This window comes from Xyrauchen texanus, chromosome 1 (assembly GCF_025860055.1).
Source record: "Xyrauchen texanus isolate HMW12.3.18 chromosome 1, RBS_HiC_50CHRs, whole genome shotgun sequence".
Classification (NCBI taxonomy): domain Eukaryota; kingdom Metazoa; phylum Chordata; class Actinopteri; order Cypriniformes; family Catostomidae; genus Xyrauchen; species Xyrauchen texanus.
The window spans coordinates 22,742,957-22,963,068 of record NC_068276.1 but is presented as its reverse complement, the minus strand read 5'-3'; the positions used below and the strand labels follow the sequence as shown (position 1 = coordinate 22,963,068).

Genomic DNA, 220,112 nt, shown 5'->3' with positions numbered 1-220,112 from the left:
TCCCTCATGTCTCGCATGCGGAGCCAGCACGCATAATCAGTTCCCGGGGAAGCGCTGATCATGCCGCTGATTAATGTGCTAGCTACACCTATTCCACTCTGATTCCACTCCCTACTTAATCCTTGTGTGCCCTCACTGTGTTCACTAGATTTTTGTTTGTGTTGTCAAGTGGCTAACCTTGCTCTCTTTATCTAGTTGGTGCTGTCTCGTTTATCTGTTGGTTGCCTGTCTCTGCCCGAGTGTCGGGAAGTGTGGTTATCTTCCAGTTTGCTGTACACCTGTCCTCGCCGCCCACGAATCGCCAGTTGAGGATTACTAATTTCTGGGGAATATGACTGCCCACTTCATCTGGGCTTTGTTCTCTACACCACACCACGCTTCAGTGGACCAACGGATCTGCTCCTGACTTCCACAATGCATACACCTGTGTACGAACACACTCCTCCTTGGCCCACTGTGTGTCCACTGCATGCACAAAGACTTGTTCTTCATCTCCTGCTACTGCAGCCGCTGCTGGGATTCTAATACTTTGTCAGCACAGTTTATGTTGATATTTTTTGTTTATAAATCTTTTGATCTGTACTTCTGCTATTGGGCCTCTATCTCACTCTTACTCTAACACATTTAGACAAGTGCAGCACTCTTTAACATTTTTAAGTGTTTCCTTCATTTGCTATATACAGTGCATTCATAAAGTCTTCAGACCCTTTCATTTTTTCCAAGTTTTGTTATTTTGAAGCCTTATGCTATAATGCTACACTCCATCCCCCATAATAGCAAAACAAAAACAAGATTTTTGCTAACTGCAAAAAAAAAAAAAACTTAAATAACACATTGCATAAGCATTCAGACCCTTAACTCAGTACATAGTTGAAGCACCTTTGGCAGCAATTGCAGCCTCAAGTCTTTGGGGGTTTGATGCGACAAGATTTGCACGCCTGTATTTTGGGATTTTCTGCCATTCTTCTCTGCAGATCCTCTCAAGCTCTGTCAGATTGGATGGGGACCATTAGTGGACAGCCATTTTTAGGTCTCTCCAGAGATGTTCGATTGGGATTCGGGCTCTGGCTGGGCCACTCAAGGACATTCGCAGAGTTGTTCGTAAGACACTCTTGCGTTGTCTTGGCTGTGTGCTTAGGGTCATTGTCCTGTTGGAAGGTGTACATTGGGCCCAGTCTGAGCACTCTGGACCAGGTTTTCATTAAGGATATCTCTGTATTTTGCTGCATTCAGCTTTCCTTCAACCCTGACCAGCCTCCCCGTCCCTGCCACTAAAAACACACAACATGATGCAACCACCACCATGCTTCACCGTTGGTATGGTATTACGCAAGTGATGAGCGGTGCCTAGTTTTTTCCAGACATGACATGTGGAATTGAGGCCAAACAGTTCAATCTTCATTTCATCAGACCAGACAATCTTGTTTCTCACAGTCTGAGAGTCTTTTAGGTGCTTTTTAGCAAATTACAAACAGGCTTTCATGCGTCTTGCACCGAGGAGAGGCTTCCGTCTGGTCACTCTGCCACAAAGCTCAGATCGGTGGAGTGTTGCAGTGATGGTTGTCCTTCTGCAAGTTTCTGCCAACTCCACACATGACCTTTGGAGCTCAACCAGAGTGGCCATCAGGTTCTTGGTCACCTCTCTTACCAAGGCCCTTCTCCTCTGATTGCTGCTCAGTTTGGTCGGGTGGCCAGCTCTAGGAAGCGTGCGTCCTGGTTGTTCCAATCTTCTTCCATTTAAAAATTATGGAGGCCACAGCACTCTTGGGAACCTTCAATGTAGCCGGAATTTTTTTGTAGCCTTCCCCATATCTGTGCCTCGACACAATCCTGTCTCTGAGCTCTGCAAGAATTTCCTTTGACCTCATCTTGGTTTTTGCTCTGATATGCATTTTCAGCTGTGAGACCTTATATAGACAGGGTTGTGCCTTTTAAAATCATGTCCAGTCAATTGAATTTGCCACACGTGGACTCCAATCAAAGTGTAGAAACAAATTGGCAAAGTTATCAAACAAACAATTTAAAACATTTTAGCATAAGGATGCAACATAACAAAATGTGAAAAAATGAAGGGTTCTGAATACTTTATGAATGCACTGTATCTTTGGAGCAGTTGGTGATTGAGCATGTTTACATTCACTCTAATATGCTAATAACTCCCAAAAATCAGCTTATTTGAAAAATCCGACAAAGAAAGAAACTTGATGAAAGAAAACTGTCACTGTCACTTTTCAACATTTTTAAATATTTCCCTCATTTGCTCTATATCTTTGGCACAGATGGTGATTGAGCTTGTTAAAATGCACACCCATACGCTGATAACTCCAAAAAATCTGTTTATTTAAAGAAATTTTACAAAAAAGAAAAATGTATTTACATGAGATTTGAAATAATCAATTTATTCTCTGCTTTTGGCATCAAACTGTGAAGAAGTGTTACGTGTAATGGGAGCCATTACATACGCACATTTATTGCATTTAAAAAATAATAACAAAAATTATATATATATATATATATATATATATATATATATACACACTTTAAAATGTCATGTGATGTAACCATCAAGAAAAAGGTATTAAATTAATTTAATTAAACATTGAATACATGAGAGGGTACACAACTTAATATTTACATAAATATTTTGTATGTAGTTTTTTTGAGTCAAGAATATTTAAGTTTTATATGAATATGAGGAATATGAATAAGTTTTCTCAGGGTTACACCACATGACCTGAACAAAATGTGCCTTACATTTTTTTTTAAATATTGGATTTATATTTTCTTGAACTTCACACTTAATCTTATGGACCTAAAGTGTCCTCTCTGTTGTATGGCAACCTACATGTTGGTTACACCATGTGAGTTTGATTTGGTAGAAAAAGTTTTTCAAATATGAACCATATTTTAGAACACAACTGATTGACTGTTTATTTATTTTAAGAAATATGAATAAAAGATTATTCTGCTCTATTAATGCCAACATTTCTTTTTCAAGAATTTAAGCTTTTACTGAGACTTTTATTTGTTATTTTATACTGCCTCCAGACAGTGACACCACATGACATTTTTAACTTTAAGCCCCAGAAAAAAAATTATAATTGTGAACTCAGAAATCATAGTAAAGGTCTATTCAAGTAATTATTGTATGTGAACTGCATTTTTTACTTATGTTTGAATCATTTAATAGATTTGGACATTGACCCTAGTACCAAAGCCCGCAAAACATTAACCCTGAGTTAATGTGAATTCCCAAAACTAAATGAGAAAGGGCAGTGGAGATGTTGCATCAAGGAAGAGTTATAGTTTAGAAGAGATTGTAGTTATGGATATAGGATACTCAAGCAGGGCTGACTGGGCAGGTTAACTGGTAAACGTTTTGCATTTCGTCAGAGTTAGCATTTAGCCTCAAGATAAAGATGAAATGCAAAACAAGTTGCCAGCCATGCACAGGCATTCAACCCAGACAAAATTATTTATTGCACACAGCCACAAATGGAAACCAGATATAGAGAAGGAATGAGCAGAACACATCTGATTGTGTGAGGCTGCAATGGTATAGTGTAGAGGGGATGAAGAATACCCTGCACTTATTTATTTAATTACATTTTTTTTTTATTTATTTTATTTTTTTTTGTGAGATTTTATTTTCATGATGCATTCAAAGTACAAGGTGGCTTTGTCAACATAAAGCATCAACAACGACCCAGGATGGTGCATTGGTTTTCAGCTCACAGAAAATGAATGAAAGGTAGGGCACAACATGCGAAGAATAAAAATAAATAAATAACAGTGTGTAAGTAAGGTTGTACAGAAAACACAGCAAAATAGTAAAAAATAGTCATCTCCATCATAAAGTAATAAGGAATTATTTTTCACAGACTAGAATGTACAGTTATACTCAGCAACTAGTTTACTTGCTATTAAGTGCCTCAAAAAAATGTGGGTCTCTTTTAAAGAGTTGCCAGTAACCTTGCAAACTTTGGCAAATCCAGAGACCAGATCTAATAAAAGACCTTTATTATATTTTACATGTATTTATTTTTAGTAATTTACAGAATATATTCATAGTAATTACATATTGTCATGTACTCACATCCTTACAGAACATATTATAAAAATAATTAGAATGTGGTGTTTGCAAGGTGTTCTGAAGCCGCCATTACATGATATTCTCTCCATTACATTCTTTTTCTGCTTATTTGGATATCTACCTCATCAATATTATGAACCACATAACTGAAAATAGTTTTTCTCTTTTTCTCAGTTTCTTTAGGTATATTAGCCTGTCAGTGCCCTGCAAAGTGGACCTCACGGTATATTCAGTAGTGGTCGACAAAAGAGGCACCCCCTCCCGAGCTCTTTCACACACAATGCGCACACATAGAGGAACCCTCTACCTTGCTCATTCAAATACAAGAGTACAACACAAAGTTACAATGCAAAGTTAATCAATTTTTATGCTTTGTCAAGTATTGGGAAGATACTGTATGTCCCCTAAAGCTGCAAAGGTCTAAAATCAGTAGAAAACATTTTGAACTGCATACGTTCTTTTTCAGTCTGTGTATTTATACTTCAGATATACTAAAACAAGTGTTTGGGCAGCAGCACCTCTCCCACAACAGTGCATATGGTTAGACACACACAAACATACACAAAAAGTGCCATCCTAAACTGATAGCCATCTCAAGCATTCAGACACTCCCTGTGACTCCTCTATACGCATCAGGTTACAAATGTGCTAAACCTCTTCTTCACGCCTCCCACCCACCCACCTCTTTTCTCTTCCTCTGTCCAACTGCATTGTTTAGTGTTCCAGCTCATGCAAGGCTATCACAATGACTTACACAGCCAGAGGGAGAGAGAGAGAGAGTGTGGTTCTCTACAAGAGTATAGTCTAAACAAGAACGCTTGCTCCATTGACTTTTTATTTTTTTCAGTGAAGTCACTCATTCCAGTTAGACTCACATGAAGGTTGAGGCCTTTGCTGGTTTACATGTAAGGGAGTTCTCCATCTCTTTTTCTCAGTTTCTTTGGGTATATTAGCCTCTCAGTGCCCTGCAAAGTGGACCTCACAGCATATTCAGTAGTGGTTGACTGAAATGTGTTTTTATCTAAAGCTCTGCGTGCGGTCCAAATAGGTACGCAAAGCACGTACCGGACACAGCAACGAGGGGGCTGGGTCTGCCTCCTCCCGGGGCAGCGCTTGCAGGTTCACTACCTGGTCTCTAAAGGGCATGGTAGGAACCTTGGGCACATAGTCCGGTCGCAATCTTAGGATCACATACTGTATGTGTCTGCCAGACCGAACTCCAGGCTAGTGTCACTAACAGAGAACGCTTGCAGGTCCCCGACCCTCTTGATGGAGGCGAGCGTGATCAGCAGGGCAATCTTCAGAGAGAGCGCTCTGAGTCCAACTGAATCTAGCGGCTCGAAAGGAGGTCTCTGGAGGCCCACGACGACCACCGAGAGATCCCAGGAGGGGAACAGGCTTGGCCGGGTGGGATTTAACCTCCGGGCGCCTCTTAGGATACTGATGATTAAGTCGTGCTTACCCAAAGACTTGCCGTCTACTGCGTCGTGGTTGGCCATGATAGCAGCAACATACACCTTTAGGGTGGAAGGGGACAGCCTCCCCTCCAGCCTCTCTTGCAGAAATAAGAGCACTGACCTAACTGCGCACCTCTGCGGGTCTTCGGCACGGGAAGAACACCAATTTGCGAACAAGCGCCACTTCAGTGCATAAAGATGCCTGGTAGAAGGGGCTCTGGCTTGGTTGATCGTGTCTACGACGGTAGGTGGTAGACCAGCTAGATCTTCAGCATCCCATCCAGGGGCCAGAGGTGGAGGTTCCAAAGGTCTGGGTGCGGATCCCAGAGCGCGCCCTGTCCCTGAGAAAGAAGGTGTTTTCTCAGGGGAATTCGCCAGGGAGGGGCTGCCACGAGGAGTACGAGGTCCGAGAACCAGGCCCGGGTGGGCCAATAGGGAGCCACTAGGGTGACTTGTTCCTCGTCCTCCCTGACCTTGCACAGCACCTGTGCAAGAAGTCTCACTGGGGGAAATGCGTGTGCCAGTGCGTCTGCCCCGAGGGGAGCCTCTGTTCGGGCATACCAGAGCGGGCAGTGGGAGGTTTCTCGGGAGGCAAACAGGTCTACCTGGGCCTTGCCGAACCATTCCCAAATCAGCTGGATTGACTGGGGGTGACGCCTCCACTCTCCGCTGGGCAAGCGTTGTCGTGACAGCGCATCCGCTACCACATTAAGGTTGCCGGGGATGTGAGTGGCACACAGCAACCTGAGTCTGGCTCCAAAGGAGGAGAAGACGGGCGAGTCGCGACATGTGGCTGGAGCGTACGTCGCCTTGGCGATTTATGTACGCTACCACGGTGGTGCTGTCTGACCTGACTAGGACATGTTTGTCCCGAACTGACAGGAGGAACTTCCGGAGGGCAAAGAAAACAATCAGCAACTTTCGGCAATTGATATGCCAGGGCAGCTGCGTGCCCGTTGCACACGGCGCCCCAACCCAATCTGGAGGTGCGGTCGTGACCAAGACGCGTCGGGACACCTGCTGCAAGGGTACTCCTGCCCGTAGAAAGCAAAGGTCTGTCCAGGGTTTGAATGTCTGGTAGCAGGTGGGGGTGATCGTCACACGGTGCGTGCCGCGGCACCATGCTCGTCTCGGGACTCGAGTCTGAAGCCAGTGCTGAAGCGGTCTCATATGCATCAACCCCAGCAGCGTGACCGCCACGGAGGATGCATATGCCCCAGGAGCCTCTGGAAGAGTTTTAAAGGGACCGTTGTGCCTGGCCTGAAACTGGCGAGGCATCTCAGCACCGACTGCGCATGCTCGTTGGTGAGGCGTGCTGACATTGCGACTGAGTCTAACTCCATCCCGAGAAAAGAGATGCTGTGAACCAGGGCAAGTTTGCTCTTTTCCCAGTTGACCTGAAGCCCCAGGCGGCTGAGGTGCCTTAGCACCTGGTCTCTGTGAGCGCATAGTAACTATAGACAGAATAAGCCAGTCGTCGGGGTAATTGAGTATGCGAATGCCGGCTTCCCGGAGTGGGGCAAGAGCTGCCTCTGCGACTTTCGTGAAGACGCGAGGGGACAGAGACATGCCGAAGGGGAGGACCGTTTAAATGAGACACTGTTAAATGTTGCACACCGACCTATTATTGTAGTAACAGAGATGGTCCGTAACAGCAAAAAAAATCTGTTTACATGTCTCAGATGGCTCCTTCATGTGCAAGCAGATTTTTTTAAGAAAGAAATCAGCCAAATGTGGAAATGTATCGACCAATGCTGATAATAAAAAAAATCTGAATATAGGTCGATTTAACAGCCTTGGTGTTATTTTCAGCCAAGTGAGATTATAATTCCTAGGGAATGTATGTGCTAAGTCTAAAGGACACTGTAAATGGCATTTGGAACAATTGCCCTGTCCCTCTTTTCTTTCTTTCTTTCTCTCATCCATAACATGGACAGTAGATCTAGGCAAAATGCTGGATTCATTTTCTCTGTTCTATGCCTTGTGAATTCAATTAAGCTGATGATTGCTGAGTAGAACCTTTGAGGCCCTAAGCCTAACACAGTTACACACAACCTTTTTTGTGTTCTTAAGAGTACCATAAAATATGGCATAAGAGTATCACTATTGTTCTGCACCATATATAAACACTATATATACAGTGGGTACGGAAAGTCTTTGTTATATTGCAGCCATTTGCTAAAATCATTTAGGTTAAATTTTTTCCTCATTATTGTACACACAGCACCCCATATTGACAGAAAAACACAGAATTGTTGACATTTTTGCACATTTATTAAAAAAGAAAAACTGAAATATCACATGGTCCTAAGTATTCAGACCCTTTGTTCAGTATTTAGTAGAAGCACCCTTTTGATCTAATACAGCCATGAGTCTTTTTGGGAAAGATGCAACAAGTTTTTCACATCTGGCTTTGGGTATCCTCTGCCATTCCTCCTTGCAGATCCTCTCCAGTTCTGTCAGGTTGGATGGTAAGCGTTGGTGGACAGCCATTTTCAGGTCTCTCCAGAGATGCTCAACTGGGTTTAAGTCAGGGCTCTGGCTGGGCCATTCAAGAACAGTCACGGAGTTGTTGTGAAGCCACTCCTTCGTTATTTTAGCGGTGTGCTTAGGGTCATTGTCTTGTTGGAAGGTGAACCTTCGGCCCAGTCTGAGGTCCAGAGCACTCTGGAGAAGGTTTTCGTCCAGGATATCCCTGTACTTGGCCGCATTCATCTTTCCCTCGATTGCAACCAGTCGTCCTGTCCCTGCAGCTGAAAAACACCCCCACAGCATGATGCTGCCACCACCATGCTTCACTGTTGAGACTGTATTGGACAGGTGATGAGCAGTGCCTGGTTTTCTCCACACATACTGCTTAGAATTAAGCCAAAAAGTTCTATCTTGGTCTCATCAGACCAGAGAATCTTATTTATCATCATCTTGGAGTCCTTCAGGTGTTTTCTAGCAAACTCCATGCAGGCTTTCATGTGTCTTGCACTGAGGAGAGGCTTCCGTCGGGACACTCTGCCATAAAGCCCCGACTGGTGGATGGCTGCAGTGATGGTTGACTTACTACAACTTTCTCCCATCTCCCGACTGCATCTCTGGAGCTCAGCCACAGTGATCTTTGGGTTCTTCTTTACCTCTCTCACCAAGGCTCTTCTCCCCCGATAGCTCAGTTTGGCTGGACAGCCAGCTCTAGGAAGGGTTCTGGTTGTCCCAAACGTCTTCCATTTAAGGATTATGGAGGCCACTGTGCTCTTATGAACCTTAAGGGCAGCAGAAATTTTTTTGTAACCTTGGCCAGATCTGTGCCTTGCCACAATTCTGTCTCTGAGCTCTTCAGGCAGTTCCTTTGACCTCATGATTCTCATTTGCTCTGACATGCACTGTGAGCTGTAAGGTCTTATATAGACAGGTGTGTGGCTTTCCTAATCAAGTCCAATCAGTATAATCAAACACAGCTGGACTCAATTGAAGGTGTAGAACCATCTCAAGGATGATCAGAAGAAATGGACAGCACCTGAGTTAAATATATGAGTGTCACAGCAAAGGGGCTGAATACTTAGGACCATGTGATATTTCAGGTTTTCTTTTTTAATAAATGTGCAAAAATGTCAATATTCTGTCAATATGGTGTGCTGTGTGTACAATAATGAGGAAAAAAAATGAACTTAAATGATTTTAGCAAATGGCTGCAATATAACAAAGAGTGAAAAATTTAAGGGGGTCTGAATACTTTCCGTACCCACTGTATATATATATATATATATATATATATATATATATATATATATATATATATATATATATATATATATATATATTATTTATTTTCAGTGCAGAACAATAATATGTAGGCCTAGAGTTAGCATGTGGACAGAAAATATATATATATATATATATATTTCCATGGCCTGTTCAAATATAATGATTAATTGGAATGTGTGTGATAAAACCGTTTTAGCACAGGTAGTTCCAGTCAGTTTTACTCACCATTCTATATTAATGCACCTATATGTTGTTCTCCGTAATAACACACTGTGAGAGTTTTATGCCTCTGTTCAAATGACCTCCGGATGCGAATATAGTCTCAGAGCTGGAATTTACCATCACATCACAAAACAACATCATCAAGTTGTTGTCTTTATATCAATTGTGAAATGCTACAGGAAACATGGAAAAGACAACAGAGTTCCTCGGCCCTGTATTACTGTTTGTACGGAGGGGGAGAGAATGTAACCAGGACCTGTTAAATGTGTCTTTCACTGTCTGACAAGATGAGACAAGACAATTTACAGTAATATGAAAAACTATTTAAAATTGCTGCCCTGCTCAATGTGTGTGCTAGAGGGCGCCCCGCAATCACACATTGCTTCCTGAAGCTGTGAATAGAGAGACTTGCTGTGTCCGAATACTATATAGCATGCCAAAAACAGAATTTCAATGGAGTATTATGTCCAAATCCACAGAATGTATGAAGCAGTATGCGAGAAGTACCCAGTTGACCTACTATTTCCTGTGAGATTTTGAAGTGCGGATCGACTGGACACTTTACAATCCAATAATCCCTCAGTAGCTGAGGTGACGTCAAACGTTCAAAATGCTGGATTAAAAAGAACGGCGGTGAATCGCTATTTGGACGGCTCTTCTCAACTGTAAATGCTATACCAAAATAATTGACAAGTGAACATGGTATGCAAGGGATAAAGTACAATCAGCCGGTTGTTATCACACACAATTTATTTCACGATAACAACCACCTAACTATACATTATCCCACTTAATACATGGCTACTAAACAAATAAATAAATATATGCACATAAAATATTGATTTGCATTTAAATTATGTAATTTGAGAAGAAAGAAATCGCTGAAAAGCTGAAATCAAAGGTTCTGTTGTTCTGTTGGTGTTTATTTTGCGAAAATGATGGTCTGACTATTCAGCCTATTAAAAGACTACTTGCCAAATAAGTAAATAAATTTACACGAAACATTGATTTGAGTTGAAATTATTTTATTAGCTTGTAGAGATCGCATATAGGGCTGGGCGATAGGATGATGTTATCGGATATTGTCGATATCTTACAAAGATCCTGATGCCAATTACAACACTCAATGGACAGACAGTGATATGATTTTATTACGCCAATTTTGGGAAATGGCAAAGCCATGGATCTGGGAAGTCAGCAAATACAGTGAGGAAATAAGTATTTGAACACCCTGCTATTTTGCAAGTTCTCCCACTTAGAAATCATGGAGGGATCTGAAATTGTCATCGTAGGTCCACTGTGAGAAACATAATCTAAAAAAAAAATCCAGAAATCACAATGTATGATTTTTTAACTATTTATTTGTATGATACAGCTGCAAATAAGTATTTGAACACCTGAGAAAATCAATGTTAATATTTGGTACAGTAGCCTTTGTTTGCAATTAAACGTTTCCTGTAGTTTTTCACCAGGTTTGCACACACTGCAGGAGGGATTTTGGCCCACTCCTCCACACAGATCTTCTCTAGATCAGTCAGGTTTCTGGGCTGTCGCTGAGAAACACGGAGTTTGAGCTCCCTCCAAAGATTCTCTATTGGGTTTAGGTCTGGAGACTGGCTAGGCCACGCCCAGAACCTTGATATGCTTCTTACAGAGCCACTCCTTGGTTATCCTGGCTGTGTGCTTCGGTCATTGTCATGTTGGAAGACCCAGCCTCGACCCATCTTCAATGCTCTAACTGAGGGAAGGAGGTTGTTCCCCAAAATCTCGCAATACATGGCCCCGGTCATCCTCTCCTTAATACAGTGCAGTCAGCCCTGTCCCATGTGCAGAAAAACACCCCCAAAGCATGATGCTACCACCCCATGCTTCACAGTAGGGATGGTGTTCTTGGGATGGTACTCATCATTCTTCTTCCTCCAAAAACAGTTAGTGGAATTATGACCAAAAAGTTCTATTTTGGTCTCATCTGACCACATGACTTTCTCCCATGACTCCTCTGGATCATCCAAATGGTCATTGGCAAACTTAAGACGGGCCTTGACATGTGCTGGTTTAAGCAGGGGAAACTTCCGTGCCATGCATGATTTCAAACCATGACGTCTTAGTGTATTACCAACAGTAACCTTGGAAATGGTGGTCCCAGCTCTTTTCAGGTCATTGACCAGCTCCTCCCCTGTAGTTCTGGGCTGATTTATCACCTTTCTTAGGATCATTGAGACCACACGAGGTGAGATCTTGCATGGAGCCCCGGTCCGAGGGAGATTGACAGTCATGTTTAGCTTCTTCCATTTTCTAATGATTGCTCCAACAGTGGACCTTTTTTCACCCAGCTTCTTGGCAATTTCCCCGTAGCCCTTTCCAGCCTTGTGGAGGTGTACAATTTTGTCTTTAGTGTCTTTGGACAGCTCTTTGGTCTTGGCCATGTTAGTAGTTGGATTCTTACTGATTGTATGGGGTGGACAGGTGTCTTTATGCACCTAATGACCTCAAACAGGTGCATCTAATTTAGGATAATAAATGGAGTGGAGGTGGACATTTTAAAGGCAGACTAACAGGTCTTTGAGGGTCAGAATTCTAGCTGATAGACAGGTGTTCAAATACTTATTTGCAGCTGTATCATACAAATAAATAGTTAAAAAATCATACATTGTGATTTCTGGATTTTTTTTTTTAGATTATGTCTCTCACAATGGACATGCACCTACGATGACAATTTTAGACCCCTCCATGTTTTCTAAGTGGGAGAACTTGCAAAATAGCAGGGTGTTCAAATACTTATTTTCCTCACTGTATATTAAACAGTAGCCCAGGGTGTGAAACTAGCACCTGCTACCTGCAAAATGCGACAAGGCTGAATTCAGTTCACAAGCTGCTTGTCCAAATTCATGCGCGGATAATTTTGCTCATTTACACGCAAAAGGCGGGTGACATAGAAGATTTCTCAGAGTGACACATGACAAGAAATGCTGTTTATCACAAAGACACGCGCTTGAAGAAACACACTTTATTATATTTTTAAGAAACAGACAAAAGAAAAGCCGTCACTGCTCGAGTCTGATTCACTGTTTGTTAAGAGGCGTGCAAATGATCTCCGATCATCTCAGGAGGTGCTGTAATTTAGTTAGATTTATTTACTCTCACCAGTTTGCGGATAACATGCATTAACTCTGCAGGTTCGGTAGGCTAATAAATATATTCCTATTAAAGAAAAAAAGACAAAAGTGATTAAATCATAAAATAATACAAGACACATTCACCTTGAATCTAAGTTCTATTTTCTTTTCTTTAGGTAGCATTAAATGTATTTCCAAAACGCAATACAAACACTAATTCGTTTGAGCGGTCTGATTCGTTGTAATCTCCAGATGCGCAGTTGTTACAGAGCAATATCTGACCCCTGGATGTCACCACTGAGCAATCAGAAGAGAGTATTCCAGAGAGCTAAGTAATGAAAGATGGATAATCCACAGCTACGTGTGCTTTCAATGATTTTAATGCACTTTGCGGAGGTTCTTCGCCTCCACGTCATGCATTAAAATAGTTTAACGCACACGTAGCTGTGGATTATCCCTTGCTGTACATAAATATATATACACCGATCAGCCACAATATTAAAACCACCAGCCTAATATTGTGTAGGTCCCCCTCGTACCACCAAAACTTTGCAAACCCACATCATAGAACTATATTCTGAGATGATATTTTTCTAGATAGATAGATACATACATAGATAGATAGATAGATAGATAGATAGATAGATAGATAGATAGATAGATAGATAGATAGATAGATAGATAGATAGATAGGCCGACGAGTTTCTAGAGAAAGCGGTTTCTTTTTTGCCATTTTTGCCTAATATTGACCTTAAGACATCCAGTCTATTGCATACTGTGGCAACTCAAAAACAAACACAAAGACAATGTTACGCTTCATTTAACAAACCAAATAGCTTTCAACTGTGTTTGATATGATGGCAAGTGATTTTCTAGTACCAAATTAGCAATTTAGCATGATTACTCAAGGATAAGGTGCTGAAGTGATGGCTGCTGGAAATGGGGCATTTTTTCAAATAGTGTTGGTGCTGTTTTTTACTTCAATAATGTTTTCCAAACTTATATATATATATATATATATATCCAGTGCAGAACAATAATGATACTAATATTTTATAGCATTCTAAAGAAGTGTGTGAGTATGTGATAAAAAGGCGATATGGCTCTATCCTGGGATACAGGATGTTTGCATGTGTATGCATTTCTGTTTTAATATGAATCACGGGATGAATAATTTTTGTTTGGACAAAGTCTGAGCTTTCATTTTTCTCTGAATATTTTAGGAAAAGAACAGCAATTAAATACCCCCTGAATTTTCATCACATAGCAACAAGCATAAGAAAGTAAGAAAGAGAGAGTGAGAATAAAAGAGAAAAGTATGTAAGAGAGAGAATATCAGAAAAAAATAATCATACATTTCTTCCATTAGTCCATTAGTTTGGCTGGAACTTTCAGGAACATTGTGTTTATGATTATATGAAGTCCATGCCTGGCAGAGCCCCCCCCCCCCTCTCTCTCTATACTTCCGTCTTCTTTCCTTTTCACATAGGGCCAGAGATGGCCAAAATATCCAGTTGTCAAGGTAACCTCAATATGATCTATTTACCCACCTCTTCTCTCACTCACCAAAGTCAGCTCTCTCAGCCTCTATCTCTCTCCTCCTCCTCTCTTAGTTTTGTTCTTTGAACAGCAAGGTAGAACAGCCCCTAAAACCATCATTAGCACAAAACCAAAAGAACTGACAAAAGAACAAGAACTGAACTTTTTTAGGCCACCAGTCTACCACTGCATTAAGCTCCGCTCCTATACCTCCCATTATTAAACTGTAACCCCCCCCATACACACAAACAGAGAGCAGAGAGAGAGAGAGAGAGAGAGAGAGAGAGAGAGAGAGAGAGAGAGAGAGTGTAGAGGTCCTTCTCTTAAGCCAAAGAGAGATTTGTACTTATAAAGACCCCCTGCCACGAGGCAGCTCTTAAACTGAAATTAATGAACAGGGTTACGCTGAGCCCCTGGTAATAGAACTGCACCACTAGTGCTATGGTTCACTACAAAGCTGTTTCTTTCAGATCAAGTTTACAGTGTTTTTTGTGTGTGCATATATATCTATAGGCATACATTATGTTACTTATCAACTACAGCACTCATGGCCTTTCATTATTGTTTCCAAGAAATCCTTACTTCTGTTTATATTATACGTTATGATCACCCTAGAGCTCCAAATGAACAAGGCAAGGGTGAAAGATGTCTTGGACTGTCTACATCTTTAGATGGATGAAGCCTAACTTACATCATTCACTCCTGTAACCACCAGAGTAACCACCCTGACTGACCCAGCTCCTTCTCATGGAAAGAGAAGATCTGCTCAGGAGATTTTCAAAATCAGTAGATTTTGTATCAGATCTACAATAGGTTTCTGAGGTTAACCACCAGAGGGCCTAGTCTCTATAATATTATTTTATGTTGTCATGGCTCTTCTTTGTTTGCACCTGTTCCTTGTTATGTTTCATAAGTTACATGTAATATAGCCTGCTTCATCCACTGGCTGCTTGACAAGTCTTTCATTTTTTCCCTGACTTAATGAATGATGACTTTTCCTGAGTTAAAGACTACTGTTGATTGTACATATATTCAACTTATTTTCCAGTCTGTGACATCTGTGGAGATTCAAAGTACAAATATGTTAAGGGTATAAAATATAACATTTAACATCAACATATTCCATGGCAGATAACACAAGTAGCTAAGCCCTAATACACCCCTTGTAGAAATATCAACACTATCAAGCACACCAAATACATTTGTTTTCAAGAAAACAAATTGGTTTCAAATATATGTTTTATTTGTTTGGGTTCAGATGACTGTTTCATCAATAAAGGATTGCATTCTTTATTAGAGACTGTGACCAGTGGCCAGAGTGGGAAATGTTTTTATATGTGTAGGCTTGGCCCTGTCCCAAACGGCACGCTAAGCTAAGTCCTCCTCTGAGTGCAGACTTTGGTGACATAAGCGAGTGCACACAGACAGGGTGCTAATGAATAAATGTACATACATATATGTATCAGCTTTCTGAAGATAAGCTTTCTCAGTGGAAAAAAAGCAATCCAAGTGGGGGTATTTCTCCCTATTTCATGGTAGCCGGTGCACTAGAGTCATTCACTATAGAAACTCTGCCATTTTAAACAGCACGTCCTCTCCAATGTGGAAACTCTAGTAAGAGGTAAGCTTGTTGAGTTCTGTAATTAATCACTTTGTTGTGTCTCTCAGCTGTGATGAGCAGTAATGCTGAAGTTGTTCGTTTAAAGCCGTTTAAAGCTATTTTCTTGCTTTAGTAGTGTAGTAGTAATACGAGCAATCATGGAGAGCTGTTGTAAACACTGGCTGATGCGGACTCACTTCACGTCACCTAACTGGCTCATATTACACACAAAAATGATCTTTTGCCATCACCTGCTGGATAACTTATGTAATGTAAAAAACAAATACATGTAAAATGAGACACATATACAGTAGCTCTTAACACATATGCACTGCTCTTGCACTTCTGTTTAGAACGGCACGAACACAAGCAGAGTGATACACACAGTGAAGCGTCCAAGTGCTGATGGTGTGAGACCATCAATGCTCATGGAACATCTCTCATCCAATCAGATTTGAGGACCGGAACTAACTGTTATATATATATATATATATTAGGGCTGTCGATTTAACACGTTAATTCAGTGCAATTCATTTTTATAAAGAATAACGTGCTAAAAAAATGTACGCAATTAAATCGCAGTGCCCCCTGACCGTAATAAGTACGATTCCTGAGAAATGCAAGCTTGTAGTACCACCTGATTACTCCAGAGGCCAGTAAGTGAAATTTCAGCTGTGTGGCAAAGCGCAGATTATACAGTGAAGAAAACACTTCAGTAGACACACAACACAAACATGCGGTACGTTCTTGCGTTCAAAACACTTGATGGAGTGCAAATTCAATCTAGGGGATCTCAAGATGTGTTCTAAGTATTAAACTATATTTAACTTGACACAGTGACCTACAGTATATATATACTGTAAAATGACTTTATTATTATTATATTGATATGATATTATTATTGTCATTACTGATAATAAACATAATAATTTGATGATTTCTACATGGGACCAGAACTTGTGTCATTTGAGACTGCAGGAAAAGGTAAATACATTTGAATTGACCCAAACTGAACTCGGCAGAATGGGGTCAATGTCCGGGTACTGGGACTTCTGGTGTGATCATATTGGCTAAGAATATACTTTTACCTTCCACATAAAAAAAATTACTGAAATTTTAATAGGTAACAATGCCATTACATGTAAATAAAAAAAATGGTTATTTACAACAATCAGGTTTACATTTGTACAGGATTATGGAACATTACTGTATATGTGTTTAATTGTTTATTTTTTTGAGTTTGCATTAACTATATAATTATTTAAGAATTAATAAGTATTCATTTTAAATAGTCCTGTCTAGTGCTGCATTTTCATGTTAATTACGTTATTATACACAAGATGTTCAAGCATCAGGCTTTATACACAACATATCAAGTTCAGGTTCATCTACACTAACTTGTATATGTTGGGGCTTGGACTGGGGTTAGTTGGTGTGATTTTAAAGTAAGTGTGTGCAGTGTTTTGTGAACTTACTAGAGGAACCTCCCAGTGTTAGTGATAGGTCAGTAAATCTTTTGTGCCCTGCTGGCAAAGCTGGCACTGCAACACTGCAGAACTCACTGCCAGAAACTAAGTAATTAGAGAGAGAGAGAGAGAGAGGTAGAGAGAGAGAGAGAGAGAGAGAGAGAGAGAGAGAGAGAGAGAGAGAGAGAGAGAGAGAGACAAATAAGAAATACACAGTACGGTAGAATGAAGCATGTAACTAAATCTGTTAAACTGCCTCACCTTGTTTGCTTTAGCACTCATTATCCAATGTGAGTCAGCCAGTAGGGTGTGTCAGAAAATCACAACATGAACTTTGCTCATGCATATGTGCAAGCAGACTCAAACATAAACGCCTACCTCAGTTAATGGTTCAGTATTGTGCATTACCTCCATCTATAGTTCAGAAACGTATGTTTTAAAAGCCAATACATACGCAGCCTCAACAATTAAAAGTGAATTATAGGAACAGCTAACTAAACCTGTGTGACAAACTGTAGATCAATGATTCTCAACCAGGGGGGCATGGCATGTGGGTTTAGCTGCCATATCATTCTGCAGCTCTCGCCTGGTGACACACTGGATATAAGCAGGGTTGAGCCTGGTTAGTACCTGAATGGGAGACCTCGAGGGGAAAACTAAGTTTGCTGCTGGAAGAGGTGTTAGTGAGGCCATTAGTGGGTGTTCACCCTGTGGTCTGTGTGGGTCCTAACAGTATAGTGACGGGGACACTATACTGTAAAAAGGCACTGTCCTTTGGATGAGACGTTAAACCAAGGTCTTGACATTCTGTGGTCATTAAAAATCCCAGGGCACTTCTTGTAAAGTGTAGGGGTGTAAACTCGGTGTCCTGGCCAAATTCCCTCCTTTCTGAATCATGGCCTCCTAATAATCCCCATCCATTAATTGGCTTTATCACTCTACTCAATTCTCTCCTCCAACAGCTGGTGTGTGGAGAGTGTACAGGTGGATGCTGCACACTGGTGGTGGTTGAGGAGAGTCCCCTGTTCACAATGTAAAGCACTCTGAGTGTAGTGTCAGAAAAGCGATATATATACAGTAGATGTACATTTTGTTCACTAGGGGCCCTCAACAAACTTCTAAGGGGCCTCAAGATTACTTATAAATATTACTTAAGATTTACGACATTTAAAAAAAAGAATATTTCTTAAGTAATTTTTCCACCATCGGGTCGAACCGTTCTCTTCACAAAACCATACCACTCCGTACCAATCCAAGCACGCTGATGTGGTTACACCTTCTTTTTCCACTGCGGTGGGAAGAAATCTGGAGAATTTAGGTAACAGATCTTTTGGTGATAACGTGAATGTGGGGCGAGTGCACAGTTGAGTATGATCGAATGTTTCTGTTTTTATGACTGCTTTTCCCCCCCTTGGCTTTACTCTGCTAATACACAGGAAAGACACAGCCCATGCCGCAAAAAGCAAGGCAAAGAGAAAAAGGTGAGAGGTTTATTTGATGAGGGCTTGTATATGCCACCGGACACGAACACACAAAGGTAGAAGTTCCCAGACTAGCTAAAAAATATATTTATTGACAAATTATAATATACATTTTATATAAAATTATTTATGAGAATATATTGATATATATACATTTTTAATGAGCTAGTAATGTACATGCCTAACGAAAAATTTATGTAGAAAAATAAATGTAGGCTACAATACTAATTAAACAATCATCATAAAATCGTGAAGGTACATTAAATATAATTTTTTTTTGTCAACTTCAGCCAAATATTAGCACGGTTGAGCACAGTTGAGTACTGTTAGCTAACCTTGCAGAGAAAGGTTTATAATCATGCTGTAACCTTTCTATATCGTGCTCAGAACCGTTTGGTCCAATAGTGGCATTAGTGTACTACTTCAGCAACAATACAGTTCTTGAAACTTCTGAAATTACAAAATTAACCATGATTATTTATTTTTAATCTATTGACACTCTTAGTTTCAATTACTGTAATAAAAAAAGTTTAAAAATGAGCAGCTTTGTCATCATTAGATCAGAAGTACCAGAGGGAATACCTTAGTATGCATGCACAGGCCTTTAATATTGTCTTGCACAATGGTGGGCTTGCCTTGGATTCAAAAAGGTTGAGAACTACTAACACAGATGACATACTGAGAAATGTTATGCAAGTTCCTCTTGTCTTTAATATATTATCAGCATTTGGTTGCAAAAACAGGGACCAACAATGAATTTATCCGCTAAATTCACCACTGAGAGTTTGTAGTGTTCTAAATGAAAGGTAATGTTCACTGGTGACTTCTGTTGCTCAAACAGATGGGACAACTGCACTGAGAAGATTTGAGGGACGGAATCGGTGTCTGCTAGTGTGTGAGAGAGCTGGGGGAAGTAGGTGAATGTGTGAAGGAGAGGGTAGAAAAGGGACACTTAGGTCTCTCTCCCTTAATTCTCCATGTATCAGCAGGAAGAAAAAAAAAATGCTGGCCTCTATTGACACAGCCCTGACCTTCCCCTTATTCTGCTCCCCCAAGTGTGAAATTGAATGCCTGCCAGAAAGAATGAGGGAAGAAGAAATGAAGAGATGGAGACAGAAAGAGAAAGACAGATTGAAAGAGTGAGACAGAGAGGGGGAAACAGTGGGAAAAAAATGGGAAAAAGGATCTGCACAAAGCTAAGTGAACAATCTAATATAACATATGTTTATCAAACAGTGCAGATTGTTGCAGTGCTTCTCCATTTTTGCAGAGTTCCCAATATTATGACCATAGCAGGGATCTTTCCTCTGACACATTCTACCCTGTAAAGAGAATGGTATTAAACCTTAGTGCTATTTAAGCAATATCACCTGAGCAAGAGTGCAATATGGCCCTACATCAGCACTGCTGTGATTCGAGTGCCGTAGGTAATCAAAGCATTGCTGATTTAAGGAAATATAGCATGATTATGAGTGTGATTTTGCTTATATACAACAGTTCAATGAACATGTAAATTTAAACAATTTTGGAAAAACCAAGTACGCTCCTAAAAACGCAATTGTCCATGGAACTACTTTATTACACAACAGATCAGAATCTGCTGTTGCTGGTTCTAACCAAATGATGCATCCAAGCCTCTGTTAGTAATTCACAAATGTCACTTCAGAAATAGTATGACGGCTTGTGCGTGTGTGTGTGTGTGTGTGAGAGAGAGAGAGAGAGAGAGAGAGAGAGATGGAGTGTGTGCGATCACCTGCTGCAACACCCAAGCAGAGATGCTGTCAGCTTTCTGAAGATCAGCTTTCTCAGTGGAGAAGTAGCCGTCCAAGCGGGGGTATTTTTCCCTATTTTGCGGTAGCCAGTGCGCAAGAGTCATTTACTATAGAATCCGCAATGTAGTTCTGTAATTAATTAGTCTGTTGTGTCTCTCAGCTGTGATTAGCCGTAATGCTGAATTTGTTCGTTTAAAGCCGTTTAAAGCTATATTCTAGCTTTAATAGTGTAGTAGTAATACGAGCAATCATGGAGAGCTGTTGTATGTAAATGGCTGAAGAGGATTCACTTCACGTCACCTAACTGGCTCATATTACACACAAAAATGATCTTTTGCGACCACCTGCTGGCTAACATATGTAATGTAAAAAAAATAAACATTTAAAAAGAGACATATACAGTAGCTCTTAACACATATGCACTGCTCTTACACTTTAATTTAGAACAGCACGAACACAAGCAGAGTGATACACACAGTGAAACGTCCAAGTGCTGATGGTGTGAGACCATCAATGCTCATGGAACGTCTCTCGTCCAATCAGATTCAAGGACCGGAACTAACTGTTGTATATATAGTAATATAGATATTGTAAAGAATTTTTGTTTGAAAACATGGTCAGTGTTCTGTTAGTTTGATGTTGAATTATATTCAGTGCTATAGAGCTGAGATTGTTGGGGTTATTTTGCTGGACGTGAAACTAACAGTGTGGAATAGACTATTGTTGACATTATTTTGACTGCTAGAATATAAAGACTATTGTCTAATAAATAATTACACAGATATATGTTGCACTGGGAATGTTACAAATAACACTATGAAAATCTCCTATAAAACACTGACAGAAGTCTACATATACATATCCCTTAACACACACTTCCTACTGCAATACAAAGTTTCACAAAAGTCTATGACATATATATTGAAACATCGATCTCACACCTTCCTCTTGACTTTGGTAAAAGTAAGGGATACCAGCAGGGGAGAGGCAGAGTGGAGTCAGAGTGGGCGGAATGTATCATCTGTGATGTCATGGGGGGGCGTGTTGCCCATGGCCTCCTGCTGACTCCAGACATGTCTGGCATTCCTACGAGACCAGCTTCCATTGTACTGCGGGGCACCCTCCATTCATTCAGCTCAGGAAAAGGGAAGGAAAAGAACAGGGTAATAGGGAGGGAGGGAAGAGCCTAAAAAGCAGAGGGTGGGGTGGGATATTCAAACATTCTGTAGTAGTACAAGGTGCAGTGAGTTAAAGAGTGAGCTCAGAATTGAATTAGGGCTGTTTAAAGGGAATTAGGAATGTTATTGTTACAACATAGTCTTGAATTGTTTTTTAGCTATTTACAGTGGTTATACAGAACTTATAACACTAATTCACAAACACCTCCATTTTATGTAACTGTTTAAACATACCAGTCCAGTTGTCTTTTTATACCTTATCATCACAATCATTTAATAGAGACATAAAAATTGACATTTATATAAACTAAACATTCATTATTCAGTATTCTCAAATGTTGTGCCTGAACTAAAGTGGTTCTGTATGTTATCTGACTAAAAGAAGTCCTGATCAGATTGAGGTTTTTGACTTCTTTTATTTAATCATGGCACAGGCTTCAGAGGTTAGTTCACATGGCACTAGCACTCCATCTAGTGGCTTTGTTTGTGAATTTCATGAAATTCACACTTCTTGATGTGTCTATACCCATGTCTTCAGTCACCACTACACTACTGGTTGCAGTGCTGATGTCCATACAATAGCAGTGGATAGTTTCTTTCATTTTTTCTTTAAAAATCACAAAAGCAACTTTAAGTATTATAAAAGTAATCCATGCAATTTAGACTACTTTAAGTACATTACTGCAAGCACATGTTTACTTTGTTTTACTTTGAGTATAAATAATTTCTTTGCAAATTGATAGCATGTCACTATGCTGTCGATTGTTTAAATAGTATTTAACCCAGAATATCCAAAGTATATGTAGCCAGTGGGATGAAAATTATCAACACAGGATGCAAAAAATATATTTTTGGGGTTTATTATGATGGCTGTTTTATAAAAGGACAGCGGTCGATGGAGCCATATTGAAAAAGGGAATAAAAAATATATAAACTGTGAAGAACAATATCCCAAATTAGAACAAAAACGATTCACTGAATTTCAGCTAAATGAAAAATCAGTAGAACAAAATACAATATAATAAAATATGATAGAGGCTAATGCCAAAAGAAAATATAAAACAGGGCATTAGCCTGCCCATATGCTTCAGCATACGTCATCTTAATACATGCTTATATCATTCACAGGACTTTATACATTTAGCACATACTTAAATCACTCACAGTATTTTATGTATTTATCACATGCCTAAATCACTCAAAGCATTTCACGGATTTCCAACCAGGCTCCAAGGACATGCATAACAGTTTAAATAATAAAATTATCATTACACATATTTTCACATATAACACGTATTACACTTATTCACAAACTGGAAAACACTCTGGGCTATAAATCATTAAGTAAGATATGATTAATACTAAACTTACCAATCCAGTCCTACATGTGTGCACCAAACGTGGTCAAACTCCACACATGCAATCCATATGCATGCTTCAAAAATAACCCATAACAAACATTCAGTTTCTCTTCTGAACACATATTTAATGTTATTTATAAGAATCTTGTGTAAAATGTGATATTTACCCAAAGAATTCTCAACCAATGAACAAAACCGGGAGCTCTCTTGCACAATACATTTTTCTCACGTTTTTAGCACGAGAGAGTACCGGAAAGCGGGTGTTACAAAACTCTTAAAGGGGACCAATTAAAAGTCCAAATAATCTTAAAAGTCCAATTAATGACCAGAGTTAAATTACATGAAATTTCTCCACATGGCTACATATCGGTTCTGAGGTGTTATGATTTGCAGGTTAATTTTTGTAAAAATAAATAAATAAATAAATAATAATAATACAAAAATAAATACACACACATATATATATATATATATATATATATATATATATATATATATATATATATATACAGGTGCTGGTCATATAATTAGAATATCATCAAAAAGTGAAACTTGGATACTGTATACATTCATTCCACACAGACTGATATATTTCAAGTGTTCATTCCTTTTAATTGATGATTATAACTAACAACTAATGAAAAACCCCAAAATCAGAAAATTAGAATATTGTGAAAAAGTTCAATATTGAAGACACCGGGTGCCACAATCTAATCAGCTAATTAACTCAAAACACCTGCAAAGGCCTTTAAATGGTCTCTCAGTCTAGTTCTGTAACACAATCATGGGGAAGACTGCTGACTTGACAGCTGTCCAAAAGACAACCATTGACACCTTGCACAAGGAGGGCAAGACACAAAAGGTCATTGCTAAAGAGGCCTGCTGTTCACAGAGCTCTGTGTCCAAGCACATTAATAGAGAGGCGAAGGGAATGAAAAGATGTGGTAGAAAAAAAGTGTACAAGCAATAGGGATAACCGCACCCTGGAGAGGAATGTGAAACAAAACCCATTCAAAAATGTGGGGGAGATTCACAAAGAGTGGACTGCAGCTGGAGTCAGTGCTTCAAGAACCATCACGCACAGACGTATGCAAGACATGGGTTTCAGCTGTCGCATTCCTTGTGTCAAGCCACTCTTGAACAAGACACAGCGTCAGAACACAAAAAGGACTGGACTGCTGCTGAGTAGTCCAATGTTATGTTATCTGATGAAAGTAAATTTTGCATTTCCTTTGGAAATCAAGGTCCCAGAGTCTGGAGGAAGAGAGGAGAGGCACAGAATCCACGTTGCTTGAAGTCCAGTGTAAAGTTTCCACAGTCAGTGATGGTTTGGGGTGCCATGTCATCTGCTGGTGTTGGTCCACTGTGTTTTCTGAGGTCCAAGGTCAACGCAGCCGTCTACCAGGAAGTTTTAGAGCACTTCATGCTTCCTGCTGCTGACCAACTTTATGGAGATGCAGATTTCATTTTTCAACAGGACTTGGCACCTGCACACAGTGCCAAAGCTACCAGTACCTGGTTTAAGGACCATGGTATCCCTGTACTTAAATGGCCTGCAAACTCGCCTGACCTTAACCCTATAGAAAATCTATGGGGTATTGTGAAGAGGAAGATGCAATACGCCAGACCCAACAATGCAGAAGAGCTGAAGGCCACTATCAGAGCAACCTGGGCTCTCATAACACCCGAGCAGTGCCACAGACTGATCGACTCCATGCCACGCCGCATTGCTGCAGTAATTCAGGCAAAAGGAGCCCCAACTAAGTATTGAGTGCTGTACATGCTCATACTTCTCAGTTGGCCAACAGTTCTAAAAATCCTTTTTTTGTATTGGTCTTAAGTAATATTCAAATTTTCGGCGATACTGAATTTGGGATTTTCATTAGTTGTCAGTTTTAATCATCACAATTAAACAAAATAAACATTTGAAATATATAAGTCTGTGTGTAATGAATGTCCAAGTTTAACTTTTTGAACGGAATTACTGAAATAAACTTTTTGATGATATTCTAAGAAATATCACTGAATGCAGACCTTTGGACTTTTATAAACTGGCAATGTTTACATTTTTAAGTCACTCCAACTCTCAATTATACATTCGCTTTATAATCCTTGTCCTCCTGTTACACAAACTCTGGTCACTTTCAAATGCCACATTTTTTAGGATCCTGTCACTTGTGTTGTTTTATTTATTGTCTATGGCTAGATCCTGACATCCATGTTCTGTCTCTTGTGGTGTGTGTGTGTGTATGTTTTTGTGTAAACACACGATTCTCATTTGTGTTCTTGTGCTATGTGCTCTTGTTTGTTTCTTTAGGTGTGTTTGACTTGAACTGCATCTTGATACCGATTGGCTAGATTTGCAGGTTGCAGTCGGGGGAGGAGTTGAAAAAAGAGCCATCAAGCCGGACACTTTGTATTTCCTGTCACCGACAGATACCCTAATCCTAACCATATCATGTAGTCTGTAAGGTTTCTGCCAGGAACAATGGATGGCACCTTTCTACCATCACAGTGCAGAACCTACATCAGTCATGGCAGATGGCGTGATGTTTGCTTTCTTTATTGCAGATGAAGTGTAACTCAGATAGACAAATGCTTGAATTTAGCATAAAATAAACTGAAACATTATTCATTTGAAAAGCTTATGCGCTGCTTAGTGCCTGCTGGTTTATAAAGAGAAAATACAATAAAAGACTATATTATTTTAATACTAATAAATGAGTCAGTATTTTTTATAATTTTGAATGTCTTTTATGAATAAGCATGATATCACTATGACAAACATAATGTACAATTATATGAACATGATGTACTGTTATAAAAACACAGATTTGCTGAACTGGAGGTGTTAGAATAAACAACTTGGTATTGGCATACTACCATGCTACTCTTATTTCTGTCATAGACTGACATAGCAGAAGTAGTAAGGGTAGTATGTGAAGTATGCAATTGCGAACACAGTCTGCTGTCACGCTGCAAGTCTGGCCAATCATGAATAAGCTGTGTCTTCATTCAGAGCAGAGTCCTCCACATGGGTGGGTACCCGCGGATACCAGATGGATGAACTGCTAATATTTGATGCAACGAATGGAAAAATATTTAGATTGTCATAGACTGGCATAGCAGAAGTAGTAAGGGTAGTATGTGAAGTTTGCAATTGCGAACACAGCCCATGTAACACATCACCGCTGTCACGCTGTAAGTCTGGCCAATCGTGAATAAGCTGTGTAGACATTCAGAGCAGAGTCCTCCACATGGGAGGGTACCTGCAGATACCAGATGGTTGAACTGCTAATATTTGATGTAACGGATGGAAAAAATTTACATTGTCATTTGCTGTGGGGGACAGGAATCAATAGGCATGGGCAGACTGCAGGTCAAATAACCAAGGCTATTTTTATATTTTATTTTATTTTATTATTACTTATTTATAATTTTTGTGTGTAATATGAACCAGTTAGTTGATGTGAAGTGAATCCTCATCAACCGTTTACATACAACAGCTCTTAATGACTGCTCGCATTACTACTACACTACTAAAGCTAGAATATAGCTTTAAACGGCTTTAAACAAACAACTTCAGCATTATGGCTCTTCACAGCTGAGAGACACAACAGACTGATTAATTACACAAACTGAAGGTGCTTACTTCTTATCGGACTTTCCACACTAGAGTGGACACACTATTTAAAATGGTGGAGGACATTGCGGTTTCTATAGTGAACGACTCTTGCGCACCGGCAACCACAAATTCTCCCCAATTTGGAATGCCCAATTCCAAATGCACTCTAAGTCCTCGTGGTGGCGTAATGACGCACCTCAATCTGGGTGACGGAGGACAAATAGTTGCCTCTGAGACCAATAGTTGCCTCTGAGACCATGGCTTCACGCCATCCACCGCAGCATCCACGCACAACTCACCATGCGCCCCACTGAGAGCAAACCACATTATACCCTCTACCCTCCCTACCAATCAGGCCAATTTTGTTGCTTAGGAGACCTGGCTGGAGTCACTCAGCTTGCCCTGGGATTCAACCTTGTGAACTCCAAGGGTGGTAGTCAGCGTATTTACTCACTGAGCTACCCAGGCCCCAAAAGTACCTCTACCAAAAGTAAAAGGGGAACAGCGGGTCTGTTCCAAAACTTAGTGAGCTGCCTTGCTGTCTACTGCCTACCTTGGCAGCTGACTTCTATTACAGCATCCTTACTGAAATTATTCCATATAAGAAAGTGATCAAGTACATGTTGCATAAACAAAATCAAACAGATTTTGTTTTAATAATTTGTAAGAAATCAAGAAACATTATTAAAAACCATTAATTTGCATATAATCTGTATCATCTATTAAAGCATACAGTGCTTATGGTATTATGTAACAAGTATGATTTGATGATTATTCACAGTGACAGTCATTGTAAATTGATTTATAAGTATAATGTTGTGGAAAAACAGAACATTTATTTAAATATATACATGGCGATGCAGAGTACTGCCCCTATAAGGTGAAATTAAAAGTGATAGATATTTGCCACCGCCGCCGCCTCGTGCCGACCCCCCCACCCCCCCACAAGATGCCGCCCTGGTAACTGCCCATGTCGCCCATGCCTAAATCTGCAACTGAGTGTTACATCACACTTTAAAGGGCAACACTTCTTTTCCTTTGTTTTTTTTTTACTAAACTCTTGCTTTACTATTCTAATTATTACAAAATGGATTTGGTTCAAATATTTGTGAAAGTATTTTGGCTGCAGAAGGTGTAAAACAAAATAGATGAGCATGCTGGCCCTGTTATCTCAGTTGAATACAAGCTCAGCTATGCTATGCTTTATAATAATGGACAGACGTTACTATGCAAATCGATATGACTATACAATATGATTGACGATATGAGTATTTTTGGAGCTAATATTATTTATGTTATGACCTATCCATCCCATTACGCTTATGATCACTTGTCCCACCGCTTTTATTAGAAGCTTAAAAGCAATCAGGCTGTGCTCTGATGATCAACTATATTTATGAGAGCATTTTACCACTACTCTGTGTAAGTATGATTTTTATATCAACTACATTGTGAAGAGATAGATCAACACCTCGATAGTGTGGCACCCCTGCTACAACATCTCTCACAGTCCGGAGAATGGTCACAAACATCGCCCGCAACATATAACGTCACACAAACATGTTGGCACCCAGGGAGATATAAAAGACAAGTGATAAACCTTCACTTTTATTAAATGATAAACCAATAACCAACGAGTCAAAGTTCCTAAATGACTTGATATCAAAGCTAGTTTAGCAAATCTCTGCAGAGACAGGTGTATAAAACATGGCAAATTCTACTCTCTTTTGATAACCGTACACTTGTAGCAGCAACACTAGCGTTGATGCATTGTTTATCAGTTGGGTTGATAGGAGAGGTCTCTGAGTACAGTTGAATCCCTGCTAAGCTAACAGGAGCATTGCAGTTTTGTTTCCTTACATGTCATCTTCCGAGCATCAGGCAGTGAATTAAATTTATGGCCAGAGATTGGAGATGTCAAGCAGGAAAAATCCCACATCCGACTTGAATGGAACGCAGCATAAGTGAGTAGCATTTGGCTGGTAATGTGATCCCAACATGGCAGCCCCCCTTAGGGTACCCTCTCCATGTAGAATAAAACAGCTTTTATAAGGTTACTGATATGACTGGAGTCTTCAACTCATGTGAGTGCTCATGATTTTCTACATATGTTTGAAAATTACCATTCTTTTCTTTAGGCGCAAAACTTTTTTAATTAGGAAGAAATTACTGTGTGCACCTTTAAGAACATCCTGCACACGTGCATCATGCTTTCAGCGATTGCTTGAGAGGCCTGGGGTTAAAAGGTCATGTCGTGAAACCCCAAAAAACAAATTTTTGGATATGTTAACTGTAATGTACATGTTACAAACAATGATAGCACTCTATTATGTTTTATTCTAATGGAAAAATATCCGTTATATGCATAATGTCTGATATGAGAATGTGCCAGGACCCACATGAGGGTGTGTCAACCCACACAGAACCCAAGCCCATCCCGCCAGAATCTTAAAGATTATTCTCTGATTTTAAATATATATATATTTATATAATGTAAAAAAAACAAAAAACAAACAACGTATATTCGTATTCTTGTGAAACTGAGAATGTTAGACACAGTGCAAGCAAATTATTGTTTTGAGTTGTTCTATTTTCTTTTTTTAAAAGACAATTGGACAACAGAAGTAGTCAAATTGGTACAGGACATTGTCATGATGTGCACAAAATGGGAGATCTCCCCTCAAAGTACAGATTGAATGATGAGGAACAAAGGTAACTTAACAGAAATCCAGTGAAGTCATTTGAAATGTTTTGCGCTTTTCAAGATACATATTGTTCTAAAGCAGCTTTACAGAGAGTCATGCATTAACCCTGGAACCTTATGCCTTGGAAATCAGACTCGCTGTGAGATCTGACTCCAGCATTAAAACAGTACGGAAGCCTATTTTGTCCAGGATTTATGACTTTTTTTTTCTGTTTTCTTGTGATCACAACTTAATTTTCTCAAGATATCGACATAACAAAAATTGTTTTCTTGTGTTCACAACTTAATTTTTGTCTTTTGTTCTTGTGATTTCCACTTAAAGTTCCCGTGAGAAAACATATTTTGGCACCTAGAGCAGATCATCGTCACAGGCACAGCATCTTCATTGTCTGATTATTGCAACAGTATGTTTTATAGGTCAAGGAGATGGATTTTATCTCAGTTTTATCTAGTGACTCTGCATCTCTGTCATAATCAGGTTTCCATTGAGTAATGATGGGAAAATAAAGCTTTCTGATCCAATAGGGCTTTCATTACAAACGGATTGAAATTGAATTTGTACTCTAGGCTTCTGTACAAGGTTCTATTTACTGCCATCTGGTGGCCAAAAAATTAAGCACAACTTGCAATAAAATTTATTATTAATGCTTTTATGTCGTTTTCATCTTTATTCAACTAAAGTGTTTATAAAAAAAGATGTAATAACCAAGCGAAGGCGGCTTTATATAGGAGTTAAGAAGCTACTGTGTTCTGTTAAAAAAAAAAATACAAACAATGTCTGAGAGTAAATTAATAAGAGCCATCACAGATCACATTTTTCCCAAAATGATTGAAGCTCCGATACAGTGCTTCAATGGCACAAAGCTATTTCAGCTGCTGTAAGGCCTTGATTAATGAGATATGTGACACGCTCCTGCTCCTCTGTCATTGCAATACTTCATGATTCTCTGGAATGATTCTGCAGTAATTTACACTTAAGTTGTGATCACGAGAAACAACTCTTGTTATGTGAACCAGTCACAATATGATTCAAGCATTGCAAAGGAACTAATATTAAAGATGAGGCAGTTAAAACACTACCAGACCCGTGGGTAAACAGTTTCATTCACAAATGTTTGATATTTGCTGTGCTTGAGTGAACAGTTTGATACATTCAGATGAAATGTGTTAGGTGTACGTTGTGTTAACCCTGAAATGCAGATTTATCAATTTTAATGAGAAGCTTGTTAATTTTCTTCCGACCGAGTATCAAATATGGCTGTATTTGAGGGGCTGCCAATCAGATCAGTGGGTGTTTACATAAGTCTTAAAGGGCCAGATAGATTAAAACTAGGCATTTCAGACAGCAGGCCAGAGACTGAGTGGAAAATGATCATATATTATTAAATTATGGCTTTACTGACATTGTAAGTGGACCTCAGGGAAGATAATAAAATGATAAAAAAAAAAAAAGAGTGTGTCATGACCCCTTTAACTTCTCCATCTTGCCTGTACTTGACTCCAGTATCTCACACACTCACTGGAGACGGGTGACGTGACCTCCACTGTCTTTACTCTCATTTGTAGTCACTCACGAATGTTGCTCATCATTTGCATTGTTAAAATGTTCTCATCTTTGTTTTGTCACTCTACACGGCGATTGTCACCAGTGGTCACTGCAGCTTGTGTTGAACAATGTCTCCGGTGGTGTGAAAAAATTTATGTTACCATAAGGAAGAAAAAAAAGTGTGAAGCCACCAGGAAAAAGCTTCTTTCATAGCACTTATAAAATCACATTGAACATGGAGTTGCATGGACTACTTTATGATACTTTATCTTTTTTTGAAGCTTTAAAGTGAATTATCTACTGGAATTGTATTGAATGGACAGACTGGGATATTAATTGAAATATCACCACCTGTGTTCCTCAGAAGATTTGGACGGACATGAGGGTGAGTAAATTATGACAAAGAAATTGTTTTGGGTGAACTATTACTTTAGAATGGAGATGCAGCTCCTTTTCACTTACCCTGGAAACATTTTTGCCACTCATCTGTTATTTTAGATTTGTCATCTGATTAAAAATCTTTGTTATAGCTCAGCGAGTAAATACGCTGACTACCACCCCTGGAGTTTGCGAGTTAGAATCCCAGGGCGTGCTGAGTGACGCAGGTCTCCTAAGCAACCAAATTTGCCAGGTTGCTAGGGAGGGTAGAATCACATGGGGTAACCTCCTCATGCTCGCTATAATGCAGTCCGCTCTCGGTGCAGCGCGTGGTGAGTTGTGTGTGGATGCCGCGGTGGATGTCTCCACGGTAATGCGCTCAACAAGCCATGTGATAAGATGCACAGGATGACAGTCTCAGATGAGGAGGCAACTGAGATTTGTCCTCCGCCACACGGATTTAGTCACTACGCCACCATGAGGACTCAAAGTGCATTTGGAATTGGGCATTCCAAATTGGGGAGAAAAAGGGGATAAATAAATAAAATATAATAATTGTTTTCATCATGAAATGTGAGAGATACAGAGGATGGAACACCAATGTTGAATCAATTTGAGAAAGAATGTCAGAGAGTTAATTCACTTGTGACCTAACTTGAGTGTTCAACTTGAGCAGTTATTTTAAACATATAAAATTCATAAAATACTTGTAAATAGCGATAAAGGAATAATTCACCCCAAAATTTTAATTCTCTCATATTTACACACCCTCATGCCATCCCAGATGTGTATGACTGACTTTCTTCTGCAGAACACAAATGAAGATATTTAGAAGAATTTCTCAGCTCTTTTGATCCATACAATGCAAGTGAATGGATGCCAAAAACTTTAAGCTCCAAAAATCACACAAGCCAGCATAAAAGTAATACATATGACTCCAGTGGTTAAATCAGTGTCTTCAGAAGCAATATGATAGATGTGGGTGAGAAACAAATCAATATTTATGTTCATATTTACTATAAATTCTCCTCCCTGCTCAGTCAGCCTCACATCAACTTTCACTTTCACATTCTTCTTGTTTTTTTTTGGTGATTCACATTCATCATGCATATGCCCTCTACTGGGCAGGGAGAAATTTTACTTAAATACTGATGTTTCTCACCTACACCATTCATATTTCTTCAGAAAATATGGATTTTAACCACTGCAGTCATATGGATTATTTTTATACTGCATTTTTGTGATTTGTGGATCATTACATTTTGGCACCCATTCTCTTGCATTGTATGGACCTACAGAGCTGAAATATTCTTCTAAAAATCTTAATTTGTGCTCTGCAGAATAAAAAAATTCATGCACATCTGGGATGGGATGAGGGAGGGTAAATAATGTCCTGGTTACTTCTGTAGCCTCCTTTCCCTGATGGAGGGAATGCGACGTTGTGTCGATGAAGTGACACTAGGGGTCACTCTTGGGAGCCCGAGACACCTCTGATCTTTGATAAAAGGCCAATGGGAATTGGTGAGTGGTATTTGCATGCCACTCCCCCGAACATACAGGTATAAAGGAGCTGGTGTGCAAACCTCTCATTCAGGTTTTTTGCTGAGGAGCCGAGAGAGAAGATCCTGGCCATTTCAGCAGGTAGTCCAGCATTGTAACCAAGATGTTCCCTATCTGTCACTCACTCGACGTTGTGTTGATAAAGTGACACTAGGAGTCCCTATACAAAACACCAAAACTAGCTGAACTGTATTACGTGAACTAGGCTGACACGTAACCTCCCGCAACGTTGTTATGAGTGTCGAACGGCCCTTTGGGGACAAGTCGACTGCCCAAAAAATAAGGACAGGCTAGCCCAGTCGTGCCTCTTTTCCTCTTTTTTTCTCTCTCCCAAAAAAAAGAGTGAAATTTGTCAACCAACTGGAACCACCAGTGTCTAAGTCGGAGGGATGTCACTCCCAAGAGGAAGACACCGCGGAGACCACACCCCACCCAGAGAGGAGGGAGGGGAAGTATTTTGTGTGGAAATGCGTAACGGAAAACCGGACACAGCAACGTCAAGGCTACTCCTCCTGGGGTAGCACTTGCAGTTTCACCACCTGATCCCTAAATGGGGTCGTGGGAACCTTCTCAATATCACATGAGAAGATCTCAGGGAGGGGGGAGGAGATACATCTTCCCCACAGTCCGTCGAAACTCCTTGGCCACCCCATCATCGAGGGTAGTGAGGGCGAGGGAGCAGAAAGATCTGGACCGGGTAGTAAAAGGTGCCTCCCACGACCTTGTCAGCTCCTCGTGCACTTCCAGGAAGAAGCTGTGAGCGGTGCCGCGGGCCCAGGAACCAATCATCGAGCCGCAAGGGTTCAGGGGAGAATGGAGGGTTCCAATCTAGCCTGACGGTCATGGCTCCCCGGGAAAGCATGACCATGGGGAGCCATGACTGGGCGACCGTACCCGAGAAGGAAAGCCCAGCCGAGACCTCCGTGTCCGACTGGACGAGCCCGCTTTCCGATGCTGTGCTTGAGCTCATCACGTTCGCAGGCCCCGAACAAGGTCCACGTACGATGTCTCCGTGTGGGCAGCGCCCAGACATGAAAGACAGTGATCGTGGCTTTCAGAATGCGAGAGATAACGACGGCAACCAGGAATAACTCACAGAAGGAAAGGCATCTTTAAAAAGACGCATCTTTAAAAAGACATTTCTGTGTGTGCCACTCATTTAGAATCTACTCTTTTAGGATTTATACTCTTTTAGAATATACTCTTTTAGTTGTTCTGCCGAAGTGCCCAGAGGCGATCTCTGCAGTGCACCAGTTCAGAAGGGGGAGAAGCCGCTGTATTGCACTGTCAGAATACAGCAGATGTGAATGGAAGCCATGGGAATTCAGCTCAATGAATATCAACCGCTTAGCTCCGAAGAGAAAATCTGAATGAGCAGTTTGCACGCCAGCTCTTTTATACCCGTATGTTCAGGGGAGTGACATGCAAATACCATTCACCAATTCCCATTGGCCTTTTATCAAAGATCAGAGGTGTCTCAAGCTCCCAAGAGTGACCCCTAGTGTCACTTCATCGACACAACTTCAAGTGAGTGACAGATAGGGAATGAGAGATTTTTCATTCCTTTAAACTCAGCTATACTCAAATACTCAATTGTTTAAATAGAAACTGCAAATTCTTAATAATGAAATAGAAAGTGACAATTATGCGGAGAGTGTTGAGGTCATGGATTTATTTTTTCTATTTATATTCTATTTATGTTATATCTCAACACTAAATAGATATAAGGAAACACAATATGTCTTTTGTTTGTCGTACACTTGCCACAAGAGTATGACCATGTACAATTTAGGATGTGTAAATGTTTTTGTTAATGTGTTTGTGTGCATTGTCATTGTTAAGCTTGCCCTGCTTGCCTGAATGCAATCGTAAGATTACAACCTTACTAAATATATTTTATGGCAATGTTATTACTGTTTAGTCAATCTATAATTTACTTCTGTGTACATTGCTCTGCAGAAATTCACCAAAGCCATATTAGCATCAAGAAAATTGAATTTGCCCAAACTTGTGAGTCACTGTTGCTTCAACAGGTGCAGACCAAATGTTATCTGGCCCTTTAAGAAGAGCTTTGGTCTGTGATTGAAAGGACAATGTGTATGAGTCAGGAGATTTAGAGCTAGTGAACGTGTCTGTAAGCTGCCAGGAAGTGACACCACAACCATACAAACAACAGTCCCATACTCTAGATGCAGTCTGTTCGGAGTTTGACTCGTTTTCACACATCTCCATTCTCTCCTTCATGTCATTTCTTTCCATTGCAGTGCCATTCTGTCTTGCATTGAGAGACAGATTGCTTCTTTGGGACTTATTTGGATCCAGACACACCCCTAGTGGTCCATCTCAGTACTGGACTGCAGTGCTGTGCAGTGACTCAGTAGTTGTGCTGAGGTATTGACGGATCCTGCTGTAGCTACTGTCCACCCATGCTGCGTGTGTTTATCCTGTGCGCCCAGAATGTGCTGACGCACGATGAGGACAGTAGTGATGCCTACTGCACCGTCACATATGAAGGTAGGAGCCAGAGGAATGGACCAGAGTAGAACAAATGAGGAAAATTGAGGATTATTTAAGTTTAGTTTATGGGTCTGTTAACTGTTCTGCAGTGTTGTATTTTGCTCAGAATGGTGTTTTCCTTCTCTGCACATTCAACTATCTTTCCCTGTTGTTGTCTGTCTTCCTACTTTCCAAGTGGACTATTATTGGAAAAGCAGATGCAGTCTCTCTCTCTCTCTTGTTTATATATATGGGTGTCCTGTTGCACTTAGTGTGTGTGAGCGAGTGAATGATGCAGAGCTGCTGTGTGTTTCTAAGAGATGCTGTGTCATCAGAGTTTGGGTTCATTGTGGGGTTCTTAAGCCTCTTATTCTCAAAGCTTTTAGGGGCCCATACTTAATGTGAGATGGACGAGAGGGGCCTCCTCTGTGCCAACCCATCTTGTCTTTTTAGCTTAAATTTACCACTCAGACAATCCAGGTCAGTGTTTACCCTATATGCATTTTGCAGCGGCGCTGCGCTACTGCTGAATTATGAGCACTGCTGTTGGGATTTTACATGGTTAATGTGAACACACACACACACACACACACATGCACATTGTCACTGTAGAACACACGTGTCAAACTTGCTTCATTTCAAGTGGCCCACAAGCTCAATTTTGAAATGTAAGATGGAAGGGAATCGCAAAGTTTCACAGAACAATCAGTTTTCGCTTTCCTCGTGAATATGTATGAGCCTTCTGAACTAAAAACTCTTCAAAAATCTGTCATCTGTATGTTTTGAAGTGCATTTTCTTGCTTCAATAGCAGAACGAAACGCCACTACAAGGGTCAATTATCAACACGGCCTAATCATAGCAGCACGAGGGCAGAGCAGGTGCAGTAATTCCCGGATTGGTCTCAACCGCACAGACTATTTTAAATGCACTTGTGAACCAGTGAGATGTGTGGCGGGGATTGCGAAACCCATTTGAATGTGGTACAGAATTGTCTGTTACAAAACTCTTAGGTCTCGGGGATGAAACTAGTTCATAAACAACGGCACCACATTCTAAACAGCACTGACAAAGAAAACAGGAGAAAACATAAATTAGAATGCATTTCAATTCTCAGATCACAACACTTACAAAAATGTACCATGGATTTACTGTATTAACTATGGTAATTGTGACAGAAAAACTATAAATGTATTTAGACTGCTGTTTTTCATTACAAAAATGCCACAGTCCTTTATAAGAAACCATAGTTCCTATTCATGGTAGCCAGGAGCCATGCATGGTTTTAACTATGGTTATTATGAAGTATTACAAGTATCATTGTTAAAACTATGGATACAATATAAGAACTATGGTGCATTTTCATAAATAAGTTATCAGTTTTCCATCTGTGTGAAATCTGTGCTCTTCTAATGCTCTCTGATTGTAGGAAAATGTAAGTTGTTAATACGCGTTAATACGGGTCCGGTGTTGCAGGCTTGTGGATGTGCGCACAACAGCACCACTGCTGAAAATAATCCTAGGGGAAACACTGCAGGTGTACTAATTACTGCTTTGTTAAGCTTCTCAGGACACACAAAATGTCAAGGCCTTTACTATTAAATGGATAGTTCACTCAAAAATGGAAATAATGTCATAATTTACTCACTCTGATGTTGTTCCAAAACTATATGACTTTCTACCTTCTTACTCAAATGGAAATATTAGGCAGAATGTCACAATCGCTATTCACTTTCATTGTGAGGCATCACAATTTCTCCTTGTGTTCCATGAAAAAAAAAGACTCATGCAGGTCAGAAATATAATAGTAAAACCATTCTATTATTATTCTGTTTTACAATGTTTGTGTGATGCTGGTTAATTAAATAGCTATCTGACAAACATATCCATTCTTCTTCTTTTTTGAAAATGACCGGAATTTAGTTGCATCTCACCCCCACAGACATATTTCAGTAACCCTCTGGGTTGATACCCTCTGTATTTCCAATAAGAGAATAGTCTTCATGTTCTCAATAGAGGGCTTGTCAAAGCTTTAGTCATGAGGCAGTCATATACTAGCATACTCAGACAGCAGTAGGGGTTACAGTGTTATAGTGCTAAATCATGATATTAGATTAATTCAATGGTGCTTTACCTTCCATTACATCCATTCACCAAGTATATATTCTAGATGAGCTAAAACTAAAGTCTTCTGTTCTGTTTTTTGTCTTTACTGGTTTGATTTTTGCAATTTTGTACTGTAAAGATACAATAAAAATTCTTATGGAGTGCAAAGTTATGTGGTAGACCAGCTAAATGCAAATGTCTATGAATTCAGTACAAGATGCAAATGAAGAAGTATAAACACTGGAGGTGCATTGTACAGAATGAGGTATAATATATATGTGTGTATATACATTATATATATTTATATGTATATATATATATATATGGCCAGTGACCATAACAGTGCAAGTGGCATTAAGAGGTAGAAATGATATGCAAAGAAATGTGCAAAAACATTTCACTCAGGCACTGAACATTGTAGTGTTCAGTGCCTGAGTTTAGAGTTCAGTAGGCTGACAGCTGAGGGAAATAAACTGTTCCTGAGTCTGCTGGTGTGACAGCAATGTCTCCTATAGCGTCTCCCAGATGGGAGAGGAGTAAACAGACCATGGTTGGGGTGAGAGATAGTGCTTTGATAATGCTTCTCACCCTCCTTAGGCAGCGTTTGTGGTGAATGTCTTTGATGGAGGGTAGCAGAACACCAGTGATCAGGCAGTTTTCACCACCCACTGGAGTGTCTTCTGGTCTGAGACAGTGCAGTTGCCATACCCAACTGTGATGCAGTTTCTTAGGATACTTTCAATAGTGCAGCGGTAAAAGTTCAGTAGGATGTGGGGGGACAGGTGAGCTTTCCTTAGCTTCCTAAAGAAGTAAAGGCGCTGTTGCACTTTTTTGATCAGAGTGGAGGTGTTGTAGGTCCAGGAAAGATCCTCAGAGATATGGACACCCAGGAACTTGAAGCTATTCACACGCTCCACTTCGTCCCCATCAATGTAGATGGGAGTGTATGTGTGGCCCTTCCTGGTCCACCGGTAGTCCTCAATCAGCTCCTTGGTCTACTGAGTGTTGAGTGTGAGATTGTTGTTGGCACACCACACTGCCAGGTGCTGTACATCTTTCAGGCCATCTCAACATCACATCACCACTGATCAGGCCTACCACTGTGGTGTCATCTGCAAACTTGATTATGGAGTTGGAGCCATGCTCAGGTATGCATTCGTCAGTGAAGAGGGAGTAGAGGATTGGACTCAGCACACAGCCCTGTGGTGCACCAGTGTTCAAAGTGAGGGTGGAGTTATGGTTGCTGATATTAACAGACTGTGTTCTGTTAGTGAGAAAGTCCAAGGTCCAGTTGTAGAGGGAGGGGCTGATATCAAGATCAGTGAGCTTGGAGAGCAGCTTGGATAGGATCACAGTATTGAAGGCAGAACTGAAATCAAGGAACAGCATCCTGACATTTGTGTTGTTTTTGCCAAGTGAGTCAGGGCGGAGTGAAGAGCTGAGGCGATAGCATCCTCAGTTGACCTGTTGGGTTTGTAGGCGAACTGATGTGGGTCCAGTGTTGAGGGCAGGCAAATTTTCAGGTGGGAGAGGACCAGCCTCTCAAAACACTTAGTGATGATGGGAGTAAATGGCTGTTCTTTGGTTTGTAATCTGTGAGGGCATGGATGCCTGTCCATTTACGTCGAGGGTCATTGTTCATAAATTTGTCCTCAATCCGCAGTTTGAAATTGTGTTTGGCTGCTTTAATTCCCCTCTTCAGATTGGACCTGGATAAATTGTAGGCTTCCTTGTCGCCAGATCTGAAAGGAGCATCACGTGCCTTGAGCAGGAGATGGATTTCCTTGTTCATCCAGGGTTTCTGATTGGGGTATGTTTTAATTGTTTTATGGGTAGTTACCTTGTCGACACACCTGTTGATGTGTTGCAGAATTAGTCTATGTATTAATGTCCGTGTGTGAGTCCAGGTTGGCCTAAGAAGCAAACGTATTCTAGTCTGTGTTCTGAAACTCATGCTGTAGTGAAGAGTCTTCTCCTTCCAGCCATGCTTTTACAGTCCTCACTGTGGTTTCACACATTTGATGATGAGGGTGTATTTGGTGAGTAGGAACAGGGATAAGTGATCAGATTGTCCAACATGAGGGAGGGATGGAGGCTTTGTAGGCATCAGAGAAGTTTGTATAAACATGATCAAGAGTGTTGTCTCCTCTTGTAGGGCTAGAAACATTTTGATAAATATGGGGAGTGCTGTCCTCAAATTGGCGTGATTGAAATCCCCAGCAATGATATAAGCTCCGTCCGGATTTGTTGTTTGCAGTTTACTAAAAGCAGAAGAGAGTTCCTTCATGTCTAGCTTAGTATTAGCATCAGGGGTACATATACTGCAGAGATTCTGGTAGATAATCTACTAAACTACTAAATTCACGGGGCAGGTAAAAGGGTCAGCACTTGATAAAGAGGTACTCAATTTCAGCAGAACAGTGGGATTTGGCTGTTAGCACCAATGATGCAAAGATAGAACATGCAAACACCCCCACCTTTGCTTTTACCGGAGACCACAGCCATTCACAGTCAGCTCTATAGATATTGTGTCCCTCTAGCTCAATTGTGCTGGTTGGAATAGTGCTTCAAACAGAATTTAAACATTGAACATATAGAACATATTGCTGAGGCATTGGGAAGTCTAATCATGTCTAAAGCATGTCTAAAATATGCGTGTCTTTCCAAGATCTACAATTACAATACACCACAAATACCTTGTTAGAATGGCAGAAATACAGGTGGTAATATTAATGGGCCATGTTTTCATTAAATCACCTATAAACCACACTTAATTCATACATATCAGCATTTTTTAAAGATTGTTGATGTAAGTTCAAGAGTCAACGAGATTCCATTACAACTTTCAGCATTCTGAGTCATGGCAGTAGGTGGGGCTCCATGCCTGGAAAAGTCCAGTACCAGTATCAAGCCTAAACAAACACAGAGACCTCTATGGTCTACTTGTACTGTACTGTACACTAATGCTATATAGTAACTCTATATAGTAAACTGATGTTTCAGTGATTTGATTAGTTTAAATAAAGTAGGCTATTAAGCTGGCATAAAATTCCAGAAAACAAATATCTTAACTAATATTATTTACAGAAAGTTATTCATACTAAGTAAACTGCATGTTTTATTTTTATGTTTTTCAACTCTTTAAGGTGTATAATTAATGATTAGGTTTATAAGTAATTAATAGGTTAGGTTAACATTTCAAGTAAATGAGATTAGAGGAAATAGTTGGATGAGGTGAGAGAAGAACAAGAAGGCAGGAAATGATTACATTTCCTCTTGAGTTATGGGCTGGGTCACTGGAGAGGAAAGTGTGCCTGAAAGTAAGCTTGGCTCCTCTGGCTCAGCATGTTCATACATCACAACCTCTGTGTAAATGTGTAAAAAGTGCTTATAAGGGAAAACAGTGAGACACGTTGATCAAGGACATTAGAATCCATATCAAGGAGGCAGACAGTGATTGATTTTCCCAGAACTGTGGTGGGTTTATACAACTCCTGATACATTCTATACTGGAGGTCACACTCATCTTCATCTTTGGACCTAAAGATCACAAGACAAGTTTTGTCTTTACAGCTTGCTTTGCACACCTTTCGGCCATCTGGGACTTTAGTCAGGATCTACCCCTTTTCTTTGGTCTGATGGTAGTTTGATCCTCTTTTCTGTTGGACAGTTGTTGAGGCATCAAGCATGTTGAGGTGTTTGCTACAGAGAGCAACCAACTTAAGGAATGTAGAGAAAGGGGAGAAACATAGTGACCCGCTTGCTAGCATCACTTTCAGAGGTAAGAGATGACACCAGAAGACTGTGAAAAATAAACAATGAAAATAAATAAAATCTATTACCGAACTGTGGTAAATATAAGGTGCATTACATTGCGGTCTTTAGGCATCTTTACACAGCAGAGTTTAGCCAGCTCTTAGCCTGCACAAAGTTCTGTGTAGACTAAATTAAGCATGATTTGACCCACCTCAGCCCCTATATATATTTCATAATTTAGTTTAATATTTCAAATGATTATTTAAGATGAATGCTAATTTACACCTGGATCGTGTTAAATTATAGGGTCAGAATTTTCATTTTAAATCGGCATGTTAAATATACAGTACTGTGTAAAAGTTAAACTTGTTAAAAATGTTGTATAGTAAGGATTTTTTCAAAAATAATGTCACAAATAGTTTTTTATTTATTGATATACTTCAAACAAAGTGCAGTAAACATAAAAAAACGAACTCAAAATTTGGTGTGACCACCCTATGCCTTTAAAACAGCACAAATATTTTTTGGTACACTTGCGCACAGTTTTTCTTGGTTGTATTTAGGGTGACTAAATTGCTTCTGTCTCTTCATGTAATCGCAGACTGGCTCAGTGATGTTGAGATCCAGGCTCTGTGGGGGTTATGCCATCTGTTTAAGAACTCCTTGTTCTTTTATATTCTATTGTATTTGCAAAAGGAATGTTTGGAAATCTAAAACCGATATTTCCTTTTTACACACTGAAGTAGAAGACATGAAGTAACAATCTTAAGGCAAATATTTTTGTGAAACATCTAATGTGTCTAAGACTTTTGTACAGTACTGTATATGGAAGCAGAACTTTGGTAGTGTTCACCAAACTTTGTGGAGTTGCTAACAGCATTAGATTTGCATAAAATCAAAGAAATGCATGAACAAAACCCATAAACAGAGTTAGAAGGACCTTTCCGATAGGTCAGTCTGGCATTTATTATTGCAAGATAGAGATAGCAGAAAGCTGCCAAGAATATGAATAATTGTTTTGACTAACTGCCCTGAATAACTTCACTGTGAGAAGGTAGAGATAATGATCAATATAATTTGTGGATCGGAGCTGTCGTAAGGTTTCACGCAAGTTATCTTTTTGATGAGATGGACACTTTTAGACTATATCCCACAACCCGAGAAGCAGTTCCTCTCATTGTTCCTTATTTCCTCTTCCAGCTCTGGGACACACAGGAACATGATTAGAAAATAGTTTTTTTTTCTCTACTACTCCCACAAAAAAAAATGGATCAGATCATTTTAGACCAAGCTGCACAGAACTGACACAGCAGAATTTTGCCAATAAGAGGATGACACAGATGACCACTGTGCTCAGCTGTGCTGAGTCTCAGTTTTGTATGTCTGTATGCATGGTGCAGACAAATGTGTGGAGAACTGTGGATCGGAAATGTACAGGTTTGAACCCTTCTTAGGGCAACTTGTGAAGTAGTGTGGTTTTGCTTTGCACTGTATGTCAGATCTTCTCTGTGTTCTTTATGTCATACTTCGAATTGTGCATTAGGTGCCATTCAGTGCTTGGCCCTGTACTGGAGTTTGCAGTTACATCTCATTCATTCATCCATCCGTTTGTTCATTAATTCATTCATTTTTTGTTCATTCATTCATTAATTTTTGTTTTTTTCATGATTTTTTTTCCATCTCTTCGTCATGTGGTGTAAAAGTTGCCCCTCATTCTGTCAAAAACACAGAGTAACTCTGTGTACCATACAAACATTTACACTTAACATTCGAAGGAAAATCAGGCATTTTGGCCTTTATTCTGAGCTGAACCTAGAGTGTGTGACAGCTTTAAGGGGTTGTGATTGGAACACTTGATTTGCACATTTCATGGTCACCCCCCCATGTAGATTTTCATAATAGATACAAATTCCACAGATTTAGTTTTAGTTTCGCATAGCTGCATCCAGTTGTCTAATTCTATTGTAATCAGCGCGATCTTGTGTTTCCTTAATTATAACTTTGTGTGTTAGTGTGTTTAATGTGTACATCTGTGTCTTCCAATGTATGTGAATGTTAGAGGCATGACTCAGATGCACTGGAAACATAAAAGTAGCTGCAGTAAGTGTTTTTTCTTTAGACACTATATCAAATACGAATATCCATTTATAAACATCTCAGATGCAAATAATTCCTCTGGCACAAATGCCAGAGTCCTCCGTTTGAGCTCTGAGTAAGAAACAATATATGCAGACAGTACATGAGTGAGAGAGAGAGCAAGTACAGTATTTTAGAAAAAAAGGCAGACAGTTAAGCATGACTGAGAACCACAACCAATCAGTTTGCCTTATACTACTACTGCATTAATACAATACAAAATGGCAAAACCAAAACTGTTATTGAGGGCTTGTATCTATTCGATCATGTAGATGTAGTACCTATTGTGTCTCTTATTGAGATCCAGGTTATTACGAATACATACATTTAGGACTTGAGATTTTGTGTTCCATCTGGTTTCGTTATATGAGTAATGTTTTATTTACCTCATGTTTTTTTTTAACAAAAGGTATGGTTTCCTGGCTATTTTCAAATTGTATCCACCAATTGACTAGTGGCTGATGTGTTTTGACATATACTGCACACCAAACAAAGCCTAGGACTTTAAGGGTCAAATTCCAGCCAGTTATCTACATATTTTGGTGAAGGATTTCATGGCATGCCATTCTTTGCTCTTTTCCTCAATCTTTTGTTGTTCTTTTCTGGCTTGTGTGAAGGTTCCAAGTCTATTTTAGACTGGCAAAGAGGGTTTTCCCACAACTGCCACTGGGTATATATCTGCCACAGGACATTGTTTTTACTTTAATCACACCTCCTGACTTGATGTACTTTCAAAACAGGAAGATAAATAGAGCTCTTTCCTAAAACACATCTTAGTTTGACAGACCAGGGGTGATTTACATGGATTCAAGTGTGTGTGTGTGTGTGTGTGTGTGTGTAGCCACCTTATTGGTGCTTTTATGTATGTACTTTAAAGGGGTCATAAAACACCTGAAAAATATAAGCTATAAATTATCCATCAGAAATTCAGACTTAATTTTTAAAAATTGTCAAAAGCCTATCTGATTCAAGCCTATCTGAATCCCTATGGAAATCTTTCATCTGTATTTGTCAAGTGGAAGTTAGTTCCCATTGTCCATCTTCCTCTCACTGAAAGGATTTTCATCATGGTTTTATTGGAGGCCAGCCATTCTGCAATAATACGTCAGATACAATGGCCTCATATGCCCCATTCTGATAGCATGTTTCCCTGAACAAACGGTTTCATACATATCATTCTTTAAACCATGTGTTCTACTGAATTTAAATAATGATGCTTTTGCAACATGTAATGAGGATGCCATCATTATAGAGCATCTATCTTTGATCTCTTCATGAATGTATCAGACATGCCATTAATGACAACAATGCCATTAGCAGTAATATAATAAAGGCTTCATGACTGCATCCCTTAAATGTGCAGTTAGTATTTTCAATTGGCAAACTTTTAAACAGCAAAAAATGAACAGTATGTTTTAAAAATATGTTTAAAGGGATGCACTGTGCACGTGAGATGAAGACACTTGGCATATCCATTATGGAGAAAAAGCTGCTTTATTTTACATACGGTGCATGAACAGCTGCATGTTACTCGCTTTATTTCAACAATCCCTAAAATGGATACTTTGACTCAATTAATAAATTAATCATGACTGACTTTGAATTTCTACAGTGGCATTGGTAACCGAGTGCTTTTGCTGCTAGGTGTCAGCATCAGGGTTGACCAGTAATAACAAAGTATTGCGATACCAAAAACAATTAAACTGGTATTATATCATCTTGTTGCTAATTTCGGTACTATATTACAGTATGCTGAAATTAGCAAAATTATATGAGATGTGACAGTTTTGAGATTAAATCAATGACAATTTGAAAATAAAAAACCTATTGTCAAGTGTGATCATTAAACAGCAGAAGGATGTAATTTAATTCAATATTATACAGTAACATGCGCTGCACGCTACAGAATGAACCAGAGGTGCTGCTCTGTCATCTGCTTCACACACACACACACACACACACACACACACACACACACACACACACACACACACACACACACACACACACACATATACATACATACACACACATTCACACATACACACACACACACATCACACACACACACACACACTAGCTGGTGCTTAATTGTCATGCAGTGTGTTTAGAGTAAAAACGGCTTTTAACATGAAATGAATTCCTCTGGAATTATTCCAGTATATATGGGAAGCTTGATATAACTACTATAAATAACTCAGAAGTCTGTCAAAATAAAAGTCACAATTTCACAATTTGTCAACACCTTCTGGCATCACCTGAAATGGTCACTGAATCATTAAATGGATCTGAACGAATTTTGGTGAATGAAGTCAAAACACTTGAGATACTTTGATACTTTTAAATCCCACAATGCACAAGCACAGAGTAAAAAATATAATTGTGCACATGCACAGTTGTCATTATTGTAATTGATTAAATAGTTTATTCAAGACCAGCTTGTGCTCAGTCTTTTATTGTCATGTGTGAAACAGAAGCAAGTGCTCCACAAGATGCCCTTTATTTTTGCAGCTAATTGTGCTAAATTTTGCAATTATTTTGCAATAATTGAATCTTTAAAATACTTCAAATATTAAAAGTAAATAATACGTATATAATAATATTAATATATACTGCAATATCTTAATACTGCATTGCAAGTGTTGGGTCTTTGTGAGCAACCAACTGCCCCCCCCCTTTATGCAGTTCGTTTAATCAAGTACATTTCTTTGTCTTTTATTTGTTGATTATCGTTTTTAGTTTTAATTTTGGTATCGGAGCAACCCTAGTCAGCATAACGTAAACTAAATATTAGTTATTGGGGGGGGGGTATACATTACATACCATATAGCAATAAGCACACCAACTGTTATCTTCCTTTTTCTGTTCTTGTAGGGACCAAAAAGAAAACCAAAGTCATCAAAAATAATGTCAATCCTGTGTGGAATGAGGTTGGTTTATTCTTATTTCTTACAAATTTTAATTAACAAAAAACATATTTTTATTGTAACGAGACTTATAAATGTTTGCTAATTCATTATTCTGTTCTCTGTTCCAATTTCATTCTCCCAGGGCTTTGAGTGGGACTTGAAGGGTGTGCCTTTAGATTCTGGAGCAGAGCTTCATGTTGTCGTCAAGGACCATGAGAAAATGGGCAGGAATAGGTTGGAAATATCTTTCTCTCACTCACTCTTTTTCTCACTCTGTTCAGGATAGTGTTTGTATGTATATGTAAAACAAGAATGACTTCGAAAATACAGCAATAAAAACTCTGCTGAAAATTAAGGCTAATCTTGAAAAACAACTGCTTAACAATTCATTTGGGAGTGCTGTAGAATTGTTAGAATGCCCCACAGTTTCAAAGATGAGTGGCAATAGTGTAGGATGTGGCAAACAGCCTCTTAATGTGCTATGCATTCCAATATCCCCTTTGTTCCCGAAGGCAATTCTTAAATGGACTGTAGCTGTATCAAATAGCTATAAAATTAGTGTGATAAAGATACAGAATATTCTAAATCTGCTTTTAGCATCAGTGTGGTTTGTGTATACCTAAAAGTAGTTAGTCACCACAAAAAAGTGGCTAAAGATTTTAATTTATATACAGTTGCATCAGTGATCAGTTTGATCTATTACATCACCCTGTCTATATTCCTAAGCAATAGAATTTCATATATCCTCATATAGACCTTATTCACGCTAGCGCTATCTTTGATTTTCAATGGGAATGACAACAAGGCTGTGCGGGATAGACATACAGTCTCTTCAATGTACCGTTCTGGAGTTTAAAGTGTTTTTGGATTGTTCCACAGACAAAACATTGATAAAATATCTGTCCAAGAACATGCAGTATACAAAAAACTCCACACATCATGAGTTGTGGTAAATCAGATGTGATCTAGGAGCTTTATGCAGCTTTATACTGTTCGTGCCATTGTAGAGATGATAAGTCTATCCCTCAAAGCCTCATTATCATTCCCATTAAAAATCAAAGATGGCGCTGGCGCTAGCGTGAATAAGGCCTATAGGACAAGTCTACATCTATTGCTCCCAACATGCAATGGAATTTACTTTGAATCTGTATGTTTATGCCAGTAAGTGCTTGTTATTATCTTTAGAATCTAGAACCACTAAATTGTGATTATACACACTATGCCTTTCATCCACACTGGAACACTGTTTTCCTCCACAGAATAAAACAAAGGATAAAAATTCTAGAACCACACTTTGGGAATGATTACGCTCTGCTAGGTTTTTGGTCTGCCGCCTGAAAGTTTTCACACTCAAATTTATAAGCTCCCTCTTCACACATAGTGGACTAATTTCATAAAAATTGCCTAATTTTACAGATGACCCCCTACATTTTAGGAAATTATTGAAATAGTTAATAAATAACTGCATATGAGTAGATAGATATTTAAAAATATATTATCTAAATATCTAAAGTTTAAAAGCATGCAATTGTTAAGTTCTGTGTCCTCAATTTTCAAGAAAAAGGCAAGGCAAGTTTATTTATATAGCACATTTCATACACAATGGTATTTCAAAGTGCTTTACATAGAAGAGATTAAAATAAGAATAAAAAAATAAAAAATAAGAATAATTGAAACAGTTTACAATATAAAATAAAATAAAATACAGTACAAACAGTCAGACACACAGTGGCACAGTGCTCATTCAGTAAATGCACAGCTAAAATTAAAAGGTATTATTTTATTCCACTAAATGGCAGGAAGTACTATAAAGAAATAATCACCTTCCATCACATTATACTGACCTGATATGTAGATGATGCTCTAACAAATTTTAGTGCTCACCCATAGACAAGTGTTTTTTTTTAAGTGCTGAGAGCTTCCACACTGTTTTGTTGAATATCTTGGCTTCTGAGTTGAACCTATTTTGCTGATGATTTGTTTGTCATACTTTTTCCAACAGACTTCATATTTTGTTGTAAATTTTTTTTTGGATTATTCGCCCAAACAAGCTAATAAACAAGTAAAACAGTTATTTATTTAACTTATTTTAAAGCTAAAAACCCAATACAATCCCCCCCCGGAGAAACTTGTAGTTAATTGCCTTGCTCAAGGACACAATGGTGGTGGCTGTGGGGATCAAACCTACAACCTTTTGCTTAACAGTATAGTGCTTTAGCCCACTACACCACCACCACTTATGCCTTACCAATGTTAATAAATAAATAAATGCAAATGTGATAGGGGTTGTGAAAGCAGGTGCCCATCGGACACTGCGCCCCAACTGGTGGCCACCACTTTCCATTTGAAAACTTGACTCAGTATAACATCTTGCTGATAGAAGGCTGAATGTGTCCAAGGTACTAAAGCAGCCAGACAGGCACAAGTTACCCCAATGCATATGCGCCCGTTACACCAGGCTTGATGAGGTACATGTTGTTTGAGCCAATACTGGAGGTGACTTATGTAACAGACCTAACGGTATGGTGGTAGATGCTGCCACCATAAAACCTAGTATTTTCTGAAAAGACCTAATTTCCCGTTTTAACCGAGACAGACATGGAAGAATGGCCTGAACATGCTCGCTTGTGAGGTGTACACACATCCACTTGAGAGTTGAACCCCAACAAAGGAGATTTGTTGGCTGGGGGAAAGTGTGCTTTCACCCAGCTGACATTCAGACCCAGGCTTTTTAGATGGCAAAGCATAATATGTCTCTGTGTTCGCTCAACAAAGCCTCTGATTGTGCTAGTAGCAACCAATGGTTGAGGTAATTTGACACACAAACACGGTTCAATTTCAATGGGGTGAGCGCCGCATAAATACATTTAATGAACATGTAGGGTGCCAGAAACAGAACAAAGGGCCTTGATACGCAGTTCCCTCTAACGCAAATCTCAAAAAATGCTTTATCAAACGTTGCACAATTGATCAATGAAAGAACGTGTCCTTCAGGTCTATTGATGCCAACCTGAGGATGTGCCAGATGACCTGAGATTCTGGGTTAACATTTTGAACATTTGTGACTTCGGCAGAGCACAATTCAAGCATCTCGGATCTAGAATGGGCCAGAGCCCGCCACCTTTCTTTGGAATGAGAATATAACGACTGTAAAACCTGCTGTGGCATCGCAGTCTGGGACAGTCTATCGCATTCTTCACGTCCAGTGTGTCCTGTGGTGGGACCACAGATGGCAGAATGCCATGGAAGCGAAGTGGACTGTGTACAAACTGAATCCTGTAGCCGAGTTCCATTGTTTATAGCACCCAATCTGACATGCCCGTGAGGGCTCGCCACGAACACCTGCAGGGGAGGGGAAGCAAACAGTGCGCGAGTGCTTTCTGTTTTTGTGAGAACATTGTTATATGAAAACTGTCACTCAGAAACAACATATATGCAAACTCCCAGCAATCTCAGGTGGGGAGGGCGTGTGAATGTGCATGTGTCTCCAGCAGATGCAGCGTGAGCAACAAGCTCTTTTTTTATTGTATGGGAACATTTCTTATGTGAACATAACACACAAAAAACATGTTTGTCTATCATCCCAGCGTACCCAGCGGGGATGAGTAGCATGCGAATGTGAGCGTCACAGGCAGCGAGTGCATTCATGATTTTTGTGAAAATACAACACAGAAACACATCTGTCTACCATCCCTGCATCAGCGTGAATGCGTGTGTCACGGACAGCGAACGCATTTGTTTCTTGTCAGAACACAACACAAACACATTTGTCTACCATCCTGGTGTTCCCGGTGAGGATGAGTATTGTGTGAATGCACACCATGAGCAGCGATCACATTTCTGTTTCTTATGAGAACACAAAGCAGAAGCGAGGTGGAGAAAACTTCACAGCAACACACAGGGGAGCAGTAAACTTCTCACTGCAGGCGCTGGAAGCACAGGTGACGAGTCATCCTGTTAGCATCTCGCAGAGAAGAGTCGTACGCTGAATTGTGTATCTCAACGGCGAAGCAGTAGAGGGTTTCCTATATGAAGACGAATGTTCGTAGTCATGAAGGAAGAAAATCTGAAGTAATGATGCTTGAGAGCCCACTTATATAGGCCTGATGAACAGCTAAAGAGGCGGGGCTAAAACCTCATTGCCAATCAGAAGATTGCCGTTATTGTACAAGGGTTTCGTTTAGGTTGTCGAGGAAAGTACTTTCCCATAGCAATGTCGAAGTGAAATGAATAGAATGGGAATGCAACACTCAATTTAATACAGTAAGTAATAGGGTCCTGGCTCAGTCTCTCTACCCACCAAGTGATCCTTGGTCCGAAAATTCGTTGGAGCTGGATGGGGAAAGGATCTCAAACCGTAATGCTACAGCACCATGTTAGAGCACTGTCCACAAAGCTACAGCTCCAAGCGTGTCAGATGTTAACAACTCTTTGTGTGTCTTTACAGGTTTCTGGGGGAGTGTCGGGTAGCTCTCCGAGATGTGCTCAACTCTCCAAACCTGGCTGCTACATTCACTGTGTCCCTGGTAGACACCAAGCGGAATAGCACAGGGGTGCGCTTCTCTGTCTGTCTCTCTAGCTCTCATTCACACTTTCATTTTCTTTCTTGCTGACTCCGAATTATTTTGCATTTGCTGTCACATTGACTGATGAGGCAGATGCAACCTGGGACCTTCATCATTTACTCAGTACATTCAGAGTTGCTGGTTTAGGGAAAAAGCAATGGATGGATTGCAAACATTGCTTTTAAACCCAACCCAACCAGTTCTTTCCTCTGCACACTCCGATCAAAGCCATACCCTTTGTGCCCTCCTCTGTCAAACGATGGAATGCATGCACACTCATTTAAACACAGCCTTACCTGCTCTCAGTCCCCTTTTCCTGTAAGTGGGAGAAAATTAGACCCTCTCATCTTTTTGATGTAGTGGTACCCCCTTCAGATATCAAGAGCGAATTCCTTAAATCTTTAGATGTTGAGAGCAGTACTTCCCACACCCCACATTTACGTCCACCACAGTTTGTATCACTTTAAAAAAAAAAAAAAAAAAGAGTATCCACTGTCCCACATATAATTTAAGAGTTGACTGAAGAAATACTACAAGGCTATTTCTTACTCAACAGAGTGTCATTTCCTTGCATTGTGTGGGTTTATGTGCGTATGTGGGTTGATGTTGAGTGATGGAAGGCAAAAAGAAGGAGAGGGAAAGGTGGTGTTAGTTTTCTTAGCTCCTGTGCATCCGTGTGCTCTTGAAATAGCTGAAACCAGAAATAATTTCAGGAAAGGACATTATAAGGTATCACCCTGACCCTGATCCAATCACAAAAACAGCTAAAAAAAACTCACCCCTCTCAAGATATCTATGTACATCTTCACAAAACACTTGATGAACTTTTACTGTATTAATATTCCAGTTTATAAAATAATCTCTTGAAAAGAAAACTGTTCTGTTTTGTCATTGATGCTTGTAATTGGACGATGCTGTATGTTACAACAGCAGAGTGTGGCTCATCCAATCAGATTTCTGATCCTGGATGCTGATTATTCAAGCGTATTAGTTCAGCGTTCCTGCCATACTTAAATCGACAATTTGGTAACACGTGATGTGTAAAAACGTCCTGTAGCTGTGCATTTGTTCACAATATACTGTAGTAATGCCTGCCATACCTTATTGTTTAAATATTGAATGAAAACTTGACCATTAGGTCTTTTGGAAATTGTTGTCTTTTTTTTTTTATTTGTTGAGAATATGTTTAATTCAAATTTTTTTCTTTCATTATTGCACGTTTTGCCCTGTTCTTCATTCCCTAAATGTCAAAATATCCTCACTCTGTGTTTACTCTTTCAGGCCACAATAATCTTGCAGGTTTCCTACATCCCTCCTCCAGGCATGGCACCCATATTTCAGCCTCCCTCACTGCCAGAGGCCCAGCACACCCCTGTGGAGCTGGACACAGTTACAGGTCAGGCTATTAAAAAAGCACACTATGTTGACCTTATTCAGCCCCCGCCCCTTTTCAATGCTCTGCTCTTCCAATTTTTTGTCATCTAAATTTCTGTTTGCATTGAAGCTATTGTAAAAGTCGATCAAAATGGAATTTGTGTGAGAGAACAAGAATTGGTTGTGTGAGTCTAAACCACCCCTTTACTACCTGAAAGTGCTAGTGAGGTGTTTCAGACAGCTATGACACTGCACTTTTGCATAATCACAAGCGTTTAATAATTATACATCTAACTCTGTTAAATTTTTGTTTAAAATGTGTAGTTGACATGACATTTCAAACAGTGATAGTTTGTATTATTTCACATGCAAGTTTATGACATTAAAGGAAATTACATTTGAACTTTTTTAATTAAATTGTCACACCACATTTTTAAAAGGCTTAAATGTGAGTAAAATTGTTGTAAAAGGAATATAAAATAAAATTTACACTTTCACTGTATGTGTATGGATAAATATAGTGGCACCTTAATGCTAAAAAATTCTGCTCGCTTTAACTATTAATGAGATGCGTGAATGGAATTAGATGATGGCCAGAGATGTGGCACAGAGATATTTTCAATGCCTTTGTGTTGTGGATTGGAGTTTCATGAGCACTAAGGCATTTCAGAACGTCCACGGTGTGAAAGTAGGATCTTGTTGATTTTTTAATGAAGTCCATTTGTTTTAACATCTCCTCCCTCTAATTTCAGTTTTTATGACATCCTTTGAACAATTTAAATAACCTTTGGCCTGTAAATCCACTTCACTAGCTAAATACACTTTGACATAAACACCATGGATATATATATATATATATATATATATATATATATATATATATATATATATATATAGAAATCGCTAGACTGGAAGTTCCTAGATTACATTTTCAAGGTGAATAGCACCCATTCAGACACACATGTACTGTGAGTTTCATGGTAAAGGTGCTGTAAGGGATTTGAAAAGATAATACTCACTCTACTCACTGAAAGATAATAATTTCCTAAGATATCTCGCCTCTCTCTGAGATGGCACTAGACTGTGTAACAACAAACCTCATTCTGACCCTTTGCTCAGAAGCTGTTGCTTCTCCTTTAAGAATTGACAGTAAACACCCACTGTTATGATTGCCTCACTGCTCTTCTTGCCATGCTCACCACTACTGGTAAACGGAAGTAATAAGGTTAATTAGGCGTTGATGTGTTGTTGTGGAGGCGGCCAGATGCAAATGTCTACCACAGTGTGACATCACAATGTGGAGGAAATGGAGAACGAGTCATTCTAGCAGTTTGGTTTCAAATGTTCTTTTTGCAGTGAGGATGAAGCTTTGAGATCTGAAACTTACAGTATGTTTATAGTACCATGAACTCTTATATGTAAAAGATCAAGGAAATTTTAATTGCTCGTGTCATGACCCCTTTAAGAAGATAAATGAATTAAATTGCCTAGATTTGATTTCACCAATAATCATGGCATTCTCCATTGAGATTATGTCTGAGAGGACCTATAAATAGTGTGATAGTCTAAACCCATCTAATGCGGCAGCACACAAATTTATAAATGTGATATGACATTTGTGTGATATGTCTAATTTCCAAGGGTCTGACCCTTTGCTGTATGCTTCAATGTAATATAATGACGGGCCTGAAACCCGTCATTATATGTAGCTACGTTGTTTTGGTTTTCTTATATTTCATCAAATATCTTGAATTTCATGTAATATTTTTTCATCTGATACTGTACAACACATTGCTTTGGGACTACAAAGTGTATGTGTCTCATGCAGGCATGTCTGCAGCGTTATTGTGTGTGTTTATGTGTGTGTGTGTGTGTTTGACTTGTTGATGTGTAGTGTTCTCATTGGACACCATGGGAGAGGAGGACACTGAGAGTATGCTTATGATGGAGGTGGTGGAGGAGCCTGAACCTGTTCCAGGGCCCCAGGGTCAGGACATGGGGGCCCCTACTGCATCACCCAAAAAGACCCCACCAAACTTTAACCACAGCCTTAAGAAAAAGAAACGCCACAGCAACAAATCCACACTGTCCAACAAACCCCAGGACTTCCAGGTATGTGTGTATGAATCTTTGTTTGGGTGGGAGCTATTTATGGATGTTTTTTAATTGACAATGCTCTTTGTCATATGATGCTAGTCTCTAATACAAATATGCCTCCTTTTTTACCTCAATATAGAAAAATACCTAAGATACTGATCTCTGATTTGTATTACTTTCTCAGAATATATATATATATATATATATATATATATATATATATATATATATATATATATATATATATATATATATATATATATATATTGGATATCCACCTTGGTCAAGCAAAGGCTAACAGTTGTGAACCATAATAACACTATTAATAAGTGTTCTTGTCATGTGGCTCAGTGGACTCCTAAATCAAATTTACTCAATAGGAATGTACTGTCATTTTCACTATCTGCTTCTGATTTGAAAACAGTGCTACCTTGTGGTAACATGAAGTTGCAGATGCAACACCCTCACCCCAACAATACATTGTCGCTGTCAGTGCAAAACTTCACAAAACACAAAATGCCCTAAAATGTAACAATATATTAGTATAGTATGCTGACAAACACACTCCATTTCTCTCCATGTCAGTTTCACACGAATTCAAAGTAAGCTGCAAAACTTGCTTAAGTGCAACATTTGGAACCTTTTCCACAATATGAGAAAGTTTCCACAGATTTGTGATGACACATTTGTCAGTGTCAATGTGACAGGTGCTGTTCATTTCCTCTTGAAGGAAGACAAAATTATATTAGAAAAGTGGAGATACAAAACCACTGTCTTTATAATTCAATGGTTAGGAATGTTAATTGTGTAATCATAACATGGATGATTCATAGAAGATATTAGTCTTACTTTAAGGGGGCTTTCACACTAGCACTTTTGGTGCGCACCCCGGTTCGAATGACGTCAGAGTTCGGTTCGTTTGGATGATGTGAACGCTGTCTTCCGAACTCGGGTGCGCACCCGCGAACCGTACTCTGGTCCGCTTAAAAAGGTGGTCTGGGGTACGGTTCATGTGAACTCCAGTACGGTTCGCTGCTGATATGATTGCAATCGAACCGCTATTGATGACGTATAATGTGGTCGTCAGTCTCACACGCGTCACTTTCAAAATGAGCGGAAAGGGTTTACTTTCGTGCGTGGTGCGTGCGTGTGTTTGTATATACACTTACCTTGACGAAAAGCGGGATTGACGCACACGCACACGCACACGCACTGCAAGCAGAGAGATGATTTCTGCTTGCCTTCGCAAAAATTGTCTTCGGCGGACAGCCCGCTGTCTTTTGAACGATTTCAGTATTTTTGCGGCAGACAGACGCAAGTATGTTTCTGTATCTTGATGTTGAAAACAAAACCAAAGTTTAAAAAAAAGAAGAACAAATGTGAACCGAGCAAGTCTATTCATTGAATTTTGACGCCTTTTCATTTCGCGGTTATCAAGCAACACGATTACGCACCAGCTGCAGCTTGATGACGCAAGCGTACCGCGGTTCGGATACAAATATATAACGTGAACACAGTCCATCGGGGGGAGGGGGGAGCAATCGAACTCGGGTTCGGAACAGGCAATCGAATCAAGTGTGAAAGCCCCCTAAGTCTTGTTTCAAGTGAAACCAAACAAAATTTGTGAACTTTAACAAAAAGACAAACAATCTGCCAGTGATTGCCAGTTTTTTTTTTTTTGCTGTGTAGATGTAGCCTATAATAATTTGTATAAAAGGTAGTTATCAAAGTTATCAAAAACGTAGACTTACCTTGTTATCTGGGTGAGGTGGTTCATAGGGCTTGAATGCATTTTTGCATTTTTTTAGTAGGAGGCTTCAGTTGGGTGTCCTCACTCATCAGAAATGGAGAGTACCTTTCAACAGTGTCTTGTAATGTCTTCTTTGACATTACATGTTCAGTGGTGCTCCGGCTGAAAACAACAAAAAGCATTCTTAAATATATGTCATCATTAAATGTTAAACTGGTGTATTTCTAATACAGTTCTTTTAGGGATGTGCCCAAAGCCGAATACCCTATTCGGAAAGGCATGAAATGACTTAATAATGAATAGCGGATTCATCCTAATAATATAAAAATATATCAAGCATAAAAGCGGCATTGAAAAATTCACATATTCTAAATTACAACAAATTTATGAATCTTTGAAGCCAAAATTTACAAAGTGTAAACCTTATAAATGAAAATGCGCACGGTGTGATTTCAGATCAGATGTGTGCAGTCTCGACTCCGTTTGCAGTCTGGAGCTTGTAAAGTGTAATATTAACTAACATACGACATCATGTACACTTTCCACTTCTTGAAATGTCTATGTTAATGTATCACACATGATTGTCATGTATGTATTTATAGTCTAATCCTGAGGGCGATGTTAAATTCCTAGCCTGAAGTGATTTCACGTCGGAACTCGTCTAGGCGTCTCTTAAAGTTCACCACATTTATATTTACATCAGCGATTAAGGTAATTAAATGGTTAAGACTGCATTCCGAAAAAAATGTAAATGCACCATTAAAGGTTTAAATGCTCCACATAGTATTCATCTATTTGGAATATTTCTGCTCATGTGAAACAAAGAAACTAAAACTGGCGCTGTCTTTTTTTCTTCTTGTTCTTCTTTAAACTGTGCTAAATTTGAGTGTTAACTGTAATTGAGATCTGAAAAGGCGCTGGATAAATTAAAATGTTTTATGTTTATTATTATTGAACTAAATGTTTGTGTCCTATCGTAAAAATTCCTGATAGACTTAGGGGACTTTCACCTGCTTGTAGGCTATATTGGTTGGAAATTGTATTTACTGCAAAATGTGTGCTTGACATTTCACATTTTGCTTGACACCTCCTGCCTCCAGAATAATGTTGTTATACATGCACAGACAAACGAAAATTATGTTTCGGGTAGATATTAATATCAGAAATACCAGGAGAAACGTCTCTGTTGCGTACGTAAACCTCGGTTTCCAGAGACGAAAGGGAACGAGACATTGCGTACCGATGCACATGGGGAGTGCCTTCTTACATGACCTATTTGAAACCACTCTACAATAACGCCAATTGTTTAATATTGGCTATGGTGTTTGAGCCCCACCTGTTTTGGCGTGCAACTGTCTGCTACAAAAACAGGTGCACAAACACCATTTCCTCAGAATTTCTGACTGAGAACAAGGAGCGCATTGCTCGTGCCTCAAGAACTCAAATGTCTTGTTTCCTTCGTCTCAGGGAACCGAGATTACGTACGTAAGAGACATTCCCTTATGACTCCATACACTTGACATTGCGTAGCTATGCATATGGGGAACAGAATTCCATCACGCTGCACTACACAACATAACTTCGAAGAGAGGAAACATGGTGGTGCAGTCTTGTGGGACGGCAACCGACATGAGCCTTCCGGAATGAGTGATCCTCGTGTTGGCCAGTAGGAGAGCACTCATAACGAATATATGAACTAGTGTTATATAGTATGAATTAACTCCTTATGAACCCAGACAGGTAATTTATTTATAATGAAAGTGCTTGCAAATTTATGGTAAATTATAACAGCCTGAATTCAGGCGGTTGTGCAAATAATGGGAGCCCGTACATAACGGTAAATGGTCTGCACTTATATAGCGCCTTTTTAACCTTATAATCTCATTCACCCATTCACACACACACATTCACACTCCAATGACAGCAGAGCTGCCATGCAAGGCGCTAGCCTGCCATTGGGAGCAACTTGGGGTTCAGTGTCTTGCCCAAGGACACTTCGGCATGTGGAGTCATGTGGGCCGGGAATCGAACTGCCAACCCTGTGATTACTGGACAACCCGCTCTACCACCTGAGCCACAGCTGTTTTCAGTTATGTATATATTTGGCCAATTAATAGAAAGTGCTCTAAACGGAGTCCAAAGGCTCGAAGGGGGGCCCTGCGAGAGCTTTTAGGACTAAAGTTAAGTCCCAAGTCGGGACTGTAGCCGGCCTTGGTGGGTTTAATTGTCTTGGTCCTATAAGGAACTTTATGATTAAGTCATGCTTACCTATAGTGGCGTCGACTTCATGTGCATGATACGCAGATATACAGTAGTTGCCATACACTTTGACCATTGACAGGGTGAGTCCTTTAACTCTGCAAGACAATATTAAAGCAAATAGTTAAGAATACTAACCAGTCTCTACTTAAATATAGCAGGCCATCTGCTCTTCACATTGGTCTTCAAAAGTTGTTATCACTTCCTTTCATCAAAAATCAAGTGTGCTCCTCATCAGGATATGGATAATGGAAGATTATTGTTGCTTATGTCCTCAGAATAGTCCAGATACACTTGTTCACATGAGCTGTAAAGGTTTCAGTAGGATTTGATTGTAAGGAACAATGTAGACAATGGGCAAGACCTTCCTCCATTTGTCTTAACTTGTCTTTTCCTTAGATTAATATGTAACATTGACATCAAGTGTTTAAAATGTGTACTGCAGTCAAAATTCAAAATATTGGAGAGAGTTGTCTCCTCAAACGTTGTCTCGTTTTAAAGTCTCTCTGGGCTTTAATATCTTCATATTCCAAAGGTATCTCCAATTTTTATCCTTGCTCTTGTTATTTATCCTCTGGTCATTTTTTTTTTTATGTCAGGTGGAATCTGTTATCCCAGATCCAGTACATTTGCTGGCTTCCATGGCTGCAGCATGCAGTGTTGTTTGCCAGGAAACTTGTTTCAAATCTGGCAACTCGGTGGTGTCGAAACACTATTGGTGAATGGGCAGTTGGTGGGATCACACAGGCCAAAACATAAACCGAAATTCTGGCCTGGACATTTCAAAGTAGAATATACTGGCTGTAGCATTGTTATCGGAGAGGCCAGTATTTCAACTTAGCATGTTTCCTAAATCACTGATAATATATTATGATAATTTTATGCTTTAGTACAGTAAATATATTACAAATTGCTTCTTTAAACAACTTACACAAATTTAAGCTTACATTACGAAAACAAACAGTCCAATCCAGTTAAACCACGTATTTCTGCTTGAAATAAAAGACAGTTGATATATATTTGAATTACATAATTGTCTTAAAGGTAATTATTATTGTAAAATGTAATTATTAATTGACCGTTAACACACACACACACACACACACACACACACACACACACACACACACACACACACCACTTAAGGGAACAATCTGATTTTGTTCGCCTTACAAAGCAAAATCAAAACATTCTGATACTAAAACAATCAGTAATGCCATTGAACTCTGCACTCGACTTACCACAGATCTAAAGATAATTTCTATCCCCTCAACCTAACCCTATCCCTACACCTAACCCTCACAGAAACCTTTTTGAATTTTTGAATAAAAAAAAAAAACATAATTTAGTATGTTTAATTAGCCATTTCCCTCATGTGGACCGCTGGCTGGGCCCCACAGTGTAGGTGATCTCAGGTTTTACTAGAGACATTTGGTCACCATGTAGTATAAAAATGTATATGATAAATTATGATGCAAGTGTGACCAACTGGAAATTGATCTAAAAAGTCTTTGAAAATAATTAATAAAAAAAAGAAATGCACTTTATAACATTATATTGATATAATACCTTTAACTATTGTAAATCACCTAATTTTGTGTTTTTTTTTTATAGCCTTATTGACTAATTGCGAAATGATAATGTATTTAAAAAACATTTTCTTTCTATACTTATTTATCATTAATCATTTATATTTTACTTCAGATTTACATGCTATATTCTTTAAAGTGAAACCACAAAATGACCATGGATATAAGTTATTATAAATGTATATAAATAAATAAATATTCTATAATATCCTATATATTGTCCAATAAATAAAGTACAAATATTTTTTTTTTTGGTCAGTCAGGGGAGCAAATTGTCTAACCAACAAAAAAAAATAAAGAAATAAAAAAGAAATAAATGAGGCTACTTCATCGCAGTGCATTGACATAGTGTTGTTCATTTATTTGACAGAAAATAAAAATTATGTTAAAAAATTTGATATATCATGGACATATATTTTTTTCTAATGTAGTAATGTTTAAATAATGTTTCACTTATGAATAATGGTGATATCATTTTGAGAATGTTCACCAAAGACATTGAAAACAAACCATTAATTTGCAGTGAGTTAACTTTACACCAGTTTAAAAAAAATATTCACTTGAAATTACTTAGTGTGTGAAGAACCTTTTTATGGTCTAAATAACCTTTTGGCACTACAAAGATCCTTTTGTGGAATGGAAAGATCCCAAAGATGGTAAAGTTTCTTCATGGAACCATACACCCCGACAAAGAACCCTTGAAGAACCTTTATTTTTAAGAGTGTATGCTCTTTATTGAAAGATTACTTGTTATTGTATATATTATCTTATATTTCTTGTGCAATGCTGTTTTATTAAAAAGTATAGAAAATAAATTTTCTTTTAATTAATTTTCCTGTTATAATTGTAGGTACGGCTGCGCATCATTGAGGGAAGACAGCTCCCTGGTGTCAACATAAAACCTGTTGTCAAGGTTACAATTGGAGGCCAGACAAAGAGAACCCGCATCAAAAAGGGCAATAATCCATATTTTGATGAGGTGACTGTTCATGGGAGGCTTTTGTACCATTGTCTCAAGGAGCATAAGAATATTTGGCAACACTTTACACAAGGTTACATTTGTTAACATCAGATAACACAATAGTTAACAATCTAATAATGTAAAAATCATTTTACAGAATTTAATAATCTCAGTTTATGTTAGTTTCAATACATTTACAAAACATGTACATCTTCATTTTGATAAATTAACATTAACCAAGATTAATGTATGCTGTAATTCTTTTTTCATTGTTAGTTCATGAAACCTTAAAATTATAGTTCACCCAAAAATGTAAATTCTTTCATCATTTACTCCATCCCAGATGTGTATGACTTTTGTTCTTACGCTGAACACAAATTAAGATTCTTAGAAGAAAATCTCAGCTCTGTAGGTTCATACGTAATGCAAGTCAACTGTGTCTAAAACGTTGATGCTCAAAAAAGCAAATTAAGGCAGACTCCAGTGGTTAAATCCATATCGTTAGAAGGGATACGATATGTGTGGAAGTGTTGGTGAGAAACAGATCAATATTTCTGTTTTTTTTTTGTTTTGTTTTTACTATAAATCTCCACTTTCAAACAGCCCTCTGAAGCCGCTCTTCTCTCCTAAGAGTTATTCTTCTTTTGTTTTTGGGAATTCACATTCTTCATGCATATCACCTCCTACTGGGCAGGGAGGAGAATTTATAGGAAAAAAAAAGACTTAAATATTGATCTGTTTCTCACCCACACTTCCACACTTATCATATTGCTTCTGATGACATGGATTTAACCACTGGAGTCGTATGGATTACTTTTATGCTGCCTTAATATGCTTGTTGAAGCTTCAAAGTTTTGGACCCTGTTTAACTGCATTGTATGGACCTACAGAGCTGAGATATTCTTTTAAAAATAATTGTTTGTGTTCAGCAGAAGAAAGAAAGCCATAAACATCTGGGATAACATGAGGGTGAGTAAATAATGAGAGAATTTAACTTTTTGGGAGAACCATCCCTTTTACTAATGCTTACCAAAAGATAATTCCGTAAAATGGTGCTGAATATTTCAACTGCAACTGCTCAATAAATATGTTTCAACATAAATTTTTTTTGTTTGTTATTATCCTCACATGAACACATTTAATTTTAATAATAAATACATTTCTGTCTTTACCTCAGACTCTCTTTCTGAACTTCTTTGAGACACCCTCAGATCTTTTTGATGAACCGATCTTTATAACTGTAAGTTTTATTATTATCATCATTAGTAATGTTGTTGTTGATCTTTAATCCAGTCATAATGTATTTAATAATGCTGAAGTTATCTAGCCTTTGTCCATTCTAAGGTATCTGACTCCAAGTCACAACGCAAATATTCCGTTATTGGAGAATTCAAGGTAGATTTGCTCCCTCTTTCCTTATATTTCTTCCCTCTCTCTTTCTATATGCTAATCACGTTCATCATTTGGGTGGTTTCTTCTCATTTCCAATGATTTCCAGGATTTCTTTGTTTTTGTTTTCTTTTGGTTTTTACCCTTTTCAAGACACAAGTCTATATGATTTCATACTTTGCTAATAATAGTGCTGAATTTGTGTCTTTGTTTTCTCTCTCAGCTAGATGTTGGCATGGTGTATAATGAACACCGTAAGTACTTCGTAGTCATAATGTGATGTTGAAAGCCATTTTTTAAATACAGAAAAAGAGTACATTTTGGAACTCAAATAAGCCTCTACAAATAAGCCTCTACAAGTTTTATCATGCAATTATTAACATAATTGTTGTTTTCTATTCCTCTGAACAGGGCATGCCATTCTCAGGAAATGGTTGTTGCTGGCAGATACCAATGATCTGTCTGCAGGGGCCAGAGGTTATTTGAAGGTCAGCATGTTTGTGCTGGCAGCGGGTGATGAGCTTCCGGTGAGTTAGATATAGATTAATAACGTAGGTTATGATTCCACTGTTTCATTTTGAGCTAACAATTCTAGCACTGATTCAAGAGCATGTGATTAGTCCTGTAGCTACTTTTTAAACTTCAGTGGGACATTTCCTTAATTATCTTTCTTTTGTGCTTTGTATGTGTGTTAGATGGATAAGAAAGAAGGACAAGAAGAAAAGGAAGACATTGAGGGGAACCTGTTGAGACCAGCAGGTCTTACCCTGAGAGGAGCCACCTTTGCTCTCAGAATTTACAGGGCAGAAGACCTGCCTCAGAGTGAGTATAGCAATGGCCTCTGTTTGAATCAGGGTCAGAAATTAACGGGGGCTTGGCGAAATTTAAAATGTAGGAGCAAAACATGCCTCCATTATGAATTCCCATCTATTTTTATAATAGTTTATTCTTAGCCAAGTAATTTTTATTTGTATAGTGCCTTTCACTTCACACATCGTTTCAAAGCAGCTTTACAGAAGATCAGACATTAACAGACGATAAAACTGTAATGTCTATAAACTCTTAAGAGTCATCATTGTGTAGTTTGATAAAATAAGATACTGAATTGTGTTTAAATATAAGTAATTCAATAATAATTGCATTTATAACCCCAGTGAGCAAGCCGAAGGCGACTGTGGCAAGGAACACAAAACTCCATAAGATGTTGGTTGATGGGAGAAAAATAACCTTGGGAGAAACCAGACTCACTGTGGGGGCCAGTTCCCTTCTGACTAACATCATGAATATAATGCCAATATTACTTATGTATAGTTAAAATCATGGTTTCAAATTATTAAACTAAGTGTTAAGGGTCAGTGTTTAAACATCGATTTTGTATGAACTGTAAGATTGACCAATATCTTTGAAGTTCATCCTGGATTAAATGCAGAAGTTCACATAGATGCAATTGTCCTTGTTAGTTAGCTGATGAAGGGTTTTGTTGGCAATTGATAGTCTATGTATTCCATTTCAAGATTGAAGTCCATCATTAGACTGAGGTGATGCAGGCAGAGATCAGTGAGGTGCATCGCAGTTCAACCTGGCCGGTAAATTCGGTGAGGTCTATCCTAAGTCCAAGGTTCAGGCAATGGCATATGAAGAATCCCATGTCTTATGGTTAGAGTTGGCATCAATTCATCCTCTGAAGTCCATCGTAATAGACTGAAGTGATGTTTGGCTGGTACCAGCTGCTAATAGTTATCATCACACAGTGACACGTAGCAGTTGAGTCCAACATGAATCAGGAATAGAGCTGGATCCTGCCGGTTCTGGTGACCTCAGGATAGGAGTCCAGAGGTTGAGACAGGGAAAAAAATAAAATTATATTAGCATAAATACCATTCAATTTATTGCAGAGTTATAGATCATGATCAATGTTTCTGGTTCTGGCAGACCTAACTAAAGCAGCCTAATTGTGAGTTGGAGGATAAATTAGGTGTATTCCTGGCTACATCGATGAGTCTTTATTCTAGACTTAAAATGAGGGAGTGTGTCTGCATCTCGAACAGTGTTAGGGAGACTATTATATAGTTTAGGAGCCAAATATGAAAAGGATCTACCTCCTTTTGTGGATTTTGAAATTCAAGGAACTATTAACAGGCCAGAATTTTGTGATCGTAATGAAAGTGATGGAATATAGAATGGTAGAAGGTCACTTAAGACTGAGAGCCATTCAAAGCTTGTATGTAGTTACAGATTTTAATATGAAATGAAATGTAGGTAGCCTGTGTTCATGATAAAATAGGCTAATATGATCATATTTCTGATTCTCATCAGCACTCTGGCTGCTGCATTTGAACCAATTGAAGTTTATTTATATTTAGGCGACGGTGCAGCAGTTAGCACTGTCCCACAGCAAGAAGGTCGGGTTCAACCCTGGTTCCCCACCTTGTGGAGTTGCATGTTCTCCCGTTCGTGGGTTCTCCGGTACTGCCTCCCACCATCAAAGACATGCAGGCTAGGTAATTAATGTCTCCAAAAAAATTGCGTGGATGTGGAGGTGAGTGAGTGTAGTCTGTCTATGTATGGCTCTCATGGACTAGCACTGTCCAGGTGTCCCGCTGCCAATGTTAGCTGGGATAGCTCCCGCCCCTGTACACAGGATAAGCGGTTGACGATGGATGGATGGATGGATGGATGGATGAAGTTTATTTATTGATCTTGCTGGACATCCTCCCAGTATTGCATTACAATAATCTAGTCTTGACGTCATGGCATAGTCTTTCGGCATCAGCAACAGAGATCATATGTCGTAATTTAGCAATATTTCTGAGGTGGAAGAATGCTGTTCTACAAACATTGGTAATATGATTTTCAAAGGACAGATTGGTATCAAATATAACACCCAAGTTATTCGCTGTTGAAGATGATGTAACAGTACATCCATCGAGAGTCATATTATATTTTAGCGGCTTATTTTTAGTAATTTCTACTAGTAGTCCAATAATTATTATCTCTGTTTTGTCGAAATTGAGCAGAAGGACATTTCTGGCCATCCAATCTTTTATTTCATTGATACACTCTGCTAATTTTGAGAATTGTGAAATCTCATCAGGTTTTGAAGAAATATAAAGTTGGGTATCATCGGCATAACAGTGGAAACTTATTCCACGATTCCTGATAATATCTCCCAGGGGAAGCATATACAAGGAGAAAAGCAGAGGCCCCAAAACTGATCCCTGTGGCACTCCATACTTGACTTTTGTTTGGTTTGACAGTTCCTCATTTACATAGACATAGTGGTAGCAGTCTGCTAATTAGGACATAAACCATGCTAATGCAACTCCACAAATGCCAACATAATTCTCTAGGCTATTCAAGAGAATGTCGTGATCTGTCGTGCCGAATGCAGCACTAAGATCTAAAAGCACTAGAAGTGAAATGCAACAGCGATCAGTTGATAAGAGCAAGTCATTTGTAACTCTGACATGTGTAGTCTCTGTACTGAGAGGAGGCCAACATCTTGACTGAAATTGTTTATATATTTCTCTGTAGAAATGAACTTATTTGGGAGGATACTACATTTTCTGATAGTTTCGACATAAATGGGAGATTTGAAATCGGTCTATAATTAGTCAGTTCTCCAGGATCAAGTTGTGGCATCTAATAAGCAGTTTGATAACAACCATTTTACATTTTTTATGTTTCGCTAAGTTTTGTTAGCTCTTCATAACCTATGAAGTTGCATGTGAGGAAAATTATGAGGTGCTATGGCAGATGATTGAATAATTCCAATTTTATTCTGATTATTTAATTTCATATATTTTATCAGTAAAGTAATTCTTGAAATCATAAATCTTGTGCTGCTGTTGAGGCTTTATTCCTAAACAATTTAGCCAAAGTAATGAATAAACACCTAGCATTGTTGTGAGTATTTTCTATGAGTTTACTCAAATATGCTGACCTGGCAGCTTTTAGTGCCTATCCCTTTTTTCTGACCCTGGTGTGAATGTGTGTGTATATGCGTGTTTCTTTATTTTTGCAACTGATATTCCTTCATCATCTTTGTACAGTGGATGATGCTGTAATGGATGGCATGAAACAGTTCCTTGGTTTCGAGACCAACAGAAAGAACCTTGTGGATCCTTTGGTGGAGGTCAACTTTGCAGGGAAAACGGTACATGGAAGGTCATCATTAGATTCTGGATTTATTGGCTACTCAAGTGGTATTTAAATAATATTTATATCTCTAGATCTGTAGCAGGATTCTGGAGAAAAACCCCAACCCTCAGTGGAACCAGAGCCTCACTCTGCCCATCAGGGTAAAGATACCAATTCCACGGAGCAATCTGTCACGCAAATCATTCCTAATATCAATTAACAGTATATTTTTCTCTCCAGTTCCCATCCATGTGTGAAAAGATGAGGATACGCGTTTTAGATTGGTGAGTTACAGTTCAGTTTCATTTATTAATTTGCCATTATCTATGGTAAGTAGTTTCATCTTTGTAAATCAGTGTCTCTCTCTGATAAACAGTACTGTCACTGTAAATATGAATTTATCTATTTTTGAGGAAACTGTTTGTGCTATTTTACATGCATTTACATTCTCTCAGGGATCGCGCTAGCCACAATGATGTCATTGGCACTACTCACTTATGCATGTCCAAAATCTCAGCCCCTGGGGGGAACATTGAAGGTATGCTCTAACTTGTGCTTTTACTATCTGTGTTGAAATCCTGTTGTTACCTTGTAGTGGCCAATCAGGGGTTGTGGCCTAGAGGACTCAATGTCTTTACAGTTTTTGTTCTGTTTGTCCTAACCACTTTTTGTTTTGTTCTTCAGCTACGATGGTATGTTGGTTCAGCAAAGTGTCTTGGTGTTGGGTTGTATGTGACAAATCTGTTAAACTGACAAGCATTTCACCGGTTTCAATAATAAAAGCTAAAGCGAAGGCAAAAGACTACTTACAGTTGTTTACGTACTGATTTTATTCCTTGTTTTCAACCACTTCATCTTATCATTATGTCATCAATGAATTTGCTGTGAGATGACTCTTGGGTAATGTGGTGTGTTGTTGGTTGCTGTGTTATCGTTTGAATTAGAGACAGAAAAGACACTAACTTCTAACTACCATTTCATTGCTAACTTTAACATCCAAGCCTTTTTCAAGAGATTTCATTTGAAGTGTAGCTTTGTTGATAGTAATGTGGTTTCGTAGCATTTGAAGGAAAAACATAGTTGATTTGTTTTATGGTAGCTAACACTGATTGTGGATTTCTGGGCTGCATTTTTGGTGTGCACAACCAGCTCTATGCCTTGCGCAGACATGCGTCTTACTAAAGTTATGTGCATGAGGCAGGTGTACAATACAGCATTAGTTGCACTGCCTGCATCATTTATCTCCTTTATACATTTCATTGTGTCTCAAAGCCTTTATTTCGCTATGCACTCAGATGAGTTCCCTTCCAGGATCTCCAATAGCACCAGTATGCCAGCCTCTCTCTGTCTCTCAAATCTGTGTTCTGCACTTCCTGTACAGTAGATCACTCCTAAGCTTCAAATTTGGGCTTATGGTGGGCTTGTAGTGCTTGTTAGATGTGATAATTGCAGTGTGTAAGTAGCCTATAGCTTTTATTCCGCTGGTCTTCAGATATGACAATTTCCATGACTGAATGGTGTAATGATTTGTCACAGAATCTACATCATCAAGCAACATGGATATTTGTTTATATTTACATTAATATAATTTTGTATTAACTGTATATGTTTACTGATACAGATAGAAAGATGGATTGCAGTGTGTCTAATTCTTGCCTTCTTCCATTTTATGTCAATAAGTGGATGATAATATAGGCTTCCTGCCCACCTTTGGCCCATGCTTCGTTAATATGTATGGGAGCCCGCGAGAGTTCTCTGCCTTTTCAGATCCACATGAGGCCCTAAACTTTGGAAAGGTGAGATTCACTACATAGAAACAAAAAACACTATGCTACAAAACATAATTGTATGGCAATACAATGTACACTGCATAAAAACACAATGTGCAGTATTTGATATTTTGTCTATACTTCGAGTTGATTACAAACTCTAAGGGAAAGTTCACCCAAACCTTTTAATTCATTATCAACTCACCCTCATGTTGTTCCAAACCTGTATGACTTTATGTCTTCTGTGGACCACACAAGGAGATGTTGAGCAGTATGTCACATTAGCTGGTCTTTCCAGTGATTTCCAGTTGTAACCTTCATTAACATAATCTCCGGCCAGTAGGTAAAATATGGAGCACAAATTAGCATCTGCCAGTGGGAGGTAGTTTCACATCACTTGACCATCTGGATTCCCTGCTGAGTTAATGGGTACAGCAATGGGAAAAATGGATCCAACATGACTGAAAAAATAATTCTGTCGCTGGGATGGGCTCTTGTGTTCTCTTCAAGTTACCAATGAGCTTCTTCTTTTACTGAAGAACTGACAAGACATCAAGCTGATCTGACCATTTTCATTGCACTCAGCTGCTTATCATCACAAATAATGAATGTAACCCATAGTGATACTGTCATCGAGCATTTTCCACACTAAATGAAATCAGAAATCAGAAAATGGATGCACAACATTCTGTTTTATTGAAAGTAATTTCTCACTGAAAGTTGCATGGAAAAACACATTCTATGGCAAGACTTGAGGGGATAAAAACAAAATCACACCTTTCACGAGGTAAAATTACCCCATGAATCGCATCGCAAATCACTCTATTGTAATTTTTATGCTCATGCAGTACTCCATTTATTATTTTGGTGAGCTCCATGTGACAAGAAATCAGAGAGAGAGAGAGTTGCTGTGAGTTTGTATGTCTGTCACCCCTCCATTATTCTTAACCGGCAAGCGTGTCATACCTCTGACTGAAGAGAGCCAGATTTCAGCAAAACTTTCTTCATATGTGACATCTTCAGCCAAAATCTAATTGTTTCGAGTCTGCTAGTGTGATGACGGCTCCCATCTCTCTCTCTTTCTCCTTAGTTCCTCCCCACCCCTCCTTCTTAACCAATCTCAGACATCCAAACAGTTATGTACAGGTAAACCTTAGCTTCATATCAAAGTTTTCGATAGTTTTTTCATTGCAACATCAAATAACCATGTATATTCCTTTTACACATAATATACATAAAATAAAATATATAAAATAAATAAACAAATAAACAATCAATTAAGTTTACACTATAACATTTGAACAGGTCTACACTAATATTTTAGCAGGACTACAATTGTATATTTTCCCCTCACAATTAAAGTGAATGATGACATGGGCTGTCGTTCTGCCTAACATCTCCTTTTGTGTTTCACGGAGGACAAAAAACAAAGTCTTACAGGTTTGGAACAACATAAGGGAGAGTCAAACAAAATGAACAAAATGATGACAACCTTTTTCCTTTTTGAGTAGACTAATCGTTACATTCCTACCTATTTCAGAAGAGTATCAAAGCGATGCTAGGTGAGGGGCCTGGGTAGCTCATTGAGTAAAGACACTGACTACCACCCCTGGAGTCATGAGTTCAAATCCAGGGCATTCTGAGTGACTCCAGCTAGATCTCCTAAGCAACCAAATTGGCCCGGTTGCTAGGGAGTGTAGAGTCACATGGGGTAACTTCCTTGTGGTTGCTGTTTAGGGCAGTAGTGGCTCAGCAGTTAAAGCTCTGGGTTACTGACCAGAAGGTCAGGGGTTCAAGCCCCAAGACACCACTGTTGGGCCCTTGAGCAAGGCCCTTGAACCTATCTGCTCCAGGGGCACTGTATCATGGCTGATTCTGCACTCTGACCCCAGCTTAGCTGGGATATGTGAAAAATAAATAATTTCACCATGTATATGCAGAAATGTATGTATAATGTGTGACAATTGATACATTTTTTTTTTATGTGGTTCACTCTCGGTGGTGCACATGGTGAGTTGTGCATGGATGCCGTGGAGAATAGCGTGAAGTCTCCACACGTGCGATGTCTCCGCGGTAACACGTTCAACAAGCCACATGCTAAGATGTGTGGATTGATGGTCTCAGATGCGGAGGCAACTGAGATTTGTCCTCCGCCACCAAGATTTAGGGGAGTCACTACACCAACACGAGAACTTAGAGTGCTTTGGCAATTGGGCATTCCAAACTGGGGAGCAAAAAATAAAATGGTGCTGGTTGTGTGTGTTTTTTGATACAGGGAGAGGGTGTGGCTTATCGAGGGCGGGTGCTGTTGGAGCTCATTACGAAGCTGTCAGATCATGTGGAACAAAAAGTTGAAGACATTCACACTGATGACCTGCTGGTAGTGGAGGTGAGAAATCACATTTAATGCTACTGTGTGAAGACTGGTTCCAGCCTCAGACATGTGATCGTGTGACATGGGATGCATCATTCAATGAAACTGAATGTTCTTTCTGTTGTGTTTTGTCTTATAGAAATTTATGCGGAAGAGGAAATACTCTCTGTTTGCTGCCTTCTATTCCGCCACTCTTCTTCAGGATGTGGATGATGCAGTTCAGTTTGAAGTCAGTATTGGGAACTATGGAAACATGTTTGACAACACCTGTCTGCCTCTGGCCTCCACCACTCAGTTTAGCAGGGCTGTGTTTGATGGTGAGAAACCACCCCATGGCTCATACCTGAAGATATTTTTACAGAATGACAAATCTTTACAAATTCTGTACTGTGCTGTACTTTATTTGCCGTATCACTTTCTTTCCTCAATGGAACTCAAATGGAATAATTATAAAGAATGTTCACGCAGTAATTTACACTATAATTTTGAAATTAATAGATTTTTTAATCAATAAACTGACGTTGGCCAACAACATTTCTTTTTATATATTATCATTGGCCAGTATCTCATCAAGCTATGATTCTCAAGTGTTTAAAATCAGTTCCACTGTTTGCCAATATAGGCTGCCATTATTACTACCTGCCATGGGGAAATGTGAAACCTGTGGTGGTCTTGTCTTCAGAGTGGGAAGATATTGGTCCTCGCATAGAGGCTCTAAACATGCTGCTTAGCATAGTCGACCGGCTGGTGAGGAATTTTAATACATGCAAAGTAGCTATAAACTCTCTCTTTGAAAGAAAAATAGCTTCAGTAAACTTTTTTAAAACTCATCAATATATTATTATATTTATTATATTATTAAGAACTAGTTATAATTATATTTTCCTATTATATAAGTTATAATTTTATCACTTAAAATTTTGCTGTTCAAATTAGGAATCAAACCTGGAGAAGGTACAACTCGAGCTAAAAGCAAGAAGTGACCAACAGGAAGTGGAGCAGAGAGTTATCCAGCTGCTTGATGATGTCATAGCCGACTGCAGGTTGAAATATGCTCAGTTGTTTTGTGAAGGTATATCACAGACTATGACAGACTGATATGATTTCATTTATGTATGTGTGTGTATGTACTGTAGTGAGGAGCTCCCTGTGGTGGATAAATGGCCCTGTGTGACTCCGTTGGATAAAGCTCTGAGGAATCTACGCAAGATTAATATGGAGCAGATCATGCAGGCCGCAACGGCACTCAAGCATGGCCCAGAGACTGAGCTGAGTGCAGTGCTGGAGCAGGCTGACGACTGGGTCATAAGACTACGCCACCTTGCTGAGGAGGTAAAAGAGATACGTCAAAATGCTTTGACACATTTAGTCTGTGCAGGCGACACAAGTTTGAGACTGTATATCTTTAGCTCTTATGTGTTTGATACCATTTCTAAGTCTTCTCATTTATGTTTTCTCTATAACTATTTCAACGGTTAAAAAGTCATAAAGGAAATAAAAATAAAGAACATTATTTCATTTGTTTAAAGAGTTTCCGCAATATTGTTTTTTCTTTCTGCCTTTCTTTCTTTTGTTCTCTTTTTTCTGTCTTTCATAAAAAAAAATTCTGTCTTTCATTTGTTTTTCTTTTATTCGTTTGTTTGTTTGTTCTGTCTTCCTTTCATTTGTTTGTTTTTTCTTTCTTTTTGTCTTTCTTTCTTGTTTGTTCGCTTTTTCTGTCATTCTTTCGTTTGTTTGTTTTACTGTCTTTTGTTTGTTTATTTTTTCTTTCTTTTCTTTTTGTTCTCTTTTTCTGTCTTTCATTTGTTTTTCTTTCATTTGTTCTTTCTTTCTTTTTTCGTACATTCTTTCTTTCGTACATTTTTTTCTTTCTTTCCTTCAATTGTATGTTCTTTTTGTTTGTATCTTTCTTTCTTTCTTTCCTTCAATTGTATTTTCTTTTTTACTTTGTTTGTTTTTTCTCTCAATTGTACATTCTTTTTTGTTTGTTTCTTTTTTGTTTTTTGTATTCCTTTCATTTTTTCTTTCTTTCATTAATTTGTTCGTTTTTTTCTTTCATTTGTTCTTTCTTTCTTTTTGTCTTTCTGTCTTTCTTTCTTGTTTGTTCGCTTTTTCTGTAATTCTTTTGTTTTTTCTTTAATTTGATCTTTCTTTCTTTTTTCGTACATTCTTTCTTTCATGCATTTTTTTCTTTCATTCTTTCAATTGTACGTTCTTTTTTTGTTGGTTTGTTTGTTTGTTTGTTTGTTTGTTTCTTTCTTTCTTTCTTTCTTTCTTTCTTTCTTTCTTTCTTTCTTTCTTTCTTTCTTTCTTCAGCCCCAGAACAGCCTTCCAGATATAATAGTCTGGATGCTACAGGGGGACAGGAGAGTGGCCTACCACAGAATCCCAGCACACCAGGTTCTTTTCTCCCAGGGTTACTGCGGCAAGCATTGTTGCCAACTTCAGACGGTTTTCCTGAAGGTAAACACACTATTTGGAGGCAAAGCATAATGCCAGATGGAACTTTATTAAAATGGGTATTAATAAATACTCTCTCTATCTCTGTTTGTAATGTTGTATTTAGTATCCACAGGAAGATGGGAGAGACAGTAAGATCCCAGCTCAGCTCAGGGTAAAGATGTGGTTTGGACTGACTGCGGATGTCAAATTCTTCAACCAGTTTGCTGAGGGAAAACTATCTGTATTTGCAGAAATGGTGAGTGGGCAGTTTAATCACACAATTTTAAACATCCAGTTAAGTTTTTATTAAAATGTAATTTAATTTTCAATGAATTAATCGTAAATAATTGCAGGTTTTTGAGGTAAAAAGTAGCTTAAGTAGTTTATTTTTTTTTAGCTGCTGAGCGATTGTGAGTTATTATAATCCACAGTATGAGAACCAGACTAAATTGGCCCTTGTGGGAAACTGGGGTACGACTGGTCTGACATACCCCAAGTTCAGTGACGTGACTGGCAGGGTTAAACTGCCAAAGGAGAGCTTTAAACCCTCTCCAGGATGGAGCTGGGCAGGAGACTGGTACATCAGCCCAGAGAAAACGTAAATATAATCTCTTTTATTATTTCTTTTGGGTGTACTGTATAGATTTCAGAGTCAGCATAACACTTTTGGCTTGTAATTTTTACTCACATGATGCACAGATTGCTGTATGATTCTGATGCTGGTCATACAAGCTTTCTGGAGGAAGTCTTTGAAAATCAGATGCGGTTGCCAGGAGGACAGTGGATTGGCATGCCAGAGGGGTACACAGATGTGGTCAGTGTTCATGCTACAACACAACTGCCTTGGTTTTGGGCCACTGAAATACATTACATATATATATATATATATATATATATATATATATATATATAAAAGCCTTTTAAGGTGCAGTTAAATTTTGTTTTGGATGTAGAGTGGAGTAGCTTACAATGGCAAACTATTTTGTTCTTTATGAATCCACTTGGGGGCAGAATGGAGAAAAGGCAGTGCCTAAAGATGAGATTGAGTGTCCCCCTGGCTGGGTTTGGGAGGATATTGAGTGGAGCGAGGATCTAAAGCGTGCAGTTGATGATCATGGTATGTGTGTATGTGATGTCTGGTCTTTATTATTTTGAATAGAGAGGTGATTTACAAAAGCAGGGTGTCTCCACAATAAGTCAGCTTCATAAAACATTATTTTGATCCTCACTTGTATGTATCTTACCTTTAGGATGGGAATATGGCATAACCCTCCCCCCCGACCGCCGGCCAAAATCTTGGGTTCCATCCGAGAAGATGTACCACACCAACCGCCGCAGACGCTGGATTCGACTTCGCCGTAGAGATATGCAGAAAATGGAAGCGCTCAGAAAAGTACTTCATTATATTACATCAGTAATTAGCAAAGTTTTTGTTTTCAATTAAAGAAACTGCAAAGTCTTTGGCACACGTTGTATTGGGAGCAGGTTATAAAAAAGAGGACTCTTGGCTCAAGGCTCAGTTTGTTCCCTTCGAATTCGGGGGGGATTCTGGTGAAGCTTAGGGTGGTGTGACATAGAGAGCTCTGTGTAGTTTCAGGAGGTCTTCCCTTGTCCCTGAACGCATCTGCTGAGAGGCAGGCAGAGGATGTGAGGACACCTAATTAATCATGACATCTGAGAACAATCTAAAATCAATCCCACACCTCTAATCCACTTGGCAAGAAAACCCAGGTCCAACTGGAGAGGCTCACCACAAATATGCTTAATGTTCATCATCTGTGTGCAAGTGTGTATATGGGTATGTGTGTGTCTGTGTGACAGAGAGAAAAAGAGAGAGAGATAAAGAGTTTCAATCGGTGAATGCCCGGCTGGGAAAAAATCAAACAAACAATAAAACAGCTAAAATCAGTCTAAATTAGTCTTAGCTGGTTTAAACTGGTCTCCCAGCTTGGCCAAGCTAGTGCTGTTAGCTGATTCCATGCCCCAGGTTCTTCTTCGTTCTTTGTTCAGAGGTAAAAAGAAGTTCAAAACAGCTGAGCAACAACATACTGTCAACGAACATTCAGACTCCAGCCATGCTGCTGGGGGAGGCGTTTAGAGGAGCATTTAAATATGAGGAAGCACTAAATTACATGTAAAACCTTAACTAATGTGACATTAAACTGTGTTACAATGATTTCATGCCTCATTCTTTGAGTAGAACTCACGAGATCAGTAAAATATGCTGTTTTTTCAACAGTGATGATTTAACGTAATCTACTGTACAGGCAGTAGATGATGTGTAATTTGTATTGATTACAATATGAATTCATGACACTAATGCGCTAACAGGCTATACACGGCTATACACAGCTTTGATTTGTGCCAGTTACACTCTGTTATTGTAATTTATGATGACAAAGATACTAACGCAAAGATGGGTGTATAAAAATGAGTGTAAACAGGCAGAATACAGACAAAAGGATGATTATAGACATGTCCTAGTTTGGGCAGATGTGTGAATGCTTTCGGCTGCAGATGGCACATGAGTGAAGTTGCATATAAAACAAAAGAGTGAATGGTCACTTAAGAAAATTTTAGTAGATTTGATTCCTTTCGTAGACTATTTAAACAAAAAATTATTTTTGTAATATGTCTCTATGTGTACAATCGTACAGATTTAGATACATTTGCACCGGCTCACTAATTACTCTGTACACCAGTGTTTTCTTGTTGACTAATCTTAACAGATTGAGCAATGTAACTGGAATTAGCTGTTGCCGATGACATGGACCAGTGGCAGTGAGAAGGTGTTTAGCAGCCAGTATTTGCATTTTAGACTCTTCCAAATAGACAGCAAAGAAGTGTGTATGTGTTGGTTCTCTTTGAGAAACAAATTAATAGGCAGTATGAGTCTAAGAGAGAGTGCTACAAGGAGGGTTATGGTTTGGGTACAAAAGCAGGTTTATATTCTATTCCATTATTTACTTATTTCCACGTAGAGTGACCTCAAAAGGTATTTGGCCACATTTAAACATTTTTATATATATATATATATATATATATATATATATATATACGTATGTATGTCATTAGATAACAAAATATCAAACCAGGTGGCATCTGCAAACAAGTTTCATTTTGCGTTTCAACTTCACTTTTCTTATCTCAGCATATTTGCTATTAAAATTTGCCAGCTGGTCACAAGTTAATTTCCATTGAATGTCAGAAACTCTTGTAGTTCTCAATGGACTACTATGGACACTTCTTGTCTTCATTGTGTCTCTTATTTAAAACCTAATTTTTGTGATATGTATTCTTGAAAAGTGTTCTTTCTTTCAAAGAAAGTCCTGTTTGATATTTTGCTATCTAATCCAATGGCATTCATACATGTTTAAGAGTAGTTTAAGTGTCATTTATGTATACATAAGTAAATTATGTAATACTTACACAGGGGCCACTGTAAGAAACATTACTTGAATTATCCTCATGGTGGCACTCTTTAAACAGATTTAGAGACATGTCTGTCAACGTGTACCTCTCAAATGATCTATTCTGTTAAATAACTTTAATTCCTCAGTAAACTGTTCCTCACTTATCAAGAACCTCATGTTTTACATTTGTCATGTTATCACTGCTAATTTGACCTGTTGCTAGGACCATACCTGTACATGAGAAAATGTTAACCATTTACTACTATAACCAAAATGAATAATGTTAACTTTTGTTGTTTCTGTGAATTTGTGCCCATCCACCAACAGCAGCGTCCAGATGAGTCTGAGCGCGAGGGCTGGGAATATGCCTCATTATTTGGCTGGAAGTTTCATCTTAAGCAGAGGAAGACTGACTCCTTCCGTCGTCGACGCTGGAGATGTCGCATGGAGCCATTGGAAAAGACGGGGCCAGCGGCCATCTTTGCCTTGGAGTGTTCACTGGTAATGAAGGATGACTATTTGAAAAATGTGGGGCTGGAATTAGGGGTGAGTCTTGGAGAGAGAAAGATTAAAAAGAAATGGAAGGAAAGAAAAGTGGTCAGAGCGAGAACAAAACAAGGGTGAGATGCAATTTAAAGGCAAAGGCGAGAATGGGTGTGGAGGGAGCTTGGACAAATCAGAGGTGTAGAGCGAGACTGGGCAGGCAAAGTGGAACCAGCCTGGTAAAATAAGGGCATCATGGGAGATTATTTACTGGGAACCTGAAATGGAACAGTGAGTGTGAAAGGGGGAATATGTACAAAGGCCAGTTAGTATGCTTATTCTTTTACTCTTGTTCTGGTCCACTGGGTGCACTGTTACAGATCTATTCCTGGCCGCTTTGGCATGATTGTCATGTGGGCTTGTCTGGGTTGAGAATTGAGATTTGACTAGGGTCTGGAACTGATCTGTGGTGCGTATGAAAGGTCCATTACCTTCCAAAATTGAAGGTACCTGGGCACCTGAAAACCCTCATCCAGTGTGATTTTCTTTTTCTCTGCAGAGCAAAAAGTTTGATGGATATATTATGTGAAAATAGTGCTCTGTGCATGCAACAATGCTTTTTCTGAAAGTTTAGACAGACAGCCAGGCAGATTTTAACTATTAGTTAGCTTGTCAGATGGATAGCTAGATAAAAAGATAGATAGAAAGGTAATTAGATAGATATATCTGTTGCTCCCTATATGGCCATTCTATGCCTGTATTTAGTTGTCCACTACAAATAATGTAATTGTAATTCTTTTTTTATGAAATGGTGTTTAAACTTAGTAATGTACACTGGCAACCTACATTAACAGTATATATAGCTTCCCTCATTCCTGCTGATTTCTACTGTTTCTGTGGCTTCTTTGGTAGAGCACTGGCAAAGCCAAGGTCTTTGGTTCAATTTTCAGGGAACACACAGAGTTGTAAAATGTATACGTTGAATGTCTGTTAAAATGTATACGTTGAATTTACCCCAGCCCACAGGCATAACCGGCTGGGTCGGCACCTGCAGATGTTGGGCACAGACTGCTGGTTATGTGCTGGTTTACGGCTGGTCAGATGAGTTCTTGCAGAGGAATTGCTCTGCCTGAAACCCAAAACTACACTTCAGGGAAAGCTTTATCTAGAACCATCAAAAATATTAGAAGGGGAAATTTCAGAAAATTTTGGCAATGTCAATGTGACAGGGCGGAGGGCGGGGCCGGGTCGTGATTCTACACACCAGGTCCCTTATCAGGCTAATCAAGCCTCCGAGAGGGATAAAGGCAGACTGCAGACAGTGGTGCAACAGAGAGAGAGTATAAATAATACAATATAAATAATATTTAATAAACAAAAAGACACAAACACACACACATGACGGACAGCTTTCCGTAAATGCTGTCTCTCTGTGTGTAGAATCACGACCCGGCCCCGCCCTCTGCCCTGTCACAGTCAATAACAATTCAGTAACCACAGACAAGATACATAAATATACAGTATTAATATATATATATATATATATATATATATATATATATATATATATATATATATATATACACATACACAATTGGCCAAAAGCTTTGAAATACTTATTCATTGTTTATTTTATATATTATATTAATTTTTTTTTTTTTTTTTTTAGAATAATAGTAAAGTCATTAAAACTATGGAATGACATAAATGGAACTATGGGAATTATGTTGTGAATAAAACAAATCCAAAATAAATCAAAGCTGTGTTATATTTTAGCATGTTCAAAGTAGTCACCCTTTGTCTAGAATTTGCAAACATGAACTCTTGACATTTTCTCAACCAAATTCTTGAGGAATCACCCTGGGATGCTTTTTAAACCGTATTGAAGGAGTTCCTATCTATATTGGGCACTTTTTAAAACTTCTTGCTTTTAATAAAATGTTAGTTTTGTAATTAAATAAATTAATATGGTGGCACAATTATATTTTTGTCTACAAACCTAATTTCAAACGTTTAAGCATACACCTTTAGATAAAAAGATTTTTAAGATCATGAGAAACATTTCAGTCGTGTTTCAAAACTTTTGACCGCTAGTGTGTGTGTGTGTGTGTGTGTGTGTGTGTGTGTGTGTGTGTAGTGTGTATGTGTGTGTATATATATATATATGTATCTATATATATATATACACACATATACACTAGCGGTCAAAATATATACTCAGTGCATCCGGAAAGTTTTCAAAGCGCTTCACTTTTTCCACATTTTGTATGTTACAGCCTTATTCCAAAATGGATTAAATAAATTATTTTCCCCAAAATTCAACAAACAATACCCCATAATGACAATGTGAAAGAAGTTTGTTTGAAATCTTTGCAAATTTATTAAAAATAAAAAATGAAAAAAATCACATGTACATAAGTATTCACAGCCTTTGCCATGACACTCAAAATTGAGCTCAGGTGCATCCTGTTTCCACTGATCATCCTTGAGACGTTTCTACAACTTGATTGGAGTCCACCTGTGGTAAATTCAGTTGATTGGACATGATTTGGAAAGGCACACACCTGTCTATATAAGGTCCCACAGTTAACAGTGCATGTCAGAGCACAAACCGAGCCATGAAGTCCAAGGAATTGTCTGTAGACCTCTGAGACAGGATTGTATCGAGGCACAGATCTGGGGAAGGGTACAGAAACATTTCTGCAGCATTGAAGGTCCCAATGACCACAGTGGCTCCATCATCTGTAAATGGAAGAAGTTTGGAACCACCAGGACTCATCCTAGATCTGGCCACCCGGCCAAACCAAGAACCTGATGGTCACTTTGACAGAGCTCCAGTGTTTCTCTGTGGAAAGAGGAGAACCTTCCAGAAGAACAACCATCTCCGCAGCACTCCACCAATCAGGCCTGTATGGTCCAAATTCTCTGGTTTGATGAAACAAAGATTGAACTCTTTGGCCTGAATGGCAAGTGTCATGTCTGGAGGAAACCAGCCACTGCTCATCACCTGGCCAATACCATCCCTACAGTGAAGAATGGTGGTGGCATCATCATGCTGTGGGGATGTTTTTCAGCTGCAGGAACTGGGAGACTAGTCAGGATCGAGGGAAAGATGAATGCAGCAATGCACAGAGACATCCTTGATGAAAACCTGCTCCAGAGCGCTCTGGACCTCAGACTGGGGTGAAGGTTCATATTCCAACAGGACAACGACCCTAAGCACACAGCCATGATAACAAAGGAGAGGCTACGGAGTGGCCCAGCCAGAGCCCAGACTTGAACCCGATTGAACATCTCTGGAGAGATCTGAAAATGGCTGTACGCTCCCCATCCAACCTGATGGAGCTTGAGAGGTCGTGCAAAGAAGAATGGGAGAAACTGCCCAAAAATAGGTGTTCCAAGCTTGTAGCATCATACACAAAAAGACTTGAGGCTGTAATTGGTGCCAAAGGTGCTTCAACAAAGTATTGAGCAAAGACTGTGAATAATTATGTACATGTGATTTTTGTTTTTGTTTTTTATTTTTTAATAAATTTGCAAAGATTTCAAACAAACTTCTTTCACATTGTAATTATGGGGTATTGTTTGTAGAATTTTGAGGAAAATAATGAATTTAATCCATTTTGGAATAAGGCTGTAACATAACAAAATGTGGAAAAAGTGAAGCGCTGTGAATACTTTCCGGATGCACTGTATATACAGTGGGTACGGAAAGTATTCAGACCCCCTTAAATTTTTCACTCTTTGTTATATTGCAGCCATTTGCTAAAATAATTTAAGTTAATTTTTTTTCCTCATTATTGTACACACAGCACCCCATATTGACAGAAAAACACAGAATTGTTGCCATTTTTGCACATTTATTAAAAAAGAAAAACTGAAATATCACATGGTGCTAAGTATTCAGACCCTTTGCTGTGACACTCATATTTAACTCAGGTGCTGTCCATTTCTTCTGATCATCCTTGAGATGGTTCTACACCTTCAATTGAGTCCAGCTGTGTTTGATTATACTGATTGGACTTGATTAGGAAAGCCACACACCTGTCTATATAAGACCTTACAGCTCATGTCAGAGCAAATGAGAATCATGAGGTCAAAGGAACTGCCTGAAGAGCTCAGAGACAGAATTGTGGCAAGGCACAGATCTGGCCAAGGTTACAAAAAAATGTCTGCTGCCATTAAGGTTCATAAGAGCACAGTGGCCTCCATAATCCTTAAATGGAAGACGTTTGGGAAGACCAGAACCCTTCCTAGAGCTGGCCGTCCGGCCAAACTGAGCTATCGGGGAGAAGAGCCTTGGTGAGAGAGGTAAAGAAGAACCCAAAGATCACTGTGGCTGAGCTCCAGAGATGCAGTCGGGAGATGGGAGAAAGTTGTAGTAAGACAACCATCACTGCAGCCATCCACCAGCCTGGGCTTTATGGCAGAGTGGCCCGACAGAAGCCTCTCCTCAGTGCAAGACACAAGAAAGCCTGCATGGAGTTTGCTAAAAAACACCTGAAGGACTCCAAGATGGTGATAAATATGATTCTCTGGTCTGATGAGTCCAAGATAGAACTTTTTGGCCTTAATTCTAAGCGGTATGTGTGGAGAAAACCAGGCACTGCTCATCACCTGTCCAATACAGTCTCAACAGTGAAGCATGGTGGTGACAGCATCATGCTGTGGGGGTGTTTTTCAGCTGCAGGGACAGGACGACTGGTTGCAATCGAGGGAAAGCTGAATGCGGCCAAGTACAGGGATATTCTGGACAAAAACCTTCTCCAGAGTGCTCTGGACCTCAGACTGGGCCGAAGGTTCACCTTCCAACAAGACAATGACCCTAAGCACACCGCTAAAATAACGAAGGAGTGGCTTCACAACAACTCCGTGACTGTTTTTGAATGGCCCACCCAGAGCCCTGACTTAAACCCAATTGAGCATCTCTGGAGAGACCTGAAAATGGCTGTCCACCAACGTTTACCATCCAACCTGACAGAACTGGAGAGGATCTGCAAGGAGGAATGGCAGAGGATACCCAAATCCAGATGTGAAAAACTTGTTGCATCTTTCCCAAAAAGACTCATGGCTGTATTAGATCAAAAGGGTGCTTCTACTAAATACTGAACAAAGGGTCTGAATACTTAGGACCATGTGATATTTCAGTTTTTCTTTATTAATAAATGTGCAAAAATGTCAAAAATTCTGTGTTTTTCTGTCAATATGGGGTGCTGTGTGTACAATAATGAGGAAAGAAAAAAAATGAACTTAAATGATTTTAGCAAATGGCTGCAATATAACAAAGAGTGAAAAATCTAAGGGGGTCTGAATACTTTCCGTACCCACTGTATATATGTAATTTATCTTTACATTCATTTTCTTTTCCATAATTTTTCCCCAAGTAATGCAAAAGGGCACAAAATTGTGTATTTGGTTTGTCATTGTTAATTAAGCATGAAGGTTAAGATATCAGACTTCATTGTGCCTATAATAACCAAAACCAATTCAGTTGACCTAAATCACAATCCTACATTGTTGTTTTACTGTTGTTAAGGGCTGTCTGGAGGGCATGTTTTCTTTTAATTTTCCTTTTCCCCAAAACTATAAAGGGGTATTTGGTTATGTAAATAAACTGAGCCACAAATAAAATAGTAGTTTCAGCTTGGTTAGAAGACATCATCAGGCATTTTATTCAGAGAAGGTCAGGATTTTGAAATGTGTCAAGATGATATTCCAGTGTCTTGGGGTGGTGACACGTAATCGCTTCATGCCGGTGGTTTGTGGTGTGGATTCAGTTGCCTTTCCACAACTGACAGCAGAATCATCATTAACACATTCTTATTTGGTCGGAATATTGTGATATCTGATCCAAGATGAATGCTATGTCTTGTCCAAATGCCAAATGTGGGAGTCTTGTGTTTATGTATAACCAATGTAATGCATCTTTATTGGCAAAGCACATGTCTAAAAGTTTTTTTTATTTTTGTCAACAGAGCAGTGTTACTGATGAAAAAAATGATAAGTCGGTTACAACAACATTTGGTGTCAACCGCCCAACCATCTTCTGCTTCTTTGATAGTGAGTCAAACATGCTGTACTGTCACATCATTTAAAATAACAACAGATTTCAGTGATGATTCATGCTGCACTGCTGTTTGAATCTTTTGATGTACTTCAGGTGGGACCCTGTATCATTTGCGATGCTACTTGTATCAGGCCAGAGACCTACTGGCAATGGATAAGGACAGTTTCTCAGGTGAGGATGTGCCACCTTCAGTGTGAATAAATGTAGACAAATGAGTCAAACATAACTATTACAGACATTTAAAGAGTGCTATTTGAAAACAGTCAGGTTTTCCAAGGTCGGAAACGAAGAACTATAGAAAACATTGAAGCATGTTTGGCTTCTCACTTTTGGATGAAATCTGATCAAAGCTATGCATATTACAAGGAAATAAATTACCTAGTCATCCATTGTGTAAAGCAGCTGTCTTTGTTTTGGCAAAATACTTTTCTCAACTATACCAGTCTCACTCTATGGCCTTTCAACCCTTGACATGGATTCTGAGTAGCATACCCATCTGAACACTTGCCACTCTGGCAGTAGTGTGACTTTTATATACACGCCTAGAATCAGTAGAATGTGCCTTTCAAAACATTTACTACAATACCACATGGCATAAAGAATTTTGTGTCAGCCTTTTGATCAGTTAACATACAATTAGATACATATTTCTAGTTTCGAGTGTGCACAAGCACTCATATGATGAGACAAAATGAAGTCAATGGGTAGTCCTAATGTGAAGCAAATTGAGAGTGATTCCGTAACACGTCAGAATTATGGTTTTATGAATTTTAGTAAAAATAAATAAAGTTCAAAATTGTCTAGCATAATAAGGGCATTTAAAAAATAAATCAATTAAAAAAAATTCGCGAAAGTCTTTTGAGACATAATGATAGAAGAACTGTGACATTAAAGGGGGTGAAATATTGTGCCTGGCACGGATTGGGCCCAGGACCTTTGGGTCAAGTGCCACCCAGAGAGAAAGGAAACTAAGCAGATTTACAGCGGTGCCTCTGAGAGAAGACTTTGGCAGCAGAGATGAAAAAAAGTCATTTGTACAGAGAAGAGGAGGCAGACGCCAGAGTGAATCAAAGAATGATCACTGTGAAACATTGTATGTAATTGTTGTTGCTCAAGTCTGCCTTGTTGTTTTGAATCCAGCTTCACACAAGTAGGTTGTGGCAAATGGTAAAATACACTTTATTGTCTTCTCAGACAAAACAGGGTAGCCCTTTCTCACAGACATCCAAAACTCTGACAGAGGAAGGTAGGGGAACTTTGTTTTCATCTCTCCCTCATTTGTCAAATCAATCAGTTGCTCTTGGGCTGCTAGATCCAGATGAGTGCCAATCCCTGGTGCAAATGGGTTTCTAACAAAGTCCAGGTGGGTGTTGTTCAAATCTGGGAAATATTGTTTAAAATAGCCCTGGAGATGTGACAGGTGAGACTGGATTATGGGTGTGATGTTGTCAGCAGTGGAGGAGATGCACTCCTTGTTATAGAGAGGAAACATTTCTGTAACTCCCTCTTTCAGTTTGCTTTCCCACAGAGATAATGTTTGTGTGAAAGCGCGCACCTTATCTTGTGCGTTCAGTATGTGAACGTTGTGCCTTTGCATGCTCTGATTGAGGACACTGAGATGCTGGAAAAAAATCTGCCATGTATGACAACTTCAGTATCCATGAGCCATCTTCAAAACAGCTGGTAAGCTCTGATTTTTCACCAGAGAGAAACTTTCTCAGCTCTTTGCGCAGTGCATACACGTGACTTAACACAGCACCGTGGGAAAGCCAGCATACATCTGAGTGAAGCAGCAAGCTCGTATAATCAGCACCCATTTCTTTGCAGAGTAAACCGAATAGTCTGAGTTTCAAGGGGTGTGATTTTATATAGTTCACAGTTTTAACTACATCCCTCAGCACGTGATGCAAATCATCATCAATGCGTTTGGCCACAAGAGTCCCTGCTTTAACATACAGGTAAAACCAAACATAATGTAAGATTTGTCATATTTTCTAGTTTTTTGTTTAGCGTTCGCCAAGTCAGATTGACATGAACTGCTTGCAGGAGCGTGATTATTCAAAAATCTTTCCATCATTTTTAGATCATGTACTTAGCCGCTAATTGCTCCGTTCACCTTACTGTAAGTGCAAAACATAAATAGCGCAAGTATTTTGGGATAAACACGTTACAAGGAACCACACTTATACATCACGAAACTGTATGTTGATTTGGTTATTAACATCTTTAGGTTAAAAAATAAATTCTGTAAAAAATTATAATCTTACATATATATGTTTTTTTTCTGTCAAGATTTGCGGACCCCAGTATGAAAACCCCTAAGGCATGCTGAATATCATAGACTGCAAAAAAAGATGGACGACGTACCTTCGCTCTTTTCCTTTGGTGAGAACTGAAGCCGCCAGTGTCCCTATATGGTGCTGACATCTTGGGACTTGAGTCGCAGTTGCGATTTCGGGACCAGACCTGCGCAGTAGTGAGCAGGAAGTAAAGCCGCGAAATCAAGGCCCCGCCCTCACTCTCGCTGAATCAATCGCAAGGACACGCCCCTGCACTTTTGACTTTTGACAGTGTGAAATAATTAATTATAGAAATTTAGATAGTAAATTTAAAGCTCCAATCTCCTCAGTCCTCCGAAGATCCTGAAAAAAAGTCAGTTGGTGCTTCAGTGACTACTTCGCTCAGAGAACCTGTCAATCATGATGTCACAGCACCGTTTTTATAGCATCAAATAACTAACTAAAAACAAACTTATTTTGAAAACAAACACTTGAAATTACATCATCGTGATAGTTTCTGTAATTTACTGTAGTTTCTATCTTTTTTTCCATCAAAGTTATTTAATGATGCATCTATCTAAACTATATGGCCAAATGTTTGTGGATTCACATGTGCTTGTTGAACATCTTATTTTAAAACTTTAGGGATTAATCCCACTCTTTGCTGCCTTAACATCTTCCACTGTTCTGCATACCTGCCAACATGGGATTGTTTTGTGCTTCGTATGTGTTTCAGCACAATGTGTGTGTGTGTGTGTGTGTCAGTACCAGTCAGTTATATTATTCTTTTATATATATATATATATGAATATATATATTCAGTCGGTTTCATTTACTGTAGTTTCTATCTTTGGAAAAAAGATATATGAAGTGTAATTTAATTGTTTAGTTGGTCTCACGTCCTGTTGAATAACATGGGGAGGCGGGGTTTATGACCTATACTAGGACCAGTCACTGGGGGGCGATCGAGACGTTTTGGCTTCACTTTTGAGGGCTTGTGCGGCATACTTGCTGAATATTCGCAGATGTAAGGGACCGTCTGAAAACTCCACTCACTACGCTAAAACACAGGAGATGTCCATTCATTCAATTCAGTGCAAGTTAAAAAAAAAACGTAAAATACATTTTCACATTCAGATGTTCTTATAACTTCCCAGAGGACAGACAGACATACTAAAGGTGATATTATTACAATATGATCAATTATATAAGTACATTAATCAATTATTTTTGAAAATGATGTTTTCTCATTTTAAAGGCTGTGGTAACATCCCAGATGAAATATGAACTTACTACAGGTAAAGATATTACAGTATCATCAATTATATAAGTACTGTAATCAATTATTTTATAGAAAAATATAAAAAAAAAATATTTTAGTGATTAAGTAGTAAGTCCTTCTATCCTCTAAAATTGATTACTGAATGTGAAAATGTATTTTACAGTTTTTTGCATGTATAACTTGCATGTGAATTGCATGAATGAGTGGACATCTATGTTTTAGCGTAGTGAGTGGAGTTTTCAGACGGTCCCTTACATCTGCGAAACCGAATGGCGAACGTCAAACTTTACCGCGCTAAATCAGTGAGGCCAATGACATCCAGTGCAGGAGAGATGGAAGAGAAAGCAGGCAGCGTCACTGTCGCAGAATATTTAACATATGTTCAAAAGACTGCCAAACAGGGTACGGTTGTTATACTTGTAAGAAATTTGACAACATTGTTGTAAATATTTTCAGTGCATCAAAAAGCGTGCTCGTTAAGATACCAGCAGACAAGCTAATCCAGCACAAATTAGTGCATAAAAAGTCACCAAATTGAAGTATTTGAACCTCATAATTAAATCCAAAATGAGTGGAAAACCCCTTCCACTAGGCTGGCTACGGGCCTGAAAGTTGATAATGTATATTGTGAATTGTGTATAGTCAAGTGTAGTGTACTGTAGATATTACAAACCCTGCAGAATCTGTGCCAGCACATCTAATTTGTTTATTGGTTTTCCCTATTATAATAGCGTTGTCAGAGTTTTGAATAAATGTCTTTCTGCTACCAATAAATGTAGTTCCCTTTCGAGAGGTCTCTCCTATTGCGTAAGTAGCTTACGCTATGGGAAAACTCCGTTTCTCGAGAAATATTGAAGTCTTTATGTAAAACGCATTGCAGCTGCACAGCAGACAGTAATGAGCGAGGCAGCTCGGCCATTGGCTGTGCTGCGGCAACTGCTCGAACCAATGACGGGGCGACGCGCGCCTGGCGTTCGCGCGCTCAGAGCCCGCCGAAATTAGCATAGCAAGGCTATATTATGGGCACCCCGTCATGCGAGTTCCTTTAGATTTAATCTCCTTCAGCAAAGACCTTCTCTTCGCTGGATTCTCCAGATTGTTGGAGTCTTTCGCCCGCCGTCGAAAAGCCTACAGCAGGACCGCTAAGAGGACGCCGGCATCTTCAGCCGCCTTCGAAGCCTTCTGCTACGCCATCCGGCGCAACGCTATATCCTTTACTGCAAGCGCTCGCCCCTGCGGCGCTTTTGATTAGTAAAAGAGCAATTTTTTCAAGGCGTTGTTGCAAATGCCTTCAGCCTGCACCTCGTGCAGAGGCCCTCTTCCTGATGGGGATCGTCACATCATTTGCACTCGCTGCCTGGGACCGGACCACGCAGAAGCTGCTCTCATTCAGGGCGGATGCCCGAATGTGACTCCCTGAGCCTCGCCGAGCTGCACGCTCGCTTTGCCGCTTTCGCTGCAATCAAGCCTGCTTCCACCGTGCTGCCGCCCCCTCCGTTCGAGCCGCGCAAGAAAAGCGCCGCTCACAGAGGCTGCCAGAGCACATAGACTTTGGTGACGTCACGCCGGCCCAGTCCCCACGTGCTTCACCGCTGCCTGAGATCTCCCCGCCGCCAGTCCATTTTATGAAGACGGTCCAGCACCCCTCCAGCAGAGCGGTGGGTCTCGTCTCATTCGGCACGTCAGGGGACGACGATGAAAAGGATGACAGCCTCTCTATTGACGCTGCATCCGACGACTGGCCGGGCTCAAGTTTTGACCCCGCGCCATCGACATCAGCGGACACGAGCACGGGCACCAGCATGGACTCTGAGATCGTCCGCATCCTGTCCAAAGCCGTAGAAGACCTCGGGCTCGACTGGTCTTCTCCAGAAGAACCCACCCGCAGCCGGCTGGACGAGTGGTTCCTGCAGGGGCACCGGCAGGCCCCTTGACAGAGACCCTCTCCTTTCTTCCCCGAAGTGCACGATGAACTCACAAAGTCGTGGAAAGCCCCGCACTCTGCTCGCCTGAAGCCTTCTTTTTCTTCCTCGCTCTCCTCAGTGGACGGCGCAAGAGAAAGAGGCTACGAGGGAACTCCGCCCCTCGAGGAGGCTGTGGCCAACCATCTGTGCCCACCCTCCACCGCCGGATGGAAAGCCAAAGCTTCTCATCCCTCGAAGCCCTGCAGATCCACCTCAGCTCTCGCCCGGTCGCGCATACGCCGCCGCCCGGTAAGCTGCATCAGCGCTTCATTCAATGGCGGTTTGCAAGTTTACCAGGCCAAACTTCTCCGCACCATGGGCGAGTCTGGACCTGAACCTGAAGCTTTCAAGGACCTGCGCAGCGCCACTGGCGTAGCCCTGCGAGCCCACGAAGGCCACCGCCCAATCCATCGGCCGGGCCATGGCTAATTTGACTGTCCTGAGCGCCATCTGTGGCTGGCGCTTAACGGAGATGAAGGGCGCGGATAAAGCGCCATTCCTTGGCGCCCTATCGCTCCAAGCGGCCTGTTCGGATCAGCGGTAAAGAATTAGCTGAGCGCTTCACTGAGGCCGGAAGGATTCAGCAAGCTATACGTCACTTCCTGCCCAAGCGCTCCAGCTCGTCTCACCAGAGACCGCCTCAGCAGCAGCAGCTAGCCAGGGCGGTCCCTCCCGTCTCCCAAAAGCCGAAGAGCAGACCTGAAAGGGGCGCTTCGGCGCCGCTCGCGTTCCGCTGGCGAAGAAAGCCGCCTGAGCAACGAGGTCCTCGGCCCAAGATCGTGCTGAACCGGAGCCTCGTAAGTCTTCCTAGCAATAGGAAGAAAAGAGAGAGTACGTGTCTCGCAAAGGCCGGACCACTGTCTCTAAAACATGTAAAACATTACCCAGTCCCCTTACAGGCGGTTGGAAATGTCTGTACAGCAGTCAATTGGCCAGTCACAGAACTTCGCTCACCTGCAATCAAACGCCGTTTTAACGGCGACACACAGAAATCACGAAAAGAGTCATTTTCTGCCTGTGTCACTAAGGGTTCACATGTCCACACTAAAGTGCGCATTCCCACATACCAATACTGTCCAAACAGTGCCAAATACTTCCCCAGCTCAGGCTGGACGTCCAATAAATGTAGATCGTGTGCCTATTGTCATGTATGCACCACTACACACAAGCACTGTTCCCACAGTTATAAACACTTCCCCAGTAAAAGCGGGAAATACTATAAAGGTAGCGCGTGTGCCTGCTGTCCTGCATGCACCCCTACACACAAACACTGTATGCATAGCCAAAAACTCCCGCCATGGCGAAGACTTTATGAAAGTGGTGCTGCGTGCCTACTACAGTATATGCACCCCCACCCATAAGTGCTGCCCATACAGTTTCAAACAGTTCTCTGTCTCATGCCGCAAACATCACAGATGCGATGCGTGAGCCAAGAGACGCCCCGCTAAAAGCGGGAAGCTTTATGAATGTGGCGCACGTGCCTATTACGATGTATGCACCCCCACCCGAAAACTCTGTTCATACAGTTTCAAGCATTTCTCCGACTCATGCTGCAAGCATTTCACACGCACCTCTGCACTCGGCACTCAATACGGCTGCTCAGCGCGCACCTGCACCTCTGAGAGCTGTAAACTCAGTGTTAGCACAAAAGCATTCAGCCCATATCTGTGCGAGCAAAAGCCTGGGAAAAAATCCCAGACATGCCGAAATGGGTTTTGAACATAATAAAACACGGTTACTCACTTCAATTCGTGAGGAAAGATGTGTCACATGTTCTACGTACCGAGGTGCTCAAACTGATAGAGAAGGGCGCTATAGAAACTGTTCCTCCCTCTATGAGCGAGGCGGGTTTTTACAGCCGCTATTTTCTCATCCCGGAAAAGGACGGTGGCCTCCGCCCCATCCTAGATCTCAGACATCTGAACAAAGCTTTAATGATTCAGCTCGTTCAGAATGTTAACAACCAAACATATCCTCGCGCAAGTTAGCCCGGGATTGGTTTCTATCAGTGGATTTGAAAGACGCTTACTTTCACATTCGATAGCGCCTCATCACAGGCCTTTTCTGAGATTAAGCTTTGAGGGACAGTCATACCAGTACACAGTACTACTATTCGACCTATCATTGGCCCCCGTACATTCCACGAAATGTATGGACGCGGCACTTTCACCCCTAAGACAGCGGGAGTCGCGAATACTGAATTACCTCGACGATTGGCTAATCATAGCACAATCAGAGGGTCAGTTAACGACGCACAGATCTTGGATTATCAGCCATCTAGAATGCCTGGGTCTGAGAATCAATTTTGCAAAGAGCGTGCTATCCCCAGCCAGAATATCTCTTTTCTGGGAATAGTGCTAGACTCAGTGCAGATGACAGCGCGCCTCTCATCAGAGCGGCGCTCTCTGTTCGGCGCCTTGCAACATCATTCAGAGCGAGCGCTGCGCCCCGTCAAACGATTTCAAAGAATGCTTGGTCTCATGGCCTCGGCATCAGCGGTACTCCAGCTAGGATTGTTGCACATCGTCCTCTCCAGCGCTGGCTCAAGAGCCGTGTCCCCACTCACGCGTGGCGCTCGGGCCACTTTTTGATCAGAGCGAATCACGGCTGTATAAAAGCCCTGGCGCCCTGGAAAGCCGTCAACTGGTATCAAACCGGCGTGAGTCTGGGTGTAAATACGTGGAGAAAAATGATCACGACAGATGCCTCCAAAATAGGATGGGGGCCCTTTACGAGGGCAGGCCTGTATCCGGCTTTTGGTCAAACCGGAAAAGCGCCTACATATAAACTGTCTGGAAATGAAAGCGGTCGCCTTGGCTCTCAGAGCCCTGCTTCGTACCTGAAAAGCGAACACGTCCTGGTCGAGCGGATAACATGATGGTAGTTTCAGTATATAAATCGCCAGGGTGGACTCAGGTCGAGCTCCCTGCACTCTATGGCCAGGGAGCTCATCTTATGGTCACAACACCACCTGCGCTCGCTGAGAGCAGCGCATGTGCCAAGCGCCCTGAACCAGGGAGCAGACATGCTGTCCAGAGACAAGGTTCTCCCAGGAGAATGATCTCTCCACCCCTGACGGTTCAGTGGTTATGGCAAAACTTTGGCGAGGCAGAGGTCGACCTCTTAGCCTCCAGGAAAGCAGCGCAATGCCCCTTTTCTTCTCAAAAGCGCGGACCGCTCACCCAAGTCTGGCCGAGCAGCCCCTTGTATGCTTTTCCCCGATCACGATGCTACCTCAGGTCATCAGTCGGATCAGGGAAGTGAGATGTGCAGTGCTCCTGGTAGCCCCACTCTGGAACAACCAAACGTGGTTTCCAGAACTGATGCAGATGATGCAATCTGCCCCATGGCCGATTCCGTTGAGGCTAGACCTCCTCAGGCAGGCCAGCGGGATGATTCTTCATCCCGCCCGATCTGTGGGCCCTCCATGCATGGCCCCTCAGCGGGTTCCGAGAACCTCCCAGTGGAGTTTTGAGAACCATCACTGAGGCACGAGCACCCTCTCGAGGCTTATATGCCCAAAAGTGGAAAGTGTTCAGTGACTGGTGTGATACCAAGAGCTTGAACCCCAAATCGTCGTGAGATACCAAGTGTACTCGCCTTTTTTGCAAGAGCTGCTGGAGGCGGGCGCACACCCTCCATGCTCAAAGTCTATGTGGCTGCCATAGCGTCACACAATCCTGATAAAGGATGTTCATTAGGGAAAAACGACCTAATCATTACGTTTCCTAAGAGGCTAGGAGGATGAACCCTCCTCGCCCCCCTCGGTGCCGATCTGGGACCTGGCCCACGGTCCTGGGCGCACTCAAGAGTGCCCGTTCGAACCTCTCCGAACCGTGCACCTTAAACAGCTCTCGCTCAAAACTGCGCTCTTGCTGGCTTCGCCTCAGTCAAGAGAGTGGGCGACCTGCAGCGCTGTCATCAAGCTGCTTGCCTGGAATTTGGACCTAACGACTGCAGAGTTGTCCTTAGGCCAAAGCACGGGTATATTCCTAAAGTGCTCTCCACACCCTTCAGAGCACAGGTGATATCTCTGGCAGCTATCATCCCCAGCAGGCAAGCGGCGCTAATTTACTCTGCCCGGTCAGGGTGCTCAGAGTATATTTGGAGCGTTCTGCCCTGTTCAGACAGGCGGAACAGTTATTCAGTATGCTTTGGCGGCCGCACTAAAGGTCTCGCAGTCTCAAAGCAAAGAATATCAGCTGGATAGTGGATGCTATAAGCTAGCTTATGAAGCCAAGGGCCTTCAATGCCCCTTAGGCGTCAGAGCTCACTCTACGAGGAGCATGGCCTCCTCGTGGGCTTGGTCGAGTGGGATACCCATTGAAGATATTTGTCTGTGGCGGGCTGGGCCTCGCCTTCGACATTTATCAGGTTTTATAACCTACAGGTCCCCTCATTGCATTCCAACATTCTATCAGCCTGACTGTAGAATGGACTGGAGTATGTATATGCTGAGCATTATCTCCTCCCTTATAAGGTCCGTCTCTGACCGACTTAGAGGATTTTTATGCATATCATTACATAGAAAAAATGCATTCCAACATTCTATCAGCCTGACTGTAGAATGGACTGGAGTATGTATATGCTGAGCATTATCTCCTCCCTTACAAGGTCCGTCTCTGACTGACTTAAAGGATTTTTTATGCATATCAGTACATAGAAAACTCAGTACATAAGATATGTGCTTGTGTTTGTACAATGAGCGCCCACCTTGGGGCAAAGGCTCTGTGTTATCCGTTATATAGCTCGCCGTTGGCGGCTCGTGGAATAATCACTTTGCTTTAAGGCTCAGGCATCTGCCTCTGGCTTTATAGAGCTGAAGTCAGCACGCACGGCGTTTTGCAGGGTGTTCCCATAGCGTAAGCTACTTACGCAATAGGAGAGACCTCTCGATAGGGAACGACTCGGTTACTAACGTAACCTCGGTTCCCTGAGAGGAGGGAACGAGTATTGCGTAAGCTGCCGTGCTTGTGCTTGGTCAGTTCAGCTTCAGTCGATTGAACCTAAAGGAACTCGCATGACGGGGTGCCCATTATATAGCCTGGCTAATTTCTGCGGGCTCTGAGCCTGAGCAGGCGTAGCGCCCATTGGTCGCGCGTTCAGAGTCGCCCCGTCATTGGTTCGAGCAGTTGCCGCAGCACAGCCAATGACCGTGCTGCCTCGCTCATTACTGTCTGCTGTGCAGCTGCAATGCGTTTTACATAAAGACTTCAATATTTCTCGAGAAACTGAGTTTTCCCATAGCGTAAGCTACTTACGCAATACTCGTTCCCTCCTCTCAGGGAACCGAGGTTACGTTAGTAACCGAGTCATTCTCTCAGCTCTGTTTTAGTAATTTCACATTTTTAAATCCATTCCTCAGAACTCCCCCATAATCAGCACAGAAAATGTAAAAAAGTGTGTGAATTCTGTGTGGCCCTAGTTATTACCTTGTAATTATATATTAATATACATTAACTGAGTTCTCATTCAAAATGTGACACTTATAATAAGACATTGAAAAAAAGAATTGTCCACAAAAATTTCAAATATAAGAGAACATTCTTGGCAACACATAAGCAGTATTTCACCACCTTTAAACCATAGCATGTCTGTTGCCATAGGCGAGAGCGCTAAGTTGTGTTAGTGAAATTTTTATCCCAGAGTGCTTCACATCATTAAAATACAGGCAAAACACACCCGCTGGTTATCACCCATTAAGGATGTCCGGTATAAATCTCCCATGCATGGAGAAACCATAGAGGCTAAAAACGGGACCATAGCTGACGATAATGAAAAGAAAAACAGAGAGCGAGACACACAGAGAGAGAAAGATAGAGAGAGAGAGAGATTAAGGTGGAGAAATATCTAAAGTATATTGTTTTTTTGCAAAATCCTGGAAATGTAGCTATTTGGCTGTTTGAACCCTCAAACACAGATGAAAAAACATCAAGGATCCTTTTAAAAATACAGGCCTGGTATAAATCAGACCAGCATGGCGCTGTGATTACAAATCTACAAACAGTTTTTGGTTAGTTTCCTGATGCACAAAACCCAGCCTAGTTCTTTACAGCATTATGAGTTCTGAGGAAAATGAATAAATCAAGTGCAGGCAGAAATCACTTGTCCTTGGTGCACATGAGATGGAGTTTGGTAAACTGAAATGATCAATGGACCACAATATTTGTAAAGGAGGGGAAATATGGAGCTGCATCAGTGCTTTTGCCACTGGAGGGGGATTAGAGGAAGTCAGAGGTTTGGGCCAGATGGTACATGACTATAGACCCCACTCTGCTAAAGTCTGGGAGACTGGCTGCCAATTACACTCAGATGTCAGAAAAATGTCAGCAAAGTTATTTAATGATGCATCTATCTAAACTATATGGCCAAAAGTTTGTGGATTCACATGTGCTTGTTGAACATCTTATTTTAAAACTTTAGGGATTAATCCCACTCTTTGCTGCCATAACATCTTCCACTGTTCTGCATACCTGCCAACATGGGATTGTTTTGTGCTTTGTATGTGTTTCAGCACAATGTGTGTATGTGTGTGTGTGTGTGTGTCAGTACCGGTCGGTTATATTATTCTTATCTATATATATATATATATATATATATATATATATATATATATATATATATATATATATATATATAAGAATATATATATTCAGTTGGTTTCATGTCTGTCCATCAGTCCATTCATCCATCCATTTTGAATAAAATATGCTCTCTGCACAGTTAAACATGGTACAGATTGTTGATACAGTATGTGGGAAATAATCCACATCAGAATTCCATGGTTGTCTTTCCCCATTTTCTCTGAGTGCATCATTGTTCCCAAGGGCCATAGATAATGTTTGAGTCATACACGTGGGCAGCCATCGACATGGTGGTGTCCAGTCCCACTATACCCTTGGGGAAGACAGTTTATTTACTGTTTGCTGTAAGCAGCCAGATTAGACACTGTCTGTGTTTATTTCCCATTTGCTCATTGGGTAATGGTGCACGCTCCCAATAGCTTGTTTATGCCTTTGTTTATTTGAGCCACTGTGTTTATGGGAAGAAGTTTGTGTGAGTGTGTGTGCGTGTGCTAGCGGGGTATTTTAATAAGAGCTGGGAAAATTGGGTCTGTTTCTCTCTCCCAAGTGAAACCATCCCACTGAGGCCGCTTTACGTCAACTAAAATAATAACAATAAATTTAGGCTGTCCCTACAATTTCTGCCATTCCTAAGTTGTTGATGTCACTTTCTTTTACACCCTAAGATCAAAACCGTCAAAATGTTTGAATGAAGTGAAGGTTAAAACAACCTCATGCACATACACCTTCACAGAGACATATACACTCTCACATATGGTAAACATATAATTGCTAATTTCTTTTCTTTTCTTTCTTTCTTTCTTTCTTTCTTTCTTTCACAACCGCTCCATCCTACAGACATTACGTAGACCTACCAAAGTTCAAAACTGTCTCACCCTCCCTGAACCAACTCAGGCTGGGTATTTCTGGTTCTTTTCACTTCCATAATTAATGTTATATACTTGGCAAAGTCCCCCTCATTACAAACCAAATAAAAACAGAAATCCTTGTGTTTATTGTGTTTACTGATGCATTGGAAGCCTTGTTCTGAGGAGGAAAAAACAAATCATTGCCTCAGTCTTGATGGCAAACAGACTTCAGTCACTTGATGGCTGCACATCTTTCCAACTCTTGATGCATTTCTTTCCACATCATATATCAATCTACATGGCAGCGACCTCCATCTGACCTGACAAAGCCTTTCTTATTCCATTTGACAGTTTAGATCTCATTTTTGACAGTGTACAATAGCACATTTCACATGCTATTCTCTTTCTTTGTGAACTGGCAACTCAAGCCATGCTTCATTACTCATTTTGACATTACAGTGCAATGCAATTCATTGACCTTTGATCTTTGACTCTTTAAACAGATCCTTATGCCATTGTATCCTTCCTGCATCAGAGCCAGAAGACAGTGACTGTTCGGAACACTCTCAACCCTACCTGGGACCAGACCCTCATCTTCTATGAAGTGGAAATATTTGGAGACATTCATGTGACTGGGAGGAACCCTCCGAACATTGTGGTGGAAATATACGATCAGGACACCTATGTGAGTTTTCACTGTATTGGTGTATAATTTTATAAGCAGGTGTGTTTAAAAAAATTAAAATAAGTTTAGTGTTGCCAGACTTTTTTTTTTACTGTAGACATGAATTCCGGTCTACTTTGCTGCTTATTCTGGTCAAGAACCTCCCACTTAGAAAGAAGACCCTCTGACCATCATACCATATTCAACCTGGTCTCATAGTATAAATGTGACTAGATACATTTTTACAAAACTTGTTATATGTGTGTGATGAGGAGGAGGGTGTGGCCAGGTCGTGATGGAGCACGGCCAGCGCTGAATCAGCTGATCAGTGGGAGAGCGAGATAATGGGTGGCCGGAGTCGCCGGTTCGAGAGGGAGAGATGCACGGCTGTATTGCATGTGTGTCTGTGCACTTATATTTTATTTTGTTTTAAGTTCATTTCTATAATTAAAGTTTATTTTTACTGTTCAGTCGGTTCCTGCCTCCTCCTAACCTCCTAACGCTAACTTTACCTGTTACAACATGTCTCCAGTTAAAATTCCCTGCAGTTTCCAGGTGAAATGAACACTAGAGGTGCTACGACAACTGTGTGTTTTATTCACTTTCACTCAAATGATGACTACACACATTCCAATGTAGCTCACTTGATAGAGAGTTGGACTTAGGGTTGGAAGACTGCGGTTCAAGTCCGGCCATGAACTAAAGCTGACTGGGGGCATTACAGAGCCATAGAAGTGGCACAAAATGATGTGGTTGATTTATAAAATTAGATTTTTCATTTTGCTTCTGTATTTTAAAACACGAATTGTTAGGTATTGATAAGGGGTGACGACGAGGAGGAGGGCGGGGCTGCGCCATTAGGATGGGCGCCTGGCACTGAGTCACCGCAGTCAGCCGTGTGAGGGATAAAGAGGAGCTGGAGATAGTTCGGGAGAGAAAGGGAGGTGCACACAGCCGCTAAACATGTGCATTCCGCCTGTTTGACTGAGTAGTCATTAGAATGAAAGAGCACACGGAGGTGTGTGTGTGCGTTATGGTTTTGTTATGTTTTATTTTGTGTTGAATTCAAAGTCTTTTGGTTGTAAACCCAGTTCCTGCTTCCTCTACGATGGGCAGGAGACCTGTCTGCCACAGTGGGTCAAAACCCAGGAAGGAGGAAGGATGCGCCATCCTTGATGGTGCATCCTTCCTCCTTCCGGGTCCCCACAGGGGAGTGCCCGATCCGGTGGCACTGGAGCACTGCGTTAACTGGCAACTGAAAGGGACAGCTGAGGGGTCCAGTGTCATCGCCCGGGGTCGCGGACTGAAGCAGTACAATAAGCTGAAGAAAAGTCGGTCAGCGTGTCAGGGGCCGGTGTGCACATCTCTCTCTGCTCTCTCTCCTCTCTCTGCTTTCTCCTCTCACTCATCCTATTCCCACTCCAAGGCACATGGGGGTTGGACCCAGAGACAATCCTGAAGGCAACGCTCCCTCCCAATAAATGGGGGTAGGTCACAGGCTGGAGAATTCCCCAACCTGAGTTGGCGATGACGGTATGTGGCAAGCAGGGCGGGGCCGAGCGGCATCTAGGTAGAGCAATAAGTGGTGAATGAGGTGTGTCACCAGTCCCGCATTCCAGTGAGGAGTGGCGGGAGTATTGAAGGAGAGGAGACAGTTAGAGCTGCTGAAAAGCAACTGTGTTATAGTGTTAAATGTGTATTGAAAAGTGTCACATTAAAGTGTCTTACGTGGATTGTTCACCCTGTCCCCGCTTCCTCCTTTCCACATTGAGAACCTGAATTGCCACATAAGGTAAGGATGTATTTTTAATGTCTCATTTATATTTTAAAACACTTTTAATATATATTATGATATATATAATATATATTGGTTAGGTTCAGGCAAATGTTTTGGGAGGTATGTTTTAAAAACACCCATCTAAATTCACCTTAAAACCTCATCCAAATACACCATGTTACAAGCTTTTGATGCCACCAGATGGACATTTCACTGAAACCTGCAGCCAATTATGTTATACAATATGTCAAATTTTGAATTGTAAAAATGTTGTCATGTTCACGTAAATTTCATGAGATCAGGCTGTCTTTTTGTCTGAACCGTGTGATGCAATTTTATTTCAACAACATGCAATTTGTCTCTCCACACTGAATGCGATGATGTTGCACTACGCAGTACAATCACAGCCAATCAGAACATATTTTAAGGTTAAATGTAAAAATTATGAGGAGCAGGATTTTCGACTGGTGTGACACCACAAAAATAGAGATGAAGCTATCGACAGAGTGTCCTGTTGCTTATCACGATAGGCTAGAATGGAAACTCTGATTAATATGGAAGACAAAGCGAGTGTGTTAAGCTAAGACTGCAAAATGCTCTCTGTGAAACAGAAAAACTGTCTGAGCTGAACACAGGTATTGTTTGACTTCTGCGCTGTAGGGAGCTGATGAGTTTATGGGGCGCTGTGTGTGCCAACCATCAATGTCTTCTCCTCGCCTTGCCTGGTATCCCATCCAAAAAGGCGGGAAGACTGCTGGAGAACTGCTTGCTGCTTTTGAACTGATCCTCAGAGATAAGGTACAAGTAATCATAATTATTGCAATCTTCATGATCTCTATCATTTGTGATTATGATATCATAATATAAGGTAATGATTTACAGTCAGTAATCTCAGGTCACTGTTCTACATAGTTATGATAACCTCAATGATTTAGTGGGATCCTTTGGGTCCTCCAGAGACAAATATCTCAGCTATTGTCTGCGGCATCTCTGTTGAAAGTAATGCTTTTGTTATAAGATTAACCCACAAGTGTTTACATGGCACATATCACAGCTTCTCCATCACCACAGAGGAAGCTTTGTGGTTCCTTAACCCACACATAGTATATATGTACAGTATAGTGCCCGACAACATATGATTTAAAATTTAAAACCACTTTTAATTTTTCAAGGACGTCTGTGTTCTTACATGTGATTTTGTACACAGAGATGTGTGTTGAGATGTCCTGTTTGGTTGTGTTGCTTTATTTGGGTTTGTTCATGTATGTTGGTCTCTGGGGAACCAGTTTTTGTTCACGTTGGAAAAGATGGGTATAACTAATAATGCTTTGTTGTTTTCACAGCCTGCAGTTCACCACATACCTGGTCAAGAAGTTAGTAATATTTCTGCCATTTATCAGTGCCCTTTCTGTGAAAAGAATGTTTCCTTAGACTTTTATTGTTTTTACATTAAGCAAATTTTATTTTGTTTCCCCTGCCTCTTAACATAACTCTCACAAGACACCTTTTGTATTTTTAGATGATTAATATGTTTGCTAAGTGTTTTACACACACACACACACACACACACACACACACACACACACACACACACACACACACACACACACACACACCCACACACATACGAGCGCATGCGAACTCACTCACTTATTCACGCATCCTGTCGTTCAAGACGCAGCTACTCTTTCCTCGGTCAGGCAGGACTGAATAATTTCTCAGAGCTGCTGTAAATTACATAAACATCACTATCTGAGAAGGTTTCACTGGCCCTGCTGTCTGTTTGGAGACTGGCTATGCTCAACAGTTCTCAGTTCAGGCAAATGGCCCTGTCTGGCCAATGCAGACAGCCAGGTGACTGATTGGAGATGCCAGTGGAGTTTAAGAGTGCCAGAGTCCCCACCCCATCCAGACCTGCCCAGCTGGCATCAGTTAGATTGCGATATTCACAGAAAATCGAATTAGAGTGGACACGCGCGTGCACGCACACATGCACGCACGCACACACACACACACACACACACACACACACACACACACACACACACACACACACACACACACGTTGGTGAGGCTATCCTTATGAGGACTCTCCATAGACTTAATGATTTTTATACAGTACAAACTATAGATTCTATCCCCTAACTCTAATACTAAACCTAACCTAACCCTCACAAAAACTTTCTGCATATTTACATTTTCAATAAAACAACATTTAGTATGTTTTTTTTTTTACTATTTTAACACTAGAAATGTCCTCATAAACCATATTTATAGCATAATACCCTTATTATAATACCTTATATAATTACCAGTTTGTAACCTAAAACAAAGTCACTAAAAACCACTTAAACCTGCCCACACACACACACACAAACACACACACACACAAATACCACAAAGTAACACTATAGGACTATTTATAGGACTAAAATCTCTTTTTTTTCTTCCTCTTTTCCAGGGAGATTTTATACCACCCTCACATATTATGGATGAGGTAAGATTTAGTTGAAGATTTTTGCTTATTCACTTAGTCACTATTTTGGAATAGACAATACATCTTCAGTAATAAGCAGGCCCAGACGAAATCTGCAGACCTTTTTTTTTTTATCATTTTCTGCATTTTGGGGTAAAAATGGGTGTGCAAGAATTGAAGCACAACAAAGGGACATTTACCATTAACAACCATTGCATTTATTTCTTTTTAGCTTTAAATTTACCCTCTGTTACATTATAATGGCACTTTTATTAATAGAGTAGGCAGGCCTGTTTTTGTGCCAAATAATGGGCTTAATGTTTAGTCATAAAATTAAATTAAATTATTTTCATATGATTCATAATCACTTTCCAAAATATTCTGAAGACACAACTGTAAATGGAGGAATTTGCACTACACATGAAAATAGAAACAAATTCACCAGTTTTTACAATCACTGGCTCAGACATTTAATTTGAGATGAGAAATGTTGAAAAAAAATTCACCATTCAAAATCTTTAAATAACATTCTTTGCATTTAGGCAACACAGGGCAGTTTGATTTGAACTGTATGTGACTGCAAATATGAACAGAAAATTATCAGAATAATACTAAAGTTATTGAGCCATTATGAATTAAAAATAACATCATGTCTGACTTAATGTAAACTAACAGACTGTAATGTTGGAGGCAGGTTTAAGGCAGGCAGGAGATGTTGATTTTAAGAGAACACTGTACGATTTTGGCCATGATTCTGCCGTCTTAGTCAAATTTCGGGAATCCTAAAGGATTTCTCTCGTCGCAGGGCAAAATCGGCAATCTTAGTTCGCAACGAGTTCACAACTTTCAGTGTGAGGTTCACAGACGGTCGATTAATAGCCTTTGCGATGATCTTCAGCCTCTGACGAAGTTTGGGCAGTGTCTGAAATTTAGCATCGCAGCCATATAGTGTGACTGCTATTACGACGGCCAGATGAGATATTCCGCTCCTCTCTCGCACCCGAAAGAAACCTGCTCTACGTTTGCACCATAGCAACATTTGTGCCCAGTTATCACTCTACTCAAGCACTTTCAATGTTTTTTTTCTTTTCATTTTCTATCAAAAGTTTTAATAATTACATAAGCAGAAAATACTTGGAGAAAAGTGTAACACGTCAGCAATATGACAGCATTATTCTCTGAATTAAATAAATACAGAGCTTACAAAACGAAAATAAATGATTGCATTTTCTTGTTTTTTCCTTTACATTTATCATGCATTTTAATTACTATTTAACTTTTAATAAATTTACTTTAAACATCTGTAAACTTCTTTAGTTAATATTCACACCACTCCATTTTTATTTATAAATAAATAAATAAAACAAAATAGAAAGATTGAACAATTTATACTGGGAAGTATTTATGGGGCTTTGTAGCCTGCAGGTTACTAATCTAAAAGAGGGGAAAGACATTCTATAACCCGCCTTTTTTGTTTTCCCCAATGTGAAAGGAGAAGTTTGTCTTTTAATTTCCACAATGAATATTTGCTTGTGGTAGCTCATTATAACTGTAGGCTACCTCCCCCACTGGCGTTCATTCTCAACATCTGTACTCATGTCTTATTATAGGCCTATTTGACAAAATCCATCTTTCTTATAAATGTTAGCCTATGTTTGTGAAGGAGTGGTATTAGAGCAGTGGAAATGCTGATGTCCTGACTTAAAAATGCTACTCAGTGGCGGGCAAATTTCGCCGTTTCGCCTCTATTATCGTAACATGAGTCACATTCACTGATCGGGACGATTGGGACCACAGTCGGCTACGATGTATATCGTGCATTCTGACATAACATCGCACAGTGTGCCATGGCGATATCAATGCGTTCATATCCTACAGTCTGACAAGCAACAATTATAAAAAATGGTCGTAAAGAACCATTATAAATCGTACAGTGTGCACCCGCCTTAAGACTCGAATAAGACTCGAATAAGACTCGAAGTGACTTCAACCTTTCACAATGAACAATACTTGACAAAAGACAATGGCAAACACAAGGGCCTAAATACACACACTGGGGAAACGAGATAACAAGACAACCAATGAAAGGACAGAACTAATGAACCAGATAGCAAGACTAATAAAAATGAACCAGTAACAAAACAGAACTGACCAACATAACAATACTAATGATACAAGAACCAATAAGAACAAGCCACACGAAACATGAAGGAAACAGGAAACCACACAAAAGACACATGACCAGACTAGGAAAAACATGGCTACAAGAACCACAAGACATCAAATAATGAACAAAAACGCATACTTTAGACATGACACAGACAGTAAGTAGGCGTAGGCCTAATACATTTGCAGATAATCACAGGAACATTTACTGAACCAATAAATTTAATATAAATTAAATCTGTTATGTATACAGGCAGAAAAGTATCATATTTAAATGAAGCAGGGTCACAGAATTAACCACTTAAAGGCATATAAAACATCATTAACAACTAATGACTACGTTTACATGGACACCAGAAAGCAGTGAATTGCGAGAGAGCAGTGTTCTTGCTTACATGCACTGTATAAGCTGTGCAGACTTTACACTCGTATACATGCGGCTTGGTCAGTAAGCGGCTTTCTCCAGAGCAACGTAATTACCCTGTGACGCTTGTGTAAATAACAAACATGGCATCCGAGGAAGACTTCACTATTTTATTCTCTGTTGCTTTGCTTTATTTCCAGATATTCCAGAGTTGTTGTGTTTGTTTTAGGGTGCAATGAACCTTAGAGCACCCTCAATTGCAGACCAGGGCAAACTAATGATGTTGGTCGATTTATCATTAACTTTATTTATTAGATCTTTCATTTATTTGGCTTTGGGAACTAACAGCACCCACAAGCTTTTAATATGCTCAGGGTTGCCAGATAATAGATTCAACACCCCAATCAGAGGGGTGCACAAATTGGAAATATTTTGCCTTATGTCATACTTATTTTATGCAATCTGGCAACCATGCATGCAAGTACGCACACATTCTCTCTCTTCTTTGGAAAAAAAGAAAGAAAAATTACGCACAATAGTGCAATATTATGCTAAAAGAAAAGTGTGATGCAGCCACTACGTGTCCATTCATGAGGCTGCGTGTGCTATTTAGTGCTAAGTCTGTGAGCAAATCTTTTCAGTGATGATCTTCAGTAAAACCCCAATGGATCTTCACATGATTCGCACATGGAGAGGACACACGAGCAAAACAAAGTGAGAGAGCAATATGTTTGTTATTTGTGAAATGTTGAAGTCCCTCACACCTATATGAATGTTACTCTGGCAGTAATAATTTATCAGTGTCATGCAGCCTGTTTTATTCAGTTGTGTACTGATTGGGATGCCAAACAAACCATTGACAAGACCCACATCATGACCCATGAGCATTTAAACATTGTTTTGAGAATAAAATAACTTTATCCACTTTGCGGCAAACATTAAAATAAGATTTAAGAATCTATAATTTCAGAATATTTTATTTTACTATTAATTGATAGAAAAGTAGCAACAAAACTTAAAGCAATCTCAGAATGTTCCCATCAGTCAGTATGAGCTTCAGAAAATTGTGCATCATTCATTGAGTGCACTTCTACTTCTGGGTTTAAAAGATCTAGAGATCTTCCATGTTCTACTTAACTGCTGATGTGGCCCCATACCAAAATAATTGCACTCCTCTGCTGAATAGAATGGAATTTCCTTGAATCCCTGCAAACACAAAAGGCCATGCTAAATCAATTTATAAACTTGCATTATTTACAAATCAGTGTGTCCTAATCTGCAGGCACAGCATTTTGCTGTCATTTTCAGCGACAGATGAAGAACGCAGCAATAAATATTTTGTACATAAAAAAAAAAAAATTCTTATTTACGTTGTTTTAGTAGCATTTATACACGATTTACTCTATTAAAAAATTGTAATTAAGATACATCTCCACTTTATACAGAGCACCCTGAGTGAAGAAATTAACAACAATTAATGGATTTTGCTCATGTATGTGATCCGAGACAGCTACTTTCTGTAGGGTTGTGTGGGCACAGATTCCGTTTGGGCTTGGTAATGACTAATATTATAATATTGTTCCCAAACATCTCTTCTCTGTCCTCTTCTTCTTTTGTTTTTCCTCTCTGTTTATTTTGGCCATCTTCAAGCTTGTGCTTCCAGGGTTCTTCTCTGACAGTCAACAGAAGCAATGGGTACATTTCAGCATACACAAACACACAAACACCTTTATTATCATTGTCTTGCAGGAAAACCTGATAAAACACAAAAATGACACAAGTCGTAGCATTCCTACATCTGTAGCAACCTCTGCCAAACATCCCTCCAAAGGTTACCTTCACATCACAACTCACTAGTGAAGATATGGATCTGGGATCACTAGTTACATCCAAAACGTCATTCCCAATGGTTTTCATTAGGCTGTGGAATGGATAATTAGGAGTAGATTATTTTTTATCTCTGGTGGGTAGAAATTGGGGAACTAATATGCTAACGTAAGACTACAGAATTGCTGGTATTCATTATATTCACTCACACAAGATAAATTAACACACTGAATCACACAAGTATACTGTATTTACTCTGTTTTGTCAATAGTAAAAGAAATCATTGGTAGTACATGGCAAATATGGCAAAGAAAACAGCAAGCAATTTGCTTTGGTTATGCTCTTGCAATCTATAATGTTTTTTCCTTTTTTCTCTTTACTTTCTTTTTTGCTAAAACTAATAGCATGATATCAATAATATGCTCTGATTAACCATCAAATAAAGTGGCCTTTCCTAAATGTTATGTTTGTGTCTAAAGACGCCATGTTAGCAGACTGACTTTGTGTAAACATCATGTATTATCCTCTGGAAATATTTTCATTAACAAGAAGATTAGAGAGGCTACCGAGGATGTGTGTTTTAATGACCCCGTTCCAAATCATTGCCTTAATTAGAGTCTGACTTTACATAACCTAATGCTCCAAATGTCCCTTTGCACAGAGCACCAATTTATCCAACAGTAGTGCCCATTCATCAAACAATTGCAATGGAAAGAGGATATCTATAATTTTTTATGTTGTGGCATGATTACTAACTCTTCTTGACATACAAAGTTATGATTGTTGCTGCTATTAGTGACCAATTTCTTGTTTGTTTTCACACCCGCTTTCTAGTTTGTGTGTGTCACGTACTGTAGTGTACTCTAAGAGAAGGTTGGAACCACCGTGTTTCCAGTTACTGATAACAACTAGATGCATGAGAGAGTAACGCTGCAATCAGAGTGAAGTTGTGTCCTCCAAATTTACTGTTTGTTTCTTTAAATTATGTGATGTTAACATTTTGCATAGTTTGTGAAACTCTTTATGTGTAGTTAAGTGTTGAATTTCCTTATTGATGAATTGTTGCTCATTATGCTTTGCTCTTCTATCTCATTGTTAGCCAGAGGACTCTGATTTGCCCTATCCACCTCCGCAGAGGGAACCTAATGTCTACATGGTGCCACAGGGTATCAAACCTGTCCTACAACGCACTGCTATTGAGGTGTGCCCAAAACACAAGCTTAAATGAGACATTTAAACAGTTTCAAAAAGTTCTGATGCATTACAAAAAGGTATAGTATAAAAAAGTATAGTATTATTTATATTTAAATTTTGGAATAGTTTTTAACCAGCTAAATCCGCCATGTTGCACTAACCCCTATTGTAATGAAATGCTTTGAGAAACTGGTTTTGAGTCACATCACAGCGAGCCTACCACCTACACTGGACTCCCACTAGTTTGCCTACCGCCCAAACAGGTCGACAGAGGATGCCATTGTCACTGCTCTTCATCAGTCCTCACCCATCTTGACAACACCACGTACATAAGGATGCTGTTCTTTGACTTTAGTTATGCATTCAGCACTGTCATCACCACCAAACTCATCACCAAGCTCAATGACCTGGGCATCAGCTCCTCCATATGCAGTTGGATTATGGACTTCCTAACCAATAGACCTCAGCCTGTTAAGTTGGGCAATCACATGTTCATCACGAACACTGTCGTCCCACAGAGTTGTGTGCTGAGCCCGCTGCTCTACTCCCTATTGAACCTTTCCATAACTCCAATATCATCATCAAGTATACAGATGATACCACGTTGGTAGTTCACGTCAGCAACAATGAGTCAGCTTACAGGGAGGAGATCCAAAGCCTAGCAGCTTGGTGTTTTCCTGCCAACAACCTCACCCTCAATGCCAAGAAGACCAAAGAGCTAATTGTGGACTTCCAGAAATCTAAAAGCAGCAGGCACGCTCCCGTCTACATCAATGGGACTGAAGTAGAGCGTGTCTTTAGCTTCAAGTTCCTGGGTGTCCACTTCTCTAAGGATCTGTCCTGGCACCATAATACTTAAATTCTGGTTAGTAAGGTGCTACATCGTTTTTTGCTTTCTGAAAGTTCCTCTGTCTTCCCAGATCTTAACAAGTTTCTATCACTGCACCATTGAGAGCATCCAGACCAATTCCATCACAGTGTCGTAAAACCGCCCAACACATCATTGGTGCCCAACTACCTGCCATTTAACAACTTCACCACAGTAGATATCTGCATAGTGCACTCAACATCATCAGGGACTCCTCCCATCCCAGTCACAAACTGTTCATCCTCCTTACTTCCAGGAGGAGATACAGGAACTTTCGTACCAGAGCCAACAGGTTTGGGGCCAGCTTCTTCCCCACAACCATTACCCTGCTGAACTCTACACTGCACTGTTAGGCCACTGATGTTTTGCTGCCTGTAATCATCCTGCAGCTCTATTCTATACTGTATATTCTGTATTTCTTGATATAATTGTAGATTCATAATATATATCCTAGGTTATCTTTATATACAGTATAATATCTGTATATACATCGTATATTATCCATGGATTATCTGGGTACTGTTGTATATACATTGTACATTTCTCATACATATATTATGACTAATTACTTGCATAATATGTTTTTAAACCATTCATACTGTTATGCACTCAATATTTACTCCCATAGCCTTGTTATTTATTATTTACTGTATATATATATTTACACATTCAACCAGCACTTTGTTAATTTGCACATTGCTAATATTTGCACTTCTATAGATGCTAAACTGCATTTCGTTGCTGTGTACCTGTACTGTGCAGTGACAATGAAGTTGTATAAAAATAAATAAAATACATTGACATAATTAAAAAGATAAAATCAAACTGCTGAGTGTAATAGAATCATCTCCTTGCTTAACTTTTCTTTCTTCAAATAATACTCGTTAAGTGAAAAGTAAATGCTTAAAAAGTACATTAATAAAGCAATATCACACAAGCAAGTGTGCTATGGCCCTACCTCAGCATGGCTGTGATTCAGCAACAGGCAAACATAATTATATATCCTCACATCACGGAAACTTTGGTTAAAGGTCCTTAAGGATCTAAGTACCTTGAGTACATTTTTGATTACACCGTCTGTTGTATCTCTCAGCTGTGATAAGCCTTAATGCTGAAGCTGTTATTTTAATTGTATGTCCCAGCTGTAGTACTAGTAATCTGAATGATCATGAAGTAAGAGATGATGCATATGACGCTAGCTGACTGATCAAATCATATCACTTTATTGTCACAGTCATATACACAAGTGCTACTGTGGGTGAAAGTCTTGGGTGCAGTTCCGAGCAACATAGCAGTCATGACAGTGATGAGATATAAACCAATTTACAATAACATCAGATTACGCAAAATGATTTACATATCTAATATACACATAATTACACAGCACAATATACGTACAAATAATAATATACAATACATACAATATAGAATACACAGTATACAATAAAAATTGTAAATATAAAATATACAGCCGTGTCAAAAAGTATTGGCATTGACATACATTTTGTGTTTCACAAAGTTTTCTGCTTTAGTTGTTGTAGTGTTGATTCACATTGTTCCTAGAGTGTTATGCAGAGTGATAAGATGCAGTTTAAATAATTGAAAAAGCTTAATTGGACAAAAAAATTTACTTTATCACAAAAACCCAAATTTCACAGTTTTTTGGCCCTGGCAAAAAATGACCAGCTAACATCATTTCACTAAACATATCAGCATCACCTGGGAAAGTGTGAACAAGTACTAGTCAGGTGAAATCAATCTATCATTCTGATTGGATTATAAGAGCAGACTGATTGCTATAAAAGGAGGGAAGAAGTGCTTCCAATCATCATGTTCTTGTTAGCAATGGTTACCTCTAAAGTAAGATGTGCTGCCATCATCTCTTTGCATCAAAATGGCCCTCTGCAAGGAAATTACTGCAAAGAATATTGCACACTGTCATGAATGAAGAATTCAAAACGTCCTGCAAGAGCAACTTCTCCCAACAATCCAGGAGCAATTTGGTGATGATCCGTGCAATTTCCAGCATGATGGAGCACCATGTCATAAGGCAAGAGTGATAATGATGTGGCTCGGAGATCATTACACTGAAATTTTGGAAGCAACTCCTCGGATCTTAATTCCATTGAGAACCTGTGGTCAATCCACAAAAGGCGAGTAGACAAGTAGAAGCCCACAAATTTGGATTAACTCCGAGCAATAATAAGGCAAGAATGGATCACCATCAGTGAGGATTTGGCCCAGAAGCTGACATCTAGCATGCCAGAGTGAATTGCAGAGGTTATGAATAACAAGGGTCAACACTGTAAATATTGACACTGTAAATATTGATATCTTCTTTTTGCCAATGAAAGCCTTTAAAACTTATGAAATGCTTATCATTGTTTTCCAGTATACCATAGAAACATGTGAAAAAATAATCTACAAATACTGAAGGAGCAAACTTTGCAAAAGACAAAATGTATATCACTGCCAATACTTTTGACCACTTTTGGTCAGTTTGCGCCACAATTTGCAGGGCTTTGCAGTTGAGGGCGGTGCTGTTGCCATACCAGGCAGTAATGCAGCCAGTCAGGATGCTCTCTTCAGTGCTAGTGTAGAACCGTGTGAGGATATGGTGGTTCATTCCAAAATTCCTCAGCCGTCTCAGGAAGAAGAGGCGATGGTGAGCCTTCTTCAAAATGGTCTCAGTGTAGACGGGATATGTGAGTTCCTCTGTGATGTGGACACAGAGGAACTTGAAGCTGCTGACTCTCTCCACTGGTGCTCCATTGATGGTGATGTGGCTGTGTTCTCTGCCTTCTCTCCTGAAGTTCACCACAAGCTCCTTGGTCTTACTGACGTTGAGGGAGAGGTTGTGCTCATTATGCCAGTTTGTCAGAGTGTGTACCTCCTCTCTGTAGGCTGATTCAACATTGTCAGTTATCAGACCTACCACCATTGTATCATCAGCAAACTTAATGATGGCATTGGAGCTGTGTGTTGCCACACAGTCATGTGTGTACAGGGAATACAGGAGTGGGCTAAGAACACAGCCCTGCTGGGCTCCAGTGTTGAGGTTCAGCGATGAGGAGATGTTGCTGCCCATTCTAACCACCTGGAGTATGCTTGACAGCAAGTCCAGGATCCAGCTGCACAGCAAGCTGTTTAAGCCCAGAGCCCGGATTTTTACATCAAGCTTGGAAGGCACTATGGAGTTGAATACTAAACTGTAGTCTACAAACAGCATTCTCACATACGTGTTCCTTTTTTCCAGGTGGGAGAGAGCAGTGTGTGGTGTAGATGCATTGCCATTATCAATGGAGTGGTTGTTGCAGTATGCAAACTGCAGTGAGCAGATGTAATCTCTGATTAGTCTCTCAAAGCATTTGGTGATGATGGCGGTCAGAGCAATTTTGAGTGATTTTGGATTGCTTTGGTACAGGCACAATGGTGGGCATTTTAAAGCATATGGGGTCCACAGACAAGGAGAGGGAAATGTTGAACATGTCAGTAAAAACACCAGCCAGTTGGTTTGCGCACGCTCTGATGACGCAGCCTAGAATGCTGTCTGGACCTGTGGCTTTACGGATATTCACCTGTCAGAAAGATTGGGTTACATCCGATACAGAGACAAAGAGTGAACTAACTCCTGTAGCTTCGGCCACGAGAGCTCTCTCAGTGAGGGCAGTGTTATTTCCCTCGAAACAAGCATAAAAAGTATTTAGCTCATCCGAGAGAGAGGCAGCGCTGTTCACGGCTGAGTTTTTTTCCCTTTGAAGTCTGTGATGATATGAATTCCCTGCCACATACTTCTAGAGTCAGTGTTGAATTGACCTTCAATCTTGTCCCTGTACTGGCTTTTGGCTGCTCTAATAGTTTTGCGGAGGGCATAACTGCTCCTTTCACGTTCCGGGAATTAAAAGGGGTCACAGTAAGTGCCACACGAACATTGCTATTAATCCATGGTTTCTGGTTCAGGTAGATCTGTATAGTTTTGGTCGGTACAACGTCCTCTATGCACTTACTGATGAAACACCTTACGGTTACACGTCAGCCTCAATGTGGACATCAGAGGCGGACCGGTAAATCTCCATGTCAAGTCAAGTGGTTTTTATTGTCGTTCAACCATATACAGTTAGTACAGTACACAGCGAAACGAAACAATGTTCCTCCACGACCATGGTGCTACATAAAACAACATAGGACAAACACAGAACCATATGAGACTACACAGACTAAATAACATTTGTACATAATATTTCTACATAAAGTGCACTTGCAAACGTGTGCAAAAAAGTATGGGACAGTACAATAAATTACTAAGAGAACACAATAGACACAGTAAGAGTCAGTGCAGCACCGACCAGTACACATTTGTAATGAATAGTGCAAAAAATTGACATTTTCTAAAAATGCCAAATGTAAACATAACATAATATGAAATAGTGTTCTATGGACATAGCAGTTATTGAGGTAGAAGCCAGGTAAAGTGACAAAGAATTAAAGTGCAACTCTGGACATGTGCAAAAGTTGGATGGTGTACAGGTGTGTGTACGTCAGTCCAGTCTCTGAGTATTAAGGAGTCTGATGGCTTGGGGATTGGGTTACACAGTCTGGCTGTGAGGGACCGAATGCTTCGGTACCTCTTGCTAGATAGCAGGAGGGAGAAGAGTTTGTGTGAGGGTTGTGTGGGGTCATCCACAATGCTGGTTGCTTTGCGGATGCAGCGTTTTGTGTAAATGTCTTTGATGGAGGGAAGAGATGATCTTCTCAGCTGTCCTCACTATCCTCTGCAGGGCTTTGCGGTCCGAAACGGTGCAAGTCCCAAACCAGGCAGTGATGCAGCTGCTCAGGATGCTCTCAATAGTCCCTCTATAGAATGTAGTGAGGACTGGATGTGGGAGATGTGTTTTCTCAGCCTTCGAAGAAAGTAGAGACGCTGCTGGGCTTTCTTGGTAATAGAGCTGGTGTTGAGGGACCAGGTGAGGTCCTCCGCCAGGTGAACACCAAGGAATTTGGTGCTCTTGACGATCTCCACAGAGAAGCCATCGATGTTCAGCGGAGAGTGGTCACTCTGTGCTGTCCTAAAGTCAACAATGATCTCTTTTGTTTTGTCCACATTCAGAGACAGGTTGTTGGCTCTACACCAGTCTGTTAGCCGCTGCACCTCCTCTCTGTATGCTGACTCGTTGTTCTTGCTGATGAGACCCACCATGGTCGTACGGCGAACTTAATGATGTGGTTCGAGCTGTGCATTGCTGCACAGTCGTGAGTCAGCAGAGTGAACAGCAGTGGACTGAGCACACAGCCCAGGGGGTCCCAGTACTCAGTGTGGTGGTGGTGGAGATGCTGCTTCCGAACCGGACTGACTGAAGTGTCCCAGTCAGGAAGTCCAGGATCCAGTTGCAGATGGAGGTGTCCAGGCCCAGTAGGTTCAGCTTTCCAATCAGGTGCTGAGGAATTATTGTGGTGAATGCTGAGCTGAAGTCTATGAACAGCATTCGAACATATGAGTCCTTTTTATCTAGGTTGGTGAGGGCCAGATGTAGGGTGGTGGCGATGGTGTCGTCTGTTGAACGGTTTGGACGATACGCGAACTGCAGCTGGGTCTCAATGTGCCTCATGACGAGCCTCTCGAAGCACTTCATGATGATGGGTGTGAGTGCAACAGGATGGTAGTCGTTGAGGCAGGACACTGAAGACTTCTTTGGCATGGGGACGATGGTGGTGGCATGGTAGATGGGTTGACTCTGCGTAGAGTTTTCCTCATATCAGCCGTGTTAAGACAGAGCACCTGGTCGTTGGGAGGAGGGGTGGTCTTTCTCACCACCACATCGTTCTGCGCCTCAAACTGAGCATCTGGAAGGGAGGCATCTTTGTCACAGGCAACTGATGTTGTTCTGTAGTTGGTGATGGCCTGGATGCCCTGCCACATGCGCCGCGTGTCACCGCTGTCCTGGATGTGATGCGTGTGCGTACTTTGCCTCTCTGATGGCCCGCGACAGTTTGGCAGTTGCTGTTCTTAGGGCCACCTTGTCACCTGTCTCGGGTCCTCAGCAGCGCACGCACCTCCACAGTCATCCACGGCTTCTGGTTGGAGCGTGTGGTGATGGCCTTGGTGAAAGTGACATCATCAATGCACTTGCTGATGTAGCAGATCACCAAGTTTGTGTAAGGATGATAATGCAGCAGTCCCTCGTCTCTCATTGGAAAGAGATCTGAGGTCTCAGCTCGCAGAGCTTGTTGTCCAGAGACTGAACATTTGCCAGTAGAATACTAGGTAGTGGGGGACGATTTGCACAACTTCTTAGTCTGATAAGAATGCCGGCTCTCCTTCCCTTTTTCTGGCTACATTTCCCCGGCTGGGCAGCCCAGACAAAGGGCTCCGCTGTCATGTTTGTAAACATTGGGTTGACATTGAGGAATTTAAAGTCCGGTTTTCGGTGTGCTATTGCAGAACTACTGTCCAAAATTGTTTGTCTATCGTAGACGATAAGGCAGACAACATCCAAGACAAAAAAACATAAGAATTGTAGACAAAACAAACAAAAAACGGCAATGTTGGGTTGGAGCTTGCAACGCAGCAGCCATACTCGCCGCCGTCTAGAACTCTAATGATGCCAGCTGACTTGATGCACGTCAAACTGAACCGGCTTATAACTGAATTGTTGCTTGTTGTCAACAATCATATTTAAGCAATTTGTAATAAAATGCTAATCATTTATATGACTTTATTTTTTTTAAATTTACTCACAAAAATATAAATCTGATTTTTTGATAAATTAAAAAAATGCGGCAAATATTTTCATCTTTCACATGGTGCACCATAGTAGATTAGGATAAAAGATTTAAGATCTAAAATTACCACCAGGATGTAGTGTGTTTTATCCATTTATTCATAGTCCTCACTTTATTATTAACTGTGGGTTTGTCACCCTGAGGCAGCAATGCACAATAGATGGTTAACTTTCACAATCTTAAAAATCTATGAAATCTTGCACTGTCAATGTTATTCTACCTTTCACGATTACTTAAAGGGATAGTTTACCCAAAAATGACAATGAAATAATAATTTACTCACTCTTATGTTGTTTGAAAATTATATGACTTTCTTTTCTTTTCTTTTCTGTCTTTGACTTTATTGTCTTTCCGTTTATGTTCATTACTCATGATGTGACTTGCTATTATTAACCTTTGACCTCTTAGATCCTGGCATGGGGTTTGCGTAACCTGAAGAGTTTCCAGCTGGCCAGTGTGACATCTCCTAGTCTCCAGGTGGAATGTGGGGGACATGTCGTTCAGTCATGTGTCATTCGAAATACTAAGAAGAACCCTAACTTTGATGTCAATACTCTGTTCATTGATGTGGTAAGCTCCAGATCAATTTTTTTTCAGCAAGTAGTAAAATTACACTTTTCTATTGGCATCTGTATCTATTCGACTTTTTATATATTCATCAAGGATGCATGAAAAAATTAATCCAGTTATTGTAACAATCAAAAGTTCACTGTAAATATTTTAACCTTTGAACTTTGTCTGAACCCTCTTCAGAAATGTGTTATTGTAGATTCTTAATGTAGATAAAATTATCTGTTACAGAATGCTGCTAACCAGTTGTGACAGCGTTATATACATTGTTGTTACGCTGTCCTTCTCATAGGAGATGTTTCAGCAGTAATGACTGGCACAGTAACAATGCTCCCCAGCAATGAGCTTGACTGGGAAAGTTATTTGCTCTGTCATTCGGGGTCAGCCCTGTGCCATACCATGTCATGTTTTCATCAGTTCAGGGTGCTAAATGCTTTCACAGTGAGAGGTTCCAAAGGTTCTTTGGAATTACAATTAAAACAGAGGAATTAACAAGTCATTACATTAAGAGTTAAAACTAACAAGAAATGGGGGCCTGGGTAGCTCAGTGAGTAAAGACGCCGAGTTTGAATCCAGGGCATGCTGAGTGACTCCAGTCAGGTCTCCTAAGCAACGAAATTGGCCCGGTTGCAAGGAGGGTAGAGTCACATGGGGTAACCTCCTCGTGATTGCTATAATGTGGTTCTCGCTCTCGGTGGTGGCATGGTGAGTTGTGCATGGATGCCGCAGTGAATAGCATGAAGCCTTCACACACGTTGTGTCTCTGTGGTAAAATTCTCAACAAGCCATGTGATAGGATGCGCGGATTGACAGTTTCAGACTTGGAGGCAACTGAGATTCATCCTCCGCCACCAGGATTGAGTCACTATGCCACCACGAGGACTTGGAGCGCATTGGGAATTGGGCATTCCAAATTGGTTAGAAAAGAACTAACAAGAAAGGTTTTGTTCTATATATTAATACTTGTACTCTTCACAATCTCCTTTGGACTGTAGCGGCTGCCCAAAGAGGACCTTTACATGCCCCCATTAGTGATTAAGGTTATAGACAACCGACAGTTTGGCAGGAAGCCAGTGGTGGGCCAGTGCACAGTCCGCTCATTGAATGAGTTCCACTGCCAGCCAAAGAGCATTGAGAGAGAACCTAAAGAAGCAGAATTTGGTAAGACGTCTTGGCCTGCATGCGGATGGTAGGGATTTAAGAGATGAAATAAGCATGGCAAGTTGTAATTAAAGTATGACATGGCAAAATCATAAGAAATCAAATGAGTTGGCTCATGCCCAAACCTTAACCTAACCAAACCATGATTTGAATAGGAAAATGACTTGTGTTTCATGGAAGAGAAACATCTGGGTTTGAATGAGTTTTCTTATGATTTTCCAAAACCTAAACCTAACCATAAAGCCTATCCCCTTTCCCAAACAGTAAACCTACCCATAGGAAGATACCTTGTTGTGTATCATGGAAAGAAAGAAAACACTGGGGTTTGGAATGGGATGAGGAATACGTATTACAAGTTCTTGACATACTTCATTTATGTGTATTAATATATATGGAATGAGTAGCCACATTTGTTCACAAACGCATCCTATATTAAAATAAAGTTTGGATAGAAGGCTAGCTAAAACATTATGCCTGTATTGTATCAAGTTGAAATTCAATATCTTATGATTTCGCCATCTTGCAAATTATTTTGTTGTCATGAGTGTTTTGAAAATAAGGGAATGATGAAGTAATGCAGCTTGAACCATATTGTTCCCAACTGAATATTATGTATGAATGAAAAACTGTATGAAGAAAGCGAACATAACAAATATATTAAAGCCTTGACTTCTGATGAGTCTTTTCTTACTTTTTATTACGAGCTATTTTAGAGATTCTTTGACTTGGATAATGAACCACACTTTTAGCTTTCTTTTTTAAGGTACCTCAGATTCATGAAAATTGCTAATAGCATATTATTTGTCAACAGAGGCAATTGCTCACATCCCTAGTGATGAAGTTCTGATTGATATCGATGACAAGGAGCTTCTCATTCCTGGACAAGTAAGCTCTTAGAACTTCTAAGACACTCTTCTGTAGACCTATTGCTGATACAGTATGTATTTTTGTATTCTGATTTTTTCAAATGTAAGACATAAGATAAGCCAAAGTGAGATTTTGGACTGCCTTGTAATGTTGCTATGGTACCATGTTAGTCAACTCAAGGCACAATATGGGGTGGGAGTGTGATGGAATCATGAATTCTGTACCACGATGGAAAACTATTTGGCAGTTGTATCTATGATGAATGCTTACACCATCTTGAGACAATGACACATTTCACTCTCTGAGAAAGAGCCCAGAGCCCTTTAATGACGCCTCCTTGAGCTGTCATCAATTCCCTCTCATAACTACGACCTAAAAATACACCCACAAAATAAACAAAAACAACATTACAAAAATGATCAAGAAGGATTAAGAGTATTGGAAAATTGTTTCCATGCCTCAGCTTTAACCTTTCAGCCTTTATGTGTTCAACGAGAGCAGAATATCAAATTTGGGGCCTCATGGCTCACTTGGTTTCCTTGGCAATGTATTGTATTCACAAAGTTTAATTCAGCTTTTGACCTTCCAGCATGGCTGGCAGGGCTTCCCTGTGGAAGAGAGACATTCTGTCATTTGCTGAGTGGTAAGGGGAATACTTCACGCTTGGCCTTTTGAGCTCAGTTTTTAAAGCCCACACCCAGCTCTAGTTAAAGGCTATTAATGGGGCTCTTTTCTTCTGCATTTGCTATGTTTTCCATTTATCTAATCCGAGGACTTAAAGAGAAGATTAAATTTGTTCTTTTTATAAAGTTGTTCAATTTCAATCATCTTGAATTCATCTATTAGTAGCCGAATGATGAACCTGAAATGTCACATAACACATGTGGATTATACAGTCCCAACAAATAAATAAGACAGAAGCCACTCTGCCTAATTTCATTCCAGATTCTCAAGACAATTCAATCGCCATCGTTGGACAAACCACATTCAGTTGAATTCTCAGGAATTTACCACCAAAGTACATGGTAGCTTTTCTCAGTTTAAAAAAATAAAACAATCATTTTCTGAAAATGATTGTAATAACCATGTATTGACTGATTTCTTTTAAGGCTGGGCAATATGATGGCATTAATTGTGTGACGATAGAAATTTCCCAACAGGTATAGATTTTGCTAGAGCATTTATGCTACAATGGATGTCAATACACAGCTATTAGTGTAATCTCTAGATGAGTCTAGATGAGGGAGAACTTGTTACTTAGGGGTGTAATGCAAAGTGTAGTTTAGCTGAAACTTGCTGCATACAGTATTTATATTGTGTAGTGAGTATTGGTGTGCATTTATTGTCTTTTCTACAACAGCAATTGTAAGTGGCCCATACAATCAGATATTATAATAAGAACTGTATATTTTTACATTTTAGTTTTACTGTTTTGAGTCTTTTATCATTAACTTCAAATAATGTATATCCAGTGTCTTAGATAATGTAATTCACTGGATTATCCAAACATTGCCATTAACACATAGTTAGTATTAAAATAATAAATATTTCTGTAGTGTAATTTCAAATTAGTTATATTATGGTCTAACATTGTGGTCCACAACAGTCTCAGACACACATGCTACTGCAGAGGCCATAAAATACTCTTTACTTATAATGCCTTGTGTTCTGTATTTTGATTGTGTACAAAGCACTACAGAAAGCTGGTCTGAACTCCCTTGTGCATTAAATGAAACTTGAGCACCATCATTTCCCCAAAGACTCCAGTTTGGCTTGGCCCAGAACCCAAAACTATTCCCTTGTGTTCTCTTAAAAAACACATATTGGTAAAGAGGATCAGGTCTGTCACTGGGAGCAGATTGTTGGCGAGGCCAAACACAACATCATAGGGGAAGTAACACCCATCTGGAGCCTTTGTGGATTTGCTACTTTCTTTAGCGGGTTAAATGATATACTCTAGAAACAGGGCGCTAAAAGCAAGTACCCATGTAGAGCAGCTTTGAAAAGGTTTATGAGGTTGAACTTGCGTGAAATCTACTGAAAAGGTTAGATTTTGATCCTACATCTTGGTGGCTTAGCCCAAAGGCCTTTAGACAGGGATAGAGTCAGGATTGTGATGCGTAAAGTGGCAAACAGCCCCTCTAATGTGTGCGCTTCAAAATGCTCTGTAATACAACTCCCCTAGTTGGAGGACAACAGCAAACAAATGGGCCTGGTCCTAATTAGCTGTTCTACTGAGTAGCTGCGTGGAGTCCTCTCTCTTGTTGTATTTATTATGCCCTGGCACTATACAGCAGAAGGCGCTGCAAGGGTTCAGTCCTCTCTCTGATGTGGTGAGTCCTCATCTTGGGCAACTGCATCCCCCCACTCCTAGCCGCTCACCACCGGCGCCACAATAACTGCCACCCCCCTACCCCCACACCACCCCTGCTAGGGGTCGGCTTTGGGGGAATCAGAGCACTCGATTACAGGCCTTAGTGACCAGGTCCCTTGTTTATGAGCCACCAATCTGATGCCTTGTCAAAGACTCGAGAGCACAGTTTACATGACACTCATATAAGACCATAACAATCCTCTTTTCTTGAGAGGATAGATTGTGCTTGTGTCCCTGCTGAAGACAGTGTAAATGGTGCACCATGTCATGCACTTATTTGAATAGCTGGTTTTTCCAGATGGCCATACGTTTAACACGGCACCCAACATTTTTAGTATATTTATATTGTGGTGTAATAAAGTAAGCTTGATTCACATAATTTCACTGGGATGTGGTTACAGCATGGGAAGACACAGCTCTGGCAGAGGCAAAACTGCTATTTGTAACACCAACCTACCATATTACTGTAATCACCCACACCATGTGCATCAGAATCCAAAGGAATGACAGAATTTCAGCAAGATTGTTCCAGTAAAAGTAATTAGCTATGAGACATTTTCATTATGGGGATGATATCTCCCAGGCTCATCAGGGTGTACATCTCTGCCTAAAATGCGATTTTACCCAAAGCAGTTGTTTATTTGCTGCATTTAATCATTGTCCACCTAAAATATACAGTACCACTGAGATACTTTTGCATTTGTACAGTTACATGTTTCTTATATACATACATATTTTGTGGGTTGCACAAATCTACAGTTACTTATTGTGTGTTTCTGTATTCAGTTTTATTAGTAACACTTTACAAGGTCCCATTCATTAACAAAGTGAATGCATTAGGAATCATGAACTAACAATGAATACTGATTTGTACACAATTAGTAAACTTGGTTAATGTTAATTTATCAAAATACTCTTTATATTGCATTAACGTCTAGGTTACGTATGTAACCTCCGTTCCCCGATGGAGGGAACGAGACGTTGTGTCAGAGAAGCGACACTAGGGGTCTCTCTTGTGCGCCAATATTCACCTCTGAACTATGAAAAAAGGCCAATGAGAGTTGGCAACCAGTATTTGCATGTCCCGCCCCCGGACATACGGGTATTTAAGTGGCGCAAATACGGGAGTTCATTCAGGATTTTTCTGAGGAGCCGGAAATGGTCCGGCCACAACAGTGGCTCGGCTCAGCGACGTGGCAGGGGAGACACAACGTCTCGTTCCCTCCATCGGGGAACGGAGGTTACATACGTAACCTAGACGTTCCCCTTCTGTCGCACTCTCCACGATGTGTCAGAGAAGCGACACTAGGGGTCCACTTATAAAAGTGCCATGCGCTGAGCCGTGTTCTTGAACTGCTGATACAGGAGCGAGCAGGTATTCTTACGTGCAGGACGACCAACTGTATCAGGCTGCACGTACCCTTCCCCAATGCCCCATTTAAGCCATCAGGATTCCTTATCGTTACCCTGGAGGGGGGAACAAGGTGCTGGCCGCCAACCTGGGAGCAGGCCAAGCCTGGCCGGGCCTCTTTTCTCTCTATGTTTCTCGCATAGAGCAACTAAGGCCGGGGCCCTTACACGCATTGAGGGAAGGGGGTCTTAGCCCTTATTCAGGGCAGAGAAGACCCTGCGGAGGCCACGCCTACCCGAGAGGGGAGGCAAGTTTAAGTGGCAAAACCATCAGAGGCCTGCTTAGGGCCTATGTGGAAAAGTCAGTGCGGTGGTGGATCCAGCCTCATAGAGGGGGGAACATACAGCACGGCAACCGAGGCAGCCATGACTGCCTAAGGGAAACACGGGAGTCAGCTCGCCAGAGGGGACAGAACTGTGGTGTTACACACAGGGGGAGTCCGAAGGAGGCCTTACATGTGGAGCACCTATACCAGTACAGGGTAGCTTGCGGTACCCGCAGTGGCTTGGGTCAGCGAGTTCCTCCGCTGAACTGCGACCCACGAGGGCTAGGGAGGAATCAACCAGTGTCCCAAACCTGAGATCTCCTGGGAATGAAGGATCACGGTCTTAGGATCACGAAAGTATCTGCCGGACCGAACTCCAGGCAAGCGTCGCTAACAGAGAACGCATGCAGGTCCCCGACCCTCTTGATGGAAGCGAGCGCGATCAGCAGGGCAGTCTTGAGAGAGAGGGCCCTGAGTCCAGCTGAGTCAAGCGGCTCGAAAGGGGGTCTCTGGAGTCCCGTAAGGATGACTGAGAGATCCCAGGAGGGGAACAGGTTAGGCCGGGAGGGAGTTATCCTCCGGGAACCTTTTAGGAACTTGACGATTAAGTCGTGCTTACCAAGAGACTTGCCGTCTACCGTGTCGTGGTGGGCCGCGATAGCGGCAACATACACCTTGAGGGTGGAGGGGGACAGCCTCCTCTCCAGCCTCTCATGAAGAAACACGAGCACTGACCTAACTGCACACTTCTGCGGGTCTTCGGCTCGGGAAGAACACCAGTCCGTGAACAGACGCCACTTTAGAGCGTAGAGATGCCTGGTAGAGGGGGCTCTGGCTTGATTGATTGTATCTATGACGGTCAGTGGTAGGCCGGCTAGATCTTCCGCATCCCATCCAAGGGCCAGACGTGGGGGTTCCAGAGGTCTGGGTGCGGGTGCCAGAGCGTGCCCAGTCCCTGAGAAAGAAGGTCCTTCCTCAGGGGAATTCGCCAGGGAGGGGCTGTCGTGAGGAGCGTGAGGTCCGAAAACCAAGTCCGGGTGGGCCAGTAAGGGGCTACCAGAATGGCTTGCTCCTCGTCCTCCCTGACCTTGCATAGCACCTGTGCAAGAAGGCTCACTGGGGGAAATGCGTACTTGCGCAGCCCCGCCGTCCAGTTGTGTGCCAACGCGTCTGCCCCGAGGGGAGCCTCTGTCCGGGCATACCAGAGAGGGCAGTGGGAGGTTTCTTGGGAGGCAAACAGGTCTACCTGAGCCTTGCTGAACCGGTCCCAAATCAGCTGGACCGACTGGGGGTGGAGCCTCCACTCTCCGCCAGGCAAGCTTTGTCTTGACAGCGCGTCCGCTATCACATTGAGGTTGCCGGGGATGTGAGTGGCGCGCAGTGACTCCAGTCGCTGCTGACTCCAAAGGAGGAGACGACGGGCGAGCTGTGACATGTGGAGGGAGCGTACTCCGCCTTGGCGGTTTATGTAGGCTACGACCATGGTGCTGTCTGTCCTGACTAGGATGTGTTTGTTCCGAATTAATGGAAGAAACTTCTGCAGGGCCAGAAAAACAGCCAGCAGCTCTGGGCAGTTGATGTGCCAGTGCAGCGGGCCTCGGTTCCACCGGCCTGTGGCTGCGCGCCCGTTGCACACGGCGCCCCAACCCAGTTTGGAGGCGTCGGTTGTGACCAGAACGCGTCGGGACACCTGCTGCAAGGGTACTCCTGCCCTTAGAAAGCAGAGGTCTGTCCAGGGTTTGAAGGTTTGGCGGCAGGCAGAGGTAACTTTTACGTTGAGCGTGCCGCGGCGCCATGCTCATCTCAGGACTCGAGTCCGGAGCCAGTGCTGAAGTGGTCTCATATGCATCAACCCCAGCGGCGCGGCCACCGCGGAGGATGCCATATGCCCCAAGAGCTGTTGGAAACGTTTTAGCGGGACCACGGTGCCTGGCTTGAAGGAAGCGAGGCATTTCAGCACTGACTGAGCACGCTCGTTGGAGAGACGTGCTGTCATTGGGACTGAGTCTAACTCCAGACAGAGAAAAGAGATGCTCTGGACTGGGGAGAGCTTGCTCTTTTCCCAGTTGACCTGAAGCCCCAAACGGCTGAGGTGGCTGAGCACCTGGTCTCTGTGTGCGCATAGTAACTCTCGGGAGTGGGCCAGTATGAGCCAGTCGTCAAGGTAATTGAGTATGCGTATGCCGGCTTCTCGGAGCGGGGCAAGAGCTGCCTCTGCGACTTTCGTGAAGACGCGAGGGGACAGAGACATGCCGAAGGGGAGGACTTTGTACTGATACGCCTGGCCGTCGAACACGAACCTTAGGAAGGGTCGATGTCGAGGGCGAATTGAGACGTGGAAGTACGCGTCCTTCAGGTCTACCGCTGCGAACCAATCTAGATGCCGGACGCCAGATAGAATTTGTTTCTGGGTGAGCATTTTGAACGGGAGTTTGGACAAGGTCCGATTGAAAACTCGCAGGTCCAAGATCGGTCGTAAGCCGCCGCCTTTCTTGGGTACAACGAAGTAAGGGTTGTAGAAACCCTTCTTCATTTCGGTTGGAGGGACAGGCTCTATCGCGTCCTTTAATAGAAGGGAGGCGATTTCTTTGTGCAGGGAATGGGCATGTTGGCCGTGTACTGCGGAAAAATGTACGCCCATGAAGGGGGGCGGAGACCTGGCAAACTGAATTGCGTAACCGAGTCGAATGGTCCGGTGCAGCCAGCGTGACGGGTTGGGCAGTGAAAGCCACGCCACACCGCGTCCATGGAGCCGGGACTGTTGAGGCCTGAAAGCAGAGTGCCGTGAGAACGGCATTTGCGGGCCAGGTGACCCCAGAGACAACAAGGAAATAGCTCTATAGAGTGTAAAGAATTTAACAAAAAATTCTCCTCCCGGCCCTCCACCGGGGAATGGAGTGGTCTTACCAGCTCCGGAGCTAACGTCTCGGTCTCTGGGTCTGTCATCTCAGGAGCGCCTGGGAGCCTTCTGTGTCCTCACGGAGGTCCATGAGACGATGGGCGTCCAACTTCTGCGGGGAGCGGCGGGGGGTTTCGAGGGGGTTCACCCGGTGAACCGGAGCCCGTCACTGTCCCCAGATTGTTTTCATCGCCCGCGGCGCCTGCCTCAATCCCGTAGGTAGGAGGCGAGGCGTGGGGGGCGGCTGAAGCGTTTTTTTCTCACTACAAGAAAAAGCCTACGACCGCAATGCTGTCATGGCTATGTTCTCGTACTGAAAACATAGACCATTCATAAAAACGCTGCCTGCGTGTGATCGCAACCCAGAAATGCAAGGCAGTTTTTATGGCCGTCAGAGGTGGGGAGAATCAACGCATCCAGAAACTACACAGAGGCGGAAAATCATCTTTAAAAAGACGCGTCCTGAGAAGGACGTTCAACGCCGCTGTGTTTTGCTCTTTTAGAGCGAAATTCACTCTTTTAGAATAACTCTTTCGAGTTGTCTGCGCTGTCGAAGCGCCCAGGGGCAAGAATGCACAGCCATGCATGAATGAAAAAGCCGCTGTTGTGCGCCGTCAGATCCAACAGCATGCAGAGCGTCAGAGGATTAAACAGGAACTTGGTGTGTAACTGCATGCACGACCATCGGCTCCGAAGAAATTTTCTGAATGAACTCCCGTATTTGCGCCGCTTAAATACCCGTATGTCCGGGGGCGTGACATGCAAATACTGGTTGCCAACTCTCATTGGCCTTTTTTCATAGTCCAGAGGTGAATATCGGTGCTCAAGAGAGACCCCCAGTGTCGCTTCTCTGACACAACGTGGAGAGAGCGTCAGAAAGGGAACTAATGATATACAACAGTTAGTTCCGGTTCTCAAATCTGATTGGATGAGAGACATTCCATGAGCACTGATGGTCAGACGCTTCACCGTTGTGTTTGTGCCATTCTAAACTAAGGTGTAAGAGCAGTTCATATCTGTTAGGAGTTACTGTCTTTATTTTTTAAATTACATATGATAGCCAGCAGGTGGTGGCAAAAGATAATTTTTGTGTGTAATATGAGGCAGTTGGTGACTTAAAGTGAATCCGTTAGTCATTGTTTACATAGAACAGCGCTCCATGATCGCTCGTATTACCACTACATTACTTAAGCTAGGACATGGTTTTAAACGGCTTTAAATTAACAATTTCAGGATTAAGGCTCATCGCAGCTGAGAGACACAACGGACTGTTTGATTACAGAATTCGAGGCGCTTACCGAGTTTCCACATTGGATACACACTGTTTAAAATTGCGTAGGACATCGCTGTTTCTATACTGAATGACTCTTGCACGGCTACCACGAAATAGGGAGAAATACCCCTGCTTGGATGCTATATTTCCACTGAGAAATCTGACCTTCAGAATGCTGACAGCATCTCTGCTTGGGAGATGCAACAGTTGATCACACACACTCCGTCTCTCCCTCTCTCTCTCTCTCTCTCTCTATCACACACAAAGACAAAGACACATAGACATGCACACACCCATCAATCCATACTTGTTTATCTAATAACTTGTTAGAAACAGCACAAGCCGTGATACTATTTCTGAAGTGAACTTTTTGAATTACTAACAGAAGCTTGGACGCATCATTTGTTTTGAACCAGCTACAGAAGATTCTGATCTGTAGTGTAATAAGGTAGTTCCATGCACAAATGCATTTTATGACCTTTTTATGACATTTTATGATTTAATGGTTTTTCCTAAAGAGTAATGGCAAGAGTGCTATATGGCCCAACATCAGCACTGCTGTAATTACTTATGGCACTCAGCCTGCAGCCTCGTGCCTGTGGCCGAATCACAGCAGTGCTGATGTAGGGCCATATAGCACTCTTGCTCGTGTGATATTACTTAATTAACATACACAAATTTCGAAGTAGAACAATTTATTATTTGTAGAAATTAACATTAACCAATATTGATAAAAGCTGTGAAATTTGTTCATTTAAGTTTCATATTAACTATTGTGTTAGCTAATGTTAATGAATACAACCTTATTGTAAAATGTTACCACTGTATCTTAGATTTAATAAAAATTATATTGTTGTTATTTTCAGTATTTTTGTCAGGGTAGAGACCAGGAGATCGGAGGTAAGTGATTCAAATATAGTTTTATTCAAGTATAGAAGGTGAAAGGTAAGTATCAGGTGACTTTTCAGGTGCTGGTTTAGTGAAGATAGTTCAGTTGCACGGAGAACAACTGGAAATCCAAATGACTTGGATCGTAGAACATTCACTCTGTATCAGTTCGTTAACTCCTTCTCTTTCTAGGAGCAATCGGGCCGGTTTGATCAGATCTCAGACAAGGGTTCAGGAATCGGATAAGTGATCTGGAGATGGCAGAACAACAGTGCATAGGGTTAGTATGAATCAGGTAAGAAAACGGAATACTCAGGTTTTCAGGATCGACGGAGATATCAGGACTCAGGGAGAAATGGTCTGTTCCTGTTGGAGGCTTGACAAAAACTGGATACAAGGTGAGTGTTTTTATGAGTTGGCTGATGAGGTGATAAGTGATGACCAGGTGTTTGTGATTTAGAATTCTGGGGAGAGTGATCTTTGAGTGGTGGACTGCAATGAACTTGACTGATCTCTGACATTACCCCCTCCAGAGTCCACGCCAGCGGACCTAGTACCTTGACGTCGTGGGGGTCTACCTCGGGTCATGGAGCAGGCCTTTCAGGATGAAGTTCGGTGGAATTCTGTGAGTAACATGGGGTCGAGGATGTCCCTTCGAGGTACCCAACACCTCTCTTCTGGGCCATAGTCTTCCCAGTCTACCAGATATTCGAGTAGACCCCTACGACGTTGGGAGTCCAGGATTTCTCTAACAGTATAGATGGGGTCGGCTTCAATGGGAGGTACTGGGGGGTTGTCATCGTGCACTAGGTCTGTGGAGGGAACAGGAACAAGTGGATGATGGGGTTTCAAGAGTGAGACGTGGAATGAGGGGTGGATGCGATATTGGGCTGGTAAATGGAGCTGGTAGGTGACTGGGTTAAGTTGTCTTACAACGGGAATGGACCAATGTATCTCGGACTTAGTTTACGACAAGGGAGTCTTAGACGGATGTCTCTGGTCGAAAGCCAGACCAGTTGCCCAGGCTGATATTCGGAGTGTTACTGCGGTGAATGTCTGCGAAGTGTTGTTGACGGTTCAAGGCTTGTTGGAGATGATGATGAGTTTGGTTCCATACCCTCTCACTGTTTTGGAACCAAGTGTTAACTGCTGGGGACTTCAGATGACTCACCGGACCATGGAAACAATGGTGGTTGATAACCCAGTACACATTGAAATGGTGTGAGATTCGTGGAGGTTTGTCGAAGGGAGTTTTGAGCATATTCTGCCCATACGAGATATCGGCTCCAGAGATGTTGATTCGAATGGCAGAAAGTACGAAGGAAACGACTGACATCTTGTATTTTTCGCTCCGCTTGACCATTTGCTTGTGGGTGGTACCCTGATGTTAAACTCACTGTAACATTCATTAGTGCAAAGAAGGCTTGCCACACCTTGGAGATAAATTGTGGCCCTCTGTCTGACACAATATCCTCCGGGATGCCAAAATTCTGGAAGACGTGTTCCATCAATAGCTCTGCAGTCTCGAAGGCTGTGGGTAAGTTCTTGAGGGGAATTAATTTGCAGGCTTTGGAAAAACGATCAATAGTTACCAGGATACATGTATTCTCGTCTGAGGGAGGAAGGTCAGTGACGAAGTCGACTCCAATGTGCGACCAAGGTCGATTATGGGACTGGCAGAGGCATGAGTTTTCCAGTGGGTAAGTGACGAGGGTTCTTGTTCATGGCACAGAGAATGCATCCTTGGATGAAAGTCTTGATATCCTGTAACATGTTGGACCACCAGTATCGAAGTTTGAAGAGTGGAATAGGTCTTATTAACTCCAGGATGACCTGTGCCGACAGACGAGTGTGCGGAGGAGATTAGAGAGGTACGAAATTCTTCGGGTACGTATATCTTTCCGATAGGACATTCTGGAGGACTGGGTTGGTGTTGAGACATTTCAAGCAGTTGTTCATTTAGGTCCCACTGAACGGGATTGACAAACATTTTTTCGGGGAGTATACTCTCAGGTTCTTCGTGGGAAATTTCGGGGGCATGGAGACGGGACAAGGCGTCTGCTCGGACGTTCTTCGAGCCCGGATGATAGGAGATCTGGAAATGGAAGCGAGTAAAGAAGAGTGCCCATCTGGCCTGGCGTGGGTTAAGTCTCCTTGCCTCTTTCAAGTACTGCAGATTTTTGTGGTCTGTGAGAACTAGGAATGGATGTTTGGCTCCTTCTAGCCAGTGTCTCCACTCTTCTAGCGCAAGTTTAACGGCCAGGAGTTCTCGATTACCAATATCATAGTTCACTTCTGCAGGAGATAGCTTGTGGGAGAAGAATGCACAGGGCATGGGTTTAGGTGAGGAAGCAGAGTCTTGTGACAACACCGCTCCTACTCCTGTTGTAGAAGCATCTACTTCCACAATGAACATCTTTTCAGGGTTCGGGTGTTGGAGTAAGGGGGCTGTGGTGAATGCGGTTTTGAGAGATTGAAAGGCATGTTCAGCCTCAGTGGTCCAGAGCAGTGTTTTCGGTTTTCCTTTGAGTAGAGAGGTCAGAGGAGCTGTAAGCAGGCTGTATTGATAAATAAATCTTCGATAGAAATTCGCAAATCCAAGAAATCGCTGTAACTCTTTGACAGACTGTGGAGTGGTCCAGGAAGTAATGGCTTTGGTTTTACGATCATCAATCTCTACTCCTCTTTCACTGAGGTGGTAACCGAGAAATTCGACTGAGGTTTGATGGAAGGAGCACTTCTCTGCTTTCAGGAACAGGGAGAATTCACGTAGCCGTTGGAGTACCTGAGAGACATGTTGCTGATGCTCCACCAAGTTTCTGGAGTAGATTAGGATGTCGTCTATGTAGATAATGACAAATTGATTCAGGTAGTCTCGGAAAACTTCATCCATGAAACTTTGGAAAACTGAAGGTGCGTTGACCAGACCATACGGCATGACGAGATATTCGTAGTGTCCTGCTGGAGTGATGAATGCAGTCTTCCACTCGTCGCCCTTTCGGATTCGAATGAGATTGTATGCACTTCTCAAATCCAGCTTGGTGAATATCTTGGCTTCTTCAATATACTGTTTCATGGCTTCTTGCTCAGGAATAGCCAGAGAGTAGATTCGCCCCTTGGGGATGGATTCTCCGGGAATCAGATCGATGGCACAATCCCATGCTCGATGGGGTGGTAACTTGGCAGCCTTGACGGGGTTGAATACATCTGAATATTGAGAGTAGCATGAAGGAATGGATACCGACAAGTTGTCTATGGGGCTTTCAATGGAGGTTGAATTCATCTGGATGGTGTCGGGCAAGTTGGCGATGGGCAATACGGGGTGTTCAAAACTCATGGACGAGCACAGGCAACCCCATTTCAAAATCTTACCCGATTTCCAGTCAATGTTAGGTTGATGTCGTATAAGCCATGGACGGCCAAGTATAATATCAGTCTGGCTATTCTCAAGTACAAAAGGTTCAAACAGTTCATGGTGGGTGTCTTCAATACAGAGTAGAATAGGTTTAATTCGAGACGTGACATACCCCTGATTAATGGTTTCACCCGTCACTGCATGGATGGCGTATGGCTTGGAGGTGGCGGATTGTTGAAGTTGGAGTTTCTGACAGAGCTGCCCGGAGATGAAGTCTCCTGCTGACCCGGAATCCACAATGGCTGTAGCAGAGACATGGAAACGTGTAGATTTCAGAATCACAGATATCGTTAACGGAGCTGATACAGAGGCGGACGTGCAGACAGAACTCACAAGCATTCTAGGAGGTCGTGTAGGGCATGAACGAAGATAATGTCCTCCCATTCCACAATATAGACACAGTTTTAACTCTCGACGGCGAGAATGTTCAGCTTGGGACAGTCGATAGTTATCCACCTGCATCTTCTCGACAGTGACTTCGAGGGTCGTTTATCGGGTACTGAGGTGGTGAAAAGGTGGGTTGCTGGGCTTCAGCGATAGCAGCCTTGAGATCTTTGGTGCACACAGAGAGCTTGCTGTATGAATTTCTCGACCCCAGGCTATCATCATAAATCGCAAGTTGAAGGCGGAGTGCAGGATTCAAACCACGTCGGTAGATGGAAATGAGCTTTTCGCTCCACCCACTGGCGGCGGCTAGAGTGCGGAATTCCAGTGAATATTCAGGAACTGACTTCTTGCCTTGGTAATTGCAATAGCTTGTCACTGATGGATGAATCATCTACTGGACGCTCGAAAACTTCTTTGAAATGGTTTATAAATTCTTGTACAGAGGAAGTAACGGTAGATTCCTGCAGCCACACAGTTTCAGCCCATCTTAATGCAGCTCCTGATAACTGTTGAATAATAAAAGCAACCCTTGACTTTTCAGTGGGGTATAACTGGATTTGTTGTTCTAGATCGAGCGAACACTGTAACAGGAAACCGTTGCAATCCTCCGCCTGGCCGGAGAATGGCGCTGGACGGGAAGTTGGATTGGTGAAGCAAACCAGAGAAGGAGCGGGGTTTACGGAAGTGCTGGAAGCTGGCTGACTGGGATTAACAGCGGCGGCTGTCGGTTGTGCAGGGTTATCAATATTACAAACAGATTCCATCGCGCTGTTCTTCTTCCCCTTTTTTCGGCCAAGCCTTCTGTCAGGGTAGAGACCAGGAGATCGGAGGTAAGTGATTCAAATATAGTTTTATTCAAGTATAGAAGGTGAAAGGTAAGTATCAGGTGACTTTTCAGGTGCTGGTTTAGTGAAGATAGTTTGTTGCACGGAGAACAACTGGAAATCCAAATGACTTGGATCGTAGAACATTCACTCTGTATCAGTTCGTTAACTCCTTCTCTTTTCTAGGAGCAATCGGGCCGGTTTGATCAGATCTCAGACAAGGGTTCAGGAATCGGATAAGTGATCTGGAGATGGCAGAACAACAGTGCATAGGGTTAGTATGAATCAGGCAAGAAAACGGAATACTCAGGTTTTCAGGATCGACGGAGATATCAGGACTCAGGGAGAAATGGTCTGTTCCTGTTGGAGGCTTGACAAAGACTGGATACAAGGTGAGTGTTTTTATGAGTTGGCTGATGAGGTGATAAGTGATGACCAGGTGTTTGTGATTTAGAATTCTGGGGAGAGTGATCTTTGAGTGGTGGACTGCAATGAACTTGACTGATCTCTGACAATTTTCTTATTTTGCTTTATTCTTTTTGCTTATACAGTATATCATTAACACAAATTAATCTTACATCGTGACCCCAAACCTTAAAACACTGTACAAAATTATGGCTTTTATTCTCCATGTAACAACAAAGCTGTTGTTAAGTTTAGCATAATATATTATGCTATTGAGGATAATGAGATTTGCGCTTACATTATATAGAAAATTAAAATGTATTGCCCTAAGAAAAACATTAAATAAATATATAACTTGTTGATTTTACTATATATATATATAAATGTTTTCTTTAAAGTTAAAAATGCAATAAGCTATTACTTTATCATTGCTCCTTGGAGAGCTCTTTCTCTCTCTCACTCTCTAACCAGAATGTAATTATTTGTTTCCATTGTTTAATCTACTAGATGAATATTCATCATTGTTCTTTTATGGCTGGCGTGTTACTTTCGTGGCAACCAGTTCCCAAAGAAATGAATGGTTTGATTTAGCACCAGGAGGCTCAACATTGTGGAATCCGTATGTGTGTAGTGTCTGCAGCTAATTAGCTTTACCACTCACGTTGCAGCATAAAGTCGTCCTACTGTCCTTTCCTTCTCTTCATCTGGTAGAAAACCAACTTTTGAGTCCTGTCCAGGAAAAACAACAATCTTGGGGTGACATTCTTCATCAGGGAATCACATTTCACAGTATCAACCTTGGTAATGATTTATCGATCAGCTAGAAACACAGTGCTGTCTTAGTTCGCAAACCGCAGGTTTTGTGAGGATGCCATCTGTACCTCATTGAAGCTCTCTGTTGTATCATAGTCTAGGAGTTTCAGACCTGGCGATCCAATCCACTGTCTGCTCAATAAAATATGTTGTCAACTTCATACATATATCCAGCTGATCTGTTGCTCTGTTTTCATGTAATTCTTCATTATGATATAAAAAAAGCTCATCATCAAATTAGCCAGGGTTACACTGTTGAGTAGTAGAGTTTGTATAATATATATATATATATATATATATATATATATATATATATATATATATATATATATATATATATATCTATATATATATATATATATATATATATATATATATATATATATATATATAGAATAGTTCAGCTTTTTAAATTAGATTGTCCTAGATAGGAATACAATATTATTCATTTAAATGACAACCTCAAACATTTACAGTTTAAACATAAAATACTGTCTTGTAGAGTCCTGAAAATTTTGAAATCAGTTCACATTGTGCAAATTGTGATCTCATGCTGCAATGGCTACACTACTTGTGTGTATGCTTTTGTTTTTTAAATGTTTGTTGTTCACTCCAACTTTCCATCCAAATGAGAATCAACTACAATTTATAGATTTGAGGTGACCCTTTAAAAGTCATATTATAATGTCAACCATGGTTGACTCACAGGATCATGGGTATTTACTAATGTTAACCACCTAACCAAAATGCTTCTGGTTTATAACAGGCAGACGGCACCAGCTCTGCCATTATTAACATCTCGCCCTCTCAGTCCAGCCTCCATGTACGTATATATGACATCATCACCCCTTTCCTCATCTCTTTCCATATCTCTGCAACCTTCATTTCATCCTGACTAGAGCTCATTGGCTGATAAATGTCAAGCTTTGAAGCCAGGTTTTCATTCTCCTTAAAAAGTGAGAATATAATGTTAGATTTATTTATCTCCCCCCCCCCCCCACCACCATTTATGTATATCTGCGACCCATGGCATGTCACCTTGTTTGATTCAGAGTGGCTGTGACAAAATCATCATTTACTCATACAGTATGTTGGTGCTGCATGCCCTTGGTGTATGACAATGCATGGACAAGTGACAATATCTTGTTTTAAGATGTATAGATACTAAAATAAAGTTTCTTACAGAAAGAAGACACTTACTTCAAGTAATGTGTGCTAAAATGTAATGTGTGCTAAAACAATGTGTGATGCGGCATGTAACACATTGTTATTGTAATTCATTTTTTTAATTAATTGTTTTTACATGTAATATGAACACTAATTTTAAGTATTCCCAAATTATCTTTGCACTAGCCTGATTATATATAAAATAAAAAAAAACTTTGACAGATAAATGAAAATTGGCGATCCAGCTGGCTTTTGGAGTGCTTAGTCAATGTTTCTAACTCAAAGTGATTGTGGTGCATCAAACGATTTTCAGTAGGGATGCATCGATACCAATACTGGTATTGGAATTGGGTCTGATACCACACTCATGTGTTTGTGAATGTGTGGAGCTGGTGTTGTGCAGGCACAGAGACACAAACTTCTCATACGTTTAGAGATCCTTGGCTCATACGTGGAAAACACTATTATGAGCAATGCATGCTCTGTTTGTATCAGATGACAGCAGGCAGAGCGCTAATTCAATTAGCACAAGTCATATACAGACTACATATTTATTTATTTATATAGTAGTCTTTTAATAATTACTGTGATTCACGTAGCGAACTGCTTTTCCCAAATTGGGAATCTGCCATTATTACATCAGAGCTCCTTGGTCTAATAACACAGAAACACTTCATAATACATTTTACTCTGCCAAAATAAAAGCTCATTTTAAATGAAAAGAGTATGACAGAAATAGATCACTACTATATAGTTATGCAATATTCACTGTTACACTACTACTACTACTACTACTACTAATACTACTAATAATAATAAATCAATAGTAACTATTATATTTCAGCAGTATCTCACATCTGTGATGCTCTGTTATGCAGCTCTTTATCTGACAAAAATAACTCTAATGTTGTATTTAGGATTGTGCTGGGAGGTTCTGTATATAAGCACTTCCTTTGAAAAAAATAATACAATATTGTGTTTAAAATTAATTGTTATATTTTCATTTTATTAAAGTTTAAATAATTTATTTAAACACAATTTTTATGATAAAATTGAAATAATCTGCTGATATTGAGTTAAAACAATATCGGTACTTGTACTCGGTTTTAAAAAAAATGGAACATCCCTAACTTTCAATAATGAGATCAAACCATTTCCAGGTACATTTTGAGAAGTTATTATTATCCCTGAGTGATGTTCACATTCAGGCTCCACATACACTACCAGGTCTAACAGTTTAGAATAAAAATGAAATCCTTAATGATGCATTTAAAGTTTAGATATTTATTGTTATCTGTCACTGTGGTTACAAGTATTGCATGTGAGTTAATCGGTTTTTAATTCTGTTACCTGTTCATACAGACAGTATTAAATCTGCTGCTGTTATGTACAGGACAATTTGAGAGCTACACCTCCAGTACACCTCCAGTGACAGTGTGAGTGTAGCCTGTCTGATTGGCTACAAAACAGTCACTTTCTGTACTATAGTAGACATTCACCATTCCATTTGAAATGTTTCTGAGGCAAAGCTCATTTGCTCATCTATTTGTCTTTGAGTCTATATAGTCTCAAAGACAAACTCTTTTTTTTTACTTATTTGTTACGCCTTAGATTGGCTGCAGAGCACGGTTCCTCCATGCTGATAAAAAAATGGAGATGGAACCTGTTTTGTGTTCACATCAAGGAGACCTAATGGATTCAAACAATCTTCCTTTTCTCTGCACTTTTTTGGATACATGAATTACATTTTCAACAGAAATAAGTAAGGGTGGTAAATAAGGGATAGAAGAATTAGTAGCTAGCATAAGCAGTTTGTGTCATGATTCTGTCATCGGTATAGTCTTGTGTAACAGGGTTCAGTGGAAAAGGAGGAGGCAGGAACCGGATGAAGAATCAAAGTTATGTTTTAATAAACTCAAACACAAAAACACACAAATGTAAATTCATACAGGGCAGCTGCCTGTAGCTCTGTCTCTGCCTCCCCGGTGTTCTCGGCAGTCTTTGTTTTCACTGTAATGAGACACAGGTGTTTAGTGTTAACAATCACCAGGTGATGGTCCTTAGCACTTCCTCTCTCCCAAGTGACAGACACATAACCACGTCCCGCTCCACAACTTGTTTTTTACTTTTGTGGAAGGACCCTTGTCATTTTTTTCTTACGGGATGTTCTTTTTTCTCTTCATGTACTTCTCTTCCCCTGCTTTTTTTCTGCTCCGTCTCATGTCATGGCCCCTTTGTTCTCTGATTTTCTGTTAAATTTCTCCACCTGCTCCCCTCATTTGCCTGCCCAATTTCTCCCTCTTTATATTTTCCTCATGTGCTCTGCCCTGTGTTGAATCATTTTTTGAGTTCCTGTCTCCAGTCAATAGTTATTTTTCGGTTCTGTTGTCTTTTTTGTATATCTTGTTTATGTTATTTTCTCTCTTGAGAGAGTTTGTTTCTATTTTTTTTATTATTGTTTCAATAAAAGCCCATTTGATTGCCTCTCTGCATTTGGGTCCTCCCTCTGAATTCATGACATAACGATCCAACCACATTTGGACCTAGCAGAGGCATTATGGGCATCCTCATTTTCCCATCTCCCACCCCCGGGGCACCATCAGAGAACGTTCAGCTCAGCTCGACCGGCTTTCCTGTCTCAGTCAAGTGAAGGCTGACATGAGGGTTTTTGCCGGCAAGTTCTTGAAAACATCGGAGGGGCTGAATTACAACAGTGCCACCCTCAAGGACCTTTTAAACACCTGCCATGAGGCCCCCCATGGCTACTGGGTGCATTGAGTTACCCCTGATTACAGTCAGCCTCCCCTGATTGACAGGCCCATTGACTCTCCTTTATCCAATCAGACCTCCAGATCTCCTAAGAAGGAGGAGCCCGCTGCTGATTGTCAGGTGGAGAGTCTGGCTGCTGACCGCCAGGAGGCATGGGAGCCTGCAGCTGACCACCAGGAGGCAGAGGAGCCTGCTTCTCTTTCAATCCCCAAGAAGGCTAGGAGGAAGAGGAGAGGGATCCTTGCATTAGAGTGTGTTGCAGTGCTCTTGGAGGGGACCGAATCTGCTGCTGTCTCCTGTGTGACCAATAATGTTCAGTTCACCTTGGCTGTCGATGAGCCTGTCCAGATTCCCGTGGCTGTCGACGAGCCTATCCAGTTCCCTGTTGCAGTCGACAAGCCTGTTCATTTCCCTGTGTTGAGCCAGGAGTCTGTCCAGTCCCTTGTGACTGTCCACGAGCCTGTCCATTCCCTTGTGGCCATTGACGAGCCTGCCTAGTCCCCTGTTGCCATCGATGAGTCTGTCCTGTCTCCAGTGGCCTCCATTCAGACTGACCCCTCACCAGCGACCACTGCCAAGTTCCCTGTGGCAGCTGCTCAGTCTGACCATTCACCTGCCTCGTACCTGGATCCTCCTCCCTGGCTGGTTGGTAATTCTGTGCCATCTGTCCCACCCTGTTCTGAGCCTCCTGTCCCGCACTGGTTTGTGCCTCTAGCCACGCCCTGGACTGCTTTGTCTGTCCCCCCCTTTTAATTGGAATTGTGTTTTGTTTAGTTAGTTTGGGATACCTGGTATTCATCCCTTAGAGCAGGGGTGAGGAAACTTATATTATAATGTTTTAAACACCTATCACTTAGTTTGTATATCTCCCTGAGAGGGGTTTTGGGGGGTTGGGGGGTTGGGGGTGTTCATCTGTGTTCCGCAACTGCTTTCGGGTCCTTGAATAATGTATAACTTGCGAGTAAGGGCAGCCAGTGGACTTTCTGGTGCCCACCTAGGGCGTTGGTGCTCTACGCAGACTGCATAGTCTGCTGTGGCAGGGTAGAGGGCGGGGCCGGGTCGTGATCCTACACACCCGGTCCGGTATTAGGCTAATTGAGCCTCCGTGAGGGATAAAGGTAGACTGTAGAGGATCGTGCGGGAGAGAGATCGTTAACGGACATGTCTGTCATGTGTGTGTTTATGTTGTCTTTTAAGTTTATCATTAAACTATTATTTATATCGTCAAGCCGGTTCTCGTTTCCTCCTTTCCATTGAATACCTTTACACTGGTGCCGAAGCCAGGGAAGGAGGAGGGATACACCGTAGTAGATTTCTCGCCACTACCGTCCACCCCAACGGAGCAGCCGCGGCCATCGGCCGGGGGACGAGGAGCCCAGCCGCCTGAAAGAGAACGATGGCCGCCGATCGCGAGGGGAGAAGGGGCTCCTAACCGACCGCCTGGAGTGGTCAGGGCCGCTGCCAGGAGCGGAGGAGTTCCCTACCAGCCGCTGAAACGCGGCAGGGTTTAAGACCGCCAACCGCGAGAGGGGAGGGGCTCACTGCCGACCGCCTAGAGCGAGAGAACCGCTGCCAGGGGCAGGGGAGACCCCTTCTGTTCCCCGAGAACGCGGCGGGGCATTCCGTCCACCAGGGGCTGGAGGGCTGCCTCTGATCCGCCCGGAGAGGCGCGGCTGTCGTCCGATAGAGGGTGGAGGAATGGCCGAGGAACGAGCTGCGGCGTATCGGAGAACTGGCGAGTAAGATTTTTTTTCATCTCTCTCTCCTCTCTCTCTCTCTCACTGTCACTCTGCGTTGGCCTTTTCCCTCTTTTCAGGGCTCCCCGGCCTGAGAGAACGAGGGAGGAATGTGGCAGGGCGGAGGGCGGGGGCGGGTCGTGATCCTACACACCCGGTCCTGTATTAGGCTAATTGAGCCTCCGTGAGGGATAAAGGTTGACTGCAGAGGATCGTGCGGGAGAGAGAGATCGTTAACGGACATGTCCGTCGTGTGTGTTTATGCTGTCTTTTAAGTTTATCATTAAACTATTATTTATATCGTCAAGCCAGTTCTCACCTCCTCCTTTCCATTGAATACCTTTACATCTGCTTATAGGGAGCGGCGGTACTGATCATGCCCCCGCATCACGCTAAATTTGGAGTTGAGAATTTCTGCACGAGCCTACAAGTTGTAATTCTGTCTTTAAGGTGCATTCCATCACTCTTTTCCTAATAGCCAGTTGTAAAATCCGACTTTCCAAGTTGAATGGAACGCAGCACTACTTTTCCAAACTTGAGTTGAGAAAGGCTTTTTGTGTCTTCTTTGATCTATTTAGACCTGTCTAACTTTTAGATGACAAACATGTCTTGGCATGATAAGGTTTGGTCTTAGTCACCCGATCCCCACAGCTCCAAGGCTTCGGTTTTAGTCCTTTTGAGTAGTTTAGATCAGGCTAGGAATAAGCAGGATCCGTTGATACAAATTCTTGTTTCTATCACACTCAAAATGTTGTAATTACTGCCTCCTCCTGCCAAGACATAGAGGTTTCTTTTTTGCAAACAAAGATATTTATTTTATTAGAACACATTCAAACCAGATGATCAAATATCCAAATTTTCTCTCTCACCATAGCCAAGGAAAATAGGGCTGTAAAAAGATTCCCAGTGCATTTCCCCTCATAGCCAAATGTCAAGAACAGAAAGAAAAGGAATGAGCAAAAGTAAGAGAGAGAAAGAGAGAATTTTTTTTTTATTCAGTCAGTTTTTCACTAATTAAATTTTGAAGATTCAGAGTTTCTAAGAGCCATAGGACAACATTCTGGTCCTGTCCGGTTTGCTTTCAGAAGGACATAAAAAGAGAGGGTTTGAGAAAAGATGCAAAGTAGAGAGCTGATCATCAAATCTCTTTGTACAAGATTGTATTGAAATGTGCATTACTATTTTGAGGAATTTTAATTGCTTTTATCTGTAATTCCTCTTCTATACCTCAGAATGATAAACGAGAAAATAAAACTTTAAAAAGCAATATAATGTGGACAAATGCACTTCACAGCCTAAATTCAAGCAATCTTGATTGTTTTAACTCATTCAAAACCATTTAGTATGTTTTACTTGCATTTAATGATTTGTTGCATGAACAGTGTTAGTGTGGTAATTAAAAACAAATTTGTTCTATTCTAGATTCTTTAAGAGAACTGTGCCATATACAGGCCTGTACCATTATGATGCTGTCATTGCAGAATGTTAAACAGCTCTGACAGCTCGCATGCCAAGCCTCAAGACACTCCAAAGGACAAATAGCTTTTCAACAGTTTTGCCAGTTTTTCATGCTTAGTAGTTGACATCCAAAAATGATCAGTAGTTCTGAGCAGAAAAAAGAAACCCTTAAAACCGGTCACTCATAAAATGGAAGATTGTTTGGTGCCATAATTTTCTTCAGACCAAGCAAACATGTGAAAAGCGAAATGCACAGATAAGTTTTGTCTTGAATTAGCAAGCGACCTGTGAAGGAGTACAGCACACTGAGTTCACCTACAATGTGAAATTGTTTTTATTTTTTATGGACTTTCTTTGGAAGTTCGTCTTGCAAAAACGCCATGGATTTGGTTTGAACAGGCCTTTAGCGTGGGCCAAACATTTGTCTCTCGCTTCCCACCTTTTGAGGAACCCTGACCCACATCCTGTCCAATATCTGTCCTGAACCAAAATATCACTTCTAAATGAATACCTAAATTCAAAAGACCCTTATCTTCATGCAGCATGTACTGTTTGTATAATGTACCAGTTTATTCAATCTGTTAAGTACTTCATGACAATATGAAAAATTGTGGGCAGAATATTTAAGTTGTGGAGGAAATTTAACCTGCATAAATCCAACAGGTTTTACACCAATACCAAGTCACAAATTCTTGAGGCCATTTTTGATATTGTTTATTTTTCTGAATGATCTGCCAATCAAACTGCATGGACAGTATATTCAAAACATACTTTATGTTAAAAGTCTATTTATTGCTAAATTATTACAAACTTTGTTTGGTTATTTTTTTTATAACTAGTGCATGTGAGGTTATTCTCCTGTAACAGACCCAACTCTAACACTAGCAATACCCTACAGTAAACTGTGCCTCAGGAATGGGTAACTTTATGCATCGATTTTAACAGGTTTTGCATTAATATTATTTTTGAAAAGCATTGAAGTTACTTGTTTTCCTTCAGCCTTTTCAGCCAACCTGTTCCAGTATAATGTTGTCCCTGATTGTAGCAACTAATATCCCCCAACATTTAGAAGTTTGCCCTACCACTTTTTGGGGAAATATTATCATTACATTGTAAGAGTTTTGTTTGATTAGCTGTGTTGCAATGAAAATGACTTTTAAGACCAAGCAGAATCTGTAGCATTGCTAGTGGGCCTAACGAGAACACAAAAGATAACCACTATCAAACTTGGGAGTGCCACTTTGCTTTGCAAACACCTAATTAATATTCATGAGCCTTGCTGATATGGTGCCCCCCCACACTTTTCAGATCATTCACTCCCGTCTGATACAATATTATTCCACGGCTCTTTTATTCCAGATGTTATAAAGAAAGTGGGATACAGCCAAAGCATACAGTGGAGAGACTGGCATGAACAGCAAAACATACCTGAACATTTCCAGTGACTGAAATTCTTATCATACCCTTAACATGATCTTTTTCATCTGTATAATATACATTTTGAAAAAAAAAAAAATTATGTATTCGCGCACACACACACACACACACACGCACGCACGCACGCACACACACACACACACACACACACACACACACACACACACACACACACACACACACACATTCTAGTCTTTTCTGGTGCAGTACATACATTAATATTACCCCTAAGCTTTAAACCTTTTGGGTAGAGTAAAGAATAACTGAACACATGCACATGGTGCAGTCTTAAGTGTCTAGGTGACCAGTCACACATGCACACTTATAAGCACACAGTCTCATTACACATAATTTTAGTGGGAAAATGTGTAACATTACAGTAGTACTTCAGACACACATACACTCAGATTAGCACATACCGTTACTCACACAAACACCTAGGACACACACACAGTAACACAGATGGAAACATGGCTGTCACAGTGTCCTTAGGCTCCACTTTAATAGCATTGACAGACAAAGAGAGGAAACATGTGGCAGTTCTATGAAAAGCACCATTCAGGGCCCAGTTAGGCTGTCCCACAGCCAGGCCAACTCAGCGTAAGTGAGTCTAAAGGCAGCTTCACAATACACTGCATATCCTTACCGCATGCCCAGTCCCATTTACCCTGCGTGCCACTTCTGGGTATATGCATTGGCTGGTAGGGGACCCTCCCCCCAAAACTTTCCTATGTATTACCTGTTCCTTGCCTATGTTTTTCCTGCTCAAACCTCTCTTTTTCTCTGTGGCTTACCAGGGCCTACTGTTAATTAATTTAAAAAAATTAAAAAGCCAACATACTGTTATTATGCTTATTTGGATTCCCCCCATATCCCTAACCTGACAGCTAGGATATCAGCATAGAAAGCAACGGCTTTGTAACGCAAGTACCTAAGGACACAATGCACGTGTAATGCTTACACATAAACAGATGAAAACCTCAGTCATACAGACTGTAGTAGTGGTTTGTGGCAGGGCGGAGGGCGAGCTGGGTTGTGATCCTACACACCCGGTCCCGTATTAGGTTAATTAAGCCTCTGTGAGGGATAAAGGTCGACTGCAGAGGATCGTGCAGGAGAGAGAGATAGTTTACAGATATGTCCTCCGCCCTGCCACATGGTTTTACTACTCTAGACCACTGTAAAACGAAACTCCTCACATCCCCACAAAATGACGTTTCGGCACACTCCTTGTAAAAACATTCAGTCAGTGAACTGGACAATATGTGCATTGCATACTGGGTTCCAAATATTAGAAATATCCATGACAGTCATTAACGTAAATGAATCAGATACAACAAGTATGTCTTACTCGCAGACAAAAAACTTTTTTTTTTTTTCATGAAACATAAAAAGAATATGAAAAACTGTTAAACTGTTTCATTTAACGCAGATGTTCCAGATTAAAACACAATACAATACAACATAATTCGATGCATAAAGCTTAAGCCTGAGGTAATCTTTGCGAAGTGTGACTTGACATGCTGAGCAGCTGAAAGGAAGTCCTAATGCCTGTCGCTTGCAACCTCTGCAGTACGATTTACTGTATACACAGATGCACCATTTCTGTGTTTTTGTCTATCACAAGTGCGGCTTGTATTTAGCTGTGACTATTTCTAGAAAATATATGGTGCATAAGCATAAACACACAAATGATCTCACCTTTTGAACTGGTTCAGCAGTGGTATCTTAGGCTCTCAAAAGACCAAGATTTTCAGCAGACACACATTCCTTGGCACAGCAATGGTATGTGGATTACTCAAAACAGGACACCGTCAACCACCAAAACATGTGGCACCATACTCCCCAAGCACTAAGAGTGGGACAAAAAATATTAGATCCCACCATTCCTCTGCCACTACTGTTTTTCCTCTCTTGTCGATGTTGAAAAAGACATGTTAAATGCATGCTGGAACCAAAACTTCAATTCTCTTCCGGTGAGCCGAAATTGGCCTTCTGGAAGAGAGTTGCATGTGGATGGACAGAGTGTGTAAGAGTCTCTCCCAAACAAACTGTGTTCTGTGCAATGTCGGTCAATCTTTCATCCTTCTGTCAAACACACGCACACATTGACACATATTTCATCACTGTATTTGATAAAAACAGAGTGAGATGATGTGTTGAATTTGTAGTTACTGACACAGGCTCACATTAGCGTGATTAGACATCATACTACTCTTGTTTCTTGTTTTGAGGCAGTGTCACTTCCAAAGGATGTTGTTCTGCTCTAACAACTCTCTTTTGTTTTTTTCTTTCTTTCTTTCTTTTTTTTGGAGGAGAAGGTGGTGTTGGCTGAGGTTTAAACTGCCTGATTTGTGCCATATTTGAAAAATTCCCACACTTTCCATCTGGAATGAGTGAGCGTTGTGCAGACTTACAGTATCAGTGGAGATGCACCAGGAAAGACAATTGCCAAAGACAATTTTAAAGCTCATTCTAGTTTCGGTTGATATGCTCACCAGTACCAACTTTACAGCAGATGTATGATTTATCAGTCACTTATGGAAAAGATTAAGTTATGTTTGGTCTGTGGATGGTGTCACTGTCACTTGTACATGGTATTTCAAATATTTTGACCACTGAGGGAATTTTCTCTTGAATCTTTTTTACCTTTAGCTTTTCAAACCTAACCTTGTATTATTGTTTGTATTGAATTTGTGGGACATGCTTAGATGGGGCAGTGGGTAAGTTGAGTCTTTTCATTGCTTTCTAAATAAATGTTCATGATCATAAAATGTAGATTTTTGAAATAATTTTATTCATCAAAGGTCTATTAAATTGGAACTACTGTTCAGTGATGTGGTGTCAGATATTGAACATAGCTTCCTTGCTGGAGTCTTATTTCTAATGTTTCTTTCTCTCTGTCTACAGCAGGATGAATTTATTGACTGGTGGAGCAAGTTTTATGCCTCTACAGGTGAGAGGAACAAGTGTGGAAGTTATCTGGAGAAAGGGTTCGATACACTGCAGGTAAAGCCAACCTTCACCTAAACAGCAGACTCCATTACAGTCTTCAAAAAGTCACTAAAACACTTTTTGATTAACTAACTAGCCTCTTCCACTTACAATTCTTGAGGACATTTGGTAAGGTAGCACTACTTGTGTTGTAGGGCTGCAATGGTAGGCCTACACAAAATTCACAGTGTAGGGTCACAGTTTTGTACGATTTCTGTGCAGCAGAGAGAACAAAGAATCTGTCTTTCAAGTCACTCATTTGCATATGATTTCACTATGTGTATGATTCCTCCAACTGAATTACAAAACATAACTAAAGAGAATTGAATCTGCATATTGTATAAAAAATTATTAAAAGGCTGCACATATTCTATTTGCTTTGCCATTCAGCCCATTATCAATTTTCTTCAAATTAGAAGTATTTATTGCTGCAGATATGCCAGTTAAATTAAAACTGGCATATCTGCAGCAATAAATACTTCTGTGATGTGGTTATTGTCTTAACTCAGTCTGAATCTGCAAAGAGAGACTGCTTGAATTCTGTGGAAAGACTGACATGATGTTAGACAGAATGAGCTAACTAGCTGGGATACAGATTTGATAGCAAGCAGCTGATGCATGTCGTGTTCTGTTTAAACTCGGTTGTCTTTTTTAAAAAGTATTTACGGTTTCTTCAAATTCTTTCTTTTTTTGTGTGTGTTACACAAAATGAATGTCTCATTCATTTTTACCAGGCCTTCATCAAATATATTTTATACTTTCCAAATGCTTTTATATAGATATTATAGATTCACCCTTGTACCTGACCTTCACTTTCATCATATATCACAAATTATTACATGTTTAAAACTATGATAATCTAAACAAAGAAATAAACAGAAACCATCGAAATATTTATTGTGTGAAAATTATTTGTATCGATAAAAACAAAATAAAAAAAAAGATGCTCAGATATGCATCTATATAACAGTTTTGCCCCTAATTAATTTTTTTCAAAAGTTAGCGTCAAGTGCAATTTAATTCTGGGTTTTTCTCTGGTCATTCCACCATCTGCCTCCTATTATATAGTCCATTCCCTCAAGCACCAGCAGCATAAACAAACCCAGCACATTCGTAAGAAGTTGGTCATGTAAATGAACTGTATGCAATGAAATAGAAGTGTGCAAAAGGCCCTCAGTAAATTGAGTATATACGTTGTTATTCAAGTGTATAACCAACAATGGCCTGCAGGGGGGAGTCATGCTCAAGTAAAGTTTAATGCAAGGATACCATCAGTCACCACAGGTGTTAAATCTGAAACAAAATGGCAGAACCACATGTTGAGTACAGACTGCTTTTCCTTTGTTCCCGAGTTCCCGAGTTCCCAGCCTTTTCAAGTGACTCCTGAGTGGGTTTTCAATGAGTGTGTGTCAGTGACGCAATGTAAGTGTATATTTAACACAATTTGTGATGTAGGAAGTTAAATAAAATCTGTTTAATAAATTATGTGAAATTAGCTTTAGTATCATTCCAAGTTGTTACTGAAAGCTATTTTAAGGCATTATTTGTTCTATATTTTTCTTAGTATGTATAAGTGAATATTTGTGTGACTACTGAGATAATTGAAGTAATAGAGTGAATAACCTTACTGGGAATATTGTTGTTATCTTGCTGCACTGTAACAAACTAAGCAATTCTAATAATTCAGCCTTTTACATATGTATACTGTTGTCATATTTTTGTAGTGTTGTAGCATATTCTTGTTTAGTAATTATTCTTCTATTGTATTTCCTTACTTCAGAACCACACTAGCATGCCTATACAAATATTCCCACCCACTGCCAAGTGCTTTGGAACCTATATCTGTAAAGATATGTATGCCATACTGTGCTGATTGCATTGAACCAAGTAAATGTCTTTTAAATTGATATTGTCTTCCTGAGTCTTGATCGACATCCTGTAGTGAACGCTATATACTGTAACCAGACACATTATCAACCTCACTCTTCCAAACAAATGGTTCTTCGAGCCGGATAGTGATTTGCTATAGTGACCGTGAGGTTGATGAGCATCAGAGAGGATCTGTCCCAGAGTGTGCAACTGTAAAAACAAAGGAAAAAGGGCAAAGGCACACTTACACGGCCAAAACGGCGGACATGTCATCATGCCTACTATGATGACTTTCAAGTGGACTACACTGGTTATAGGCAGATAAGTGAGCATCCTCGGCACATAAGCACAGCGTGGTATTAGCAAAGACAATAGGAGGCAGGTGCATTACAGATGGCTCATCATTATTCACGCAGAGGCTCAAACCCCTCATCAGTTGGCAGTCAAGATAATATAACTGTTTCACCTCAACTAACTAATGCCCAATACAGAGAGAGATCCAATGAGGCTGAATCTAGACCTAAGAGGAACGTGTACTTCTCCCCAGTGCCACCATCTGCACAAAGACAAGGGCCTTTCCTGTCAGAGTGCCCTTATGTTCAGCCCCAAGAGCCAGCTGCAGATTACAGAGGTAGACAGCCCAGCATTCCTAACCTTGAACATTTGGACCTAAGTGAGTTTGCACGTCTTGAAGATCGCTCTATAGAATCTGTTACCTGTGGATGGGTCAGAGTTGTTTAATTACCAGATATTGGTGGATCATCTGCAGCTTGAAGAAGCTAGTCTGATTACAGACTAATTTCTTAACTCTTCTTGTCCTTACACTGACACGATGGAAGCAATAATGGAGAAAATCTGTAAGCCTCACCAAATTTCACTAAGATTGCCAGTGTGATGGATGCATCAGATTTCCGTTGAGGGGCCCCTGAAGCATTTGAAAAGTTTGCATTACAAGTTAAAGCTCTTGTGGGGCTGTTTAAATCCTTAAGACAATATGGGAATGCTGAATTGAGGTGTGGTTCTCATTTTGCTTGCCTGCTGACAAAATTGCCATCTAAGATAAGAACCTCTTTCAGGAGACAAATGCTGTAGAATAATGCCTCAATGTTCACACTTCATGAGTTTTCCAAATGGTTGAGTCTGAATCATGGTGTCAGAACAGTGAAATTATGGAGCACATTCAGTTGAAGGGGTGGCCAAAGCAATTGATTGATAAACGGAGAGATCAGACCAGCTACTGTCCTGCATAGAGTGCAAAATCCCTCTACAAGCACATCTCCAGCTAAACCTTCCACTCCATCTGAGAACCAAGTGAAACGCAAAGCTTATTGTCCCTACTGTGAGAATACAGACAGTTTTCTCAGTCAGTGCCTGAACTTTCAGCAGCTCACAACTGAACAGATGAAACATTGGATTCAAACTAACAAGCACTGTTGAAAGTGTGGAAGGTCACATCTAGCTGCACAGTGTAATATGAAGAAGCCTTGCAGCAAATGTAAAGGTAAAAGTTTGCTAATACTTCATGTCATTAACCACAAGGTAGCCAAAGACACCTCACTAGTTCCTAGTTCTACTTCAGAAACCTTATATCTAAACCTGGGACAAATAGCCATGTCAGCAGGACTTTGTCTAAAAGTAGTCAAAGTCCTGCTGAGAAATAAGAACCAGACCTTGGACACATATGCAATGTGTGATTACACCATCATGGTATTCACTGCAGCTAAGAAGCTGGGTCTGAAAGGAGAGGAGAAATTGTCACTCAGAAACATACAACAGAATATGTCAATACTGCAAGGTTCTACCTTTTTCATTCAGTATATCTCATGTGGTACAACCCCTGAAGACTTTCCATATTAAGCAAAGGAATGAACTTGAATGAATCATTGCTACCTGGTCTTCCACTGAGTCCATCCCTCCTGGGAGTCCTGCTAAGATTCAGAGAGCATACTGTGGCTGTGAGTGGAGCTATACAAAGATTGTTGCATCAATTTCAACTTGAGGAAATGGACAAGCCTATCCTTAGGTCCTTCTGAAGGGATATGAAACAAGACAGAGATGCAGACGTGTTGTGCTTCTAATGCATTCAAGAAGTATACTCAACAGTACAAAGCCAGGTGATTACCTCCAAAGTGCTATACATAGAATTGTCTATGTTGACAACTGCCTTCAGAGTTTGACATTAGCCTAGGAAGTAAGAAAGCTAGCTAGCTAGTTGGTTGGCTAAAACAGTGATTCTCAACCTTTTTGACTTCAAGGCCCCCCATTGTTGGGAAAAATATTTGAAGGCCCCCTTGTGTAGGTTATTTGATTTTTATATTGTAAGATATATCTAAGATATTTCCTTAAAACTTGTGATTCCAGAAACGTCTATAACCGTATATTCTTCATAAAAAGCAAGCTGTTGAAGGGAGCTATTACATTTTTCGCATTTTCAGGAAGTTTAATTACAATAATTATATACAAATTATAATAAGCTATCATATTTTACATAATTTGAAGAAATCTTGAGGCCCCCCCTGGAAGTGTGCTGAGGCCCTTTAGTAGGTCCCGACCCCCTGGCTGATAACGACTGGTCTAAGAGAACTGTTAGCTTGTGGGGATTCGAAATCTGACTGTGGGCATCAAATCAGTTTGTCATGTACCAAAGGAAACCAAATCTACCAGTACAGAACACTGGCTGTCACATAAAGAAACAGAAGCACGTGAATTCACCTTACATCTGCATTGGCACTGCCCGACTTATACTCTCAGATACAAGCATTGTCCTTTAGATTACTGAATGCCAACAATGTGCAATTTATACCGGGTCCTTGCCAGTCAAAATGACCCATTAGGATTCATCCTCCCTTACACTACCAGTGCAAAGATCCTAATCCAGCATTTGTGGGCTAAGCCTAGGGAATGAGATGACCCTCTGGGAATGGGATGAAGATGAATTCAAATAGCTTCCTTCCATCACCTTTTCCAGGTGTTATGTGACACAGGATATGAATAATTTTTCTGTTGCAAGGGGAAAGCCATGCATTTTTATTGTATGTTGAGACCTCCAGGCCCAGAGAGAGTCCTGGCTGAGATCAGAAGGAAGTTCTGGTTTCTTCATGGAGGAGAGGCCACCCGCCATTACCAGTTCCAATGCACAGACTGTCACAAAAGGAGAGCCAAACCAGAAACCCCACAAATGTCTGATCTACCAGTTGCGTGGCTTCAATTATTTAAGCCCACATTTTACTCTACAGGAGTGGATTGCTTTGGCCCCTTCTCTGTAGAGATTGGACAACGAGTACAAAAAAGATGGGGAATAATATGGAAGTGTCTATGTATCCACTTAGATATGCTCTCAAGGACTGATACTTATTCCTTTCTCGTGGCACTCAGAAGATTTGTGGCTCGCAGAGGAACTCCCTTTGAGTCACTCCATGGGGGTCATGCTCAAAGTTTAATTTAAGGATTGCATCAGCTACCGCAGGTATTGAATCATTTGTTGAGTACAGACTGCTTTTCCTTTGTTCCTAGATTTTTCAAATGATTCCTGAGTGGGTTTTCAGCGACGCAATGTAAGTGTATATTTATCACAATTTGTGATCTAGGAAGTTAAATAAATTAAGTGTTTAAATTAAGAATTGGCTTCATTAGCATACCAAGTTGTTACTGAAGGCTTTTGAAGACATTATGTGTTCTATATTTTGCTTAGTTTTGATGTTTAAGCAAATACTTGTTTGACTTTTGAGATAATTGAGGTAATACAGTGAATAACCTAATGGGAATATTGTTATATTCTTTATCTTGCTGCACTGTAACAAATGAAGCAATTTTAATATTTTAGAACCACACTCGCACACTTATACAAATATTACCACCCACTGCCAAGTGTATTGGAACCTATATCTGTAAAGATTTGTATGCCATACTGTGCTGAAAGTTAAATCTTTCAACTTGAATCAAGCCATGTACAAAGGTTTTCCTGGAATAAAATTAGCTTCCTTCTGCTCTGACAATGTTTCCAGCAAGACAATGCTCCATGCCACACAGCCAGGTCAATCAAGGTGTGGATGGAGGACCACCGGATCAAGACCCTGTCATGGCGAGTCCAATCTCCAGACCTGAACCCTATTGAAAACCTCTGGAATGTTATCAAGAGGAAGATGGATGGCCTCAAGCAATCAAACAAAGCAGAGCTGTTTGAATTCTTGCACCAGGAGTGGCATAAAGTCACCCAACAGCAATGTGAAAGACTGGTAGAGAGCATGCCAAAGCGCTTGAAAGTTGTGATTGAAAATCAGGGTTATTCCACCAAATATTCATTTCTGAACTTTTTATATATATATATATATATATATATATATATATGTAAGTTAAAACATTAGTATTGTGTTGTTTAAAAATAATAAGAACTTGAAATATGGAATCTTTGGAATTTGGTTGAAATTTTGTCAGTACTTTATAGAATAAATAAAAACTTTTTCATTTTACTCTAAATGCATAGCTATAAATGGTTAATCAAGAAAAACTGATAATTTTGCAGTGGTCTTTTAATTTTTTTCCAGAAATGTATATATGTATATACAGTATCTCACAAATGTGAGTACACCACTCACGTTTTTGTAAATATTTGATTATATCTTTTCATGTGACAACACTGAAGAAATGACACTTTGCTACAATGTAAAGAAGTGAGTGTACAGCTTGTATAACAGTGTAAATTTACTGTCCCCTCAAAATAACTAAACACACAGCCATTAATGTCTAAACCGTTGGCAACAAAAGTGAGTACACCCCTAAGTGAAAATGTCCAAATTGGGCCCAATTAGACGTTTTCCCTCCCAGGTGTCATGTGACTCGTTCGTGTTACAAGGCCTCAGGTGTGAATGGGGAGCAGGTGTGTTAAATTTGGTGTCATCACTCTCACACTCCCTCAAACTGGTCACTGGAAGTTCAACATGGCACCTCATGGCAAAGAATTGTTGCTCTACATAAAGATGGCCTAGGCTATAAGAAGATTGCCAAGACCCTGACACTGAGCTGCAGCACAGTGGCCAAGACCATACAGGGGTTTAACAGGACAGGTTCCACTCAGAACAGGCCTCGCCATGGTCGACCAAAGAAGTTGAGTGCACGTGCTCAGCGTCATATCCAGAGGTTGTCTTTGGGAAATAGACGTATGAGTGCTGCCAGCATTGCTGCATAGGTTGAAGGGGTGGGGGGTCAGCCTATCAGTGCTCAGACCATACGCCACACACTGCATCAAATTGGTCTGCATGGCCGTCGTCCCAGAAGGAAGCCTCTTCTAAAGATGATGCACAAGAAAGCCTGCAAACAGTTTGCTGAAGACAAGCAGACTAAGGACATGGATTGCTGGAACCATGTCCTGTGGTCTGATGAGACCAAGATAAACTTATTTGGTTCAGATGGTGTCAAGCGTGTGGCGGAAACCAGGTGAGGAGTACAAAGACTAGTGTGTCTTGCCTACAGTCAAGCATGGTGGTGGGAGTGTCATGGTCTGGGGCTGCATGAGTGCTGCCGGCACTGGGGAGCTACAGTTCATTGAGGGAACCATGAATGCCAACATGTACTGTGACATGCTACAGCAGAGCATGAGCCCCTCCCTTCGGAGACTGGGTCACAGGGCAGTATTCCAACATGATAACGACCCCAAACACACCTCCAAGATGACCACTGCCTTACTAAAGAAGCTGAGGGTGAAGGTAATGGACTGGCCAAACATGTCTCCAGACCTAAACCCTATTGAGCATCTGTGGGGCATCCTCAAATGGAAGGTGGAGGAGCACAAGGTTTCTAACATTCACCAGCTCCAAGATGTTGTCATAGAGGAGTGGAAGAGGGCTTCAATGGCAACCTGTGAAGCTCTGGTGAACTCTATGCCTAAGAGGGTTAAAGCAGTGCTAGAAAATAACGGTGGCCACACAAAATATTGACATTTTTATACAAGCTGTACACTCACTACTTTACATTGTAGCAAAGTGTCATTTCTTCAGTGTTGTCACATGAAAAGGTATAATCAAATATTTAGAAAAATGTGATGGGTGTACTAACTTTTGTGAGATACTGTATATATGTATATGTATGCTACACACACACACACACACAGTACATGTTTATAATATAAGTGTGTGTACTTGGGAAACATAAGATGTTGCCATGAAATTAGCTTTTGCAAGACAAAGAAGTCAGCAAATCTGTTCACCACAGAAACATGTAGTGTACCATAGCAGCCCTATAGTTCTCTCCTTGCTTCTTTTTGTATTTCTCTCATTTGTAAGTAACTTTGGATAAATTAGTCTGCTAAATGAATACATTTTATGTAAAAATGTCTAAGATATAATGTAATGCCTAAATGACAAATGTAACAGTGACAATGGAGTATTGAAAGATATCAGCATGAAATTGCTTCATGGATATTAACAACAACCTTACACTGTAACTGTAGTGACATTATCAGTGCCAAAGCAAAACCTAACATAAGAATGCCAGAAACAGAGGTTGCAGAAACATTGGCTCCACACCAGAACTTCAAAGTTCCGTCGTCCCCCTCGGGAGCATGCATGCCTACTTTTAAGCATTCACTCACCCTTACTCCAGTACACCCCGGCCAACTTCCCACAAGCTTATCCATTTATAATAGAGCCTGTGGCTGCCAGATTCCCAACTTTTCCGTTGAATTCATGTCAGGGTTGCCACAGGGGGATAACCATGTGCAGACAAGGGCTATGCTACTGACATCATCTGACCATTTCCCCCCTCCCCACACCTCCCTCTCATCCCTCAGTCTCAGTCTGGTTTGTCAGCGATCTCTCTTGTCACCACATCACTCTCTCTCTTCTTCTCTTAGCCATTTTTTCCAACCTTTCCAATCTAATTGTGTCTATTAGTCATCTGGTAAGGGCTGATGTCTTGGGCTACCTGCAATGCAGGTCTTGATTGTTGTCTGTCACCATGTGAGTGAATCCCATACACCGGGAGGGGCGACAGACGCACACTGTTTTCCTGAAACTTTTGAAATCAGTTGTTATTTTGGGGTAATGGTACCTTAAGGAGAGATTTGAGGGAGGGGATAATTTAAAAAGGTTTGATGTTATGTGTGCAGTATTACATGTTCAGGATTGTCGGGACCAGGCCCAAAGTGAGTCATCTGGACACAGAACCCAGTTTATGAAGATTCCTTCATATTCCTGTCACTAAGCTGTCTCCTAGGTGGCCATATGGGCACCATTTAGATGGATAGTTGTGTGCCACTTGTTATGGTGTTGTGTGATATCACAGCAATGCATATTTTCCTCAGGCACAAGTAATTTTTATTCAATTTATTGCTGCCTTTAAACATTCTCGTAATCAAGAATTTCCAGAACTTTTTTACATTAATGGTGCGTTTGAGGTTGTTTGACTTTGCAACTGAAATGTTAAACCCACAATTAAAGATCCCAGAGTCTAAGATTCTTAGCGAAAACGGTTTTGGCTAAAGAAACAATGGACCTATTGTCCTTTCAGCCCCGGAACTGATTGAAGTAAATTTTCAAAGAACTGGATCTACATACAAATCATACATCATCAAAACATGCAACATTCACACACACTCATACGCTCATGTCCTTTCTTTCCCAGGTGTACGACACAGAGTTGGAGAAGGTCGAAAACTTTGAGCAATTTGCTGATTTTTGCAGAACGTTCAGACTTTACCGTGGAAGAATTCAGGATGAGTGTGATGACCCTTCCATTGTTGGAGAGTTCAAGGTAGGGTCACTCATTATCACTCAGCAAGTTCATGAGAAATGACCTGATCAGTTCAACAACTATCACATGTGCTCCCATTCAGTCTCCATGAAGAAGAACATTCAGACAGTGCCAGATGAAGCAAGGGATTGGTGTCAATGCTAATTAGCTGAGCTAATGCAGTGACTGGACAATAAAGTAATTTGAATCAGGCCTTCTTTTTAACATACATGATCAGTCTGGTTCAGTCTGCGCTTTGTCAAATTTGCCTTTGAGCAATGCTATAATTCAGAGCATTCTGTAACACTAAACCAGAAGCTTATGCCATCTTTTCTGCGTTAATGAGTTTGTGGGTCAAAACTCATCATTGCCTTTTTTAAATAAACATTTTAGCAGACTACCGATAAGGGAGGACAACTGGAACTTTTGTCTCAGGGCTGGAGGGGAAACAGAAATGGGAAATCCCACATTCAGCAGGAGACACAGATATAAAAACGGAGACAGAGTCACAAAAGCGAAAGCTGCCGGGGCAGCGCACACATTGACGATAGAACTGTCTGCATCCCACCCCACCCAACTAACAACAACTACCTGGAGTTAGGGCCACTGAATTCGTTTTGTACCAGACCCAAGAATTTCTAATTGCAGCCCTGATTATTAGTAATCATTTTTAACTGTATATGGTTCTCGAGTTTTCTTTATGGTCCTTTTGGAGATTAGAAAAATGTGTTCAGTGTATTGCTTTCATTTACCAGTTTGCTCAAATTGTATGCACAATGCTAATAATCAAATTATACATGATCAAAATCTTAAAGATGCATGAAAAACTCACGACTTGCAGAAAAACAGAAAATACTCCCATCCCTTGAAACCAAACCATCCATCCAGTCAGAATCACACTTATATGTGCATTTATGTTACACAAATTAATCCGCAATGTAGACACTGTTGCAAAAGATAAAACTTTCTCCAAAAAATAAAAAAATAAAAATCAGACTACATTAACTTACCCAAATTACATATCTGCATTTTGAAATAAAGCAGAAGCATTAAACAATGTGAAATGTGTCAGAGTTTACGGAGAGAATATGCAACAAATATTATGTCATTGTCAAGTTCTGTGGCTTGGTCAGGCTGTTTAATGGTTGCCAATTGAAAAACCCCCAAATCAAAACAGTTCTTATCCTGCCATTTGGATATGGCCACATAATTTCATCTCTGTAACTGATTCTGGTTCCTTGGCCAAAACTGTGGTGGAAGTAGTGCCTGGTATGATGTCAAAACTGTCTGTGAGGATTGCTTCAACATGAGTTACTTGTTGATATGGGCTTCAGTCACACATTTTCCATTACCAGGTGTAATCATTTTTCAGGACATTAAATCTTTTGAATTTAGGACATTTAGGAATGCGGAGTGTAGTGGAACTACTGTAAATGGTGGAAGCTGACATTGTCCCAGTGAATTCGGAAACAGTTGGTAGACTTTTCTTGAGCTAAACTCACTCTGTGCACACAGAAAGTCGAAACACTGCTCCCTGTGGCCGAAGCAGGATGTATTTAATTAAGTAAGGGCACGAGTGAGCTCCAGCTTCTGGGTGAAATGCCCAGAGAGGGGCGTCAAAAGCAAGTTGTTTTAGCTGTAAAGAGTGTTATACAGTGACGAAGAATGCCTATTTTATTGCAACCCTAAATCTAACCGTCAGTGGAGTGAAAATGTAATTTTAGAGGAACAAATGGAACCTCAGAATTGTGATTATCACTAATTATGCAAACGCAATAAATTCCTGGACGAGAACCCGGCTCTCCTACACTCCTGCTCACCTATGCAATGTGCTTCCGGTCACACCAAAGGAAAAGGTAAATACATTTTAACTCATGCAGAAATGTCTCATGGTAGATGGCACTTGTCAGTAACTCGGAATTATGGGGCTGATGCCAGGGTACTGGAACATTTGGAAGCAACAATTCCGAATTCCCGTGTGATCACGTTGTGTGCGGTCTGGGCTCTTTACTGTTCTTCTGGGAATGGATGCTTATTCAAGGCATTGAAGAATTCTAAAACAGTGTTACCAGTGATACCTTTCTAATTGGGAGCTTTTTGTAGTTTTTTCTGTGAGGTTTTAGGAGCGTTCCCTGGTTTATTTGGATTTCAGATTTTAACAGAGTTCTTGTAAGATTTCTGGAAGCTAAATTTGAAGGATTGAAGTGAAAATTGGGGTTTGACCCGGGAGGCCCCAGACAACAGGTCCCCAGAAAATCTAATTTAAGTTTCAAACTTTAACTTCTCTAACTCCTGTCCTTATTTAGGGTTCGTTTAAGATATATCCACTTCCTGATGATCCCGCAGTGGCCACACCCCCACGACAGTTCTTCAAACTCCCACCGAATGGTATAGAGGAGTGCCTGGTACGTGTGTACATCATACAGGCCTATGACTTACAGCCCAAAGATGCCAATGGCAAGGTAGGTACAACACACCTAACCATTTTTTCACTTTTGTTCTTTTGTATACAGTCAAGTTCCACTAGTGTTTAAACTGAACATCATTGTCTAGAGCTTAATACAATATCACATTATCACCCATTATGATTTACAGTGTTTGTATAGCATGGGGGTGGGAGAAGTTGTAACAGCAATCCTTTACTTTTCTCACTAGACACATTTTGTTTTTAAACCTTGTTTTACATCACTTTGAGCTTCATCTGGCAGACAAGTTGTGTTAGCCCTTTGGAAAACCTCTGCAGTACCAAAGTCATAAGAGAGCAGAGAAATGTCTTTATGAAAACACGGAGCCACCCTTTTACCACAGCCATAAACTCTCAATGGCTGCCCTAGACCTGGCCAATGCGCCACCACTGCTGGCCCAGCGTCAGATGGCCTTTCCCTTCATTAGTTGCGAATATGTTAAGATGATGTCCTTTCATCACCTACTCAGGCCAGGAGTTATGACATAGAACATTTCACACATATACTCAGTGCCTATTAAACGACACTGATCATAGAGATTTGATGCATTTTCCACCATGAGAGCAAAGAGGGGTTGTTGTTTTAGATATTGTTGCCTATAGTATGTCTGCGCAAGTGTGTGTGTGTGACTGTGTTAACACATGCATAATTAGCAATTGTTGTTCTTTCATAGTGTGACCCTTACGTTAAGATCACGCTTGGCAAGAAATCAGTTGATGACCATGACCATTACATACCCAGTACTTTGGACCCCGTCTTTGGAAAGTGAGCATGTCTGTTTCTTTCTCTCACACACACACACAGATTCTATCCCCTAACCCTACCCCTATACCTTACCCTCACAAAACAAAACACTCTGCATTTTTACGTTTTCAAAAAAACATACAACACACCCCAACAATACACATACACACACAGAAACACATCATCACAGAGATCTATACTTTTAACTATACCAGCAGGGGTCTCCACACTCAAAATAATGATCCAGCCCTTAATTCTGACATTCTTGACATTGGATAATTACAGGATACAAGGTTGATCTGGCGACTAATCAATGACAGAATACATTTACATTTATGCATTTGTCCATTGACACTTTTATCCAAAGCGACTTACAGTGCACTTATTACAGGGACAATACCCCCGGAGCAACCTGGAGTTAAGTGTCTTGCTCAAGGACACAATGGTGGTGGCTGTGGGGCTCAAACCAGCAACCTTCTGATTAACAGTTATGTGCTTTAGCCCACTACGCCACCACCACTCCTACGAAGTGGAATACGAAGTGTATGTATAGATACCTTCATAAAAGCTAAATGTCCTGTAAATTATCCTACCTTTTTTCTTCTTCTTTTTTAAGGATGTTTGAGCTGACATGCTGTTTGCCTCTAGAGAAGGACCTGAAAATCATATTGTATGATTATGACATGCTCTCTAAAGATGAAATAATCGGAGAGACTGTCATCGATCTGGAGAATCGCTTTTTGTCCCGCCATGGTGCTTGTTGTGGCCTGCCACAAACCTACTGTCTGTAAGAAAATCTCTCTTCTGTCCTATTTCCTTTATCTACCACATTATCAATGACAATATAAAAAAAATTCAAGAAGTGACATATGAGTCTTTATGTGCCAATTACAATTTACGAGTAAGGAATGTGATTGGGACTAGTAATGGCAGGATTTTGACTTAATTGTATCTTGATTGCCCATGTTCTCACATCATGTCCTGTCCTCTCCTCTACTGACTTTTCTAGAAATAAAATAAAATTATTATAAAGTTTATTTTTAACTGCTGATAATCTCAAAAGCTTTTCAAACAGAATAGGAGTTTTTTGTCTCTATGCTGGCTTTAGGTCAGGCGTCAACCAGTGGCGAGATCACCTGAAACCTACCCAGTTACTGCATCGTCTGTGTGAGAAGCGAAATTATAAACTGCCTGTCTACAAGCAGGATCGAGTTTACTTCAGAGGACAGGAATACACCATGGCAGACCTTGGTGAGTGTCCTAAACACACACTCTCACTAGACCTTCTTTCCTACTGCTGCATTAATGTTCCTGATATTTGATTGACATTAATTCTGTGATTGTCATTCCCAAAAAGTGGCTTCTAAAAGAATTGTGTGCATGAATGTGAGTGTGTATGTACTCTATGAATAATCACAGACATCATGACCTATCAAATCAGGGGATGGAAGGTGAAAAAAGAAAGTGGTCTTTTCTTTGGAGCTGCTGAAAGCTTTAGTCAAGAGTAAAAGGTAATCAAAGCAGCAGACTGACTCCATCACATCTTCCGTCATTAAAAAAGTGAGCTTCGCATGAGATAGGCTGCGGTTCTGTGAAACACAGACAAAAAATAATAATGATATACTTTTTGGCTTGTGCCATACATCATATCTGTGTGTGTGGGATCACAGAACTGTTGGGGAGACCCAGTTAGCCGTACTTGCCTGGGCGCTATGAGCGGAAAGAATGAGTTGCTCCTCTGTGTGTAGAAAAACAAGTGTGATATTGTAAAGACGAAGGACCTGTGTAAACATACAGCAACTCTGACATAGTCATTCATTTATAGCACATATATCACCCCTTACCACAGCAACCTGACATCTATTCCTGTTCCTAAATGATGCCCTTGGGAAGCTAATGCTAACTAATTCTACAGTAGTTTACTAGTAAGTATTTATTATGTTGATCTTACTCATGTGTAACCTCCATCAAACCCTCCTGCCACATTTGGTTTGACCTCTAAGCCCTTACATAACCCTTAAAGTCCCATTGGCTGCCTTTCTACCACATAGGGCCTACAGAAAGCCAAGCTCTCCTGCCATTTTCCCTTCCATGATGCTTTGGGACGAGGTCGGCTTCAGATTTATGGTGAACTAGCATGCAAGCATGTTCAGCCAAGGTCAACACTGTGCTCCTGTGTCTCGTCGCCGCGGAACACTACGTCTCTTTGTTTGCCCCATGTATCCGCGGCAACCCGCGCGTCAAAGCAATTATCAGGTGGCCATTTTGGGCATCCAACTTCATGGCAGAAATTGTCTTCCTCCACTTCGCTCTTTTTTTCCTCCTTTCTCCACACTCTGACCATATTTCCCTCTGGGACATGACACGGGGTTTAAAACCATAAACTCAGCAGTGGGCGTTTATTTTTTTGACTTCTCTCTTTTTTGCTTTTTGAAAGAGGAAAATCTCTTCTTAGATCAACAGCAATGAAATCAACGCATCATATAAGGAATGGGGAAAGATAAATATTTCAAACTATACAAGTGGAATATTTCATGAATGTGTTTTGCACTTATGTTGGCTTTTTTTCTTGTTTCAGTTATGACTTCATAAACCCAATGGTCAATTATTTTTCATATCAAATCAATGTTAAGCTCATTTATGTAATTTTATATGTTAAAATACTTTCTTCTATCCCAGAATAATAGGCAAAAATAAGTATAATTAATTCATTCGTAGGTTGATTTCCCAGAAAAGTGTTACATTGTGGCTCTGAGGCGATATTAAAACATTCCTCTGTTTGTTTGAGCGTCCTGACCACCTTGCACCACAACATTGACTCAACTAATAGTGTGGGTTTTGGGTGGGACTATCCGTTTGTTCAACCAATGGAAGACAGTAGGAGTATTCGAGAAAGCTGTTTAAAAACAATTATTATTTTGGTGCAATTATGGCACATTGCACACAGCTGTAACAGAAAATAATATTACAATGAAGTTTTTAATCTTCCATGTCATTTGAGCAATTTTAAGCTAAACAACTTGGACTGTCCTGGAAAATAAGGCCACATACACACTGGAAAGTTTGAGAGTGTCAACTGCATTTAAATGTGGGAGTGAATCCCCTAAATGCAGTTGCTGTGTGTATACAGGACTGGATTGGGCACTAAATATGGGAGTGACAACAGTTTTTAGCTGCATTATGTACATGGGCATAATGCTTTTGGAACGCCTCTGTATGTTTCACTTGTTTTGTTTTCAACATTAATTGTAATCTATGTGAATATATGATATCATGACCTTATGATTGACTACATTTGGCCCTCAGATGAAGGGAAACCTCTTAACCCTCACCTGGGTCTAGTGCAGGAGCATCTCGCTCTGTTGGTGCTGAGGAGGCAAGGTCTGGTACCTGAGCATGTTGAGACACGACCCCTCTACAGCCCCCTACAGCCGGATATAGAACAGGTAACACAGTCTCCAAAATGTATACAAATTTTTACATTCTGAAAACATTTACTCTCAAATAACTTTCTCTCTACTTGATTATATTGTTCATGAGATGCCTTGTCTCTCTTCATTGAGTTGTTTTATTTGCCAATTCCCAGGGGCGTTTGCAAATGTGGGTGGACCTGTTTCCTAAATCTTTAGGCCCACCTGGGCCTCCATTCAATATTACACCACGCAGAGCTAAAAAGTACGAATGTCACCTTCTTTAATTTCTATATTCACTTTCATTTATTTGCTTTTTTAAGCAGAAGTATAATATTCCATGTTTTCTGGTCCCATAGGTTCTTCCTGCGCTGTATTATATGGAACACAAGAGATGTTATCTTGGATGAGGTCAGCGTTACTGGGGAGAAGATGAGTGACATTTATGTGAAAGGGTAAATTGGGGTGTCATAAATTGCTTGTTGGGCTTGTGTATATAAACTTCACTAAGATGAAGTTGTTCTTGTTTCCCATGCCATGGGTCTGTTGCTTGTCTGTTGCCACTGTGACCAATAGTAACAATGGGATGCAAAAAATATCGATCAGTAGCAACAAACATACAGTTGCAGAGCAACCAGGGCCCCAAGCCATAGGTAAATTGTAAGTAACATTGCCTTCTAAATGTGTTTGAAATTATGTGTCGGGTAATTGTCAAAGCTATTTTTTTCAATCGTAGCTGGATGCACGGCCATGAAGATAACAAGCAGAAAACAGATGTACACTATCGATCACTGGGAGGTGAAGGCAACTTTAATTGGAGGTTTATCTTCCCCTTCCATTATTTACCTGCTGAACAACTCTGCACCATTGATAAAAAGGTGAGACTTGGGGGGCTGTTTACAACCAACAAGTTTTTACATCTATTTGTGTTGTTTTTCAATCATTTTCTTATATAAATATAGAATCTAAATGGAATATTATATCAAAATAATAATGACATGGCATGCCGATTAATTAATCAGATTAATCATAATAAAATGCATACATCATTATTTGCTAAGAAAGGCCCCAAAATAAAGGTCATTTAAATAATGCATAATAATTAAATGTTTGTTTGTTTGTTTTTCCCCCTTTTTCTCCCAATTTGGAGTGCCCAATTCCCAATGTGCTTTTAAGTCCTCGTGGTTGTGTAGTGATTTGCCTCAATCCGGGTGGCGGAGGACGAATCCCAGCTGCCGTCAACCTGTGCATCTTATCACGTGGCTTGTTGAGCGCATTGCCACAGAGACACAGTGTGTGTGGAGGCTTCACGCCATCCACCGCGGCATCCACGCTCAACTCACCACGCGCCCCACCGAGACCGATTCACATTATAGCGACCACGAGGAGGTTACCCCAAGTGACGCTACCCTCCCTAGCATCTGGGCCAATTTGATTGCTTAGGAGACCTGGCTAGATTCACTCAGCACACCTTGGGATTCGAACTAGCGAACTCCAGTGGTGGTAGCCAGCATCTTTACCACTGAGAGTACCCACTAAGAAGAGTGAGGTATGGCCCTTCATCAGCACAGCTGTGATTCGGCCGCAGGCACAAAGCCACAAGTAAACACAGCCTTGCTGGTTTAGGGCCATACAGCATGATAGTGAGTGTTCAAACACTTCAAAGAACAAGTAAATTAAAAAATTTGGAAAAACTAAGGACTGTCACAAAAAATGCATGTGTGCATGGAACTACTTTCTTAAAGTTGCAGTATGTAAGATTCAGAAACCCTTGTTATTAATGACACCTGTGGCCGTTTAGTGAACTACAGCCATCTACCTGTTGCTCATGCTCAAGCATCGACCAAAACAATGACGTAACCTTCAAAGAGGCTGAACATGATTCACCGGCATCATGCTAACAGATGAGGTAGCATAATTAAAATTACACAGTTAAGATTGTTTTACTACAAACTTTGAGATTGTATATTGTATTTGACTCTCCAGTGCTAGAACAGGGCTAAAACAAAGTGTGGATATAGTTCTGACTATGCACGACTTTAGTTTGAAGTAATCACTTTTCCTTGCATTTATACGATAGCCTATGTCAGCGTTAGCTAGCTAGCCAGCTTTACCAATGGCTGTTAGCTAAATTTAGTGGATGATGACGGTAGCTGTTTATAAAATAGACTGAACATTATAAATATGTTGACACAATTCAGTATTGATGTGATTCCATTACAACTGTCATTTTTATATATCGATGTGCTATTTTTTATAATAATAGATAGTATATATTTTCTGTATAACCAAGTTACATTACACTAATGAATGGGTTTTTTTGCACTAATGGTTGGTTACCTTGCTGACTAATTACAGATTAACATTGACATTAACCTGACTTTTATTATAAAGAGAAGATAGTTGAAATTATTTGACCGCTACGAAGCAAAGTAGCTTTCAATCGTCAGCATTGGCAGGCAAGATCAAGTTATCTAAAATTACACAGATCAATCCTTATGGCACTATATTTCACATGCTTTGCAGTTATGTAAGCTTACCTGTCCAATAAGAATGCCAAGAAAACCGAACGAAGGTCCCTCCAGGAATCAAAAATCCTGGACTCTATTTTTCACTCGACCATAATCACATTTCTTATCCAGACGGGATTCAGTTGATAAATGTTTTTTTGGCTTACTCTGAGTTTGTGTAGGAGTCGCTGTTGTGCTGGGAGCCGGCTATTTGCTGGATTCCATCTCTAAGATAACATTACCTAGCGTTGCAGACTGTTGTCGCTGTTGAATAGTGGAAGAGAAGCTACTGTCTGAGGCAAGGCTCTCGGGAGCGTGCATAAACTTCATATCCCTTGGATTTTCCCGGCAAAAGCAACCCGTGAGAGTGATTGTGCTTGTGCAATTGCCTGCTTTACCAGTTCTTATTCTGTGGCTGTGCAGCTTTTGAGGTTTTTTTGAGGCACGCTATCACCTATTGATACATCTCTTAAAAACAGATGTACTTCAAGCTTGAATTACTCTTATGGTAATAAAATACAAACTTTTATTACGGAATGTACGTACAAGTCAAGGGGCATGATTAAAGTTTTTTTCATACTGAACTCACTTATTAAATTGACAGCACTAATTTTAAGTCATTTTGAGGCCCCTTGGAAGTTTGTTAAGAACCACTACGCAAGACAGACATCTTTGACCGTTGCACATTGTCTCACTGTTTTTTCAGTGTCTTATGCAGAAGCACCATTTTTTTCAATGCCATGTTAAGTAAAAAAAAAAAACGTTCTGTTTGTTGCACTGCGTCTAGCTTTTTAGTGCAAGAACGTTTGTACTTAACTGCCCCTTAATCTGCATTTAAAGATTTGATGGAAACAAATAAGTCAATTGAGAAGGATCAAACCAGAGTTGAAATCAAAGGAGAAATCAAACCAGATTTGATTAGTGGTTTAGTTGGTGACTCTAGGCCTGTCAACATTCATATCTGCATTCTGGTCTTTAGATATGTTGCGTAAACCAAAATGCTGGGCCTTGATTGAGTCTGATTAGGTGATCCACAGGTCACCCGTAATTTGAAAAGGCTTTGTAACAACTCCAAAAACGTAGTCTTACGCTCATGGCTTTCTGTGAACTGGCCACATTTTGAAGGATATCATTGCAATTGGCAGGTGTTTAATGCAATGTTTCAAACCCAGATATGTTGCAGGCTGCAGCTGGCAAACGTCCACTCACCGCACGTGGTACATGAGCATCCTATAAAAGCAAGACAGTCCAGACTTCAGCCAAGCCAGCTCAGGGAAAACAGTTGTGATGGACATGGCACTTAAAGTGAGGTTTTGGCAGGCAAGAGATCAGTTATGGTAAGATTGAAGATAGCCGTTCCACCCATTAAACTTAGAGCGGCCCATTACAGCAGCTGTCAGAAGATAGATCCACTTTGGCTGGGGATTGTTGGAGACAACACACAATAGAAATGATACATAACAAAATTGTCTTGATTCTCTAGCATGAAAAACGGCCTGAGAAACAGTGATTGATTGGAAGTAAGTCCTTATTTGCAGTGTTTGTTTTGATGGCGCTGTATGCGGTTGTCAGGCAGGACATCCTGTCCGACGTGGCCTGTTTACCGGTGAATGGCAGCAGTGCAGCTCTGTGAAGCAGGAGTTCATTATCCTAGCCGTGTTTGTCCACACATCCATCAAGGGTACAGTACGGTGGGAATGTTGTCACGCCAATGGAATCCTGTCTGGCGGTGGGATGCCGAATCAGGGCTGTAGTGGGTGTCACTCTGTGTCTCTCACCTTCTTTCTAATTCTACTTCTCACATTCACGCTATCATTTTCTCACTCTGTCTTTCTCAGTCACTGTCTTGGGCTGTGAGTTTATATCTGCCTCTCCATTTCTCATAGGGGTGGTGTAGTGTAGTGGTTAAAGATCTGGATTGGTAACTAAAAGGTTGCAGGTTGTAAATTCCACAAGCAAGGCACCTAAAGAATCGTTCACCAAAAATTAGGGCCGGGACTCGATTAAAAAAATTAATCTAATTAATTAGAGACTTTGTAATTAATTAATCGAAATGAATCGCATTTTAATTGCATAAATATTTGACCTGAGAACAGTGAGAAGTAATTTTTTTCACATGGATTTTTAGTATACCATTGAATAATGACTGAATACATAAGCTTAAGCAACAAAATATTGTTTATTTTTGTATTATGTTTTGCGTTGAGGTGATACTTGAGGCTCGATGTGCTGCGGCGAATTCCTTGTTGCATAGCTTGCACACAACCATGCTCTTATCGACGCTTCCATCCGTTCGTTTTTTATAACAAAATTTCCCATCCACGGGGCCAACCAAAGCGGTCTCGTCAGCTTCTTCGTTCATGTTCACTGTGATTTGTTGTTGTCTGAAGTCATGAACACTAGTTGGTGCTCCAGTATAATCGGTCCGCCGAAACTCATCCAGTGAGAAACGTTCCACGGTGCAAAAATTAAAATGCGTAAAACGTGTTATTTTTTGTGTAATTAATTAATCTTAATTAACGCGTTAAAGTCTGTAATTGATTAATCTAAATTAACGCGATAAAGTCCCGGCTCTACCAAAAATATTATAATTCTCTCATCATTACCCTCTTAACTCTTACATTGGAAGTAAAGCATCGGCAAAACATGACTTAATTTTGCTCAAATCATTTACTAATTTGTAGTTTTAACACCTTGTTCAACATGAGAGCTGCTGTTTATTGTAATTTTTATCTTTTAGAATTGATATCAGAGCAGTGGAAACGGTATTTTTGTCCAAATTCAGCAGCCCTGTATAAAAAAAAAACATTCACAAAAGGGCAGAAAAATTGTGATTTAATAATCTTGAACAAAATAATTCTGATTATCATTTTTACTATTATCGCGCAGCCTAACGTTATACGTTATTCAAGGACCCGATAGCAGTCTGGGGGGTCCCTTGCAAGACGATCATCATATTTGGGGATACTTAGCATCAAAAAGTATAAAAACCCCTGGTTTAAAGGGACAGTTCACCCAACATTTTTAATTCTCTCATCATTTACTCACCCTCATGCCAAGATGATTTTCTTTCATCTGCAGAACAAAAGCAAAGATTTTTAGAAGAATATTTCAGCTCTGTTGATCCATACAATGCAAGTGAATGGTGACCAGAACTTTAAAGCTCCAAAAAGCACATAAAGGCAGCATATTAGTAATCCATAAAACTAGTGGTTACATCCATATCTTTGAAAGTGATGTGATAGTTGTGGGTGAGAGACAGATGAATATTTATGTCCTCTTTAAAATAAATCTCCACTTTTGATCAGCCCAACCGGTAGCACAAAGAATGTGAATCGCCAAAATAAAACAAAAAAGAAGAATGTGGAAGTGAAAGTGAAAGTGGAGGTTTATAGTAAAACAAAAGACAAATATATTGATCTGTTTATCACTCTCACCTATCATATCACTTCTGAAGACATGGATTTAACTAATCAAAGTCATATGCATTACTTTTATGCTGCTTTTATGTTCTTTTTGGAGCTCCAGAATCCTGGTCACAATTCACTTGGATTATATGGACCAACAGAGCTGAGATATTCTTCTGAAAATCTTAATTTGTGTTCTGCAGAAGCACATCTGGGATGGCATGAGGGAGAGTACATTATTAGAGATAGGGGGGATAGTAAAAGGGATAGCTCATCAAAAAATATAAAATTATCGCCTGATTTACTCTCTGTCTGTACCTCTGTCACACCTACCATGTTTCTCTTTCTCTACAGGAGCATTTTTGGAGTTTGGACAAAGTTGAAACAAAACTGCCTCCTAAGCTTACTATCCAGATTTGGGACAATGACAAGTTCTCCTTTGATGATTTCCTTGGTAAGAACATATGAGATGAAAATTCTGAACCAATGTACATCCCTTGTGCCAAATTACTCCTCAATTTTCTTCCTCAGCTTTACCACCCTCATCAAATTATTTAGGCTGAATGGTGATACACGATATAGATCTCTTAATTTTCTACGAAGTGGACTAAATGTTCAGTTGTGAGTTAAAGCCACATGTGAGATGGTAAATGAAGCTTGCAACGTGCTTTGTTTCGGGGCAGAAGACTTTCAGAAGTTTAACACAAACTGCAGTTTATGGCGCTGTTGTAAATGGTTGAAGAGATTTGAAGTGCTTCCACTTTTGGATGCAACTTGTTTATGGCATTCTCTACAGATGACATGCAGGGCTTGACATTTAGCATTGTGATGTGCATGTCCTATGGACAAGTAAATTGGTCATTCACTTGTCCAAGTTAAAAAGTTACTTGTCCAGAGAAAAAAGGACAAGTATTGGTTACATGCTCAAGTAACATGTCAGAGTTTCTGTTGTATTTTTTCTAAAATTAAGACATGGTAAACCTAACAGTGTTATACTGATGCAATGAACTAGATGATCTGGGCACTGGATAGGCAAGACTATTTTATTTATAACCTCATGTACGCATGGTAGTCAAATAAATAAAATAATTAATCGCTATCATTTACAGCAGGGATGTTCACACTTCTGTGAAATAATATATACTTTCCCTACTCTACCATACACAATATATACATTTATCACAATACCAAAATTTCAGTAGTCTTTAGTGAAATTTGAAGATTTCTGATGCCAGCTTCAATACCATAACAAATAATAGCCTAACACAACTAATTTGTTCATTACAAAATTATTAAGTTTCCAGTTTATTATGTAAGAGAAGTAAACAGTCAGTAATAAAATAACCAAAGAAAAGCAATGAATAGAAAAAACACACACTATAGAAAAAAAAATTAATAAATAAGAAAACGGTGCTTTTAAACAGCTTTAAAAAAAAAAAGATTAACAGTATCAAGGATTCAATTAAACATGTTGTATTGAATAGACGGTAATAAAATCGGCTTCTTTCTTTACCGAGATTGTGAGGATGCAGTCTTAGTCTCCATGTAAACTTTCTTATGTACCTGCATAACCTCTGACGATGCCTTTATTTATTTCCAAAGGCGATGTTTCATAAGCCATGCTGAATGTGAGATCTGCGTGTCTGTTTACTATGACCGCTAAGAAAGAGTGAATGCTCTCTGACCAGAATGGAGAGTAAAATGTGTTTATTAATTTTCCAAGAAGAAACAAGATGTAGTTTTGGTGCAAAGAAAGTTAAAGCAGAATTTTCACGGCATCTTCTCTCTTCTGGTTGTGTAAAGTTTGTGGAGGCGTGTCAGATGGCATGGAGTATATCGATATAAATGGTATTGTCTCATCCTATATTTCATTTGAAAATATATCAATATACCTTAAAAAGTCAATATGATGCCCAGCCCTAGCATGACAGTCAGCATAAACTAGGGTTACCAGACTTCTGTTTTTCTCGGGACAGTCCTGTATTTAAGCACTTTTACTAGTGTCCTGACTTATTCTGAAAAAAATCATGTTTTGTCACGTATTTCCCCTCTCCTAAAATGTCTCTATCAAATAAGCGGCTTTCTCAGTCTCATGAATATTCTAATCAAAGTTAGCCAAGGATACGTCTTGTAAAACCAATAAAATCACACCGTGTTATTTGAAGTACATTATTGGATTTAACTATCCAATCACAATCTCCTATCGATAGTTAGTAAACTGATTGAAGAGTCGGTTTGAAAGAACACACAGATGAAATTGCGGCTGGAAAAATGTCAAGGAAGCGTGCATGTACATTTAATGAGGATCTTCAAAAAGAGTTTAAATTTCCAAAAAAAAGGAGTTACAGACAGAGCCTAGTAAAGTGAGGTGTGAGCTTTTCCATTGCCCATGGAGGCCGCACCAACATCACGCAGCATGTTCATACAAAAAAAGCATGTGGATGCTGCTAAAAGTAAGTGTGCCACACCAAGTGTTACTGATTTCTTTTGGGAAGTTGTGCACATAGCTTTGCACATTCATGACCTGAGAAAAGTCTTGCAGGCCATGCTGGAGGAATCATTCATACCCTCGGACATCAAAAAGCAGTTGGATGCCCTGGTTGAAACTGATGACATGCGAGCGGATGATTTCTTTTGTGCAGTGAGAAACTTTTGTGCAGCATCGGTGGATTATCTCCAAAATTGGAGCCGCTCATTGGAGAACACAGAAAAACTTGAGTGGGACATCCCATAGTGGAAAGACATTCAGAGCAACCTTGAACACTTCTACTCCAGAATCCTCACTCTCAGTTTGATTGACGAAACCACGCTCTTTGATGAGTGGGCTTGTGTGAAAAACATTGTCACTCGTCGCATCACTGAGTGGAACATGAACAAGACGTCCATGTCTGAGAGATGGACAGACATTTTTCATGGGCTGAAGAACAAGACCATCAACTTTGGAGTCTTAGCCAAGGTTGTGGAGTTGGTTTTATGCCTGCCTGGGACATCTGCATCTGTGGAGCATGTGTTGTCATTAATGAATGAAGCACGGACACCGGATAAATCTCGACTCAGTGTAACCTTCATGAAGGTACGGAGCCCCTAATGGGCCACGGTGGTGGGGAAAATTTTGCTTTTGCGTTCCTTCGAGAAACTTTGCGTGCACTCGCAAAGCTTTTGGGTTCCCCAGAGAAACTATGCGTTCTCTAGCTAATTTTTTCGCATTCTTTCGCAAAACATGTGTTCTCGTATATGCATTCCCATGCAAGAATGCTCTGCAGGCTATTGCATTTATGAGAGATAAGTCTAGATGACAGGTGCCGATGCCTACTTTTTGTGGAAAACTGTATCTTGTAAACATGAAAAGAGTGAAAAGATACAGCGACTCCTTTCTGAATTGCATCATTACATGATCATACATAAATCTGATATTTGGCATAGCCTATGCAAAAAAATGCTATATATATTTTTTTTAATGCTATAGAAATTAAAATTTTTATATATGTTATAGCATGTTTTCCCAAACTAGAGGCCAAATGTAATTTGAATATATGCTCAAATATCAACTGTTATATGTATGTTTATGTGGCCATTTATCATGCACAATCATGGTGGCTAAACTAAAGGGATGTTCCAAACGCAAATACAAATAATTTATAAGTGAGTTCTGAATCTTTTTAAATATCAAAACCTTCACTCGCCACACAAGGAAACATTTATTGCTTTATTAATGTTGAGGGAAACACCATCACAACAATTACAATAATAATATGTGATTCAATTGTGCACCACAGCAATCCATTTCAAATAGACCACTCGCATTTATTGTAATTTTAACTGTGATATCTTTATTTATTTATTACTTGATTACACAAATTCATAAATTGATGATTATGATTTGTTCATTGCCAAAGTATTGTCTTGGGCTTCACTCTTTCATTGCACTTGTTTAACTCAAAAGCTGGAATAATCCTGGAATACTCATAGGAGAGCTAACAGAAGACTGTCATTATGACGCACATTTTGCGAGAACGCAAAATAATTTCAAGAAAACGCAAAAGCATTTGCTTATTTTCTTTTTCCCCCACCCAAATAAATGTTCCTCCCTACCTTGACCCTTTAGGGGCTCAGTATGAAGGCAATGCTTTTCGTACATCTTAATTTTGGACTGCTCTGCATTTTGCGATAAACTCTTGAAAGACATGCGCACACTGAGAAAAATTGCTGCTAGTGAAAAGTACAAGGTGACAACAGTTACAGATGCGGATGCACACTCTACTTCACATTGATCTGCGCCTAGGTAAGGATACTTCAATAAAATGTTTGCAGGGAGGGGGCTGTCCCGTTTTACACAAGCAGGAATCTGGTCACCCTAGCATAAATGCAATTAAACATTTACGCAAATACATCATTCAGACCACACGGGTCCTCTATAACTTCTTTACTACTAATGATATTCGTATACATCTTAACCTAATTTCCAACATGAAATAAAGTTTCATAAAGTTATGTCTTTATGAGCCTGACTCCTTAAAGACCTTCATACAATACACTGATCTAGTTGCATTTTTCTAATAATTAGCATCCGACCACAATCGGTCGGACACCTTTTGACAAATTAAATAATAGGAAAAAATAGTGAGTGCTCAATTTATTTTGCCTTGTCGCCCTCCCTCTCTCTCTGTCTTTCAAAGGTTGTTTGGAGATGGATCTGAACCATATGCTGAGTCCTGCAAAATCTCAAGGGAAATGTGGTCTGGAGATGCTCTCACAGACCCAAGACAAGCTGGTTTCACTGTTTGAGCAGAAGTCGGTAAAAGGCTGGTGGCCATGTGCATGTGACAAACAAGGCGAGAAGATCCTTGCAGTAAGTAGGAGTTACACATAAACACACATGCACTCAAAGGAATAGTTAACCTAAAAATGTAAATGATGTCATTATTCACTCACTTTCATGCCGTTCCAAACCCGTAAGACTTTATTCTCTTAGCACTAAATATAATGACCTGTAGCTTATAAAATGTCCCAGAAGTGTCATAATAGTAGTGCACGTGACTTCTTGTGGCAAAACTTTTGTGCGTGCACAAGAGAAGCTTGTTCACATGTTCCTGTGAGAACTTGCGCTGTTTTTGCTTTGTTGAGGTTTAAGTGTGGAAAATGCCGGAAGTCATGATTTTCACTGTAAAATAACTTGCAATATCTAAACGTGTGCCTTCAGAAGACATGGAACATGGTGCATGAGTTGCATGGACTACTTTTATGTCCTTTTTTTAAGCTTGAAAATGAGTCAATATCAACTGCCATGCTTCTGAAATCAACAAACCTTTCCTTTAAACCAGCTGCCCACTTGCCAACTCATTAACGGCAGGGGACCTATTGACTGCTGTTGATGAAATCTAGTCGCTTATATACTTGTGTGTCTGTCATGCTAATTGCTCAGAAATAGAAGAGGGGGAATCTATTAAATGACTGCCTCTTTCTGATTCCCTACTATGGATTGTAATGCCTCCTCATTTTGGAGGCAAATCAAAGTGAAGCTTGCTGAAATAAGAAGAGAAGCATCACAGAAATATAAACAATCAGCAAGGGCAACAATTGCTGTGTTCCTGTAGTGTTTGCAGTTTGCTTTTGTGAGGAAGACTGAAAGTACATAGTTTGTCATTTGCTCTTTTTGAATGGTTAAATACAATAATCATCACAGATATGTATGAAACATACAGGAAATGAAACACTCTTGATGTTTAATTTACATAATTTACTGTGATGTGTAATGTGTCTGTGTCAGTGGCATCCAGGGATTTTCAGAAGCGGGAAGCACAGACGATTGTTTTTGGTTTCAACAACATTGCTCCCAAAAGCTGCTCAAACAGTGATTAAATAAAATTATAATTATTAAAATAATTAGGCTAAAAACGTAATTGTTTTTGGAAGAAAAAAATAGTAAGTCATGTACATCCCCATTTAAATTTGCTGGCCTTTTGTTGTGAAGTTCTGCGCATTTGAGAGCTTGACAATCCTCATATGAAGAAGCTGGGCATCCAGGTGGGAGTGAAATACAATGTTTGAAATCCCAGTAATCAATAAAGCTGTTCAAAATGATAATACACCTGGAATAGAATGAGAATTTTGGAGACATGGGCTCTGACTGAATTTTCCTATGTTTTTTTTTATAATAGCTGTTTTGGATTTATGACCAAAATAAGGTCTGTGGTATGGCTAGGTATCACCAATATCATCACGATACAATACATATCACGATACATGTTAATTTTTAATTGAATTTCTTCCTTAGCATAATTTTTTATAACAGCTGTTAAATGTAAAGTGTATAGCAGTTCATTGTGCGCCATTCAAAACATAAAAAGCTCCATAAAGATAAGAAAAGCTAAATAAATTATTCTGTTTCCAAAAAGCAAATTACATTTATTGGTATTTATACTTATACTTGAAAATATTATAAATCAAAATCAAACCCTGTTTTTAAAGTTTGCAGCTGGTAAGGCAAAGCCTCTAGGATTTAAAGACTTGAGTCTTAAGTCAAACACAACTCACTTCTGTACACAGTTCTTGCTATTATGTAGGAATAACATAGACTCTTCTTGTTACTCAGGGAAAAGTGGAAATGTCCCTGGAAATCATCTCTGAGCAGGAGCAGGATGAGAGGCCAGCAGGGCTCGGCAGAGATGAGCCAAACATGAATCCCCATCTAGAAGACCCACAGTAAGTAGAGCACATCCAATTACAGGCACTTCTCTCATCAAATAACCAAAAATACTCAAGTAATAGCCCCTCTGTTTTGGGAATTAGATCATTTATCAGTTGGCTGAAAATCTGTTTTCTAATTTCTCTCTCGCTCTCTCTCTTTCTCTCTATAGGCGTCCTGAGACCTCATTTCTATGGGTTTCAGCCCCGTATAAGACGTTTAAGTTCATTGTGTGGAGAAGGTTTAAGTGGCTTATTCTTGGCCTCTTTCTTCTCTTTTTCATTATACTCTTCCTTGGAGTCTTTCTCTACGCCTTCCCTGTAAGTCTGTGTGTGTGTGTGTGTGTGTGTCTATCAAATGGCTTTATGGTAGTAATTGTGCTGATAAAAGAAGAGGATTAAAGTGTAAATGGATGTTTCTGTGATCGTGATGTGTTTGATCAGAGATGTGTTTCTTTGTTCATAGTTCAGGAATGTGGCATGCATTATTCAGCTCTGCAGCTGGGTTAAATACAGACTCACACATACATACATTGGCATGCAAAAGTTCATATATACATATACACACGCACATGATACTCAAATGATAGACTGAGAGATGGATAGTGTATTTAAATATCCTTGAATGTAAAGAATAGAATAGATTATTTACTGCCACACAACTGACATTGTTGAAGGTACAGCTACAGTAGGTATAGTTACTTGTATGGTAGAAATAAATGCCATATATACAATGTGTATAAATAGGACCAACAAAACCATACAGATCATGCACACATTGTGCAATTGAATTGGACCATGGGTAACACTTTTTAATAAGGTTGTATTTGTTAATAATAGTTTACACAATAGTTAACATGAAATAACAATGAGCAATACTTTTACAGCATTTATTTGTATTTATTTTAATTTAAGATTAATTCTTAGATTTTTTTTACATGAAAAGTTGTACAAATTAACATTAGTTAATGCAATATGAATTAACATGAATAATGGATGATAGAATTTTGATTAATAAAAATGAACCAAGATTAACAAATGCTGTTAAAATTATTATTCTTTGTTAATTCATACCTAATTTATTTAGTGTTACCAGTCCATGAGTATTGAAGTACAATAAAATATTTCATAATGTTTTATGAAACACATGCAGCATTTGTTGAATGTATTTGCCATGTTAAGCACTATATTATTATAATTTTTACAGAACTATGCTGCTATGAAGATGGTTGGTCCCTTCAGTGGAATTGGAAAGGGAACACTGTGAGATGGTGATGGGGAAATGGAAATAGACCCCAATACCAACCAAACCAAAATCTCCATCCACACATCTCTGTGAAGCTTGTTGGACTGATATACATAATATATATGAAGAGATATCTATGGCCTTGCTCATGCATATGTACTTATTAGCCAAGAGAAAGCCAAAAACACTCGTTTACTTGTTTTAGTACTATATGCACGAATGTTGCATAACGAGTGTGTGTTTGTACATATATTACACGCCAAGCTCCCTGCCCTGTATCTGACCTGGCCCTGAACTCTCTCCATATTCTCTCTGACTCCCACTAGCACTTTCATCTCTCTGCCTGTTTAATCCTTTTTCATGTCTTCTGTAATACTCTGCGCTTTCTTCACAGTCAGATGCTCCTTTCTTCTTCCTTCACACAGAGAAAGGGAGACAAAACCACCTCACACCACCTCCCATCCATTTGTTCCTCTCCTTTATTTCTCCTTTCAACAGTGTTGGCTGTTTAGGTTAAACCCTGGATTTGTACTGTTAGGCTGTAAGGTCCGAGACGGGCTGGTTATTAGCTGAGCCCCTGCTGTTAGCAGAGTGTGATAGTAATCAGAGAGGTGGCTCAGATTACTATCACACTGTTATTTTGCTTTAAAGAAATCCTCACTAAATGGATTTGAGGTCAACTCTGGGTTGGCAATGTGCGTGTCTGTATGTTATGTGTGTGTGGATAGCTGGATGTGTAAGAGAACAAAAGATAAAAGGGTTGTTTATTTGTGTAAATCTTACCCGCACGCCCATGTGCCTTTTTGCATTTGACTCTATAAAGTGTGAAATTGAGCAGATCCATCTGGAAAAAGGTGCAAGACATATAAACATGCCTGTGAAAGAACTATTACGTGGTAAAATACACAAATTGCCTATTTTCTCTTCATGACCAGGTCATGAGCTCCTCCTACTTAGTACAGTGAAGGTTGGGCTAACTCAGGTGGACCAGGGCTATTGCAAAATCAGTTAAACGGGAATCTCAATCAGTTGCAAGAAAAGTAAAGAGATCTAGGATTAATCGAACTAAATCGGCAGGATTTCCAGAAGTTATGTTATTTTAAAAATTAGGGTAAAGTAAAGAAGAGCTTTGATCTTTCCATATATGTCACTGATCTGACCATATAAAGGCTGCATTCCTATGTTAAGAAATAGGCTAGAGGAGGGATTCATATTTACATTTTTTATTTTTTAATTGTGTTAAATAATATGTTCTGCACAAATATGTATAGATCCACAATATCACTGACTTCTCATCATTGACCACTTAACAAAAAGGTGACAAAAAGTTCCAGAATGCCTTATACTTTAAGCTTTGTCCATGATCGATCTCTTGCCAAATCTTGTGTACAAAAATCTTCTCTTGCAATGTTGAGCATCTATGAAAAGTTTGTTGTCAGGATTTACAAAGTCTCTCAATATGACAATCAAGAATGTTTATTTCTGAGTAAAAGAACATATTCTATTACATGCCAATGAATCAGTCAATTTTGAATGATCTTTTGGCAGTCTTTAATGTAATGCTGTTGAAAATAATTGCCTTATAACTTATGCTATTATTTCCAACAAATTCACTGTTAAATCTATTGTATGTAGAGCACTGTACAATATGTTATCATCAAATATATACCTTGCCTATATGTATTCCATTGTGTAAATGTTTTTTTTAATCTTTTGTGTCTTAGACATTTTATCCATAAATCTGTTATTTTATGTCAATTGTTTTGTTGAATACATTCTACAGAAAGTTATGTACCTCCATAAGACCTCTAGACAGCTCTGGTTCTCACTTCACTCCCTCTCTGACTGCTGTGACTGCTGACACTTCACGTAAACTGGCAAAGCTTCAAATAAAAGCAGACATTTCATTGTGTGAATCATGTTCCTGTTAATGTAAGAAAGGAAAGACACTGACAGACAGAGAAAGTGAAGAAAACAAAATTAATAGGCAGTCAAACAACACATTAGAAAACGTTGGGGCCTCATAGAACCAAGACAACCTTATGTGCATATTTAACCTTTTAAAGCCAAGCCATGTACATTGGTGCAGGGTATTTCACTAGAGAGAAAATCAGAATCACTCCAGTGCCTAGCTAGGGATTAATGGAGCCAAAGGATAATTTAGCAAAAGCAAAACATATCCCATTCATACTGTACCAGCTGTTCTGTGAGAGACTGATTTTTACAACAGCAACAAAAATTTTAATTTTTTTCTTCAATATTGTAACAGACTAAAAACGAAATGTTTTTAATTTCAGTACATTTTGAACAAAAACAGTCATTCCGGTTCAGAAGTTCTGTAGTCTCCTTTCCAAAAGGTTACCGGTTATGACTAAATAAAAGAACAGTTAATAAAGTTATTTAAAATGGCAGTACTCTGAGCTAAGTGGTGTGTGAAATGGCAATTGCAGTGATGCCATATCTCGCAAGAGAAACAACAACACGGTATGGAAAAACAAGCCCAAAATAAGACACTTGCATCACCAAAATATGTGAAAATAATATATATATATAGATTTTTTTTTTTTTCTGTGGTGGATTTATCCTAATCATGACTGTTAATGAACAATTGAGTATAATTTTGTTTACAGATCTGTTTCTCAGTCAAAACCCAGCAGCATCAAATCTGTATTAAGAAACAATTTAGAAATGTAGTTTTACCTCTAATAATGTTTTCCTTGTATCTGGATTAGCCATGCATGTATACTGTATGTAGTAATTAGACATAGATGTTAAAAAGGACATAACAGGCAATTAGGAAAAGAAATGTGTGATGCAGCAGTTTCCTTCAGGATCAAAGCACATGTTTATTTTTTTCGGTCAACATGAAGTGTAGATCCAAAAATGTACTGTGATAAACCCTTTGGCCTTTAGTTTCATAAAAACATTATCGGAACAAACGGGTTACTAGCATTTAAAAATAAAGTTTTCACTCCGGAACAACTGAAAATCTATTTCTTCCGGTTTTCAGTTATGTTCTGCTATCATTTCTGTTCATTTTCGGTTATAATTTTTGTTCCATGAATCGTTTCTGGTCCCTGTACTATAAAATGTCAAATACATTATTGTTATACTGCTAATGTAATGAAAAAATTTACTTTTCTTTTTGTGTATGGTTCTCTTAAACAGGCCTTTCATTATGCTGTAAAATGGTGATCCTAACCTGGTTGCAATGTAGAGAAATTGTCATATTATAGTACCCAGATCAACAGGCACACTGAACCCACATTCTTGCAATACTCTGGCTCCATCCAACCTGAATGGGACCTGAGACAACTGACCAACTTTCCACACATTGGACAAAAAGAACATTCCACGTTCAGTACAAGTTAAGCTCAATCAACAACCTTTTGTGGTATAATGTTGAAAAAATACGTTTTTTCAACATTATCCCTCCTTTTCTTTAAAAACAAATCAACAAGCAATAGTCAAGGTTACAGTGACACACTCACTATACAATATACACTCACCTAAAGGATTATTAGGAACACCTGTTCAATTTCTCATTAATCCAATTATCTAATCAACCAATCACATGGCAGTTGCTTCAATGCATTTAGGGGTGTGGTCCTGGTCAAGACAATCTCCTGAACTCCAAACTGAATGTCAGAATGGGAAAGAAAGGTGATTTAAGTAATTTTGAGCGTTGCATGGTTGTTGGTGCAAGACGGGCCGGTCTGAGTATTTCACAATCTGCTCAGTTACTGGGATTTTCACGCAAAACCATTTCTAGGGTTTACAAGGAATGGTGAGAAACGGGAAAAACATCCAGTATGCGGCAGTCCTGTGGGCAAAAATGCCTTGTTGATGCTAGAGGTCAGAGGAGAATGGGCCGACTGATTCAAGCTGATAGAAGAGGAACTTTGCCTGAAATAACCACTCGTTACAACCGAGGTATGCAGCAAAGCATTTGTGAAGCCACAACACGCACAACCTTGAGGCAGATGGGCTACAACAGCAGAAGACCCCACCGGGTACCACTCATCTCCACTACAAATAGGAAAAAGAGGCTACAATTTGCAAGAGCTCACCAAAATTGGACAGTTGAAGACTGGAAAAATGTTGCCTGGTCTTGATGAGTCTCGATTTCTGTCGAGAATTTGGCGTAAACAGAATGAGAACATGGATCCATCACACCTTGTTACCACTGTGCAGGCTGGTGGTGGTGGTGTAATGGTGTGGGGGATGTTTTCTTGGCACACTTTAGGCCCCTTAGTGCCAATTGGGCATCGTTTAAATGCCACGGCCTACCTTAGCATTGTTTCTGACCATGTCCATCCCTTTATGGCCACCATGTACCCATCCTCTGATGGCTACATCCAGCAGGATAATGCACCATGTCACAAAGCTCGAATCATTTCAAATTGGTTTCTTGAACATGACAATGAGTTCGCTGTACTAAAATGGCCCCCACAGTCACCAGATCTCAACCCAATGAATAGAGCATCTTTGGGATGTGGTGGAACGGGAGCTTCGTGCCCTGGATGTGCATCCCACAAATCTCCATCAAATGCAAGATGCTATCCTATCAATATGGGCCAACATTTCTAAAGAATGCTTTCAGCACCTTGTTGAATCAATGCCACGTAGAATTAAGGCAGTTCTGAAGGCGAAAGGGGGTCAAACACAGCATTAGTATGGTGTTCCTAATAATCCTTTAGGTGAGTGTATATATATAATGTTTAGAATCCAATCTGATCATACAGTACATGTATTTCATGAATGAGGGCCCAACATTGCTTTATCAATGTAACTATTGACGTACTGTACAATTGCTTTAAACTGGCTCATTGGCATGTCAGACTTCAGTGAATAGGATGAGAACAGATTTTGTGTCTACTAGGGGAAAAAAATTACATAAAAGACTCATATTGTACTTTTCAATATGTAAAAATTGACTCAGTTGTCTTATGCAAGTATTGAATTGTTCCACGGCTTTATGTAAAGAAAGTTACATCACATTTATGTCAGCCCTACACAACAAATGAGTCTGTATTAAAATACAAGTTAAATATGTTCTCTGTTCACTGACACATTCGTGAACTAGTGAAGTCTGCAAAATGTTGACTAACTTTGTTTCAACATTCTCCAAATTTTCCTTAATTGCTACCTTGTTCTCTTGATGTTTCACTCCCTTTCTTTCTACATTTCTACACATTGCCCTGTGTAGATAACAGGCGCATGAATGTCAAGCTTGGTTTGGGTGTGTTATTTCACCCTGACCACTGTCCATATTCTGTGTGGGTGGAAGGCAGGAGCCATACCCTTGTCACAACCTGCCTTTCTTTTTTAGGGGGGAAATATCAAATGTCACCAGCTGAGGAGTTCCTATAAATTAGACCCCTGAAGCAACCAGGAAATACATAAATGTTTCTTAAATTGATGCTGATAACATAAATCGTCTTGGTTACTTCCATAACCTCAGTTCCCTGATGGAGGGAACGAGACGATGTGTCGATGTAGTGACCCTAGGGGTCACTCTTGAGAGCTCGAGATGCCTCTGATCTTTGATAAAAAGCCAATTATAATTGGCTAGTGGTATTTGCATGCCCCTCCCCCCGGACATATGGGTATAAAGGAGGGGACGCTGCATACCGCTCATTAGATTTTGTGCTGAGGAGCCGAGAAAAAGGTCCCTGGAGCGTGCGGCACTCCCCAGGGGGAAGTCACCACGGAGATCACACCCCGCCCGGGAAATATGTCACTTGGTGATGCTGAGACTAGTCGGAAGTATGCCATGAGGAGAAGTCCCATGGTAGAAGTCCCTGCTCAACTTGGGGGAGGAAGCTCTATGAGCATGGAGACTGGGGCAGAGAAGTCAACATTTGACAACAGGGAAGCATATTTCAGCGGAAAAGTGGTCGTTAGGGGTTGCCTACAGGGAACCAACGCATGCAGAGCACCTATCCCAGAATGGGGCTTAGTTAGCACCAGTAATGGGCTGGCAGTGAGTTTCTCTGTCAAACTCACCTGCCGCAAAGCTAGGAGGAAATCAACCAGGGAACACATCTGTGAACACTACGGGGAATCAACAATGCACATCTTCAGCTCAGGGGAGGTGAAAGGTGCTAGGTGCAAGCGATAAATCCGGCCGGTTGACACGGTTTACCTGTTCATTCCTGCTAAGACACAGGACGAAATGGGCTCAACCTGGAGATTGTAAAACCTTGCAAAGTTATTGGGTGTAGCCCAGCCTGCTGCTCTGCAAATGCCAGCCAGAGAGGCGCCACTGGTCAGATCCCAAGAGGCCACCACACCCCTGGTGGAATGGGCCAGTAGGCCTACAGGGAGCGGCACATGCTGAGCCTGGTAGGTGACAGCTATGGTGTCGATGATCCAGTGCTTCCTTTCGCTGTCCCCCAAAGCAGAAAAAGAGATGCTCAGAGATCCTAAAGCATCCAAATAGATGTGTAAAGCGTGCACCGGACACAGCAATGCTAAGGCTGGGTCTGCCTCCTCCTGGGGCAGCGCTTGCAGGTTCACCACTTGGTTCCTGAAAGAGGTCGTGGGAACTTTAGGCACATAGCCTGGTTGGGGTCTTAGGATCACGTGAGAATAGAATATACTCTTTTAGATCTGCTGTAGCGCCCAAGGGTGATCTCTGCAGTGCACCCGTGCAGAGAGGGGAGAAAGCTGCTGTAATGCGCCGTAAGGATCCAGCAAAGGAAATCACTTGCCCCGGTTGAACCATCGACCGTTCGGCTCCGAAGAGAAAATCTAATGAGCGGTATGCAGTGCCCCCTCCATTATACCCGTATGTCTGGGGGGAGGGGCATGCAAATACCACTCGCCAATTCTCAATGTCCTTTTATCAAAGATCAGAGGCGTCTCGGGCTCTTAAGAGTGACCCTTAGTGTCACTACATCGACACAACTTTGAGTGAGTGACAGATAGGGAAATATGAATATCAACCAAGTTTATAAAAGTAAATTAAAGGAAGAGTTCACCCAAAATCAAACATGCTGTCATAATTATCGTTCCATACCAAACCCTTTATTTCTTATCAGGATCACAAAAAGATTGTATTGAATCTCACTGTCTGTTTTTTATTTTTTTATTTAAATTTTTTATACAATAGCAGTTGAACAAGTGTGCCACTGTGAAAAGGTTTCTTTCATAGTGCTCATGAACGCACAGTGGATGTCAAAGTTTTCATTTAATTTTTTTTTTTAATTTCACCTAAACCTATTGTGTGCCTTCAGAAGATGAAACTTTTGGGTGCTTTTAAACTTTAAATTAATTTGCTATCACATGCCATGGTTTTGAAAAGATTAACCACTATCTTCAAATAGAAACATCTCTTTAATAGAAATTAAACATCTCTTTTTGTGTTCTGCATAAAAAGAAATTCAAACGTGTTTGGAACGACATTTTGTTTTTGGTAAGTAAAAGTCCTTTGCCAATTTGTTTTTGTCTGTTGACCTTCGTACAATGTGTTTTGTAATGTATGAGGCAAAGAAGCAAAATTTGTTTTCCTAATGGAAAAAGATCATTGGGGTCTTAAGTGTGAACTTTTTATGTTTCTTGAGTGAGAACATGGAAAATCCAGAGAGTCAACATCAAAAAGCCTTTGCTATAAAATCCACATCTGCATTGACTGCTGTGACCTTGCCAACACTTTTAGAGAATTGCAAGATTGCCCCCAGCGGCTATCTCACTTCAGTAGACAATACCATGCAGACAGAGTTAATAGTTTAACATGCCCAAAACTATGAGAACATCATAGTTGCTTTGAGAAATGGATGATTTTGGAATTGGGTTCCCGATAATTAGACATCTTTGGATTTGCATTTGTTGCATGTTTATTCTCTACCTTTATAGGAGCTAACTGCATAATAGTCTTGCTAAGTGGCCTCTTAAAGCACATTTTGCAAGTATATACATATGAATTATCTCATTTTACACTTAATTATCAACAGATTAAACAAAGGTGGAATTTTGAACAGCGAAATGGAAAAAGCTATATAATTTTACAAGCTGAGCAATCACAAACATTTGTATGTGTTGAGTCACTTTTGATGTTGTTGACCTTGTTTTGATAATGTTTGAGATTTACCATGTTTGTTCTGTTTGAAACGATCCTGCTGAATAGTTAAATAAATGCTACATTTTCAAAAATGTTTGATGAAATAGAACATTTTAATATTAAAACCCTTTTAAGGCTAAATACATGTTTATCATATGTTTGATTGACATTAATAACTATAGGTGAAACTCAAATCCAGAGCAAAAGCCATCAATGCCTTATTCTGTATTTTTATTTCATGTTAAAACAGACCGGGTGGCCTTAACATGCCCTCAACCTTGTACATTCCTGAGAATACCAACCGCAAAGAAGGTGGTTTTAATGGAGCTGCGTGCATGTTTGTTTGCCCACCTTAAGCATTCTGCAAGCAGCAGGGTGGCACTAACATTTGATGCCCTCCAGAGTGTTTCTTAGACACGGGTCTAGCTCACAGCTTATCCTCCTTGCCCAGATCCCTGAGTTTTATGTAAATACCATATATCAGATTTCTGTAAGGGAAATCATGTGAAATGCATTTGAACATATTAACACTATTAAATCAAGTCAAATCAAAGACTCATCAAGTTTTTGCATTGTATTATAAGTAGGGCTGTCGATTTAACACGTTAATAACGTGCGATTAATTTTTACAAAAAATAACGCTAAAAACATTTACGCATTTAATCGCAATGCTTTCCTGAGGAATTCCTGAATGCAAGCTTGTAGTAACACCAGTTTACTCCAGAGGGCAGTAAGTGAAATTTCAGCTGTGTGAGCAACACAGTTTATACAGTGAATAAATCTCCAACTGATTGACAAAATCACTTGTGAAATGGATTGCTGTGAACTGTATGCCAATGATTGACTTATGATCAATAATATGGTAGCTCGCCTCACATTCACGCCACGCTTTAGTTGCTCAATTAAATTGCGGTGAGCTGAAGGGAGGCTTGAGAGATGCTGCCTCCCTCTGAAACTTCATCTGCTGGTGTCACTGTTTGACAGACTTTAGAAATATGACTGCTATACACATTATTTGAGCTCACATTTCGTATTAATTTATTGGTTTTATTTATGTACAGTCGTTTATTTTTCTCACCCGACTTTTTGAGGAGGCACTACCTCCTCTGAGAAATCACCACTGAGGTTCTCATCCACAAAACACAGCCTGATCTCCAAACAGGCTATGAGCTGTACCTACCGCAGAGCCTGACAGTAAGCAGCTGAGAACATGAAGAGAAAAAATATGAGAAAAAAGACTGCAGGAAAGTAAAAACTGCAGGAAATCAAGGCAAAATGCAGTCACCAAGGTCTCTGCAATTTGAGGAATGCAAGTGATACTGATTTTGAAGACATTAAATTGAAGCATTTGTAGTTTCATGTTTAGAAAGGCTTAAGAAAGATAGAATGGGCAGAGGATGTTGAACGACAACAGAAAAGATGAGCTCTGATGAGTCCTCACAGGACCTTTAGGAATGGAAGACAAGCATGTGGCTTGCGGCCACTCAGTTGTTACTGGCTGCATTTCAGATGTACAGGCATCAGTCTCACATTATGATGCCTGGGAACCAAACTCAACACAGACAGACTCTTTCCTCTCATTGATGCTAGAGAAGGCATTAAAGGTCAGCTTACAGGAAGTGCAAAATGCCCCTTTCTTTGAAGCTGCAGTGTGGGAGTCTTCTCTTTAAGCTAAGTAATGTTTGTATCAGTATTGCATGATTTTCTCTTTTATAGGCAGCCAATGAAAGTGGTACAGCCCCCCCACTATGCGTACAGACTTTAGAGTTTGCCATTTTAATTATCTGAGCAGCTGAGGAAACATTCATAAACACCACATTCTGGTGGTTTCAAATCAGCTAGGAGGGATGTGAATATATATCTTTCCATGTTGCATTTCTACACACAAAAATGACCTCTCGCATTCAATCCAATTCTTTGCATCACACGGAAAATCTGCTTTTCATATTTAATAATATAAAATATTGTGTAAAAACACTTACCCTCCAACTGATAAAAAATTGCAGAGATGATGAGTTGAACATGTGTCTAAATTGCATATTAATACCTTCATTTATGAATGTTACAGGCTGTTTCTGCATGGCCTAAAGTTTGGTCACCATGATGTTTCCAAATCCTCACAATGTTCTTAGGAACTTTCCTAAATCAAAGGCAGTTTTACAAGCATTTATTTTAATTTCATTCCTTTAATAATTGTACTGATACAAAACAATATAAATAATAGATGTGTTGTATAGGAATTCTTTTTTTCAAGTAGTGCACTGGGTAACATCAGAGACAATACAACAACTCTAAATACTATGAATAGCACACCTCTGGAATGCTATCCAGTCTCAAAAAATGATTTAGAAAACATTTGGTGATATTTTTCTTCTTCAATAAATGAATTACTGTAGCTGTGACTCTTTGTTCTAAAATGATGCCTCTAATCAGAGACTACTTTAACAGAGAAAAAGACTTTAATACATCAAATGACTGGCAACTCACATCACTTTGTGACATAATATCCTGTTGGTTTTTGAAGTTCTTTTTTTATTTCTCATTTGTTTCCAGTTCTGCTAAAGTACAGTTCCCTCCAAATTCCCTTAACCTTTAATTCACCTCCATAAAACCGAGGGAAATGGGATTGGTGAAAAAATGTCAAAAACAATATTTCTGGTTTTTATAGTGGTGATTATTATATTTCATAAAATAAATTAATTTAGGATTTGTGTATTACATCTTCCAACCAGTGAGCCCACCACTTAATTTCCCCTCATTTTAGAGGTGGAAAATCCTTTTATTTTGTGCTATGTTCAGAATCATTAGAACCTGGTATGTGGAGCTTGTAAAGCCTTTTCAAAGAGGACTTTCAAGATATGGTATTCGAGACGAAAATTATTAAAATCAGCGTATTGATTCCATAATGGGAGCAAAATCTGTCAGTGCTCCAAAACAGTTAATGTTTGACCTGTAAAGAATGCCTTTGAATCCAGAGCAAAGGAATTCGCCTTGAGCCAATGCTGCCATAATGAAAAAGACTAACACCTAAAGTGTCAGAGGTTATTAAATCATAACCAGGAGTCACTTTTTTTCAACCAGGCTTCAAACATCAAAAGTTTGAGGATTGAGCTCAAAAGGAAAGCTGTTTCAAAGTGTCTGGTAATCGTACCTTTACCAAAAGGGTTCATTCACAGTAGATTCTCACATCATAATGACCTATGCTGCTTGTGTAGTCACCCTTTCCTTGATTCTACCAAGCATTATTAAGCAATGTCCTTAGAATCTAATAAAATTCTAATAAACCCAAAATGGGATTAAATGTTTCTGTATTTACACTATGAGTTTATGACAGATGTGTTTAGAGACAAGAGAGGGCACCAACCTTCTGCTTTACAGTCCTCAAGCACCCTCATCTCTTTTTATTGATTTACATTTGCGCAAGCATTATTAAAGATCATGGAAATGTATTTCAATGATTCACATTGCAGTTAATTAACTTGCCAAAGCCCACTGGCCAGAACGTGGGATTGTGGCTCGCTTTTGAGTGTCCAGTACCCCCTGTAGACTTGCTGAATTGCTGAACCAGATGGAATATATGTAAAACCACACCAGAGCCCCATCGTGTACATGTTTTTATTGCTGAACCATTGTACATTAATTACCAGTAGGTTTTTACAGCGAATGTTTCCAAATTATAATTATTGAATAAAACACATTCTTGAGTGTGAGTTGTGCAATGCAGACTTAGGGCTTATAAAGCATCCTGTAATTGCGCTTGTCAATTACAAACATAAAACAGCTTAGTAAAAATGTTCTAAGCACCAACTGTATCTTATCAAGCAGAGAGTATACTTTGTAGCAGAAGCTATTTCATTAATGCTAGCTATATACAGAAGGCACAACGTAGTCGTCAAACAAATGTTTTGCATTGTTGTTTGTTGAAAACTCTGTTTGTCATAACAGGTAAGGCATGGCAATTTTGGCATATACTAGAAATGTGCTTGCTGATTAGAAGCCTGGCCAGTTGTTGAGGTTCTGCTCACAATCCTCTCAGGCCTGGTGTTCTGAACACAACCACTGTTCAACACTGTCTTGTCTCTCTCAATCTAAAATGCAGCCAATCATCCTCCAACCACGCTGACCCCAACTCGAAGAGAGCGCTAACGTTAAAATTCTGTTTTCAAGAATCTGTGTGGTTATGATGACGCCATGGGCTTTTCAAAATGGAAAAATCTGCAAGAATCCATCATGACAAAGACCTCTCTTTTACCGCATGTTAAAACATGAGGGATGGGAAAGAGTGGGTGAGATGAACCTTTAGTGCCAAACAGAAAATGATCAACATAACTTTTTACAAAGTAATAAATCCAGAAAGAGAGAGAATTAACTCACAGTCCCAATGGGGTTAAAAATCAGCTCCTAAGAGAGCTCTTGTCTCGCTCCTTTTTTCTTGTTTAAGTAATTATGGCACCAGTCAGCTGAAAAGTGGGCCTAATGGCCACTCGCTCCTCTGATTTTCCATAAGTCATTCCCAAAAGGCTGCAAAAGTATTTTGCTGCAAACTGGTATATAGTTGTTAGAAGTAGGGGTACTGTGCAGAACAGGGTCCTTTACAGTCTGGCAGACACCTAATAATCATCAACCCAGGGAACCAATATATACGGGTACCAGAGTCAAAGTTCACAGTTGTGTTCACAGTCCCAGCCACTGCCCTCAAACAGGGTGGTACTCATGGATTTCTGGAACCATTCACAAATAGTAATTTCTTAATAAGGCAGGCATTTATTAGAATTGAATGCTAAGCCAATTTTTTGTTAATCTGTTACAGCACTGAAAACGGTAGTTTTAATTTGGGTGTGGACTTTTTACAGTCAAGTCATAATATTCACATTATATACTAGATATATAAAGATTAGAATGGTCATTAAACAGAATAAAAGAGGAAATATTTATAGTTTTCATAGTATGTTTGATTTGGACCTTGACTGTACTTGGAAAAAAAAAAAATGAAACATGCTCACACTTTCAGTTGTTTTGGTTTAGGCTATAAATAATACAATTAATTAGAGGTCTGTTTAACATAAGTATTTACATTATATTTTTCATGCATAAGAAGCTGCACTTAATTCAACAGCCATTTGTCCATGATCAACAATGATCACAATATGATGATCCAAGTATCTTTGTAGAAAATATTGAATATGGAAAAATGTAGCACCTTAATTCTTAGAAGTAGAATGAGTGACATGACAGACATCAGCGATATTCTGTGGAAATGTCTCAGAGAGTTCAGGGCAACAGAATATTTGGCTAACAAAATCATTATATCAGATCATATTTCTCTTTACTTTAGTATTACAGTATGCTTGAAACATGTCCTTGTCTCTTCAGCTATTTCACAATAGACCATTAGCACGATGGATGGAAAGCCAGCATAAACGAAACCAATCTTCAAAAACCAAGTAGACCCATTTCATCAGGTCTGTTGACATGCTCTCATGTTTGGCTAGGCACAGTGAGTGGAAGAGGCAGAGCTTCAGAGACTTAGCGGTAGCTTCACATGATACAGCGGTACCATTTACTAGCTGAATCAAAATCCACTAAATATTAATTCAGTGCTGTACAAAACATTTTTGAGACTTTAAGAAAATATACTATTTTAGGAAACAAGGGTTTCATAGAAAAAAACTGTCATAGTATTTGACAGATAAACAGACTAAACCAAAGAACCGAAGCAATGTAAATGATAAACAAAGAGAGAGTATGCAAGTCTGATGGCTACAGATTACATGTCAAAAAACCTTCTAGCTTGCACAATGCGAGACAATTGTTTTAACACATTTAATGCCAAAGGAGCAATCAGCTCGGTCCACGTAGATTTTCATGGCTGAATTTAGAGTCCTTTAATCTATACAAGACATTGCTGTAATGCAGACATACATCAACATCTATACATCTACAGCAATATCTAAGTGATTTTCTAACCCTGTTCACTGTGAAGTCACAGTATACAGTTGTAATTTAATTGTAAAACTACTACAGTAAAAAATATTGTGAAAATATGAAACTATTTGCCAGGAAAAAAATGGTAAATTCCGAATTATATTATTATTTTAGATTTTTTATTTACTTTTAACAGTGGATGTTGTATATTAGATTACCCCAGCTAATTTAATTTTAACAGTCTAGAGACTTACCTCTTTGTACAAATCTCCATTCCATCCATTCTTACATTCTCTTCCTTTCTTAATGTAATGGTGCATTATGTAACAATTTTCATGTAATATTCACCTTTGTTTTTGCCAATGTGGGAACGGCTTGTTACGCAACTTAAAGAATGAGCCCTTCCCGGACATCCTAGGTTGCCTATTAAAGCCTGTAGACTGATTTTCATACAAAGGGAGCAGGTCGCAATCCAAAGGATGTGACATTTATGCGTGGTCCGGAGAGCCTTGATTCAGTGCTTCTCTTCCGTTATTCAACAGCGAAAAGAAACTGCAACACTAGATAACGATATCTTAGAGATGGAATCCAGCAAATTCCCAGATCCCAGCACAACACAGACTCCTAACCAAAAAAAAGAAAGAAAGGACTGGCCTGGGTGGGTGGCAGGATGTATATACTGTGGGAACAGGCTGTGCCAACCTTTTCTCTACTTTTTCTCCCACAAAAAATGAAAAACCATTCAGCTGGGGCCAGAAGTATTCATTTCGGAGAAGATGTTCATTCTCCCAAGAGGAAAAGACACCACAGAGACCATATCCTGCCTGAAGGGGAGGTTAACATGTGAAGAATATGTCACATGCACTCAGCAGCCGGTAGTACGCATGTGGAAAGAGGCCCCCGCTGTAGGTCCTACCAGGAGGGGTGGAGTTCTTCAAATGCGGTGACTGGGGGCAGAGGAGGCTCTGCCTGAGGGAAGACATGGGTTTGCCGTCAGGGAAACCATACTGTGGAAAATACATCACATGGGGTTATGACAGGCAACCATACATGTGAAGCTTAAATCCCAGTACAGGGCATAACAGTGCAAGTACTGGGCCTGGCATTGAATTTATCCTGTGCTTGCCACAGGGCTGAGGAGGAAAGACATCCAGGGTTCACCTATCTCGGGAACACACATTGGGGAAAAAGCACACGTCTTCCCCTCGGGGAGGGGAAGGCACTGTGTGCAAGCATTACACCCGACCAGCTGCCTGCCAACTTACCTGTTCGTACCTGCCAACACATGAGACGAAACTGGCTCAACCCAGAGATTATAAAATTTTGCAAAGGTATTGGGTGTCACCCTGCCCACTGCTCCCCTCAGAAGTCTGCTGGTGAGGGTCATCCTCCTGGTCGCCAAGGCCCAGGAGAATGCCACACTCCTAGCGGAGTGTGCTTGTTCTCTCTGGGGGGATGGCACGCCCTGGGCCTGATATGCCAAGGTGATGACATCCACGATCCAGTGAGCCATCCTCTGTTTGGAGACAGCCTTCCCCTTCTGCTGTCCCCCAAAACAGACAAAGAGCTGCTGGGAGCATCTAAAGCTCTCAGTGCGGTCAAAGTAGATACGCAAAGTGTGTACTGGACACAGCAACGACAAGGCTGGGTCAGTGCTTGCAGGCTCACCACCTGATCCCTTAAAGGGGTAGTGTGAACCTTGGGCACATAGTCTGGTGGGTGTCTCAAAACCACGTGAGAATATGACAGACCGAACTCCAGGCTTGTATCTCAGTCAGAGAACTCCTGCAGGTCCCCAACCCATTCTAGAAATTCCAGAGGTCTGGGCGTGAATGCCAAATCGTGCCCCATCCCTGAGAAAGGAGGTCCTTCCTTAGAGGAACTCGCCAGGGAGGGGCTGTCGTGAGGAGCGTGAGCTCCGAGAACCAAGTCTGAGTGGTCCAGTAACACCAACATGACCTGTTCTTTGACCTCCCTTACCTTGCACAAAATCCGTGCAAGCAGGCTCACTGGGGGAAATGCATATTTGCGCATGCTCTGAGGCCAGATGTGTGCCGAGGGTGCCTCGTTCAGGGAGTACCAGAGTGGGCAGTGGGAGGACTCCCGGGAAGCAAACATTTCTACCAATGCTTCACCGATTCAGCTACGCGAGATTGAGATCGCCCAGGATGTGAGTGGCCCTCAATGGCTTCAGTCGCTGCTGACTCCACAGGAGGAGACGGCCGGCGAGTTGCAACATGCAACTTAAGTGTAAACCATCTTGGGGATTTATGTACGCTACTGTCGCCATGTTGTCCGTACGGACCAACAAATGCTTGTCATGGATCAATGGATGAAGCCTCCGCAGGGCCAGCAATACCACCAGCAACTCGAGTCAGTTGATAAGCCAACGCAGTCGAGGTCCTGTCCAGGACCCTGAGGATGCGTGCCTATTGCAAATTGCGCCCCTGCCTGACTTGGAGGCGTTTTTTGTGACGACGACGACACCCATGGACACTTGCTCTTGAGGGGACCCCTGCCCGCTGAAATGCAAGGCCCATCCAAGTGCCGAACGCGTGGCAACAGATCGGCGTGATAGCCATACGATGCATACCACGGTGCCATGTCCATCTCAGGATTCGAGTCTGTAGGCAGTGCTGAAGCAGTCTCATATGCATCAACCCGAGAGGCGAGACCGCCGCTGAGGACGGCATATGCCCCATGAGCCTCTGAAAATGTTTCAGTGGGACCGCTGACTTCAGTCAGTTTAGCTCCGACTGGGCGTGCTCGTTTGTGAGGCACGCTATCATAGCGACCAAGTTCAACTTCATCCCGAGAAAAGAGATGCTCTGCACCGGAGGGAGCTTGCTCTTTTCCCAGTTGACCCAATCAGCTGAGGTGTCTGAGCACCAGGTGCTTGTGCGCACACAATAGATCTCGAGAGTTAGGTAGAATCAGCCAATCATCGAGATAATTGAGGATGCGGATGCCCACTTCCCTTAGCAGGGCAAGGGCTGCCTCTGTGACTTTCATAATGATGCGAGGTGACAGGGACAGACCAAAAGGGAGGACCTTGTTCTGATATCCCTGGCCCTCGAAAGTGAACAGAAGAAACAGAAGTACACGTCCTTAAAGTGTACCACCACGAACCAATCTTGATGTCGGACACATGACAGAATGCACTTCTGCATCAGCATTCCAAACAGGAGTTTGTGCAGGGACAGATTCTGCGCTCGCAGGTCCAAGATTGGCCGCAACATACCGCCTTTCTTTGGTTTGATGAAGTAGGGGCTGTAGAACCCCTTTTTCATCTTGGCTCGAGGGACAGGCTCTATTGCACCCTTCTGTAAAAGCACTAAGATTTCCACACACAGAACAGAATCATCATCGCCTCCTAACAAGGTGAAACAGATGTCATTGAACCTGGGTGGGCACCTGGTTAACTCAGTCACAAAGACAAGTTGGATCATCCTGGCCAGCCAATATGATGGGTTGGGGAGTGCTAACCATGCCTCCGAGCGAGGGGCACCAAGGGGACAATCGCATTTGACGTATCTGCATATGGGGCAGGAACTGCCACGTTGAGGAGCCTGGCGTCCCAAACCCGTGGCTGTACTGAAAGAACCGCTAAAGCACTTACTTTGCTCTGCATGCCTACCATAGCACCTGTCAGTGACGGGGGAGTTGGCTGAGCGTCCTCGTGGCTCGTCATAATTGCCTGAGAGTGGGTGTGCATGTGCCGCAGCTGGGTGCATGAAGGTCGTGACACCACTCTATTTTTGAAAGTGTGGGTGCCGCTGCCCCTCAGACATGCAGTAAAATGAACACAAAAGGAACAAAGTATTCTCCTCCCGGCCCACCACTGGGGATGGAGTGGTCTGTACACCACCTCCAGACACAAGTGCACCACAACCGCTTTATCCACCTGAGGAATCTCCGTTTACCCCATGGCTACCCCACCATCGAGGGTAGTGAGAGTCGAGGAACTCTCAAGCTGGAAAACTATCGCCGCAACATTGCCATGGTCATGCTCTCGCAGTGAGAGCATGAACCATCCAAGAACACTGTCTCCGCATGGCTATGGCCAATACACGTGAGGCAGCGATTGTGGGCATCAAAGGTGGACAGATAGCGAACGCATCCAGGAACTACACTCAGATTGAAAAGTATCTTTAAAAAGACTCTTTCCATCAGTGCTCACTTTTTAGAGGAATACTCTTATAAGTAAACTCTTTTAGTGTAGCTGCCGAAGCGCCCAGGGGCATTCTCTGCACTCATCCGTGCGAGAGGGGGAGAATCCGCTGCAATACGGCGTATATCCAACAGCTTAGAATGCTTTTCTGCTTTTGAGGTGAATGGAACAGCAGTGAAATACATAGACACCGCTCGGCTCCAAAGAACAAATCTGAATGAATCTTTTATACCCGTATGTCCGGGGGAGTGCATGCAAATTTCACTCACCAATTTTTATTGTCCTTTTCTCAAATATCAGAGGTGTTTGGGGCTCCCAAAGGCATCACTACATCGACAAAATGTTGAGTGAGTGACAGATAGGGAACTAGAGCGAACATCGGCAGTGGATTTGATTAGTGGTGGGACCTTCATTCAATTTTGGGGATCAAAACTGACCCTGAATTGGCGTTCTTCATATTGGACAGGTAAGCTTACATAACTGCAAAGCATGTAAAATATAGTGCCATAAGGATTGATCTGTGTAATTTTTGCTAACTTGAGCTTGCCTGCATAGTAACTGTCATAAACAATGTTAATCTGTAATTATTCAGGAAGGTAAACTACAATAACACATTAATTTAATTCTAGACAAGGTTCATGATAATGCATAAAGACCCATTCATTAGTGTAATGTAACTTGGTTATACAGAAAATGTAAACATTCTATTATTATTAAACAATATCGCATATGACATATCAAAATGACAGTTGTCAATGCAGTCAGTGTATCATGCAAGGAAAAGTGATTACTTCAAACTAGTCTCGTATAGTCAGTCCTATATCCACACTTTGTTTTAGCCCTGTTCCAGTTCCAGAGTCAAATACAATATAAAGGTCCTTCTCAAAAAATTAGCATATTGTGATAAAGTTCATTATTTTCCATAATGTAATGATAAAAATTAAACTTTCATATATTTTAGATTCATTGCACACCAACTGAAATATTTCAGGTCTTTTATTGTTTTAATACTGATGATTTTGGCATACAGCTCATGAAAACCCAAAATTCCTATCTCAAAAAATTAGCATATCATGAAAAGGGTCTCTAAACGAGCTATTAACCTAATCATCTGAATCAACTAATTAACTCTAAACACCTGCAAAAGATTCCTGAGGCTTTTAAAAACTCCCAGCCTGTTTCATTACTCAAAACCGCAATCATGGGTAAGACTGCCGACCTGACTGCTGTCCAGAAGGCCATCATTGACACCCTCAAGCAAGAGGGTAAGACACAGAAAGAATTTCTGAACAAATAGGCTGTTCCCAGAGTGCTGTATCAAGGCACCTCAGTGGGAAGTCTGTGGGAAGGAAAAAGTGTGGCAAAAAAACGCTGCACAACGAGAAGAGGTGACCGGACCCTGAGGAAGATTGTGGAGAAGGACCGATTCCAGACCTTGGGGACCTCGCGGAAGCAGTGGACTGAGTCTGGAGTAGAAACATCCAGAGCCACCGTGCACAGGCGTGTGCAGGAAATGGGCTACAGAGAAGCAGCACTGGACTGTTGCTCAGTGGTCCAAAGTACTTTTTTCGGATGAAAGCAAATTTTGCATGTCATTCGGAAATCAAGGTGCCAGAGTCTGGAGGAAGACTGGGGAGAAGGAAATGCCAAAATGCCTGAAGTCCAGTGTCAAGTACCCACAGTCAGTGATGGTCTGGGGTGCCATGTCAGCTGCTGGTGTTGGTCCACTGTGTTTTATCAAGGGCAGGGTCAATGCAGCTAGCTATCAGGAGATTTTGGAGCACTTCATGCTTCCATCTGCTGAAAAGCTTTATGGAGATGAAGATTTCATTTTTCAGCACGACCTGGCACCTGCTCACAGTGCCAAAACCACTGGTAAATGGTTTACTGACCATGGTATTACTGTGCTCAATTGGCCTGCCAACTCTCCTGACCTGAACCCCATAGAGAATTTGTGGGATATTGTGAAGAGAAAGTTGAGAGACGCAAGACCCAACACTCTGGATGAGCTTAAGGCCGCTATCGAAGCATCCTGGGCCTCCATAACACCTCAGCAGTGCCACAGGCTGATTGCCTCCATGCCACGCCGCATTGAAGCAGTCATTTCTTTTTTTGTATTAAAAACACTTCTTTTATTGGTCGGATGAAATATGCTAATTTTTTGAGATAGGAATTTTGGGTTTTCATGAGCTGTATGCCAAAATCATCAGTATTAAAACAATAAAAGACCTTAAATATTTCAGTTGGTGTGCAATGAATCTAAAATATATGAAAGTTTAATTTTTATCATTACATTATGGAAAATAATGAACTTTATCACAATATGCTAATTTTTTGAGAAGGACCTGTACAGTCTCAAAGTTTGTAGTAAAACAATCATAACTGCGTAATTTTAATTCTGCTACCTCATCTGTCAGCATGATGCCAGTGAATCACATTGTCACTTTGTACCTTACATCATTGTTTTGGTCAATGCTCGTGTCCCAATGCAGTGTGTGTATGAGCGCAAGTATGAGCAACAGGTAGCTGACTGCGGTTCACTTAACGGCCACAGGTGTCATTAAAACAAGGGTTTCTGAATCGTACATACCGCACCTTTAAGTAAAAGAAATAGTAATTTTCACGACCTCCCACAGCCTTTCTCTCAATACTTCTTTGGACGATATGAAATATTAGCATTGCTGTAAATCAGGCTTGCCTGAATTTCAGCTTAAAAGCAAAATAAAGCAAACATTTATAACATTCATATTTCAGGCCTTCAGAGTTTTTCACATAAATATCTTCAGCATCATAGAACTATTTCTGTTCTAACATCAAATCAAACAAATGTGACAGCAGACAGCATATACTTGTTTGATCTTTGAGATTTAGAGTATTTGATTATTATGGCACATGAAAAGAATCCTTTATTTGATTAAAACAGTGCTGATAGAAAAATACTTAAATGTTCTCAGTAGCTGGAAATTCAAAGAACCCTGGTCAGAGGCCCTGCTATTAGCTTGCGACCAAAATAAACAGCAGAGGGGGAAAAAATACCTTTGTAAAAATGTAAAGCGGAGACTGCCAAGTCGAACGTTTTTGCTGTTATCACAATAAATCACATGTGAAACTTGGACAAGAGAGTGCACATAAGCGCTGCCTTTGTTTTCTATTCCACTTAGAAAGGTCATGTCTCAAGTGGAAAATTTATGATATTACTCCATGCATTTGTGTATGTGTGTTAGAAATGTGTGCATAAATGAGGATGGGTTTAAATGCTCATGTGTGTACGTGGTTATATCTCATCAACTTCTTTTGAATGTTCCTCGTTGTCGCTATGCATCCAAGGGTTATCGTGCTTTCTCTGTGGTTTGTCCTAAACTATGGGATAGTTTCCCTTACCATGTGAGTTAGGTCAGCTTCTTCAATAGCCATTTTTAAATGCTCTTTGAAAATGTATTTATTTGCTTTAGCATTTGAATATGACTTTTAGTATGAATATGACTTTTAGTAAATACTTGATGCCGTTTTTAAATTGTATTATTTTAATTTGTATTATTATTTCTTATATATATTTATGTTGTTGTATATATTTGATTGATTTGTAAAGCACTTTGGGTCAACTTCTATTGTTTTCAAATGTTATATATAAATAAAGGTTGACTTTACTTGACTTATATGTACTGCACTCTTACATACGTAGATAGCTGTAATTACACGTGGTGTGTGTGGGCGGGTTTGGGTGGTTTACAAGGATTTTTTTTAGGTTACAAACTGGTAATCACTAGGGTATTATGCTATAAATGTGGTTTATGAGGACATTTCTAGTGTCCCCATAATTCAAATTGTTTAAAAACCTACAAAACAACGTTTTGTTTTTTTAAATGTAAAAATGCAGACCGTTTTTTTATGGGGGTTAGGTTTAGGTTTAGGGTTAGGGGACAGAATCTATAGTTCGTAGAGGATAAAAATCATTATGTCTATGGAGAGTCCTCATAAGGATAGCCGCACCAACATGTGTGTGTGTGTGTGTGAGTGTGTTTGGAGAGGTGAAGGCACTCTGCCCAAAAACAGGTGATATATTGGTCCTATCATGACTGATGATACCCTGAGGATGTCTAGGTCATGAAGTGCTGTTTTCCTACCTGTGTCCTGGGCCTCTGCTTGCATGTATTTTTTTAGGTCAAAACAAGTGCAGAGCATTAGTTATATTCCCCATTATGGATTTTAACATTTCATGCCATCAGGTCAAACGTTTTATTTACAACTTTACAACAACCAATAGGAAGCCTTATTTTATTTTTACACAAGTGTCTGAGATGACAGCATGATCTATTGCAAGTATGGTATTTCAAGGAGGCTGATGCAAGAGCAATATAAATCAAAGAAGCAACAGCCCTGCAATAGTATATACAGTACAAACAATCCTCCCCACCCACACAAAAGTTATGAGAAAGCTATGAATAGATAACTCGAGAAAGAAAATTTATTTTATGAGGTATGTTGTAAGATTCTTCTAGAAGAAGAATAAACATAAATTCTGACATATTCAGATTGTTTTCTATTGCAGAGAGTTGCAGAATTTTTTGACACATTTATCAGCTTTGGTGCTGTATTGCTGTAAGAACTGTAATGAATGGCTCTGCAAATATGCTGTAAAACTCAGAAGTACCACACATTACAACAACATTCCAGCAAATTGTAATTTGTCTGTGCACACAAAAAGTGAAAATACTGCAAAATGCCAATCAGAACATACTTGACATTTAATATACAGTTATGTGGAGCAGGACTTTGTACCAAAGAGATTTCATTCATTCTGTGGGCAGGGCTACCCAGCACAACTCTATGTTTTTGTGATGTGCTTGTGATGTTGCGGTTGGGATTAACATGGAAGAGATAGGTTTTCTTGATTGTTGAAATGTTGAGTCGTACATTGTTAAGACACGGTTTTAGGTAGAATTTTTATTTTTAATCAAGCAATGATTTGATGATTTTATGTCACTAATTTCTCTCATAGCCATCTAGGTTACATAGGCTGACACTGTTTTACTGTTTGAAATGAATGCTATTCTCTTGCCTGGCGTTGCACTGGTGTTTCGAGCTGTCTTGAAATCAACTCAGACATAACAACGGTAAGGGATGTCATACCTACCGACTAAGTTATGTTGGTGGTCTGCTGCTCTCACGACTAAAACTGGAAGAAGGGTGACAAATTACACAACTGCTTATGACATTTCTCTCCGATTCCTTGTCACGTATTGCAATGCCCTGTTTTAGAAGCAAATCATCATGAAGCTTGCAAAAATAAGAAGTGGTTTACCTGTACCTTGTAAATGTAAAAATTGTAATAGACTGTATTAAGGTGAAATTCATTGAGTAGCTTTGTTCTGAGTATGAGATATGTATTTTTTCCGTTTTTGCTTGCCTTTGAAAGAATCTGTTAATGCGCAACTTCAGTAAGAATAATAATTATAAATAAATAAAACATTAAACCTATTAAAATCAGACTGTTATTTATCCACTTATATTTCTACATTATTATTATATGTATATATATATTTTTTACATTAATTTAAGTTTAGGCTAGTCTTATGCAGCCAGACATTTGACTATCAGCATAAAGTCAAAGTTTGTTTTGTGTTTACGTTCAGGTAGGGGTGGGTTTATCTGAAATAACTGACTCTACAGTAATAAACATAAGAACAATTTCACATCAGTGTCAGTCTGCAATCGGTCGTACAGAAAACACAAAAGAGTGTAAATAATTTATGTCTGTCCAAAAGTAATAAGCACTGATTATTTCAAAGACATGACAATTTCAGGTAAAACCCAGAAAAAAACCCCAATAATAAATCACCATGGATAGCAAACAGTGTTTGCGATATGTGCCATGGCATTTGTTGAGAAAAAGGTTTGGAGCAGATCAGAGCAGCATGAGAAGGAGCTCATTGGTCACTACCAATGACATTTGAACCTTCCATACTAACAGCTACTAATAAAATCAAATGTATTGAATGTTCTCTCACAGATTTCCAAACAATTCTGTAAATGATTTATGTGCTTTTAAATTATGTCCCTTATTTTTCATTCTCTTTTACACCCCACTTTTCTACAGATGTAAAACCAAAAGGTGAAAAAAACCTGACCTGACATTTTTACAGGCTATTTTGCTTCAATGTGGAGCCCAAAACGTGTCATTCTGACACTATACAACTGCACGTCTGTTTTCATTCTTTTACTTCATTCTCTAATTTTTTCATATATTGCCAAGTCTCCAATGGTGTTTTTTACATTTTGTGGGGAAGTGAAGGCAATGAGGATGTAGGAGTCACTGTTAGCCACCCACATTTTGCAGAACAAGACCCTCTTTATTCAGGCAGTAGGCTGTACGCTTTTAAAGAGGGATGATTGGAAAAAAATAAAGGCAGGACTAACATGTGAAATGCATTTCCAACAAATGGCTCACACAAGTATTGATACCTTTATGTAATTTCTTTCATGTCCTCCAGAAGGGGCTGTTTATTAATTTACGTGTTTTTTTTTTTTTTTTTTACAGAAGCTATATATTTCATTTTACACTGATGGCATAAAAAAAAAAATCCTACCAAGCATTAATTTGAATGGGTCTATTTCAGCTATCACTGTCCAGAAGCTTTATGTGGCACTATAAAATTATTGTAAATCGTTAATATCTTTTGGCTCTAAGAGTGATAATTCAAAATGTTTGTGCCTGTGCCAAAGCACAAGTGGGTGGGAGTTTTTGTGCTAACTGTGAGTGTATTGTATGTAAATTAATACACCCACACCCACTATTTTCCAGAGAAATATGTCATTGCGCTAAGACGTTTCAAAAGCAGGTCTTCTTTCAGTGCAAAATCAAAAACTAAGCTCCTGCATTTGCAGTTTAGAGATTCCACCAGGAGGTGGAAATAAAATGAATGTACGAACTCTGAAATTATAGTGGAACATGAAATGATGTCCCTGATGATCAGAGTTTATTATTATTATTATGTTGATATTTACAGTTGTATTTATGATCTAATTTGTGTTGGTATTTCTCTACCTATTGTCATAGAGGGATGTTTAAGTCACTGCAATATGGGAAGTTGGAGAGGCAAAAATGATTTGGGATAAGATTTTTTGACAATTTCATTATTTTGATTATATTTTAATTTTGTTGTAAGTAGAATTTCAATTTCGACACATTTTTGGTTTAATTTATTCATGTATCAATACATGAATTTAACTGTTCAGAATCAAAATTGACTGGCATAAGAAAGAGCATGCGATACAATCACTATTAATATTAGCCATGATTTGTGTGTCAGAAGAGGAAAATGATTAACAATTCTTACAATCTCTATAATTTAAGAGAGCGTACATCCAAAACCTGACTAGAATAAAATTTTCTAAGCATATAAAAGGAGTGTGTCATTGTCATAGGTATATTTAAATTGTTCTAATTCATTGCATACAGTCCATTTATGCTACAAACTTCTTATGAATGTGTTGTCTGTTTATATTGCTGGTACATGAGGCAATAGACTATATAATAGGACACAGACGGTGGAATAACTGGAGAAGTAAATTTCACTTGACCCAGCCCATTTGCGAATTGCACGTGTGATTTCGTCAAACACAGTTGCAGACTGCACGAAAATACAAAAAATTAATGGCCATCCCCACTGACTTTGCACTTATGACTTATGGCACAGCCCTACGTTTAGTGCTGGTGCTCTTAAAATAGGGCCCTTTATTTTTTAGTTATGTTCAGTGGCCCTTTCAGTCTAAATATGCACACATCTCACCTCACCACTTATAGACCTTGTTCAGGGTGGAGCCATCTTTGATTTTTAACGTGAATGAAAATGAGGCTGTGAGGGATGGACTTACCATCTCTTCAGTGGCACACAAGCTGTATAAAGCTCCTCGATCCCATCTGATTTTCCACAACTCATGTCTTTTGGAGTTTTTTGCCTCCTGAATGTTCTTTGTCTGCCGAATGTTTTTGTCTGCCAAATGATCCAAAAACTGTATTGCAGCCCATTAAATTGACCGTACGTCTATCCCTCACAGCCTCGTTGTCATTCCCGTTAAAAAGCAAAGATGGCGCTGCTGTGGATAAGGTCTGTAATCTCTACCAGTGAAAGCACAAATGCTGCACTATTTGACTAGTGATTTTTCCCTGTAGCCATTTTGCTTGGTATTCCATTCTTTTTGGAGTTTATTTTGTTTTTGTACGGTAGTTGCAGAAGCATGTAGAGAACTGTTTATAATCACCAGACAGTGATGTTTCCAAAACGTTGTACATTATCTTTCCTCTTTGACTCCACTGTCAGTTTTCTGCTGTTTTTTTCACTCTCTCTTTCTTTTTGACTTCAGTGTTAGTTTAGTATGGTGATGCTTTTTTCACAATGGAGAGCAGCACAGTGAAATGCACAGAGAATTTCTACTTTTGCCCTTAATATTGTACTCAAATTCATACTTATACATGTAAAGCTACATTGACGAGTTCAACCTCCCTTCAAAGTACAATTTCAGTGTATTCTTATAAAAGTCTGTCAAGTTGTTCGATACAGTCATGTGTAATAACAACCCCTCCCCAACCAATACCTACATGTACATCACAGTTGGTTCCACTACTTCTTTAAGTCCTTCACTACAGTATATACCCTGGTGAAATTAGTGGGCCCAGGATGGTACCTACATGCCCATGAAGTAATACAGTTTCCAAATTACTCCACAAAGTGTGTAAAACATGCCTAAATCACAAAGAAATGTGTTGGGTGTTAATGTTTTGTAATTGTAAATTTGAAAATAATGTACCTTAATAAAGTATGTTCCTTACACCATGCCTTATAAACTTAAGCACTGGAGAAACATTTTTTGACAATGATTGGCAAAATAACTTGGAGACACTGGAAATAGATACAAATAAATAATAATTATATGGGGCATAATGTATATTAAGTTATATTAAGAACCAGACCATGAGAAAATGTTTTGAATTATTCTTTAATATTAACATTGAAATATTAATATACGCTATTTCAATATCAAAGGCTTTTTGCCTATTTAAAAAGATATGTACCTGTCCTTTGTATGAAAACCTACAGTATAACCTGATGTATAAATTTATATCTGACATATGCTGAGCAGAATGATATCTTTTTCTTTCTTTCTTTCTTTCTTTCTTTCTTTCTTTCTTTCTTTCTTTCTTTCTTTCTTTCTTTCTTTCTTTCTTTCTTTCTTTCTTTCTTTCTTTCTTTCTTTCTTTCTTTCTTTCTATCTAATCCTGCTCCAATCAGATATGCAAGGAAATCAACATAAGACTACTGCTGTGACCGAATATTATATTGCAGAATATTTGCTGGGTCAGTGGTCAAAGTCTGATGCACATCAGATGATTTGTGTTTCAGAGGATGTTGCAGGGCTGGAGACAGCAAACTTCATGACTACACAGATGCACACCCTGCCTCTGACCCCGATGCCTGCTCTTAATTTATAAGTAAGAATCACAGATAAAATAGTACAGTGCATGAAAATGCATATTAAGCAGGAACAATATCTGTCATTTAGCAAGATTAATAACTATATTAGCCACAGCTCTTGGCTTAAAAGGAAGGCATATTTAACACACTGTTTAGAGTGATCGGTATTTGGCTGAACTATATTACCCAAGGTCATTGTTCCATATGGTAACCAGACATGGACTGTTGCGCCTGGTTACACAGGCCCATAAAGAAGCAGGAGACGAGAGAGAGGGAGAATGGATTTGAATTGAGGATGATAATTGAAGAAAGGAAAAATACAAGAGCTGGACCAGGTTATGACCACACATCAGCTATTAATAGAGGTGGGTCTTTGTTAGAAACTGGCCCTGTTTGCAAATCTATGTGTGTGTGTGTGTGTGTGCGTGTGTGTTTGAGTGAACAGCCTCAATTCAAAAGTTATTAGCTGTCATTTTCACAGACAAATTAGAGTGGAAAAATCTACCATCCTTGCAAGTGGCTGACCACCACGCTGAGCTGAACTTTAAACCCCTATTTTTATATAATTTTTTCCTTGTTTCCTTCCATTTTACCTTTTCAGTTTTTCTTCATTTGTAATCTTCAGAATTTTGAGTCTTAATGAATGGTTATTGACCCTGGGCTGACTTTCGTTAATATTTTCTCTTGTGACTGTGAGACAAGTTATGAAGTCTTTATTGATGAGTCCTTAACATATGTCACACCAAGCTTTTGGATCTCTTCAATGACCATTCATTCATTTTAGTCAATTGTCTTCATTGTCTACAGCCTGAAACCACACCCAAAGTGTACCGAAATTGACATCGGTCATTCATTCTCTTCAACCCACGACAGGTCCATCACCCTACTATAAAATGTTTAATAAATGACAGTATCCCATCATGTTTGAACCACAAAGGCTATCCCAGTAAGGATGATGCATGGCTTTTCATTCTCTCAGTCTCTTTTGCATTCTCCCTTCTCTCGCCAATGAGAGAAACCTTCTTTTGGATGGTCACTCTTCCAGATCACAATATTGTATAGATTCTGTAAAAGCCTTTTCCATGTCTGATGTGGCGCTGCTTGATTTCTAGCTTATTTAAATGTTCCAAAACGCTGTGCCTCCACATGGTTGAACCCACTTGGTATGTAGATTTGGAATTCATTCACCAGGTAACCCATTGGAAATTGTTCACCAGGTAACCCATTGGAAGTGTGTGTGTGTGTGTGTGTGTGTGTGTGTGTGTGTGTGTGTGTGTGTGTGTGTGTGTGCGTGTATTTATCACTTTGTGGGGACCAAATGTCCCCATAAGGATAGTAAAACCCGAAATTTTTGACCTTGTGGGGACATTTTGTTGGTCCCCATGAGGAAAACAGCTTATAAATCATTCTAAATTATGTTTTTTGAAAATGTAAAAATGCAGAAAGTTTTCTGTGAGGGTTAGGTTTAGGGGTAGGGTTAGGTTTAGGGGATAGAATATAAAGTTTGTAGAGTATAAAAACCATTATATCTATGGAAAGTCCCCATAAAACATGGAAACACAACTGTGTGTGTGTGTGTGTGTGTGTGTGTGTGTGTGTGTGTGTGTGTGTGTGTGTGTGTGTGTGAGTGTGCATGTGGTAGGGGTTTATAATCGGTTCTTGTAATAGTTTTTTTTTAAATATTAAAAAACAAACAAACAAACAAATAATTAAAAAAAATTACAAAATAAAACTATTCATATAGGTAATCTGTTTAAAATAAGGCGTTATGCAATCTATGCATTTAAATGTGATGTTTTACAAGCAAGATATGTGTGCTTTCAGCTCTGGTGAAGATTTGTTATGGTTGTCTGAGAAAAAAAGGAAACACTTTATTCTACAAATTTCAGATATCACTGAAATAGGTTTGATGAAATAGTTATTTGCCTTAGTGTGTTACAGCAGTTGTGTTTGATTCTGTTACATGCAGTTAGGTTTATAGCGGTGACCTGCCCTGTTTAATTGATATTGTTTGTTCTGTTTTTGTTAGTGAAGTTAGTTAAACAGGATTATATTTTTATTCTGTATTCTTCAGGTTAGTAATTCAGCACCTTTTTTTAATATAAAAAGAACAAAAATGTACACATGAAAGTCACTGTCCCCTTCTGTCACTCACTCGACATTTTGTCGATTGTAGTGACACAAGGGGCTTCATTCAAGGGCCTCAGATACCTCTGAATATGAGAAAAGGCCAATGAAAAATTGGCGAACAAAAGTTGCTTGTCCCGCCCACGGACATACGGGTATAAAAGGCAGGGATCATGCATCCGTTCAGTCAAATGCTTTCATCGGAGCCAAGCGGTTGTGTGATCAGCGAGCTGAGACATTCACTACTGTTCCACTCACCTCTAAGAGCATTGCTATTGGATCCTACGGCGCATTACCAGCGGCTTTCTCCCTTCTCTGCACACCAGTGCAGTCCATGCTCCTAAAAGAGCAAATAGACCTCTAAAAGAGTTTATTTCCTCTAAAAGAGTTTATTTTCTCTAAAAGAGTAAACACATTGTCATTGAATGAAAGTCATTTTCAAGATGCCTTTTCGCCTTTGTGTAGTTCCTGGATGCGGTAGATATTTCTTCGCTTTTGACGGTCATATATGCTGCCTCACGTGTATGGGCTGCGATCACACTGAGGCAGCATTTATGAATGGTTCAAGTTCTCATTGCGAGAGCGTGACCATGGCAACGTTGTGGTCGCGGCCTTCCTTACTTACGTGCAGTCTGATGCCCATGCTCCTTTGGCACGCTACAGCTTGCTTGCACCAGCATCAGCAGATCACGTAACACGGTTCAGTTTAGGTTGCGTTACTGAATGGGGCCCATTGTGTCACTACAATTGACACAACGTCGAGTGAGTGACAGAAGGGGAATGTCTAGGTTACTAGTGTAACCCCCGTTCCCTGATGGAGAACCTTGCCACAACACTGTACCAAGCCACTGTAATGGCTGAACCTTATTCCCGTATGTCTGGGGGCGGGATATGACAATTCTGTTCGTCAATTTTTCATTGGTCTTTTCTCATATTCAGAGGTATCCGATGCTCTTGAAAGAAGCCTTTTGTGTCACTACAATCGACACAACGTCTCGTTCCCTCCATCAGGGAAACGAGTTACACTAGTAACCTAGATGTTTTTTATCCAGATGGATTGAAACAGATGGCAGAAACATTAAACATTTAACTCTGCAGTAATAAAACTACTGTCTTTACTGATCATTGTAGTGGACTACATGACACATTTAAGTTTGTAGAATAACTTCCAAAATGCTTAATTTACACATTATTGGTATTATAATTTACATTTTTAAGTAAGTACAATTTTTTGTTGTAATTTTAAATACTGGATATATTATAGTATGCAGATTTAAGAAAATGCTTGTCTTCTACCATGTCACATAAAACAAAAATCTTCAGAATCACTACATTTGAAGGAGAACAATAAAGAAGTTTTAGTGTTAGTATTTTATCTATTTCTCCTGTAAGGGTCAAGGTAAATCCCGCCACTGTATTGTTTCCTTGTGTTGAGAGGTCTGAACGCTTCCATGTGGATCTATATGCCTCTTTTCTGGTCCACCTGTCATCACTCTCGCTGCACATGCATCTTTCAAACCCACATCTCTTATTCATGTCCATACTTAAATAGAACTTCAGCATAGCAAGGTACTCAATTTCCACTGCTCTGTCCAAGATACCTGAAACACAGGCACCCATTCTTGATTGAATACAGCAGATTTAGAAAGAGAACACTGTATGTGTGTTTTTCCATTTCTCTTTTTACCCCTCAAACAACTTCACTATTCTGGTTTTACCCTACATAAGCTGTGTTGTATGTTATTAGTTATTACACTTTCATCCTTGTATTGTGTCTAACTAGAGCAACGCCATGTTATTTGTCCTGTACACCATCATTGTACTTCGGTACTGACACAGTACTTTTTTAAAGTAAAAACGTGGGACTTTGGCTTAACAAAAATGGTTTGTTTTAACACATAACAGAAACCAACATCAACTCTCACAGGTATAGCATGTGTGGATGCCCATGCTATTCTCCATGGCATCCACACACAACTCACCACATGCCCCACTGAGAGCGAGAATCACATTTTGACAAGGTTATCCCAAAGTGACTCTACCCAACCTTGCAACCAGGCCAATCGGTTGCTTAGGAAGCCTGACTGGAGTCACTCAGCACGCCCTGGATTCGAACTAGCGACTCCAGGTATGGTAGTCAGCATCTTTTCTTGCTTAGCTACCCAGGCCCACGGGTGCTTCTTATTTCTAAAATTGTACATCCACGTTCCTTTCCTTGCACCTTTCCTTGTTTCCTAGCTCCCCCCTCTAAGGAAACAAGGAAAGTATAAAAGGAAAGGAAACAAGTATGGAGGAATCGAAGCAATATACTTTGAAAAATGAAATGTCCTACTCACTCAAGCGTCATTTCAAAGTGTTGTCTTTGCGCAGCTGCATTACACCGGAGAGTCTGCTATTGCGTTCTTGAAACTTAATGAATATATTCATAATAAATCCTAATAATTCAAGATGCTCTATAAAAGTATGTGACAAATGTTTTATCTAAACTGCAATTGTGAAATATGACTTAAATATATTTAGGGGGACAAGAATTAATGCGTGCGTCAGGTGCTTTGACAAAAAACCACAAAGTATCCACCTGTACTTTCTCGCTCAAGCATCCATGGTAAGCTTCCTCTGACCTCTATCATCGCCTCCTCATGGTGTGTTTGGAGAATTGATGTGTCCTTCATGATGGGTCACGGGCTTGACGATGAAGGAGTGAGGAAACAAGGATTCACAATTTCAGAAATGATAAGCCTGGGCCTAGGTAGCTCAGCAAGTAAAGATGCTAACTACCACACCCGGAGTCGCGAGTTCAAATCCAGGGCATGCTGAGTGACTCCAGCCAGATCTCCTAAGCAACCAAATTGGCCTGGTTGCTAGGGAGGGTAGAGCCACATGGGATAACCTCCTCGTGGCCGCTATAATGTGGTTCCCGCTCTCGGTGGGGCGTGTGGTGAGTTGTGCATGCCATGGAGAGTAGTGTGAAGCCTCCACACACACTATGTCTCACGGTAACAAGGTCAACAAGCCATGTAATAAGATGCATGGATTGATGGTCTCAGACATGGAGACAAATGAAATTCATCCTCTACCACCTGGATTGAGTTACTATGCCACCACGAGGATTTTGGGAATTGGGCATTCCAATTTGTGGAGAAAAGGGGAGAAATAATATGATAAGCACCCCTAATCACACTCTTTTCTTCTATCAATCTTAAATTCAATCTTATTCCCCCTCTGCATTGGCTCCTTAAACAAAAATGAAAATTCTGTCATCATTTACCACCCTCATGTCATGAGCTCATAATGTTCGCTCACAAGAAACGCAAGAACCAGTGAGGTTATTGACATGTCATCGTACAGTCAGTCACTTTCAAATGATATTTTATTGATTGCAGCATTCTTTAATATTCCTTCTTTTGTGTTCTGCATAGAAAAATGTCATATGAGTAAATTATGATCAGAAAATGATAAAAAAACTTTTTGGGTGAACTACTGTATTACTATTCCAACAATGTTAGTTCTTAGAACAGAATCCCAGAGGGATTTGCTGGCATCTTGTTCTCACGTAGATAAATCATGAAGAGTGGCCAATGGTTTCAAGGGGCTTGCAGAAAAGGGATCTTGATTACTCTTTATTGGTACATGGGCTATGTATCTCACACCTTTATGAAGGAGGGGCTTGAGGTGAAGAATGTGACACTAGCAGAAGAGAGCCAGAGAGTACTGCCTTTAATAATTTACTCACTCGGGACCTAAGATATATATGGAGATGTTTAGACTTAAGTCACTAACTAATAAAATGTATATCTACAGTATACTGGAGTTCTTTGAGCTCCTCACTCTAGTATTGTATCTAAGTATTGTAAATGTCATTGATGGTATACATGCTGGGCTATGTGGGTGTTTTAGAGATACATTAAGTTTTAATTGCATACGAAACTGAAAATGTAATCACACAAAATGTGCAATAACAATGGCTAGAAGATTGTTTACTCCAGCTTAGACTACAAATCATAATTAAACCTTCATATGCTGTGTTGTTCACTTCAGCTTGCATTCCATCAGTTCATAAGTTTGAATGTTAACCTTTTTGACACCCTCAGAATTTCCACAAACAGTCAACGAGAACAAATTGTACCCTAATTAGTGTACCCATTCTATTTTTTATTTGCTTATTTTTTATATGGTTAATAAAACGCATCAGATAGAATACTATGCCAATTGCCAGTATTTGAGATATGTGGAGCTACATAACTGAGTTTCAGTTCAGTTCAAAGGACTGTGTGGTGTATGGCAGATTTGACAACCAAAAATCTTATCCTCACACTTGAATATCCATCCGATGATCAGATTTGCAAATTAAGAAAGACAAGTAGATGTGGCATAGAACTGGGTGCTCTGCAGAAAAGAATGGTTGACCCTACAATGCACCCTGATCTGGGTTTGATTACAAGTGTCCTTTTAATCTTGCTCACTAACAATGTGCTCAGGTCATGTTCTGCAGTGAAAAAAAAAAAAAAAAACTTTTTTGTAGGCATTCCCAAAAAGCAAAGGCTATTTGCAAGTAAATGGATTCAGAGCAGGGTGGCATCTATGAAGGGGGCACTGATAAAAGTTGTAGGGGTTTGAAACTGAGATCAGATCGACCTAATTGAGTCCAGAGTCAAACAAGGTTTATACAATCACTTATAGGAAGAACAGATTCAGTTCTGAGAGGTTAATTTGCATCACAGCTTTTTTCAGCTTTTTTGTATATTTCCCGCCATACAATATTGACTATTGTCCAGGCAACACATTTCCCCTACAATTGTGAAATACAACTGGCATCTTCTTCTCACATATTAAAATAGTATAAGCTTAAATCAAAATTTCATGTCCATGATTTTCTTTGGTAAGTAGTCATGCAGTAAGCTGGGTAATGTACAGTCAGCTGGTCATTATTGCATAATAAGCCAATTCATGGTTACCTTTATATGATGCATGATATATTTTATTATGATATTTACATATGATACATATATATATACATGACTATTATATATATATATAATTTTTTTTGTCAAACTGTGTGCAAATTACTTCAAGATGACCTTATACAGACTTAAGAACTTAATTAGACCTGTGGCTTCATTTACCAGAATCACATTAGCTATTGAAGACTTGAAATAGCAAACATGCTGTTTCATCATTACCACAACAACATATCCTACGAGCTGAGAATCGATTTGAGGAGTTGGGCTTAATCAGCCTTTAAGCATTGAGAGCAGCCCAAACCAGAGTAAGAATGGAGATGATCTGGCATTCAGAGAAAGAGACTGCAGATTTCACAATGGCTGCAACATCTGCAGTCAATGAAGCATTAAACCTGAACTTTCCAGAACCCTGCAGGAAGAGAGGACACAGAAAAGAGAGTGTCAGAAAGGCTTGATCAAGGAGCCTTGATCCCCTGAAGTTTCAGAACTGGTTTACATTCAGGTTTTGGTGCTGAATGTAGTGTCTGCCCTCATCGTGCCCTCCTTTCATATCCTTCACGTCCTCTTTACTGAAAAGAATACTTTTCTTAGAGAGATAACTTATTTGCTCTTGTCTCTGCCTTTATGGTGCCCAATATGCCTTGACTGACATGATCACCCAATTATTAGGTGAATACATTCAGTAGATCAGTTTTGAAATGCTTCAATTGTTGACTTATCCACCTTATTATTTTATTTGTTAAGAAGAATTTACCATGGTGCTATTTGAAGAAACTTGGGGTCCTCTCACTACTCTCCTACCTTTGTTGGAAAACTAATTGTATGCCTGGAGAAGTTCTGGTACACAGCTTCTGTTGACTTTTCCATCAGACTCCCCTGAAAACGTTTTATGCCTTCCCATTTATCCCCTTTTTAATCTCTTTTTTAATCTGCCCTTCAGACTCATTTCCTTCCTCTCTGATCTCTGATTTGTTTTGTGGAGTCACATAGAGTGGTCGATGTGAAGAACCAGGACTGCAAGTCTGACTTTCTCTTCAAGTCAACTGTGCCGCTGTATCTGATTCTAGTCCCTGCAATCCGTCATCAAGAAGCTTTAGTGTGTTTCAACAAGGAATTTGTTAATTCAGTTGCTCCACTATAAAGTCCAGTACAACTTTTGTATATTAGCTAAAGATCTGTGATCCAATTTTTGCCCTTGCCAGGGAGCTGCATTTGTGTGTGACATTTTTGCGTTTAAGAATTTCTGAATCATTGGAACATATGACAGAATGGTTTTCAGACATGCCTTCTGTGGCCTGTAGCAAAAGGGAGGGATTAAACAACATTGGTGGCTAGTTCCATTGCTCTCTTCATTTCCATTTCTCTCAATCCTGAAACAAGAGGAGGAAAGCAAAGAAGTCGGAGCTCTGAAAGATTAGGTCATCAGTGCTTTGACCTGCTGCCAGACTTATTGTTGTGTTTTGGTTTCATTACAAACCCAATAAAAATGAAAACATTCCATTCATTCACTTCACATGTCTTTTCTCCATTCCTTGCTTCGCTCAAAACAGCAATTCAAAATCTTTAGATACCATGTGATAAATCATATTAAGATCATTAACTGATAGTTCTTCTTATAATCTCTATAAACAAGGAGTGTGTGTGCTAAAGCTTGTATAAGTACTCTCTGGCTCAAAAATACATAAAACGAAGTTTGTAGAATTTGTACCTCACTTATTTTTCTTTTCAAATGTAATTCCTGTAAACCATCTATCTAAATATTTAGATCCCGGAGGAATACGCCAGCTCGTCTCAGGGCGAGTTCAAACTCTCAGTTCTCGGCAGTAAAGCAACAGATGGATGCCATCCAACACATCCTGCCCCAGCGCAGCTCAAGATCCCGTACCCCGTCTGTGCGTCACCAAGGGCACCCCCCTGCAGCGGCTGCACCTGCTCCGCCTCAGTCCACCCCTGCGACCCTGCCCCTGCATCAAGCCCCCCGCAGGAAGCAGACGCCACCCATCTCACGGCCGCCTGCTAAGAAGAAGTCTTCTAAGCGCCCCTGAGACAGGCGACCTGCTGTCCTGGAGCTGGTAATCAGACCACTCCATCCCTCAGCGATGGGCCGGGAGGAGAATCTTTTGTTACCTTTTTTGGTACATTCAAGTAGCTGCGGTACCCAAACATTCAACAAAAGAGCAGTTCTCTCATTCCTTAGGTAACATAACTGGTGTGTATGGCCGTCACCTTGACCACTGTCCACCATTTCTCTTTGGCAGGTTCAGCGCCCCGGCGGTGGTTTCACCACCCCTGCGCACCAAGCTGTGGCACAAACACGCTTAACCCCGGACAGTTTCGACAGACCGTGGGGACGAAACATTTCCTCCCCCCTCCTCGACCGATCTGCTGGTGAGTATCAGGAGCTAGGTAAGTGCTTCGATGTCTCTCGACTCAGCACGGCAACAGGGCCCAAACCCCATCAATGTGGCCTCCTAGGCTCCGCCCTGCTGCGAGGCCCATTCCGGTGGTATGTCCGATGAGATTGTACCCTTAGTCCCCCTCACCCAGAGCTTAGGCGCGCGGTCCACAATTTCCAACCCGTTGCGATGGCTAACGCGGACTGTCTGATTCTGCTAAGCGATTAAGTTTGCCAGGCACCCGCCCAGGTTCAGCGGCATCCACTTCACCTTGGTGAAGGGCGAGAACACCATCACCTTGCATGCGGAAATCACTACCCTTCTGTGGAAGCGTGCGATAGAGCCTGTCCCTCCGGCCGACATGAAGAACGGGTTTTCCAGCCCTTACTTTCTCAGGGACGGAGCACCATTTGGCACCCACGACCAGACCTCTGGAACCTCCATGTCTGGCCACTGGACGGGACGTGGAAGACCTCAGTAGCCTACCACCTGCCATGGTAGACATGATCACTCAGGCTAGAGCCCCCTCTACGAGGTGCCTGTATGCCTTTAAGTGGCATCTGTTTGCTAAGTGGTGATCTTCCCAGAACGAAGACCCCCAGAGATGTGCTGTCGGCTCGGTGCTCTCCTTTCTGCAGGAGAGGTTGGAGGGACGGCTGACCCCCTCCACCTTGAAGGTGTACGTAGCTGCTGTATCTGCACACCATGACACAGTGGGCGATAAGTCCTTAGGAAAGCATGACCTGATCATCAGGTTCCTGAGAGATGCCAGGAGGTTGAATCCCTCCAGACCACGCCTCGTTCCATCGTGGGACCTATCTGTAGTCCTGCAAGGCCTACGAGGGGCTCCCTTTGAGCCCTTAGAGACAACGAAGCTTAAGGCACTCTCTCTGAAGACTGCCCTCCTGACGGCACTCATCTCCATCAAGAGGGTAGGGGACCTGCAAGTGTTCTCTGTCAGCGAAATATGCCTGGAGTTCGGTTCGGGTTGAAATGCTGAAATGGGTTGAAATTTGTATGATGTGTCGATTGTGTGAGTAGGATGCGTTTCATACAAGATCTGGCAACTTGAAAACCTTGGAATAATATATTTATGTAATTATTCATATAACGAGGTTTGGGCCATACAAATTATGTGAGTTTCCCAGGAGAAATAACAAAATAAAAAAGGGGGATGAGAGATGGGTGTGAAATACGTGAGACTCCCGGAAAAGCGGGAGTGTTGACAGGTATGATATATATATATATATATATATATATATATATATATATATATATATATATATATATATATATACTGTATATAAACTTGGAACATTTGTTTGTTCAAGAGTAAAGTCTGAGTCAAAACAACAGACTGCCTTGTACTGTTCAGCTCATCTAGTTAACATACCATATTGACTTGAAGTTCTTTCCCTTATTGGTTTTTGATGAGCACAGCATGCTTTGCCCAGTTGTCCTTTGGGAATCCATCATCCCACATTTACTCTTCCTGTTTTCCCTCATTTTTTTATTTTATCCATAATTGGAGCTCTTTATTGTGGCTTTTGGAGGCGGGACTGAAGAGAATCATTATCTATATATTTATTTTGTGATATACAGTATAATCCTCCCAACCCCCACAATAATGATGGTGTAATATAATTCCACAACTGAAACCACAGTTTGTTAGTTGAATTCACATTCTGACGTCAATGATAATGTGCTTCCTGTCTTTACTTTGGCCTGGCCAGTGAACATAATGGGAGTGGGGACTCAACAGAAGACAAAAAAAAAGAAAGGATTCTCAACATACATTCATTATTTTATCCCCCGTTTAACACACATATGCAAACACACATCCTAACCTTAAAAGTTTGATGTGAACCAAAGTGGCTGTGCACAATATGCAATAGTTATTGGCCTTTAGTAATAAAGTGCATTCCTTTTACTGTAATTTTCTTTGTAACCCCAGTGCATCATTAGACCTTCTTATTAAACTAAAGTAATAGTTAATTATAAAACAAAAACTCTGGCTCTACAAATTTACAGGAAATGGGAAACAACCTGGAGATTTATGCCTCCACCCGATATTGTTTAGACATACAAATATGAACATATGAAAATAATGGATGAAATCATGGGCGGACTGGGAAGAGAAATCAACCCTGTATTTTACATAGAAACTGGCCCATAAGTTGTTGTTTGTTGGTGTTGTCGCTGTCCTTTTCTGCATATCGCGGCCCCCTTCAGCATATTGCGGTGCCATTTGCAGCCCTCTTCAGCCAGTCGTGGCCTGTTTGGCATAACGGGGCAGCCCATTATACCGAAGTCCTGGTTCTCCCTATGGCCAAGAACACATTCCTTAATTTACACAAGGGCAGGGTTATTATTGGTTAAAGAATTGTTTGCAAGAAGATACAGCACAAAATGATGCACTTCAGTTTAAATTGGACAATGAACCAAATCATAAATAAATATAAAAATACTTAAGGGAGTGCAGGTACCATAAGTAGAACCTAAACAAAAGTGGCAGTCGACGAAGCAACACTGTTTTGGACTCGGACACCGACCAGCACACTATCTAACCAGGACATTAAATTCAGTCAGTCACGTTCAAAATAAACTAATTGCCAATGTCCTCTGCAGCTGAACTCAGTAAGTTATTATATTTGGAAACATTGTTAGCTTTCCTTACACTGTTGTCATCTTCTTTTGTGTGTTGTTTTGTTCTCTAAGGGGATTTTTGACCAGCTACTCACTAAGTTTGAAAGATTGCAGCTATCTGTTAAATAAACCGGTGGAATTCTCAATCAAGATGTAAACATAATATAATTTGCTATGGCAAAAATCCAAATATAACCATCTGTTAAACCAATGTTTATAACAATTGCACTGTTTCAGTTGACAGAACTTAGCAAGTTTAGCCATAGTTCATACAAAATGATGTAATTAATTTCCTGTCTTCTTTAGCATAGATGTCATCTCTGACAATCTTGTTGAGCAGTGTAATAATGTTGTATTGCATTACTCTGTATGTTTAGATATGTCCATGCAAAAAATAACAAAAAGTGGTTGCTTGCTTGTTTGATTATTGGGGAATCTGATCCAAGTGCTGAATATACAGACATTCAAGACTGTATTACTTGCAGTATTTGCAGTATACAATATATTCACTGTACTACTGTAAGTTGTGATTACTATACTTTTTTAGACAGTAATTGCAAAATGTGCTTACTATATACAATAATAATAATTAAAAAAACAATTATGTAACTTCATGCCGTGTTCTCAATTTTCTGATGTAGTGTTTAATGGATGTTTTGTTTATATATTGACTGGCTGTGTGTATGATCTGAAAGCATTGTTTGATTTTAAGCACTCCAATACTTGTCCATGAGGGTAATCAGTTCACACTGGCATGTTTAAATGAAAGCAAAACTAATGAAGCTTATGAACAGCATTCTCTTGTAAACAAATTGTGCTGCATTTCCAGTTGTATAGCATCAGTTCTTGCGTGAATATGCCACAATGTTTAGTGCATGTTGAAATTACCATTAACCAGGATTAATAAATTCTGTAAAAGTATTGTTCATAGTTAGATCAGGTTAACCTATGTTGTTAACTAATGTTAACAAATGGAAACTTGTACAGTGTTACCAGTTATTTTGTATGAATTCCATTTTAACTGTATTTTTGAATAACTTAATAGATGCGGTCAAAAATAATGAGCGTCACATCATTAACTCTTAAAAGACAAAATATTTGTGCTTGGGTACCATCCTTTTGTCTTCCTGTCTTTCTCATTATTTTACTGTTTCTTTCCCCCAATCTTTTTAAACATAACCATGTGGGAGCCTGGGTCACGTCATACCTACTTAAACTGGAGTATGTGCGAGATGTCCACAACAACATAGAAACAAGTAAAGCAATAAACATAAGACAATACCGGTCATTTTGGTTCATGTTTCTTTTTTCCTTCTGAGATGATCTCAAGAAACTTCTGAAATCTCAGACTTTTCAGCACTATGTGTGTGAGAATACATGAGTGTAACTCTTTCCCATGAGAGAAATCTGGTGAGGGTCAGCGAGGTTAACACTATATCCATGTCCTCATCAGCACTCTATTAACAAATTTGTGTGTGTGCATGTGTGATTGTGTGTGTTAGGGTCAGCAATAGGCCATGTCTAAATTAGAGGTCCACTCTGGTCAAAGGGAGGTCACCAGATGCCCATAATGTAGACACCAACTCATAATCACTATCATAAATTTAACATACAAAACAACCATGCCTATATTCTATTTAACATGCACTGTCCATTCTATGAACATGCCATTGATATAACTTTTTGACAGTAATTACTTAATGGACGTATTAGCCATTGGTACCCTTTGTCCTGGCCCTATCCTCTTCTAAGGCTGCATAGTTGGGTTGTACTGCTGAACTTGTGCTGAACATTTTTACTGCACTGCCACCAACCTTGCTTTGCCTGTAAATCTGACAGAACATTTGTTTGGCCTTTGACCCATGGGTGTCCCTCTTGAGGCTCATACAGCCAGGGTCTGTTAAAACTATTACAGGGGAGGAACTCTGTCTGTGTGTGTGTGTGTGTGTGTGTGTGTGTGTGTGTGTTCCAGAGGTAAGGACTAATGAGAGACTGAGGCTATTTGACTCGAGCTGTAAATCTGTAACCCCCTTGTGCACGCATACACAAACACATATACACATCGCCACCATCCTCTGGCAGAATTTCACAGGCCTCTTTGCTCTAAAATAATGGCCTATGTTCTCACAGAAAATACTCACTATAGCTCTGTTCTGGTATGTTTTTGCACTTTTCACCCTGTTCTCATTACAAAAGAGAGAGAGAGAAGAAAGCAAGAAAATGAGGGAGGGCATGAACATAGCTTGTTTAGAGAGGCAAAGAGGTTATTTTTATTGAGGCCCTTCAGCCTTGATTTTTGGGTTGGAGTAATTGGTTAATTTTTAACAACACTTCTGGGCAGCAGAGCGGGCTTCAGTAAGTCTACTGAACCTATTGTGTAAGCACTGTAATGATCCCAGTTACAGCAGTTGACCTGTGATCTTTGTGCCAGGATAGAGGGCAGGGTTGTATCTCTTTAGGAAGTAACTTTACCATCAGGGCCAATGTTTAGTGCATTTTTCATAGACAGGGCCCATAAACTTTGGTATTATGGTAAGCAATGCAGCATATGTAAACGTTCACTGCATACAATGTTAACTGTGGTAATAAATGTCTGAGAAAAATATACAGAGGGATTTTGAGCCTGTGTACAGGATGAGACTGTGTTGTATGGCAATAGGTCTCTGACCTCAAGACAGTAGTGTTCCTTCCAAAAACATGCACTCGAGACTGACTAATCCCTGCATATAATTAACTGAAAATGACCCTCATTTTACAGTGGTGGGAAGTTTCATGTCTCCCACATGTCAGTGGGTGACACATATTTAAAGATATCCCTTTTCTTTTCCTCACCACGGTTATGTACCTTTTTTGGTACTATTGATATGTTATGTCCATCCTTTTGCCATGTTTTTTATCTGTCTATTGACTACAGTAAAGTTCAAAGTATTATCCAGGCAATTTCCAAAATAATATTTTTGTACATGAAGCTCTCCCATGTTCATGTTCAAAGTTCAATAGGTTGTATAGATCTGTTCAGCATAAGTTGTACAAAGTAGATGTAAATGTACTTAATTTTTCAAAACATTGGGGAAACACAGACACTTCGGCTCTTAGGCCTTCCTCAGTGTGAACAAAATAAAAGAAGTACATTTTGTGTGCTGAGCATTATGCAGGCATTCACAAACCCAGTCCATAGATCTTTAAAAATCTAAAAAAGTGTTCACTGTAAATAATACATATCAGAAAACATCAAAAAATCATGTTTTAAATTAAACTGTATTAAATGCTATACATCTGGATCAACCCACTTACTGTATATAGTGGTGTGTAAAAGTGCCATTTACAGAACGAATGAGAGCACTAATGAGAACACTATTGGCTTTATAGCTACATTATGGCATGCACAGTAGAATGCTTTCATTTCATTTATACAACCTTTCATTTTTCTACAACCTTCCTTTTTTTGCTCCTAATCATAACTCTTACTCCACTTTATGATTCTTTGAGCTTTACAACCTGCTTTTATTTGAAGCTTACTGAAATGAGTAACAGAAGGTGTGAGCTGGCTTAAAAAAAACCTTTATGGTTTTTACAGAGAAATTTGGCTTAAATATTCATCATGCCAACACCCTGAGGTAGAATTGCTACAAGGGGACTTAAGTATGGTCCGTACATATATATTTTATTTTTTATTATGCATTGATATAATATGTGGTCTATAGGTATTAAAGGTTTAAAAAGTATAAAATCTTGGAAATGCAACCAGTGTTAACATGTAGTGATTATTTGAGGGGATCTCAACAAAATCACATTTCCTATTTTAGACATTTAAGGTTATATTTCTCCCAACTCAAATGTATAAAATGTTACTCTAAAATTCTGGGTATGCTTTGAACTGATTAAATCTGGGTTGTCTCTAAACTGATTTGCTCAGATGCCATAAGAATTGAGAAAGGATCACACCATTACAGGAAACAGACACTGCCCTTCCAGTAGCTTGCGTGCATTGAGATTTCTTATATATTTTTTTTTTTTTTGGAAAAATCAGCTTTTATCCAAGACCTTGAATCAGTTGAACGTGTATAATTTTTGACAGACAATAACACATTTCTCATTTAATTTGAGAATGGATTTGCTTGGGTGGTCAGTGACCTCTTTGGATTATATATATACACACATGCTCACAGACAGTGTGTCACTGCAGCATACATTTGACTGAAGACTGACCGCAGGCTGCATGAAACCACTGACCAGATTGAGTATACACACTCTGGTCCTAACCAGTCCAAACCAGAAGCTGGGCCCAATAGCAACCGGTCTTGCACTGCTAAGTTATTCTGACAGACTCTAAAGAATCCCAGTAAAACAAGAACACATACAGTAGGCCGATAGGCCAATGTTCTGAACATAACCAAAACTCTCTTTTCCTCGGTTTTGGATACAATTCTGTTGGTTTCACATTGCAAGAAACAAGCAGTGTGGAGCAACGCAATGCTCCAGTCTGTCAGACACACTTTAACTCATCTAAGTCATTACTCTCTCAGCTACATTACCTTTGTATGTTTGATTCTGCCAACTTGGTGACTTTATTAGCCTTACAGAGGCTACTGAATGAACAAACTCACCTTTCTAAAAGTTCCAATCTTCATGATCTCAATGCAACTTGTAGATTAAGCAAAGTGCCAACCACAATTTTGATGGACAGAGACACAAAGCTCTTTAGGCTGTTTCATTGTTGAGTGCTTACTTAGGGTAGTCTCTTCCATGACTGTGGTAAAAGATTCTGAGTTTGGCATCTTGTTAAAACTTGACCTGGCTAATGGAAAGCCATGGAAGACTGAACATGGGTAGAATGAGTAACCCACAATTGTGGTTGCTTTTTGTAATATGCTTGTTTATGGATTAAATAATTTAATATACTGTAAAGCTTATGCTAAACTGCCAGACTTAGTCATTTTGAAGTCAAACTGAATAATATGGAAATAGTTCCATCTTCTGACATTTAATTATCTAAATGTGCTTAATGGTTTCAGGGCCTTAGTGATGGATATAAAAAAGGAAGTATCAAGAGTTTAACAACTAAATTACTATGTAAAATTTTGTACAATTATATGGTAAAATGGCTTCATGGAAAGTATGGTAAAGGTAATCTTTAAATGTGCCTTTTCTATATTTTCCATTCCTTTGGTTACTCTCAATGAATTTGTTAAATGTTAAGCCAGGTATTAATATATAAAAACCTTAAGTTCAAGTGACCAGTTCTTAAATAAACACTCATGACCCTGATGAGGAGACCAGTAAACCGACCTCACACACTTGTAGGAAAGTTTTACAGTCCTGTCAAAAAATTACTAGGGGGAAGATAGAGATGAAAGAGAGGAAAAGAGGGATGGGTGGAAGAGTCAAGGCCTTTCAGTGGCCTTCTGGGACTAACTTACAGCCAGTATGTCTGATATAGCTGCCTCAGGAGTGGTGTATTAAGACCATGAATAAATGAATGGCCCTGAGGAGTTATCACAGTTTGTAAACTAGCCGTGCCAGAAATCTGTCAATCAAGTGTTCAATTACACTTGAGAGTTTTGTTATATGCTGTATGTAGTTACAGTACAATTATACTCACAATGTTATGGCCTGTACACACACACACACAGCGGCTTGCTAGTGGGATTTCCTAAAGCAGCTACTGCTATTGCTTTATTGCTGGCCATATATTTTTTGAATGCTGATCACAGATGAGATATACACCAGCCACAACATTAAAACCACCTGCCTAATATTGTGTAGGTCCCCCTCGTGCTGCCAAAACAGTGCCAACCGGCATCTCAGAATAGCATTCGGAGATGCTATTCTTCTCACCACAATTGTACAGAGTGGTTATCTGAATGACTGTAGACTTTGTAAATTCAAACCAGTCTGGTCATTCTCTGTTGACCTCTCACATCAACAAGGCATTTCCATACTAGGATATAATTCTAATATTACATGAAACTAGCTCTCTAGTCATTAAAAAATGCACATTCCACAACGGAACATGTTTTAATATGAACTGTGGCAGTGCTGAATGCATCATATCGTTAATTTTATCTTTAAAGCTGAAGTGTGTTATTTATGCACTATGCACTATCATCACCAAATGTAATTTCAAAAACTACCCACTGTTTTCAAACAGATTCCATGAAAACTTCTTCCACTAGTTGTCCAAATATATAGTCCCGCTGCAAACTCACACCATTGGTGAAACCATGTTATGTCAGGCTGGATGGGCCACTTAAAAAAACTGAAGAATGCCACAGAGCCACAGTGTTCTACTTTTAACTGAAATGAACTTACAAATGGCTCAATTATAATTGACCCATACAAAAATCTTACATATAGCTAAATCTGTAAAACACATATATAATGATAATAATATCATTTTTCACTGATTTAAAAAAGTTACATGCCTGCACATACACAGTATGCAGCGTGTTTCAAAATACTTCAAAAATGTCCATTTATATCATATATGTTAAATATATTCCCCCAAATAATAGTGGAATTGGAATACGTACAGTGCATTCAGAAAGTATTCAGACCCCTTCATTTATTTCAAATTTTGTTGCAGCAGCTTTATGCTAAAAAAAAAAAACTTTTGATAACTTTTTAAATGTATTAAAAAGAAAAAAATAAACTGAAATATCACATTGACATAAGTATTCAGACCCTTTGCTGTGACACTTGAAATTTAGCTCAGGTGCACCAATTTCTCTGTATCATCTTTGAGATGTTTCTACACTTTGAGTCCACCTGTGGCAAATTCAATCGATTGGACATGATTTTGCAATGTACACATCAAAGCAAAAACAAACCCATGAGGTCAAAGGAAGGAGCGTGTAGAGGCACAGATCTGGGGTAGACTACAAAAAAAAAAAAAAAAAATTCAGCTGCATTGAAGGTTCCCAAGAGCACATTGGCCTCCATAATTCTTAAAAGGAAGACGTTTTGAACAACCAGGACTCTATCTAGAGCTGGCTGCCGGCCAAGCTGAGCAATCGGAGAGAAGAGCCTTAGTAAGAGAGGTGACCAAGAACCCGATGGTCACTGTGGTTGAGCTCCTGAGATAATGTGTGGAGATGGGAGAAATTAGCAGAAGGACAAACATCACTGCAACACTCCACCGATCTGGGCTTTATGGCAGAGTGGCCTATAGGAATGAC

General features: G+C 40.2%; 1 protein-coding gene across 4 annotated transcripts; it reads left to right on the top strand.

Annotated features, from left to right (window-relative positions):
• The first annotated feature begins 35,277 nt into the window (after positions 1-35,277).
• LOC127643681 (dysferlin-like) lies at positions 35,278-173,824 on the top strand. 4 transcript variants are annotated; one of them, XM_052126504.1, is made up of 55 exons: positions 35,278-35,365; positions 46,218-46,273; positions 46,395-46,486; positions 50,700-50,805; positions 52,099-52,213; positions 54,086-54,303; positions 60,737-60,865; positions 62,025-62,087; positions 62,192-62,242; positions 62,460-62,490; positions 62,648-62,763; positions 62,932-63,058; positions 66,289-66,392; positions 66,469-66,537; positions 66,617-66,660; positions 66,832-66,914; positions 68,057-68,172; positions 70,421-70,534; positions 70,659-70,836; positions 71,142-71,266; positions 71,456-71,562; positions 71,656-71,851; positions 72,836-72,982; positions 73,086-73,217; positions 73,393-73,559; positions 73,661-73,775; positions 73,973-74,078; positions 74,212-74,354; positions 76,702-76,875; positions 82,833-82,917; positions 83,018-83,095; positions 96,385-96,566; positions 98,983-99,120; positions 99,666-99,695; positions 100,784-100,819; positions 104,979-105,023; positions 106,255-106,356; positions 114,406-114,567; positions 115,563-115,728; positions 116,540-116,613; positions 143,027-143,125; positions 152,597-152,725; positions 155,011-155,166; positions 155,843-155,934; positions 156,530-156,700; positions 157,022-157,164; positions 159,220-159,359; positions 159,500-159,588; positions 159,683-159,778; positions 160,060-160,201; positions 165,595-165,694; positions 169,917-170,089; positions 171,833-171,942; positions 172,098-172,245; positions 173,132-173,824. In XM_052126504.1, the coding sequence occupies exons 1-55, from the start codon at positions 35,278-35,280 to the stop codon at positions 173,189-173,191; spliced, it is 6,258 nt and encodes a 2,085-aa protein (XP_051982464.1). In that variant the 3' UTR covers positions 173,192-173,824. The 4 variants fall into 4 exon arrangements, with proteins under 4 accessions (XP_051982464.1, XP_051982458.1, XP_051982472.1 ...); XM_052126498.1 differs by lacking the exon at positions 35,278-35,365 and adding an exon at positions 40,861-41,232; XM_052126512.1 differs by lacking the exons at positions 35,278-35,365; positions 104,979-105,023 and adding an exon at positions 40,861-41,232.
• The last annotated feature ends 46,288 nt before the right edge of the window (positions 173,825-220,112 follow it).

Coding starts and splice junctions, on each gene's coding strand:
- LOC127643681 (XM_052126498.1), top strand. CDS start 41,139: ATGTTGAGGTGTTTGCTACAGAGAGCAACCAACTTAAGGAATGTAGAG. Junction 71,563..71,655: donor GATGTCATAGCCGACTGCAG/GTTGAAATATGC, acceptor TATGTACTGTAG/TGAGGAGCTCCCTGTGGTGG. Junction 116,614..143,026: donor AGCTTCTCATTCCTGGACAA/GTAAGCTCTTAG, acceptor CTCTGTCTACAG/CAGGATGAATTTATTGACTG.